This window comes from Moschus berezovskii, chromosome 4 (genome assembly GCF_049115385.1).
Source record: "Moschus berezovskii isolate FMDL1 chromosome 4, NW_MosBer_1.0, whole genome shotgun sequence".
Taxonomy (NCBI): Eukaryota; Metazoa; Chordata; class Mammalia; order Artiodactyla; family Moschidae; genus Moschus; species Moschus berezovskii.
The window spans coordinates 65,175,780-65,464,137 of NC_142463.1; the positions used below are offsets into that span (position 1 = coordinate 65,175,780).

Sequence of the window (288,358 nt, forward strand, 5' to 3'; positions counted from 1 at the left end):
ACTTTCTATGGCAAACTCTTGGGCACTGCCACAGAAGCCCCCCCTGCTGGTAGAACATAGTTTGAATGTCACTGATAGTTTAAGCTGTTCATTTTTACAGATGAGGAAACTGAAATTCCAAAAGCTAAGTAACTTGCTAAAAGTCATCCGGTGAGTTAATGGCAGAGCTGAGTTCTCTAGAACTCGGGCCCATTGGTCACGATTTCAGTACTGAAGCACTATTTGGGCATAGGGGGGTGAGTAGGGAATTTCCAGAAAAGTAAGGCTATAGTGGTGGGGAGGCAGGCAGCATAATTCAAGTTCACAGTTAGACAGCTCTAGTTTCCAATCCTGACTGTGAAACTTTGAAGCCAACTTATTATTAAATCTCTCATCCTTATTTTCCTCATTGGTAAACTGGAAATAAAAATGCCTAGTGTTTATAGCTGTTGAGAGGATAAACAAGATAATATTTAATCCTTAGTATAGTATCTGGCACTGAAACCTCATCAATAACAGCTGGTTGTTATTAATAGTAACTCCATTTAAGTGTTTCTAAAATTATGCAGATAGCTCATTGACATACCCTGAGAAATGTCCAAGCTCAGAATGTGACCAACCAGGGAAAAGGCTCAAAATAGACATTTGTAGATTTTCACCTTCCTAGCATTCTTCCCTTTTGGAGAACCTCTCCTTATTCCTAGTCCCTGTTTCTTGGGGTGACTGATCCAACTCCAACTCCAGCACCAGGATGGTGTGACCCAGGCCTACGCCAATATCCTCCAATCCATAATGCATCAATCCAAGGATGGGTACCTTACCCAACTTGTCAGTTTAGGGTAAACCCTAGGATTTTGGCAAGAGTTACTGGGAAAGAAGTGTTCTTCTCAACTAGGACTGTTAGCAGAAAGGAGTGATACATTATGGGGATGCTGGAGACATATATGAAGCCATCTCAGAGTAGGATCAAAGGCAAGAACTTAGAGAATCCTGATGACATCACCTGGGCTCCTAGGTCAGGGGCTATCAAACTTTTCTAGAAAGAGCCATGTAATACTTCAGGTTTTGCTGACTGTAAGGTCTCTCTTGTGAGTACTCAGAACTGCTGTTGTAGCTTGAAAGAACCACAAACAATGTGTAAAAGAACAAGCATGGCTGTGCCAGTAAAACTTTACAAAAACAGGCAATGAGTTATAGTTCGCCAGCTCCTACCCAAACCATACATAAAGCCAGACAACCTTAGGACTTCTCAGTTAGGTTTGCCATTAAATTCCCTTATTGGCTTAGTTTGAGTAGATTTCTCGCACTACAGTGGGAAAAGTCCTGATAGAAATTTCCATTCGATAAAATACGATTTTTATCTAGTAGGTCACAGATGCCCTAATGGTAGAGAAACTGGTCATTTCTGTCACCAAATAGAAGCTTTTAGGAGAAAAAAAAAATCCCTCTGTAAGTCCATTCTGCAGGGTCATGTGCTATTGCCACAGAAGTTGGATTTTAACTGGTGTTTATCTCCTCCTTGTCACAAAGGAGAAACAAGTACTCCTATGAATCTTTACCTTAGAGCAAGTGGTCCACAAGAGACCAAAATACTCACTTGACTGCAGGACAAAATGATCCCAGAGGCTGACACACACAAATACTCAACTACCCCGTAGAAGAGCTCTTATTCAGTTTATGTAAAAATGAGAGCTAGGGTTTGTTTTGTGGAGGGGAAGGACTGGATCTTTAGAAAAGTTGGGCCCAAATGTTCCTGTTGAGGGAATTTATCGCCCTTCTATGGAAATGACCTTAAGGAAAATCTCGTGTTTCTTGGGTCAGAGCAGCTTGTTCTATCTTTTCTGACTTCTTATTGTTACTCAGACTTTCCTGGAGTTAAGCTGACTTACTTGAAAGCTGAACCCTGCAGCTGATCTCAAAATATTAAGTGGAGCTCCTTCTGGCAAGTGGCAGATATTATGAGGAAGTGTCTACTTGAGGACTTGGTCTTCACTGAGCAACTCAATGTGTTAGGAGCAACAAAGAACTTAATAGTCAACTATGTCTTTTCCTGAAAATTGAATGAGTATCACCAGTGTGGGATATATTCAAACACTAAGCTGTACAGAGCAAACTTTAAATTATATAGCTGTCAGAAGAATGAGATTAGTTTAGTCAGTCTGAGCTTCTATAACAAAGCATTGAGACTGCGTGGCCAAACAACACAAGTTTATTTCTCACGGTTCTGGAGGCTGAGAAGTTCAAGACCACCAGATCTGGTGTCTGGTGAGAGCTGGCTTTCTGTCTCCCAGATGGCCATCTTCTTGTTGTGTCTTCACGCGGTAAGAGCTGTTTCAGGGCTCTCTTAGAAGGGTACTAATCCCATTCACCAGGGCTCTACCCTCATGACCTACAGCCTTCATCTCCTAAGACCATTACATTGGGGGTTAGGATTTCAACATATGAATTTGGGGTGGGGAAAAACAAACATTCAGTCCGTCACAGAGACGGGTGTGGGTCTGAGAATCTTGGGGAGGAAGAGTGAGGCCATACTGGGTAGAGAGAGTAGAGAGAATTGCTGGAACAAAGACATGGTGCTGTAAATGAGCATTCCGTTTACGTCAACAAGGTTTTATGAAGCACCTCCCTCGTGCCAGACACTCAGCTCAGCTTTGTGAATACAATAGTGACAATAGGCACAGGGTCTCTGTTCTTGCGGCATTTACACTCCAGGGGGCTGTGCAGGAAACGCCAGTATAGGAAGACAATTTATTCCTATCAATTGTTAGAGACGAAGTGGGAAGGAAAGAACAGGCCAGATGAGCTGGAGGAAGATGGAAATGGAGTGACCGTTTCAAGAGAGGACTTGATGAAAATGCGTGGTATTTTAATCTATAATATGCAGAAAGGATTGAGGTGGGGGAATGGTGGCCAAGTGTGGGAGGGTGGTGGGAAGCCTGAACTTTGGCCTCGTGCTTCTTCGCGTGTCTCTTTTTATCTGTTACCTTGACAACCTGGATCCTCTTTCAGTTCAAACTATGAGTAGGGACTGTTTCACCTGTTCAGAATCTTGCAAAATGAGAACCAGTGATTCTTGAGCTGAACTGAACTGGCACTGCTGAGCTGGTGCTAAGACATTGTAGAGAAGCAACTCTGTCTTCTTAGACTTTGCCCCCAAGATGAATTCCTCTGGAGTCTTTGTAGCAGCTTCAACAAACATGAAAATTACTGTATAAAACTGTGCATCATTTCAAGTACTTTCTCAAGAAAATGCTGTAATTTTTTAAATGTCTGTTCTGAGTGTACAAGAAAAAGTACCTTCAGATGTACAGTTCTAATTCAGATTCTTCTTTAAAACAAGTTTTCTTATAGAGAATTGAACTTCAGTGAGAAAGAATGTTAAAGAAATAACTATTTGTGGTGCTAAGTCTAAGAGAACAGTTTTCCAAACCTTACAGGCAGAGCATAAAATGCTAAGATCTTTGGATAGAGAAGGTGAGGGCTTCCTTTAAGATGGACTATGATATTCCCTCATGAGTTCTGCACAAGTGTCATGTGACGGTGTAAACTCTGGGTGGATGACACAGGTGGGAGAGAACACTTCTGTACTGTGGAGGTGACAATTCTAAGTTAGAGAAATAGAAAAGGGCCCTTTGGAAAACTTAAAAAGCAAATGATGTCATTGTCACTTAGCAAAATGTTTGCCTCATATTAAGAAATTTAAGTGAGACTCTGAGGAATTTTGTTTTACAGATTAAAAATAAATCAGACTTTCTGCCCGTGGACACCACTGAGAAAGCATCGTTGAAGTCTTTCTCCCATCCACTGCCGTCACGTCTAAGTCAGAGTCTCCCAAAGAGCCTGAACAGCTGCGGAAGCTCTTCATCAGAGGATTGAGCTTTGAAACAACCGATGAGAGTCTGAGGAGCCATTTTGAGCAATGGGGAACGCTCACAGACTATGTGGTAATGAGGGATCCAAACACCAAGTGCCCCAGAGGCTTCAGGTTTGTCACATACGCCATGGTGGAGGAGGTGAGTGGAAGGCCACCCAAGGTGGATGGAAGAGTTGTGGAACCAAAGAGGGCCATCGCAAGAGAGCATTCTCAAAGACCTGGTGCCCACTTACCTGTGAAAGATTTTTGTTGGTGGCATTAAAGACACTGAAGAACATCACCTGAGAGATTATTTTGAACAGTGTGGGGAAATTGAAGTGATTGAAATCGTGACTGACCGAGGCAGTGGCAAAAAGAGAGGCTTTGCTTTTGTAACCTTTGATGACCATGACTCCGTAGACAAGACTGTCATTCAGAAACACCACACTGTGAATGGCCACACCTGTGAAGTGAGAAAAGTCCTGTCTAAGCAAGAGAGGGCTAGTGCTTCATCCAGCCAGAGAGGCCGAAGTGGTTCTGGAAACTTTGTTGGTGGTCGTGGAGGTGGTTTGGGTGGGAGTGACAACTTTGGTCGTGGAGGAAACTTCAGTGGTCGAGGTGGCTTTGGTGGCAGCCATGGTGGTGGCAGATATGGTGGCAGTGGGGATGGTTATAATGAGTTTGGTAATGATGGAAGCAATTTTGGAGGTGGCAGAAGCTACAATGATTTTGGCAATTACAACAATCAATCTTCAAATTTTGGACCCATGAAAGGAGGAAACTTTGGAGGTAGTAGTTCTGGCCCCTGTGATGGTGGAGGCCAATACTTTGCCAAACCATGAAACGAAGGTGGCTATGGTGGTTTCAGCAGCAGCAGCAGCTATGGCAGTGGCAAAAGGTTTTAATTACTGCCAGGAAACAAAGCTCAGCAGGAGAGGAGAACCAGAGAAGTGACAGGGCAGCTACAGGTTACAACAGATTTGTGAACTCAGCCAAGCACAGTGGTGGCAGTGCCTAGCTGCTACAAAGAAGACATGTTTTAGACAATACTCATGTGCATGGGCAAAAAACTCGAGGACTGTACTTGTGGCTAATTGTATAACAGGTTATTTTAGTTTCTGTTCTGTGGAAAGTGTAAAGCATTCCAACAAAGGGTTTTAATGTAGATTTTTTTTTTTTGCACCCATGCTGTTGATTTCTAAATGTAATAGTCTGATCATGACGCAGAATAAATGTCTTTTTTTTTTTTTAATGTGCTGTGTAAAGTTAGTCTACTCTGAAACCATTTTGGTTAACTACCCCAACAGTGTGAAGTTAGAATTCCTTCAGGGGGATGCCAGGTTCCATTTGAAATTTATTTACGGCCTGCTTTGGTGGAGAAGCTGTTGTCTTCAGAACCTTGGTGCTGTTGAACTGACAGTTACCGTGTTGTGACCTGGAGTTCACCATTAAGACAGTCACCCATGCAAAGTCATGGAGTTTTTTTTTTTTGTGGTTATTAATGATTGTTGGCACATCCTATGCAATATATCTAAATTGAATTATGGTACCAGATAAAGTTATAGGAATGAAGCTTGTGTATCATCCATTATGATGTATAATCAATAGAGATTTAATACCCTCTTGAAAAAAAAGAAAACAAATCAGGTTTGGGTGACTTACACAAGATCCCTGAACTCAAAGTTAGGAATGACTGTTGTTTTGTTATATAGGGGTTAAGAGGTACACAAAACACCCTGTAAATGGGTCCTATCCTTGGAGTCTTGGACAGGAAGACTTGGGTCCTGAGAACGGCTGTCATAAAACAGCTGTCCAGTCCAGTCCATGGAAAGGTTTTTGGCCAAGATGGGTGCTTAAAATTTTTTCAGCTGTGGGTGGTTTTACATGGTATATGCCTTTTCTCTTTGCCTGAGTTCTTATCACTCCCTATTAATTGTATCTGACCTTGGTATTACCTGTCTAGCCTGGTCCCTGATGCCATTTAAATTTCTAACACTGGGCAGAGAGAAGGGGCCGTGAGGGACAACTTGCAATTATTTGTGGGATAGGCAGAGGAGAAGTAACTAATGAAGGATAGAAGAGAACTAAGAAATAGTGATGTGTTGAAAGCAAAAAGTATTCTAAGACAGAAGTGAAATCAGTACAGAAAATTCAAATATTAATAGAATGAGAACAAAGGATTAGCAATTAGATTACTGTTTGAAGGGGCAAAACTAGATTATGATTGGATTAAGCAATGCAAGGAATTGAACTAGGACTACAGGCCAGTGTAGTTTTGACTAAAAAAATAATAATTCAGACTTAGAATCCAGCCTTCTAATTGATACACAGTAGTCATCACCAGACTTAAGTTTCTAGAAAACAAAATTTCATTGCATCTTGGCTACATTGTCATACTGACTCTGCGACTGATTGAAGGATCTTAACTAAGTCATTGGGGGAAATGAAAGAGATGCCAAGAATTAAACAGGTTAATTTCTTGGCACAAGGAAGCACCTAAGGTCTTTTAGAAGCCACTAATGCATTTTACATGATTGCTTAATTTCAGGAAATCCTGACTCATTGCCCCTATAGAGTAAGAAGCAAAGGCTGATCTCAATTTACAATCCTGTAAACCAGTTTTGAGTAGAGCAGAAATTATTCTTGGCAGAAATATGTCTGTTTAGTGCCTATTTTGAGAATGTCTTGGTATGCGTGTGTTTTATTTTCTTTGAGAAAAAAACAGACTTTATTTGGGATGTTCTGGGAATGATTAAGACTAAATGGGCAAGGGAATACCTCCTGGCTTAACATTTGAATGGGAAATGGGGATACCATCAACAAATCTATGCAGTCAGACAAATGAATCCTTGATAAATGGCCCAGATGAAGCTTGAATAAGAAAATGAGAAGTTAGAACTAGTTTGCTAAAACAGGGTGCCAGTGTTGGGTAATGTGAGAACCAGAATGCTACTAATAGTGTCACTGAAAGTTTAGCTTCTTTCTGATTTAATCCTCATAATAATGCAGAGTATTCATAGTGGCTATTATTAACCCTGTTTCACATATGAGAATAACATGAAAAAAAAAAATTAGATAACTGAGCCAAACTCACATAGTAGGTAAGTGAAGAGGCAGGGCTAGATTCCAGATAAGATTTGCCTTCCTCAGCAACTACTCCAAACCTTCTTTACAAATCTGTTGCTCACTCCTTTGCCTGCTGTCTACAGTCCTGATGAGTAGCCTTGCCCCCTGCGCCACTGGAAGCGAAGGTCCCTAGACTGCCCATATTGTCCTCCTGCCATGTAAGCCCTTGTGTCATGTATGTCATCCTCATTGCTTGGCCTCCAGGCTCTCCCTTCTGCTCAAAGGCATGTCTCTCTGCACATCGACTCTCTTCATTTTACTTCTTCCCTGGCATTTTCCCCTCTGTTTATAACACACTCAAGTTTCTCTCAGGCTAACCTTCAACTCTCAAATCCAATCTAGCTTCTTCCTCTCTCATTCAAATTTCTCCAAACAGTTGTCTTTATGTCTCACCTCCCAATTTCTCTTCAGCTCACTTCTCCCCTCACCACCCTGAGATTTAGTTTCAGGCAGTGTTATGGGCTGAATTGAGTCCTTCCCATTATGATGACATATGATGAAATCCTAACCCTCAATGCCTCAGAATGCAATGAGGACACAGAAGAGGCAAAGTTCTCTAATGTGCCCCAGTGATCATGAAAAATCACGTGAGGCAAAATACTCAAAAGAGAGGGCAGAGGGGTACCTTCATAGAGAGCTGGCATCAGGGAACGTGAGTCTGAAGCAAATGTATCATTTATTCCAAGAGACATCACATGAAGGGGAAACAAAAGTCAGACACTGATGGGGAAAAATGACAGGGAGTAAAAGAATCTCCAGTTGGAACATTTTCCCTCTCTTGGCTTCTCACTGGAAAGTACTGTGATTCCAGTAAGTTATACATAATGGAAGCCTGAAGATGCCACTTGCTTTGCTCTACATTGATACTGAGCTATTGAAAATAATTCAGAAACAATACCTTCTCATTCTCAAATGCACCCACTTAAAAAAATGGAGGTATTAGATGGTATTTCTCCTGGTTTACAAATAACTCTGTAAAGTTAGGATAAAATACCTGGCTACACTGAGGGCAGATTATATCCATCCATGTCCTAACAGGCCAGTAACTCTGTGGAGACAGATTACACTGATTTGACAAGAAGTATTTTTTCCAGAGCAGGCTAATTTACTACTCTTTAACTTTTCCTCTTCTGTTTGCAAATCAGTTAGAAAATATATTTTTTCCCACTATTGTTTTGCCTTTCAGAAACTTCTGTACCAACTGACATCACTGTTTACACTCAAAAGATGACTTTCTTCTTTCTGACATCTGTTAAGTCTTTTCCTGTAAACAGTGTTAAATGAGTCATTTAATCAGTTTTGATGGTATATCCTGTATACAGTCAAACATAAACACAATCTCATGTGTTACTGCTAATGAGAAAAACACCACCACTTTGACGAAGGCACTTTGGCTAGGTGGCTCAAAATTCTGTTAAAACTGAAACACCGTCAGTCTGATAATCTCTGAACATAGGTTGTACGTGCTTAATCGCTTCAGTTGTGTCCAGACTGTAGCCTTTCAGGCTTCTCTCTCCAAGGGATTTTCCTGCTAGAATACTGGAATGGGTTGCCATGCCCTCCTCCAAGGGATCTCCCTGACCCAGGGACTGAACCCAAATTTCCTGGGTCTCCTGCATTGCAGGAGGATTCTAAAGAGCCTGTATAGTCTAGACTTATGTTGACCCTTTCCTTGCAAATCTTTCTGAGTGAAAGTTAATCATTAATGCACAGAGAATTGAAAGAGGTATATTAGACTTCTCTAGGGAAACAGAATCACTGGAATCTTTTCCCTTCTCTATTTGTTTATACAGAGATATACAAATATTTAAACCATTAAGTTTTGGGATGATTTGTTTGGCTGGGATCTGGGCTGGGCTTTGGGATAAGATCGAGCTGATTCTGAGTGGATAGGCAAGGGGTACAGCTGGATAAAAATTTCACTCTATATGGGGAGAAACGGAAGAGTCCTATATTGTTAGGCTACGATGAAGAGATATGAGTTTAAAGTAGATGACTTAGTTATTGTTCATAGGACTAGGTTAGGCAGGAAACACTGAGATCAGATCAGAGTCTGGTCTATAGGTCCAGATGTTCAAGCCAGGAAGGAAGAAACAGAAACACACTTCGGGCCAGGAGAATAGATTTCAGAATTTGGAATGGCAGCTAAAACAGTCTTGTTGAGTCATACAGGTATTTATGATGTGGGAGATCAGGTGAAACAGGAGCCATGGACATGGGTCAAAAGCTTGAATGCAGGAAGTGAAACCAGGCACAAGAACTCTGGTACTAGTTACAGTGGAGGTGGTGACAGAAAGACTGCCATGGATATGGAGTCACCCAGTTTCAAGGCTGGAGCTCCGTGTTCTTTCCTTGGAGCTAGAACTGAGTTTAATGCTCAATTTAAAGGCACAAGGTAGAATGCCTGGGTGTGGTGTGGACTAACAGGACCCCCTATGAGTCTGTATAACTAGTGAATAGTCTAAGGATCCTTGAGTATAGATACAAATAAACATTGAAATCTCATAAAACATTTAGGCTTAGGGTTGTCTTTGTTCTCAAAGCAAGTTGATGAGTGACTTTAAAGTGTAAATTATACACTAGATGCTCCTAAAGAGGCTATTAGTGTAGTAGGTAAAGCACTGAAGTGTTTACATAGACATATTTTCTGAGCGTGCCCATGAGAGTTGATCTTACCGGATTTTGTCACTCCCCTGATCAAGGTGTTTTTCCTTTTCTGGTTTTATTCTAAAAGCAACTCAGAGTGCAGCTAAAAGTCTTAAGACAGCACAGACCCTCCTTGCCTACCTCCCCAACCTCACTTCCTACTATCCTCCTCTCAGGATCACGAGTTTCCAGATGTACTGACTTCTTGCAGGTGTGTGGAAGTGCCTGACTTCCTACAAAGTCTGGGTCTTGGCACGTACTCTTCCCTCTAACTGTAAGGCATTTCAAAGTATTCTTTTCCTAAATAGCTTCCATTTATATTTCAGGCCTTGGTTTAAATATCACATCCTCCAGAGGTCTCTGAACTACTCGCTAGTCTCCTTTGTAATTCTGAGTAACTTTTTTCTTGTTTGTACCATAAATGCAATGATATATTTGTACCTTTATTTGTTTAATGGTTGCCTCTCACACTGGAATGTGACCTTTAGTAGATATGCGAACAGTTAAGTTTTTTTCATGACTGCAGTTGGGGGAGAGAAAAATAAGCTAAAATCCAGTAAAGTGAGAGAAGGCACAAGAGGCAGGAAAAATTGAGAGAGAAAAAAACACCATCTAAAGAATTAAAAGAATTTCAGTCTTTAATTCACTTTTAGTGGAGGGCATAGTGCTTATTCAGTTCAGTTCAGTTCAGTCGCTTAGTCGTGTCCGACTCTGCGACCCCATGAACCACAGCACTCCAGGCCTCCCTGTCCATCACCAACTCCTGGAGTTCACTCAAACTCATGTCCATCGAGTCGGTGATGCCATCCAGCCATCTCATTCTCTGTCGTCCCCGTCTCCTCCCACCCCCAATCCCTCCTAGCATCAGACTCTTTTCCAGTGAGTCAACTCGTCGCATGAGGTGGCCAAAGTATTGGAGTTTCAGCTTTAGCATAAATCCTTCCAATGAACACCCAGAATTGATCTCCTTTTGAATGGGCTGGTTGGATATCCTTGCAGTCCAAGGGACTCTCAAGAGTCTTCTCCAGCACCACAGTTCAAAAGCATCAATTCTTCAGCGATCAGCTTTCTTCACCGTCCAACTCTCACATCCATACATGACCACGGGAAAAACCACATCTTAAAGGACTGATGCTAAAGCTGAAACTCCAATACTTTGGCCACCTCATGCGACGAGTTGACTCACTGGAAAAGACTCTGATGCTGGGAAGGATTGGGGGCGGGAGGAGAAGGGGACGACAGAGAAAGAGATGGCTGGATGGCATCACCGACTCGATGGACATGAGTTTGAGTGAACTCCGGGAGTTGGTGATGGACAGGGAGGCCTGGCGTGCTGTGATTCATGGGGTCGCAAAGAATTGGACACGACTGAGTGACTGAACTGAACTGAATGTCCCCAGATGATAAGGGTGTAAAATGAGTACCCTTAATGAGAGATGAAGAATATAGATGTGCAGTAATTAGAACTCTTGTACATTGCTGATGGGAATGTAAAATGGTGTAGCCACTTCAGAAAAGTTTGGCAGTTCCTCAAAAAGTTAAACATTGACAGTATATTACCCCACTCCCAGGTTATGTATCTAAGAAAAATGAAAACATCTCCACACAGTGATGTGTCAGTGTATAAAGCTGTGATATTCATAATTGCCAGAAAGTGGAAACAACCCAGGTCTACCAAATAATGGATAAAGTATGGTATATTCATATAAAGGACTATTATGCAGCCACAAAAAGAACTGAAGGACTGATACATGCTGTAATATGAATGAACCTTGAAGCCATACGAAATGAAAGAAATCAGACACAAAAGGCACATATTGTGATTCTGTTTATACGAAATGGCCAGAATAGGCAAATTCATAGACAGAGAAATCCAGAGACAACCTGGATAGGTGTCTAGGTCTGAGGTTGTTTGGGTGTGGATTACTGCAGACAGGTACAGGATTTTTTTTTTTTGGAGTGATGAAAATCTTCTAAATTTAGGTTGTAGTGATGGCTGGATAATTCTGTGAATATGCTAACAAAAACAGTGAACTGTAAGTGGGTGAATTTTAAATATGAAATATATCTCAATAAAAATGTTAAGTTATAGTCAATCCTCATTACTCACAGTAGTTATTATGTGCTATAAAGTCACTGCAAGCACTTAACTGGTGAAAAGAAAACTATTGCTTTTACGGGATACATAGGGTTAGAATCCTGGAAGCCTCTGGTCACATTTTTGCTAACTTATCGGTACATAACCTTGCTTTGTGTTTCTGCTTCAAGACACCTTATTTAAAATATATTGCTTATTTAAAATATATTACTAACAATGAACTCATGGCCAACAGCACTGTAACTCAAGCCTGAACAAAACTTACCTAAAACTTGAATTTTTTCCCAGAAGGCACATCGCAGCTTTCTTGCACTTATTAGGAACACTAGACAGCACTTTAGTACTACGCTTGAGAGCCATTCTAAAGAGTGAAATCATCAACAAAAAGCCCAAAAATGCAAAATATGTGGCATTAAATCGACTGTGAAAATGATGCTTGTTCACAGCATGAGCTGAAGCAAGGCAGAATGTCACTTTGTCTGACCTTGGCTGGGAATGTGTGCATTGGGGCACTCAAATTTTTCACTGCTTTGCACACATCCGTGGCCAACTTCAAAAGCGCCAAGAGTATTGTGATTGGGTTACAATTAAATTTCAATGAGCAGGTGAATTTGCAAATATGGAATTTGTGAATAAGGATCAACTTTAGCTTAGTGTTTCTACCAAAATGGTTTTTAAAAAACATTTTGAATTTTAAGGTCTAAACTTTGGTCTTCTCAAAATACTAGATAAAATGTTGTACGTATTTGTAGTCTGTTTCAAGGCTAGCTAATAGGAAAGAACTAGTTTTAGAGGTCTCAGATCATTCTTAGTTTTATTCCTTTAGCATTTCTAGGTAATCATGTTTCATCTTACTGATTCCTGGGTTAAAGATCAGTTTGAAGGCAAAATGAAAATGTTTAATCAGCAAAAGTCTAATTTGAATTTATCACAAACACTTGCGATCTTCTCCTAGAAAAAAGTTGTCTGTCACCACAGGATGTAATTAGAATATACTTTAATTTTTAAGTAAAAGAAATACTTACCTAGTTGTGCTCATATCTGTAATCTGTACTCCTACTTTCCATATATTTGTAGACACGCTTTCACATGGTAGCTACTGCCAATTTTAATTTCCAAAGTTTTTCAGTTTTGCTTTAAAAAATATTTTATGCATTTTATTAACTTTAATTTTAGATTGGCTTTCAAGTCTCAAATCCTTTTAAAACAGGAAATGTCAGCTCTTGCTCATAGCTCCTTGTAAGAGGCTTTTGCCAAATTCAGGAATTTAGAGACACATTTTAACTGCTTTAGGTTATAAGTAACAAAATGTTGGCATGGGGAGCAAATTTATAAATATCAAGTGACTATTACATATCCATATCTGTGAACTTGAATAAGCTTAATCAAATGTCAAAATTTGGCTATAAAATGGTACTATTTTGGATCAGTATTTATATACCCTCTTCTTGGTAATCAAGATTTGTTTCTTTAAAAAGGTTTTAGCTGTTGATTGGAATTGGTGAAAGAGTTGGAACTGGCTAATTAACTCAAACTTCCCAATTAAAATTGTGGAGCTTGGTAGATAACACATTTATTCATCAACTCAAGAACTTAAAAGTTTTTCACAGTTTAAGGTTCTTCAGTCTCTTTTGATCTATAATAACAACTTGGATATAATAGAGGTTTCAGGCTTCTCAATGCCAGATAACTCATTTGACGGGCTCCTCCTGCTCAGAGAACAGTCCAATTAGGTTTCTGCGCCAACCCCGGAAGTTCTGAAGTTTCAACCTTTCTATCCAGCTATTTCTCTGTATGTGGCAGCAACTCCTCTCTTGCTGGTTTTTCCCCACTTTCCACGATTGGCTTCACTTCCCTTTTGCTCTGCAGTAATAACCACCATTTGTTGTTATTTAGTTGGTAAGTCGTGTCCCACTCTTTTGCGATCCCATGGACAGAAGCCCACCAGGCTCCTCTGTCCATGGGATTTCCCAGGCTACAATACTGGAGTGGGGTGCTATTTCATTCCCCAGGGCATCTTCCCGACCCAGGGATTGAACTCCCGTCTCCTGCACTGGAGGACAGATTCTTTATCACTGAGCCACCAGGGAAGCCCAATAACCACCATTAGGGATTAGTATATTATTCAGGGCCTTGTACTATCAAAGTGATGGCTCTCTCCATTACTATGGATGACCAAAAATAGACCACAGCTTGTATGCCAGGACTTACAGTATTTTTTCATTTTCCAGCTGGCTTTTAAAATGTCTTCATTAAAATGACATGTCACAAAATGCCAGTAAAGATTAACAACTGACCTCTGTTAAATATTCTACAAACATTTCCTGGCAGAGCTGTCTTTAAAAGAATTTCAAATACCCTTCATTAAGATAGTTTAAGAATTTTTTCTAAGATTGAGTTAATACAGTAAGATTTAAGACCAATTTAATTTAGTAAGAGGTGTAAATGACCTAAAGTCATTTGGATGAATGCTGGTCTTAGTGAACCATCTTTTAAGAAGTCACTTTCAATCACACAAAAGACTAAGCAAAGTCATTTTTAATAGCTCATAAAAAAAGAGGCAGTATTTTAAGAGATATTCCTTATATAATAAGGTATTAATGAAAATGTGTTCATTTTAAGTGTTTTTTGGCTGGAAACAAAGGTTTATATGAAAATAAAAATGTACTGAGAAATGTGTCATTTTTTAAACATGATAGATTTCAAATTCAGATAGATTTTTGAAACTTTTTATTTATATTTTGGTCTTACAAATGATCATTTTAAAATTGACTTTTCCATAAGAATGTAAAGCACAAAAATTTGCTAAACATCAGGTCCACACAAATCCTCAGGAAGGTTTTCTGTGTAGTCTTCATTAATGCAAATCTTTGTGTGAATGTTTCACTCTTACTGTAGATCTTGAATCTGTTTAACAATAATGCAGCCATAAAGTTTTTATGCAGTGCATTCATTATAAACTATACATTTCTATTAAAAGGAAGGCTGGGTGATACAAAAATATGAGAGGATCTGGGGAACAGGCAATCTGTTGAGGCTTGGTATGTCTTACTTGCTTTCAAGTTTTTTGTCGTTACTTTCACAGAGCACACAGCACATGAGGCACAGTAATCATCTCCCTATTCACCTAATTTAAAAATCTTCTGTTCATAAAACTGACCAATTATCACAAACTACAATTTGCATAATTAACCACAAGGCTATTACAAGGCATTCTGTTACTAGTGGTATCAACAAAGGAAGGATGGAAACTTATAAAAAAGGGTTAACTTCTTACCTATCATGGGCTGTGCTGCCGCTTGAACTTTTAATTAGATGTTTAATGCCTCACAGTAAAAGACTGATCAATGGAAGAAAGCAAAACTAAATTATTATTTTCTAGGTGCTATAGTATTTCACTGGATAAGGTAACAGAAGGATAGGACAAAATTTAAGATTTATATGCGTTCCAACTTTTCACTCAGGAATTCTTCTACACTGTCTGTGTTCCATTTGAGGATGCTTAGTTCTTCAGCAATGTTCCCACTGTCGTCCAAAAGCTTTAGCACAGGGTCTGAACCGCGAACATACTACAAAAAAGAGGAATATAATTTTCTGCTTAGAAGGAGCCTTTTATAAGCTTCAACCAAAATCCAAACCAATTCAATCTAGCTTAACTAAATTTAATAATAATAAGCTTTTAAAGTCTTTTAGGGATTTCATTAAAAAATAGGGGAAAAAAACCCACACTTTACTTTTGAAGAAGAACACTTGCTGGTATCAAGACAGTTTTACTTGGGATTTAAGCTTACTTTTGAATATAACAAGTATTTATTGCATACATGAAGAGAAAGATAATTAAGAGCAATGTTAAAAAAGATTGTGCCTACCAATTATCAGATAATTCTGCATTGGACTTTCATTTGATTTCCAGAGAAAGTTAATTTTGTTGTAAATAGTTTATAATTTGGTCGGATTCCTAAAACTTCAGACCTAGCTAAGTAGCGGGGTCCAATATTTTGCCAGAGGGCTCTGAGGAATTCTTACTCTGGGTAAATGGGATAACAAACATGATCCCATTCATTAAGCGATCAATCTCCAATGCTAAATGAAGGACCACATAACCAGAATGTAGCAGTGATGATAAAGGGAGCTCTGAGAACTTCTTTTAGCAATTGTACTTCAGTCTTTCTAGGTTTTCTAGGGTTGTGAACGCGGGAGATGGAGACAAGCTCTGATGTGATTATTAGCATTGGGTATATTCTCAACCTATTTGTGGCCCTCTAAGCTAATGAAGGAGTAACATTACTACTAAAATCTTTTGGATCAGGATATCTACATAAACTGTGCTTAAAAACTTCATTTTTAAATTAAAAAAACTAATTTAGTCACAAAATTAGAAACTACATAGAACACAGCTGCAAATAATTCAAACATTAAATCAAACTCAACAATGTATAAAGAATCATATACTATGACCAATTTGGATTTGCTCCAAAATAAAGCTGGTGCAATATTTGAAAATGAATTAATGTAATCCATTATTACCAACAGGCTAAACAAGAAATCCTGTATCAACAGATGCAGAGAAAGCATCCTGTCACATGCTACAACATGGATGAACCTCAAAGACATCACGCTAAATTAAAATAAGCCAGTCATGAAAGGACAAATACTATATGATTTCACTCATATGAAGTATCTAGAGCAGTCAAAATCACAGAAACAAAGTTGGTTGCCATGGGCTGCAGGCAGGAGAGAGGGGAATTAGTTTTTAATGGATATAGAGTTTCAGTTTTGCAAGATGAAACAATTCTAGATTTGCTGCACAACAGCGTGAATATACTTAACACCCGAACTATACTCTTAACATTTAACTTACCATCCTAACTGCTTTTAAGTTTTTAAATTTTTGACTGCACAGCATGTGGGATCTCAGTTCCCTGACCAGAGACGAAACCTGTGTCCCCAAGGGGTCTTAAGTGCTGGACCATCAGGGAAATTTCTTAAAAAATTTTTTAAATTGTAATTAAAATTTTAAACAGTGAGCAAAAGATCTCAGATTCACCAGAGAAGATATACAGATGGCAAATAAGCATGTGAAATGATGCTCAACTAGGAAAATGCAAATGAAAATGAGATAACAACACAATTATTAGAATGGCTAAAATTCAAACACTGACAATAACTAATGTTGATGAATGTGGATCAACAGGAACTCTCATCTATTATTAAGGGACTGCAACATGATATAGCTACTTTGGAAAACAGTTTAGCTTTGTAAGAAGCGCCCAACAGTCTTATTATATGATTCAGTAATTGTGCTTCTAGGCAATTACCCAAATAAGATAAACTTATGTATACATAAAAATGTACACAGCACTGTTACTTGTAATTGCTAAAAACTGGAAACAACCACCATGCCCTTCCATAGGTGAACAGAAAAACAAACCATGATATAACAGAATATTGTTCATATTATTCAGCATTAGAAAGAAATGAGCTATCCAGCTACAGAAAAGACACAAAGGAAATATAAATGTATATCAAGTTGAATCTGAAAAAACTATCTACTGTATAATTCCAACTATATGATAATCTGGAAGAGCCAAGACTATAGAGACAGTTAAAAGGTCAGTGGTTGGCAGGGGGTGGGGTGGGGTTGGCAGGGGGTGGGGTGTGGAGCACTGGGGAGTTTTGGGAACAGTGAAACTTCTGTATGATACTGTAATGGTGGATATATGACATTATGCATTTGGTAAAACTCCTAGAACTGTACAAAGAATAAGTCCTAATGCAAACTATGAAATTCAGTTAATAATGTATTAATATTGGTTCATCTGCAAATGTACATCAATGCAGGATGTTAATAAGGTAACTGGGAGATGGGAGTGTATGAGAACTCTAGAATCAATTTTCCTATCAACTTAAAATTGTTCTAAAAAATAAAGTTAATTTAAAATATGAGTAATTTTTTACTTTAAAAAAACGCTGGAAAAAAAGAATCACATTAAAATTACATTACCTTGATTTGCAGTCCTTTGAATAGTTTGGGTTTATCACTCCTGACAAAAGCTTAAAAGAAAAGAAAAATAGATTCAAATTGTTCACTTCCAGATACAAGTGACTATAAAGATCAATACAGAAAGGAGAAATAAATGCAACAATAAAAAAAATTAGATTCTTTTCTATTTGGGAAAACCAAGGAAGTTAAAACACCTATAAGTAGAAAGACATCCCATATTCTTCAGTGGAAAGACTAAATATTTTAAGATGTCATTTCAAGTTAATAAAAATCGCAAATTACAATAGGATTTTAAGGGCTTGACAAAAAATGACAACAAAACTCTATAAAAGTGTAAGAGTATATAAGAGAAAATGTTTGAGAATAGGGCAGTTTATAAAAAGTAAAATATGGGAGAATTTGTTCAACTGTTATTTAACATACTATGTGATACTTATCAGAATGGATAAGACAAAGAAACAGATTAGGAAATCTGGAGAGATAAAAAACACCTCTATTTTTTATATGGTAAAGCTATCAAGCCAGAGAGAGAGAAAAAGAGAGATTATGTATGCATGTGTCTGGGAGTATGTGTGTGTATTATGCAATAAATAATTCTGAATATCTGTTGTATACCAGACAGCAGAGATAAAGTTATATAAAACAGACAGGACTTCTGCTCTTATGTAGTTTACAGTCTGGTGGGGAAGAAAGATGCTAAACAAGTAATCATATAACTGATAATCTGAATTGTGATAAGTGTTTTAAAAAAAGATTCGGATTATTACCATGACATTTAACACATACAACCTGGATAAATAAAATAAAAATTTCCTACACATGATTCTAAAGAAAATGATTTATAGATGTGCCTCTATAAAAATGGAAACACAGTATAGAAACACCACTAGAAACAAAGTTAAAAAATTAAAAATGACAAATTGGGAAAAATTATTAAGATAGTATATGAGGGCTCCTATTAATAATAATAAAAAATACTAGGTACTAGAATGAACTAAGGACAGGAACATGTAATATACAAATACACAAGTGGTCACTAAACATTTGAAATAAATGTTCAACCTCAGAAAATAATCCAAGAACTGTCAAAACAATGAGGTAACCTTATTTGGCGTTGCAAAAATTAAAAAGAATATTTAAGGTTAGAGACAGGGTAGAGAACATTTTGCTGAGGGTTAGCTGTGGGAGAAATAGAAATGGACACATCCTTCCTGAAGGGCTTTTAGCAAAAGAACCAATGTCTTAAAAATGTGCAGACTCTTTAGACTTGCAAATACCTTTCTCAGAATTTCTTTATTCTGAGGAAACAATGACACTATATAAGGCAAACACAGATACAAGGTCCTGCTAACCAAGTTTGGATCTGAAAATAATCTAAGTGTGTAAAAGGCTATTGGTTAAATAAATTAACATGGACCTCACTCACATGTATGTGTGTTTCATACACATCCAATCATTTAAAAATTGTATTAATCTATATTTAGTGATATAGACACAAATGCATATAAAGGTTTATAGATCAGTTTGTTTTCCATGGTTGTTAAAAAAAGACAGATACATTGTTTTAATATATTTACATTAATGTATTTATATATTTATCTGTAAATATATATTTGCAATGGAAAAAGCTTGGAAGCATTTAAAAGAAGTCTTTAAAAAAATTAATTGAGAAAATAAAAAATATTTAGCAGAATACACCTAATAGTTCAAAACAATAACTACTATTTTAATAGGAGCTATATCTGGAGCACAGGGTTTGGGGAAGTTTTAAATAAATGGCTTCCTTTTTGGGTTACTATTGATCTACATTTTACCAAGTTTTTAGTAACGATCATATCTTAACTGTCCAAGTTAGAAAATTTTACAATATATTAAAAAAAATACAAGTAACATGTTTCATTTAGATGCCAGACAGTTCTTAATACCAGTTCTATAATCATTTGCATTAGTTTCCAATTAGATTTTTAAATTTTTTTTATTGGAGGCTAATTACTTTACAATAATATATTGGTTGGTTTTGCCATACATTGACACGAATCCGCCCCGGGTGTACATGTGTTCCCCTTCTTGAACCCCCCTCCCACCTCCCTCTTCCCCATATCCTCCCTCCAGGTCATCCCCGTGCACAAGCCCCGAGCATCCTGTATCATGCGTCGAACCTGGACTGGTGATTCGTTTCACATATGATAATATACATGCTTCAATGCCATTCTCCCAAATCATCCCACCTTCACCCTCTCCCACAGAGTCCCAAAGACTGTTCTATACACCTATGTCTCTTTTGCTGTCTTGTATACAGGGTTAAGGTTACCATTTTTCTAAATTCCATATATATGCGTTAGTATACTGTATTGGTGTTTTTCTTTCTGGCTTACTTCACTCTGTATAATAGGCTCCAGTTTCATCCACCTCATTAGAACTGATTCAAATGCATTCTTTTTGATGGCTGAAAAATACTCCATTGTGTATATGTATCAAAGCTTTCTTATCCATTCTTCTGCAGATGGACATCTAGGTTGCTTCCATGTCTTGGCTATTATAAACAGGGCTGCAATGAACATTGGAGTACATGTGTTTCTTTCAATTCTGGTTTCCTCGGTGTGTACGCCCAGGAGTGCGATTGCTGGATCATATGGCAGATCTACTTCCAGTTTTTTGAGGAATCTCCACACTGTTCTCCATAGTGGCTGTACTAGTTTGCATTCCCACCAACAGTGTAAGAGGGTTGGTTCCCTTTTCTCCACACCCTCTCCAGCATTTATTGCATGTAACTTTTGGATAGCAGTGACTGGTGTGAAATGGTATCTCATTGTGGTTTTGATTTGCATTTCTCTGATTATGAGGGATGTTGAGCATTTTTTCATGTGTTTGTTAGCCATCTTTATGTTTTCTTTGGAGAAATGTCTGTTTAGTTCTTTGGCCCATTTTTTGATTGGGTCGTTTATTTTTCTGGAATTAAGCTGCAGGAGCTGCTTGAATATTTTGGAGATTAATTCTTTGTCAGTTGTTTCATTTGCTATTATTTTCTCCCATTCTGAAGGCTGTCTTTTCACCTTGCTTATAGTTTCCTTTGCTGTGCAGAAGCTTTTGATTTTAATTAGGTCCCATTTGTTTATTTTTGCTTTTATTTCCAATATTCTGCGAGGTGGGTCTTGGAGGATCCTGCTGTGATTTATGTCGGAGAGTGTTTTGCCTATGTTCTCCTCTAGGAGTTTTATAGTTTCTGGTCTTACATTTAGATCTTTAATCCATTTTGAGTTTATTTTTGTGTATGGTGTTAGGAAGTGTTCTAGTTTCATTCTTTTACAAGTGGCTGACCAGTTTTCCCAGCACCACTTGTTAAAGAGACTGTCTTTTCTCCATTTTATATTCTTGCCTCCTTTGTCAAAGATAAAGTGTCCATAGGTGCGCGGATTTATCTCTGGGCTTTCTATTTTGTTCCATTGATCTATATTTCTGTCTTTATACCAGCACCATACTGTCTTGATGACTGTGGCTTTGTAGTAGAGCCTGAAGTCCGGCAGGTTGATTCCCCCAGTTCCATTCTTCTTCCTCAAGATTGCTTTGGCTATTCGAGGTTTTTTGTATTTCCATACAAATTGTGAGATTATTTGTTCTAGTTCTGTGAAAAATATCGTTGGTAGCTTGATAGGGATTCCACTGAATGTATAAATTACTTTGGGTAGTATACTCATTTTCACAATATTTAATCTTCCAATCCACGAACACGGTATATTTCTCCATCTATTAGTGTCCTCTTTGATTACTTTCACCAGTGTTTTATAGTTTTCTATGTACAAGTCTTTTGCTTTTTTAGGTAGATATATATTCCTTAGTATTTAATTCTTTTTGTTGCAACAGTGAATGGAATAGTTTCCTTAATTTCTCTATTTTCTCATTATTAGTGTATAGGAATGCAAGGGATTTCTGTGTGTTGATTTTATATCCTGCAACTTTACTGTATTCATTGATTAGCTCTAGTAGTTTTCTGGTAGAGTCTTTAGGGTTTTCTGTGTAGAGGATCATGTCATCAGCGAACAGTGAAAGTTTTACTTCTTCTTTTCCAATTTGGATTCCTTTTATGTCTTTTTCTGCTCTGATTGCTGTGGTCAAAACTTCCAGAACTATGTTGAATAGTAATGGTAAGAGTGGGCACCCTTGTCTTGTTCCTGATTTTAGGGGAAATGCTTTCAGTTTTTCACCATTGAGGATAATGTTTGCTGTGGGTTTGTCATATATAGCTTTTATTATGTTGAGGTATGTCCCTTCTATTCCCACTTTCTGGAGGGTTTTGATCATAAATGGATGTTGAATTTTGTCGAAGGCTTTCTCTTCATCTATTGAGATAATCATATGATTTTTATTTTTCAGTTATAGTGACAGGCACTATAGTGGCTGCACTATATAGATTCTATAATCATTTGCATTAGTTTCCAATTAGATTTTATAGTGACAGGCACTATAGTGGCTGCACTTGGTCTTAGCTGTGGCATGTGGGATCTAGTTTCCCCACCAGTAATCAAATCTGGGCCCCCTGAATTGGGAGTGCAGTCTTAGCCACTGGAGTACCAGGGAAGTCCTGAGAACTAATTTTTTAAACTAAGAAACAACTAGCAATAGAACTATAGACATGTTTCACTATGAAGATCTTTATATATGTGCATCTATGACAACAAAACAAAAATTAATAAATACTTTTACTTTTCAAGGTTTTGCAGAACTGTTGGAAGAGATTTAGATAACCCACCTGAATTTCCCCATTTATATTCAGTTCAAAATAAAATTGATTCTACTATTCTGGCTTATTAGAATGTCTTCTCTATTACCTTCATCCTTTCAGATTTGTCCAAATACTCCTGAGTCCCCAAATGAAAATGAGCTTATGATATCCTGTGGGATATTACAGCATTTGGCAAATGCTATAATACACACCTGTGCAAAGCATCATTTAACACAGTTTGTTCACAACTACAAAAAAAATGTCTCTAGAGAAAAGAACTACTCTTAAATACTTTTTCATATTTATAACAAAAGCTATAACTTTGTCTTTGAGAAGATTTTTAACAGGCTGGAATGACGAATAAATCTAAAAGAAATATTAAGATGAGTCACTTAATAACTCATGGAGAGTGAAATAATGACTATTTTCATCTGTTCTTTTCTCTTCTCTCTGCTATGTATAAATACACAAGCTCCTAATTTTGAATGAAGGAAATATCCATTAAATATACTGTAGTGGCAAAACACGTTTTAGAGGCGGTAAACTAAACTTTAAAAAGACATTTGAATATTTACTATATACACACAGCACTAGGATAGACTATATGAGAATATGAGACTTGCAAAAAACATCCCAGAGTAACTTATTTTTCTACTTTACTTTCTGCTGTTTTATTTTTTAAAATATTTTTTCTTTTATTTATTTTTGGCTGCACTGGGTTTTCGCTGCTGTGTGCAGGCTTTGTCTAGCTGTGGAGAGCAGGGGCTCCCCTCTACCTGAGGTGTGTGGGTTTCTCATAGCGGTGGCTACTCTTGTTGTGGAGCAAAAGCTCTCAGGTGCAATCAGTAGTTGTGGTGCGTGGGCTCAGTAGTTGTGGTGTGTGGGCTCAGTAGTTGCTGGTGCTTGGGCTCAGTAGTTGGGGCACACAGCCTTAGTTGGCCCTGCAGCATGTAGGATCTTCACAGACCAGGGACTGAACTGGTGTCCCCTGCACTGCACATTGATTCTTAACTACTGCACCACCAGGGAAGCCCTCTGCTGTTCTAAAAATAACTAAATGATATCAGCTTGAAGATTCCTAGAGATTAATTCAGTCACTATTTCAAGAAAATGTTCTTATGCCAAATTTTACTATTTGTCAATTACCAAGGCAGATTTGTAAATAACAATTTAAAGTGATCAAATATACAGAAATGATTAGAAAACATGTTAAAATGATTCAGTGTCATTAAGATTCTTATCAGCACGGCATTTATGCAGCTGCCTCGAAGTCAGGGTAAATATTTGCTATATACATTGCTTAGAAAGTCAGGACTCTTGTAATTCAGAAGCTCTTCAAAGTTAACTATGAAGAGTATAAAAAATAAAAATTTTTCTTCCAAAAGAGGGTAAGTGGGGATGAGGGGTAATAGGAAGGATATGTCTAGAAATAAAAAAAAGTTTGAACTATTATTTTTGAAATCATAAACAAGTGAAAATATAGAAGCAAAATATACTTGGCTAGATCTAGTGATGTATCTTTGATCACATTAGAAGCAGTCACTCAATGTACTCTATTGGTTTAAAGATTTAATAAATAAAGGCTTACAGCAGGTACAATTAAGATCTGTGAAATGCCATACAAAGTTACATGGAATCAGTAATATTCTACATAAAAAGGTCATATCATATCCAGAAACAATAATACAAAGAGAAGAGCACCAGCAACAACAAGAGAACGGAATTCTCAAGCGTGCTCAATGAAAACTACTGGGAATCCATATATTTCTAAAATAAGAAAATTTACTATTTATACAAACTATCTGGAGTGTAAAATCATGACTTATTTTGGTCCTTCCAACAAGACAACTTAAAAGCATTTAAAAACATTCAGAGAATGGCAATTTAAATAATTAAAAGAATCTGAGAAGGCTGGAGGTACAACAATGAAGACAAGACAAACTAAAAAGATGATCACTTTTCAGATCAAAATAAAAAAGAAAAGGACTACTGAAGACTATATATTCATAAAAGGTATATAACCAACATAAACATAGGCTTTTAACCAGATTTCCATTTGTCAAAAATGGAACCACCCTTGAATTGGATAACTTTAGTAATTATGCTCATTCATTCAATAAATATCTGAATTTCTCTTAATATGAGGTACAGTGTTAGGATGACTGGGAGTATATTAGTGATAAAAAACTTAAAAATTGAGCTTTAAGGAGTTCCTGCAGAAAAACCTCTTTTTCTGTTTCATTGACTATGCTTAAAGCCTTTGACTGTGTGGATCACAACAAACTGAAAAATTCTTAAAGAGATGGGAATACCAGACCAAAATATTTTGCCTAGAGAAATACCAACAACCTCAGATATGCAGATGATACCACTCTAACGGCAGAAAGTGAAGAGGAACTAAAGAGCCTCTTGATGATGGTGAAACAGAAGAGCGGAAAAGCTGGCTTAAAATTCAGCATTAAAAAATGAAGATCATGGCATCTGGTCCTGTCATTTCAAGACAAATAGAAGGGGAAAAAAATGGAAGCAGTGATGGCTTTTATTTTCTTGGGCTCCAAAATCACTGTGGACAGTGACTAAGGCCATGAAATCCAAAGATGCTTGATCCTTGGAAGGGAAGCTATGACAAAAATAGTGTAATAAAATGTAGAGACATCAGTTTGCTGACAAAGGTCCGTATAGTCAAAGCTATGGCTTTCCCAGTAATTGTGTACAGATGTGAGAGTTGGACCATAAAGAAGGCTGAGTGTTGAAAAATGGATACTTTTGAATTGTGGTGCTGGAGAAGACTCTTGAGAGTACCTTGGACTGCAAGGAGATCAAACCAGTCAAATCTAAAGGAAATCAACCCTGAATATTCATTGGAAGGACCGATGCTGAAGCTGAGAATCCAATACTTTGGCCACCTGATGTGAATAGCCAACTCACTAGACAGCTCCTGATGCTGGGAAAGACTGAAGGCAAAAGGAGAAGAGGGCGGCAGAGGATGAGATGGCTAGATAACATCATCGACTCAATGGACATGAATTTGAACAAATTCTGGGAGACAGTGGAAGATAGAGGAGCTGCAGTCCAGGGGGCGGCAAAGAGTCAAACATGACTTAGGGACTGAACAACAAAGTCTGGTAGAGGCAGAAGACCAGTAAAGAAAATAAATACATTAAAAGATTATGTGGGAAATGCTGTGGAACACAAGGCAGAGTAATCCCCAAATAATGTTTGAACTGAATTTTGAATGAATAGGGGTTCATCACAAGAATGGGCAAAAAGCATACGTCAGGAACAACATGCAGTGTGTGCAAAGACTTACAGGTCAGAGTTCAGACAACTGCAAGAGTTCTGCACATAAACTAGAGACATAAACCTATAAAAGAGAATCCATGTCATGATATGTCTTGTATATGATGCTGAGTTTGACATTTATGTGATGGGGAACCACAGAGAATTTTAAATAAGAGGTTCACATAAACAAATCTGTCTTCTGGAAAAGGTCTTCTTGGTACTTGTGTAGGAGAGATAATAGAAGTAAGAAAAGGGAAAAGACAGGTAGACCAGATAACAAGTAAGTAATTATTTCAGATAAAGATGCTAAGTGCTGTTTAAAATAACAGAATAGGCCAAAGGAGTAAGATATGAAGGTTATTAAGAAGAAGGAAGAGACACAACTTGGTGACTAGCTGGGTATAAAGTATGCAAGAAATATTAATCATGAGTCTTGGGTTTCATGCTAATACTTTTGCTTGATGATACTGCCATTTGTGGAAATAGTGAAGAAGACAGTGTAGTTTTAAAGAGGATTAATTTTTGAATGTGCTGGGTTTAAGGCCTCTCTACTAAAAATATAAAAAGGCAAAACGACTGTCTGAGGAGGCCTTACAAATAGCTGAGAAGAGAAGCAAAAGGCAAAGGAGAAAAGGAAAGATATATCCATCTAAATGCAGAGTTCCAAAGAATAGCAAGGAGCGATAAGAAAGCCTTCCTCAGTAAACAATGTGGAAAAGACTAGAGATCTCTTTAAGAAAATTAGAGATACCAAGGGAACATTTCATGCAAAGATGGGCACAATAAGGACAGAAATGGTATGGATCTAACAGAAGCAGAAGATGTTAAGAAGAGGTGGCAAGAATATACAGAAGAGCCACAGAAAAAAGATCTTAACGACCCAGATAACCACGATGGTGTGATCACTCACCTAATGCCAAACATCTTGGAGTATGAAGTCAAGTGGGCCTTAGGAAGCATCACTAGGAACAAAGCTAGTGGAGGTGATGGAATTCTAGCTGAGCTATTTCAAATACTAAAAGATGATTCTGTGAAAGTGCTATACTCAATATGCCAGCAAATATGGAAAACTCAGCAGTGACCACAGGACTGCAAAAGGTCAGTTTTCATTCCAATCCCAAAGAAGGTCAATGCCAAAGATTGTTCAAACTATCGCACAATTGCACTCATTTCACACGCTCGCAAAGGCAGGCTCAAAATTCTCCAAATGAGGCTTCAACAGTAGGTGAACCAAACTTTCAGATGTACAAGCTGGATTTAGAAAAGGCAGAGGAACCAGAGATCAAATTGCCAACATCCAATGGACTATAGAAAAAGGGAATTCTAGAAAAACATCTACTTCTGCTAATTGACTAAAGCCTTTGACTGTGTGGATCACAACAAACTGTGGAAAATTCCTCAAGAGATGGGAATACCAGACCACCTTACCTGCTTCCTGCAAAACCTGCATGTAGGTCAAGAATCAACAGAACTGAACATGGAACAATACACTGGTTCCAAATTGGGAAAGGAGTATGTCAAGGCTGTATATTGTCACCCTGCTTTTTAACTTATATGCAGAGTGTACAGTGTTAGTCGCACCTCAGTCGTGTCCAACTCTTTGTGACCCCATGGACTATAGCCCACCAGGCTCATCTGTCCATGGAGTTCTCCAGGCAAGAATACTGGAGTGGGTTGCCATCTTCTCCAGGGGATCTACCCAACCCAGGGGTTGAATCCAGCTCTCCTCCACTGCAAGCAGATTCTATACCATCTGAGCCACCAGGCAAGCCCCAAGGTAACTGCATAATGGAATATTACTTAGCCATAAAAAGGAATTAAGTTCTGAAATACACTACAATATGATGAATCTTAAAAACACATTAAGTGAAAGAAGTCAGTGACAAAAGACCTCATATTATGATTCCATTTATCTGGAGTCAGAAAATCCACTGCAATAGAAAGCAGATTAGTGGCCACCAGGGGCTGGGAAAATGAAAATAAGAAATTAAAGTGTGTGTCCTTCAAACTGTGGGCAGGACTGAATGGAGCTATCTTTCCTTGTTGAGGTCAGGATCCCTGTCTCCTCCACACGGAAGCACAAGAAAATAAACTCAAAATTTCTAAGAAATCGATCATTCTAGACCTCAATTATAAAGTACAAAGCAGTTCTATTGTCAGCCCAGTATCTGCACCCACCAATCAGGCAGTCCTTCTCACAGGAACCCCTTTGGACCACTTCAGCCTCCAAGATAATAAGGCTTCCAAAATATGGATTTTAAACAAATTCAAACAGTTGTACATCATGTGAAATGCTGGGTTGGATGAAGCACAAAGTGGAATCAAGATTGCCGGGAGTAATATCAATAACCTCAGATATGCAGATGACACCACCCTTCTGGAAGAAAGCGAAGAGGAACTAAAGAGCCTCTTGATGAAGGTAAAAGAGAAGAATGAAAAGGCTGGCTTAAAACTCAACATTCATAAAACAAAGAACATGGCATTCAGTCCCATCACTTCATGGCAAATAGATGGGGAAACAATGGAAACAGTGAGAGACTTTATTTTCTTGGGCTCCAAAATCACTGCATATGGTGACTGCGGCCACAGAATTAAAAGATGCTTGCTCCTTGGAAGAAAAGCTATGACAAATTTAGATGGTGTGTTAAAAAGCGGAGACATTACTTTGCCGACAAAGGTCTGTCTAGTCAAAGCTACGGTTTTTCCAGTGATCATGTATAGGATGTTAGACTGTAAAGACGGCTGAATGCTGAAGAATTGATGCTTTTGATCTGTGATGCTGGAGAAGACTTTTGAGAGTCCCTTGGACTGCAAAGAGATCCAACCAGTCAATCCTAAAGGAAATCAATCCTGAATATTCATTAGAAGGGCTGATGCTGAAGCGCCAATACTTTGGCCACCTGATGTGAAGAGCCAATTCATCAGAAAAAACCCTGATGCTGGGCAAGACTGAAGGCAGGAGGAGAAGGGGATGACAGAGGACAAGATGGTTGGATGGAATCACTGACTCGACGGACATGAATTTGAGCAAGCTCTGGGAGATGGTGATGGACAGGGAAGCCTGCAATCCATTGGGGTGCAAAAAGTAGGACACAACCGAGCAACTGAACAACAACTAAAAATGTAGGCCACAATCTATTAGAACTGTTAGAAAAGCAGAATCTCGGGATACAAACCCACTTTACAGACTTATACTCTGCATTTTAACAAGATCCCCAGGTGACATATATGTATGTTGGTTTAAGATACTATGAGACCACCTAAGTGGAAATGTCAGTTGACAGTCTGAAGTGTGGTGATAAACAAAAGAAAGGTTTGAGTTAAAGACATAATTGGGAGTCACTAGGTGAACACTGCAGTAGAAACTGAGGGAGTGGGACACTGTTTAAGAGGTAAGAAAACGAGAAAATAAGGACACAGACTGTGACTGACCCCATATTTGAAATTTGGGTGGTAGATGAGATGCCAAAACTGGAGAATAAAAAAAACCTGTTCACCCAAGTGAAGGGAAGAGAGAGTCAAATGCTAGAAAGTCATTGTTACTCAACTCTCAAAACAGTCCTATAAGGTAGATATTAACTGATTTTATAACACCTATTAACCCATTTTATAAACGAGTAAATTGATGAAGCTAGTGCTAATCAATCAATATTCCTTCCAGTAAAACTCCGAGGTAGCATCATAATCCTAGGCATCACTTAAGAAGTGAAAATCTATTTGCTATCTCAGTTGTACATTATTTTAAGATTCCTTTCTGAAAAAAAAATAGAATAAAATTCCTTTCTGTATCCAAAGATTTATGACTCTAATACAGAGGCTGACAAACTACAGTCCACAGGCCACACTGGCCTCCCTGCTTTTATAAATAAGGTTTTACTGGAACACAGCCATATGTATTCATTTAAATATTTTCTATGGCTGCTTCTGTACTACAAAAGCAAAGTTCAAAAGCTGCAATGGAGATACTGTTGCCTTTAAAGCTGAAAAGTATTACTATCTGGTCTTTCAGAGAAAATATTTGCTAAGACCTACAAAATTAGGGGAAATTTACATTTTCTTTTGGAGAGAGACAGACTGCAGACCCATCCTTATCATGGTAAGACTCGTGCATAAGAAAGAAAAATACTTAACTGATTTGGGACGTCTTTTCCCCCCACAAAACCTGAGTTAATTAATGTGGATAAGACATTTCAAATTTTTAATCCTTCTCTCTTCTAGAATAATTTAACATTATTTTTTTCTTCTGTTTCACGACATGCCTAATTTAAATTAACTTAAAAAATGTACTAGTTTCTCATGGGCTCAGAAAATATTGATAATATAATTATATTAAATATGGCTATGGATTAAAGAATTATACAGTCATTTTAATTTAAATAGGTTTGTACTAATTAAATATTTATACACAGAATTAAAAATCTAATGTTTCAAAAGGAAAAGACAGTATGACTACATATACCCACAAGTTTGATAATTTAACTATACATAAGAAATATATATATAATTAAGTTGTAATCCAAAGATTAATAAACTACACTCAATCTTTTAAAGACTGAACTAGCAGCTGTAGAAATTATTATCATGGACGTGATAAAACCTGACATCACAAATAGAAGCGCTAACTTCAAGCTACTCTTGACCTCATGAAAATCTGAGTCACAAAAAATTATTAATAAGACAAGTCAATAAATATGAATAATTAATATAATTGAAAAGCAAATGTCAAAACATTTTAGGAATAAGAATGATCACTTTATCATTCTGATAACTGATATAAAAAAAGCTAAAACAACTCTGGTACAATTCTGAGTTTGTTTCAGGCAAAATTAATCCTAAGAGCAAGGAATTTTCTCCCCAAGTAGAAGCTGTTATATTCTGTGCTATATCAGAATATGTTCTAATAAAGAATGTATTTAATTAGATGTGCATCTGCTCTGGGTCTCATCTCTCTTGGTCCCCAAGTCAAACTGTTTGATTACATTTCTGTGCCAAAAGGAGCAATATTTTATTATAAATAATTCTAGGCCAGCAATAAAGGGCATGTGTTAACATGGGCAATTTTACAAAATACTAAACCCCAAAATTTCTCTTGCCATTGAGTAAACAAGTCAAGAAACCACAGGAAAGGCAGCAGAAACAAAAACAGAATGAGGTATACAAATATAGCACTTAGGCATTTCAGTTTTAAAAAAAAACTTCATTACCTTCATAAACCTGATTTTCAAGTGACATGCAAGGATGGAATAGAAAAGGTTCAAGTCTTTTTGGAGATACAAATCTCCATTACTATTTGCTGTCAACCAAAAAAATACACTTTCACAATTATCCTTTCACATACTTATCTTTAATTCCTGTGAAGATACACTTGTATGATTTCCTTTCTTCTATACCTCAAGTTCTATGTTATTTAATTTTCTTCTTATTTTTATTTTGTACAAGTCTAATTTCACTTAATGCAACTGTTTCTTCTGAGTTTTATATAAATCAGTTATACTGAAAATATTATTTAGAAAGATTACAATTATACCTGGTAAAAGAAAGGCTCTCATAAAACGTGTACTCAGTAAAGGAAAGTCTCTTAAGAAAATAAGCATCTCATCAGGTACTTTATTTAAATCTAAATTTCATGTTTTATGCTTGCTTAAAGTAATAGTTATTATATAAAACTCCCCATGAAAACAAATGGAGAAAAAAGTTCATATACTTTTTAGACAGTATAACCTTAAAGTTCTGATTCTTCGGAATATTTAATGAAATTATTTTTGTGAAATGTTGATTTTTAAGTTATTAACTGAAATTTATACTAGAGTTAATTTTACATACCTTGGACTTGAGGGAACCTCCCCAATTTTCATCCACAGACTTCAAGAATAGCTCCTGCATACAGCTGCAAAAGAAAAAACAGGAGTTTAAAAAACTGGTATAAATTTTAAAATGTAGCTATAAAATAAATATAAAATTTCATAGTACAAACATTCTAGTTAAGCAGATATACAGATCAAACAAATATTAGAAGAGAAAATGAAGGCCTAAGGGTATTAAACAGTAGAGATATTCAAGCCCTTCTTGGAGCATACGCAAACTTATTCAAAAAGACTAAAGAAGATATGAAGACTTGACAATGAACTTGAATAGGTAAGCTGTCCTAGGAAGTTTTTTACAAAATTTTAAAGATTTCCTACAGTTTTTCTTTTAAGGATGCTAACGTGAATCCAGGTGTGTATCCATTATTCAACAAAAATATTTAATAAGAATTCCTTTTGGTTGCTTTTAAAATTAACTCGGTGGGAGAGGGCGAGGGTGGGATGATTTGGGAGAATGGCATTGAAACATGTATATTATCATATGTGAACCGATCGCCAGTTCAGGTTCGATGGGGGCTGGTGCACTGGGGTGAACCAGAGGGATGGTATGGCGACGGAGGTGGGAGGGGGGTTCAAGATGGGGAACACATGTACGCCTGGGGTGGATTCATGTCAATGTATGGCAAAACCAATACAATAATGTAAAGTAATTAGCCTCCAATTAAAATAAATAAATTTAAAAAAAGAAAAAATAAAATAAAATTAAGTGATCAATGTTTTAAAATTTAATAACACAAAACCCCAACCAATACCTTTAAAAAGTAATTAGAGTACTATGTAAAGATATTACTGAAAACCAGTAAAATCTCATTATAAAGAACTTAAATGCAAATATTTCCCTTAATGAAATTCAGCTGAAATGAATTCAATGGTAAACATTGCTTTTCTATCTACATATTCTCTTTGTACTAAAAAGCTTATTATAAAAAAACTCAAATGCAATGATTTTATTGCAGTGAATTCAGCTGAAATGGATTCAATAGTAAATATCACTTTTTTGTAGCTGTAGAGCATTGTCCATTCTTCTGGTAGTGACATGGGAATGCTGTGACTCTGGGAAGACAGGCCAATTATAAGAACATACTACATCCATTTTACTTCTTCTTAGCTTTTAGTCTTTATTTTTTTAAAATTTTAGTTGTAGGTCCAAGAGCTAAAGATGAATTTTACTTTTCAAGTTCTAAAATAGCACAGAAATTATGTGCACTATGAATTTTTTTCCAGACATTAAAAAAAGCACAAAACATAAATTTTAAAAAAATCACCTTAATTCCAACTCCTCCCAACATAATGAATTTAAGAAAACATTCTGGTGATTCTGGGTTGGATCAATAAAGTTCTTAAGTTTTTGAGGGGCGCAGCTACTGGGAGGCTGATTGAATTTGTTTTTATTCACACTACTCATGGACTGTCTGAAACACGGATGGATTTCAGATTAAGAACTCTGATGATCTCTAAGATTCTTAAATAAGATTTGGTTCATCTTGGTTAGCTAATCCCACACAGCAAATCTTTAAAAGTATAAGACCATATTACCAATGAGCTCATAAAAAGATTCTAACATCACTAACCAATACAGAAATTAAATCAAAACCACAATAAAATACCACTTCACACTCAGAAGCTATTATAAAAAAGCAAAACAAGTGATTGAGTAGGATGTGGAGAAAATGGAATCCTTGTGCACTGCTGTTGGGAATGTAGTGGTACAGCCACTACGGAAAACAGAGTGGTGGTTCCTTTAAAAATTAAAAATAGAATTATATTATCCAGCAATTTCACTTCTAGGTATATACCCAAAAGAATTAAAAGCAGGAACTGGAATAGTTATCTGTGTTATTATTCACAATAACCAAAAGGTAGAAGCAACCTAAATGTCTACTGATGAATGGCTAACCAAAATGCAGTATATATACATACAAAGGAAGGAAATTATGACACATGCTACAACAGGGATGAAAATCGAAAGCATTATCCTAAGATGAGGCAGCCACAAAGGTATAAATAAATACTATATGATTGCACTACTTTGAGTAGTCAAATTCAGAGACACCAAGTAGAATGGTGGTTGTCAGGGGTTGGTGGGTGGTGGTATGGAGGAATTATTATTTAATAACTATGTTTCATGTTGGGAAGATGAAAAAGTTTTGGTGATAGATGGTGATGAAGCTTGGACAACAACGTGAATGTACCTGATGTCACTGAATTGAACACTTAACAACATTAAAATACTTAATTCTATGCACACTTTACCATAATTTAAAAAATAAGGCTATATACAAATTTGGTTATTAGATTTATCTTCTGTTTCCAAGTTTATGATCCCTTGGAAACACTAAGTGGAGATTCCATTACCTCATATGATGGCATTCCTCTATACCATTGTTTCCCTAAATTCTTCACATCATTACACAGTGAAAACAGTAGCAACTGTTTGGAGCACTGGGGTAAAAGGAAGTTGCTGCTTAGATATGGAGATGACTAGCCTGGGGGCCTCTGCTCACCAATCCCATTTGGTTGTCCCAAAGGACTGAAGGATCCTATCGCTCTTGTAACCCATTTTCTGCACCACAAAACATGAACTGATTAATGAAAAATATTAGAAACGTATTTTTTTAATGACTACACAAGCTCAGATGTGAGATTCTTCTCCAGGAAAATTTCAAATGCTTAAAGCATTAATTTGTGATATTTGGCATTTTATTTAAGAATTTGCAGTGTTCATAGGAAAATATGTTTTCCGTGGTGAATAAATACTACAAATTGTGGTAAATTTTCAATGTCTTATAATCATAAGAATCTTTTGGCAACACATACAGTCATATACAAGGAAATATATGCTACTCAGAATTTATCAAGGGTATGAAGTATGAAAGATTAAAAAAAGTTAAAATTTGAAACTTCCTTGAATTTCACCTTTAGTATTTTTATTTTTTAAAGTAACATCATAAACATATAAAAACTGACCTTCAAACATTTGTGGAAAAATACCAGTTGAAGAAAAATCAAAGAAGCAAGTTATATAACTTCTATATAGCAAGCTTTTATTTTGCTTATATTACCAACAGAGAGAAGCCTTATTTGCACCGATAATCTAACTCTAGGCACTATTCCATTAGGATTATATTCAGTTCAGTTCAGTCACTCAGTCGTGTCCGACTCTTTGCGACCCCATGAATCACAGCACGCCAGGCCTCCCTGTCCATCACCAACTCCCGGAGTTCATTCAAACTCATGTCCATCGAGTCGGTGATGCCATCCAGCCATCTCATTCTCTGTCGGCCCCTTCTCCTCCCGCCCCCAATCCCTCCCAGCATCAGAGTCTTTTCCAGTGAGTCAACTCGTCGCATGAGTTGGCCAAAGTATTGGAGTTTCAGCTTTAGCATCAGTCCTTCCAATGAACACCCAGGATTGATCTCCTTTAGAATGGACTGGTTGGATCTCCTTGCAGTACAAGGGATTATATTACACTGGCCCAAATAATTTAAATGGAAATATACAGACATCTTTATGAAAACGATGCACAAAACTGCATTTTCCCTTTTGGCATCCATACCTATTTCCATATTACTTCTTATTGCCAGTTTTCCTAAATTTCTGATAGCATCCTCCAAATGGGAAGTGGAAATATCTAACTACTTCAGCTCTATAACTAATTCACCTTATTTGTAACAGGATTTTTGAATATTCCAATTTCCCTTTCATTTAAAAAATAAGTGATTTTTATTATTCTTAAAATAAATTTCAGCTTTGCAGTTGAATAATTTTTTGCAATTTAAATATATTTTGAGCATTACCAAGACTATTATTTATAAGCTTCCTCAATTTAAGTTCTGTACATTTCATATATTTTTCTAATATTTTGAGACAATGTACTCCCTTCATTGTTGAACGACTTCCCTGGTAATTTATTTACTGTTGAAATATTATCATTTCTTTCCTACCTGACCAACCTCTTGTTACAAAATTTTAGTTAGGGCCTATAATGAGGTTTCTCATATAAAAAACAGCCAAAATCTTTACTTTGTGGTGATAACTTTGCCACAAATAAAGTTTTACTATGTAGCTATAAAATGGATCAGATTAATTATAACACAAAAAGATCAGTCTATGCTGTTTACTACCAGATAGCTAGATTCCTAGGTAAGTTAAGGCAACATATGTGAGTTTTGCAAAATTTCCAAAGAATTTTTAAAAAGTATTACATTTAACTTTTACTGCCACCATCATACCACCACCATTACAACAAATCTATAAACCTTGTTCAAGTCAGAAATATTCTGCTACTTCTCAACACTAAATACTTAATACTTTTGTTGGTGATGGTATCAATGGCTCTGAAGACACATTACAGTGAGAAACTAATTATTTAAACTAAGTCAAAGTATCAAATTTTCATACAGCATGGTATTGTTCAATTAAACAAGGGGAACATCACAAGGAGGTGGTTCTAGGGCATGCGTGACTTATGTAACCAAGCCAAAACCGAAGCCTACAAATGCCTTAAAGTTGAGAAATAGAACCTAAGATTACCAGTCATCAACTGGGTTTTCCCAAATAAGGTAGCTTCTTAAGCTACAGCCAATCAAAAAATAGTGTTGCTTTGTGTCCACATCTTCTCTAAGTTCTATCCCTAATTCCTGTTGGTGGGGCGTTTCTAACCACTTCCAGCTGGGTGTTACCCTGTTTGAATTGATTTATGCTTAAACCATTGAAATTTTTAATAGGCCTCACTGTATCTTTTAAGAGTATAGTGAAAAGAGCTCAAGTTAAAAAATCAAATGTGTATGTGGGTCTAGTTCTAGTTCTGCTAGTTACAGACAGCAAATTATTCTCTCTGAGCTTCAGTCCAGGGCTTCCCTGGTGGTCCAGTAATTAACAGTCTATGCAGTAGCAGCAGCTTGCAATGCAAAGGACACAGGTTCAATCCCTGGTTCAGGAAGATCCACATGCCACGGAGCAACTTAGGCCTGTGCACACAACTACTGAAGCCCCTGAGCCCTAGAGCCTGTACTCCACAGTGAGAGAAGTCTCTGCAGTGAGAAGCCTGTGTACCACAATGAAGAGTAGCCTCTGTTTGCAGCAAGGAAGGTCCAGCACGACCAAAAAATAAAATAAACCTTTAAAACAACAACAAAAAGAAATATTCCCTTCCTTCCGGGGTGGCTAAAACAAATTTTTTAAAAAAAATCACAAAACACGCAAAAAGCCTGGATTCTTTAGATGCTCAATAGGTAAGAACAGTGAATATTTTCTTTCACGCTATCGGTTATGGGTAAGGTGTGTATCCATTTTCATAGAAGCCCTGATAGCCTGTTCAAGGATTTTATTCATTGTTCCTGTTACTAGAATTTCTTCAGATTTTCTCTCCACTTCAAAATTTCTCAAGCTTTCAAATTCAAATGACCTTAGAGCAGTGTTTTCAAGCCTTACGGTACAACTGTTCACTTGAATTATCTAAGATATTGAAAATTACTGATGGCTGGAACTCACCCCAGTTCAAGTAAATCAGGATAGTTGGGTTACGGTCTAGGCACCAGTTTTTTAGTTAACATATACTACTTTTAAAGTTATCCAAGTGACGGTAAAGTGCAGCTGGGGATGCCTCAACTATTAAAGAGGCAAAAATTACAAAACAATCAAATAGTAGTAGACTTTTGCTTAAGAGACTGCTGCCACTGCTAAGTCACTTAGTCATGTCCGACTCTGTGCGATCCCATAGATGGCAGCCCACCAGGCTCCCCCGTCCCTGGGGTTCTCCAGGCAAGAACACTGGAGTGGATTGCCTTTTCCTTCTCCAATGCATGAAAGTGAAAAGTGAAAGTGCAGTAGCTCGGTCCTGTCTCTTAGCGACCCCATGGACTGCAGCCTACCAGGCTCCTCCATCCATGGGATTTTCCAGGCAAGAGTACTGGAGTGGGGTGCCATGGCCTTCTCCGAAGAGACTAGCTAAATTAATTCTAAAAGGTAAACCAAGTAACCAATGACTGCTGCTGCTGCTAAGTCACCTCAGTCGTGTCCAACTCTGTGTGACCCCATAGACGGCAGCCCACCAGGCTCCCCTGTCTCTGGGATTCTCCAGGCAAGAACACTGGAGTGGGTTGCCATTTCCTTCTCCAATGTGTGAAAGTGAAAAGTGAAAGTGAAGTCGCTCAGTCATGTCAGACTCGTAGCGACCGCATGGACTGCAGCCCACCAGGCTCCTCTGTCCATGGGATTTTCTAGGCAAGAGTACCAATGACTAAAGCAAGATAAATTCTGCAATACTGTTTTTCTTCTCATCAGTTCAGTTCAGTCACTCAGTCGTGTCTGACTCTTTGCAACCCCATGAACCGCAGCACACCAGGCCTCCCTGTCCATCACCAACTCCCGGAGTTTACCTAAACTCATGTCCATCGAGTTGGTGATGCCATCCAACCATCTCATCCTCTCTCATCCCCTTCTGCTCCTACCCTCAATCTTTCCCAGCATCAGGGTCTTTTCAAATGAGTTAGCTCTTCGCATCAGGTGGCCAAAGTATTGGAGTTTCAGCTTCCACATCAGTCCTTCCAATGAACACCCAGGACTGGTCTCCTTTAGGATGGACTGGTTGGATCTTCTTGCAGTCCAAGGGACTCTCAAGAGTCTTCTTCAACACCACAGTTCAAAAGCATCAATTCTTTGGCGCTCAGCTTTCTTTATAGTCCAACTCTCACATCCATACATGACTACTGGGAAAACCATAGCCTTGACTAGATGGACCTTTGTTGATAAAGTAATGTCTCTGCTTTTTAATATGCTGTCTAGGTTGGTTGGAAGAATCATTTGCAGCCATACATTTTTATTTTTGAAATCCTCTTATTTAAAGCAGAACTTTAGAAAAAAACTGAAAAAAACTCTGAAAGTAGCACTGTGATGAAAATGAGTTAATGTTAGGTTAGCCAAAGGAAAAGCTTTGACTGCTGAACAGAATTCAGATCTGAGCAGCAACTATTTTATTGGTCTTGTGAAGCCCTGAAAGAAAGTGAAAGTGAAACTGTTAGTTGCTCAGTCCTGTCTACCTCTTCGTGACCCCATAGACTGTAGCCCACCAGGCTCCTCTATCCATGGGGATGCCCCAGGCAAAAATACTAGGAGTAGGTTGCCACTCCCTTTTCCAGGGGATCTTCCCGACCCAGGGATGGAACCCAGGTCTCCTGCATTGCAGGTGGCAGATTCTTTACTGTCTGAGCCACCAGGGAAGTCTCTGAAGGCCTGCATGCTCTTAATTAAAAGGTAGGAGTTTAAAAATAAGGAAGCACGGCTATAAAATGATGAATTCTAAGTATTATAATATTTAGAGATCTTAAATGAAAAAACTATTATGATAATATTTAAGTATATGTGACCCACTCTTAAAACATTAATTGCATCACTAGTGGTAAAGAACCTGCCTGCCAATGCAGGAGATGGAAGAGATGTGAGTTCAATCCTTGAGTTGCGAAGATCCCCTAGAGAAGGGCATTGCAACCCACTCCAGTATTCTTGTCTGGAGAATCCCATGGACAGAGGAACATGGTGGGCTACAGTCCATAGGGTCACACAAAGTCAGACATGAGTAAAGCAACGTAGTACACAAAAAGGTTATTTCTTAAAGTCAACTTTACTCGTTTCACATACATCTGGAGGGGAAAAATATATTAAGCAGAAGACATTTTTTTTTTTTAGCAAAATTTAGTCAGTTAATTCTCAGAGAAAATGTTTACAACTAAAACTATGTCCAGGGATCTGCTGATGTTTTAAATTTTAATTCATTATTTATCAAAGTCATTCCTATATTTTCTAATATTTTTTAAAGTGCCTGTAGTGCTAGAAACAAAAAGCTACAACTATACATGAACAAATAACTAAAGTAGGGAAACCATTCAATATTACAGTAATCCAGGCCTATGCCCCAACCAGTAACGCTGAAGAAGCTGAAGCTGAACAGTTCTATGAAGACCTACAAGACCTTTTAGAACTAACACCCAAAAATGATGCCCTTTTCATTATAGGGGACTGGAATGCAAAAGTAGGATGTCAAGAAACACCTGGAGTAACAGGCAAATTTGGCCTTGGAGCACGGAATGAAGCAGGGCAAAGGCTAATAGAGTTTTGTCAAGAGAACGCACTGGTCATAGCAAACACCCTCTTCCAACAAAACAAGAGAAGACTCTACACATGGACATCACCAGATGGTCAACACTGAAATCAGATTGATTATATTCTTTGCAGCCAAAGATGGAGAAGCTGTATATAGTTAGCAAAAACAAGACCAGGAGCTGACTGTGGCTCAGATCATGAACTCCTTATTGCCAAATTCAGACTTATGTTGAAGAAAGTAGGGAAAACCACTAGATCATTCAGATATGACCAAAATCCAATCCCTTATGATTATACAGTGGAAGTGAGGAATAGATTTAAGGGACTAGATCTGATAGATAGAGTGCCTGATGAACTCTGGACGGAGGTTCATGACATTGTACAGGAGACAGGGACCAAGACCATCCCCATGGAAAAGAAATGCAAAAAAGCAAAATGGCTGTTAGAGGAGGCCTTACAAATAGCTGTGAAAAGAAGAGAAGCGAAAAGCAAAGGAGAAAAGGAAAGGTATAAGCATCTGAATGCGGAGTTCCAAAGAATAGCACGGAGAGATAAGAAAGCCTTCCTCAGCGATCAATGCAAAGAAATAGAGGAAAACAACAGAATGGGAAAAACAAGAGATCTCTTCAAGAAAATTAGAGATTCCAAGGGAACATTTCATGCAAAGATGGGCTCGATAAAGGACAGAAATGGTATGGACCTAACAGAAGCAGAAGATATTAAGAAGAGGTGGCAAGAATACACAGAAGAACTGTACAAAAAAGATCTTCAGGACAAAGATAATCACGATGGCGTGATCACTCACCTGGAGCCAGACATCTTGGAATGTGAAGTCAAGTGGGCCTTAGAGAGCATCACGACGAACAAAGCTAGTGGAGGTGATGGAATTCCAATTGAGCTATTTCAAATCCTGAGAAATGATGCTGTGAAAGTGCTGCACTCAATATGCCAGCAAATTTGGAAAACTCAGCAGTGGCCACAGGACTGGAAAAGGTCAGTCTTCATTTCAATCCCAAAGAAAGGGAATGCCAAAGAAAGGTCAAACTACCACACAATTGCACTCATCTCACATGCTAGTAAAGTCATGCTCAAAATTCTCCAAGCCAGGCTTCAGCAATATGTGAACCGTGAACTCCAAGATATTCAAGCAGGTTTTAGAAAAGGCAGAGGCACCAGAGATCAAATTGCCAACATCCGCTGGATCATGGAGAAAGCAAGAGAGTTCCAGAAGAGCATCTATTTCTGCTTCATTGACTATGCCAAAGCCTTTGACTGTGTGGATCACAATAAACTGTGGAACATTCTGAAAGAGATGGGAATACCAGACCACCTGATGTGCCTCTTGAGAAACCTGTATGCAGGTCAGGAAGCAACAGTCAGAACTGTACATGGAAAAACAGACTGGTCCCAAATAGGAAAAGGAGTGCGTCAAGGCTGTATATTGTCACCTTGCTTATTTAACTTATATGCAGAGTACATCATGAGGAAAACTTGCCTGGAAGAAGCACAAGCTGGAATCAAGATTGCTGGGAGAAATATCAATAATCTCAGATATGCAGATGACACTACCCTTATGGCAGAAAGTGAAGAGGAACTCAAAAGCCTCTTGATGAAAGTGAAAGAGGAGAGTGAAAAGGTTGGCTTGAAGCTCAACATTCAGAAAACAAAGATCATGGCATCTGGTCCCATCACTTCATGGGAAATAGATGGAAAAACAGTGGAAACAGTGTCAGACTTTATTTTTTTGGGCTCCAAAATCACTGCGGATGCTGATTGCAGCCATGAAATTAAAAGACGCTTACTCCTTGGAAGGAAAGTTATGACCAACCTAGATAGTATATTAAAAAGCAGAGACATTACTTTGCCAACCAAGGTCCGTCTAGTCAAGGCAATGGTTTTTCCCGTGGTCAAGTATGGATGTGAGAGTTGGACTGTGAAGAAAGCTGATCGCCGAAGAATCGATGCGTTTGAACTGTGGTGTTGGAGAAGACTCTTGAGAGTCCCTTGTACCGCAAGGAAATCCAACCAGTCCATTCTAAGGGAAATCGATCCTGGGTGTTCATTGGAGGGACTGATGCTGAAGCTGAAACTGCAATACTTTGGCCACCTCATGCGACGAGTTGACTCACTGGAAAAGACTCTGATGCTGGGAAAGGTTGGGGGCGGGAGAAGAAGGGGACGACAGAGAATGAGATGGCTGGATGGCATCACTGACTCTGTGGACATGAGTTTGAATGAGCTCCGGGAGTTGGTGATGGACAGGGAGGCCTGGTGTGCTGTGATTCATGGCGTCGCGGAGAGTCGGACACGACTGAGCGACTGAAATGAACTGAACTGAAATGAACTGAACTTAACTGAACTATAGTAAGCTTTTGTCAAGATTTCAGTTTGTTACCTTAAGTGTATAAGGCAAACGGTATATTTATTAACACTTTCATACACACTCTGACTGATGGCATTCTGGTATAGGAACAAGGAACAAATACAAAGGATTAGGGAAATAAGTTGGGTTTTATCATTTTAGCAAACCAACCTGGTAAATATAATGCTCTAAAATCATATGCCTGAGATCAAACTATTCATTTTTAGGTGCTTTCTACGAAACTCTGTAAAAATATAAAACAATGACTGTGTCTAAGGAAGCTTCCTCTAAGTTAAATACAAGCAAGGTAACATCTACCTTAAATTAGGCTCTGAAGAAAGAGTACGCTGAAGGAGTCTTTCCATAAAGATACAATCACCGTTCCACTAAAAAGCTCAATGATAATGTAAAAAAAAAAGAAAAAAATGTTTCTCTGACATTCAGTCAGTTCAGTTCAGTTCAGTCGCTCAGTCGTGTCCGACTCTCCGCGACCCCATGAATCACAGCACGCCAGGCCTCCCTGTCCATCACCAACTCCCGGAGTACACTCAAACTCATGTCCACAGAGCCGGTGATGCCATCCAGCCATCTCATTCTCTGTCGTCCCCTTCTCCTCCCGCCCCCAACCTTTCCCAGCATCAGAGTCTTTTCCAGTGAGTCAACTCGTCGCATGAGGTGGCCAAAGTATTGCAGTTTCAGCTTTAGCATCAGTCCCTCCAATGAACACCCAGGATTGATCTCCTTTAGAATGGACTGGTTGGATCTCCTTGCAGTCCAAGGGACTCTCAAGAGTCTTCTCCAACACCACAGTTCAAAAGCACCGATTCTTCGGCGATCAGCTTTCTTCACAGTCCAACTCTCACATCCATACATGACCACGGGAAAAACCATTGCCTTGACTAGACGGACCTTGGTTGGCAAAGTAATGTCTCTGCTTTTTAATATACTATCAAGGTTGGTCATAACTTTCCTTCCAAGGAGCAAGCATCTTCTAATTTCATGGCTGCAATCAGCATCTGCAGTGATTTTGGAGCCCAAAAAAACAAAGTCTGACACTGTTTCCACTGTTTTTCCATCTATTTCCCATGAAGTGATGGGACCAGATGCCATGATCTTTGTTTTCTGAATGTTGAGCTTCAAGCCAACCTTTTCACTCTCCTCTTTCACTTTCATCAAGAGGCTTTTGAGTTCCTCTTCACTTTCTGCCATAAGGGTAGTGTCATCTGCATATCTGAGGTTATGGATATTTCTCCCAGCAATCTTCATTCCAGCTTGTGCTTCTTCCAGCCCAGCGTTCCTCATGATGTACTCTGCATAGAAGTTAAATAAGCAAGGTGACAATATACAACCTTGACGTACACCTTTTCCTATTTGGAACCAGTCTGTTGTTCCATGTCCAGTTCTAACTGTTGCTTCCTGACCTGCATACAGGTTTCTCAAGAGGCAGGTCAGGTGGTCTGGGATTCCCATCTCTTTCAGAATGTTCCACAGTCTAAATTGACCATTCTAACTACGAAATCTGAGGAAAAGAACAAGGCTTCTTCCAATACTGTGATAAGAAACAGAATTTGCATATACACCTAAAACAAAGAGAATTTCATCACCAAGAGGTTAAGACTGTAATGATCAGATTTCCACCTAGAAGCAAATATATTCAGATATAGAGCACACACATTCCCATACACATTTCAGCTATACGTATGAACAATTCAGGGTATAGTTTGGGAACAATATATTCAATCCTACTAATACCTAGGGAATATCACACAATGTAAAGAATAATGACACAATGCCACTATATTTCCTGAGGTCAAAATATCCACAGAATGGTAAAAATGACCCTAAGCTTGAATATCGTAAAGGTAAGCAGTTTTAAAAACAAAACCAACTAGCCCCTTGGTAGTATGTATAAGTAAAGAAAACGGCAAACAATTTAATATAAGTACTCAATAAAAAAAAAATCAATGTATGTATAAAAAAATTCAATATAAAATAATTAATTAAGTTTGCTAAGTGTTTGAAAAGTATAACCTATATTTCTGTTAATTTGAAAATCGGAGATTGAGATTCTATTAAAACACAGTTCAATATCCATTCAATAGTTTCAAAAAATGAACATGAATGTGCCAAAATGACTCTGAGGTAGGTATGTCTAGGAAATGTGGCTGTAAGACAGCCTGGAGATAGATTATGAATTACTTTAAGGATTTATTTCCCTTTTAAATACTACAATCTGCAAATGTGACAGAATGTTTTAACATGTTTAGAAGTGGATCCTGATTTGTAAATATCTAAAAAAATTAACTACACTTATTTTTCATATTAAAGATAAAGTAGGAAAAGCTGCTTTTCAAAAGAGAATTTAATTCTTTGTGTTTTTTCCATTACTATGCAATAGTGAACACCACTGTCATAAAAAAGGAGGCAATTATTATCATTTGCAAGAAAGATTACAATTCTCTGAAATAAAAAAACAAGAGCTGGCTCAAATTAAATGATTTCATTCTATTAAAATTAATCACCTAATGTATTTTCACTTTAAAAACAGATACCAAAAGAGCTGCAATAATTCAAAAGTTAAACAGTATACAAAAATGAAGAGCAACAATGTGAAATTAGAACAAAAGAAACTAGGCCAGTCTACACATTTTTACTTTTTGCCTACTCTCTGAGGAGTATACTATCTATTTTAGAACTTATTATGGTACCCAGATCAGAGAAGGCAATGGCAAGCCACTCCACTCTTGCCTGGAAAATCCCATGGACAGAGGAGCCTGGTAGGCCGCAGTCCATGGGGTCGCTAAGAGTCAGACATGACTGAGGGACTTCACTTTCACTTTTCACTTTCATGCACCGGAGAAGGAAAAGGCATCCACTCCAGTGTTCTTGCCTGGAGAACCCCAGGGACGGGGGAGCCTGGTGGGCTGCCGTCTGTGGGGTCGCACAGAGTCGGACATGACTGAAGTGACTTAGCAGCAGCAACAGCAGCAGTAGCATGGTACCCAGATAAAATTTATGGCCTACTACGAGTTGACTCACTGGAAAAGACTCTGATGCTGGGAAAGGTTGGGGGTGGGAGGAGAAGGGGACGACCAAGAATGAGATGGCTGGATGGCATCACCAACTCTGTGGACATGAGTTTGAGTGAACTCCGGGAGTTGGTGATGGACAGGGAGGCCTGGTGTGCTGTGATTCATGGGGTCGCAGAGAGTTGGACACGACTGAGCGACTGAACTGAACTGAACAGTAGAACTGAGCGACTGAACTGAACTGAACAGTAGAACTTAACACATCTATCTTCAAAAAGAAAACTGAAAAGGCAGTTTGGAACTAAGGGATGTATACTTTACTAAAAACTATCCTCTGTCGCTGTCTCTTTTCCCATTCACCATCATTGCCTTTAGGGGCTACCTTGTAGCTAGATGGAATTCTTTTGTAGCCTTGTGTTGAGGTTAGCAGTTTCTGAAATAAAAACACTGGAAAGTGTCCTCACTCTTCCCTTCCACATTCCAATCCAGTTAGTCAATGAATCCTGTAGTTTCTTATTGCCGAAATCTATTTCAGATTTGTCCTTTCTCCATTTTTACTACAGTGTGTTAGCTTAAGCTCCTTCCTGCATCTTTCCTTTGGAAGCTGGCATCCTGAGTTCTTTTTCTGCCAACGGTACTCCTCTCTGCTCTGTCAACTATCATTCACGACACCAAAAAAAGTTATTAAAACACAAATCTGATGTCAATTTACTGTTCACAGTCCTTAACTGTCATCACCTGCCTATAGGGTAGAGTTCAAACTTGTGATCAAGGCACACAGGCCCTACTTACGTACCTGTTGTTCTCTCTCTTCATAGTAAGTGACCTGATTCATCTTAGATGGCCATCTCTCTCGTGATGACTCTGTTCCTTTTCAAAAACTTTTCCTTCTGCCAGAGATGACCTTCTCTTAATGTCTTTCCAACTTATCATAAGCATCAACTTCTACATAAGCAAACATTCTACAGTGTTCACCTGACCTGTCAAATGGTTATATCCTTCCTTCTATGGTGCTTGTATACCATTTATTTTGTTTACAGAACTTATCTCTGAATTCTTACTGTCTGTTTTTAGTTCTTCTGTTGGTCACTTCCATAGTGATTAACATGGTTGTATCTATAATTCTTGGTTACGGTAACTTTAAGAAATTTATTGATCCCCTCCTCCTTCCGATTTTTAATTTCTAATCTTTTTTTTAGCAGTTACATTATTGGATATTATGTTTTATCCCAACAGAATATCCTGCCAAATGCATTCCAGTAGTCCAATTTCCATGTCTATTTCTTCAAGTCCTCTAGGACAGTGACTATTGTCTTATTTTGGCATTCTCAGAGCCTACAGTATGAAGTAATATTTAGTATATAAACAAAGTTTATTTTGACTCTGAAGTAGTTATGTCTAAGAAACGCAATTGTAAGACAGCCTGGAAATTGATTATGATTACTTTAAGGGTTTATTTTCCTTATAAATATTACAATCTGTAAATGTGACAGAATGTTTTAACATGCTTAGACAGAAGCTGATTCTGATTTGTAAATACCTAAGAAAACTGACCACATTTATTTTTCATATTAAAGGCAGATGAAATGCCACATATAGAATATATAAAAAATAAATTTAAACTATTTTCAGTTCAACTGAATAACTAATTGCATAAAAGAAACTTTAAACTTTTCTTACACAAATATATGACATTCATGTTTACTGTCACTTGTTAGGTATATGACTTTAGGCAAGATCTCCTTGCCTCAGACCTAGCTATGAAATGGAGATGATAATGGTACTTACCTCATGGAGTTGCTGTAAGGATTATATAAGTTAATTCATATAAAGTCTTGGAAGAGCACCTTCATATAATAAGAACTTAATGAATGTTTGAAGCTATTATTAAGTAAATTTATGTCTTTATTTAGTATTGTTGCTACTCACGAGTCTTACTGATTCTTACATTGAATTTGAACTGTTGCTAAACATTTAGTGTTTTTTTTTTAAAAAAACTTTCTGAATAGTGTTTTTATATTATATTAGAATAACCTGTTGAATTAAATGTTTCCTTTGAAGAAATCAGTTCATAGATTTGATGCTACACACACTACAAAAGTGAATCTATTTTAAGCAACGGTGAAATCTCTTTAGCAACTACAATTTCATGCACAGTTAGCTTAACCTCCATTTCATCCTTCTATGCTTTACACACTGGCAGCATTCAGCTTCTGATAGGCTAAAGCTTAAAATTTGCCACTCTTTTGAATAATGCTGTTTAAGTTGACTTCTAAATTACTCTAAAGTTGGCTACAGAATTTCATGTATTATTTCTTAGTAAAAAGAGCCTTATTCAAGAGCGAAAAATTATGAAATATTATAAGCTAAAGGCTGGGGATTCAGAAACATAAAAAAAATAGTTCTGAACTTCAAAAAGCATAAAACATTGGGAGAGAAAGAAAGCCAGACATCAGATGCAATAAAATGGAGTTAACTGCAAATCACAGGCATGTTTAAGTGCTTTGGAAATGCAGTGGTGGTTGGTGGTTTAGTTGCTAAGTCATGTCCGACTCTTGTGACACCATGGACTGTAGCCTGCTAGGCTCCTCTGTCCATGGGATTCTCCAGGCAAGAATACTGGAGTGGGTTGCCATTTCCTTCTCCAGGGGATCTTCCTGACCCAGGAATTGAACCCAGGTCTCCTGCATTGCAGGCAAATTCTTTACTGACAGCTAGGAGGGAAGACCTAGGTATAGCTTAATGTAACTTGGAAGTGGCAGTGGTGGTGGCTAAGGAGGAGAAATTGGGTAAGACTTCCCAGAAAAGGGGACACTTGAGCTAAATCTTTAAAACAGCTTAAGTAGAAGTGGTTTACTCTAGTAATTGAGGGGAAAAACCAGTCTGTTCTTTACTTAAGGGCGCGTCATCCATCTGCTACCAGTGTGACTTCTCACATGGCTACTGTGGCAGCTTTTGTGGGAGTTCTTACATTATTCCATAATCCTAGCTAATAATTAGTTAGTGACCCAACTTGAGCTAGTAACAATCCTTGTCTAAAATACTGCAAAAACGTAACAGGAGAATTAGTCCTTTTCTGATGGGAAAAGCTGTAAAATACAACAAGCAAGAATTGGCAGTTGTATGTTTTCCCACCACAAGCAAAGAGTCAGTCAGTAGTGAAGAGAAGAGCTCCTTCCCTTCCACCTTAAGATTCCATGTACAAAAAGCAGAAGTCACTTACACTACTTAGTAAATACTAATAGCACCAAGATTTAATCATTTTTATTTCATTAGTTTACTGTTTTTTAAAGTTACAAATTAGTATACAGGCTTTCCAGGTGGTAAAGAATCCACCTGCCAATACAGGAGACAGGGGTTCAATTCCTGGAGAAGGAAAATGGCAACCTTCTCCAGTCTTCTTGCCTGGGAAATCTCATGGACAGAAGGACCTGATGGCTACAATCCATGGGGTCGCAAAAGAGTTGGATATGACTTAGTGATTAAACAACAACAAATTAGTATGCTCTTAATAATTCAGTCGATACCCTTATGAATGTTTATATATTGTACCTAGGTACACAGTTATGAGCAAAACTAGTTAAAACAGTAGTAAATCAGCTAACCAAAAAATCTTGTTCTAGTTATATTTGTGATGTTTACTTAGGTCCTTTACGATCAAAAGTGGGGGAGAAACAAGACCAAATACCAACAATATAGGAATATCTACTTGCAGAATAAGGAACTTAGAAGATATTTTCTGCATTTATTGAAATACATTTTTTAAAAGCAAATTTTATGTTTTTGTCTATCAAAGGCTAAATTTTGCCTGTTGACTGAGTGTATGCATTTGAAAAATGATTAGCTTTATCCCTGAACAGAACTATAAAGCATGTAACTAAGAACCAAAGTGAGTATTCAGGTAACATTTCTTTATTATAAATTGCTAAGACAGTCCTGCAAATAAACTACAAATTTCCTCTTCTAAAAAATGTATATTCCCAATGATTTACACACAGCCATGTTTAAGTATTTTTAATATTTTTGACATAAGGCACTAGTCTATAACGCAGGTTCAATCCCCAAATCTGGAATATCTCCCGGAAAAGGAAATGGCAACCCACTTCAGTAAACTTGCTTGGGAAATCTCATGGATAGAGGAGCCTGGTGGGCTACAGTCAATGAGGTCTCAAGACTCAGACATGACTTAGTGACTAAATGACAACAAACTGGTCTATATATTGTATATTTTTACTTTTGTTAAAGTAGAACTAAATTAAACTATAATTTCAAAATTAAGACTTAAGCCAGAGTTGAATGAGACAGAAAAGCTATTGTGTATAGTGTTACCTATGATTCAGTTCAGCTCAGTACAGTCGCTCAGTCGTGTTCAACTCTTTGCAACCCCATAGAGAGCAGCATGCAAGGCTTCCCTGTCCATCACCAACTCCTGGAGTTTACCTAAATTCATGTCCACTGAGTCAGTGATGCCATCTAACCATCTCATCCTCTGTCATCCCCTTCTCCCACCTTCAATCTTTCCCAGCATCAGGGTCTTTTCAAATGGGTCAGTTCTTCGCATCAGGTGGCCAAAGTATTGGAGTTTCAGCTTCGGCATCAGTCCTTCCAATGAATATTCAGGACTGATTTCCTTTAGGATGGACTGGTTGGATCTCCTTGCAGTCCAAGGGACTCTCAAGAGTCTTCTCCAACACCCCAGTTCAAAAGCATCAATCCTTTGGCGCTCAGCCTTTTTTACAGTCCAATTCTCACATCTATACATGACTACCTATGATTATGTACCAATAATCCAGAAAGCAGTACTGCACAGATTAAATTACGTATACCACTTTTATATAAGAATGTGGTTTATATCTACATGGAGCCTTGCCTGACCTGCCATACTTTTATATTTATACTACTATTTTAAGTGTTTTGGTTTCACCAGCCCTCTTAAAGAAAATCATTCACTGATTTTGTGCAACACTGTCCTGCTGCTGCTGCTGTTGCTAAGTTGCTTTAGTCGTGTCCGACTCTGTGCGACCCCATAGACGGCAGATCACCAGGCTCCACCGTCCCTGGGATTCTCCAGGCAAGAACACTGGAGTGGGTTGCCATTTCCTCCTCCAATGCATGAAAGTGAAAAGTGAAAGTGAAGTCGCTCAGTCGTGTCGGACTCTTAGCGACCCCATGGACTGCAGTCCACCAGGCTCCTCCGTCCATGGGATTTTCCAGGCAAGAGTACTGAAGTGGAGTGCCATCCTAACAAATACTTAATGAGAAGTACATCTTACAGATTATAGGCAAGGAGTTGAGAAAAATCAAGTACAGTATAAAAGGTATATTAGGATACAGGCTCACTTGCACTTAGATATAGTCAACATTTCAGTTTGTGTTATTAGTTAGGCACGTATTAAACAGTGGGCTATTTCCCCACGGATAATGCTGAGCTGTAACTGCTACAAAGTGTCAAGATATCAAACACAGCTCAATTAATAATGAAAACTGAACAGGAATATGATTAATTTGAGATGCGTGTGACTAAAGTTTGGTTCTACTAAAATTATATCACAGGGACTTCCCTGGCAGTTCAGTAATTAAGATTCTGCACTTCCCCTACAAGGGGCATGGGTTTGATCCCTGGCTGAGGAACTAAGATCCTGTATGTGGCACAGTGTGGCTTAAAAAAAAAAAAACTCAAAAAATTTGTATATTATAAAGAATTATTGAGAAAGAGCAATTGAGTACAAAACAGCTTTTATATGCACTTGGTTTATAGTTTAGGCATATTTGGTATCAGTCAAAGGCTAGACTTTCTCAGCTTACCCTTGATTACAAAGGGGCATGTGATAATGATTATTTCTTTTAACACACCCCTTGTTGTTCAATCCATCTCAGTTTGGTGTCTCAGGAAATAATTATTGTTGGCCGAGTGGTTGTACAGACCATAGAATAACAGCTTAAAGATGAGAAGATGAATCACACTGCAGCCACTTGTCTTATGTGAATATATCATTGAAGAAACAAAACAGAAAACAAGAAGGAGCCTACTAATTAGGTCCTATGTCTTAAGTCTATTTAAAATCAAGTTTTAAAAATCTGTTTAGATTTTACTTACTTGCAATAAAGACTAACTTTTATACATGGGAATCTTCTAAACATTAAAATATATTATGGGTATATGTGAACCAAGAAAATGAAAGACATTGTAGACATGGAAGCCATATCTGGGACACAGGAATTTCAGGTTTTCAAATGAGAAATCAAGCGTAATTTTCGGTTGAATACTGATGTTAAAGCATGTCTGTTTGTTTTTCTTACATACCTATAAAACTGTACTCTTTGTTAGAAATAAACCTTTACTACCTAATGATGAGAAGACACAATTATTATTTGAAAGCTTTACAAGCCATAAGGCCTCAAACAGGATTCATTAAATAAAACTGAAAGAATACTAAAAGGAAACAAAGCAGAGAGATGTTGACATTTTTTCTCAAACACAGGGACTTCATTAATTCAGCTTGATTTGGATGATATAACTTGACCTTTTCATGATAATTTTTAAATTAAACTACAGGTCTAATGAAAAGATTTACAAATTGAGCAAGTTTACTATTAATCTGAACAGTGGGTAAAACCATAGCAGATTTTACTGGATAGTTAGAACTAGCTAGTCCTGGTTGTCTTCAGGTGTTAAAGGTGCGAATAGGTATCAGGAAATATTAGTAACAGGTATGCAAATTAATAGACCATATTCTGTAGTTAACCAGATTAAAAGTTATAACTTACTATTGACAGTTATGTGCTATGTAATAGATGCTTTACTTTAATCTCAAACTTCATTGTAAGACTGGGTTCTTATTGTAACTGAATAAAAACATCTAGCCAATTATTCTTTGACTTCATGTGGCCAGAAGTAAGGAAGACTGGACAGCACAGCCATGGTAGGATGGTCTGTTGGTCTATAACCATACTTTTCCCCCTCATTTGCTTTGACTGATCTAATGCCCCAGGCAAGAAATCAGTTGAGTTTCTAAAACTACAAAATGTAGAAGCTAATGACTTCTTTGTATTTAAGTTGATTAAGCAATTCAACATTTTACCTCATCTCAACTAAATCATCTAATGGAAGAGAGATACTAGAAAGCAGTACCTTTTTAGTTTCAAACTGTGCTTCTTCCTGACAGCACCCTCTACAGTCAGGATCCAGCTGCAGAAGGTTGAACTGTCCAAGCAAATCACAGGAGCTGCAGAGCAAGTTGCTGGAGAAACCTAACTCTCTGCAAGACTCTGAGGAAAACTCTGCTCCCAGTGCAGAGACCTGAAAACAAAAAATAAGGGGGAAAAAAGTCATCTTTACATTACAAAGCTTCCAAAAAGAACAAGCTAGAGTTGTCAAAATCTAACACACATACTAGAGAGTTAGTGAAATGCCTCATTTGGAGACAATTTTTAAATTATTTTTAAACTCTATAACCTTATATGAGTCTTTGGTTCTTCCCATCTCCCCCAATTTTTTTTTCTTAAAAACTTGTCATATTGCAGCTTGGCTAAAACATGGATTCACAAAAAAGATCATATATTATTTCTTTGTGATATACATACATATATATCTTAAAAATGAATTTTCATGTCAAGAATTTAGAATCTGCTTGCCCTCTCCTCCTTCTGCTATGCATCTCCTAAATGTTCCCCATTTCTATTTTTAGTTCTCTCTTTGCATATTTTCCATGGAGAACTATGTCTTTTCCATGGCTTCAAATATTCATTTATTAAAAACTCTCAAGTCTTCTTAAGTGTCAAGCTTCCAACATCTTCTCATTTAGATGTACAGGCACTGCAAATTCAAATTCTCCAATAGTGAAACGTCTTTTAAAAATCTATTCCTTCCAATGTATTCATAGTCAGAATATCTTAGCAAAATGGTACCATTTTCCCTGACTACCCAGTTGTCCAGGTCAGTCAACCTAGACTCCACATTCTTCACTACTGTTAGAACCAATCAATTAAGTTTTGACAATTCAAAGAGCTCTCAAGCCTCAAGTCTCTAAAAGAACTCTCAAATCTTTTCCAGCCTCAGTGGCTTAAATGGTCAGCTAGTCCTACTTACCATTACACCTCCAATCCCATTCTACTTTTCAGCTATAATGGATTCCTATAGTACCTGAAAATACAAAACCCTTACTCAAACACATTTATTTGCTCATATTTTTTTTACGCTAGGCTCTTTTATACATTTCCACCTGTTAATTTCTACTTATTTCCAAGAACTTGATCAGTATCAGTTTTCTTAGGAAGCCTTCTCTGAGAAAAAGAAGATTCCAATCTTTAGCCACTATCTTTTCTAAGAAATTTATGCATAGCTGTAAAAGAGCACCACTCAGAAACCTGCACTATGTAAACCTATGATTGATTCCCCAATAATACTGTGACCTGGTTCAAGGGCAAGCATTAAGTTATTTCTTTGTATTTCCAGCACTTGGCTTTCCAGGTGGCACTAGTGGTAAAGAATTTGCCTGCCAATGCAGGAGACTTGAGAGATGGGAGTTTGATCCCGGGGTCTGGAAGATCCCCTGGAGGAGGGCATGGCAACCCACACTGGTATTCTTGCCTAGAAAATCCCATGGACAGAGGAGCCTGGCAGGCTACAGTCCATAAGGTTGCAAAGAGTCAGACATGACTAAAGCGACTTAGCATGCAGGCACATGCTAGTTCTCAGGCATGTTAAGCAGATGATATGGTCAAAACCACAGCCTCAAGTAGAAGGAATTTCATATTGACTGTAACGGGTTGACCTTCTAGACCAAGAGTCTGCACATTTTCTGTAAAGGGTCCCATAGTAATTGTGTTAGGCTTGGGTGGCTATATAGTTTCTGTTGGAACTACTCAACTCAGCCACTGCAGCACAGAATCAATCACAGACCGTAATAAATGAATATGTGTCTGTGTTCCAATAAAACTTCACTTATAAAAACAAGGCTTGCTGAATTTGGCCCACCAGCTGACTAAACAAGTTGATAAAAATCAAATGGCAAATCTCATTGTAAAAAAACTTTTAAGTATTTCTGGTATACACATTGCTGATCATCCCACTGGCCTTACGTTAAGTCAACACCCTAATTTGATACCCTATACAAACATCCTTTTACCTTATCTTAGTGGGCAGTACATATCATAATGTGTCAAAATAGATCAAGCATACCAGTCTAGCCAGAGGGACCTAAAACCCTTGTGCCTATACTAATACTTTGAATACAGTTTATTTACTTGTAAAGTGATCTGATTGATCTATTTCACAGGTTAATTTCTATTTTTCCAAAGATGGCCACACCAAAATAAATCAGTTCAGTTCAGTTCAGTTGCTCAGTCATGTCCTACTCCTTGTGACCCCATGAATCGCAGCATGCCAGGCCTCCCTGTCCATCACCAACTTCCGGAGTTCACTCAAACTCATGTGTATCAAGTCGGTGATGCCATCCATCTCATCCTCTGTTGTCCCCTTCTCCTCCTGCCCCCAATCCCTCCCAGCATCAGGGTCTTTTTCAGTGGGTCAACTCTTCACGTGAGGTGGCCAAAGTACTGGAGTTTCAGCCTCTGCATCAGTCCTTCCAATAAACACCCAGGACTGATTTCCTTTAAGATGGACTGGTTGGATCTCCTTGCAGTCCAAGAGACTTTCTCAAGAGTCTTCTTCAACACCACAGTTCAAAAGCATCAATTCTTTGGCGCTCAGCTTTCTTCACAGTTCAACCCTCACATCCATACATGACCACTGGAAAAACCATAGCCTGGATTAGATGGACCTTTGTTGGCAAAATAATATCTCTGCTTTTTAATATGCTATCTAGGTTGGTCATAACTTTCCTTCCAAGGAGTAAGCGTCTTTTAATTTCATGGCTGCAATCACCATCTGCAGTGATTTTGGAGCCCAAAAAATAAAGTCTGACACTGTTTCCCCATCTATTTTCCATGAAGTGATGGAATCAGATGCCATGATCTTAGTTTTCTGAATGTTGAGCTTTAAGCCAACTTTTTCACTCTCCTCTTTCACTTTCATCAAGAGGCTTTTTAGTTCCTCTTCACTTTCTGCCATAAGGGTGGTGTCATCTGCATATCTGAGGTTATTGATATTTCTCCTGGCAATCTTGATTCCAGCTTGTGCTTCTTCCAGCCCATGATGTACTCTGCATATAAGTTAAATAAGCAGGGTGACAATATACAAATACATCATCCCAAATGTGACTGGCAGGGGCTTGTGACTATTCTCACCAAGCTAGTGTCAAGAAGTGATAATTATGTGATTTCTGAAGGTAGGCCATAAAAAAAGGAAGCCATCTCTGCTTGACTAGGGCTTGCCGGTGCCGTGTCTCTGTTTCTCTAAAATACTCAATTTTTAGTCACCTAAACTACAGAGAGAATGTGGAGAGGCCCATGCAGAGAACAACTGAGGCCTCCAGCTGACAAACAACATCACCTACTAGAGGTGTGAGTAAAAAGCTTTCACATTTTAGTCTTTAGTCTCAGGCTGAGGTCTGAGGCACCACGGAACACACAGCCATGCTGTCATGCCTGTTTGAACTGCTAACCCACTGAATCTGAAAGCAAAATAAACAATGGTTTTGTACCACCATATTTCAGGGTGATCTGTTTTGCAGCCATGGTAACTAAAACAGGCAATAAAAGTGCAATCACTTTGAAACAGTGAACTGCTAAACAAATGTAAGAAACTATTACCAAAGCATGTTTTACAAAACAAGAATCTCAAATGAAAAATCATGGGATCATAATACTTGAGTTTTATTCTGGTGTTTACTGAGCACTGACTGACAGGTAGAGTGAACATGCAAAACGTATTTGAGTCTGATGACATCCTGATTCAAATACCAACTCAGAGCAACCTTATTTCTGAATTTCTGAATAGGAATAATTACCACTTACTTCACAGAGTTTGGAGGATTAAAGGTGAAAAAGTACAGAAAGCATCGAGTATTCTGTCCAGTACACAGTGAGTACTTAACAAAGGTTAGAATTATTCCTACCTTCCACTGTGAAAATAAAAACACTATTTATATGTAAATCATTATAATCGACATGGGTTAGAGATAAGTGTAGGGGAGACAGAGGTAGATAGGAGAGTTTCATGAGTGAATCTTTTTTATACCATCATTCGTTTTTTGCAGACCTAAGGCTTTGACTCAAATAAGAACATCAGAACAGATTTTAAAGCACTTTATAAGTACAAAATGCTAAATAATATAGGAGAGTTCAACTATAAATTACAACCATCCATCTTTTTATTACATAAAACTGAATAGCATTTAAATGTGCACAGTAAGGTCAAATATTAAATTTTATTTTTTGTTTTACTGTTATTATTATTATTTTTGGCTCTGCCATAGTGCTTATGGAATCTTAGTTCTCCAACCAAGGACTGAGTCATGCCCTTGGCAGTGAAAGCATGGAGGCCTGGAAGACCAGGGAATTCCCCTAAATTTTATAATAATTAGCCACCCTTGTAAGAAAGACATGGATATTAAGGACAGGGTGGGATAACCCTGATTGGGATAACCACTTAACAGTTTACAACTTTTTCCAATTCTAAGTAGGATTGACAGGCTAAGAGACTAAGCGTTATTCATTTATTTTCCTGGTGTTATTGAGTTCTTTAAAAACATGAGGGTTGTTGGCAGAGAAGACTCTTCAGAGTCCCTTGGACTGCAAGGAGATTCAACCAGTCCATTCTAAAGGAGATCAATCCTGGGTGTTCATTGGAAGGACTGATGCTACAGCTGAAACTCCAATACGCTGGCCACCTCATGCGAAGAGTTGACTCACTGGAAAAGACTCTGATGTTGGGAGGGATTGGGGGCGGGAGGAGAAGGGGACGACAGAGAATGAGATGGCTGGATGGCATCACCGACTCGATGGACATGAGTTTGCGTGAACTCCGGGAGTTGGTGATGTACAGGGAGGCCTGGCGTTCTGTGATTCATGGGGTCGCAAAGAGTCAGACACGACTGAGCGACTGAACTGAACTGAACATTACTCCTTTGGGCAAAAGTCTGGTATTGGTATACATTTTACTACACTTATACATTCACATGATTAGTTGTCTCTTTACTCAGAAAACTCAGTGTTCTCACATAATAATTCTGAAAAGATTCAAATCTGAGACAAAAGCAAATACATGGGTTTACAGATTAGCCCCAAGAAAATAAGTACCAGAAACATTATGACAAGCCATAACGACAAGATCTTACAAGACATCAGATACTTTGTAAAGTGTTGCTAAACACTTTACATCATTATTTCATTTAATCTCATCCTCCTATGAAAGAGGTATTATCCTTACCTTATAAAGAAGGAAACAAAAGCTTTAATTCCAGCCTGCCCCCAAAACCGTTAACCACTGTTACTACTACCTTTCACAGAATCCAGGATGTGCCATTATTTTATGTACCACTAAAAACAACAAACATGCTGACAGTCATGCCACTGACTGAAGTAAGACCAATCCGGATGATAACTTGTGAAGAAAAGGGGATGGAGTGTGGTGTCTTAGAATCAGTGATACAGAAAATCATTTTATACTGGCTGCTTTCAGCACAGGACCTTTCTGAATAAAGTGATATTATGTACGAGCAGAATGAAAAAGTGAATAACACTTAGTTCTGGGAGACTCTAGAAAACAACTCCCTTAGGCTATGCTATTTTTTTTTTTAATGCTTAAGCATACTCCATGTATTTTCAAATTAAATCATTTTATATCCTCCCAGTTGTCACCGCATTGGAATGCTGATAACCATGAGCTGCTATTAGGTCTATTTTTTTCTTAATTAATATATTTTATTGAAGTATAGTTGACTTACAATGTTTCAGGTGCACAGCAAGGTGATTCAGTTCTTTTTATATATATATATATATAAATACACACACATATTATTTTTCAGGTTATTTTCTATTACAGACTATTACAAGATATTGACTACAGTTCCCTGCGCTATACAGTAAACCTTTGTTGCTTGTTGCATATCTATTTTTTTAAAATTAGAAACCTAGCATTCTATTCATACTAAGACAAACAAGTAGAATCAAAATGTCATAAGTTTTTCAGTTAGGCCAAAGTTTATAAGTTTCCTAGGCACTTCCATGATGGTCCAGAGGTTAAAGAATCTGCCCTGCAATGCGGGGCACTCGGGTTAGATCCCTGGTCAGGGAACTAAGATCCTACATCCTGAGGAGCAACTGAGCCCACATGGGCGCCTCAACTACTGAGCCTTCATCCGGCAAGTACTCAGTACAGCGGTATAAATGAGGCCAAAGGAAATCAACAGAGAAACTGCTCAACAGACACACAGAATCAAGAGAAGTCATTATTTTAAGCCACTAAGTGTAGGGGGTGCTTACACAGCCACAGATAATTAAATAGTTAAAGAGATAATGAGATCAGAAGAAGTCAACTTGCAATGTTACTCTTTATCTTTTCACGGTGGTGAATACAAATTATCTAAGACTGACAAAAAATTCTGGAGTACAAAGTTTAGAAAGGGGTCTTCCAGTAATTTCTAAGGCACCAAATGACTGAATAATGAAGTACTATAAAGTTAACGAGAGAAATAAAGAATCCACCTTTTAGGTGAGGGTGTAAAAGTAAATAGGCCTGATCTTTAAACTCTTTAATGAAAGAAAAGCCCAGGTGTCTGTGGAGGCCTTTGGTATAGAACCTCAATCCTCCAAACCTTGAATAAATTAATTAAACCAGATCTCTAGGAGAATACTCAGCAGACTCAATACAGAGAACACTTGAAAAATTAGGCTGATAAGACACCTGAAAAAACTCCAAGTATGGTGCCTATTAAAAAGTTTTATTATTCACAGTTAAACGAACTAAAAACTTCTAATAAGTCGTTTGTGAGTGAATCGGAAAATAAGTCGAAACTAGCCTCTCCTCATTCAGATATAAAGAACGTATCTCTTCTGTTAATGGATAAAAACGAAATAAAAAAAACTTGGTTAGATAACGATCGATTTTAAGCGAGACGAAAGCTATCATTTTAGAAAATCAATTTCAAGAATAAATTATGTTTTAGTATGGAGTAGTTCCTTTTATTGCAACAATGTTGTTTAAAAACCAAAATGATACTGAGGTGTATCCAGCGGCCGTTGAGTGTCAGAGAACAGAGGTAAAAGATTAGGAGTGACTTACAGAGACCACAAACAAATGACAGAAAGAAGTAAAAAGGAAGTGTACCCTGGACCAAAGACTTGAAAGGAAGCTTTGTCATAAAGACGACAGTTTCTTGCATTTCTGCCAATTTAAAAACAATCTTCATTCCTTTGCAAAACTTAGTGCCTTTCCCGTCCCCCCGCTTTTACGGTGTGTCTTACAGACTGTACTCAAGATAGTCTCAGGTCAGGAGAAGGAACCGCTACAAACCCAGGGCGGGGAAAGATAATCGTCAAACGCGGAATAAAGCCACGTCGCACGCCGGCAGCAGCAACTGCTGGGGAAGCCCACACTTGTCAGCTGTGCCTCCCCAAAGGGACCGAATACTCCGTCTTCCTTAGCGCAGTCCCTGTCACTCGCCCTGGCCTGCAGCAGAGGTGACCTCCACTCACCGTTTGAAGCACGGTCGCCAGCAGCAGTCGCAGGCCAAACGCCGAGCCAAGCCATCCACCCGGGAGGGCCGCCATCACTGCTATCTTCCCTCGGTCTCCGGCTGCCCAGAAGACCCCTCTGCTAGGGGCGTCTACTCCAGAGCCTGATCCAAACAGGCTACTAGAGGCCGCTGCCATCAAGTCTCTTATTCTGAGGAGATGGGCATTAACTACGGGCATTTGTAAGCTTAAAGGTGATCAAAAACTTTACACTGGCTGTAACTATGAAGTCATTGGGTCCTTTCGATAACTCACATCAGGCATTTCCCTAAACTCCTCAAATCTGTGCTTCCCGGGCTCCTTCCTTTCATTCACGACATTTCCTCAAGCAGTCAAGAAGCCCCGCCTTCGCCAGTTTCGGCCTGCCTCCTTCTCCAAGTTTACCCAATCGAATGCCGATTTGGTTGATACCTATGGCATAGGAAACCAACCGTGACACGCACCAAGAGCGAAGCGCTGGAGTCCCTCGGTCCAATAAGCTCAACCGAAAGGGAGTAGAGGGCGGAGCCTCTGGTTGCCGAGCAGCGTACGTGGAGGCGTGCGCGTGGAGGCGGAGAGGGATGGGTAGGGGCGGGGCCGAGGGCGGCGCAGCCGCAGCCGCAGCGCTGGCGGAGAAGCGCGCGGCCGCGGGCAAAGGAGGGAGGGAAGGAAGGAAGAGAAGGAGGCGGGTAGGCAGGCGGGCGCGGGGGTCGGGGACTGAGGCAGTAGAAGGAGGCGAGAGCCCGGCTGCTGCTTCGCGCTGTGTTTGCCGCACGGGCTTTTGGAGGGAGTCGGCCGTAGAGTCGCTCGAGGAGAAGCGGGCACCGGCGGCGTTGCTGCTGGCGCCTGGGGGCGGGGGACCGGGGAGTCGGGAAGGGGGGTCGCTGCGGTGGTTCTCTCGCTGTCGCGCTCTTGCCTTTCTCCCTGCTCCGTGGGCTCCTCCCGGCGTCTCCCTCGCCCCCGGGGCCCCGATCCCCGCCCCCCGCGGTATGTCTTGATTCGGAGCAGCGGGTTTCATGGGGCTCCTCAGGATTATGATGCCGCCCAAGTTGCAGCTGCTGGCGGTGGTGGCCTTCGCGGTGGCGATGCTCTTCTTGGAGAACCAGATCCAGAAACTGGAGGAGTCCCGGTCGAAGCTAGGTGAGGAGCCGTGTCACTTCGGGCTGAGTGGTGTGTGGAAGGGGCCAGGCTGGGGAAGCACTGCGAGCCGAGCAAGTGGGCGTTTATCTAACCTGATACCTGGCTTGGAAGCTGGAGGCTGAAAGAGAACACAAGCCCCGGGAATGGTGTGAATTAAGCTTGGGTGGTATGCTGGGCTCACGAGGTCAAGGGGCAGAGGTTGCAAGGTTGGACTTCCCCGAGCCAAAGGGTTACCCTGAAGTAGGCATTCCAACGGGGAGAAAGCAAGAGAAGATCGAATTCGTTGGGGAGTCAGTACTGACCGTTGGAGGAAACAAACGGTCAGGCTTGCCTGTTCTCTTGGAAGTCATACTGCAAGCTCCAGCAGTGTCAGGCAAGGGGATTCTGATTTGAGATGTGGGCACCTGGACTGAATCTTTTGGGAGTGGGGAGTCTGGCGAAGGGACAGATGCGCTGAAATGGAGGGAAGATACTGGAATGATGGTGTGTAAAAGAAATACGTTGTAGTGAGTTGCACTCGTGCTGGGGGCAGCAAGGGACCGCACAACCGAGAGAAATAGACTGTCCAGGTAGGACAGGAAAGCAAATAAAAAGCTCCCATGAGGTTCTGAAACGAGGTAAACAGGCATTTAAATTCTTTTTTAGTGACGCTAAACTGGTATTTTGAGCTTAAGAATGGAGTTGTATGTGCATGTTGCTTCGCGGCAGTGTTGGTGTAGTGAATTTAGAAGGGGAGGAAACGTTGAGGGGGAATTGCTATAATGAGATTTAAAGTTAACGAAAGGAAGAATGCAGAAAGTTTACCGTATGGTTAAGTACCTTAAAGAGTTAACGGTTGTTGCTTTAATTGGGGGAGAGATCTGAAGTACAAAAAGTTGGAGTGTGATGTGAAAGAGCAGACGAATGCACAGATAAGCACTTTCAGAGCAGTAAGGAACTGTGGCATTTGGGAAGAGTCTGAATGGGGAGGGAGTGTTAAAAGAATGTCAGCAATAAGTTTTGATTTAAAAATGTACATGGCACTTAAATCTCAGCCCTAGAGGCTGTAATTTGAATGTGGAAAATAATGTTTAGTAAGTGTATTTTATACACTTTCACTGCCGTATCATTTAAAATAAGTTTGGAAATGCAAACAATAAAATAGGAGCGTTATAATTTAGACTCAGAAGTAACATGCTGCTGTGATGATTAATATTTTGGAAAAATCTATCAGAAGATAATTGTAATATTACAAATAGTAGTTAGCCATTTGCAGTTTTGATACTTTGAAAAAAGCACCGGAGACAATTTTAAAGTGCAGTTTATCAAAGAACATCAAATAAATTAACAAATGCAAATAAATTTGAAGATAGGGATAATTCCACACTTCAACTCTAAGGTAAAACTTTTCCTGTATAATTTTGAACAGATAGCAAATTTATTTACTATGATTTTATTGATATGTATAGTATAAGATGGAAAAATATTCACTTTAAATTTTGAAGGTTGGCCAATATACTCTTTTGGTTTGTACCCATTTAGCAGCATTCATGGTCATATTCTAGTCTGGTTAATGATCCAGCTTTACATAAAAAAAGACTCCTCTTCAAGAATGTTGAAAGTTATATTAAATTAAAATTTATATTTATTCTTTGTTATTGCTCTTTGAATTTCTTATACGTATTATGGTGGGTTGGGATAACTTCAGATTTTAATTTTCCTTCCTTGTCTAACATTTCTTCCGATAATAATTTAAATTGTTTTCTGTTGGCACAACCTGAATGACTTTAAAAAGAATTATTTGAGGATGTAGAAAGCCACGGATAGTGGCTCGGTAGATAATGTGTTTAAGACTTTTTACAAGAAAGAAGCTCTTACATTTTGTTAGGAATAGTAAATATGGAATAAATGAAATAATTCTTGAAAAGGAGAGGCATACAAAAAGCTAGAAGGAGCTAATAATAGAGATGTGGAATTGAGTGAGTGATAGTTGCTCAGTCGTATTTGACTCTTTGAGACCCCATGGACAGCAAGCGTGCCACACTCCTCTGTCCATGGAATGCTCCAAGCTAGAATACTGGAATGGTTGCTATCTTCTTTTCCAGATGTAAAATTATGGCAAATAAAATGTATAGCTTCACATCAGCGGTCTTTTTACTTAAAAAAAAAAGTTATGAAATGGGCTGTATTAAAGCAGATGTCAGTAATCTTCCTTAGGAAAGGAACACAGAAGGAGGCATATTTTGACAATCAGACTCTACTAGACCTTTTCATGTTTGCTATTCTTATTTGATCTTCCAAGAACACCATAGAAAGCCATTTTTATAGATGCGGGAACAAGTTCAAAAGTTATATAAGTTGACCACATACCTAGTAAGTGGCAAAGTCAGTATTGGAACCCAGGTATGTCTGATTTCAAATCAAGTTCCCCTTTAATTATACCAGGCTGCTTGGGACTTTATATTGACATTACACTAAGACGTAGTGGTTTGAATAGAATTTTTAAACTAGCACCAATGTTTAATTGCATTTATTGCTAAGAATGAATATCATTCTTAGAAAATTCAGTTTCTGACACAAAGGAATTTAATGTAATGTCTGTTGCTTGTTTATACCCATGTAATGAACATAATTATATTATCTAATGAAAGGACTGAAATAGATAGCTTACTTTTGCAACAGCGGGGGAAAAAAAAGATTGTTGTTGTTTTTTGTAAGTGTAAAATCACAAACAATAAAAGCATTTTTATTTTGCCATCAGAAAAACTTGAACACACAATTTTCACTTTTTAGAAACTTTTGTGGTGTCATCTGTCACACAGAATTTTGACTTAAAGTGTTGTCAAATTTATTAAATTTTGCATTTATGGCTTAAAAAAAAGAAAAACTTAATCAACAGGGATTCCTAAAAACCAGAGTCACATAATAGTTAATTTTTTACCCCCAATGAATATTGAATGACAGTATACATAATACTGGCTTTGCATCTTGCTTTTTTCATTTACTGTCACAGAACATCTTTCCAGGTCAAAAAATATAAATTTGACTTACTCATTTTAATAGCTGTATAACATTCCACAGTATGCATGAGTCGTAAATTTTTAAGCCATTATGCCAATAATGAACATTCAGTTTATCCCCCTTCACACACTTTTTTTTTTAACTGTTTTATTTCTTGGTAGTATAAAACAGTATTACAAGAAGCATGCTTATATTAGTTTATTTAATTCTTTATTTGTTGGTATTGTTTTCAGTAGGATAAATTCTAATAAGGGATTACTGAGACAAAAGATATATATATATATATGTATAGTAATTTAATAGATTTTAAAATCTGTTACTTCCCCCAAAATTTATTTCCCAAGGGTTATAATAATCTGTACTGTCAGCATACACACAAGCACAGGATATTGTCAACTTTTAATTTTTTTCTAAATCTGTGAAATGGTATGTTGTATCAATTTATGTTTCCTTGACTTCTAATTAAGTTGAACATAATTTACTTGTTCATTTTCATGTCTGTTGGGTAGTATTTTATCTTACCAATGTTTGGGATTTAAAAAGGATGTTAGATGTAGTAATCATTTATCTGTTGTGTCTTGTATCTATTTTTCTCCAGGTCTGTCATTTGTCCCTTGACTTTATGGTGTATGGAGGTTAAAAATTTTATGCAGTCAAGTCTATCAGTTTAGGCAAATAGGTGCCTTACATTGCTTGAGAAGTCTCCCCCCAACCAAGATTATGTTATTATTCTCTATATTTTGTTAGTGTTTTATAGATTATATTTTTACATTTAGCTCTTTAAAGCAGTCATATGTTTATTGTAAGTTCTCTCAGTGAATGGCCACTTATGGCAAATATTATATTAATAATTCATCTTCTTTTTCCTCCTCTGTATGTTACAGTTCTTGTTTTAGGCATATATTAAGTTTTTACATGTTCTTGGATAAATTTTGAACTCCGTTGTTTTCCACTAATCAGAGATTCTTTTGGTCTTAGGGACTCATATATAGGCTTCAAGGCATCTATGAATTCCCTGAAATTATATTCATATCTTTTTATCAGATTTTCAAAGGAGTACACAATCCCCTTAATGGTAAGAATCACTGATTTGCAGTAGATGGTTTATATTTAATGGAGTGAGTGTGTTTTTTGTTTTTAATATTAACTTATTACAACATGCAACTTGTGGGTTAAATTTAGGATGCAAGCACATTAATATTAATGTGGGTGTTATATTGCAAACTTATTAATGTGGGTATTGAGAAAAGTATTAAAATGTATACAAACTTAATTTTTCTAATGAGGTATAGAAAATAACATGGAGTCAAAATGAAAACTTACTTAGGTTACTGCTTAGTTACTTAGCTGTTAGAACTCTGCTTGTCAGAATTGTTGCTTTTTCTAAGTAGTTGTTTCTGAATGTGGAGAGCACACTATTGTTAATTTTGACTGATGGAACAGTCAGTGAAACTTTTGTTATATAAATGTCAGAATTATGTGCTTTGTTCATATGCTTGTAACACCACTAAATAAATGAATGCTTTAGGACCTAATGTTTTCAATGAAGACAGTAACTCAGAGTGGATTATGTAGCTGTCTTCATTGGTCAAAAGTATGTTAATCTCTGTGTTCCTGAAACCCTCCTTAACTAATGAACCAACTTCCAGGGCCAGGCTTGGAACTTATCTCTTTGGAATTCGGTAGGTTGTTTTTTACAAGTGCCACTGTTTTTTTTTTGTTTAGTCGCTGAGTTGTGTCTGACTGTGACCCACTGGGCTGTAGCCTACCCGGCTCTTCTGTCCATGGGATTTCCCAGGCAAGAATACTGGAGTGGGTTGCCATTTCCTTCTCCAGGGGATCTTCCTGATCCAGGCATTGAACCCATTTCTCCTAATTGGCAGGCAGGTTCTTTACCACTGAGCCAACGGGAAAGCCCACCTGAAACCATACATACTTGTAAAATGTTCCCAAGAATGATAGATTTCTCTACTTATAACATTGTTTGCAAAGTTTACAGTAGTTACTGTTTAGAGGACTTAACAATTTAATTGGAATGCAGTTATTCTAGAATTGCTATTTGGTGTCTCACTTATGAGTCCCGGATAGGATATCTAGTGCCATAGAGTAGTCCGTCAACTGAAACGGTTGATCTCAATTAAAGTAATACTAGGCTGTTTCTCTACCTCTCTAAGCCTTCTAAGAGCTTTTTGGGCACTTAGTGAAATTGAAATAAGTAGTATTCAAACACTGCTCTCCAGAATGACTACTTTTGAGAGATGTTTCTATAGATGGACTTTATAATCATGGTTCACTATAGTCCAGTTATTTATAATTATCTGCCCCACTACTAGTAACTGTGTTAATGTACTTTGCCTTTCTGCCTGTTAATTATAGACTAACTGCCTATTGTACAACTTGTGTACCTGATCCTGTTCCCTCATCTACTTAAAGATGTGGTTCCAGAAGTTTTCCCTCATTGTCCTGTAGTCATCATTTCCTCCCTTTCTGCTGGATTCTTCTCATTAGCATGTAAATATGCTATTATTTCTCCCAATCAAACACAAAATGATATTTTTCTCTTGACTCCTCTTTCTCAGCCAATGTCTGTTTCATATTTCAGCTTCCCTTAGCAGTAAAACTTAAAAATTGTCTGTTCTCACTGTTGCTAATTGCCACAATCACCAGTAACTTCCCTAAGTCTTAACAGTCAGTTTTTGGTCTTCATCTTACTTGACCAGTCAATAGAATTTGACACAGTTGATCCCTTCCTCCTTTTGAGCAATTTTCTTCACTTGGCTTCCACTTTATCAAACTCTTGGCTTTCTTCCCCCCTCAGTGGGTCATTTCTGTCTCTTGTGTTAGATTCTTTTTAAACACTCTCTTTAACCCCTTAACATAAGAATACCAAAGGGCTGAGTCCTTGAAACTCTTCTCTACTCTTCTTTAGTTGGTGACCTATGTGCTGATGACTTCTAAATATATATTTCTAACTGAGACTTGTTAGTCACTCCAGTACTCTTGCCTAGAAAATCCCATGGATGGAGGAGCCTGGTAGGCTGCAGTCCGTGGGGTCGCTAAGGGTCGGACACGACCGTGCGACTTCATTTTCGCTTTTCACATTGGAGAAGGAAATGGCAGCTCACTCCAGTGTTCTTGTCTGCAGAATCCCAGGGATGGGGGAGCCTGGTGGGCTTCCGTCTTTGGGGTCACACAGAGTCGGACACGACTGAAGTGACTTAGCAGCAGCAGCAGCTAAACATTAGATTTGTGTAGATTCATGTAATTGAGTTGCCCACTTGAACAGTTAATAAACTTAACTTCAGTGTGGCCAAAACGAATCTTCTGATGTTTCTGTACAATGCCTCAGTACCCCCTCCAACCCCCCCCCCAATAACTTTATCTGACCTTTATTTCAGTTGATAGCAGCTTTGTCCTTCCATTTGCTAGTTAACTTTTCTTTTCTCACACTCTACATCTAATCTTTCAGACATATCTTGTTAGCTTTACCTTCAAAATATTTCTAGAATATTACTACTACTCAGCACTTCCCCTCTTATCACCCTAATTCAGGATACCGTAGTCTCTTCCCTGGATTACTGCCATGTCTTAACTAGTCTGTTTGATTCCACACTTGGCCTCCCTACAGACTATTCTTAATATAACAGCTTGGTGAGCCTTTTGAAATGTAAAAAAAATCATGTCAGTCCTCTGCATCAAGCTCTTTAGAAGCTTCCTGAATTAGAGTAATGCTGCTGCTGCTAAGTCACTTCAGTCGTATCCGACTCTGTGTGACCCCATAGACGGCAGCCCACCAGGCTCCCCCGTCCCTGGGATTCTCCAGGCAAGAACACTGGAGTGGGTTGCCATTTCCTTCTCCAATGTGTGAAAGTGAAAAGTGAAAGTGAAGTCGCTCAGTCGTGTCTGACTCGTAGCGACCCCATGGACTGCAGCCTACCAGGCTCCTCCATCCATGGGATTTTCTAGGCAAGAGTACTGGAGTGGCTTGCCATTGCCTTCTCCGACAGTAATGCTAGCTGTTTTTAAAACAAAGTCCACAATCTTATTGGCTAAACATAGTAAATGACTTTTTTCCCGATCATGTTTTAGGTGATCATTTTGGTGGATGGTTTTCCTCTTCATGAGTTATTCAAGGTCTTGGGTACTTTCTGTTATTAGTTATGCTGTCTCCTCTGGTTTGGAGTTCTCTGCTATCAGCCTGGGGAAGAGGCAAGAGAAAGGTGAGGCGATGCCCCTTTCTCAACTTTTTTGACCTCCTTTACCCTCAGTCTATTGATGAGGTTTTGTTGTTTTAGTTGCTGAGTCTTGTCCGACTTTGTTATGACCCCATGGACTGACCCACCAGGCTCCTTGGTCCATGGGATTATAATACTGGAGAGGGTTGCCATTTCCTTCTCCAAGGGATCTTTGCAAACCAGGGATGGAACCTGTATCTCTTGCATTGGCAGGCAGATTCTTTACCACGGTGCCACCAGGGAAGCCATGGATGAGGACGAGTTATAATCTCTATGCAAGGGTGGTGGGGGGAGTGGAAAATGGGGTTTTTAGCTGGCAGTCACTTTAACATTTGTGGCTGTGTACTATGGAAGATGGCATACATTTGAATCTTTTGAATCCTTTTGCATATTTTGTGACTCAGAATATAAACAGTCTTGATTAATGTTCTTTGTGAACATGAGAGATGTATATTCTGTTGTTACAGGGTGGAGTATGCTATAACTATCAGGTCGAGTTGTTCCAGTCTTCTGTATCTTCTGTATCCTTGATTTTCTTTCTGCCTACTCCATTCATCAGTTATATAGAAAGGGATTTTGAAGTCTCTGGTGGTGATTGTGGGTTTATTTCTCCTTAGCGTTCTGTTACTTTTCCCTTCATGTGTTTTGAACTACTGTGATTAGTTGCATGAATGTTAGGACTGTCATATCTTCTTGATTAATTAACCCCTTTTTCATTATGAGATGATGCTCTTTATCCTTAGTGATATTCTTTGCTCTGAAACCTACTTGGTCTTTTATTAATTTAGTCACTTCAGTTTTAATTAGTTTTAGCATAGTGTATCCTTCCCATTCTTTTAGTATAGTATTAATCTGTTTGTGTCTTTTTGTGTCATTCATGGATCCCTCCTTGTGATGAAGAGGCTTGCATAACTCAGTGAGGCTATGAGCCATGCCAAGCAGGGCCACCCAAGATGGATGGGTCGTGGTAGAGTGTTCTGACTAAATGTGATCTACTGGAGGAGGGAATAACAAACCACCTCAGTATACTTGCCATGAGAACCACTTGAACTATATAAAAGGCCAAAAAAATATGACACCAAAAGATGAATCCCCCAGGTCTGAACTTGTCCAGTATGCTACTGGGGAAGAGTGAAGGAGAATTACCAATAGCTCCAGAATGAATGAAGCAGCTGGGCCAAAGCAGATACGGCACTCAGTTGTGTATGTGACTGGTGATGAAAGTAAAATCCTATGCTGCAAAGAACAGTATTGCATAGGAACCTGGAATGTTAGGTCCATGACTCAAGGAAAACTGGATGTGGTCAAACAGGGGATGATAAGAATAAACATCAGAATCCTAGGAATCAGCAAACTAAAGTGGATAGGAATGGTCGAATTTAATTCAGATGACCAGTATATCTACTACTGTGGGCAAGAATCCCATAGATGAGATGGAGTAGCTCTCATAATCAACAAAAGTCCAAAATACAGTACTTGGTTCAACCTCAAAAATAACAGAATGATCTTGGTTCATTTCCAAGGCAAGCCATTCAATATCACAGTAATCCAAGTCTATGCCCATACCACTGATGCCAGAGAAGCTGAAGTTGATCAGTTCTGTGAAGACCTTCTGGAATTAACACCTGAAAAAGATGTCTGTTCATCATTGGGAACTGGAATGCTCAAGTACGAAGTCAGTATTTACCTGGAGTAACAGGCAAGTTTGCCCTTGGAGAACAAAATGAAGCAGGGCAAAGGTTAACTGAATTCTGCCAAGAGAATGCACTAGTCATAGCAAATACCCTTTTTCAACAACACAAGAGATGACTTTACACATGGACATCACCAAATTGATTATGTCCTTTGTAGCCTAAGATGGAGAAGTTGTATACTAGTCAGCAAAAACAAAACCTGGAGCTGACTGTAGCTCAGATCATCAGCTTGTCGTGGCAAAATTCAAGCTTAAACTAAAGAAAACCAGGGAAAACACTAGGCCAGCCAGGTATGACATATCAAATTCCAGATGAATTTGTAGTAGCAGTAATGAATAGATTCAAAGGACTAGATCTGATTAACAGTGTGCCTGAAGACCTATAGACAGAGGTCCATAATACTGTGTAGCAGGTGGCTAACAAAACCATCCCAAAGAAAAAGAAAAGCACGAAGGCAAAGTGGTTATCTGAGGAGGCTTTACAAGTAGCTGAAGAAGAATGAAGAGAAGTGAAAAGCAAGGGAGAGAGGGAAAGGCACATCCAACTAAACGCAGAATTCCAAAAAAAAAGCTGAAACAGACAAGAAGGCCTTCTTCAATGAGCAATGCTTGATAATAAAAGAAAACAACAAATGGGGAAAGACTAGAGATCTCTTCAGGAAAATTGAAAACCTCAGGGGAGCATTCTGCCGAAAGATGGGCACAATAAAGGATCAAAATGGTAGAGATCTAGTAGATGCGGAAGAAATCAAGAAGAGATGGAAAGAATACACAAAATAATTATATAAAAAAAAGATCTTAATGATCCGAATTATTATGATGGTGTGGTTAGTCACCCAAAGCCAGACATTGTGGAGTGCAAACTCAAGTGGGCCTTAAGAAGCACTGCTGTTAATAAAGCTAGTGCATGCGATGAAATTCCTGCAGAACAATTCAGATCCCTAAAGGATAATGCCATTAAGGTTTTGCATTCCTTATGTCAGCAAATCTGGAAGACCCAGCAGTGGCTACAGGACTGGAAAATGTCAATCCTCATCCCAGTCCCCAGGAAGGGTAGTACCAAAGAATGTCCTAACCATTGGACAGTTGCACTCATCTCTCATGCTAGTAAGGTCATGCTTAAAATCTTGCATGCTAGGTTTCAGCATTATGTGAACTGAGAACTTTCAGATGTCCAAATTGGGTTTAGGAAAGGAAGAGGAACTAGAGATCAAATTGCTAACATTCACTGGATTATAGAGAAAATGGAAATTTCAGAAAAATACCTGTCTTTGTTTCGACTGTGCTAAAGCCTTTGACTATGTGGATCGTGATAAACTGTGGAAAGCTCTTACGTGGAAATACCAGACCATTATACCTGTCTCCTGAGAAACCTGTGTGTGCATAAAGAAGCAACAGGTAGAAACCAGTATGGAAAAACTGATTGGTTCAAGATTGAGAAAGGAGTATGACAGGGCTATCTGCTGTCACCCCGTTTGTTTAACTGATACACTGGGCACATCATGAGAAATGATGGGCTGAAAGAGTTACAAGCTGGAATCAAAATAGGTGGGAGAAAAATCAACAACTTCAGAAAATGAAGATGATACCACTCTTAATAACAGAAAGAGAAGAGGAACTAAAGAGCCTCTTGATGAAAGAGGAGAGTGAAAGAGCTGGCTTAAGACTAAATATTAAAAAAAAAACTAAGATCATGCATCTGGCCCCTTTGTGCTTAGTCACTCAGTTGTGTCCAACTCTTTGCAACTCCATGGACTGTAGCCCGCCAGGTGCCTCTGTCTATGGGGATTCTCCAGGCAAGAAGACTGGAGTGGGTTGCCATGCCCTCCTCCAGGTAATCTTCCTAACCCAGGGATTGAACCCAGCTCTCCCTCATTGCAGGCAGATTCTTTACTGATTGAGCCACCAGGGAAGCCCTCCGGACCCATTATTGCATGGCAAATAGAAGGGGAAAAAGTGGAAGTAGTGACAGAAAAGTGGAAGATTTCCTCTTCTTGGGCTCCAAAATGATTGTGAATGGTGACTGCTGCCATGAAATCAGAAGATGATTGCTTCTTGTCAGGAAAGTGATGACAAACCTAGATGGTGTGTTGAAATCAGTGACATTACTCTGCTGACTAAGGTCCATGTAGTCAAGGCTATGGTCTTCCCAGTGGTCACGTATGGTTGTGAGAATTGGACCATAAAGGCAGAATGCCAAAAAATTGATGCCTTTGAACTGTGGTGCTGGAGAAGACTCCTGAAAGTCCCTTGGACAGCAGGGAGTTCAAACCAGTCAATCTTAAGGGAGATCAACCCTGAATATTCACTGGAAGGACTGATGCTGAAGCTCCAGTGTTTTGTCTGAGGCTCCAGTATTTTGGTCATCTGATGTGAACAGATGACTTATTGAAAAAGTCCCTGATTCTGGGAAAGATTGAGGGCAGGAGGAGAAGAGGGCATGAGAGGATGAGATGGCTGGACAGCATCACTGATGCAGTGAACATGAACTTGGGCAAATTCCAGAAGATGGTGAGGGACAGGGAGACCTGGCATGCTTCTGTCCATGGGGTTGCAGAGTCGGACATGACTGGGCAACTGAACAACAACAAAGCATGATACATTGTTGTTATTTTTGTTTTAAGCAATGAGTTATCTTTTAAAAAGGTAAAGACATTTTTTAGAGAACTTATTCATACATGTATCATTCCTAATGCTTTCCATCTAGTACTCTTTTCCTTCATCCTCAAGGATGTCTTTTGAATTACTTGTACTGAAAGTCTACTTGGTGATGAACTCTTTTTGCTTTTGTATGTCTAAAGGGTATGTATTTAGCTTAATGTTTATAAGAAATTTTAGTTGGGTATAGAATTGTAGGTTGACATTTTTTTTTTCTTTCAGTACTTTAAAGCTGTTGCTCCATTGTCTTTTGGTCTGCATTTTGTGTGATGAGAAGTCTGTCATTGTTCTTTGTTCAGCTGTACATAATATCTTTTCCTTTGGCTGCCTATAAGATTTTCACTCGGTTTTAAGTAATTATGGTAAGACTTGCTGTAGTTTCTTGATTTTTTTCTTGTGCTTTGGGTTTGTTGAGCTTATTGGACTTGTGTGTTTATAATTTTCATTAAATTTGGAAAAATTTGGCCACTGCTATTAAATACTTCATATAATTTTTATGTACTTCTTTTCCTTCAGAAATTCAAGTCACACATATATATATATAGTCTACATTTAGTTGTCATAACAGTTCAATGATATTTTACTTATTTTTCCCAGTCTTTCTGCTTTTTGGTATTTTTTAAAATTACTGTGTCTTCAATCCACCAATCCTTTCTTCTGTAGTATGTAATTCTGCATTTAATTCCATTCAGTGTATTTTTCATTTCAGTTATTTTTTCCATTTCTAGAAGTTCATTTTGGATCTTTAAAAACAACAGCAACAAAGAACTTCTGTTTGTCTCCTTAACATGCTTTTACTTTATTTTGTTGAACACATGACATATTATTATAATGACTCTTTTGATGTTCTTGTTTACTGATTCTATCATATCTGTGATTTCTGGATATTTTTCTGTTGGTTTGCTCTTTTCTTCATTGTGGACCATATTTTCCTTCTTTTTTATATGCCTGGTATTTAGGTGTTATATATTTTCAGATACTTAAACATATTTATAAGCCTTGATTTGGGACACATTCAGGTTTCCTAGAAAGAGTTTGATCTTTCTAGGATTGCTTTTATGTTTGTTAGATGGGATCAGAATATATGATTAACTTTGCCCTACCACTGAGGCAGTAACCTTGCAGTTCCTTTCAGAGTACTCCACCCAGTACCCTGTGTATTTTAAGATTTCCCCACCCTGGCTAGTGGGAATGCTGGTTGAGTGAACCCCTGTATGCGGGGTGTCTCCGGAAAATTTTCCACCTGTGTCTTTTGGGTGACCTCAGTTAGTTTCTTCATGCATATGCACTGATTGGTACTTGGCTGAAAATTCTCTTCTTGCAGCTCTATCTTCTTTAGTATTCTCCCCAGCATAAGCAAGCTGCCTTGGCCTCCCTGAACTCCCAGTCTTGGCCCCTTAACTCGGAGACTTTTGGACTCTGAGTTCCCCTTCTCTGTACTGTAGCCTGGAAACTCTCTTCGGAGAGTCGTATGACTCACTTCATTTCCTTTCTCTCTTGCAGTGACCCCCATCCTATACAGATTTCCTGTCTAGTGTCCAGTGTCTGAAAGCCTCTTGTTATATATTTTATGTATTTCAGTTGTTTCAGGTGGGAGGATAAATCCCCTGTTACTCCATCTTGGCTGGAAATGGAAGCCAGGTGGCCAAGTTATCTCTGTGTGTCCCTAGGTTGACTTAGGGGAAAGTAATAAAGTTGGATAAATTGAATTATATTTGACAACTAAAACTAATATTATAAACTTAAGGGTGAAATAATGTTTTATTTTCCTCTATTTCCTCATAATTTCTAGCATGGTATTGCACACAGGCCCTTAGCAAATTGTTTGTTCCAAGTTAGAGGCAAGTCTTATTCACAATAGCTGGTTCTTCTCACGTCCCCATTGAAATTTCAAGTGGATGTCAGTTACATCTTTTGCTTGTTACCAATTTTACTCTAACTTCAAGAAACCAGTTCTTACTGCTTCCCTTTAGATACAGCCGAGTCCAGTGGAGGCTCTTGTAGACTGGACAGTGAAGATCTCTGACTCTGGAAGAGCTTTCTACTTTTCCTGTCAGTATGCTTCTGGAGCTAATTGGTCATATCCTTGCTGGGGTGGGTGGATGCATAGTCCTCTTCATAGTCCTCTTCTTTTTTGTATTCCTGTTGTAATACCCCAATTGCAAGCAAAACAGTAGAGAAGGAAATTTTAAGGGATGTTGATACCGGTAGTAACTGTTAATCATTTTGTGTGCTCAGTTGCTCAGTCATGTCTCTTTGCGATCCCAGAAACTATAGTGCCCCCAGGCTCCACTATCCGTGGGATTACCCAGGCAAGAATATTGAAGTGGGTTGTCATTCCTTCTCCAGGGGACCTTCCTGACCCAGGGATCAAACCCGCATCTCCTGCATTGGCAGGATTCCTTACCACTAGGGCCACTTGGGAAGCCTGGTCATTATGTTGCATCAATAGAAAATGGACCTAGTTTACCTTAAGATGAGCATTAGTATGATAGTTACCAGATTTTCAACTTTGCATGAAATAATTCTTACTAAAGGTAGTTAGGTTGTACCGAATCCTTATGGGTACTATAAAATATCAGGGACAACCACTTTTTTAAAATTGGAGAATAATTGCTTCATTATTATGTTATTAATACGTTAGTTTCTGCTGTACAACAGTGTGAATCAGTTGTCAGTTTACATAAATCCCCTCCCTCTTGAGCCTCTCTTCCATCCCTCCACCCCAATCCCACCCATCATCACAGAGCACCAAGCTGAGCTCCCTGTACTATACAACAGCTTCCCACTAGCTATCTGTTTTACCCATGGTAGCATATGTGTGTCAGTGCTCTTCTCTCAATTCCTCCCATGCTCTCCTTCCCCTGCTGTGAGGAACAACCACTTTTAATTGAAATTGTTGGATTCTCCTTTTGGGAGATAGTGGTTTGAAAATTTGAAAATCAATTTGGTACTTATGTAGCAATTTAAAACTGGATTTAGAGGGAAAGAAATACCCATTTTTCTAAATTCTAATGGAATTTAGAAATCATCCATCGTCACCTTATCACATAGCACCTTATATATATTTCCATTTTTTATTTCTTAAGTTTGTAACATAGCTGAAAATAAGTGATTTGTACAGTTAAGCACACAGAAATGAATTTAGAGACTCATCATATGTTGTCTAAGTTGGAAAATACCTTAAAATTTTGCTCAGTATGGTTATGGAATGAAGCAAAGGGGCTATCAGGTGCGGACTAGCTCTTGGCATATTTATTTCTAATTATAAATTATGCTTGAGTTGATTAATGAATGTAATTTAGGGCTGTTATTGGTTCATTGATAACATCCTCCTGTTATATATTCTCTTTATGCTTTGAAACAAAAGAGTATAGGAAATGAACTGATCAATGTAGTTCTTTTTCCTGGTAAATAAGTCAAAAGGTTGGTATCTGAGTCTCCATACTTGTCTTTAAACAATGACTCTTGTATTAAGTTTTCTGTTGCTATTGTGCTTTCAAAATAATGCCTTGTTGCAGTATACTTTTATTTTAGTTAATGGTAACTTAAAAAAATACAGTAAAGCTAGTTGCACATCATGAACATTGTAACTAAAATCGTAATGCAAAAAATTCTTCAATAAAGAGAGTTGTGGGACTTCACTGATGGTCCAGTGGTTAAGACTTCGCCTTCCAATGCAGCAGGTATGAGTTCAATCCCTGGTTGGGGAGCTAAGATTCCACATTTTGGGGGGCCAAAAATCTAAAACATAAAAAACAGAAGCAGTATTGTAACAAATTCAATAAAAACTTTAAAAATGGTCCACATCAAAAAAACAAAAAACAAACCGAGGTTGTAAATTCTCCCTATTGCTGTGGTTTTTTTTTTTTCCCAAAGAGCTTGGTGATTAATTAGAACTATTTATGGTTCTTTAGATTTCTAAGATGTGTAATATAAAGGGACAGTATCTTAAAAATTTAGTGATAAATATATTTTGAGTATTTAGAGGAATATTGGAGCTTTGAGTAAATTAAGTTGTTGGACTTAAATCAATGAAATCTTCCTTCAACCTTGTATTTATTAGTAATTTCAGCTTTGCCTGTGTCTTACTGAAACTAGTTCAGCAATCAGTTTTGACACGGTGGTTCTTAAATATGACTGAGAAATTCATGATTATCTTGTATTTGAATGTTAGCTGGTTCCAGTTGCCAGCATTTTTTTATTTCATCATATACACCTATCTCTGTAATAAGGTGTTGCATGTTCCCAATGTGTTATACATCTGGCAGAAAACCAACTTAGTTCAATTGTTTCTTCCATAGAAAAGCCAATTAGAAAGACTGACTTGATGTATCTTAAGGTATGTTTTTGTAGACAACGTCTTCATTTTGTTGAAGAGGAAAGAATGAAAACCATTCATTTTTGTCCTCTAGAACATAAATATCTTCTTTTCATGTTTTGAAGGTTAAAACAGAAAAAAAGCAAACTTATGATGCTATTTTAGTGTCTCAAGATAGGTTTCCCAGCGAGGAAAATTAGGGGTACGTATGACTTTTGCTTCTGAACCTCGGAGTTGTTAGTGATAATAGTTTCTGTTTGGCTTGGGGTGAACCTGTCCAGGAACCTGTCTGATCCATGAGATGTCATTATGTGCCTTTTTTTCTTTTGCCCTTGGTTGGAACTCTGTGACTAATTAAGCCTGTGACTAGTTGTAATCTAGTCTTGCACATGACCACTTCCCTTTGGTCTTTTTTTTTTTTTTTTACTTGTTTAGAATCTTTCCCTGCTTTGCCCTTGAATCAGTGTTTCTTATATGGTTTTCTGCCTTTCCCTACCAATGGCAAGTCATCATGATCTCTCAACCTACTGTATCAGACTGTGTACTGAGCATATTTTAAGTGTTTTATAAATATAGAACTTATTTAATATGAAGGATGCTTATTCTACTGTCCTCAGAGTTACTGGGAAGAACAGTTAATCCTCAAGTGGTATAAAGAATATGAAAAGGTTTGTAAACTATAAAAACTACAATTTAAGTTGTTATTAATAGTGATAATAATACATTTGCCTGCTCTTTGATGTTGTCTTTTAAAAGGTTTAATGTAGTTTAGACTTTATAGTTCTTCCTGCCGTAGGCTTATCTCAAAGGATCACACTTGTCTGATATGGTTCAGATAAATGATGATGTTACATGAGTTATAGATTTGACATTCAGTTTAGCTGTTCGTTTCTTTTCTCTCTTAGGATGAAGTAAAAATCACTATCAGTTCATATCATTATTTTCTCTTAAAGGTATATATCTGTTTACTTTCATATAAATTATAGAAAAGCCCTGGCCTTTTAACATGACCAGACTTCTGATCCTTGCCAACTTTGCTGTTTAAAGGTACTTTTTTTAAAAAATGCAAATTAAATTTGGATTGTGAGAGGAATTTCAGTGTGTGTGTGTATGTGTATACACATATATGTATAAAATTACCCCTTAGATTCTAAGTACTTTTCTTTTTGAAAAGCATTAATGATGATCAAACTAGTGAACGAAAAAAAATGTATTTCTCCACTGTGAAAGTTTTTTGTGGTGGTTCTTTTATTGTCAGTTTTTCCATAGTGATTCATTGTCATCTTCTCAAATGGAGGGAAAACACCTGTTTTGTATCCTTAATTTTAATTTAGGAATTTCAATTTTTTCTTTTTTATTTTCACTCAGATGTAGAATAGAATAGAAAAGGTTGTACTTTTATACTAATTGCTGGGATTATGAGAATTCCAAAGAACAGAATTCTTGGCTCCTACACAGCTTCACAGATTTTTTTTTTTTTTTCTTAACTCAGGTCAACATTATTTGCCACTCTGCGATCAGAAAATTTGGTAGGCCTTTGTGATAGAGGCTGTGAGAAACAAACTCTAGTGCAATCACCTCTTTGATTATATATGATTGCTTTTTCTTTTTTTCTTGCATTAGCATGCTATTCTTAAGTATTGGTCAACATTGCTGAAGGTTTGATATAAAATTGTGATATACAAGTTCATGAATAAGCGGTGATTTTTGATTTGCATATTATAGTAGCTTTTATGTTTATGAAACATACGACTTTTAATTTTCCTAATTGGCAGTGAAAATATTTTGACCAAGATGCTGCATTTGTTAGGGGCTCTATTTACTTACATTTTAGCTGTACCTTTAAGAATTTATTTCTTAGTGAGTTTGCCAATCCAGAATTGAGGATGATAGAATTGAAGAACTCTATAAACCTTTTGCATTTCACCTAACCTTCCCCTATCCTCATATGGAGTTACTCTCTTTTAAAAATGTTCTTTGAGAAGAGAGGTAATTCTAAGTAAGAATACTAAGTCCTACTTAAATAGTGTTGAATATAGTTAAATGTTTGCCGTTGGCTTTCTAAGTTTGAGTTATATGATACACTTTTTCCACATTTATTATTTGTTTATCTTGTCCTAAAAAATTGTTGAGGAGATTTCCAGATGTACATGTAATACAGAATGAGGGAAGAAGGCAGAATGAAGTCGGAGAGGTATTTGTGTAAATATTAACTGCTATTTTAGGTTTCTTAGCCCATTTTCTTTTGGACAGTTGGGGAAAACTAGGAGTCTAATCATGAGAACTGAGACCAGGATATTGTAGCAGAAATTATTTGTAATAATGCTGTTCTTACTGGGAAGCTCCAACTATGATTTGTTTCTAATGTAAAATCCATCAAGGTAGAACTTTACATATTGATTATAATTACATTTTGACAGAGAATTTGAAACCATGTAGTAATTTGAAGAAAAATTAGTTTATGATATATAAATAATCTTTTTCTTTGATGGTTTTTAATTTAAGAAAATCTGATAAGTCGTTTATGGCTGATTACTGTAGCCTGCTTAAATAAGAAAAATGTGGATTGAGTTGACATTTCTGAACTACAGCATTCATGTGTAATTTAAAGTAAGTGCTGTTAGATTAATATTAAAGTCTAATGTGAAATTGCCAGAGCTTATAGATAGTTTTGAAGAGAGCTGGTATCTTTTTTTTGCCCCCCAAACATTCTTCTGGTTGTCCATGGCATAATACATAAAATTAAACCCATTTATTTTACATTCAAAGCAATTGATCCTTCATGCTCTCCCTAGATGCTTTGCTTAAAAAAGTGTAATTTTCCCTAGATAGTAGTTGGCTTTTTAATTTGGTTCGTGGTATTTTTATGTATGCAATAAATTTTGTTTTGAGATAGTCAAAATCATTTATCTTTTGGGCTTTTATATGGCTTACATGAAAATCACACGTGTGTGAGGGGAAATCTAAAAACCATTGTTAATTTTCAGTTCAGATTTTTTCTTGTGAGAATGGTGGTAATGATTTTTAAGCACTTACATGTCAGATCAGAAACCCTTAGTAATATTTTATAAATTGTGATGAAATTTTATTCACTTATTTGTTGGCTTTTATTTTTCAGTCTATTCTTTTTTGAGTTTAAGTTTGTAAGGGTGTAAGGAATAGGGTATGCTTCTGGGCCATCCTGTTACACTGCTTTATCTAATAATTTTTGTGTTAGGGTTATACAAGTTTCAGTTCTTAATAGCCTTTTAGTCATTAGGGTTAATCCTTCCTGCATGGTTCTTTGCTTTATATGTCTATTTATTATTCCAGTTGAACCTCTGAATCATTTTATTAAGTAAAAGAAAAAAACATTAGTATTATAAGCAAAACTGCTTAAGATTAATAATATGATTAGAATGAGAGTGTTATGTTTGAACTTCCCCATCTGGAAAGTTTTTCTCTTTGTTTAGTCAGGTCTTCTTTTACATTTTGGAAGTTTCTACATTTTTTAAGCATGTTATTTCTGGGAAAGTAGTTAATTTTTTAACTATGGTTGCAGTCTTTAACAGTTTTCTTAATTCTGTGTCATTGTTATATTTGTCCTTGTCAGGTTGCCTTTCCTGTTATTTGTGCCTATATATCCCTTTCAAATCTGAGCTGATGAGTTAGTTTTAGTAGCTGTATTGTTTTCTTTGGGTACTTTTGTCTACTGCTTTAGCATTCACTGATACCTTCTCTTCTATCTTTCTCTGTTTCAGATAATTCATTAGGTAGATGCTGTGAATACCACACTTGTGCTTCTAGATCTTAACGTGTTAAATCCTTTAAAAATGCATTTTATTTTTATCATTAACCTCTTCTATATGTATACTCAAACAGCAGTCATCCTCTGAAATATACCTAGGTCACTTGTTAAATGATTTTAGCTTTGTATTCCTTATACTGAGCTGCTGCCATAGTATTATTACTCTGAAATCTTCTGGAAGGAAAGGTAAGATTATATGTTGATTTCTTCTAGTCAAATGAAAGGTACATTGGTGGAACAGTGTCTCTAAAGTGTATTCTGTTTTATTTTTAAAGATAGACTGTATGTAGAGACATCTTTTTTTCAGAAGTTCTGCACTAAGTTAATGAGAAACTGGGTGAGCTTATTGTAAACAACTTGAAAATGCGAAATTAAAGTGTATATAGACTTGTATTGGAATGGGATATCTTCTAGATTTGAGTAATGCACTGTTGCTTAATTTTTTGATGAGAATCTTTTTTCTTAATAGTTAAAATATCAATCACTTTCAATTAAGTTGCTCTGAATAATTCTTCTTGTCCGTTTTTCTCTTCAGTTTTTTCAGTCTCTTCCCTGTTGAGTTCTTTATACTTGCTGTCTTTCAGCAGGGTTTTTTTTGTTTTTTTTTTGAATGCGAGGACTCCCTGCATAGCTTTTGTGGTACCCCAGTTATGAAAAACAGTGGGGTAAATGTTCACATGTTGTAACTTCCCTTTTTTTGGCTGAGGTGGGGTGGATTAGTAAAACAAAACAGAACAAGTGAATGTTGGCAAGTTTTCACATGTTTTTTTTTTGGTCTCAGTCACCTTGGCTCGGTTAAATAACTGTTTATGAGTTAAGTTTTTCAGTCTTAGAAATAAGGAGTTGAGAATAATGTGTGGGTAACTGATTAGTTTCCATCTCCCAAAGATGTTGGATGGCTTGATTCTTAGGGAGTCTAGGAAATGTCAGAACAGTATAAATGCAGTCTACCATACAACAAAGTAGAGGCTGATAGAAGATACTTCTTTTAAAGAAGGAACTGCATTTGAATTTCTGTATGTTTTTTTCCTTCTAATACTAGTTAGTACCTGAATATATGTAAAACTTAAGTGTTTTTTTTTAATACAAATATAAAATTGTGAAGTGTTTATGCAAGTAGATTCAATTGAAATTTCTTGCTATATAAAATGTGTAGGAGGGCTTCTTGAGGTTTGCTTTCAGATATGACGTTTTCTCATTGATAGGGATGGATTTTCATCATTACTGCTTGGACTTTTATTTTCGTTAAGGACAGGCATGAAGTATAAGCCTTAGGAAAAATAAATGTTTCATCTCTCACTTATTTCAGGATATAGACTAGTTGCAGGTGTGTGCAATCATCAGTTGTATAGAAAGGTGTTTTCATCCCACTTCTATGGCTTATCTCTTGAATCTGATGGATTTGCAGAGTATTTTTTGTGAAGGAAAGTTCACTTGAGCTCAAGTACAGCAGGATCATATCCACAAAAGTTCCTGTCTGTTGTACCACAAAAAAAGCAGACTGCTTAATTTTTTTTGCTCCATATCATGTGTGTTTGTGATTTAGTGGGGTACCAAAATCAGGTTTATACTGTTAGAATCTTAGAGTTGTGGTTCTCAACCTTAATTACTTGTGGGAATTACCTTGGAAATGTTAAAAAATGCTCATACCTGGGTCCCACCCTTCAAAGTTTCATTTGATTGGTTTGGGGTGTGGCCTGGGCCTCAGTTCCCTCAGTGATGTGATTGTCTTGTGCAGGTGAGGTTGATAAGACTGAAAGATTCTATTCTAGGGACTCATTCTGAACCTACTCAGTTCAAATGTATAATAGCTTTTGGTCATTTTTTTAAGCTCCTCAGAATTCTTGTCATAGTTATAACACTAATATGAATATTTTAAATTATGTTTTTGAGTTTACCACGGTCACCTTAAAATTGGCATTGTTACTGCCTAAATTTTGAATGTTGGTTACCAGATTTGATCAAAAGACCAAAAGGCTTAACAGTTAACTTTAATAGTTAATTGTTATTTCCTTCAAAATATAAGAAATAACAAGATATGCCGAGAAATAACTGTTTTCTTGGTCAGCCCCACAACTTGTATAATTCAGGGAGATGAATAAAATCCCAGTTAGTCCATTTCTTGCTGGCAGTATTTTTTCACAGGATTTTGTAAATTCACCATGTGAGTCGTTTTTCCCTCAGTCTCAAAATCTGAACAGAGATTTTTCAAGTTATCTGTGTGAACATTACTAGAAAAGATTCATCATTCTAATAATTATTGCTTACTAAGGGTACATGTTAAAGAACTTCTTTAGGTAACTTCTCATATTATTTTCAGATTCAGTAGGCTCTAGTAGAAAGTCCAATTAGATTTAAAGTTATATTTAATGTTCTATTCAGAATAATTAATGTCACTTGGGTAAAGGTTGTTGGCAGTCTTATTTCAGCATATTTGGCTATGAGAAAATTAAACTAAAATTCTCATGTGATTTTGGAAAATGATGACTATTAAAAACACATCAAAAGGTAGAAAAGCTGCTCCCAGGATAATCAAAAGTTTGCGACCCAAACATCTGTAATCTGCTGTAGAACTGGAAAGAAAATGATATTAAAGATAATTTTAGAAGCGTCTCCAAAGATAGTTACTGATACAGGTAATTCTTGGCAAAATTATGTCATAATTTGTATTTGGATGCCTGTTTTCTGGAATCTTTCCTACTATGCACTCCCAAGATTTACTTTCCTGTGAAATGTAAAATATTCCCAAACTATGTTTTCTTTCCCTTTGACCAAAATTGCTTATAAACTTAATAGCTATAAAGTTTTCTGTGGGAGTTGGGGGTGGGACGCAGTGAATGGGGGAGGTAGAACAGGTGAGTTGAGAGACAAAGTAATTTTTATAATTTCCCTCCCAACCATATACTTAATTTGTAGCCTGTGTACACACCACCTGGATTTATTAAAACAGTAATATAGTTTCACATTCATAATAAAGCTTTAGAGATAGGTCAAAGCCTCTGGTACTTTTCCTGAACTTATTTCCCTCTGTTCTTCTGCACAGGTAACCACTGTGTGGGGTTTATCTTTTCCAGAAATATTTTCATAAACCAAATATTTTCATAAATCTCAAGTAATAAAAGAGGTGAAATTTAGGAGAGAAATGTTTATGGGCAGAAACTTGATACCCCACTGGAGGTTATTAATTAGTGATGAAACCAATTCTGTGTATAAACTTTTTTCATCTTTTTGTATATGAATATTCAGTACTGATTGTTTAAAGACTTTCCTGTTAAAAAATTGTAAAAGCTTGAGAAACCTAAACTTTAAGGAGACACAAAGGATTAATTCTACTTTGTTAAAATCTACTAATGTGTGTCAAAATGTGATTATGGCTTGTTGACAAGGAACATTGGATGAACAGAATCCAGTGTTTATGAGACTAGCTTGTTGGCAGGCACAATTAACGGTGCCCACACCACTGAAACCAGCCAACTCTTTTATCTTTAGTAAGTTCTCTGTCAAATAAGAGATCAGTCCCTTTAAATTTTAGATAATGAATAGAGTTCATTTAGACTTTAATTTACAGTGCACAGTTAAAATAGGTTATTGTTGATTGGATTATCTTGGTTCTACATGCTATTCTGTTTGGTTCACATGAAAAGGACTGAAGTAATGCTAAAGAGGGTGGAACAAAGATTAAACATCTTTTTAGAGTTCAAACTATGAGTAAATTATTTTAGAAATGATGGAAATATTTTGTATTATTTATAAGAAAATCAAGTGCTTTTGTGAGGGCTATATTTCTGGGCACTAATTTAGGTATTTATTTGTGGGAAATGGAAAAGGATCTGTGTATGAGCTGAAGACAGAGATTTCCTACTTCAGGCTGAGGCAGTGATTAGCTCCCACCCTCTCCACAGCCCTCCCATTCATCTCAGAAGAATGAGCTTTTCTCCATTGATAAGGTAAGATTAGTGTCATACTCTATTTAAAACAGCAGCAAAATAACCTTTCTCTTATTCCACTCTTCCTGCCCTCCCAATTGGTTTCCCTTCTAAACTCTACTTTGACTTGAAAACTAGGAGTCATCCTTGATTTTTTCCCTTTATATATAGTCAGTCATCAAACTTTGTGGCTTCTACTTCGTCTTTTCTAGTCTTATATTTTAGCGTTACATTTTATAATAAGAGATGTTTGAGGTTTCTTTAAAATACTATGGTGACCCTTAATATCTAAAATTAACTGTTGAAGTATAGTATTAAAACCTTTTTGAAGAAATATTAATAGCTTTGAATAAACACTACAGATTTTAGATCAGATTCCTCTTAAAAGTATCCTAAAAAAAAATTTCAGAATAAAAACATTTAGAAATTTGTACTTAGTGTGAGTCTTAGTGTTAAAATTACATATGAATCATTGAATATTTATCAGTAGAGCTTAAATGTTTAATATTGAGTTTTACATCTAACTTTTTCTGAAGAAAAAGCTAAGTTCTTACTGAATAAGAAGAGTAAATTTAGTATCTTAATCAATCAACATCCAGGTAGGTGGGACTAGACTTTCCAGCCACTGATGCTGAGAGAAGCTGGTATGTTCAGTTCAGTTCAGTTGCTCAGTCGTGTCCTACTCTTTGCGACCCCATGAACCACAGCACTCCAGGCCTCCCTGTCCATCATCAATTGCTGGCGTTTACCCAAACCCATGTCCATTGAGTCAGTGATGCCATCCAACCATGTCATCCTCTGTCGTGCCCTTCTCCTCCTGCCCTCAATCTTTCCCAGCATCAGGGTCTTTTCAAATGAGTCAGCCCTTCGCATCAGGTGGCCAGAGTATTGGAGTTTCACCTTCAACATCAGTCCTTCCAATGAATATTCAGGACTGATTTCCTTTAGGATGAACTGGTTGGATCTCCTTGCAGTTCAGGGGACTCTCAAGAGTCTTCTCCAACACCACAGTTCAAAAGCATCAGTTCTTCTCCACTCAGCTTTCTTTATAGTCCAACTCTCACATCCATACATGACTACCGGAAAAACCATAGCCTTCACTAGATGAATCTTTGTTGACAAAATAATGTCTCTGCTTTTTAATATGCTGTCTAGGTCGGTCATAACTTTCCTTCCAAGGAGTAAGCATCTTTTAATTTCATGGCTACAATCACCATCTGCAGTGATTCTGGAGCCCCCCAAAATAAAGTCAACCATTGTTTCCACTGTTACCCCATCTACTTGCCATGAAGTGATGGGACCGGATGCCATGATCTTAGTTTCTGAATGTTGAGCTGTAAGAAATCTTTTTCACTCTCCTCTTTCACTTTCATCAAGAAGATTTTTAGTTCTTCACTTTCTGCCATAAGGGTGGTGTCATCTGCACATCTGAGGTTATTGATATTTCTCCTGGCAATCTTGATTCCAGCTTGTGCTTCCTTCAGCCCAGCGTTTCCCATGATGTACTCTGCATAGTAGTTAAATAAGCAGGGTGACAATATACAGCCTTGACATACTCCGTTTCCTGTTTGGAACCAGTCTGTTGTTCCATGTCCAGTTCTAACTGTTGCTTCCTGACCTTCATACAGGCTTCTCAAGAGGCAGGTCAGGTGGTCTGGTATTCCCATCTCTTTCAGAATTTTCCACAGTTTGTTGTGATCCACACAATCAAAGGCTTTGGCATAGTCAGTAGAGCAGAAATAGATGTTTTTCTGGAACTCTCTTGCTTTTTTGATGATCCAGCAGATGTTGGCAATTTGATCTCTGGTTCCTGTGCCTTTTCTAAAACCAGCTTGAACATATGGAAGTTCACGGTTCACATATTGCTGAAGCCTGGCTTGGAGAATTTTGAGCATGACTTTACTAGCGTGTGAGATGAGTGCAATTGTGCGGTAGTTTGAGCATTCTTTGGCATTGCCTTTCTTTGGGATTGGAATGAAAACTGACCTTTTCCAGTCCTGTGGCCAACGCTGAGTTTTCCAAATTTGCTGGCATATTGAGTGCAGCACTTTCACAGCATCATCTTTTAGGATTTGAAATAGCTCAACTGGAATTCCATCACCTCCACTAGTTTTGTTTGTATTAATGCTTCCTAAGGAGGGATTGGGGGTGGGAGGAGACGGGGACGACAGAGAATGAGATGGCTGGATGGCATCACCGACTCGATGGACATGAGTTTGAGTGAACTCCGGGAGTTGGTGATGGACAGGGAGGCCTGGCGTGCTGTGATTCATGAGGTCGCAAAGAGTCGGACATGACTGAGCAACTGAACTGAACTGAACTGAAGGCCCAGTTGACTTCACATTCCAGGATTTCTGGCTCTAGATGAGTGTGAGTGATCACAGCATCGGTGTGTACCCAGTGATAACAATTTTAATTCCAAGTTTTTCTTTCTGAAGGCTTCTTACAAAAGATTTCAAAAGTTACTCTGAAAGATTTAATTTTTGTCATTTCTTTTGGGGGGATCCTAAATTATGAAAAGAGACTCTCTAGGTTGACCTTAATGCAAATATTAGAAAATTAAGAAAACAATTTTAGTGGAAGGAGATGTCTGGGAGAAATTAGAGGAAGCATAAACAAAATTTTGAGGTTAGGTAGCTTCTGAGGCTTTGACTTTTGAGGTAGGGGGTAAAGTTGAGTATATAAAGTAAAACAGTGCCAGAATGACATAACTTTGACCTAGTGATTTAAAAAGTGAAACATTATTAAAAATTGATTTTTTTTTCATATGGGAAATATACTTGCTTGAACACTCTTGTGAGCCTTTTTCTCCAACATAGGTATCAGGAACCATGCATAATAATATTTTTAATTCCCCAGGCTTTTTTCATAAATTCATTAACTCAAATAGTCAGGAAGCATCTCCTGTCTATATTCTGGACATTTTGGATATTCTTCTGTTTTGCCCTGCTTTCAATATAAGTTTAGTTTCACAATGAAGATTTTTTTTCTTTTAGTTTATTTGTAACGTTTGAGTTGATGGTTTCCACTTTCTACAAAGCCAGCACCTGTTCTTATAGTTGGCTAAATTTTCTTAGGGCTTAATAATTTGTTTCCCTTTGAGTCCCAGCTGCAAGCACTCAGGGGTCTGACTGACTTTCTGAAAGGAGTGGGTATTTGAAGTTCTCTTGAAAGGGAATGGGATTTGATCAATAGTTGTAAGAATGGATAAGAATTTGCCAGAGAAAACTCAGGAAGAATGACATGATCAAAGGTATGAACATAAGGCACCTAAGGTATATTCAACTTTGAGATGTGATGTGGTATGTTAAAAATGTACAATTTTGTTAGGAAATAGTAGGATACAAGCAGGGAGTTAAAGGAAAAGATCATGGAATATCACAAATTCCAGGTCATTTAATAATATTACCTGTCATTTATTGAACATTTAAGTGTGTCCAAATTTGTTAGGCCCTTTTTGAAACAGTCTCATTTAATTCTTATCAACAGTCCTGTGTTGGCTTTTAACTAGGTTGAAAAGACTCAAACAGCAAATAAGTTAGATTTGAATCCACATCTCTCTTAAAATATGCTGCCATGTTAGTCCTCTCTAGGTAAAGTTGCCTTGCAGTGACCTGTAGATTTTATACAAGATATTTTCAACATCTTGAACTTATACACTAGGTGACATGTTGGCCTGAGGGAAGAACCATGATTATTAAGGTGTCTAGCTTCAGAAGAACTTCGAATATTCACTGCTACACTGCTTCACATATACACTGCTACAGGAACATGAACATGAACTGATGTCCCAGAAAAGGAGACTGTTTTGGATAACAAAATACCCTCTTGGTAGCCAAGGCTCTTAAAAAAACAAACACAAGAAAGTCTGAGACAAATGGTCAGACTGGTGTGTTCAGGGATACCCTCATTTGTCTACCCACAAATATTTTACAGTTTAGGTCTGGGCTGAAAAGGATCAGGTTTTAATAATGTGTCTAACTACCTCTTAGCTCCATGAATTTAGAGCTGACTTACACGTATTTGTTTTGTTTTCTAACCCAGAGGTAGCATTGTTTGTATATTAAAGGGATATCAAATTGTTTTTATTATTGTTGTTGTAATAGGTGAATATCTTCCATTGAATCTCAGCAATTTTAGTAACTGGTAGCATGTGAGTTAATGATTTTACAAGTGAAGGGATCTTAGTAATTGTCTAGTGGAGTCTTCTTAAAAAGGTAAGGCAAACGAAGCATGGAAACAAGATGATGTGACTGAAGTTACTTATTCATTTAATGCTGTTAGAACTAGAACTACAACTATTTTTATCAAATTGTACTACCTCCAGTGTTTATAAGAGGGTGTTATGTAGACTGTCACCCTAATGATAGAAATCTGCTGTTTATGAGGATGCACTCCTAAAGCAATGGTTTTACCTGGGTGAGATGTAGGTTGCTATATATCAGACTCTTCCGGGCATCTTTCACAGAGTGCATGTATTGACTGCTCTTTGAAAACCACTTGGCTAGAGAGTCCATCAGGTCAAGAGTATCTTTAATCATTGAGCATATCTCTGTAGCTAGAAAAACGGAAAATATTACTGTGTTTTGGAAGTAGCTATTTAGAAAACAGGTAGCTTAATAATCTAATGGTAGCTTTGTAGACAGATACCATAAATTATCCTTTCCAGTGCTCACAAAAGACATTTGATTGGATTATCATATATTTTCTGAAAAACTAAGTAAAAAAATTAGACTTGTGAGACCTTTGACTTTTTCACATGATTACTTTTATGTATATACAGATTCTGAGATTTCTTTGTAAACCAACAAATGAGCCTGCCGGCGTTTCATGGAAGCTGTTAAGAAGTCGTGAGCATCAGCGTTATTGCATGAGTTTGCTGAGCTCCACCTGCCATAGGTGACATGAACTGGGCTGGATGACATCTGCACATGAAGTGGGGTGCATTATTGGAGAGGAGCCCTGAACTTAGCACACATTTTGCTTTAGAGAAAGGCACTCTTATCTTCCAAGGCTATTAAAAAAAAAAGTTTCAGAAGTGCGACCTCTGTTCACTTTTTTGTTGTTGTTGTTGACTTTCTTTTTATTTGAAGAGATACTTTTGTTTGCATGTTACATGCCCTTGTAACTATAATAACCAGGAAGTTAACTCTATTAGTTTTGATGAAGGATGTTCTGGTTAATTGGATTTTCTTTTAAAACATTCACATTCCTTTATTCCAAAAGAGCACACCTGATTCCTTTATCTCTCCTCTCTCTTCCTATCTTGAAACAGTTTCCCTTTGTGTTGTTTTATTTCAGCAAATACTTGTGTGCCTGTCATGGACCAGATGCTTGTATGCTAGTGGGGTATATACAATAGAAGATTACATGTCCTCTGTTCAGAATTGTTCCATGCCACCTGTTTCTGTTTTTATTTAATCCTCCCACCAGTCCTGCACCAGCTGAGGGAAGGAGACTTATAGGCTAAAGGTTTAGAATGGTTTTCTGGGAGAGTGAAAAACATTCAAGGAGTTTGGAGAAGACAGATAATAGGCAAAAGAGTATTTCAAGCAGAGTAATACATGTGAAGGTCCAGGAGAGAGAGAGAGAAAAGGGCGAATTGTGAGTGATACTGATACTCAACTTTTTTTTTTTAGAGTTTCAAATTCAAACCTGTTGAGGTCTTTGCAAATTGTATTCTGTTAGGGAGTGAAATTCTGCTTTTGTGAATCTCAGTGGGTTGTGCTTGTCGTGTATGAAACCTTTCATGCAGATTCTTAAAATCTCTTTTTTGGGAGGAGAGGATGGGGGGGGAGGGATTTCACTGTATATCTTTTAGTGTTAGAATACTGCAGTATTAAAAGTATCAGTTTTTGGATAAGATTGCTTATGAGTTTGCTGCTCAAAGGATAGTTTTCATTCCTGTATAGTTGTATATCAGTTGCAGAATTTTCAAAATAGCTTTATTCAATCAGACCTCTATATTTACCTGTTGACCAGAATTGTGGTTTGTTTTTTCATTTGAAAGGCTTATCACTTGCTCCAGATACAATATGGTTCATATTCTTAAGATATCCATGACATTAGAAATTAAGTAGTTTCCCTGTGCCATTTATTTTTAATCAGGCTAGTAAAGAGCCTGTTGGACTACAGTCCATGGGTTGCAGAGAGTCGGAAACAACTTAGCGACTAAGCAGCAGTAAAGGTGTTGCTAACTTTTTTAAAACTTCTAGCTGTTAGAGGTTTTTAGTAGCTATTGGTTTTTTCCAACTAATGCTTTTAATGTAGTATTAAAATTTTTAGCATATTAAAAAGTGATTCAGTTAACAGTTTAGCTGATCCTAGTTTTTCTGAGTGTATTTTGTTAAAGAAAACTCTACTCTTATTACAGGGTTAATTTCATCATAAAACCCTTCTCAGAAAGGTGTACTCTCAATTAGAGGGTCATCGTGAGGATTAAATGAAGATGTGTATAAATTACCTTATGTAATATAAAAAGTTCCCAAATGATAGTTACTATTACTCTTGCCATGTTATTGTTTTTTAAAAGTTTGCATTGCATGTGTTTGGATTTAAGTGGCGAATGTGATAAAAAGTTGAGAGATTGGGCTTCCCAGGTGGCACTAGTGGTAAAGAACCTGCCTGCCAGTGCAGGAGACATGAGAGACGTGAGTTACAACCCTGGGTCAGGAAGATCCCCTAGAGGACGGCATGGCAACCCGATCCAGTATTCTTGCCTGGAGAATCCCCATGGACAGAGGAGCCTGGTGGGCTTCAGTCCATGGGGTCGCAAAGAGTTGGACTTGACTGAAGCTACTTCGTATGCATGCACACTGCTTAATACAGTGCATTAGCCACATATGGAAATTTAAATTTAATGTAAAATTGTTTTTTGCTTCTACTAACCACATTTCAAGTGCTTGATAGCTGCATGTGGCTAGTAGCCAATATTGATGGTGTAGAACATTTTCATTGTTGCTGAGAGTTGTATTGAACGGTGCTTTTCTAATAGTGGTTTTTCAGTATTATTTTTTTTCTGCCAGTTAGTTGAACCCTTTATTCATAAGATTTTAAACAGAATCCCATATAAAATGTAGTAAGATGCAGAGATGCTCTTCAGGAGATTTAAAAATCACTCCACTACTTCACTTAACCTCTCCTTGGCCCTCACAACACAGGTTACATAATTGGAAAGTGGTTATTTATTTATTTTTTTAATCCAACTAATAAATACGTCAAGAATTATAGAAATAGAATAATCTGTAAATAGAATATGCACTACAGAAATAATTGATTCAGATAAGATGCTGAAACCACTGGGTGAAAGATTGTTAGGACAGGATATGGAGAAATTTTACTGGTTACCCAACCAAACGATCAAACTTAACATTGTAGCATGAACTGATATTATATGTATCTTGATGTGATGCACCAAGAAGAATAAAATTTCACTCGTGTGAAATTTCTGCCAGTTTTTTAGGAATGATAATTTAATGAAGAAAAAAAATCAGGGGAATCCAAGTAGGGGATCTTCTACAGAACAATTGGTAAAAATATTGGTAAATATTGGTAAAAATATTCTTGAAAAAATAAAATATAAATATAAAATATAAACATAAATAAAATATAAATCACAGCAGGATCCTCCAAGACCCACCTCCCAGAATATTGGAAATAAAAGCAAAAATAAACAAATGGGACCTAATTAAAATCAAAAGCTTCTGCACAGCAAAGGAAACTCTAAGCAAGGTGAGAAGACAACCTTCAGAATGGGAGACAATAATAGCAAATGAAGCAACTGATAAAGGATTAATCTCCAAATTATACAAGCAGCTCCTGCAGCTTAATTCCAGAAAACTAAGTGACCCAATTAAAAAAATGGGCCAAAGAACTAAACAGACATTTCTCCAAAGAAGACATAAAGATGGCTAATAAACACATGAAAAAATGCTCAACATCCCTCATCATCAGAGAAATGCAAATCAAAACCACAATGAGATACCATTTCACACCAGTCAGAATGGCTGCTATCCAAAAGTCTACATGCAATAAGTGCTGGAGAGGGTGTGGAGAGAAGGGAACCCTCTTACACTGTTGGTGGGAATGCAAACTAGTACAGCCACTATGGAGAACAGTGTGGAGATTCCTCAGAAAACTGGAAATAGAACTGCCATATGATCCAGCGATCGCACTCCTGGGCATACACACCGCGGAAACCAGAATTGAAAGAGACACATGTACTCCAATGTTCATTGCAGCACTGTTTATAATAGCCAGGACATGGAAGCAACCTAGATGTCCATCTGCAGATGAATGGATAAGAAAGCTTTGGTACATATACACAATGGAGTATTTCTCAGCCATCAAAAAGAATGCATTTGAATCAGTTTTAATGAGGTGGATGAAATTGGAGCCAATTATACAGAGTGAAGTAAGCCAGAAAGAAGAACATCAATACCGTATATTAACGCATATATATGGAATTTAGAAAAATGGTAACCTAAACCCTGTATAAGAGACTGCAAAAGAGACATAGGCATTTAGAACAGTCTTTGGGACTCTGTGGGAGAGGGTGAAGGTGGAATGATTGGAGAGAATGGAATTGTAGCATGTATATTATCATAAGTGACCAGTCCAGGTTCGACGCATAAATTTTCCTCTGTTCAAAAAAAAAAAAAAAAGAAAAAATATTGGGAATATGAATGATTAAATAAATAGGGCAATTAAAGGAGACTAAAGAGACATGACAGTTTAACTGTGTTGTGTGCTGAGCCCATTTTATATTGGATTGGAAGATAAAACATAAAGGACAAATTTGGACTGATTGGACAAATTTGAGCATGGAGGGTAGTAGTAATAATAGATTTTAATATTATAATGACTGTGGAAGAAAATGCTCTTAGAGGAGTACATATTAACATATTTGGGGTGAAATGTCATGAAATATGCAACTAACTTGAAAATGGTTCAACCAAAAAGAAAAATAGTGTGTATGTCTAAAAAGAGAAATCAAAATGTGGTAGAAGGTTAACAGTTGGTCAGTGTGGAATACTCAACCTTTTTGCAATGGTCAGAGAGTTTTTTCACTACCACCCCCAACCCATGAACTAATTTTGCCCTTTTGAGGTCATATTTCCCCCACTGATACTGAATGATTTCGATGAAGTCTGTAAGGGTGCTCATCATCATATTTTCTTACAACTTTTTTTTTTTTTAGGTTTGAGTTTTTTAAAAATATAAAGTTGAAGTAAAAATGGTTGCTTCTTATTTTGTCTGTTTAGCAGACAATTCCAGGAAATTCCCCTCCATCTTTTCTGCTTTGTGATAGCAATGGAATGGATCTGTGAAGTTTCAATAGTCCTTTCAATGGAAAGTGGTATTGAACTGAATCTCAGATGAGGAGTTGCAAGTGATTCAACCAGTGAGTAGGAAGACAGGCATTTCAGGCAAAGAAACAATATACATAAAAGTATTTTAATTTATATATTACATATATGTTTATATGTTTTGGTGTTGTTTCACCAGAATTTATTCACAGTAGATTATTCAGATTTGTTTTTTCCTTTTAGGGCAAATTGCAGTGCATGTAAGAAGTATTTGCACATCAGTTCTCTTAATAGCACTTTCCAGTGACTTCAGGTGCTCAGAGTCTCAACAGGTAGGCAGCTGCAGGTAGAATCAATTAGGGGTTGCCTATTTCAGCCTTTTTAACATTTTGTTGACCACCTATATTCAGATATGTTATGCTTTGTAGCAAATAATATTTGGGTAAGGTTCTGAATTGGGATTTTAAGATAAAAATACATTTATTTCAAAATAATGTCTCCATGAATACTTGGTCAGTAGGCTTGCTAAATTGGTTATTTATACATTGTTAAACTAATTATAAATATTGTACACACTTTAAGTAAACAGTATGTATTTAATCCCCCTTCTCTAGGAAATTGATGATAAATTCCCTAGTAGGATTGGCTGTGTCAAAGACCTAGTCTGTTTTGTTCTGCTGCTTCTTATGTATGTTGAAAGGCATTTTCAGGCTTCCCCCGTGGATATCTTAATGGAAAATAAAAGAGATGAAAAAGGAATACAGTTTTAGGATCAGGGTACAATATAAATTAGAAAGTCAAGACTGTAGTAACAGAACACATGTTAGAATTCCTGAACATTTGCTAAAGCTGAGCTGGAAAAAAATTTTGTTTTTTGAGTTATAATTTACTTATAGTAAAATGTGTAAATCTTAAGTGTACATTGAGGATTTGGGGCTGGGAATTTGATTCTGAAAATTTCCTTCTATCTGAAGCCAAAAATAAAAAGCACTAGTTCCTTGGAGGGGGCAGAATTCTTCCTTGTGCATATTTCTGAAAGAAACTTCTTGAATGGAATCTCATAAAGGGAGTATTGAGTGATGTGGTGGGTTTCACAAAGCTGTTGTCTTATATTATCCTTAGTGAAAGCTAATGTCATGATTCTTAGGTATAATTTTTATTGGGGGTGAAGGTTTGGGACCTAAATAAGTAACCCTTATTCAAAAATAAAACTTAGAGTTAGAGCATATCAAGAAATGGTTGATACCTCTCTCTCTCTCTGTATGTTTGTATACATACATGCACACACATTCTCTTATATATGTATGTATAAAGGTTTGTGTAATATTTATTATATATACATACATATATAATTTCACTAAATCTCTTTGTTGATAAGAATTGGGCAAGGAAAGAGCTTCAGTACAATTATTTTGGGATATCAACTAGGAATGAACTTATTGCTTTAATAAATAAATACATAAGTAGATAATTTCCTTTTCTGGAATTTCAAAATTTTTAAATTTCCCTTTTGAATCCAAAGTTGTCCCACATTCAGAGGAAAGTAGGTCATTAGAGAATCTGCAGGTAAAGCCAGGATTGTTCTGAGGGTACAGTTCTTTGTCTGATTTAGTGTCCTCAAAGTTCTTTAAAACATAGATGGCCTAGATACTTCTGGCTGGAAGATGGTTTCAAACAGATATTCCCAGTTGGTCATCATGGCTCTAGAAAAGTGTCAGTAATGCTCCCATAAAAATCTGATGTTGAGCAGTGTGATCCTACTGAAAGAGAATTGGTGGTAAAAGGAAATTTTTTTCCTTCAGATTATCTTGTGATGCCTTTACTTCCAGTCAGTTCCTATGATCCTACTTTTTGTTCTGCTGTCTTGAGTTATGATTTGGGGGAAAAAAACAAAACTATGCTTTAGGTGGAAAGGATTGGTGTCTTTACAGAGTGCCACAAAGATTTTCCTACCAGGAAAAATACCATTTTTTTTTTGGGGGGGTGGTATTTTAGTGGAAAATTCTTAAAGAGATGGGAATACCAGACCACCTTACGTGCCTCCTGAGAAATCTGTATGCAGGTCAAGAAGCAACAGTTAGAACTGGACATGGAATAACAGACTGATTCCAAAGTAGGAAAGGAGTATGTCAAGGCTGTATGTTATCACCCTGCTTATTTAACTTATATGCAGAGTACATCATGAGAAATGCTGGGCTGGATGAAGCACAAGCTGGAATCAAGATTGCTGGGAGAAATATCAATAATCTCAGATAAGTAGATGATACCACCCTTATGGCAGAAAGTGAAGAAGAGCTAAAGAGCCTCTTGGTGACTGTGAAAAAGTTGGCTTAAAACTCAACATTCAGAAAACTAAGATCATGACATCCAGTCCCATCACTTCATGGCAAATAGATGGGGAAACAGTGGAAACATGAGAGACTATTTTTTTGGGCTCCAACATCACTGCAGATGGTGATTGCAGCCATGAAATTAAAAGACGCTTGCTCCTTGGAAGAAAAGCTGTGACCAGCCTAGAGGGCATATTAAAAAGCAGAGACATTAGTTTGCCGACAAAGGTCTGTCTAGTCAAAGCTGTGTTTTTTTCCATTAGTCATGTATGGATGTGAGAGTTGGACTATAAAGAAAGCTGAGCGAAGAATTGATGCTTTTGAACTGTGGTGTTGTAGAAGACTCTTGAGAGTCCCTTGGACTGCAAGGACATCCATCCAGTCCATCCTAAAGGAAATCAGTCAGAAATATTCCTAAATATTTCTAAAAGAAATATTTAGGAAATATCCTAAAGGAATATTCTTTGGGAGGACTGATGCTGAATCTGAAACTCTAATACTTTGGCCAGTTGATGCGAAGAACTGACTCCTTGCAAAAGATCCTGATGCTGGGCAAGATTGAAGGCTGGAGGAGAAGGGGATGGACAGAGGATGAGATGGTTGGATGGCATCACTGATTTGATGGACATGAGTTTGAGCAGGCTCCGGGAGTTGGTGATAGACAGGGAAGCCTGGCGTGTGGCGGTCCATGGGGTTGCAAAGAGTAGGACATGACTGAGCAGCTGAACTGAAACTGTAGTACTCAACTCCATTGTAAATTATCCTGTGTTTAGAGTGGTTTATACTGCTGCATGGTTTTTTCTTTTTATGCTTTAAGTAACATTTTCTTGTTAGTTGAGACTTCCTGGATAACTCAGTTGGTAAAGAATCCTCCTGCAATACAGGAGACCCTGGTTTGATTATTGGGTCTGGAAAATCCCCTGGAGAAGGGATAGGCTACCCATTCCAGTATTCTTGGGCTTCCCTTGTGGCTCAGCTGGTAAAGAATGTGCCTAAATTGTGAGAGACCTGGGTTCGATCCCTGGGTTGGGATCGAACGGCCCCTGGAGAAGGGAAAGGCTACCCCCTCCAATATTTGGCCTGGAGAAATCCATGGACTATATAGTCCTTGGAGTCACCCGTATATCTTCACTAATTGAATTTGAGGAATTATTGAATGTATTCAGAAAATGTAGAATAGAACTTCTCACCCTTGAATCTTTGGACAGTAAAAATGAATTATATTTAACTTTGAGATAATTTATGATATTGTCATTTGAAATTACAGATAACTAATGCTGTGAAAAGATCTACCACATTTTGTTTTGTTATGAAGGGGGAGATATTAACCTAAATTAACAAGAGTTGTAGGTTGCAGGTTGTGTGTACAAAGTGAATCTTTAGGTAATAAATTACGAACATTTATAGTTTAAGTTTTTGAGTAAATTTTGTCATCTTAAAAATCAGTGATAAATTGTGAAAGAAAAAGATTCCGGACTTTTATTCAGATGCTTTCCTTGGATTAAATTAATTTGAAAACCTTATAAGGGTATTAGTTGGCCCATTTTACAGAGAAGAAAGCATGTCTCTCATTGGATAAATGGCCCACAGTCACAGACCTAGTAAGTGGTAGAATCAAGATTTAAATCTTAATCACTCTGTGATGCTTCTCAAAGTTTGTAGAGTTAACGGTATTATGATAGGTTACTTCTTACCTCTCTTCTGAGGCTGAATTGTCAAGGTATCTGCTCTTTCATTTACTTTACTTTTACTCTCTAACCCCAAATTTTCTCATTTTAATGGTGATAAAATCTAGAGGAAATACAAGAAATGTTAAGAGTTAAATATATTGTGTTAAAACATCATATCTGTGTATGTTAGCTGGGTGACCATGGGCCAACGTACTCATTCATTTGAACTCACTTCTTTAAAAAATTGTAATAAAAAACGAATAAGGTGCTTCTTATTGGTTTCTTATTAATAACTCAGTGTTTGTTGAAAAAATTGCAAGTATACTATTATTACAACTGTTGCCTTGAGGATATTAAAGGTTTAAAAATAGGCAACAGCTATTGCCTTCACATTTCTAACTGAAAAATGAAATATTTTGTAAAATCTCTTTGATTGTACTAAACATTCAAGGAAAACAGTTAATATCAGTTCTCTACAGTCTCTTTCAGAATACAGAAATAGAGGGAATATTTCCTTATTTAATGACGCCAGCATTATCCTAATAACAAGACTAAAGATGTTAAAGAAAAACTGTAGACCAATATCTCTTAATGAATATTAATGTGAAAATCCTCAAAATATTAGCAAGTTGAATTTAAAAATGTATAAAAAATTGTATGCCATGATCAAGTGGGATTTATTCCAGTTGTGCAAGGCTCATTCAACATTTAAAATGCAATTTATGTAATCTGTTATAACCATTAACAGGCTAAATGAGAAAAAAATCATAAGACCATATCAAGAATTGCAGAGAAAACTCTTGATAAAAGCCAGTACCCATTCATGATAGAAACTCTCAGCAAACTAGGAATGAGGGAAATTTTCTTTGACGAAGCATTTCAACAAAAATTCCTGCAGATAATAGCATATTTACTAGTGAGAAAGTAGATGCTTTCCTATTAAGATCAGATAAAGGACCATGATGTTCTGACTACTACTATTCAACATCATCCTGGAATACCTAGCTAATGTGGTGGGACAGAAAAGGAAATAAAAAATGTGCAGATTGAGAAGGAATAAATAAAACGTTTATAGATGGTATAATGGTCTGTATAGAAAATATCGATCAAAAAAATCTTCTGGAAATGAAAAGTGATTATGTCAGTGTTGCAGAGTATAAGTTTCATATAAGTTTATTGGTTTTTATATAGTAACAGTGAACAATTTAAATTTGATGTTAAACAGTGTCATTTACTTTATCACAAAAAATGAAATTCTTTATATAAATATTATTTAACAAATTGTGTACAAGATCTGTATGAGGGAAAATGATAAACTTCTGATGAAAAATATCTAAATAAATAGAAAGATATTCCATGTTCATGGTTAGGAAGACTTCTGTAGTTAAGGTATCATTTCCCCTTCACTTGAATTTTGTTGTTGTTTAGGCACTAAGTCATGTCCGACTCTTTTGTGACCTCATTGACGAAGCCTGCCAGGCCCTTCTCTCCATGGAATTTTCCAGGCAAGAATATAGAAATGGGTTGTAATTTCCTTCCCCTTCTTCAGGGGATCTTCCCAACCCATGGGTTGAACCTTTGTTTCCTGCATTGGCAGGTGGATTCTTTACCACTGAGCCTCTTAGATTCAGTGTAATCACAATCTAAATCCCACGAAGTTGTTTTGTGGATATTGACAAACTGATTCTCAGTTTATGTGGAGAGGAAAAGACGCAAAAAATAGCAAACACAGTATTAAAGATGAACAAGGTTGGAGGACTGACACTACTGGATTTCATGACTTACTGTAAAGCTGTGGTAGCCATGACAATATAGTATTTGGTGAAAAAAGTAGATAAGCAAATCAGTGAAACAAAATAGCTCAGAAATGGACTCACGTATAGTCAACTGATATTTGAGAAAGGAGCTGAGACATTTCAGTGGAAAAAGGACGGTCTTTTCAAAAAATAATGTTGAAACAACAGGATATTCTGATGCCAAAAAAAAAGTCTGTACACAGATCTTACATCTTTCACAAAAATTACCTCAGTGTGGATCATAAACCTAAATGTTAAGTACAGAACTGTAAAGCTCCCTGAAGATGATAAAGGAGAAAGTCTTAGACTACCATAGGTTTGGATAGCTTTTTAGTGACAACACCAAAAGCATAATCTATGAAAGAAAAAATTGAGAAGTTGAACTTAATTAAAATAAAAAACTAATGGTCTGTGAAAGATACTGTTAAGAGATTGAAAAGACAGTTTTTGCAAAGCGCATATCTGATAAAGGACTGGTACCCAAAATATACAAAGAACCTTTAAAATTCAACAATAAGAAAATGATCTGTTCAGTTGCTTCGTTGTGTCCGACTCTTTGCGACCCCATGAACCGCATTACGCCAGACCTCCCTGTCCATCACCAACTCCCGGAGTCCACCCAAACCGTGTCCATTGTGTCGGTGATGCCATCCAGCCATCTCATCCTCTGTTGTCCCCTTCTCCTCCTGCCCTCAGTCTTTCCCATCATCAGGGTCTTTTCAAATGAGTGAGCTCTTCGCATCAGGTGGCCAGAGTATTGGAGTTTCAGCTTCAACATCAGTCCTTTCAATGAACACCCAGGACTGATCTCCTTTAGGATGGATTGGTTGGATCTCCTTGCAGTCCAAGGGACTCTCAAGAGTCTTCTCCAGCACCACAGTTCAAAAGCATCAATTCTTCTGTGCTCAGCTTTCTTTATAGTCTAACTCTCACAGCCATACATGACTACTGGAAAAACCATAGCCTTGACTAGACAGACCTTTGTTGACAAAGTAATGTCTCTGCTTTTTAATATGCTGTCTAGGTTGGTCATAACTTTCCTTCCAAAGAGCGTCTTTTAATTTCATGGCTGCAGTCACCATCCACAGTGATTTTGGAGCCCAGCAACCCAATACTAAAAGGAAAAAATTTTCTGAATGATTTTCTCATCAAAGAAGATGTACAAGTGACAAGAAGATGAAAAGATGCTTAACAGCATATATCATTGCTGCTGCTGCTGCTAAGTCGCTTTAGTTGTGTCCGACTCTGTGCGACCCCATAGACAACATCCCACCAGGCTCCCTGGTCCCTGGGATTCTCCAGGCAAGAGTACTGGAGTGGGGGGTGCCATTGCCTTCTCCGCATATGTCATTAGGAATTTGTAAATTATAAGAAAAGTTCACCACTATAAACCTATTAGAATTATGAAAATTCAGAACAATGACAGTAGGACTTCGCTGGTGGTAGAGTGGGTAAGAATCCAGCTGCCAATTCAGGGGACATGGGTTTGATTCGTGGTCTGGGAAGATTCCACATGCCTTGGAGCAACTAAGCCCATGTACCACCACTACTGTGCCCATGCTCTAGAATCTGCAGCTCCTACTACTGAAGCCAGTGCACCTAGAACCTGTGCTCTGCAACAAGAGAAGCCACTGCAATGAGAAGCCCTCACACTGTAAAGAAGAGTAAACCCACTTGGTACAACTAAGGAAAGCCTGTGTACAGCAACAAAGACTCAGTGCAGCCAAAAAAAAATAAAACACTAACAACAGCAAATGTTGGTGAGGATATGGAACAACAGGAACTCTCATATTTATTGCTAGTGAGTATGCAAAATGGTACAGACATTTTGAAGGGCACTTTGGTGCTTTCTTACAAAACTAAACATACGTACTCTTACCATATGATCCTTTAATCGCACTCTTTGGTATTTAACTCAAATGTGTTGAAAACTTAGGTCTACACAAAAACCTGCATGTGATTGTTTATAACAACTTTATTCATAATAGTCAAAACTTAGAAGCAACCAAAAAGTCCTTCAATAAGTGAATGGAAAAACAAACTGTGGTTCATCTACATAATGGAATATTGCATAATATTCCCTTATACAGTATAAAAAGAAATCAGCTCTCAAGCCATGAGAAGACATGGAGGAACCTTATATTTAGCATAAAATCTGTTAATTAAAAATAATCTCCCTGGACTTTACAAGCTAGACAGTGAACCGTGGGTAAATCCAACAGTGTGAAAAGTAGTGAAGGTGTTAGTTGCTCAATTGTATCCAACTCTTTGCGACCCCATGGATGGTAGCCCACCAGGCTCCTCTGTTCATGGAATTCTCTAGGCAAGACTGCTGGATTCAGTTCAGTTCAGTCGCTCAGTCGTTTCCGACTCTCCGCGACCCCATGAATCACAGCACGCCAGGCGTCCCTGTCCATCACCAACTCCCGGAGTTCACTCAAACTCACGTCCACAGAGTCGGTGATGCCATCCAGCCATCTCATTCTCTGTCGTCCCCTTCTCCTCCCGCCCTCAACCTTTCCCAGCATCAGAGTCTTTTCCAGTGAGTCAACTCGTCGCATGAGGTGGCCAAAGTGGGTAGCCATTTACTTCTCCAGAGAATCTTCCTGACCCAGGGTTAGAACTTAGTTCTCTTGTTTTGCAAGGAAATTCTTTACCATCTGAACCACCAGGGAGGCCCAAATCCAACAGTGTAAGTGAATCTTAAAAATGTAATGTTGAATGTAAGAAAGCAAGGCAAAAGAATTCTTAAAATATGGTGAAATTGTACTTTTTTTTTTTCAGCTCCCAAAATTTATTTTATTTTATTTTTATTTTTTCAAAAACAATTTTAGGAATCTTTACTTAAAAACAACCTTATCTTAAAATGGAGTAACTGGTTTTACGAGCAGCAAGCAAAGTACAGAAGCAAAAATGCATTACAGGAGCATTAAGTTCTACATTAGGTCACAGCGTCTAATCTGAAATCACACCCATAATATCATTTTTCGGGATATCTGGGAAATAGTTATTTCCCAGGATGTCTGAACCATAGATACTCTATTTTGACTTTTAATTGTAAAAAAAAAATTTTTTTAATATTCAAAGCAGATTTCACCATTAATGACGTCAGTGTTTTTCTAGGTATGAGAAGATGCAAGAATTGGAACTCATAAAACCTTTTTCTGAAAAGATCTAACTATCTGAAGGCCTGTTCTGCCAGTGTATTTTTTTTTTTTTTTTCAGAGCACAGAGTGCCTCATCCCTGAGTTTCACCCTGAATTTCTTTCAGGGGGTGTTGAAGTTCAGCAGCTTGCAATGGTCATGATGTAATCTTTGTAGAGGCAGCTGGCAAGTACCAACTTCCAGTCAGCAGGGTCCCTTCATAGCCACATATCTGACCATGTGACACCATTTCACGGCCATTGTGTCCGCAGTGGTGGGAAGGCTCATTCGCAGGTCTAGGGAAGTGATGGGCCACTCAGTGTGCTAAAACTGGACCAGGCCTTGCAAGTAGCAAAAGTCTCTGGACCACTATCTTGAGAGCTTGTTTGGAGGTTCTAGCAGGGGAGCGCAGCTACTCGTATACCCTTGACCGAAGACCGTTCTCCGCTAGCGGGGATGGTCGTCCTCTTCGACCGATCGCGCAGCTTCGGGAGGGACGCACATGGAGCGGTGAGGGAGGAAGGGGACACCCGCCTAGCCAGCCAGATCAGCCGAATCAACCCTGGCGATCAATGGGGTGACAGATGTCGCAACCAGATCGCCCTCACATCCATGGACCACTATCTTACTAGCCTCCTGGTCCAGGAAAATATTTCCTCTTGTTGCTTTTTCCCATACCCAGAGTCACATGTTTTATGATGGGTTCATAGATGGTAAAACTAAAGAAAGCCAGGCAGTTATTACTAAAAATCAGGATACATTTTATCTCTAGAGAAGGGAGATATAAGGAGGAACACTTGAAAGGATTCTGTGGTACTATTTCCCACTTCGGTGGTGTATTACACAGTTGTTCATAACTCTTTACATCATACATATGGTTTTTCTCGAGCTATGTATTTTTTGTTGAAGTGAAATTTATATAGCGTACAATTATTCATTTTAAAGTATACAATTCAGTAGTATTTAGTGTGTTTATAATGTGCAACCAGCAGCTCTCTCTAGTTTCAAAATTATTTTATCTCATAAAAACACCCCATAAAAACATATCCTTTAGGTGATTACTCCTCATGCACCCCTTTTGTTCAAACTCCTTGTAACCTGCAGTCTGATTTTTTGTCTCTGTGCATTTTCCCATTCTGAGTATATCTTAAAAAAGAATCACACAGTATGTGACCTTTCTGTCAGACTTCTTTCACTTATTATATTTTTGAGATTTATCCAAGTTGTGACATGTATCCACACTTCATTCCTTTTTATCAGTTCAGTTCAGTTCAGTCACTCAGTCATGTCCAACTCTCCGCGACCGCATGAATCACAGCACGCCAGGCCTCCCTGTCCATCACCAACTCCCGGAGTTCACTCAAACTCATGTCCACAGAGTCGGTGATGCCATCCAGCCATCTCATTCTCCGTCGTCCCCTTCTCCTCCCGCCCCCAACCTTTCCCAGCATCAGAGTCTTTTCCAGTGAGTCAACTCGTCGCATGAGGTGCCCAAAGTATTGCAGTTTCAGCTTCAGCATCAGTCCCTCCAATGAACATCCAGGATTGATCTCCTTTAGAATGGACTGGTTGGATCTCCTTGCAGTATAAGGGACTCTCAAGAGTCTTCTCCAACACCACAGTTCAAAAGCATCAATTCTTCGGCAATCAGCTTTCTTCACAGTCCAACTCTCACATCCATACATGACCACGGGAAAAACCATCGCCTTGACTAGACGGACCTTGGTTGGCAAAGTAATGTCTCTGCTTTTTAATATACTATCAAGGTTGGTCATAACTTTCCTTCCAAGGAGCAAGCGTCTTTTAATTTCATGGCTGCAATCAGCATCTGCAGTGATTTTGGAGCCCAAAAAAATAGTCTGACACTGTTTCCACTGTTTTCCCATCTATTTCCCATGAAGTGATGGGACCAGATGCCATGATCTTTGTTTTCTGAATGTTGAGCTTCAAGCCAACCTTTTCACTCTCCTCTTTCACTTTCATCAAGAGGCTTTTGAGTTCCTCTTCACTTTCTGCCATAAGGGTAGTGTCATCTGCATATCTGAGGTTATGGATATTTCTCCCAGCAATCTTGATTCCAGCTTGTGCTTCTTCCAGCCCAGCGTTCCTCATGATGTCCTCTGCATATAAGTTAAATAAGCAAGGTGACAATATACAACCTTGACGTACACCTTTTCCTATTTGGAACCAGTCTGTTGTTCCATGTCCAGTTCTAACTGTTGCTTCCTGACCTGCATACAGGTTTCTCAAGAGGCAGGTCAGGTGGCCTGGGATTCCCATCTCTTTCAGAATGTTCCACAGTTGATTGTGATCCACACAGTCAAAGGCTTTGGCATAGTCAATGAAGCAGAAATAGATGTTTTTCTGAAACTCTCTTGCTTTCTCCATGATCCAGCAGATGTTGGTAATTTGATCTCTGGTGCCTCTGCCTTTTCTAAAACCTGCTTGAACATCTGGGAGTTCACGGTTTACATACTGCTGAAGACTGGCTTGGAGAATTTTGAGCATGACTTTACTAGCGTGTGAGATGAGTGCAATTGTGCGGTAGTTTGAGCGTTCTTTGGTATTGCCTTTCTTTGGGATTGGGATGAAGACTGACTTCTTCCAGTCCTGTGGCCACTGCTGAGTTTTCCAAATCTGCTGGCATATTGAGTGCAGCACTTTCACAGCATCATCTTTCAAGACTTGAAATAGCTCAACTGGAATTCCATCACCACCACTAGCTTTGTTCGTAGTGATGCTTTCTAAGGCCCACTTGACTTCACATTCCAAGATGTCTGGCTCTAGGTCAGTGATCACATTATCGTGACTATCTTGGTCGTGAAGATCTTTTTTGTACAGTTCTTCTGTGTATTCCAGCCACCTCTTCTTAATATCTTCTGCTTCTGTTAGGTCCATACCATTTCTGTCCTTTATCGAGCCCATCTTTGCATGAAATATTCCTTTTTATAGATGAGTAATATTCCCTTATATATACCACAGTTTGTTGATCCATTAATTCATTGAGGAGCATCTGGCTTTTACTCAAGACAATTTTATATTTAATAAATGTATTTTATTAAGTTTATAACTGTGATATAAACATTTGAATCTTTTAATTTTCCACATTATACTGTATGTATGAAATACATGACCATGAAAAAGTAAGGAAAGGAAAAATTCTTATTGGGACCATATTACTGTATCATCAATGACATTGTAAATATTGGGAGATATAAAGATGAATTAAGCATAAACTTTGCTTCCAAGAAGTTTAAATGTAATTAAGCATGTGGCATTTTATGGTAGAATTACAAAAGCAGTAACCTAATAGTGCACATTTTAAATAATTGAGGCTCAAGAAAGAACTTCACGACCCAGATAATCACGATGGTGTGATCACTTACCTAGAGCCAGACATCGTGGAATGTGAAGTCAAGTGGGCCTTAGGAAGCATCACTACGAACAAAGCTAGTGGAGGTGATGGAATTCCAGTTGAGCTATTTCAAACCCTGAAAGATGATGCTGTGAAAGTGCTGCACTCAGTATGCCAGCACATTTCGAAAACTCAGCGGTGGCCACAGGACTAGAAAAGGTCAGTTTTCATTCCAACCCCAAAGAAAGGCAATGCCAGAGAATGCTCAAACTACCGCACATTTGCACTCATCTCACACACTAGTAAAGTAATACTTAAAATTCTCCAACCAGGCTTCAGCAATATGTGAACTGTGAACTTCCAGATGTTCAAGCTGGTTTTAGAAAAGACAGAGGAACCAGAGATCAAATTGCCAACATCTGATGGATCATCGAAAAAGCAAGAGAGTTCCAGGAAAACATCTATTTCTGCTCTATTGACTATGTCAAAACCTTTGACTGTGTGGATCACAATAAACTGTGGAAAATTCCTCAAGAGATGGGCATACCAGACCACCTGACCTGCCTCTTGAGAAATTTGTATGCAGATCAGGAAGCAACAGTCTGAACTGGACATAGAACAACGGATTGGTTCCAAATAGCTAAAGGAATACGTCAAGGCTGTATATTGTCACCTTGCTTATTTAACTTATATGCAGAGTACATCATGAGAAACACTGGGCTGGAGGAAGCACAAGCTGGAATCAAGATTGCTGGGAGAAATATCAATAACCTCAGATATGCAGATGACACCACCGTTAGGGCTGAAAGTGAAGAAGAACTAAAGAGCCTCTTGAGGAAAGTGAAAGAGGAGAGTGAAAAGGTTGGCTTGAAGCTCAACATTCAGAAAACAAAGATCATGGCATCTGGTCCCACCACTTCATGGCAAGTAGATGGGGAAACAGTGGAAATAGTGGCTGACTTTATTTTTTTGGGCTCCAAAATCACTGCAGATGCTGATTGCAGCCATGAAATTAAAAGACGCTTACTCCTTGGAAGAAAAGATATGACCAACCTAGACAGCGTATTGAAAAGCAGAGACATTACCTTGTCAACAAAGGTCTGTGTAGTCAAGGCTATGGTTTTTCCAGTGGTCTTGTATGGATGTGAGAGTTAGACTGTGAAGAAAGCTGAACGCTGAAGAATTGATGCTTTTGAAGTGTGGTGTTGGAGAAGTCTTGAGAGTCTCTTGGACTGCAAGGAGATCCAACCAGTTCATCCTTAAAGAGACCAGTCCTGGATGTTCATTGGTAGGACTGATGCTGAAGCTGAAACTCTAATACTTTGGTCACCTGATGCGAAGAGGTGACTCATTTGAAAACATCCTCATGCTGGGAAAGATTGAGGGCAGAATGAGAAAGGGATGACAGAGGATGAGCTGGTTGGATGGCATCACCAACACAATGGACATGGGTTTGGGTGGACTCCGGGAGTTGGAGCTGGACAGGGAGGCCTGGCGTGCTGCGGTTCATGGGGTCACAAGGAGTCGGACATGACTGAGCTACTGAACTGAACTGATGGAGTAATTTTAAGGTAATAGAGATTGACTTAATACAGTTATAACATATAAAATTTGCACTCAGGTGATTAATATTAAGGTCACCTGGATATTGTGATCAATTAGACATTTGTGATTACAAGTGAATTAGAAGTGAAAATCTGTGATAATTCATTTCTTCTCTTCCAAGGTTGTGATTCTTCTCTGTTCATCAAACTGTAGAAAAATGAAGTGGTATAAAGCGTAGTGCCTACATTTTTACCTTAAAAAAATTTCTGAGAAATTTTGAATACCTTTATGTATTGTTTTCTGTCAGAAAATGAGAAAAATTGTGTCATGGCATCCGGTCCCATCACTTCATGGGAAATAGATGGGGAAACAGTGGAAACAGTGTCAGACTGTATTTTTTTGGGCTCCAAAATCACTGCGGTTGCTGATTACAGCCATGAAATGAAAAGACGCTTACTCCTTGGAAGGAAAGTTATGACCAACCTAGATAGCATATTAAAAAGCAGAGACATTACTTTGCCAGCAAAGGTCCGTCTAGTCAAGGCTATGGTTTTTCCTGTGGTCATGTATGGATGTGAGAGTTGGACTGTGAAGAAAGCTGATCGCCGAAGAATTGATGCTTTTGAACTGTGGTGTTGGTGAAGACTCTTGAGAGTCCCTTGGACTGCAAGGAGATCCAACCAGTCCATTCTAAAGGAGATCAGTCCTGGGTGTTCATTGGAAGGACTGATGCTAAAGCTGAAACTCCAGTACTTTGGCCACCTCATGCGACGAGTTGACTCATTGGAAAAGACTCTGATGCTGGGAAAGGTTGGGGGCGGGAGGAGAAGGGGACAACAAGAGAATGAGATGGCTGGATGGCATCACCGACTCAATGGACATGAGTTTGAGTGAACTCCAGGAGTTGGTGATGGACAGGGAGGCCTGGCGTGCTGTGATTCTCGGGGTCGCAAAGAGTCGGACACAACTGAGCGACTGAATTGAACACGGCTGAGCGACTGAATTGAACTGAACTGAACTGAAGGCAAAGTATCTTTTAAAATACTCTTCAGTATATTTGTATTTTTTTTTAGTAATGAAAAAAGTAACCATTGATTGAATGCCAGCCTGAGTGTATATATTGTTATATATATAAAAAGTATATATTGAGTTCAGTTTATTCATTTTTTATTGAAATATAAATGACATGTAATATACTAGTTTCAGTGTACGTCAGTGATTTGATATTTATATACATTTTCAAAATGATGACTCTGGTCGATCTAGTTACCACTTGTCATCATACAAAGTTACCACAGTATTATTGACTGTATTCCTTATGGTGTACTCCATATTTCCATGATTTATTTTTTTAAAACTGAAAGTTTCTATGGCTAATCCCCTTTACCTATTTCACCCCTTCCCCAACTCCCTATCCTGTAGTAAGTATCAGTTTACTTTCTGTACCTGTAAGTCTGTTTCAGTTTGATTTTGTTATTTATGTCACCTTCAATTTCTTGTAATTTTCGAAGTACAGCTCTTTCACCTCCTTGGTTAAATTTATTTCTCAGTATTTTGTTCTTTTTGATGCAGTTGTATATATGATTTTCTTCTTAATTTTTCTTTGTGGTATCTTGTTATAAGTGTATAGAAATAACGGGCTTCTGTATATTAAATGTGTTTCCTGCAGCTTCCCTGAATTCATTTATTAGTTCTAATAGTTGTTTTGTTGGAGTTCTTAGTGTTTTCTATGTATGTTGTATCATGTCATCTACAAAATATAAACAGTTTTACTTCTTCATTTCCAGTTTTCCTGCTTAATTGCTGTGACTGAGACTTTCAGATTTATGTTGAATAAAAGTGACAGGAGTGGCCATTCTGTTCTTAGTCTTAGAGGAAATGCTTTCAGTGTTTCACCACTGAGTATGAAATTAGCTGTGAGTTTGTCATATATGGCTTTTATTATGTTGAGATTACTTTGTTGAGAATTTTTATCATGAATGGATGGTGAATTTTGTCAAAAACTTTTTTGTACCTGTTGAGATGATATGAATTTTATTCTTTACCTTGTTAATGTGGTATATCACATTGAATGATTTGACGGTGTTGAGCCATCCTCACATCCCTGAAACAAATCCCGCTTGATCATGGTATATGATTCTTTTACTGTATTGTTGAATTTGGTTTGGTAATATTACATTGAGAGTTTTTTCTTCTATGTTATCAGTTATATTGGCCTGTAATTTCCCTTTCTCATGGTGTCTTTGTCTGGTTTTGATATCAGGGTAATGCTGACCTTTGAAAATGAGGTTGGAAGCATTCCTTCCTTTTCTATTTTTTGGAAATAATTTAAGAAGGATACATATTAACTCTTCTTTAGTGTTTGGTCGAGTTCACCTGTGTGAACATTTTTGTTGGGAGTTTTTAAATTACTCATTCAGTTTCATTGCTGGTAATTGGTTTATTCAGGTTAAATATATATATATATTTAATGATTCAGTCTTGGAAGATTGTCTGTTTCTATACATTCATCCATTTCTTTTCGGTTGTCCAATTCATTGGGATATGACTGTGACTAGCAGTCTCTTACAAGTCTTTGTATTTCTGTGGTATCAGTTGTGACTTCTCTTTCACTTCTGATTTTATTTATTTGGATCCTGTCTTTTCTAAGCAGGGGAGCTGGGGAGTGTTGCATCCAACACTGGAGCTCTACAGTTCGATTGATGTGGTGAGATAGTGCTACTTCACTATAGGGAGTATTTCCACACCGCCCCACACCCCCACCTCCCCCACCTCTCCAGCCAAAGTTTTTAGATTTGAAAAACTACTCTCCTTCTCATACAGTCTTGGCACCTTTTAAAACTGCTATTTCACTGTGTTTCAGGGCATGAGAGCCTTTTAAGGGGAGATTCTCGGTTTCTTGTAGCATTTTGGGACCCTGGATGTCAGCATCTGGTTTTCTAAGCCAGACCTTTTAGAAGTTTGTCTATCTGGTATAGATCCCAGTGACTAGGGTGCCTGATGTGGTGGTGCCCACCTGAAGAGATCCCTTATTGCTGTGTGTAGCCACAGGTGAAAGGGTTTTGGCAGGAGTGTTTCTCTGCTGCTCTTACCCATTTTGATGTGGTCCTCTCTGTCCTTTCTTGTAGCGTAGGTGTTCAGCTAGTTCTCAATTTCTTTTCATAGAGTATCAATCCATGTGTATGTGCTCAGTCACTTCGGTCGTGTCTGACTCTTTGCGACCCTATGGACTGTAGCCTGCCAGGCTCCTCTGTCCATGGGGATTCTCCAGATAAGAATACTGGAGTGAGTTGTCATGCCCTCCTCCAGCAGATCTTCCCGACCCAGGGATCGAACCCATGTCTCTTATGTCTCCTGCTTTGGCAGGCGGGCTCTTTACCCCTAGTGCCACCTGTTTATGTCTGTAAGAGGAAGCAAGTTCAGGCTCTTCCCACGTCACCATCTTGAACCCCAGTCTGTTGCTTTTATTGTTACATGGTTAGTAGGAGAGATATGAATAGTAATATCTTAATATATAAAGGATGAGAAACTCTACCCTGTGCTTAAAGCTGCTTTTTTTAGTAGTCATGATGGATTTATACTGTTACGTTCACACTAGAACCCCTTGGGAATCCCATATATTTCTAGTATCACTCATATTGTTTGTAAAGTACTAAATGAACTAAATAGCTAAGGTTCCATGAGTCTGGGTCATATTTTAATAGATTCCTTTAATCTCAGTCTCATTGCAAAAAAAATTGTATGCCTTCTTCAGTGATACAGTGCAATAATGTAAATGGCTAAGGAAATCTGGTTAACTGGAGCATAAAGAATATAAGTAGTTATAAGGATGAAATGAGTATTCAAAAATGTATGCCATGACATGCAACCTTAAAAGACTCAGGAAAAAAGACTTTAAAGCCCCGAGTTTCCTAATGGCCAATGAAAAGAGGGATTAGTTTTTAAAAGAGAAGTGGGTTTTTTTGGCCAAAAAATACTTAAGGGTCTTAAACAGTTGAGATAAGTGCCTAAATTAGAACAGCTACTTGTTCTGTAGAAGAGGATTATTAAATCACGCATTGCTAAAGATCTTAAGTTTTGTAGTTGCCGTTTTTTAAAAATTGGAGTATAGTTGTTTTTTAGTGTTGTGTCATTTTCTGCTGTATAGAAAAGTGAATAAATCATACATATACATATCTCCAGGCTTCCCTTCATCTGGTAAAGCACCTGCCTGCAATGCAGGAGACCCTGGTTTGATTCCTGGGTCAGGAAGATTTTCTGGAGAAGGGATAGGCTACCCACTCCAGTGTTCCTGGGCTTCCGTGGTGGCTCAGGAGGTAGAGAATCCGCCTGCAATGCAGGAGACCTAGGTTTGATCCCTGGGTTGGGAAAATCTCCTGGAGGAGGGTATGGCCACCCACTCCAGTATTCTTACCTTGAGAATCCCCAAGGACAGATGAGCCTGGTGGGCTGCAGTCTATGGGTTGCAAAGAGTCGAACAACACCGAGTGACTAAGCATAGCACAGCATACATATATCCAGGCTTCCCAGGTGGTGCTAGTGGTAAAGAATCTACCTGCTAATGCAGGAGACAAGAGATACGGGTTCGAGCTCTGAGAGGGCATGGTAACTTACTCCAGTATTCTTTGCCTGGAGAATCTTATGGACAGAGGAGCCTGATGGGCTACCATCCATAGCGTCGCAAAGAGTCAGACATGAAGCTACTGAGCATGCACATACATATATCCCCTCTTTTTTGGATTTCCTTCCCATTTAGGTCACCACAGAGCTTTGAAGAGTTCTCTGTACTATACAGTAAATTCTCATTAGCAATTTATCTTATACATAATGCTGTATATATGTCAGTCCGATCTCCCAATTCATCCCACCTTGCCCTTCCACTTGGTATCCATAAGTTTGTTCTCTATGTCCGTGTCTCTATGTCTGCTTTGCAAATAAGATCATCTATTAGTATATGTTGGTTCAGTTTTAAAATGAAGATACATTTTTATTGTGGGTCACTGACATCTCATATTGGTTCTTTATGTTATGCTGTCCGATATTGTTTTTAAGCTACTTGTTTTATGCTAAACCTGTTATATTTTTGTGAATACCAAAGCCATTTCTCATGATTCACACTGTTTTTCAGTTCAGTTGGGGTTGTTATTGTTGAAGATGGAGGCTTCAAGAGACTGTTCTAACTTGTGCCTTCTTATTTTGGAGAATTTCCTTCTGCTTGCCAATGACTCTAATCTTAGCCTCTTTATCCATTGTGTGGTCTTTTTGTGCTAGGTACTTCTTTAACATTTTCAGGCTTTTTCTTGTTCTTTCAGCTCACTCTGTTTGCTGGCTTATCTCTGCTTGGCTGCTTACTGCTCATCAGTTCCCACTTGAGGCATGACTTTTCTCCCTCAACCTGTGAATCTCCCAGGGGTCTTTCCCTGAGGAAGGCGCCTTAGTACCTAGTTTAACATGTGTGGCTTTCCAAAATAGCTCCTTACTGCCCTCTTCTGGCTATGGCTTTAGTTTGTCATTGAGCATGTTTTTTAATCCTTAGAATTCTGGCAATATTTTGGATAGATTAGTGGTTCTCAAGATTAGTTGCACATTAGAATCACTTTGGGAAGTTTTAGAAAAAAGTACCAGTTTCCGGTGCTTCACTTGTGGAGATTTTGGTTTAATTGATTTTGAGGGTGTGTTTGGCAGGGCTGGGTGTTGGTGTTTTTGGGTTTTGTTTCTAATTATTCAAATCAGTCGTCAACATTTTTGGCACCAGGGACTGATTTTGTGGAAGACAATTTTTCCACAGACTGAGATGGGGGTTAGGGATGGTGTGGATGGTTTCGAAATGATTCAAGTGCATACATTTATTTTACTCCCATGGATCTGACGGGAGGCAGAGCTCAGGTGGTAATGTGAGCAACAGGGAGTGGCTGTAAATATAGATGAAACACCTCCTGCTGTGCAGCCCAGTTCCTAAGAAGCCAGGGATTTGTACCAGTCTGTGACCCGGAAGTTGTGAACCCCTTCTTCAGATGATTAAAATCTCTGGCTAGTGATTAAAATTTAACCACTGGAATAGATGTCCCTTGAAATCCTGTACAACTTGAACTACTTAGATATAGTCCTTATATTTTTAGGTATCATAGTGGATTAAAGAATTTAAGTTGAGAAATGTAGGACTTCAGAAGAGGTATGGTTTAGATAAGGATATGATGTGGATAAGACTTTATAAAATATAAGATCTGTATAATATCTCCTAATATTACAAGAAGTTTTGGAGTGTACTCTCTTCTATCATTTTCCTGCTTTAAGATTCATATCTCAATTTTCACTTCCTTTTTTTGTCTCAGGGGTTCAGCCTGAGGCTTCTGTCTGGATTTGGTCATTGGAAGACACTCATACTAATAAGTGTGGGGGAACCCTTATACTTCTTAGTTGGGTTAGAAACGTGATGGGAAATATGTATTTATCATGACTTCTTAAATGAAATTTGTTGTTAAATACCAGTTGTAATTAGCATCTTATTAATAATGTCTTCTCCAGTAATTACATTGTTAAGAATACTTTTAGTATCTCTTTTATTTTCACATTTCAGCCCATGGTACAAATTTCTCTTGTCTGTGAAATCTCTATTACTAAACTTAAATTTGGATTATTTTTTAAAATAATAGAATGTATTTAATTTTTTAGGGATTTAGGATTAGCACTCTAGTGTAAAAGGGAGTTATTTGAATAAGAACCTCTTTTTTTTTCAGAGGACAATTATAGTAAAATTTATTGGTTTATTTGTTAAAGCATATACCGAGAACTTATCTAATTCTTTTTTTTTTTAAACCATTAGGGTTCTTGAAAATACAGTACTGAAGCTAACATTTTAGTGTTAGCTGACACTTGTGACATTTGCTAAGTTTATTAATATGATTATAGTTCTTAATTTAATCCTCAAATAAGTTTTAGGATCTTTAGGTTTTTTTAAGTGGCATATTAACTAGCTCATCAATATGTGACCATTTTACTGTGGGATTCATTTATTCAGATGTAACCTTTGCATGATACCCAAAGCAAATAAATGCATTTGGTAGCAGAGTTTGTGAAGTCCTGGCAAAACCAGTGGATATTTGAATGGTTTTGGCTTAGGTCATCTTCAGCTTACCTTTTTCTTTTGTCTTTGAAACATATGTGGTTTCTCTAATTGTTTCTGTGGGTTGTTTAAAACGTCTTTGATGTCTTTGGTTTGCTTAAAAAAAAAAAAGCAAAACTCAAACAGTTATGCTGCTGTTTTAAGATTTAAGAAATCATATATTTAGAAGTTCAGTTTCAACCCTGTTAAAAATAAGTGTAAACTAATTTTAATCCCTTCATTGCATAGAGGCATGAATATGAAATCATTAGTACCATTCAGCTGAATAGTGTAGAAAAATGGGTTTTTTGATGAAGAAATTGAATAAAGATATTATCATCAAATTTCTCTTTGTATTAGTTTCACATAAATAAGTGTATTCCAAATATATTATTTTTGAATATGTGTATCCTTTAGGTAGGAATGTCTATTTTTTGTGGTTGCTGACAGGAAATGCTAAAAAACTCAGGTAAATTATCTCCTACCCCAGGGCCTCACTATTTAAAGTCTGGTTCTCAACCTTGGTTCCACCTAGGGTTACCTGAGAAATTGACAAAAATGTTATGTCTAAGCCCCATTCTCAGAGATTCTGATTTAATTGAACTAGGCTAAGGATGACTTTAGAATTCTGGGGTTGGGAAATGGACGTTGGTATTTTTAAAAGCTTTCCAGGGTCTTCCCCAGTGGCTTTGTTGTAGAGTCTGCCCGCCAGTGCAGGAGACAAGGGTTCAGTCCCTGGTCTGGGAAGATTCCCACATTCCCAATTCCCTCATTCTGGGCCTGTGTGCTGCAGCTGTTGAGCCTGTGCTCTAGAGCCTGGGGACCGCAGCTACTGAGCCCATGTGTCCTAGGGCTGCTGATGCTCCACAACAGGAGAAGCCACCACACGAGCGGTGCACTGCAGCTAGAGAGTGGCCCTTGCTTGCTGCAGCTAGAGAAGAGCCCACGCACCAAGGAAGACCCAGCACAGCCAAAAATAAATACATGAAAAATTATTAAAATAAAAAGGCTTTCCAGATGATTTTTAATACTCAGCCAAGATTAAGAACTATTGACTTAACAGTTGTTATAAAATTTGTTGATCATATCAGAGTTCTTTGAAAGATCTCTGTATATTATTTTTCTTTGTTTTGAGTGAACATTTGGAATCAATGTTGCAGGCAAAGATTAAAAGCAAAGCAAAAGCTCTCCAGAATATTGACTTTGTAGTCCAATCCAATTAAGATAGTAACCTAATTTTTTCGCAGTTAGTCTCATGGCCTAATGGGAGTTTTGGTCCTGGAATCACATGGGCTTAAATTTTAGTTCCTTCCCTTTCTAGACATTTGATTTAGGGTGAAATATTTTATCACTTCATTTCTAAAATGGAGAAAATAAAACTACCTCCATCATGGAGTTATGGATTAAATGAATTGACATATGTGAAGCACTTAAAACAGTGCCTGGCACTTAGTAAGCCTTTGAAAATTATTAGCCATGGTGATTGTGATGGTATTGATGGTGATAATTATTAGTTTTGATTACAGTTTTAACTATTAATCATCTTCTATTTTTAGACATTTATAAGTTTTTAAAATTATAAATAATGCTGATAACCATTTTCATAAATTTTTTTATTTAGTTATAGTTGATTTACAACTTTGTGCCAATCTGCTGTACAGCAAAGTGACTCAGTTATACACATATATCCATTCTTTTTAAATATTCCTCTCCATTATGGTTTATCACAGGATATTGAATATAGTTCCCTGTGCTGTACATTAAGACTTTGTTGTTTGCATCTGTCAGACTCCCAGTCTATCCCTCTGTCTTCATCTTCCCCCTTGGCAACCACAAGTCTGTTCTTTATGTTCATGAGTCTCTTTCTGTTTTACAGATAGGTTCATTTGTGCCGTGTTTTAGATTCCACATATAAGTAATACCATATGATATTTGTCTTTCTCTCTCTGACTTCGTTTAGTATGATAATCTCTAGTATCCACGGTGCTGCAATTGGCATTAGTTTTTTCTTTTTTATGACTGAGTAGTATTCGGACAGAGGAGTCTGGTGGGCCACAGTCTAAGGGATCACAAAGAGTTGGACACAACTGAATGACTAACAGTCAAAGTATTCTATTATATATATGTACCACATCTTTATCCATTCATCTGTTGATGGACATTTAGGTTATTTCCACATTTTGGCTATTGTGAACAGTGCTGCTATGAACATAGGGGTGCATGTATCTTTGTGAATTATAGTTTTGTCTGGATATATTCCCAGGAGTGGGGTTGCTGTATCATATGGTAATTCTATTTTTAGTTTTCTGAGGAACCTTCAAACTGTTTTCCATAGTGGCTGTACCAACTTATATTCCCACCAACAGTGTAAAGTGTTCTCTTGTCTCCATGCCTTCTCCAACATTTGTTATGTGTAACCTTTTTAGGGATGGCCATTCTGACCAGTGTGAGATGGTACCTCATTGTAGTTTTGATTTGCATTTTGCTAATAGTGATGTTGAGCATCTTTTCTTGTGCCTATTGGCCATCTGTATGTTTTCTATGGAGAAAGGTCTATTAAGGTCTTCTGCCCATTTTTTAATTTGTTTTTTTTGTTGTTGTTTAGTTGTGTGAGCTGTTTGTATATTTTGGAGATTAAGCCCTTGTCTGTTGCATCATTTGCAAATATTTTCTCCCATTCTCTAAGTTATCTTCATTTTTTTATGGCTTTCTTCACTGTGCAAAATCTTGTAAGTTTTATTATGTCCCATTTATTTATTTTTATTTTTATTTCTATTGCCTTGGGAAACTGACCTAAGAAAACATTGATAAGATTTATATCAGAGAATGTTTTCCCTATGCTCTATTAAGTCTTTAAGCCATTTTCAGTTTATTTTTGTTCATGCAATCAGTGTTCTCACTTCATTGATTTACAGGCAGCTGTCCAGCTTTACCAGCACCACTTGCTGAAGAGAGGTTTTCTCATTTTGTAGTCTTGCCTGCTTTGTCAATTTGGATACTTTTTATTTCTTTTTCTTGTCTGATTGCTGGGGCTAGGACTTCCAATATGAAAAGTGGTTAGGAGCGGGCATCCTTGACTTGTTCCAGATTTTATTAGTTTTTCATTGTGGAGTATTATATTGGCTGTGGGTTTGTCTTAAAAGGCTTTTATTATGTTGAGATATGTTGCCTCTGTTCTTACTTTTATCATGAACAGATGTTGAATTTTGTTAAATGCTTATTCTACATCTTTTGAGATGATCATATGGTTTTTGACTTTTGTTAATGTGGTGTATTACATTTATTGATTTGTGTATGTTCAATAATCTTTGTGAACCTGAGATGAATTCCACTTGGTCGTGGTGTTTGATCTTTTTTTAAATATGTTGTTGGATTTGATTTGCTAATATTTTGTTGAGAATTTTTGTGTCTATATTCATCCAAGTTACTGGTCTGTAGTTTTTTGTGCATGTGGTGTGTTTATCTGGTTTTGGTATTAGGTGATGGTGGTTTCATAGAATGTCTTGAAGAATGCTCCCTTCTCTTCAGTCTTTCGAAAGAGTTTAAGAAGAATTGGTGTAAGTTCTTTTGATGTTTGGTAAAATTTGGCAAATTTTTTTTGTGAAGCCATCTCATCCTGGATTTTTGTTTGTAGCAGGTTTTTTGTTGTTGGTACAGATTCTGCTTCATTTCTAGTGACCAGTCTGTTTAAACTATCTGTTGTTTCTTGCTTTCAGTGGATTGTATGTTTCTAGAAAATTGTCCATTTCTTCTAGGTTGTCAAATTTGTTGACATATAATCATTCATATCATTCTCTTTTTTTTTTTTTTGCGTTTCTGAGGTATCTTAGATTTCTTCTTTTTATTTCTTATTTATTTGGGTTCTCACTTTTCTTCTCGGTGAGCCTTGTCATAGTTTTGTCAATTTTGTTTACCCTTTCAAAGAACCAGCTCTTGGTTTTGTTGATTTTTTTCTATTTTTTTTTTAATCTCTTATTTATTTCTTCCCTGATCTTTAGTATTTCATTCATTCTGTTGACTTTAGGTTTTATTTGTTCTTCTTTTTATAATTCTTTTAGGTGGTAACTTAGGTTGTTTACTTGAGATTTTTATTGTTGTTTGATGATGAAAGCTTGTATCACTATGAACTTCCCTCTGAGAACTGCTTTTACTATGTCCCATAGATTTTGTATGGCTGTGTTTTCATTGTTGTTTGACTCAAGGTACTTTTAAATTTCTTTTTTGATTTCCATGTTGACTTATTGGTTTTTTAGTGGCATGTTATTTAGTTTCCATGTTTTTCTTCTGGTTTCATACCATTGTGGTCAGAGAAGATGCTTGAAATAATCTCTATACTCTTAAATTTGTTGAGGTTAGTTTTGTGCCCTAGGATGTGGTCAATCCTAGAGACTGTTCCATCTGCATTTGAAAAGAATGCATGTTCTGTCTTTTTTTTTTTTGGAATGTAGAGTCCTAAAAACATCAATTAAGTCTAACTGTTTTGTTGTATCATTTAGGACCTCTGTTGCCTTATTGATTCTCTGTCTGGAAGATATGTCCATTGATAGGAGTGGAGTGTTGAGGTCTCCTGCTGTTTTTTCTCCCTTTTTGTCTGTTAGTATTTGTTTTATGAATTTGAGTGCTCCTGTATTAGGTACATATATGTTGATGAGTATAAAATATTTTTCTTTTATTGATCCTTTAACATTATATAGTTTCCTTTTTTATCTTTCTCTATGTCCTTTGCTTTATTGTCATAAATTTTTGTAAATTTCTCCAATTCCTTGAAGTAGTATTAACTCATTAATCTTATTTGATAAATTAGGGTTGGGAGTAAACATTAAAAGGAACTTCTGAGAACTCTCTCTCATGAAAATTATCTTGTTAAGTTGATGTTATTTTTATTCCAGGTTTGAACTTTATGTGGGGACAACTAATTGGTCCTTAGAAAAATATAACAACAGTGTCTTTTTATAATATGAAAAATTTCACTTATTTTGAAAGTGAAGGTGTTACTTGCTCAGTCATGTCCAACTCTTTTGACACCAAGGACTGTAGCCTGCCAGTCTCTTCTGTCCATGGAATTCTCCAGGCAAAAATACTGGAATGTGTAGCCTTTCCTTTCTCCAGGGGTTCTTCCCTACTCAGCAATTGAACCCAGGTCTCTTGTAACACAAGCAGATTCTTTATTTACCATCTGAGCTACCAGGGAAGCTCTTATTTATCTACCAATTAAAAAAGAGACAAGTCACTAGCCTGTATTAAAGAGCTCATGCCAAACATAGTTCCAGGCCTTTTGCTTGTGTTATTACGTTGATATTTACAACAAATCTAAGAAGTGTTTACAGATGACGAAACTAAGGTATAGAGAAGTAGAATAATTTCTTCCAGATTATACAGCTGATACAAGGTCAACCAGGACCTAAAAGTCAGTTTGATTTCATATTTTGTACTCCAGAATCACAAGTATAAAGGGAATTTTTCTTACTTGACTCAAAACAGTTTTATTTTGATCTATGAGGTTTTTGTCATTAAAGCCTGTTCATAAACAAAGTTACATTAATCTGTTAGGTTTAAAATTGTCTTTCAGGTTTAAAATTTTCTTTAATTCTATATCCAGTTACAAGTATCTAGTTAGGTTCCTCTGAGATCTTAAGTAGGATTTCTTTTAAGAATGAATTTTCTTTCTGTGCATTTTCTTTCTGAAGGAAACCTCTTAATTTGGCTAATGGAGCCCATTTCTCTAATTCTAACTTGCTGTAGAAGCTTTATAAACAATTGTGTATGTGTACAAAGATTCCAGGTTGAGGAAATGTGCAGCTGCAAGTCATTCCTTCTCAGTTAATTTCATATAATTCTTTTCAGTTCCAAGGTTGAGATGATTTAATGGTATTTTTTTCTAAAGGTTAGATTGTCATAATACTGTTATATTTTAAAGCATTATAAACAAGTAGATTAATTATATAGGTTTTATCAAAATTTAGAATTATGATCAGGTGAAGTAGAGGAGCTAATTTTATAAATTTATAAACATAATCTGATAAATTTTTCTTTGTTTAGTTGGCTTTTGATTTTTAGCTCTCACAGTTATTAAACCTGTTTACTAACAAGACAGATAAAATCTTTCAATTAAGAGTATTTAGTTATGGGTATCGGAGAAGGCAATGGCACCCCACTCCAGTACTCTTGCCTCTAAAATCCCGTGGACGGAGGAGCCTGATAGGCTGCAGTTCATGGGGTCGCGAAGAGTCAGACATGACTGAGCAACTTCACTTTCACTTTTCACTTTCATGCATTGGAGACGGAAATGGCAACCCACTCCAATGTTCTTGCCTGGAGAATCCCGGGGACGGGGGAGCCTGGTGAACTGCCGTCTGTGGGTTGTGCAGAGTCGGACACGACTGAAGTGACTTAGCAGCAGCAGCAGCAGCAGTTATGGGTATGTAATATACAGGAAAGGAAATATAATCAATAATATTGTAATTTGTGTGGTGACAGAGGTAACTAGACTTATCTTGGTGATGATTTTGTAATATATCAAAATATTGAATCACTGTGTTGTACACCTGAATCTAATATTGTAAGTCAATCTTTATTTTTAAGACAAGATAATTCAGAAAAAGAGAGTGTGTTGAAAGAGACATTAACATTTTATAATAGAATGATTAAGTCTTGTTTAGGTTATTTGTTCTACCAATGGACATTTTATAATTAATAATGTATAAATGTAGAATTATATCAATCATATTTATGATTAATACAATTTCCTGTGTAAGCAGTCTAAATACTGAGAAGAAGTTGAAAGAAATATAGGTCAATTAAGTGCCATTTAGTATTTACATGTTTCTCTTTTATGGAAATGACCCTAACATAGCTTCCCTGGATCACTTGATTGATTGATGAATAGATTCCTGATGTAAACTTGGCTAATTGCATTTTCTTACTCAGGGATAACTTATAAAACTATAACTTTATTCATTCATTTAGTCAGCAAAAGTTTATTGAGGGCCCATTATATGACACACATTGTTTTAATTGCTAGAGATACAGTGGTAGAAAACCTGTTGCTGTCTTCCTGAAACAAATAGATTGTGGCTTGACATAGAGATGGTGGCATCCAAGAGGGAAGGCCCATAGGTTACTAAGTTCTATAGAGCTGCCCTGGATCTTCATACTAAAGCCTGATGATTTAATTCTTCAGTTCTAGGCACTATTCCAGTATCCTTCCAGCTTTCCTATAAAGCTGACTGAGTGCCTCTCTCCCAATATTATTTTCAATTTCTTCAGATTTTTTTTTTAAATCAAAAGAGCTTAACTAATACATAGACCAGGTGGGGTTTATGATATAATCAACTTTGGTCAGATGTCTGCTCCTAGACCCGTCAGACTCCTAGCCATAAAGAGGCAGGATTTTAATACAAATGGTAGCTTCTTTACAATTTCAACCTAGGGAAATGGGCATTTCATAGCATGAAGTTTGCACTGTTTTGTTCTCTCTAGACAAAGCAATGTCTCAAACAATGTATATCCATCATAGATGTTGTGCTTGGCCATGACTTCCAAATTTTATTCCATGGTATCATGTTTTTATTAAGAACTTGTGGAATTTGTGCAAAGAGAAGATCTAGTACTTAATAGTTTGAGGTTGAATTGTTCGTTCTTGAGAGAATAAAATGACAAATATATTCTGGTCTTAAGATATGAAAACTATACTTTTCATAGTAGCTGATTTTGTGGTTTGGACTAGTTCTTTCAAAATTTTGGGCTTCAACTTTTTGTATTTGTCATAGCTCACTATTATATCACAAATAGCTTGAGGGCAGTCACTGTCACCACAATCTGTGCTATCTTACATAGAGATGATGTTCAATAAATCTTGATATGATTTGAGTTGAACAAAAATTGACCATATATATTATAGTTTCATCATAGGTTTGGTTTAAATGTATTCATTATTGCAAGATTATGAAGTATGTTGAACTGTGATCATTATTGAGACTAAACAGAACAAAAGAGCTTTATGTGGGGTCTTAAGAATTGCTTTTTGAGACATGGATTTGGGCAAAACCGAAAGTGTATTCTGAGAAAGACAAAGAATTGGTCTTATAAAGACAAAACCCCCAAGTTTGTTAAAGTTGCCTGATGAGATTTTTGATTGACTGTGATGCAAGTCAGGGGATATTTGTCCTTAAGGAATCATCATGAGTTATTTTGGGTTAGGGGTCTGATAAGTAGATAGGCTGTCATGAGTTATTTTAGAGTGAGGGTCTGGTGACTATCTTGAGGACAGTGAATGGTTAAAGATCAGATTCTGTCCAGACTGAGATGTGCATAACCCACACTTTCTTATTGCCTCCCAGCTCCATTGTAGAGAGCTCTCGGCAATATCCACCCTATTTTTTATGTTCCTTTCACAAGTTGCAGGAAAATATTCAAGGTCCCTCCTTTGTTAACTTTTTATTTTGAAATTATTTCAAACTTACAGAAAAGTTGCAAAAATAGTGGCAGTTTCTATGTGTCACCAACTTCATCTGATGTAAACATTTTGCATAAAGATTGTACAGTTATCAAAATTAGGAAATTTATCTTGGTGCAATATTGTTAACTAAACTATAGGCCTTATTTGAATTTTGCTTGTTTTTCCCCTAGTGCCCTTTTTCAGATCAGGATCCAATCCAGGATCCCACGCTGGATTTATCTGTTATTTCAAGTTTATTATCCTGCAGTCTGCAATAGTTACTCAGATTTTCTTTGTCTTTCATGACCTCGATTTAGTTTGTCCAGTGTTTTCTCATGACTTATTGTTGTTGTTCAGTGGCTAAGTCTTGTCCGACTCTTTGCAACCCCATGGATTGTAGCTTGCCAGGCTCCTCTGGCCTCCACTGTCTTCTGGAGTTTGCTCAAATTCATGTCCATTCATCGGAGAAGGTGATGGCACCCCACTCCAGTACTCTTGCCTGGAAAATCCCATGGACGGAGGAGCCTGGTAGGCTGCAGTCCATGGGGTCACGAAGAGTTGGACATGACTGAGCGACTTCACTTTCAGTTTTCACTTTCATGCATTGGAGAAGGAAATAGCAACCCACTCCAGTGTTCTTGCCTGGAGAATCCCAGGGACGGGGGAGCCTGGTGGGCTGCTGTCTCTGGGGTCGCACAGAGTCAGACACGGCTGAAGCGACTTAGCAGCAGCAGCATGTCCATTGAGTTGGTGATGCTATTTACCTTCTCATCCTCTGCCTCCCTCTTCTCCTCCTGCCTTCAGTCTTTCACGGCATAAGGATCTTTTCCAGTGACTCAGCTCTCCGCATCAGGTTGCCAAAGTATTGGAGCTTCAGCATCAGTCCTTCCAATGAATATTCAGAGTTGATTTCCTTTGGGTTTGACTGGTTTGATCTCCTTTTTTGTCCAAGGAACTCTGAGGAGTCTTCTGCAGAACCACAGTTCGAAAGCATCAATTCTTCAGTGCTTAGCCTTCTTTATGGTCCAACTCTCATCCATGCATGACTACTGGAAAAACCATAGCTTTGACTGTACACATCATTGTTGGCAAAGTGATGTCTTTGCTTTTTAATATTCTGTCTAGGTTTGTCATAGCTTTCCTTCTAAGGATCAAGTGTCTTTTAATTTCGTAGCTGTAGTCATTGTCTGCAGTGATTTTGGAGGCCAGAAAAATTAAATTTGTCACTGCTTCTACTTTTCCCCTTCTATTTGTCATGAAGTGATGGGGCTGGATGCCATGATCTTTATTTTTTTAATGTTGAGCTTCAAGCCAGCTTTTTCTCATGATTAGACTAAAGTTATTTATTTTTCAAGAATCCAGAAATGATGCGTGCCTTTTATCTTGGTATTCATGAAGTTAGTATGTCTTATTTACTGACTAAAATGATGTGTGTCTTTTACCATGGTGTGTGCTTTTTATCGTGGTGTTCATGAAGGCAGTATATCTTTCTTACTAGTAATGTTCATCTTGATCCTTTGGTTATAGTGGTTTCTACTGGGTTTCTCCACTGGAAAGTCACTGTCTCTCCCATTGTTGTTAATACATTTCTTGGGAGATACTTAAATAACCTCCAAGGACTCTTTATCTTTCTCTTTTTCCTTTAAACAGTGATTGAGACCTACTGCTTTATCATTCAAAACGGACCCTTGTTTTTCTTGAGTACAGGTCAGTTTCCTTTGATTCATTTTTCAGAGGCAAGGTGTGCAAAAATGCTAGGAATGCAAAAACGAAGACTGTTGATTTCAATTCCTCAGTTTGAATCTTGGAGTTGCGTGAAACTGTACAAGTTGCTTATCTTATTATCTCACAGAATTAATAATAGGAATAAATATGAAATTCTAGAAAAGGCAAAACTAATCTGTACTGATAGTGTATAGGTTGCTTGGGGCCATGAGTGAGAAATTGATCTCAGAGTGGACTGAGGAAGCTTTTTAAGATAAGGAAATATGTTATATCTTAATTACTTTTCCTTACTTTTCCAAAACTCATCCTACTGTACATTTTTCTTAAGTGGATTCCAAGTCCTTAGGATCTTCTTTGGTTTTCTTTGACTCCAGAGCCTTTGGTTTTCTTAGAATCTTTCAAGTTGATTATTCAGTGGGGGTATTATTGATTAAGAGGTTAAATTGGCTGAAATAAACTTCTTGGGACTCTTTGAGTACAAAATTTTATCCTTCCCTTTGCAACTCCAGAACTGCCTGGATCCTGACAAGCTCCCAGAACTTCTTCTTTGGTAATCTGTAAGTTTTTAAGATTGATTTTGTTCGTTTACCTCTGTGTATATGTACGTATGTATGAAGTGTATTTATTTATACACATATAAGGAGGCTGAGAGCTGAAGAATTGGTAACTTTTGAATTCTGGTGCTGGAGAAGACTCTTTAGAGTCCCTTGGACTACAGGGAGATCGAACCAGTCAATCCTAAAGGAAATCAGTCCTGAATATTCATTGGAAGGACTGCTGCTGAAGCTGAAGCGCCAATACTTTGGCCACCTGATGCAAACAGTTGACTCATTGGAAAAGACCCTGATGCTGGGAAAGATTGAGGGCAAGTGGAGAAGGGGGTGACAGCAGATGAGATGGTTGGATGGCATGACTGACTCATGGACATATGTTTGAGCAAACTCCAGAAGATAGTGAAGAACAGGGAAGCCTGGTGTGCTGCAGTCCATGGAGTCACAAGGGATCAGACACAATTTAGCGACTGAACAACAAAGTGTGTGTGTGTACACCTTATATTTAATTTATTCTCTCCCAGAGGACTTAAAGACTTTGATGGAGAAGTTTTTACATGTGTATTTTAAAATCTTGTTGCTTTCCATATAATTTAAAAATCATATCCTATGGAAAGGAGATCAGTGTTTTGTGTTTCTGGCTTTTCTTACTTTGTTACTAGGAAAGGAAGGAGTCCTGTTGGGACTGGTGGTGTTCAAAATGCTAATTAACCATGTAGAATAGGCAATTTGATTTTGTTTGTCTCAACTGAAGTAAACTTAGGTGGTAACTCTTCCCCTAAAAAGATCAAAGGCTGAAAGGATAAGCACAAACAATGACATACAGTTTTTTTAGATAGTAATACATTTAAATAGAAATTCTGAATCTGTAATAAGCTACTAAATATTAGACTGCTTCAAGACAAGGAGAGAGCTTTTGACTCACACTTGTAGTCAGTGTTTAAGAAAAACTTTTTTGATGATAAGAAGATGACCTTGAACTGTGATGGATAAATTACAAATATGTATTCTGCTTAATTAAATTTGAAGAAAAAAAATCAGGATTGGGTTATTAACACAGTTTTATCTGAGATTCAGGTTTATTTGTAAGTTACTGAATATTTTATACCTTCTGCCAAAATTGTGTTGTTGTTTTTTAAATGTAACTTATGACAGTAAGTAAATCTTTATGTAAGTATTATTGGTAGAGAAATTTTACAAATTTTGCTTCCAAGTTATATTCCTGTAGGAACCTTACTATTTTAGGGTATGATAAAAGGGCTAATAGATAAAAAATGCCATGCTTCACTAGCCATTTCTACAGGCTGTATATTTTGATCAAATACTTTGGAGGATTTAAATAACTCTCATGAGATGTAGTTTGCAAACCCAAACTTAAAACGCCATACAAGATTTTTTGTGTTGTCCTGATTCTCTAGAAGAAAACCAAAATACACTTATTAAAGTCATGTTGAGATTGGACTCTAATTCTGTAAATATCTGTATTTGAAACATCGTTTGGCATGGTATGTTTTAAGCTTCTGTTTCTGTTCAGTAACCAATAATTGTTATACATACTAAGTTGGAAATCCTCATGGTGATAGATTTTGATTGAGAACTTGTCAGTCATTGTAGCAGCTGCTTTAGACCTCATTTATATTTAAATAGGAGAAAGTGATCTGTTTAGAATTTTAAAAGTTGTTGCCATGGCAAAGTAACTTGCTATCTCATCTTTTATCTTTGCCATTGAAGTGATCTATCTGGCTGCTCATTCCCAGGAGTGGAAAGGATAAAGTGTTGTGTTGGAAAGCTTTCATTAGGACAATGCTGAAGGCTTCTGCACACAACTGAGCGACTGAACTGAACTGAGCTGAAGTCTTCCTAATGGGATATAAGTTAGACACTAAAGCTTTCTGAAACCTTTGGCTTTGTTAGGTATAATTAGAATTGATTCTTCTCAATTAAAACAAGCAAGATAAAGCTAGAACATTTTTTTTTTTTGGTTTTTTTTTTTTGAACATTTTTAAAGGAGAAAATGTGAGCCTAATTTAGCATTGCTGCTAAGTCACTTCAGTCGTGTCCAACTCTGTGTGACCCCATAGACGGAAGCCCACCAGGTTCCTCCCTCCCTGGGATTCTCCAGGCAAGAACGCTGGAGTGGGTTGCCATTTCCTTCTCCAATTTAGCATTACTTTTGATTAATTCAATGAATAACATCCAAATTATCTGTATGAAAAGGGTTTTATTTGAATGAGTATTATTTTTAGAGGATGAGACAGCATTGATCTTTATAAAATTGTGTATCCATATTTTTTAAAGAAAGTGACAGTGCCTCCTGTGCCCATGGCCCCTTATTCTTTCCACCTGTTCACTTGAAAGCCGTGTATCATAATCTGGCTGTTGCAAGTGATTTTTGAAGACCAACTGAATATTTGGTTTTGTGTTACTTCTTTCTTGTACAGAATATAGTAATTTAACTCTTGCCAGACTAATAATTATCTGCCCAAACCAAAACCTAGTCTTTTTCTTTACTTGTTCTTGATGATGTAGAATTGCTGGAGAAAAGCTCACTTTATTGTGTGACTCTGAAAGTAACATTTTTTTTATTCTGGAAGTCTTTCCTGGCAAGTGACTGTTTGCTATTTGCCATTACCTTTAATTCGTGTGATTTTTATTCTTAATATACAGATTGAGTTATGTGCAGTGTCTAAGTTCATCTTGAGGCTCACAGACCAAATTAACCTTTGATTAATTTAAGTAAAAATTTTGCATTATATTGACTTAGCAGCCTTTTTGTTTTTGCTTTTTAAAGTGTCAGCTTTATTAATTTGACAAATTAGTCTCTTAACATTGACTTAAATATTAAGAGTTCTCTAAATAGTCCCTTGTAAATAACCCAGAGTTTATGAAATCTTACGGATTTCACTGGTCATATCCTCATACATACTTAAAGTGATGAAAAACTTAAATAATTGCTTCTAAACTAGAAAAGCACAAATTATTTGTGATATATATCTCAGATTTTATATACTCAATACACAAAATATACAAAATTGCATAAATTTTAAAAATTTGTACATATATAGTAAAATGGATGGAGAAGGCAATGGCACCCCACTGCAGTACTCTTGCCTGGAAAATCCCATTGGGCAGAGGAGCCTGGTGGGCTGCAGTCCATGGGGTCGCTACGAGTCGGACATGACTTCACTTTCACTTTCATGCATTGGAGAAGGAAATGGCAACCCACTCCAGTGTTCTTGCCTGGAGAATCCCAGGGACGGGGAAGCCTGGTGGGCTGCCATGTATGGGGTTGCACAGAGTTGGACACGACTGAAGTGACTTAGCAGCAGCAGCAGCAGCAGCAGTAAAATGGAATAAAATTCTTGTTAGCATGTACATTTGCCAAATTATACCAAGTGGGAAAACTTAATACGATCATTTCATAATCATGTAATCTATTCATGTGATAGCATTTTCTCTTGATGCAATTTGGTAAACTGGTGTTCTTATAGATACGAAGTAATATTCCACAGAATATGCAGTTTTATGTTTTTTCAGTGCTCTTTAGTTGGGTGTATATGAATGGTGTATAGAGAATTGGATGAGCTACGTGTTTTCTCTTCAGTTTGGGCAACAAAATTCCTTTGGTTTATTACATCTTAAGGTCCCATAGTGATAACAGCTCCAGATTGACTGTTGGCTAATTCTAGAGTGGGAGAAGGCAATGGCACCCCACTGCAGTACTCTTGCCTGGAAAATCCCATGGACGGAGGAGCCTGATGGGCTGCAGTCCATGGGGTCGCTAAGAGTCGGACACGACTGAGCGACTTCACTTTCACTTTTCACTTTCATGCACTGGAGAAGGAAATGGCAACCCACTCCAGTATTCTTGCCTGGAGAATCCCAGGTACGGGGAGCCTGGTGGGCTTCCATCCATGGGGTCGCACAAAGTCGGACATGACTGAAGCGACTTAGCAGCAGCAGTAGCAATTCTAGAGTACTAAAGTACTTATGATGATAAGAACTGTAATGTGAGATTGAAATTTTCAAGACAAAGTATCTCCCACACCCCTTTTTGGAGGATTCAGTTTCTTTAAAAATCATTTAATAGTAGTGCTGATTTCAGGGGGAAAATGTGAAAGTGCACTGTAATCTTTGACTGTGACATGTTTGAGTTTGTGTTGGGGCTGCAGTGATTAAGCCTAATGCCAGGACAAGTAAAGCTGATGTTTTAGACTCTGTTTTTTATTACAAAGTGTAAGCTATATTGTTTCTTGAAGAATTAACAAAATGAAAATGCACACATTTCCTAACACTTTAATGTGCAGTATTTTGTTCATGTGTCTTCCGTTAATGTATATACTTTTGTTAAATGAATTTTTCTGGAATTCTCTTAACTGAGTAAGGGTATTTAGAATAGGAATGTGAATATTTCAACTTTTAATGATTTATTTTTTTGGAGGGAGTCGGGGGAGCAGAACTTTCTTTGTGTTAATGTTGTCTCTTCAGTCGTATCTGAGTTTTTCCAGGCAAGAATACTGGAGTGGGTTGCCATGCTCTTTCCCAGGGATTTTCCCAACCCAGGAATAGAAACTGTCTCTTATGTCTCCTGCATTGCTATCTGGGAAACCCTCTCAAACCACAGAGCCGTCTACAAAAGTAGGCTCCTGCTCAAGACACTCTTGACTGCAGAAGCAGACACACACCTGGGCACACCAGCTCTGCACACAGCTCCAAGGCCACATGGGTTCAGGCGCTGGATCCCTGCTCCGTGGGGGACCAACCTGACCAACTCCCATGGGCAGACTTGGAGAACATTGCAGGAGGGGGTCTTCTGGGGAGAGGACATGCATCCTGACCAAGCAGGTCCATGTTCAAGGTTTTCTGGCCTAGAGCCAGACCTGGGTTCCCAGAGCTGCCTCCCCAAAGCCGGAGGGTTGCTCTGAGTGCCCACCTGGCAAATCTACCTGCCACTTCCCTCAGTAGAAACCAGTAGAAACGGGAGCCTGCTCTCTAGGGAGTCTTAATGTGCCCAACCACTTGGGGTGATGAGAAGGGAAACCCCCAGCAGCCGGGCAGTGGGAGGCGGCATGGACCAGAATTGGGTGGGCTCAGGATCTTGAATTGAGTCTGGGGGCCTTGTGGCTGCTACCCAGACTCAGAAAGTCAGGACCACATGGTAGTGGCCCTGCAGATTAACCATACTAATTCAGAATGAAGAGTAAAGCTAGTTACTCCTTACACTTTTTAAAACATAAAAGGTGCTATGTGTGTTAAAAACAGTAAGTTTCAATTTGATAAAGGTTGTAGGAGGTTTTCCTCTCAGCTCTGGCATCTTATTATTACTCTTGGAGATGAAAGAGTCCAAACCTTACTGGTGTATTTAACTGTTGAAGTTCTTGTTTCCTGACTGGGAAATTAAAACAAAAAAAATTACAATTGATTTTATAATTTTTTTAAAAAAATCAATTTAAATATAAAAACTTAAATCTATTGTAAGCCTTTTACCCTAAGCAGTAGCATCTCTATATAAAAATAGCTACTCTTAAACTTTGTGTGTGATTACCTTGGTGTTTAAGAGTTCCAGTGGGTATTAATCTGTTTACCAGGATATGATCTATAGTAATTCACAGTCTGATACTTGAAATCTTTTAAAAACACCAACATAATGTTTTATTTATCTCTATATTTAGCAGTTCATTGGCAAACATAGAGATAACGTGGAGAGTAAGATACAGGGGATTAGGTTTGGCTATTTGGGACTCAGCTGTTAGCAGTTAGTTTGTCTAAAGAGAGAATTGAAATGGTGTACATAGTCTAGGTTATTGATTTAACATGTTCCTTTAATATATATTGGAACAACTACAGTATATCAGTAACTGTGCTAGATAGATACATTCTGGAGGTACAGTACTAAACAGGGTAACAAGCTTCCATTCTGTTCAGGGATAGCAAAAGAAAAGTAAGCAAGATAATTTCATAGAGTAATAAGTGCTATGAAGGAGACAACAGAGGATGGAGTGATAAAGAAGGATTAGGGGAGTACTTTAATTCAGTGCTCATGGATGGTCTCGCCGAAAATGTGATAATTAAGGTGATGAGAGGGTACCAGTGGTGTCTAGTTTCTTAAAATCGTGAGCTAAATATTTTAGATCAACTTTTTCAGTGAAATTAAAGAAATGCTGGATAAAGCATATTTTTAAATGCTTTAAAAATACTTAAGCTCTAAAAATATAGCCAGCCACTTTTTGCATAGCATCGTATAACTTAATAGGACTGGATGCTGAGCAGAAAAGGAGAATAAAGCGAAAAAAGAACCTTTAAAGAAGTAACCGAGAAGTATGACCACAGACTGCCTTTCATACATATGTGTGTTCCAGGTACATGTTGCCCAACTTGGCTGGAAATGGTCCAATCTTCTAGTGTCCCCTAAAGCAAAATTTAACTTCTGTAGCTGAAGCACGTTATCTTACAGTGAACCCCTACAAATACATTTTCAAGCAAAAAGTGAAAGATAAGGCAGATGTATGGATGTGAGAGTTGGACTGTGAAGAAAGCTGATCGCCGAAGAATCGATGCTTTTGAACTGTGGTGTTGGAGAAGACTCTTGAGAGTCCCTTATACTGCAAGGAGATCCAACCAGTCCATTCTAGAGGAGATCAATCCTGGATGTTCATTGGAGGGACTGATGCTAAAGCTGAAGCTGCAATACTTTGGCCACCTCATGCGACGAGTTGACTCACTGGAAAAGACTCTGATGCTGGGAAAGGTTGGGGGCGGGAGGAGAAGGGGACGACGGAGAATGAGATGGCTGGATGGCATCACCGACTCTGTGGACATGAGTTTGAGTGAACTCCGGGAGTTGGTGATGGACAGGGAGGCCTGGCGTGCTGTGATTCATGGGGTCGCAAAGAGTCAGACACGACTGAGCGACTGAACTGAACTGAAGGCAGATGAAGAAACAGACAATTGAATGGAAGCAGTGGAAATGAACAGCAGAAGCAGAACTTCATAGACTTCAGATACTGAAACTATTAGACACAGAATTAAAACAACAATGCTTACAAGTTATGGCATATCTGCATGGAAACCATGAAAAGCAGCACAGCATATTTGTAAAGGAACCAAACTAGATTTTTAGAAATGAAAAACACAGTAAAAAGATAGTGAGCCTTCTGGTTCAGGCATTGTCAGTTAGCTTGTATCAAGCAAACCCTCTTATTGAAACCATTATGAAAGTTGGGCCATGTCTATGAAACAACCGAAGGCCTTGGAGAGCAACCAATGTAAGCTGGACTTTGGTGGGGAACTATGATTCCTGAGAAAAGGAAAGCTTTTAAAGTGATCTCTGTATCTAGTTTTTTCCTTGAGGGAATTGTCCAATTCTCAGTGCTGGATAGAACTCAAACAGAAGTGGCAGTTTTACTGGGCTAAGGGTACAAAGAAGCTGGGATCTGAGACCAAATCCTAGAGATGAGGGAAGTACAGAGAACTGAACATTCTACATCAAGTACCCACATATAAACTCCCTCAAGTGTAGTAGTTTAATAACTACCAGACCTAGGGCAGGACTTCAGACATCAGACAATGTTGACTGTGAGGATACAGAGCTAAGCAGAAGTTTCCACAACCTTGGGTGAGACGTATTTGGATTCAAGTTCATCAAAAACTAGTGAGAAGCACACTTAAGCCATTAGCTAATACATAAGTGTGTGTTCACCTCCAAGATATATTCACCTCTGTGAATATAGTTTAAGAGCTAATGAATTTGTTTAAAGAAACACAAAAATAGGCCAAACATTGTGATCTTTTATCTTATAAAATATAGAAGAGTTAAGCTGTGTCCCAAATGCAGATGCTGCTTTGAGTAGTGTATGAAACAAAACACCTTTCGGTCATAACTGTGCATTATCTGAACAGTACAGTGTATGATGCCTACTGACTTTGCATTTGCTGTACCCGATTGCTCCAGAAAGTGAGAAGTAGAGGTCAAGAATACCACTGTGTTGGTCTATATATAAGTCTTTAAGTCATTTTTTAAAAAAATCTAGCTAAGTTTCCAATTTATCTTTCTTCTCATATACAACCTGCTTTTAAATGCTTGAGAAGATTTGCTGTAAGCACTAAAATGTCCTCAGGATTGACCAGCACAGTTAATGCATGACCAGATGCATTCAGCATTCACAGGAACATACAGAATTCAGGAGCATGTTTTTTTAACAGGTCAATGAATTTTCTACAGAGCTGTTGCTGAGAATTTTTTAAAGTACCTTCTCTAATATGCTTGTCTAAGTCAATAAGTCTCTTGTACTAGAAAGTTTCCAGGAGATACATAAAGCAAAACACTAAATAAATAGTTTCTCAAGTGACATAATGTCTCTGTTTTACTTACTGTATCACAGAAGCACTAAAGTCATTCCTGTTTTTTTGGGAAAGGGATTTATTGATTTATTGTTTCTTTTAAAAATGAGATTGATTTTATTGGGTCTTGGGGTCTTGAATTTTCTTAGGTTTTTTTTTTTTCTTTCCTTGCATACATGCAAACAAATTTAATACAGTTTTTAAAAAGTGTTCTTTCTAATCAGAATTAATTTTTGCCATGTTTCAAACATCTTGTATTGAACTTTAAAGTGAAATTCACTAAGTATTTTATTACTTTCTCAAAAATCTAATCTCTTGGTAGACTTTTAGAAATTCACCTAAAACTTTGCTATTTAAACTGTGGTCCTTTGAATAGCATTCTGTGGCCATCACCTGGAAGCATATTAGAAATACAGAATCTTGGGCCCTACCCTAGATTTACTGATTTGTAATCTGTATTTTGATAAGCTCCAGTGATATCTATATACATTAAAGTTGGAGAAGCACTGATCTAAAAGCTTATTTCCTAATGTTTATATTTAATCTACCTAAGTCTTAAAGGTAAAGAGCTGTATACAAAGCACAATTAAAAATCAAGGTATTTTAAAAGCTTTCAAGGGTATCTTGGAGGCTGATATGATCTGTACTTTTTAGAAAATAATTTTTTTCCCTAGTGATTGTACTATGTCATTTTATTATGGCTTTTTTTTTTTTTCCTATCTAGTCTCACATGTTTAGCTCTCAGCTCTTTGCCATACTTTTTAAACTAATAATCAGCCCTATCTTTTTCACTTGGGCTCTTACATTTCTGACATTCATCATGTCCTAAATAGATGTATCACCATCCTTCTCTTTCTTTCCTAAATTGCTTTTGTTAATTAACTATCTGTATCAGACCCAGTAAAGTCTCCTCTGTTTTCTGAATCTGTTCATAGCTTTTCTTGTGTTCAGTGATTCCCTCCTTTCTTTATTGCTTTCATCCCTTCTATAGAGATGGAGATGGAATTCATGTCTTCAACCTAACTTCCTGTTTCTATACTGCTTCTGTTGTTCAGTTGCTCAGTCGTGTGTAACTCTTTACAACCCCATGGACTGCAGCATGCTAGGCTTCCCTGTCCTTCACCGTCTCCTGGAGTTTGCTCAAACTCATGTCCATTGACTCAGTGATGCCATCCAACCATCTCATCCTCTGCTGCCCCCTTCTCCTGCCTGCAATCTTTCCTAGCATCAGGGTCTTTTTCCAGTGAGTTGGTTCTTCAAACCAGGTGGTCAGAGTGTTGGAACTAGCTTCAGCATCTGTCCTTCAATGAATATTCAGGGTTGATTTCCTTCAGGATTAACTGGTTTGATCTTCTTGCTGTCCAAGTGACTCTCAAGAATCTTTTTCAGCACCATAGTTTGAAAGCATCAATTCTTTGGCACTCAGCCTTCTTTATGGTCCAGCTCTCACATCCATACATGACTGCTGGGAAAACCATAGCTTTGACTAGATGGACCTTTGTCAGCAAAGTGATGTCTCTGCTTTTTAATACTCCATCTAGGTTTGTATAGCTTTTCTTCCAATGAGCAAGCATCTTTTAATTTCATGGCTTCAGTCACCATCTGCAGTGATTTTGGAGCCCAAGAAAATAAAATCTGTCACTGTTTCCACTGTTTCCCCATCTATTTGCCATGAAGTGATGGGACCGGAGGCCATGATCTTCGTTTTTTTGAATGTTGAGTTTTAAGCCAGCTTTTTCACTCTCCTCTTTCACCTTCATCAAGAGGCTCTTTAGTTCCTCTTTGCATTTTGCCATTAGAGTGGTGTCATCTGTATATCTGAGGTTATTGATATTTTTCCTGGCAATCCTGATTCCAGCTTGTGCTTCGTCCATCTCTATATTTTGCATGATGTACTTAAAAATATTATTCTTGATCATTTAGTTGAAAATAGTATGCTAGCAAGTCCGTCTTACCAGTTGATGATTGGATATTAATTTTTAAGTTTCTGTCTTTTACAGTTAACAAGGTTTCCATGTTATGTAGTAACCAACTCCTAACATATTTTGACTCACCAAAAACTAAAATTAACTGAAAACCCCCGAAATAGAATGGTTCTTAGGGAGCAAATAATCAGTGCCCTCACCTTTAGGTACCTAGGAAGAATAATTAATATTTCTGTATGATTCAGTTCAGTTTGCTTAGCATAAAATGGAGAGACAGTTATTTCTTAAGACTGAATAAGATTATACAGAAAGTAGAAACTAATACATACTAATTTAAACACAATTTGGGGATAGAAGTTAAAGATCCTGACCCCTTTATTTTATATTAAAGAAAACTGAGAGAGGAGTTAAATGTTTGCCTCTGTTCCCTTGTGGTTCAGATGGTAAAGAATCTCCTTGTAATGCAGGAGACCTGGGTTCGAGACCTGGGTTCAATCCCTGGGTCAGGAAGATCCCCCGGAGGAGGAAATGACAACCCACTCCAGTATTCTTGCCTGGAAAATTCCATGGACAGAGGAATTCTGGTGGGCTGCCGTCCATGGGGTTGCAAAGAGTTGGACATGACTGAGTGACTTAACACTTCACATTTCACATGCCAAAACAGTATGCAGAGCACATCTCTCAGCTTTTGAGTTTCAGTCTAAACTCCAGAAACTTGAGAATATAAAGTTTCTAAATTATGTTCACTTTCAGTTTGAAATAAAAAGTTAGCTCTTGGGTTAAATGACAACATTTGGCATCAGACTGTGCACGTGAGTAGCTTTAACATGAAGACTTCATGTTCTAAAAGATGATCCAAGAGTAGGAGGTACTTAGTAGTTTGAGGTTAATGGATTGTTGGGGACATCTAAAATTGTGTTGAAAATCTTGTAAGATCTTGCCAAGTTTGACTCTGCATTTTTTTCCCTGTCTTTTTCTTTATGTATGGCAAACATTTAATCTTTTATAGCTTTTGTATACTTCAACTGTATAATAGCACAGTGCGAATATATTCAATTTTGTCTTGGGAAAATACTCCCCTGTTTTCTGGGTTAGAGCTGCTGGAATAATTTTAACAATTTTATCTTCAGTTGTTTTTTATTGAAGATTAGCCCCATACTACTTGCTGGTGGCTCATGTGGTAAAGGATTCACCCGCAGTGCGGGAGACCCGGGTTCAATCTCTGGGTCAGGAATATCCCCTGGAGAAGTAAATGGCTACCCGCTGCAGTATTCTTGCCTAGAGAATTCCATGGACAGAGGAGCCTGGCAGGCTATAGTCCATGGACAAGACTGAGTGACTTTCACTTTTCACTACTATTTTAAAGATATTTAAAATACCAGTAACTCAGAGTCAAAATTAATATCTGCAATATATTGGTTTCCAGAGTTTTTTTCCTTTGTTGTTGCTAGGTTTTTGGTTTTTTTTTTTTTTTTTATGCTCAAGGTGGGTCAGCCTTTATTAGTGGGGTGGATGGGTTGTGGGGGCGGTTCCCATATGAGCACAGGACACTGTGAAGAAGAGAAGCTTCGGCCCCAGCTGGGGAGGGGATTTCTGCAGTCGACCTGAGCGCAAGCCTGAGTCACAGTAACTCCCACCTGAAGATGGTCATCCAGATCCTCCACCACCTAGACATATGGAGGGCCACGGCGGTGAGGGGTTCCTGCTAAGCTGTACATAGAAAGTTGGTTTCAGTTATAATGAGGGAAATTTTTTGTTTTTATTCAAATGGGCATAACCCTGATAATCTTACTATATTAATTTAGGGAATGGGAAAAATAGATGAAAAGCTGGAGTAGGAATATTTTTTAAAAACTTAATTTCCTGAAATGCCCAAATGTTTAGAGAGGACAATCAGGAAAAGAGAGGTGCTGTATACAAAATACCTTTGGATTTACTATGAATAGGCTGTTTCTCATAATATGTTGTTCATCTTTTTTGAACCAACTTCCTTTCTCTAAAACATATAATCTCTGAGTTGAATTTTGTTAGTATTGTGAGTTTCAGATCTTTATTTCTTTTTGGAAAAAAATCTGTTTAGTGTTTGTTTTATACATCTTCCTTATCACTTTTTATATGGGCTCTCAGTTAGGAGGAAAAGGAGAAAACTTGAAATTAAATTTAATATGACTTTAAATATTTACTTTTAAATGATTAAAGAAAAATCCAAAACAGTCATGCTCTGAAAATTTAGAGGAGCAGTCTTTTAGAACTTTAGGCTTAGAATTTAAAAAAACTTAAAACATAAAGCATAATTTAAAGAAGACTAAGAAAAGTATTTATTATTATATCAATTCCTATTTTCTTTTTATGACACTTGTAGATCTTTTGGTAGGTGACAATTTTGTGGGTAGCTATTATTCAGACTCTTAAAGATTAAGTCTGTGTATCTCATTTAATCTCAGTAATATTTTATTATATAAAATTCTTACTGTTTTCCTTGCTCTTTCAACAAAATATTAATTTCTTTTTCATGTTCCACTGAATACTTTGTATGAAGTCCACTTTTTGGTCACCAAAGATCCCAAGAATCCTTGTTTTACTTCTTTGGGGATTAATTGCTCAGTAGGCTAGAATGTAGACTAACTGCTCTTCAGATTTTTTAGTAGAGGACTTTATAATTAAAATCTCTTATGGAGGGAATTCCCTGGTGGTCCAGTGGTTAAGAATCTGCCTTGCATCACAGGGGATACAGGTTTGATCCCTGGTCAGGAAACTAAGATCCCAGATGCCACAGGGCAGCTGAGCCTGTGTGCTACAACTAAAGAGACCACATGCATTAACAAAACCAAATTAATTAATTAAAACTTTCATGGATGCTTAGCATGTATAAATGTAAGGTACATAAGTATATTATTGTCCTTTTGAAGTGGTAGCTGTAGAGGTGGACTTTGAGCCCTAAGAACTTGTGTGAGCAAAGATGAGTGTGTGACCCAAGCTCCTCGGGCTCCATGAATCCCAGTCCAGATTGTGGAATGAATCTTTAATTAGTGATGAGTCAGGTAAAGAAGGATCTTTGGCAAGGGAAAGCAAAATGTTGCTGCCTCAAGTTTTGATGAAATACTTGGTTATGGTTGATTTCTTAGAATGGGACACAGGTTAAATCAAGAGCTGTTTAGGATGTTTTGTTTCTGTTTTGTGTTAGATATGAAATTAGTTAAGGAAGAAGTTCAGGAGAAAAAAACAGAATAATGTGTACCCAGTTTTGAAGTTAGATAGGAACACCATCAGTGTTTGTACCAGATGAGATTTTATATGCAATTAAACAAAGTTTAAAAATAAGTTGTGAATGCATACAGTATTCATGAATAAAAGCTATTTTTTCTCTTTTCATGAAATAGCACGATAAAGTTAACTAGTGTGTGTGTGTATTACCATCGACCCATTTAATTGAAGTGCCTAGTGGTGCATATTCTAGTTTTGTTTTAGAACAAAAATAGTCAATTTTTGTAATTTCTTGTATGCTTGTCTTGTATTTTACTTGATGCTGTTACCTTTATAGACACTGTCAAGTACGTATTTGTGTTTTAGTCATCAGCTTTTTGTGTTTTTAGTGATAGAATTCTTAGTGTGGGGCTAGGGAATATGTTTGTTTGTGCCACCAAACATAGTTTCCAAATAACATTTTGCAGTTCATTTATTGATCAAAAAATATTTATTGAGTGTCAGCCATATATCTCAGACTTTTAACTTTAGGACCTAAATTGTGATTGTGTGTCATTATTGACTAAGGATGTGCTTCTCTGTCAGAGAAGTACATCTTACAGCAAATATTGTTTACATGCTTTTAAAAAGGAATATTTACGTCTTATTGGAGTCACTCTCATCTGAAGAAAGACAAAATAAATGTATGTGTTCTGTGAATTACATACACAGTTTGACCTGAGAACATGTAAGAAAAAATATTCTATATAGGAACCCCCCTCTGCAAGTGATTCATGGTGAACACTGGATGCTGTAGAGCTTCAAGTTTTTCAAAGAATATCAAGAGTTGGAATGGGAGTTAAAAGCCACATAGTTTACCCCTCAGGTTTAGCCACTAAGTTGTGTCCGACTCTTGTGACCCCATGTACTATAGCCCGCCAGGCTCCTCTGTTCATGGAATTTTCCAGGCAAGAATACTGGAGTGGGTTGCCATTTCCTTCTCCAGGGGATCTTCCCAACCCAGGGATCGAACTTGTGTCTCCTGCATTGCAGGCAGATTCTTTACCGTCTGAGCTTACCCTCTCAAGTAATATTGAAAATGACTCCATATTCTTTTTGATAGGTGGGCCCCAGTCTTCTACTAAAAATTTCTGGAAACAGTAACATGCTGCTGCTGCTGCTAAGTCACTTCAGTCGTGTCCGACTCTGTGTGACCCCATAGACGGAAGCCCACCAGGCTCCCCCGTCCCTGGGATTCTCCAGGCAAGAACACTGGAGTGGGTTGCCATTTCCTTCTCCAATGTGTGGAAGTGGAAAGTGAAAAGTGAAAGTGAAGTCGCTCAGTCGTGTCCGACCCTTAGCGACCCCACGGACTGCAGCCTACCAGGCTCCTCCATCCATGGGATTTTCTAGGCAATAGTACTGGAGTGGCTTGCCATTGCCTTCTAAGTAAAGGATAATCAATTTTAGTTTTAAGTAACTCTCATGATTGGAAAATTCCTTATCAGTTGAGCTAAAGGTGTTTCTTATTTTCCATTCTTTGGTCTCAGTTTTGACCTCTGGAGTTTGCAGTTTAATCCTGATCTAATCTGTCCTTCCATACGTGGCAGTTGACATGCTTGAAGATAGTTATCATGTTCCTTCAGTAAGCTTTTTTTTTTTTAACATCTAGTGTATTTCTTTTGCCATAAAAGTCAAATTTAGAAGAATAATTTTATAATGTATGAATTTTCTTTTGCCCACTTAGAGGTGGACTTCTGTATATGTTGGCTTTGTCATTTTTCTTGAGCTTTCTATGTTTTATGTATTGATAGTTTGAGAATTTGGGGGCAGTGTCTGATCCTATAATTTTCCTAATGTTCAAATAAATAAGTCCTGATAATTTTTTAGGCAAAGAAAGTATTTTAATGTATTTTTATGTATTTTAAAAAACTGACTTAAAAACTATTACATTTAGTGATACAGTGAATATTAAGGTTTAATCTTTAAAAATTAATAAAAGTCAAAATTGAATGATATTAGAAATTCTGTTTAAATAGATGTCAGTGATTTACTCAAGTTGGCAAAATTTTAACACTATACATAATTTCTCTGTAGCAGTCCTTGTATTCAGTAGTTAGAGATTACATGAATATTTATTTTTGTTAGTTTTCATTAATGAAGAAAACAAGGGAGAAAAAATTCTAGGAAGATGCAGAGTAGCTATAAAGAGAAGAATCTTAAGAAAAATATGGTAACAAAATTGTGTTGAGGCATTAATAGCAAAGTTCTGTACATTTGCCTTTGATGTTTTTTTTCCAGCACACTCAATCATAGATTGTACAATAGAAGTGAGATAAATATTTTTAATACTCTCCTTGTTATTACTTGTTGGGTATGTGAAATTTAGATTACTTTTGTTGTATGTTTAAGAGTTCTTTTGTTAGAACTGAGATGCTTCTAAATTTAATTAATGAACTATATTAGTTAGTTAACTATAACTTAATTAGTGAACTATATCACATGCCAATCTTTGTTCTCTTCTAGTCAGATTACTAAAATTTCGTGTATTTGGAAGGATTCTCCTCCAGCAAAATACATTTTTATTAGGATATTTTAGTATGAATGTAACTACAGAGAAAAGTAGATTTCTAGTAACAATTTTGTGAGCAGTGAAAAAGTACGTTACTGTTTCCTGTACCTCTTCCCATATAAAGAAAAATATCATCTTTAAATTTTTTTTTTAATTAAACAATTTTTTTATTTTTTTTTTTCATATAGCATATATATCTTTTTTTTTTTAGGATTTTTTTTTTTTTATTTTACAATATTATATTGGTTGGTTTTGCCCTACATTGACATGAATTCGCCCCAGGTGTACATGAGTTCCTCCTCCTGAACCCTCCTCTCACCTCCCTCCTCCCTTTATCCTCCCTCTGGGTCATCCCCGCACACCAGCCCCGAGTATCCTGTAACATGCATTGACCCTGAACTGCTGATTCGTTTCGCATATGACAACATACATGTTTCAATGTCATTCTCTCAAATCATCCCACCCTCACCCTCTCCCACAAAGTCCCAAAGACTGTTTGATACAACTGTGTCTCTTTTGCTGTCTCGTATACAGGGTTATATTTCCATCTTTCTAAATTCCATATATATGTGTTAGTATACTGTACTGGTGCGTTTCTTTCTGTCTTACTTCACTCACATCTTTAAATTTTTGAGTGAAGAGAAAGATGTATTTCCAGAGTCATTTTATTTTTATATAAAAATGTGATTTTTCATAATATTTTAAATATTAGATAAAACAGAAAGTCTTGTCTAATCTCTATTATTAAAATGAAATTTTAAATAAATAGTTTTATGGAATTCTTATGAGTACTGACAAGTTTTGTAATAGGCTGTTCAGTAACCCAGTGAGATTTGGAGAAGTGCTTACTGTTTTCCTCGTAAAGTTTTCTCGTACCTTAAAAGGTACCACTAATGCCTAGGGATAGTAGTGAATTAATGAAAAATTTAAACATTGACTTAACACTCTTAGTTTATTTTTTGTTGCCAAAATATCCAGAAGACATTTAGTAATGCTGTGAGCCGTAGGAGCTGCTGAGGTAGTTCACTTTTTATGGTACTACCCAGATATACAGGGAATCCCTAACAAAGGGCGTCACGGTAAATAATGCACACATAGCATTAGCCTCAAGAGAGGCTAGTTTGCATATACAGGCAATGCCTGCCTTCTGATTGATTAGGCCTGTTACCATGAGATTGTATTTATTATAGGCAACACTTCAGTAATTCTTTGCACAAATGATTAATAGCCAAATGATTATTGATTTTAGTTAATTAGAAAGTTCAGGATGAAAATTCTGAATGGAATAGATTGAATCATTTCATTATATTGAGTTACACAACTAGAAATTATTGAAACTTAAAATTACTACTTAAAGTTGTCATGCTATGAATATTCTAAGAAAGTCTGAATGATTTTAATCAGTTCTAATAGTAACGTATATTAATCTGAAGTGAATTTTCAAATATTTTGCTAATGAAAGATACTGGCTTAATCTCTTTATTAGCAATATTTTTGTCCACCAGAAGCTGTTGAATTAAAGATGTTATTATTACTATGCTGTTGTATAATTTCTCTAGTCTTTTCATTGTGTTTTTATCAGTATCTTTTTAACTCAAAATTTTTTTTTGCCTCTGTAATGTATAGAGTGAAATAGCAATCTTGTAAAAGAGAAAGCATTTTAAAGGAGGGGTTTTCAACTAAGTAGGTACTGCTGTTCTCTGCAGTAGGAAGGTTAGATTCTTTCCTAACAATGTAAGAGCTTGTTAGTCAACAAATTCTGTATGAATTGTACCTAAATAGCCTCATAAGGGGCTTCCTTGGTAGCTTAGAGAGTAAAGAATCTGCCTGCAATGAGGGAGACCTGGGTTTGATCCCTGGGTTGGGAAGATCCCTTGGAGGAGGGCATGGCAGGAAGACTCCAGTATTTTTGCCTGGAGAATCCCCATGGACAGAGAAGCCTGGCGAGCTACAGCCCATGGAGTCAAAAAGAGTTGGACATGACTGAGGGACTAAGCATAGCACAGCGATCTCTTAATTTATTTCCTTCAGCCCTTGGTCACACCAGAAGTTGATGGAAGTCATTTAGGAACTCAGATTCATCAGAATTTATGATATTATTTTGTTCTAGCTTAAAAAAAAGTTATATTCTAGAATAGACTTTCATACACGTTCCTCTTACACACATATATCCATGTAAAATACTAAGTACTCTTACACACATATTCATGTAAAGTCCTAAGAGATACACTGTATATGTATGTGCATCTTTCCATCTTTAGATCTTGTAGTTCTTGGCTTCCAGGCACGTGAATAAAGAGATCTACTAAGTTTAATTTGAAGGTCCTGCCAAGATTCCCACGAGGATGAGTTTGTGCCTCTGGGTGTTATAAAGAATATACAGAAGGACTTGAACTGAAGAAGTGTGAGGCAGTTATAGTGGTCCTCATGCACTGCCATCATAGCAAGTCTTGTTAAAATGTGATAGAAGAAACTACTTCTTCCATTTAACTTCTCGGCTGTTATGTTCCATTCATTTTTTTTTTTAACCTCAAAATACTTGGCCCTTATCTGACATCTCTGATGACACACAGCTACACAGTATTTTTTCCATTCTAAGCCTACTGCACAGTATAAGACTTTTCAGTGTTTTTTTGAGTAGAATGTTAATGGTGTGACAGCTTATCATTTATGCACAACACTAATGCACGCCATATCCTCTTGGTGCCCATATTCTTGCTTCTCTTTCATTTAAACTTAATACATCAGGCATAGATTCTTTAAATGCTGTATTTAGGACTTTTTTTGTGTATACTTGTGCATCCATTTTTAAAGTCACCAACAATCTCAACTACGTTATCTTTATTTTCAATAACATAAAAATAGTATAAACCATTCTATCTTCTAACCTGATTTGCAAAATTAATCTAAAAGAAAAACTTGCTTCTTTAAGTTGTAGCATGTAATGGCTAAAAACGGGACTCAGATTTCTGAATTGTGGAGAAAGGAAACTAATGCTGTATCAGAAAAAGGGTTACTTAAATCAGGCATTCTTGGGCCCTGCTTTAGGTCTAGTTTTCCTAACAAGTGATTTAAATCGAAGGTCTCCTGCATTAAATCTCAGAGAAGCCAAGTCCACATATTTAAAATCTTCCGTAGATAGAATCAGCATAATGGGGTGACTAAAAAAATAGACAAGTTCAATAAGTCTTATAGGGACATCTATTTCATTATTTTTCTTTTCATAACCCATGATTTAGGGAAAAATAATGACAAGTTGCAGGCATACACCATTTGTTAGTGGCTCATATTTGAAAATTGATAGTTAAGTCGAATCTAGCACTGAAACAAAAATGAATATGATTGCTTCTGCCATGTTTTGGCAGAGCATTTATTCACTGTAATATTTTGAAATATAATTGCTGAGTGAAAATGACATGCTAATGCCTTACTTAATTGCATTTACTCCACTATCAGTTATCTGTAAGCTACAACACAGTTCTTTAGTGAATTTTTTAAATTCAGCAGTTAGTAACATTTTTGGCCCAGTACATAAATTAATGTTTTGACAAGCCTTTAAAAAAGGTAAATAGGTGAATTTCTTAGGAAGCAACGCAGAGTAAAATTAAAAAGACTGAATAGTTGTAATTTATGTTCGGCTGACTCTGCCTTAAGAAGGTAAAGCAACTCACGTTTATAGTAAAAATTTCTAGGTTTTCTAATCTAGGTTCAATATTCCTAATGCACAGCTGCCTGGCACTACCAGCCAGTTGGGTACAATGTGTTTTATGTGATTACATTTTCACATCCCCTTCAGTTCAGTTCAGTGTCTCAGTCATGTCCGACTCTTTGCGACCCATGAACCACAACATGCCAGGCCTCCCTGTCCAACACCAGCTCCCGGAGTCCACCCAGACCCATGTCTATTGAGTTGGTGATGCCGTCCAACCATCTCATCCTCTGTCGTCTCCTTCTCTTCCTGCCCTCAATCTTTGCCAGCATCAGGGTCTTTTCAAATGATTCAGCTCTTCGCAATAGGTGACCAAAGTATTGGAGTTTCAGCTTCAACATCAGTCCTTCCAATGAACACCCAGGACTGATCTCCTTTAGGATAGACTGGATGGATCTCCTTGCAGTCCAAGGGACTCTCAAGAGTCTTCTCCAACACCACAGTTCTAAAGCATCAATTCTTCGATGCTCAGCTTTCTTTATAGTCCAACTCTCACATCCATACATGACCACTGAAAAAACCATAACCCTGACTAGCCGGACCTTTGTTGACAAAGTAATGTCTCTGCTTTTTAATATGCTGTCTAGGTTGGTCATAACTTTCCTTCCAAGGAGTAAGCGTCTTTTAATTTCATGGCTTCAGTCACCATCTGCAGTGATCTGTTTCCTCATCTATTTGCCATGAAGTGATGGGACCAGATGCCATCACCTTAGTTGTCTGAATGTTGAGCTTTAAGCCAGCTTTTTCACTCTCATCAAGATGCTCTTAGTTCTTCTTCACTTTCTGCCATAAGGGTGGTGTCACCTGCATATCTGAGGTTATTGATATTTCTCCTGGCAGCCTTGATTCCAGCTTGTGCTTCTTCCAGCCCAACATTTCTCATTTGATGTACTCTGCATACAAATTAAATAAGCAGGGTGACAATATACAGCCTTGATGTACTCCTTTTCCCATCCCCTTACTCTGTGTCTAATAATAATATGTGATCATTGCCGTCTTGTAGACTGGAAAGTAGTGGAAAGGGAAGGTAAACTGGCTCAAATTAAATGCAATCACAAACAGAGGTATATCCAAGAATAACATATCAAATTTTATTACTGGCCTTGTTACTTTAGTCTCCTGACTTTCAAGTAGACTAGTACTTAGGTTCACCAAAGGGCTTTTTGGCTGCCATGAATGTGTACTATTTGACTAATTAGTGTCTGTCATACTAGGTACCTCTCACACTTGCCATAGATAAAGTATATTGTGCAGCTTTTGGTAAACTGTAATAGCAGACACCTCCAGAAACTCAGTGGGTTTTTTATTTTCATATATACTTTGCAGATCTGCTGTGGCTTTGCTATGTGCCCTCTTCCTGAGATGTGTGAAGGAGAGGGAAAAAGAGTGATGGAACTTGTATGATGACTCTAAAGCTTCTGCTTGGAACTGGCACTTGACACTTTTACAGTTCATTGGTAGAAGCAGCTCAAATGGAAGCAGGAAATGTAACTCTCCTCTAAGGATGGGCCTGGTAACATTAGGCCAGAGGCCAGTAATAAAATCTGTCACATGGGTGTTAACATTCCTGTCTCCCTATTCTCCCCAACCACTGACCTTGTCCCTACTGTTCATGGTGGAGAGGTACAGAATTTTTTTTAGCTTTTATAGATAATGACTTTTTTCTTAATTACTATTTATGTTTTGTAGAATCAAAATTAGGAAATATTAGTAAAATCAGTGACACTGGTAAATGTAGAGAGATTAATTTACAGAGCATATCATGTCATTCATATTCATACTGGTGACCTCTTCTGAGTTACTGCAAAAAAAAAAAAGCTGACAGTAATGCAGAAAAAATGACCTTTTCCTCCTCTTTTGCTAGAGTACCTTTCAGGAGATTAAGGAACCAGTAGAGAAATTTAGATTAACCAATTACTTTGTATTGCACATTTTTATATCTTATGTTCTGCTCTTATATGGATATAATTTGAAAACATTTTGAAGTTCTAAACCTTTGCAGTAAGGTTTCTTATATTTACTATTTAAAATAAAAGCACATAAAATAGACTTCCATGCTTTCACTTTGGTAAGAGTAATAGACATTTTCTTATTTTTGCTGTTAAGTTTTTGTTTTTTGTATTGCCCTCCATAGGCCTTCTCGCATTCTGCATAATAGTTATATACTGTAGAATGTCATTGTGGTAATATGAACTGATTTCAGTATATTGTGTGCATATTTTGATGAAGTATTCTGCCTGGTCCTGATCAGAAAGGAGGTTTAGTTACATAATGCTAATCAAGCATTTGTTAGCATTTGAAAAAGGTCAGTACTGTAATTTTAGTGGCTACATGTATTATCTGTCATACCAATTTAGCAGCCAACTGTCTAAAATACAAATCACTCTACCATGGAAATTGTCAGGGTTAATTATAAGCCCTATTGTTCTTTAAAAAGCATACCTTATGGTACATCTTAATATATTTTGGGTCCCATTTCATTTGTAGATTGTGGAATTTTGCTTTTTAGTATACCGGAATAGTTCTATGCATTGTTTTTTCATTTCCTCTGCCTGGTTTGGGTATGTTGAATTTGTTATTTTTAATTTTAAAAATTATTTTTGAGTTTTGTTTGGTTTGCATTTATTTGTTTTAAAACCAACTGGTAGATTTTCAAAAGTAGTCTCTTTCAAAAGCGTTTTAAAAAGTAAAATCATTCATTCATTCAGCAGACTATTAACTGTTTACAATCTTTTAGGTCATAGGATGTTCTCTTGAGAAAGGTTGATTGATAAATACACAATGTAAGTGCTATAGTAGAGGTTTGTACTAGTGATTTTATATGTAATGAAACCAGGTTCCATTTTAGTTTTTAAACTGTTTTGAGAATTTGATAACATTATAATGGTGACCCATTCCTTAGACTGATTCATGAAGAACTTACCAACACAAGCGGTGAAACAGTATTCTCACAGTACAAGTTTTCAGTACATTTCTCTCCCCTGTAAATGGAAAGTGCTTCTTTTATCCACACAGATTAATGGGATTGGAACAAAGTCCAACAAAGCCTAAAGTGACTGGGTCTTGGTATTGATTTTTTTCAGATCTTCTGCTCATCTTTTACTAAAACAGTGATAGAAAACAGTGCTTTTGTTTCTTGTTTAGTTTTTCAGGCAGTTTCCTAAGATTAGAAAAGAAAATTGGTCTCAAGATATTAGGTATAGACAGAAGGCAAAGTGGGAAATTTGTGATAGAGTAAACCTTAATAAGCCACATATTAAATAGATAGCTTTTTTCCTTTTTTAAAAAAATCCTTGATGATTTCTGTTGTCAGCGCATTTCAGGTGTTGTGATTGTAATAATAAATGCTGTGTTTAGTTGCTAGAGTAATTGAAACAGAATTGTTGGTTTACTTGGTGTATTCTTCTCTCTAAAATTAAATCATTAAATTCCATTTCTCATTTTGCATCACTGCAGAATATCATCTAGTTAATCCAAAATATTTATGGACATTAAACAAATTTTTGAGTAATTATATGTGATTTATTTTACTTTTAAATGCTATTTTTAAGCATTTATAACTTCCCTGAATACATAGGATTTGAGGCAACTTACAGGAGGAAACATTTTGAACTAGAAAAAAAATATTAGAATAAGAGATAAAGAGAAAAGAGTCCACAAATGTGCATTAATATATGATACTTCTTTTTCCAATTCACCTCACTCTGTATGACAGACAGAGTCCACCAACATGGGGGAAGTGGGGAGTGGGATGAATTGCGAGATAGAATTGACATATATACACTACCATGTATGAAATAGATAGCTACTGGAAGCCTGCTTAAAGCACAACTCAGCTTGGTGCTCTGTGATGACCTAGATGGGTGGGATGGGGAATAGGTGGGAGGGGACATCCAATAGAGAAGGGGATATGTGTATACATATAGCCGATTCACTTCATTGTACAGCTGAAATGAATACAACATTACAAATTATAAATTATTATAATTATACTCCAGTAAAAGAAAGATAAAAGGAAAAGACTGAACATGTGTGTAACCCACGAAGGCCACATTACTTAATGTAGAGAGATTTTAAGAATATAAAAAAGGGGCCTAGAAATTTTAAAGTGGCTTTTCTGTTAATAAGTTTTTAACAATGCTGTATTTTCTCCTTAGAATTAGAAACATATCCTTAACAAATATTTGCCACCTAATGAATGTAAAGGACCTTGGATTCCAGGATGTGGAATTACAGAATGATATTGAGAGAACGACAGGGTGTGTATGTGTGTGTGTGCCTGTCTGCCTGTCTGATGTCCTGTATCTAGTGTTATGTTAGCTACTTTGGGAGGAGTGGTACAGAAGATTGATGCAAGGTACAAAAAAATAATGAAATGCTAGCTAAACCGAATGTTAGTTCAACTAGAATATAGTATTATAAAGATTGGTAATTTTCACCTTTTTTATTAAGTAAACCAAAAATGACTGTAAGTAAATTAATGTGGTTTTTTTGGCATGATATTAAAACTGAGCTGTCATAAAATAATGGAACTCACAAATTAGATTAGAAATTATCAATATGTGAATATTGTTATATGAATATTATTGAACTATTAATAATGTCTAACTATAAATCTATGTAACTAACTTATAGATATAAGTTAAAGATAAGTTATATAGAAATATAGATATGTCTTTATAGTTTACAGTGAACTTTTATATGTGTTGTCTTATTTAAGAGAATGTTGGATTTAGAATAGAGTTTGATAATTCGTGTATGGTCCCAAGTTACTTTTTCTCTCTTAATGAGAGAATCCCTGCCAGCACTTAAGAATTCATATCCTCAAGCTTCATGATGGTTACTTTGTTCACAATAAATCAAATTTCTTAGTAATTCTTGGCTTAGATACTGAAATAGTTTGTTTCTAAAAATTCCACAGAGGCCTTTGACTGTGCTCACTTAAATACCATTCAGAATCTGGGATATTTGTTCCTATCTCCTGCCTCCCATCCTCCCCTCACCCCTGTCTTATTTATAGTTTCCTTATTTGTGGTTACTGCACAGTGAAACGGAGAAGGCAATGGCAGGCCACTCCAGTACTCTTGCCTGGAAAATCCCATGGATGGAGGGGCCTGGTAGGCTGCAGTCCATGGGGTCGCTAAGGGTCGGACACGACTGAGCGATTTCACTTTCACTTTTCACTTTCACACATTGGAGAAGGAAATGGCAACCCACTCCAGTGTTCTTGCCTGGAGAATCCCAGGGACGGGGGAGCCTGGTGGGCTGCCGTCTGTGGGATCACACAGAGTCGGACACGACTGAAGTGACTTAGCAGCAGCAGCAGCAGCAGCACAGTGAAAATGAGCTTCAAGCTCCTCTCAAGTGGATAACTTATCAAGCAAAATAAATTTTCCTTCCCAGTTTCTCTCTGCTCAGATTTTATGTATGCTTGGATTACGTATCCTAACATACCTTAATAGTAACTGGACAAAGTCTCCATTCTGGATGGTATTTCCACTCTGGAAGTTGTGTTTGCTTACAGTTTTTCTTCTGGGGAAATTATACACTTTAGTTCTAGCAACCTTGAACCACTTTTAACTAGTAGACCTAGAGCAGGCTCTTTACCTTTTCCTGAGATAGTTTGTAGATACTCCAACAGATATGTCATGAACACTGTAGTTGGTTTTTCTATTTGATTTTTGTGATTAAAAAAATACATAACATGAGATTTATTCTCTAAACATACTGTTAAATGTGAAGTATATATTTATAACTATGATAACAGTGTTGTATAGTGGATCTCTCATCTTGCATAGCTGAAACTCTGTACCCATTAAACAACAGCTCCCCGTTTCCTTCTCTCCCTAGTCCCTATCCTTCTCCATTCTACTTTCTGCTTTTATGAGTTTGACTACTTTAGATTCTTCATATAGGTGGAATCATGAAGTATTTGTCCTTCTGTGGCAGGCTTATTTGATAGAGCATAATGTCCTCTAAGTTCATCCATTTTATTGTATAGGTTTCCCTTTTTAAGGCCAAATAATATTTCATAATATATATATATATGATGAATATATATCACATTTCCTTTGTCTATTCATTCATCAGTGGAATCAAAGGGCATTTAGGTTGTTTCCACTCTCAGATATTGTGAATCATATTACAATGAATATGGAAGTGCTAATATTTACTCTTTGAGATCCTTGCTTCAGTTCTTTTGGTTAAATACGCAGAAGTAGACTTGCTGAATCATTATGGTACTTCTATATTTAATTTTCTGAGGAATCTTCATACTGTCTTCCATAGAGGCTGTACCATTTTACATTCTCATTCAGCAGTGCAAAAGGGTTCCAATTTCTTGACATCTTCACCAGCATTTAAAAAAAAAAAAATCCATACTAACAGGTGTGAGGTAACATCGTTTTATTGTGGGTTTTGATTTGCATTTCCCTGATGATGAGTGATATTTAACATTTTTTCTGATACATCTTACGTCTTTTGTATGCCATTCGCATATCTCTTTTGGAGAAATATGTATTCAAGTCTTTTGCCCATTTTTAAATTGAGTTGTATTTTTGCTGTTGCATTATAGGATATTCTTATATATTTGGGGTAATAAATTACTCTTATCTGACATATGATTTGCAAATATTTTCTTCCATTATTCTGTAGATTGTCTTTTATTTTGTTGTTTCTATGCTATGCAGATTATTTTTAGTTTGATGTAGTCCTCTTCTATTTTTGCTTTTGTTTCCTGTGCTTTTCATGTGATATCCAATAAATCATTGCCAAGACTGTTGTCATGAAACTTTTTGCCTTGTATTTTCTTCTAGTTTCATGTCTTACATTTAAGTCTTTAATACATTTTGAGTTGATTTTTCTGCATATGTAAAATAAAGATCCAGTTTTATTCTTTTGCATGTTGATGATCCAGTTTTCCTGGCACAATTCGTTAAAGAAACTATCCTTCCCTATTCTGTAATCCTAGCACTCTTAGATCATTTGGCTGTATGTGTGTGCTTTATTTCTGGGCTTACAGTTCTGTTCCATTAGTTTATATGTCTGTCTTCGTGCCAATACCATACTGTTCTAATTATTGTAGTTTTAAAATATGTTTTGAGATTGGGAGGTGTGAGGCCTCCAGCTTTGTTCTTCTTTTTTATGTTTGTTTTGGCTGTTGGGGGTTCTATTGGGAGCTATTTGGGTGATTCCATATAAATTTTAGAATTGCTTTTTCTGTTTCTGTAAAAAATTCCATTGAGGTTTTGATAGGGATTGACTTGAATCTGTAAATCATTTTGAGTCATTTTAATAATATAAAGTTTTCCAGTTCATGAACATGGGATGTCTCTCCTTTAGTTTTTTCCAACACTGTTTTGTAGTTGTCAATGTACAAGTCGTTTTGCTTCTTGGTTAGAAGTTGGGCAAGACAGAAATGAGTTCCTCAAGTTTTCTTTCTATAAAGCCAGAACCTTGGATCCATACTCCATCTCCCACCCCCACCCCCACCCAGGAGAAGTTCCAAGCCAGGATATTCTCCTGAGCCTAATCTGTTCTGACTTGGTAGAGGAACTGTTGTTGGTACAGTGAAGCTTTCCTCTTACCCATTTTGCTGCAGTTGTTCTTGGCTTTGTGCTGCCTGGGGTACTGCAACTTCTAAACTGGAATTTGGAAATCTCATACAGGTATTTTGGTCTTTATGTTGTTGCTAAACTGGTGTTTCTACCAAGGGGAAAGAATTGGACATAAAAAAACTGGAAGTGGTTGTTTGGGGCTTGATTACTAAGAGCTTTGTTTGTGAACCTAAAGGAGTTTGGACTTAGGACATTGAGAAGTTTTTTAAAAATAGTATAAAACAATAACCACCCTCACTTTCTCTGTTCATAAAATTCTATCTCCCTTGTGGAACATGAACAGCAATTAACAGTTAATGCATACTGCATTTAGGGGAACCAGTTGCAACATCCAAGTTGGAGATGAAAAAAAATGAGACCATAAGCTAAAAAATAAATAAATAAACTGGAAGGTAAAAAATTGAGACCATGTCAGTGGCCTTGTGGATGGAAAGATAGGCTTTGACAAAGATTTCTTGGATGAAACCAAGAACTAATAGCCAAATCAAAGTGGGAAGTGGGAGATACTAAAAAGGCACCCTATAGGGCCATAGGCAATTGGTAGAGGCAGGAAAATGAAGGATAAAAAAGCAGCAAAGTAAAAAACAGATATTTAAAAATATCAGATAGACACAACAGAAAAACTCAGTTCTTTTGCTTCCTCTAATTCTCAAATTGTATAGTCATCATGCTAAAAGAAAACAAGATGAAGTGAATTAATATTGAGCCAAACTTAATTGAATTATATGCTTGCTAAGCCTAAAAGCATTTATTGTATTACAGTGCCATCCTGCCTGGCTCTGCTGTTTAAAGTTCCTATAGACATCTACTTGTGTCTCACTCCCCGTAGTTACTGCATCTGAGACAGTAGATGTGATGAAATACAGAATGAGTTCCAAAGCTCCAAAAAAAAAGTCTTGTCCTGTGAAATCTGTTATTTATTTATAACTCAGTTTATTTTCATAGGGAAATTGTGTTTAATAAACAGTATCAGCTCACCAAGAAAACTAACTGCTCTTGACATTAATTATACAAGATAGATAGAAACCAGAAACTTTTTAAAATCTTAGGCTTATATCTTAGCTCTGTTCCCTTTGTCATCTTGAACAAGTTCCTAAACCTCTCCATGGTACAATTTTTTCATCTATAAGACCAGTACCTACTTTGTAATGTTATTCTTAATATCTTTGAGGGAATTTTTAGGCAGAATACTGTCCTGGTGATAACCAAGTGAAATAAAGAATTACCCTCATAAAAATATATTAGGATGTGTGGAAATAGTGATAGTCTGACAACCTAGGTATTTTTTCAGGCTTCTTCAAATCTATTCTAGAGATATATTCTTATTAACAAACAACAAATCATTCTGAACGTAAAACAGAGATCCTGAACTTTTTCTGTCAAGTCAGCAGGGCACCCATTTCATTATATTTTTGTTTAGTTATTAGCGTTTACTTTTTAGAAAAATTATATCCCTAGTGTTCTTAATACCATTTGAAAGATTTAATTCTATAAACATGTTCTTTCATTTCTCAATTCGTTCAACAGTAATAGAATTTGGGCATTATTTTATAGGACAGCCATCTGTCTTATCTAGCAAAATCAGCATAATTTAAATCTTAATATGATACTGAGCACTTCTATCAGGGTTGACAAGAATTTTTCTTACTTGGTAACAGTACCATCCAAAGCCAAAAGTAGTTTATCAAAATGACAGATCTAGGTCTCGACAGTGGGCTTGGAGGAAGTGATGTTGTAACTTTCATCGTTATACCTCATTTTGGAGGTGCAAGTAGCATGCCTAGGACATATGAATTTATGTTTTTAGTGGCTAGGAAAGGCTCACTTGAATTCTTTCTTAATTCATGTTTTGTATCTGCATAATACCATAATTGTCAAGGTGTTCCTTCAGTGTATGTGCAATGCATTTATTCAGAATTGATTCTTACCTCTCCACGATGTTGTCTTGCAATACATTCAGAAAATAGAAACTGCCAGTAATGTTTGGACGTTTTCCACATTTCTTTTCTTCATTTGGGGATTTCTCCCCCATCATAGTCTACCTTTTTATTGATACTAGTATTGAAATAATAAATTTTTCTGCTAGTGTCAACATTCTGTAACTCAGCAATACCTTTCTTTGGTATCACTTTTTTTTGTTGTTGGTTAGATAATTTCTGGAAGGTCATTTGGAAGAAAATGCCTAAGGTGGCCCATCTTATTCTATGTTAGATTGCCTGGTTTGGAGTGATACAGTTTTGAATTTGAAAATTCAAAGCCATAAGGAGCCATTTAGCTCTTTTTCTCAGTGAGAACGTAGGTTTTTCTAGTCATTACATCTTTATTTAACTCAGAATATAAAACCAAATGTGCCAGCCTACTCCAGATAGAACCAGTTAAAAAACAGAAGGCACCATTTTAGAGAATCTTATACTATTGCCTGGAAAATCCCGTGGATGGAGGAGCCTGGTGGGCTGCAGTCCGTGGGGTCGCTAGGGGTCGGACACGACTGAGCGACTTCACTTTCACTTTTCACTTTCACACATTGGAGAAGGAAATGGCAACCCACTCCGGTGTTCTTGCCTGGAGAATCCCAGGGACGGGGGAGCCTGGTGGGCTTCCGTCTATGGGGTCACACAGAGTCGGACACGACTGAAGTGACTTAGCAGCAGCAGCAGCAGCAGCAGCTTCTTGTTGGTGATACTTAATCTTGAAGTCATTACCTTTCATCTCTCATTATAAACTTGGGTGGGAGAAGTCAGTTTTAGGGAAGATGGTATAATGCAGTTGCTTTCCAAATTAATCAGTCAGTTAATTAACAGATTAATCATTCTTTCTTACCCTCTTTCTCTTTCCTCTTCCCCTCACTTCCTCTCACTTTTTCCTGTCCTCCTCCTCTGCTTCCCTCTTCCCTCTCTTCGGTAGAATTCTTTTTTGAATAAAATATTACAGAAACACAGCACAATCTATTCTGTTACATTGTCCATTTCAGAGAATAATATGGCTTATACGCTATTTGGCACATAAGGGAATGATGTCAGTACAATATGGAAGTAGAATTGGTTTATAGTGATATTTCCCAGCACTTACAAATTGTAGCAATTGAATAAAAAACAGACCAAATGTTGAAAACTGCAGCCCATTCACTCCTCATTCTGCCTGTTGGTTCTGTTTGAAAACACACTCTATCTTAGAAGTATTTATTCTCTGTGTTTCACAATTTTCATTCACTTTGCCCTTTTTTCCATAACCCAACTGTTTCTTATAGCCCCTTCTGGCAGCGCTCTTTACTTCTGTTTTATAAATAATGCTGTATGTTTACTAAAGTGATTACTTATTAGGAACTTAACACATCTTTTTATTAGAGTTGTTGTGCCTCTTAGTTCTGTGGTTCAATTTGCGTAGGTTTTGAGTGGCCTGTACTAAACCCTGCTTTTCCTCCAAGTCCAATTATTTATAATGTGTGATTTTGCAGAATGCAAGGCTTTTCCTGAGAGCTATAGTCTGCCCTCCTTATCTATGGGTTCTGCATCTGTGCATTCAGCCAACCAAGGATGGGAAAGACGTCTGAAAAAAAAAATTCCGGAAAGTTCCAAAAAGCAAACTTGCATTTGCAGCATGTTGGCAACTGTTTACATGATATTTACATTACTCTAGTTATTATAACTTCCCTGGGCTTCCCAGAGGGTAAAGCCTCTGCCTGCAATGCAAGAGACCCAGGTTCGATCCCTGGGTCAGGAAGATCCCCTGGAGAAGAAAATGACAACCCACTCCAGTATTCTTGCCTGGAGAATCTCATGGATGGAGGAACCTGGTAGGCTACAGTCCACAGAGTCGCAAAGAGTCAAACATGACTGAGCAACTTCACTTCAGTTATTATAAGTAAGCTAGAGATGATTTAAGGTCTTTAGAAGGATGTGCTTAGGTTATATGTAAATATACCATGGCATTTTACATGATGCACTTGAACATCCTCGGGTTTTGATATCTGTGGGGGTCCAGGAACCAATCTGCCAGGGCTATTGAGGGAAGACCTCATTACCTTGTATTAATAACTTAAGTGCTTGTATATAAACATAGAAAGGGCTCCAACTTACAAAGAGGACTAGAATCCCACTTTGTCTTCTCTCACTATTTATCCTATACCAGCATGCCCTTTTTGGCTTTTTAGGTCAACTTCTGAATGACTCTGAAGAAGATAATTGGTGGGTCAGATGGTAAAGAGTCCGCCTGCAATGTGGGAGACCCGGGTTCGATCCCTGGGTGGGAAAGATCCCCTGGAGAAGGAAATGGCAACCCACTCCAGTATTCTTGCCTGGAAAATCCCATGAATGGAGGAGCCTGACGGGTTGCGGTTCATGGGGTCACAGAGTTGTACACGATTGAGCAACTAACACTTTCACTTTTACACTTTTGTCTCAAGAATAGGCAACCCATCTTCCTTCTACACACCCTATAAAGACTCTCCTTAGATCCATTTGGGTTACTTAGAGAATACATACTTGGGCCAGATCATCCTGGTGTTCTGTTAAGTTACTGAGCTGAGCCCCAGTTTTACACTTTCCACTTTTTTTAAAAGTCTTTGTAAGAACCAGCTTTGTGAATCCCTTTATTTGCCTGAAAAGTATTATTGAGGACATTGTTCATTTTATAATTTCACATATGAAAAGTTTCTAAGAGTTTATTTGGGAGGAAATCATCTTTCAGAATACTTTTGAGACAAGGTATGTGTTGGTGTAAAGATGGTGGAGATTTTTGATTGCCAGTTTAGTTCCTTTTCATGGTTATCATTTTCGTTTTTCTTTTTTCAGGTTTTCTTTCTTTGACAAAGGAGGTGGAGATGTCAGTTTTTACCACATTTTCTAGATACTTGGTCATTTCATGTGATATGTTGTATTTAAGGTGTCTACAAGTCTGAAATTTAGGAAAGAAGTTAGCCTGGAGATAAAGATTTAGTCATCAGTGTGGGAGTGAATGAAGTTTCTAGGCCAAGATTCTAAACTTGGGAGTTAAAGGAACCAGGAACAAAATTTTCATTAGTAGTTTCTATGTCTTTTTCTCTGTTTTAAATTATTCATTTTTATTGTATCCTAGAGTTGAACCATTATAACCAGTGTGTTATACCTACTCGGCAAGGAGAATATTCTAAACATTAACTCCTCTTGCTTGACTGCGCTTGGCAAAAGGGAATGGAAACATTAGGTCAGCAAAAGGTTTCAATGAGACCTGGTAAAAACAGTTCTTTATTACCTCTCAACTCTACAGTCACCCTTCATTGACTGATCTGGAGAAAATGAGGTGAACCCTTTAGATGTTTTTCCTTTGCCTGCCAGCAGTGTCAGGTTTTGTCAGGTTGAAGGTGCTGGCACAGTCATACTGAAGGAGGAAGGGGTCCTTCATGGTTCTGGAGTTCTTGCAGCTTCCCTGACTTCTGCAGTACATGATGGTCAGCAACACCCAGGAGCTTCTTACTGCACACTGTACCACTCCCATCTCTGCACACCTGGCTGTTTTATAGTGGAGTACCTCTGTTGCTACCGTTGTTGCAGTAACAGTGTTTGACTTCTGCAGTACATGTAGCCAGCAGCTTCTGGGTTGTTTCACAATGGACTGCTTCTGTAAGACACCTCCCCATGAATGGCTTTCCTTATTCCAACAGTAGATCTTAGGAAGCCATGGGATGTGGGGTTATTTTCTGGTCTGTCTATTTCAGTCCTGGGGATAGTGGTTGCCTCTTATATCTGTTATATTTATATTCATTTATGTTTCCTTTACTTTCTAGTAGTCAGTCTGCTGTGTGAACTTATGTTTTGTGGTTAGTAGTTTGGATGTTCATCTACCAATGAGTTTTAAAAAACCCTCCATGGAATTAAAATCACTTGGCATTATATAGTACTGGGCATAAATTTATTAATTTCTTTTGTGATTTTATAAAGTAGGTTGTAAGTATCATCTCCCTATTTCTAAAGAAATTAAAACTCTAAAGTTCAAAGAGTATTCCTTAATACCTTTGGATATTTCTTAACTTAATGGTAAGTTCACTAGAACACATTCAGTCTATCACTTGATCTGTTGAAAGTGTTGTACACAATACCAGGCATATATCTCCTCTTTCCTTCCCTGAGCCCTGCTGCCACACCTCACAATCTTGACTTTGTGAAGTATCACTTTAATATTTTCTTTTTCCTTGAAAGCTACAGTTCATGAAGTCGAAAGCATTTATATTCTTATGTCACATTAGAATGTCTTTAGCTTACTAGATAGTATTTTGTTTTTAGTTGATTGCAAATGTTGATTTCTGTTTTTTCAGTTTGCAAAACTATATGACAGGAAATCAGTAGCTAAATATCACTTTATGATTTCCATCTGTTCAAGTACAATAGTGTTTATAGCACAGTCCAGATTGCAGTGTGATAGAAATGTCCTATTATAGCAGATAGAATTTAAAATGATCATTGTATATTCTAATGAGAAAACATTTTTAAACAAGTACTTCACTTAATTTCAAAGCAGAGTAACTAAATGCTACAATTTGATGACAGCATCTGCTGTTCAGTGTGTGTGTGCTGTCAACAATAAAAACTTTTTCCTGACTTCCATAGAGATTGATCAGTTTGCTCACATGGATACTAATAATGGAAGCTGAGCAGTCAGGGAGACAAAGTTCTTATGAATATCTTAAAAATTTCTTTTTCTGTTATTAAGGAGAGTATCATACATTATTTTGGGTGTCTTAACTCTGGGGGTGGGGCTGTTTTGAGATTTTTATTATAATTTTTGCTAAGTTTTATTCTGAGAGTATGTTCACATTTATTAAATAGAAATCTTTTTCCTTATCACATGGAACTATAGCCGTTTCAAATCTCCTTGACTCTAAAATTGAGGGGCTGAAGAAAGGAGATAAAAGCGATGGGTCCTTATTGTGTCATAAAGTATTGGGCAATTCCATGGGTTTTAGTTCTCACAGAGTGTGTTTGCCTCTAGTACACTGTTACAAATGTGTCTCCTGTTCTCAAGTCTGATTAGCAGCTCTCTGGTCATGTACGAATTTTTTTCCTACTCCACTAGATGCAGTGCTGAAGTGAATCAATGTGCTACAGCACTCTTAATCACAACATAGTGCTAAGTTTCCTGAGTTTCAATCTTTTTAGATACTGTAGTTCTTGTTTTATTGTCTGCATTAGTTTGCTAGGGCTACCATAGTAAATTCTCTCAATTTGGGTGGCTTGCTGCTAAGTCACTTCAGTCGTGTCCGACTCTGCGACCCCATAGACGGCAGCCTACCAGGCTCCCCTGTCCCTGGGATTCTCCAGGCAAGAACACTGGAGTGGGTTGCCATTTCCTTCTCCAATGTGTGAAAGTGAAAAGTGAAAGTGAAGTCTCAGTCATGTCTGACTTGTAGTGACCCCATGGATTGCAGCCTACCAGGCTCCTCTGTCCATGGGATTTTCTAGGCAAGAGTACTGGAGTGGCTTGCTATTGCCAATCAACAGGAATTTATTTTCTTATAGTTCTGGAGGCTAGAACTGAGATTAAGGTGTTAGTAGCATTGATTTTTTTCCCTGAGGTCTCTCCCCTCATCTTTACAATGTTTGTCTTTTCCCTCTGTCTTTAGGAAGTGCTTGTCTGTGTCTCAATCTCCTGTTTTTAAGGAAATCCCAGTCAACTTGAATTAGGGCCCACCCAGATGACTTCATTTTATCTTAATTACTTCTTTCAAGACTCTTATCTTGAGAGTCCCTTGCAAGGAGATCAAACAAGTCAATCCTAAAGGAAATCAGTCCTGAATATTCATTGGAAGGACTGATGCTGAAACTTCAATACTTTGGCCACCTGATGGAAAGAACTGACTCATTGAAAAAGACCCTGATACTGGGAAAGATTTGAAGGCAGGAGGAGAAGGGGATGACAGAGGATGAGATGATTGGATGGTATCACCGATTTGATGAACATGAGTCTGAGCAAGCTCTGGGAGTTGGTGATGGACAGGGAAGCCTGGCATGCTGCAATCCATGTGGTTGCAAAGAGTCGGACTTGACTGAGTGACTGAACTGAAGATTCTATCCTATCTGCAAACCCAGTCACATTCTTAGGTACTGAGGTTTAGAACTTCAATGTACAAATTTCAGGGGTAAAAGGAGACAGCTCTTCTGCCTTCTCTGCTGTTCGACACTGCTGATCCCAGGTGTGTGAGTCTGTCCACACCAGCCGGTTTTCTAACTCCAGACACCAGTTGGGTGTTGTAAAATTAAGTTATGATACCAATTACCTGGAGTTAGCATCAGTCATACAAGTCTGCTTCCACTCACCTTCCTCCTGCCAGTCAGAAGTTCACTTGTCACCACCCATACTGCTGACCAAGCAGCTGTAGATTAAAGGTTCCCACACCCCCTCCTCAGCTTTGATAATTTGCTAGAATGGCTCACAGAACTCAGAAAATTTTGACTTATTTGATTATTGGTTTATTAGAAAAAGATATAATTCAGGAAAGCCAAATGAAAGAGATGGATAGAATAAGGTATGGGGGAGGCATATGGAGTTTCCATGCCCTCTCCAGGTGTGCCAGCCACCCAGCACCTCCATGTGTTCAGCAATCTGGCAGGTCATCAAAACCCCTTTGGTTAGGTTTTTGTTTGTTTGTTTTAATGTAGACCTCATTCCATGGGTATGAGTGATTAAATCATTGGCGGTTACCTCCAGCCCTCCCCAGATTTCCCTGACAACCAGGCACCCATCCTGAGGTTTCCTAGGTGCTTTCCAAAAATCACCTCGTTACCGAATACTCAAATGTGGTTTTAAAGGGTTTATTGTGAATAACATAAGAGACTCTTTTCACCTTTATGGCTGTGGAGCTGTTTCAGAAATAGAGGACAAAAGACCGAATGTTTTAACAGAAGATGCTCATTTTTCTTTTCACTTAGGGAATTATAAGGGTTTTAGGAGCTCTGGCAAGGAGCTGGAGTGAAGACCAAATATTTACAGTTAACTCTTGAATAACATGGGGCTTCCCTCGTGGCTCAGATCCCTGGTCGGGAAGATCCTCTGGAGAAGGGAATGGCTTCCCACTTCAGTATTCTTGTCTGGAGAAGAGCAAGTATTCTTGCCTGGACAGAGGAGCCTAGTGAGCTACAGTCTATGGGGTTGCAAAGAGTTGGACTCGACTGAATGACTAACGCTTTCACTTTTCACTTGAACACATGTATTTGAACCTAGCGGGTCCACTTACATGGCAGTTTTTTTCAATAGTTTGCAAGAAGCACACAATTTAGACCTTGTTCAGAGACTACATAATATTGAGTCCTCCTTTCAGCCAATAATTGCTCGCTCTATAAAAATTCCAACTTCTTTGATGAATCCATATTTGGGATACTGAAGAATTATAGCCTTATAAGCCAGAGTACTCAGCTTGCTTGTCACATTCATAATTTTCAAACAAACAAAAAAAATCTGAAGTTTATAGTTGGCATATTATTTTTGTGTAAATGGTGATATTAGAGATACATCAGCTCCATATATTTCAACCAAAAGTTGTCTTTTCACTTACACCAGTAGGAAAATGGTGTCCTATTTCTTATAGTATGTGGAATGCAAGATCATAGAACTGTCCATAGATATTACAGTTTTGTGCTTTGAAATAAACAGGATTTCCAAAATTCTTTTGAAAAATTAGAAAGGAAAAATAGTAGAATGGCTAAAGTCAGTAGGACTGTTTTGACAGAGATTATTCTAATTTGATGAACTAGTTTCATTAAGTAGATAATATGTATTTTTATTTGTTGAAGATTATTTTCCTTCATACTGAAAATATAATTTAATGCAAGCTAACTCTAAGATACTTTTTGTGTGTTTACATGCTTACTCAGTCGTGTCCGACTCTGCGACCCCATGAACTGTAACCTGCTAGGCTGCTCTGTCCATAGGACTTTCCTGTCAAAAATACTGGAATGGCTGGGTTACCATATTATTGGGTTGGCCAAAAAGTTCCCTCTGATTTTTCCGTGTTACAGAAAACCCAAACAAACTTGTTGGCCAACCCAATAAGATTTAGAATATTTCCAGTACACCACTTTAATGGAAAAATAGATACCCTTATACATTGTTATGAGAGTGTACAGTCAGTTTTTCCATAATTTGGCATGTGTTCCTAAAAATTACTGCACTAGGCGAACAGGGCTTGCAAGAAAAATGAGGTTAGAGGCACAGCGCTCAAAAACTTCATTAGTGGCACACATAAAATATATGATTCTAATAAAATTGTAACACGTGTTATGTGTGTAAAACAGTTATACTAAAATAAATACGGTACTTTGCCTTGAAGAGAACATGAAGTTTGCTTGTGGAAGTGGGTCCTGAAAGAGTTGTACCTTGTGAGTTACTGTGAAGTGGTGGAAGGAAGGTTACCTGAAGTGGGATGGAAACATGAAACAGCCGGTATAGATGGGTATGGCTTATGACACAGGCAGTAAACTCAGATAGCTGGTTGATGTCTGAGGTAAGTGTGATCTGTGTATTCTTACCTTGCAATGATGTATTTACAAGGTTATTGATTGCAGCAATTGTTTGTCATAAAAGAAATTATAAGATACTTTAAATGTTTATTAACAGATCATTGGTTAAATAAGTTATAGTTCATGCTTTCTGAGGAATACTGTGCTGCTGTTAAGAATAACCACTTAGACAAACTGATGTGTAATGTTTTCAAGCTGTGTGTAATACGCTATTCAGTTCAGTTCAGTTGCTCAGCTGTGTCCGATTCTTTGCAACCCCATGAACCGCAACACGCCAGGCCTCCCTGTCCATCACCAACTCCCGGAGTCCACCCAAACCCATGTCCATCGAGTCAGTGATGCCATCCAACCATCTCATCCTCTGTCGTCCCCTTCTCCTCCTGCCCTCAATCTTTCCCAGCATCAGAGTCTTTTCCGATGAATCAGCTCTTTGCATCAGGTGGCCAAAGTACTGGAGTTTCAGCTTTAGCATCAGTCCTTCCAGTGAACACCCAGGACTGATCTCCATTACTTGCATAAAGAATAATGCCTATTTGTGTGCTTACATGAACAGAATGAAACTGAGACACATGCTAGTACCTTGACAATGCCAGACTTTGAATTTCTTAAAGACTAGATATGTGTCTTAGTTATGTCTCTTTAATAGCTTTCATGATACCTAGTTCTTACTAGATGCAAAATAAGGATATGTTGAATGGAATAACTGAGTGGGTCTTTAAGCATGCTTGTCTGTAAGAAAATTTGATATACAAAATTACAAATTAAAACAGACTGAGGATGATTGAATCACTAAAGTATTCATGTTATGGTTTTCTTCAAGCAGTGGGCATTCTCCTATACTTAGGACATTATTCTGTTTCCAGGATTTTGATTTAAATGTATCTTTGGGGTCATACTAGAGGGATGTATCCATCTTTGAGAAACTAAGTGGTGAAGAGCCACTGGAGAAATTCCGTTCCGTTCCATCGCTCAGTCGTGTCCGACTCTTTGCGACCCCGTGGACTGTAGCCTACCAGGCTTCTCCGTCCATGGGCTTCTCCAGGCATGAATACTGGAGTGGGTTACCGTTTCCTTCTCCAGGGGATCTTCCCGACCCAGGGATCGAACCCGGGTCTCCCGCATTGGAGGCAGACGCTTTAACCTCTGAGCCACCAGGGAACCTCAGAGAAATTAGAGAAAGAGAAAACAGGACAAAGGGCAGACATGTTAAGTCTTTAATATTTTAAGAGATGTCATTAGTAGGCATTAATGTAAGTTCAGTGTTTCTGCAAAGGACAAAAATATGGCTAATGGATATAGAAGATACAGGGAGACAGATTTCAGACTAACTTGCTAATAGCTATTAATAATTGAAAGAGCGTTGTTATAAAGGCATTTGGTAGCAAAAGTTTGTACAGAGATTCCTGTCAGGATTAGTGGTGAAAAGGAGAGATTTATAGTCCTTTTTTAGCATCAAGAAGATTCAAATCTGAATTTGAATGCTGTGCTACTATTATAACCTTGGGCAAAGAGTAACTTTTAAAATTCCTCATTTATGGAATAAGTATAATATATCTTAGAACAGTGCTGTAAGGATTAAGAAAAGGTAAAGTACCCAACACCATGTTATATTGAGTTCTCAATTAGGGGTCAGTTTTGTCATTAAAATAGGAACTTTTTTCAATATATCAGCAAATTTGGAATACTCAGCAGTGGCCACAGCCCTGGAAAAGGTCAGTCTTCATTCCAATCCCAAAGAAAGGCAATGCCAAAGAATGCTCAAACTACCACACAAGTGCACTCATCTCACACGCTAGTAAAGTCATGCTCAAAATTCTCGAAGCTAGGCTTCAGGAATACTTGAACCGTGAACTTCCAGATGTTCAAGCTGGTTTTAGAAAAGGTAGAGGAACCAGAGATCAAATTGCCAACATCCACTGGATCATAGAAAAAGCAAGAGAGTTCCAGAAAAACATCTATTTCTGCTCTACTGACTATGCCAAAGCCTTTGATTGTGTGGATAACAATAAACTGTGGAAAATTCTGAAAGAGATGGGCATACCAGACCACCTGACCTGCCTCTTGAGAAACCTGTATGAAGGTCAGGGAGCAACAGTTAGAACTGGACATGGAACAACAGACTGGTTCCAAATAGGAAAAGGAGTGTGTCAAGGCTGTATATTGTCACCCTGATTATTTAACTTGTATGCAGAGTACACCATGAGAAATGATGGGCTGGAGGAAGCACAATCTGGAATCAAGATTGCTGGGAGAAATACCAATAACCTCAGATATGCAGATGACACCACCCTTATGGCAGAAAGTGAAGAGGAACTAAAGAGCCTCATGATGAAACTGAAAGAGGAGAGTGAAAAGGTTGGCTTAAAGCTCAACATTCAGAAAACGAAGATCATGGCATCTGGTCCCATCACTTCATGGGAAATAGATGGGGAAACAGTGGAAACAGGGCTGACTTTATTTTTTTGGGCTCCAAAATCACTGCAGATAATGATTGCAGCCATGAAATTAAAAGATGCTTACTCCTTGATAGGAAAGTTATGACCAACCTAGACAGCATATTAAAAAGCAGAGACATTATTTTGTCATCAAAGATCCATCTAGTCAAGGCTATGGTTTTTCCAGTGGTCATGTTTGGATGTGAGAGTTGGACCATAAAGCTGAACGCCGAAGAATTGATGCTTTTGAACTGTGGTGTTGGAGAAGACTCTTGAGAGTCTCTTGGACTGCAAGGAGGTCCAACCAGTCCATCTTAAGGGAAATCGGTCCTGGGTGTTCATTGGAAGGACTGGTGTTAAAGCTGAAACTCTAGAATTTTGGCCACTTGATGCAAAGAGCTGACTCATTTGAAAAGACCCTGATGCTGGGCAAGATTGAAGGCAGGAGGAGAAGAGGATGACAGAGGATGAGATGGTTAGATGGCATCACCGACTCAATGGACATGAGTTTGGGTAAACTCTGGGAGTTGGTGATGGACAGGGAGGCCTGGTGTGCCTGTGGTTCATGGGGTCACGAGTTGGACACGACTGAGTGACTGACCTGAACTGAACTTTTCAGTACAGTGTTATTTTATACTGTTTGGGTTCTAAGGTTCATTCTAAAGCTGATATTTTGTAAGTTTTATTTTACATATTGTTTTAGGTATACATTTAGTAAATATCCCTATAGTGTGCTAATCATGCTTAACGTATATTTTAATAATGAAAGATATGTTCTCCAGGTAATTACTTAAGGTAAATGGCTACAGGTATCACAGTAGAGATGGTACCAGTTAGAGTTCTGTCAATAAAACAGAAATGCACTATGCATTTTAACAGAGGGAATTTAATGTTGACTCACTGGAAAAGACTCTGATGCTGGGAAGGGTTAGGGGCGGGAGGAGAAGGGGACGACCGAGGATGAGATGGCTGGATGGCATCACCGACTCTGTGGACTTGAGTCTGAGTGAACTCCGGGAGTTGGTGATGGACAGGGAGGCCTGGCGTGCTGTGATTCATGGGGTCGCGGAGAGTCGGACATGACTGAGTGGCTGAACTGAACTGAACTGGTAACTGGTATCCGTAGCTGATGTGCTGATATAATTAAGATACACAGCTGTTACAACTAGTTCTCCCCGTTAATTTTCATTTAGTTATATAGTTCTCACTGAAGCCACTGTTGTTTGTTAACCCTTCCTTTTCACTTAGATATGTTTTTTGTCTATAAGGAATATTTGCAGTTGTTCTAAAACAACTTACTATTTTTTTTTTAATTTTTCCTACGTAACAGAAGTTAATTTATTTCTTGAGGAAGATATTAATTCTTCAAGTGACCTAAATTTAACCATGTAATACTTATACTTGTTATTGCTTACTTTATTAATAAGAAAGCAGAAAGTTAATGTTTTTGTTCCCATAGTATCCTGAATATAAAATGGTGCTCTAATAATTGTAACTGATCTTATGTATGGGATATAGTGGAAAGTGTCTTGTGTTGAGTGTCGGTCCTTTGATTCTCTGGTCTTGTAAACTAAGTTTTTTGTTTCTCTAAGCTTCTGTTTTCATCTGTAGAATGAAATGAGTCTAGATCAGCAGAAATATGCCCCAGTGGGCTTGGTTATGCCCCAGCCGTAAACCAAAACCCAGTAAGTAAGTCAGAATCTCTGAAGGCGAATCCTAGGTTGTTCACATTTTCTAAAATTTCCCAAATAATTCTCATGTGGAGCCTGGGTTAAGATCTACTGAACTAGATGATCTCAAAGACAGTGCTACTGAGTGTGGTTCACAGACTGTCTGCCAGTCTTTGAACTATTTATTACCAGTCCACAAGGATATGTGGAGCTTGTGCCAGAATGCAAATTAGCTAAAGCATGAGTACACTATTTAATTTGGCTGATTTTTTTTTTTTTTTTGTAAAAGACTTGATTAAAGAAGTAATGAATTTAATTTACACTCATGTACAAGGTCCTTATTTGGTCTCGGGTGGGCAATTTGAGTAGCACTTCTCTGAGATCTTTCCTAGTTCTAAATTCTGTGACTGAATACTTAATATAAATTTGTTTAAAATATACTGATTTAAACTGATTAAATATTATTAAGATTAAATATTATTTAAGAAGATAATGAACAGAAGAATGTTGCTTAGCTAGTGGAGATGACAAAGTTTGAAAGGTTAAAAATGTTGTGTGACCATTTTTTAAGGAACACATGAGGAAGTTTAGGTGTTGGTCGGAAATGGCAACCCACTCCAGTATTCTTGCCTGGAAAATACCATGGACGGAGGAGCCTGGTAGACTATAGTCCATGGGGTCGCAGAGTCCGACACGACTGAGCAACTTCACTTTCACTTTCTTTCGCTTTTCTTCTAAGATGGAAAATGTTCCACTGTACCACCATGATATTATAATTCTGATATTTATGTCATACTTTACTGCTTCATGCACCATTTTTCTTTCATGGTTACAAGAGATAATTGAATTACACATGGTTAATTATTAAAAATGATTGCAAAGCAGTTTTAAGATGTAAAAAAGTCCTATTTAAATAAGACTCCAGTAATGATAGTTGGAGAAAATTAAGAAAATAATTGCTCTTAAATGTATTAGTTAATCAGTAAACATTGTTCTGCAAATAGCTCATACCAAAAGGTTTGTTCATGAGTGGACTGAGAATATCAGGCTTATGAGAAATTTTTCGGTATCATGGAGAGACATTTAAATTGATTATATGATATAGAAGCTTATGAATTTTATAAACTTATTTTTGAAGATAGCATTATAAACAGTATTGGATGAAAATTAATCTTTTTTGAAATAACTGTGCTCTGTAAGTTCTTTTTCCCCGCCCTGCATAATTTAATATGTTAAAAGTCAAAAATGGGCTTGAATATTAAAATGCTAATTTAATTGAAGGTATAATTTTAACCGCTAACTTTTAAGACAAAGTTAAGACATCTTTATTTATGTTATAGATAAATTTGAGGCTTTCTTTTTTGTTATTTTGATCCTTTTATAGATTATTATAACAAATTATTTTATCTTGGAGCAGATATTCATAGATTATTCTGTATTGGCAGTGACAGCTTTTTAGTGGCGGAGGTTAATTTCCAAAGTAATCAGTATTCTCTTTATTCATGGTCCTGCTTACTATTTATCTAGTCTGAGTTCTTATTTTTAATAAAAATGCATTTGGCTTTTCTTTTCCTTTTATTGCCTTTTTCTTCAATTATTTTGACAGTGAAAGTAGTCCCAATAACAGATATTCTTGGCCTAAAAAGCTATGAAATGTATATATGAAAGACCAGTATAATTAAGCTTTGAATAGGCTCCAGATTAACTCCCACAGATTTTCTGGATGAACAGCTGGTTCAATTTGACCATCTGTGATTACTGCCCTTTATAAAAATAATTTCCTTCCTTTCATCTGACTCATTCCCAATCTTTGCTTTTTTTCTAATGCATTTAATGTGTTGTAAACCCAGTCTTCTAATCATGATGAGCCTCTGGGTTGAAAAATAATGATAAATGCCATTATTTAAATGTTTTAATAAATTATGGAAGCTAAGATTATATATATTTTTGAATTATTATGGACATTTACAAGATATACATAATAGTAAGATGAATCCCTATACCACTAAACTAATGCAACTAATCAGCTCGCACAGAATTTTGCTTCATCTGTTCCTCCCCCACTGTAGCATATCTCAGATGTCATATCATTTTATCCATAAATAGTCCTCTGATGACTGATACATAATTGGCGAACTAGAATGGATGAAGTCCAAAAACCCCATTGGGAACTCAGAAGTAATAGGTAATAAAGAATCTTTGCTAGAAGGGAATTTGAGTTTTCTGCTGGAGTTCCAGGACTGTCACACAGTTACTACTAAGACTCTTCAGTATGAGAAAGAAATGCCCTTCCATTCCAGTAGCTTCACAGTAGAACTCTGAACTTATCTTCTTTCTCTGACTCGTCAATGCTAATTTTAATTTAAAATGGTTAATTTTTTAGTTTGTATAGTGCCATTATTGTACTGTGTTGAATGGACTTACAATTCCCTATAATGAATAGCAATATTCAGTATCACAGTGAGCAATTACGAGCTTAAGTATAACAAAGAAGTGGAAAAGTGGTTTAATCAGTTAAGACACAGTAGCTGAACAGATTGTTTTACCTGTCTAGTGAGTAGTATTTGGCAAATATAAAAGGATTACCTTTCAAAGATAAAGAGGTAGTTCTTAATCTTGATCAAAGTAAAAATTGAGTAGACCACCTACCCTTTAATTTGTTTGAAAGTGTTGAAACAAAAATTGAATTTATGGTAATAACAGCTTAATGTGATACCAGTGAAGGTCATAGTAAGTTATGCCATGATAAATGAAAATGTAAATTCTTTATATTGCAAATGTTAGTATTACAGGAAAGTAGCCAATATACAGTATATACTGGGAGACGAATTATTCAGTAGCAGTTACGCATTTTTTTTCATACATCTATTATGTATCCACCATTGCTTATAGACACCTTATAAGCTGTACATTTCACAATAACCTTGCAAGTTTTCTGTTGCTTGTATTTTACAGGTGAGGAGTGTGAGTATGACCCTGTTACTCAATTAATACTTTTTGTATCAATCTTCATCTTCCCACAGGATGTAAAAGTCAACTTCCGGTACTGTTGTAAAACAGATTGTTCAGGAAAGCGAATATCTTACATTTTTAGCACAGTTGGTTTAATTGGGAAGATAAGAAATACCATTCACAGTATAGTTGAGATTTGAGATGGGCTGTATCAGTAGGTTTCTAATAGCTGTCAGAGGGAGGATATTCCAAGTGGAGTACTGAGCAAAGGCTCAAAGATGTGAAAACATGGACTAGGTGATGGAGACTGAATAGTTTGGCTGGAAGATTTATTTAGGGAAGAAGTGGGAGATAATACAGGTGTGAAGTACTTAGATATTTAATTTTTTGTAGAATTTTATTTTTAATTCAGTTGGTGAACTAACTGTAAAATTATCTTAGATTGTTTCATCTTGAATATTTGTATTGCAAACTCCTTGAAAACAAATCTTACTTGCAGAATGAGTGAGTGAATGAATGAATGCTGACCTGTAGTTTTTAAGGAAAACCTTGGATATAGTCAATGTGTGTTTTAAACCACAATGAAGTATGTGATTTTTGAGAGAGTTTTATCTGAACAGTTAAATTGAAAGGTTTTGATTTTAAACAGATAAGCTCCAGTTATCTAGAAAATTCACTTGTATATGTCACTTCATTTCTCAACAATATTTGTTAAATGAAGTGTTACTCATTTTGGTAATTGAAATGTTTTTCTTGTTCCAGTGAAATGAATAATATGAATGTATTTGTTTCCCTTATTGTCTAATTTAATCACATTCATGGATATACTGACATTTTCTTTATGAGTTCCAAACTTTTGTTTTTTGTCATTTGAATGTGCTCATTTTCTAGTTGTAAAAGAGGTACCTGAATGTTTGCTAATTATATTATATTGTGATTTGTAAATGTCTTAGAGATAGTTCTCTTTTGCTTCAAAATGAAAAATATCTCCCTGTGATGTGCAATAACCATTGAAGATTGCTAAGTTGGTTTGAGTTGGGTAACTGTTATAATTATTCACTGTATCTTGCTTTTGAAAAACGCAAGTTAAAATGTAATCTGTTCTTTCCATTTATTCTGCATGTTTGTATGAATAAATGTGGTCCAATAAATAACTTGTCTTCAGTATTTGTCTCTTAACATTTTAGAAATTGAATACAGAAAAGTACAAAGAAGGAGATAAATCACTGCTGTGAGAATTATCAAATATTAACAGGCATATTTGCTTCCAGACTTTAGATATAGCTACATTTTTAAAAATATATCTTAAAATATAAGTAATTTCAAATAAATCTAAAGTTTATGTTGACACCATCCCAGTTCTCATCTATTTCTCTTTTGTGTGAGTGCTAAGTCGCTTCAGTCATATCTGGCTCTTTGCAACCCAGTGGACTGTAGCCGCCAGGCTCCTCTGTCCATGGCATTCTCCAGGCAAGAATTCTGAATTGGGTTGCCATGCTCTTCTCCAGAAAATCTTCCCAACCCAGGGATTGAACTCGCATCTCTTACATCTCCTGCATTGGCAGGCAGGTTCTTTACCACTAGTGCCTCCTGGGAAGCATTTCTGTTACAGAACTAACGTAACTATTATTTATGGGATGTATATTCATCTAGTATATTTTGGTAAATATTTTTATTCATACATATGTAACCATAGAAAAAATAGTTTTATTTATTTATTTGCAGAGATGTTTATCATAGTGTATTGTGATTCTGTAGTTTGTGTTTTTCACTCAATAGTTTTAACATCTAACCACGGTGATATTTCTAAATCTAGTTTTTTTAACTAGTGTAGCATATATGCACTTTTTATTCTGCTAATGGACTTTTAGCTTCTCTCCAGTTTTTTTTAAAACAAATTATAAGCAGTTCAGCTGTCAACATTATGATTCATGTTTCTTTGTACACACAAGCAAATGCTTTTCTAGTAGAAAAAAAAAAATTTCTACCTAGAAATAAAATTGCTTGGCACAGGACTTATGTTGTTATGTTGCCAAATTGCCCTCAGAGCGATAGTACCAGTTTTTACTCAAAACATGTGTCTTTGTGTGTATGTGTGTAATTTTTATTTTTAGGAAAATCGAGATCCTACCGTCTGTATTCTTTTTGTGGGTTCTTTTCTCATTTAACATTTTATTGGGAGCTTCTTTCTTGGTCAGTGTTCTGTTCATTCATGTATTAGAATTTGATTTTGGATATTTTTATGGGAGAAGAATGCAATGAAAAACTTTATAGAATTAGTGATCAATGTATTTAACCAATGGAATTTTACCTATTAATAGCCATAGACTTAACTATACTCCCTCATAATATTTCAGTTTAAAAAACTGTCAAATTATGTTTACTTAGGTCATGATCATCCATTTGATCAAGATGGCTTTGGTCTCTTCTTTGGAAATATGCTGTGTCCTTAACACTCAGCCGTTATCTCATAATGAGTCTTTTACTACTAAGAAAAATAGTGAAATGTATCAATGAATGTACAGATGAGCAAAGTCCATCACTATCAATGAAATGATTATTTTAAGTATAATGAAATATTTGACAGTTCATGCATTTTGAGTTTGGGGTCCCATCCTGGAAACTCAACATAAATGTATGTAATTTATTTACTCACATATTATTCTAACATCTACCTTTAGGGTTACTGTCATGACAGTATTTCAGACTTAAATGTAAAGTGAAAACAAGTTCAATAAAAGTAATTGAAAGTTAGAAGGTGGAAGCTAAGACTATTGTATGTGACATATTCTGGAAGTTCAGTTCAGCCTTTAAGTCTTGTCTGACTCTTTGCAACCACATGGAGTACAGCACACCAGGCTTCCCTGTCCATCACCAACTCCCAGGGCTTGCTCAGACTCATCCATTGAATCGGTGATGCCGTCCAACCATCTCATCTTCTGTCGCTCCTTTCTTCTCCTGCCTTCAATCTTTCCCAGCATCAGGGTCTTTTAATGAGTCAGTTCTTCGCTTCAGGTGGCCAAAGTGTTGGAGCTTCAGCTTCAAAATCAGAATATTCCAATGAATATTCAGGACGGATTTCCTTTAAGATTGATTGGTTTGATCTCCTTGCAGTCCAAGGGACTCTCAAGAGACTTCCCAACACCACAGTTCAAAAGTGTCAGTTCTTCGGCTCTCAGCTTTCTTTATGGTCCAACTCTCACATCCATACATGACTATTGGAAAAACCATAGCTTTGACTAGACGGACCCTTGTTGGCAAAGTAATGTCTCTGCTTTTCAATATGCTATCTAGGTTGGTCATAACTTTCCTTCCAAGAAGTAAGCGTCTTTTTATTTCATGCCTCAGTCATCATCTGCAGTGATTTTGGAGCCCAAGAACATAAAATCTGTCACTGTTTCCATTGTTTCCACATCTATTTGCATGAAGTGATGGGACTGGATGCCATGATCTTAGTTTTCTGAATGTTGAGTTTTAAGCCAACTTTTTCACTCTCTAACTTTCATCAAAAGGCTTTTTAGTTCCTCTTTGCTTTCTGCCATAAGGGTGGTGTCATCTGCATATCTGAGATTATTGATATTTCTCCCAGCAATCTTGATTCCAGCTTGTGCTTCATCCAGCCTGGCATTTTGCATGATGTGCTCGGCATATAAGTTAAATAAGCAGGGTGACAATATACAGCTTTGACATACTCCTTTCCCAAATTTGAACCAGTCCACTGTTCCATGTCTGGTTCTAACTATTGCTTTGTGACCTACATACGGATTTCTCAGGAGACAGGTCAGGTGGTCTGATACTTCTATCTCTTTCAGAATTTTCCACAGTTTGTTGTGATCCACACAGTCAAAGAATTTGGCATAGGCAATAAAGCAGAAGTTGATTTTTTCTGGACCTTTCTTGATTTTTCGATGATCTAACGGATGTTGGCAATTTGATCTCTGGTTCCTCTACCTTTTCTAAATCCAGCTTGAACATCTGGAAGTTCTCAGTTCATGTACTTTTGAAGCCTTGCTTGGAGAATTATGAGCATTACTTTACTAGCGTGTGAAAGTGAAGTCGCTCAGTCGTGTCCAACTCTTAGTGACCCCATGAACTGCAGCCTACCAGGCTCCTCCGTCCATGGGCTTTGCCAGGCAAGAGTACTGGAGTGGGCTGCCATTGAGATGAGTGCAACTGTCTGGTAGTTTGAGCATTCTTTGGCATTGCCTTTCTTTGGGATTGGAATGAAAACTGACCTTTTCCAGGGCTGTGGCCACTGCTGAGTTTTCCAAATTTGCTGACATATTGAGTGCAGCACTTTCACAGCATCATCTTTTAGGATTGCAACTCAGCAGCGAGTTGCAATTTTGGAGTTCTCACAGGAGAAGATGAGCACACATCCTTCCACTCTGCCATCTTGTACTCACTTCATGTTCTGGAAAATTTGGTAAAAATTAGGGTTAGAAAAGATCATAGAGATTATCTAACCCTAATCCTCCATTTTATAGATAAGGAAAAATTCTGTTGAAGGGTGTCAGCCAAACATGTTGGGAAAAAAAGTTTCAATAAAGACTTTAGTGCTCATTATTGTTCTTAATCACCTGAAAAATTCCATAACTTAATGTACCAGTTCTTATTAGAATATTTTTTATGGCCAAAGAAGAGACCAGCTAAATGTTCATCAGTAAGATTGATTGAATAAATTATGAAACATCTGCATTGAAATGCCTTGCTGCTTAAAATAAAAAGGATCAAGGAAATTCTTTAAGATATATGTGGGAAAATCTTTAAGATATATTTACATTTAAAAGAAACAAAGGCAAGGTATATATTCTAATATTGGTGTCAAAGAGAGGTATTTAGTTGTTTTAGCTTTATATGCATAAAATGATCTCTGAAAGGATAACGAATAATAATGGTTACATATTGTGAAGGGTGGAAATTGGGTGGATGAATACAAGACCGCTTGAGACTTTTTGTTGCATAGTCTTTTGAAAAATACTCTTTATGTTTGAATCACTTGAATATATTGCTTTTTTCCTTTCCTAGTAATGTATAAATTTAGCATAATTCCAATTACATACAGTTGTAAATTGTTTTTAATTTTCTGATGGAAAGAATATTTGGTAAAAATAATCATGAACCTTTTTTTAACCCTCATGGCAAAAAAGTGTACAGTATATTATTGTTAATTATAATTGTTAACTATAAGCATAATTTTACACCTGATCTCTACTAGGACTTTTTTTTTAATCTTGTATAACTGAAATAAGACTCATTGAACAGCAGCTCCCCATTTCCTCTTCCTCAAATTCCCTGGCAACCACCATTCTCTTTTCCTTTCTACCAGTTTGACTACTTTAGATGCCTCATGTAAGTAGAATCATGTAGTGTTTGTCCTTTTGTGACTGTTTGTCCTTTATTTTATTTAGTGTAATATCCTCCAGGTTCATCCGTATTGTCACATATGACAGGATTTCCTTTTTTCATGGCTAAATAGTATTCCTGTGTGGGTGGGGTTTGGTGTACGTATCACACATCATCTGTTCTTCTGTCTTTGGACGTTCCGGTTGTTTCTACCTCTTGGGCATTGTGAATCATGTCGCAATGATCATGGGAGTACAAATATCTTTTTTTCCATCCTGACTTCAATTCCTTTGGATAAATACCCAGAAGTGGGGTTGGAGGAACATACAGTGTTTCCGTATTTTTCTGAGGAACCTCATACTGTTTTCCGTAAGTGGCTACATCACAAACAGAGCACAAGAGTTGCATTTTCTCCACATCTTCATGAACACATTATTTTCTGGATTTTTTTTTCCTTCATAATGTTTATTCTATCAGGTGTGGATACCTCATTGTGGCTTTGACTTCCTTTTCCTTCATGATGAATAATGTTGAATGTGTTTTCCTATACCTGTTGGTAATTTGTATGTCTTCTTTAGAAAAATGTGTCCTCAAATCCTTTGCCCATTTTTAAATTGGACTTTTGTATTTTTGTTGTTGAGTTATAGGAGTTCCTTATAAATTATGGGTAATAATTCCTTATCAGATAAATGGTTTGCAGATACTTCCCTCTATTCTATGTCATTTTCCTTTCCTGTGTGGAATCTTTTTAGTTTGATGTCATCCTGCTTGTCTCTTTCTGTTTTTGTTTCCTGTGCTTTTGCTATTATATACAAGAAGTCATTGCCAAGACCATGAAGATTTCTCCTATGTTTTTTTCTAGGAGTTTTATGATTTTAATTCTTATATTGAAGTCTCTAATCCATTTTGAGTTGCTGTTTCTTTTTATAGCACTTATTTTAAAAATAGGCATGGAAAGTCCATTTTCTTTTTATGCTTTTAATATTTTGGGGTAGTTAGATTTTTAGCTATGCTAAATAGAGAGGAAGTGCTCTCCTACATTGCCCACTTTTTCCTTCAAAACAAATTAACTTCCTGATAAAGAGAGTTTGTATAGTATTTAGTTTTTCTGGAGTATCAAGATGGTAAATATATTGAAATTATGTATTTATGTAGTCATCACTGCATAGATTCAAATGGGCTATATTTTATAATACTGTATGTTTGGTAATATGTTAAATAAAATACTGTGTAAAAAGTATGTGATTAATAGGAATTTCCTTCCCAGATTTTTCTTTTTAAAAGCTTAATGCCACATGAAAAATTAAATGACTACATGTTTGCTAAAAGCAAGTCCAAAATGTGCTGTCTTCATGGTGGCCATTTAAACTGAAGGTGAAGGAATTCCCTGGTGGCCAAAAAAAAACAAAAAATTGAAGGTTAAGAGGAATCATGTTATTACTTTATTCTCCTTCTTCCCTCGCTTTCAAGATTAAATTTTGCCCATGGAATAGCAGATCCATTTTGTATAAGGGTATGCATGTAACAAATTTTTCCATATAGAAAACAGTTCCATTAATTATGCCATCAACTCAAAATATGCTAAAAGAGAAAGAAGTGATATGAGAAAGGCAGTATCTTCGTGATAATTTAAGTACTGTTTTGTGGGGAGACAGGCTGATGGGAAGGGATAGTAACCTAGATCTGTATCCTTAGAATTAATTCTATTTCCCATTGATGATTCTGCGTAGAAAGCAAGAAATTCTGAAAATCTGAGAACTCTTATTAAACTATTAAGGTTAGCCTTGTGTATAGTCTATGTGGTTAATTTATAGGTGACTCTAAGTTAAACCTTTAATTTGAACCATTTTATGAGATCAAATTAAAGTGCTTAAATGACTGATTTAATCAACATAATTTTTATTCTAAATTTACTATATTTAGATTCATTTTTTTTCTCCTATTTGAAGAACCAGCTAACAGCAATTTGGTGTTTACTATATCCTGAAGTAGGTCCAAGTAGTCAGATGTATAAGTAAATAAAGACATATTCTGTGTTGTTAGTCTGCATCCTGCTTTGTGTGTGATCACTTGGAACCAAAATGATATCCTTCTCATTGGAAAAAGTGGAGTGTATGTTTATATGCATAAAAACTGCTTTTAAAATAGGATGTTGTGAAATGTATCAGGTCTTTGTTTCTATATATCAGCTTTAATATCTATCAACAAATGTGTATATATAGTCACAAAATGCATGAAGAGAAATGTATTTCTTTAAATTTTAGCTGGTGACTATATTTGTGCTATAATACATTCTGTGAGAATAAATTTTCTTTGGATTCCAAAAGTAATATTTATTTTAGAAAACTTGGAAATAGCTGAAAAGCACCCTTGTATTTTTAAGTCTTAGAGCAACTTAGGTAAAATGCTTTAAAATTTATGTAGCACCATTGAAAATTGGGCTTAGAAAAGATCTTTGGTAAACAATCAATAGGCAAAAACAGTCAGCAGGAGAAGCGGTATTAATAGCACTATTTAGTCATAACTTTTGAACACTTACTAAGAGCCTAATGCTATTCTAAGCCCCTTGGAAAATCTTAAAGTTTGCTTTAAGCCCTGGTCTCAAGCTAGTGAAACAGTAGAAGATAATAATTAGGTTCAGTTAGGGTTTATACTCAGGTCTGTCAGGAAAAATTAATGAGATATTATAATGGAAGTTGTTTTTTTTTGGCCCACATTTCAGATGACGTTGCTGAAAGTTTGATGATAATTTGCCTAACCTAGCTAGGGAAGTCGGAGAAGGCAGTGGCACCCTACTCCAGTACTGTTGCTTGGAGAATCCCATGGACGGCAGAGCCTGGTAGGCTGCAGTCCATGGGGTCGCTAAGGGTCGGATCTGACTGAGCGACTTCACTTTCACTTTTCCCTTTCATGCATTGGAGAAGGAAATGGCAACCCACTCCAGTGTTCTTGCCGGGAGAATCCCAGGGACGGGGGACCCTGGTAGGAGGCCGTCTATGGGGTCACACAGAGTCGGACACGACTGAAGTGACTTAGCAGCAGTAGCAGCATTCAGTCAGATAATTTTGAAATGCTTCATTACTTTTGTTATGTGGAACTAGAAACTAAGAAAATAAAGAGCAGTTAAAGTCATTGCCCACGTTTTTGGACATTACAGCTCTACTTGTTCTTAGCTTTCTAGTTGACACCATTATCATTGCTGTCATCTTTTTCTATTTATTTTATTAATTCCCTAGAATGCAAGCTTAGAAAAGCAGGAGCTAGATACCAGGCATGAAATTTCAGAACATACTTCCGTCTTACAGACGTGAGAGATGTTTTTGAAGCTGCATCTAAAAATCTCCATATAGGTAATGTTTTTACTGTTCCTTTGAAATGGGAAATGCTTTGATAATTGCCAAAGGTTGTTATTTGAGTAGCAGCAATCTTTTGGTTGTTTTAGTCTCTCTAAGAAGCTATTTGTATAGATTTGAATAAGCTGAGATAAATCAGAATAAAGAGAAATAATAGGTCAGGTCAGGCCTTTTTTTTTTAAGGAAGCAATTATTTATTGCCTATGGTGTCTTCATCAGGAATCCAATTGGTAGCTCCCCTTAATCCATATTATCTTTGATTCCTATTGTTCAACTCAAGAAGGGAAATGAGTGACTCTTTGTCCCTCAGTAAGAGAGACATCAATATGTATATCCTTGGTGTGTGTACTTTTCAAAGCCTGTACCAGCTGCAACTGTTCCAAATAAAAGTTTTCAATAATAGGGGAAAACTATCATGTTTGTAAAGTTAAGGGTAAAAAGACAATATATGAAAGTGTTCATATTATGATCACTGTTTTTAAAAAGCATGGAAAAAAGACCGTAAAGAAATGTTTGCAGATATTCATAGGGTTACATATGGATGGGGAGATTATATGTAATTTTTCCTCTTCTTTCTGATACTATAAATCTGTCTTTTCCAGGAGGTTGTTAGCTTTTCCATTAAATAAAAGTGAATTCAAAAGGCCCTAGGGGAACCCTTCTTATTCAATGAGATTAAGCCCCTATTTTTTGTTTGATACATATGAGAATTGTACCTTAATTATTTTAAGTCAGTATATATGTGTGCATTTGTTTAAATATGGGTCTACTTTTAAGAGTTTTAGAAAGCACATCTGTAATAATTTATATCCACTTTGGGCTTCTATAAAATATAGTAAAGAAAATGAAGATCTTTGCAAAGTAATCTAGATCTCTAGATTTTTTTCTTCAAGTCTTTTGTGTTGTCTTGTTAATATCTGATCTAAGAGCAATTTCTGCTGGGTCTTCCCAGTCTTCCATCTTGATTTTTACAAAAGCAACAACTCTCTGGGTTTTTTGCATGCATGTATCATTGATTTATGCAATTACACTATTAAATATAACTGGTGTGAACTAATGTGGGAACAAACAGTTGACTGAAAGGTGAACTTTATGAAACTAACACCTTTGTTGTTCATTACTCTCTATATTATATTAATGTTATACAGTATTTATTCATTGTGGGGGAGGGAGACAAGGTCTGGCTTCTTTAACTTAATGTGATGATATTGAGATTTATACATGGTATATATATATATGAGTAAGTCTTTCCTTTTAATTGAGTAGTAAACTATTGTATGAATATACCTCCATTTGTTTAGTCATTTGCTTGCTGATAGCCAGTCCTGGTGGCTCAGACGGTAAAAGTGTCTGAGGCCTAATCCATTGATACTGACCTTCTATTATAATCATATCATAGTATTAGTTTTTCTCTAAGTACTGCTTTAGTTATGTCTTACAAATTTTGGTATATTTCATGTTTACTAGGTTCAGAATGCTTTTCTAATTCCCTTTTAGATTTTTCCTTTGTCCTGTAGGTTATTGTTGTTCAGTCGCCCAGTTGTGTCCGACTCTGCGATCCCATGGACTGCATCATGCCATTCCCTAACCATTTCCTGGACTTTGACCAAGTTCATGTTCATTGCATCGGTAATGCCGTCCAGCTATCTTATCCTCTGACTCTCTCTTCTTCTGCCCTCAGTCTTTCCCAGCCTCAGGGTCTTTTCCAGTGAGTCGTCTGTTCCCATCAGATGACCAAAATGCTGAATCTTCAACTTTGGCATCACTCCTGCCAGTGAATATTCAGGGTTGATCTCCTTTAAGATTGACTGATTTGATCTCCTTGCTGTCCAAGGAACTTTCAGGCGCTTTATGGATCACTACCTTGTCGTGGCAGAGAGGCTTGCATAACTCAGTGAAGCTCTGAACTATGCTGTGCAGGGTCACCCAAGATGGATGGGTCATAGCAGAGAGTTCTGACAAAATGTGAAGGCAAACCAGCCCAATATGCTTGCCCTGAGAACCTCATGAATTGCATAAAAGGTTCTGAGGATTACTTGAAGCATATTATTTAGTCCAGATGTTTGTGGGCTTTTAAAATGTCTTTTCTGTTATTGATCATTTAATTCTGGAGTAATCAGGGAGGATATTTTGTATGATTTGAATCTTTCACAGATATTAAGTATTGTTTTATGACTCATAACCTTTCAAATGTACTTGAAAAGAATATATATCAGTCTTCTCTATTGTTCTATGAAGGCCAGTTGCCCCAATTAATTGATAGTATTGTTCAAGTATTCTGTATCTTCACTGATTTTAAATTACGTATTCAGTTAGTTATTGAGAGAATAATGGTGAAATCACTGATTGTACCTGTGGATTTGTCTGTTTTGAGTTTTTTGTGTGGTTTGAAACTCTGTTATAGATGCACAAATATTTAAGATTGTTATTCTATTGACCTCTTTATTATTATGAAATAATCTTTTTTATTCCTAGAATTATTTTTTTCTCTGAAATCCATTTTGTGTTAAATATGATCACTTTTCTTTTGAATTTTGTTAGCATGATATATTTCCCCCCAGTTTTTAAGTTCATTTATCTCTTTCATCTTAAAATGAATTTTTTGTAGGCAGGATATAATTGAATCATACTTTTTTTATCCAGTCTGAAAAATCTCTGTCTTTTCATTGGGGTGTATAGGTCAGTTCAGTTCAGTTCAGACGCTAAGCCGTATCCAACTCTTTGCGACCCCATGTTTCGCAGCACGCCAGGCCTCCCTGTCCATCACCAACTCCCGGAATTCACTCAAACTCATGTCCATCAAGTTGGTGATGCCATCCAGCCATCTTGTCCTCTGTCATCCCCTTCTCCTCCTGCCCACAATCCCTCCCAGCATCAGGGTCTTTTCCAGTGAGTCAACTCTTCGCATGAGGTGGCCAAAGTATTGGAGTTTCAGCTTTAGCATCAGTCCTTCCAATGAACACCCAGGACTGATCTCCAAGGGACTCTCCAGAGTCTTCTCCAACACCACAGTTCAAAAGCATCAGTTCTTCGGCACTCAGCTTTCTTCACAGTCCAACTATCACATCCATACATGACCACTGGAAAAACATAGCCTTAACTAGACGGACCTTTGTTGGCTAAGTAATATCTCTGCTTTATAATATGCTAAATAGATGGGATAACAGTGGAAACAGTGTCAGACTTTATTTCTTTGGGCTCCAAAATCACTGCAGATGCTGATTGCAGCCATGAAATTGAAAGACGCTTACTCCTTGGAAGGAAAGTTATGACCAACCTAGATAGCATATTAAAAAGCAGAGACATTACTTTGCCAACAAAGGTCCATCTAGTCAAGGCTATGGTTTTTCCAGTGGTCATGTATGGATGTGAGAGTTGGACTATGAAGAAAGCTGATCGCCGAAGAATTGATGCTTTTGAACTGTGGTGTTGGAGAAGACTCTGGAGAGTCTCTTGGACTGCAAGGAGATCCAACCAGTCCATTCTAAAGGAGATCAATCCTGGCTGTTCATTGGAAGGACTGATGCTAAAGCTGAAACTCCAATACTTTGGCCACCTCATGCGATGAGCTAACTCACTGGAAAAGAGTCTGATGCTGGGAAGGATTGTGGGCAGGAGGAGAAGGGGACGACAGAGAATGAGATGGCTGGATGGCATCACTGACTTGATGGACATGAGTTTGAGTGAACTCCGGGAGTTGGTGATGGACAGGGAGGCCTGGCGTGCTGTGATTCATGGGGTCGCAAAGAGTCGGACGCGACTGAACTGAGCTGAACTGATCTAGGTCGGTCATAACTTTCCTTCCAAGGAGTAAGCGTCTTTTAATTTCATGGCTGTAGTCACCATCTACAGTGATTTTGGAGCCCAAAAAATAAAGTCAGCCACTGTTTTCCCATCTATTTCCCATGAAGTGATGGGACCAGATGCCATGATCTTGGTTTTCTGAATGTTGAGCTTTAAGCCAACTTTTTCCTCTTTCACTTTCATCAAGAGGCTTTTTAGTTCCTCTTCACTTTCTGCCATAAGGGTGGTGTCATCTGCATATCTGAGGTTATTGATATTTCTCCCGGCAATCTTGATTCCCGCTTGTCCTTCTTCCAGCCCAGCATTTCTCATGATTTACTCTGTGTATAAGTTAAATAAGCAGGGTGACAATATACAGCCTTGATGTACTCCTTTTTCTGTTTGGAACCAGTTGTTGTTCCATGTCCAGTTCTAACTGTTGCTTCCTGACCTTCATACAGGTTTCTCAAGAGGCAGGTCAGGTGGTCTGGTATGCCCATCTCTTCCAGAATTTTCCACAGTTTATTGTTATCCACATGGTCAAAGGCTTTGGCATAGTCAAGAAAGCAGAAATAGATGTTTTTCTGTAACTCTCTTGCTTTCTCTATGATCCAGCAGATGTTGGCAATTTGATCTCTGGTTCCTCTGCCTTTCCTAAAACCAACTTGAACATCTGGAAGTTCATGGTTCACATATTGCTGAAGCCTGGCTTGGAGAATTTTGAGCATGACTTTACTAGCGTGTGAGATGAGCGCAATTGTGCGGTAGTTTGAGCATTCTTTGGCATTGCCTTTCTTTGGGATTGGAATGAAAACTGACCTTTACCAGGGCTGTGGCCACTGCTGAGTTTTCCAATTTGCTGGCATATTGAGTGCAGCACTTTCACAGCATCATCTTTAAGGATTTGAAATAGCTCAACTGGAATTCCATCACCTCCACTAGCTTTGTTCGTAGTGATGCTTTCTAAAGCCCACTTGACTTCACATTCCAGGATATCTGGCTCTTGGTGAGTGATCACACCATCGTGATTATCTGGGTCATGAAGCTCTTTTTTGTACAGTTCTCCTGTGTATTCTTGCCACCTCTTCTTAATATCTTCTGCTTCTGTTAGGTCTGTACCATTTCTGTCCTTTATCGAACCCATCTTTGCATGAAATTTTCCCTTGGTATCTCTAATTTTCTTAAAGAGATCTCTAATCTTTCCCATTCTGTTGTTTTCCTCTCTTTCTTTGCATTTATCACAGAGGAAGGCCTTCTTATCTCTCCTTGCTATTCTTTGGAACTCTGCATTCAGATGGGTATATCTTTCCTTTTCTCCTTTGCTTTTCACTTCTCTTCTTTTCACAGCTATTTGTAAGTCCTCCTCATACAGTCATTTTGCTTTTTTGCATTTCTTTTCCATGGGGTGGTCTTGATCCCTGTCTCCAGTACAGTGTCACGAACCTCCATCCATAGTTCATCAGGCACTCTGTCTATCAGATCTAGTCCCTTAAATCTATTTCTCACTTCCACTGTATAATCATAAGGGATTTGATTTAGGTCATATCTGAATGGTCTTGTGGTTTTCCCTACTTTCTTCAATTTAAGTCTGAATTTGGCAATAAGGAGTTCATGATCTGAGCCATAGCCAGCTTCTGGTCTTGTTTTTGTTGACTGTATAGAGCTTCTTCATCTTTGGCTGCAAAGATTATAATCAGTCTGATTTGGATGTTGACCATCTGGTGATATCCATGTGTAGAGTCTTCTCTTGTGTTGTTGGAAGAACGTGTTTGCTATGACTAGTGCGTTCTCTTGGCAAAACTCTATTAGCCTTTGCCCTGCTTCGTATTGTACTCCAAGGCCAAATTTGCCTGTTACTCCAGAGTTTCTTGACTTACTACTTTTCATTCCAGTCCCGTATAATGAAAAAGACATCTTTTTTGGGTGTTAGTTCTTAAAGGTCTTGTAGGTCTTCATAGAATCATTCAGCTTCAGCTTCTTCAGCGTTACTCGTTAGGGCATGGGCTTGGATTACCGTGATATTGAATGATTTGCCTTGGAAACTAACAGAGATCATCCTCTCGTTTTTGAGATTGCATACAAGTACTGCATTTTGGATTCTTTTGTTGACCATGATGGCTACTCCATTTCTTCTAAGGGATTCCTGCCCACAGTAGTAGATATAATGGTCATCTGAGTAAATTCACCCATTCCAGTCCATTTTAGTTCGGTGATTCCTAGAATGTCAATGTTCATTCTTGCCATCTCCTGTTTGACCACTTCCAATTTTCCTTGATTCATGGACCTTACATTCTAGGTTCCTTTGCAATATTGCTCTTTACAGCATCAGACCTTGCTTCTATCACTAGTCACATCCACAACTGGGTATTGTTTTTGCTTTGGCTCCACCCCTTCATTCTTTCTGGAGTTATTTCTCCACTGATCTCCAGTAGCATATTGGGCACCTACCGACCCAGGGAGTTCCTTTTTCAATGTCCTGTCATTTTTCCTTTTCATAATGTTCATGGGGTTCTCAAGGTAAGAATACTGAAGTGGTTTGCCATTCCCTTCTCCATTGGACCACATTCTGTCAGTGTATAGGTCATTTATTCTTAATGTGCAAATATTTTTGTAGTTATAAATAAGGATTTAAGAATTACAATTATCACATCTTATAATGTAGCCTTTTTTATCCCGTGGTCATATATGGATGTGAGAGTTGGACTGTGAAGAAAGCTGATCGCCGAAGAATTGATGGTGCTCCAGAACTGTGGTGCTGGAGAAGACTCTTGAGAGTCCCTTATACTGCAAGGAGATCCAACCAGTCCATTCTGAAGGAGATCAATCCTGGGTGTTCATTGGAAGGACTGATGCTAAAGCTGAAACTCCAATACTTTGGCCACCTCATGCGACGAGTTGATTCACTGGAAAAGACTCTGATGCTGGGAAAGGTTGGGGGCTGGAGGAGACGGGGACAACACAGAATGAGATGGCTGGATGGCATCACCGACTCTATGGACATGAGTGAGTGAACTCTGGGAGTTGGTGATGGACAGGGAGGCCTGGTGTGCTGTGGTTCATGGGGTCGCAGAGAGTCAGACACGACTGAGCTACTGAACTGAACTGATAATGTAGCCTTGTTCCTAAATTTTAATTTTCCTTAACTACCTTGTTTTTATACTCATTATTTCTAGTTTATCTTAGGGCCCGCCCCCCCACTCCCTGCCAAAAGAAAAGCCAAAATGGAGAAGCTAACTGGAACTCTGTAAGAAATACAGTGGCCTCCAAAGATGAGAAATGATGCTATGGGGAATTCTTCCACAATGTCTTCAGTTCAGTTCAGTTACTCAGTCGTGTCTGACCCTTTGCGACCCCATGAATCACAGCACGCCAGGCCTCCCTGTCCATCACCAACTCCCGGAGTTCACTCAACTCATGTCCATCGAGTCGGTGATGCCATCCAGCCATCTCATTCTCGGTTGTCCCCGTCTCCCCCACCCCCAATCCTTCCCAGCATCAGAGTCTTTTCCAGTGAGTCAACTCGTCACATGAGGTGGCCAAAGTATTGGAGTTTCAGCTTTAGCATCAGTCCTTCCAATGAACACCCAGGATTGATCTCCTTTAGAATGGACTGGTTGGATCTCCTTGCAGTCAAGGGACTCTCAAGAGTCTTCTCCAGCACCACAGTTCAAAAGCATCAATTCTTCGGCGCTCAGCTTTCTTCACAGTCCAACTCTCACATCCATACATGACCACTGGAAAAACCATAGCCTTGACTAGACGGACCTTTGTTGGCAAAGTAATGTCTCTGCTTTTTAATATGCTGTCTTAGTTATGTGCAAAATGGAGAATGGTACCTATAGAGTCATAAACCAGAGTTAACAAAAATGTATTAGCTAGGTTCCAGTGTTGTTCTAGGATGCCTTGTAATGTCTCCAGTTGCTTTAGCTTTCAGGTCATTGAGACTCATTTGATCCTCGGAGCTTTTTAAAAATATTTATTCCTAGTACTTTCCCAGACATGCAGAATCTATTATGCCCTTGATTCTATTTAAGATAACTTAACTCTTCTTATGACTTTTGACTTCATCTAGACTTGAAAATTATGGTCCTACTGTGTGATTTAGATCACTGGTGGCTCAGAGGTTAAAGCGTCTGCCTCCAATGCGGGAGACCTGGGTTCGATCCCTGGGTCGGAAAGATCCCCTGGAGAAGGAAATGGTAACCCACTCCAGTATTCTTGCCTGGAGAATCCCATGGACGGAGAAGCCTGGTAGGCTACAGTCCACGGGGTCGCAAAGAGTCGGATACGACTGAGCGACGAAACGAAACGAAAACTGTGTGATTTAACTCCTTTAATCTTCAGCTTCCCTGCTCCTTATCCTCTCTCACATAGTCCTGACACCATTAGAGGAAAAAATCTCTGCAGATAAGATTTGACAGCCCTAGAATATCAAACCTATAGGAAGAAGTGTGGTATGTATGGAGCTTCAGCTTTGACCATGCTGTGTGTAACATTGATTGCTATATTAGTAGCGTTCAAATCATCATATCACATTCTCACTTCTTTTAAAAAGTAGTTCTTTCTTAGATTGCTTAGTGAAAAACTCTTATCTTCTGTATCCATTAATTTAATAATACTATATTGTTTTCATTAAACATATTTTTGTAATACCTCTTCTATGCTGGGTAATGGTCTTCACCATTCTTTTCCAGAAAGAAGGTACTTTTACAAAAAAAGCTCTTTGAAGGAGATGGGACACCCACCCAGCCCAGCAGAATCAATGCCATGAGTTAAAGGGTAAACCATGTCCTGACTAGAATACTCTCACAACTAGTTTCTACCAGGAAATCGAGTAGCATTATTTTCTACATATTTAAACTACTTAGAACTACTGTAAATTCCAAATTAATAGGGATACTAATTAATTAGTCACATGGAAAAAAAAGACTTATCTCCACCTATCTTGTTAATAAACCAGTAGAAATATTCTCTAGAGTATTCATTCTCAAAGTATTCCTGGACCATCGTGTCAGCATCACCTGGGAACTTGACAGAAAATTATTGGACCCTGAATTAACAACTGGAGATGTTGGGAAATCTGGAATCTGTATTTTAACAAACCCTGCAAGTCATCCTGATGCATTCTCAAATTGAAAACCACTGCTCTGAATATGATATATATCAAGCTCCAGTGAAATAATGGCAAGTTTTCAGCATCACTAATTCTCATTTTCCAACAGCTGCTGTGTAGGCTTTAGCTAATGATCTCCAAGCCCAGCTGGAGTTGATGCCTAGTTACTCCATATTCTTTTTACTTACTAGTCAATGGAGCACCAGGTGCAGCTGTTGAAGTGTGAAAATAATTCAGCTTTGTAGACAGTATTGGCATTTCTTTCTTGATTTTGAAAATGCTTTCATCTTTTTGGTATGGTGTTTATTTCAACAATCAAAGCACATCTATTTTAATAGCAGTTTGAACCTCTGTTAGAAGTTGAGGAAGTCTCTGAATCATCCTGCCAGTTTAATATAAAAATTAATATCTTAGTTGAATTACAAAGCTTATAAAGTAAATTTGTTGCTTGAAGGAAAACATCTGATAATACTTATTGCCTAGTAGAAAATTTGAGAAAACTTGTATTTTTCACTATGAGCTTCCCAATATTGAGTATTTTGATGAGATTGGTGATGATATAATGGATGTGATTTTCTGGGGGGAGTTGTATAATTAGATATATTACCTTTAGTGGATCTGTGTAACTCCATAAACCAGTAATTTTTTAAGTGATGGTACAAGGTAGATCAATATACAGTGTATAGAAAGTTTATTAACATGGGTTATCACTTTACAACTAGCCTTTGAAAAATAGCAGTTGTTGAGTTTTAGTACAATGTCAAACAATTATCAGAAAATATTATTAAAATAATCCTTTTCCAACTGTTTGTGCATGTGTGCTCAGTCACATGCGACTCTTTGCTACCCCATGGACTGTAGCCCTGGGGCTCCTCTGTTCGTGGGATTTTCCAGGCAAAAAGACTGGAGCTGGTTTCCTTCTCCAGTTTCCAGCTGTGGATCTGTACAAAATCTGTGTGTCTGATTGCTTCATAGACTCCAACCCAAATACTATGTGGTAATATTTTGAATGAAAAAGCAGTTATGAGAATCCAGTTATCTTCCATTGTTAGACATATAAAAATATATGCAAAAATGTTTAAAAATCACTCTTTTTACAGAATTTATTTTTGAAAATGGTATTTTCACAGAACTGTCATTTTTGCTAACATGCTTTATTATTATTTTTAAATTAATAAATATTTTTAAGTTTTACAGTTTTCATTTCTCATATGATATTGGTAGATATAACCTACACTAATGAAAACTCTTTGGAGTCCCTAATTTTTAAGTGTATAAAGAGAGGTTCTGAGCTTAGTGAGTTTGAGAATTGTTCACTTTCAGGTTACAGTTCATATCCCAGTATGGTGATTAAGACATTGTGTTTTGGCCTCTATCCACTTCTCCGCTTCATGTTTTACTTTGTCCCTACCCATTCTTTCATATTCTGAACTTATCAAGAACCACTTTTGGTATCTGAATGCATATTATACCTCCAAGGATTTTGCTCAAGTTTTTCTCTCTGCCTAGAATGCCTTTCTTTTTCTACTCAGAAGATAACTTTCTTTCTCAATCTTCTTTGTGAATCTTTTCCTAAGCATCCCATTTTTGGGACCTCCATTGCATCTATAAAATTTTATTATAATGCCATGCCACCAAACTCTCCAGGATTAGGCTTATCTTCAGGACCAGATGAATTATAAATTAACAGATTCTTAGTAAATATTAATGGAATTAGTTAATGAATCTAGTGTGAAGAAATAGGTTATAAATTATCACAGTATTCTCATTACTTAAAGCATAAAGTGCAATATCAGTCTGCTCATTATCTGAATTTTTGCCATAATCATAAGAGATACATACTTAGTCTTTCTCAAGGTAGACCTGAGTTTGAGCAAAGTCTGGGAGATGGTGAAGGACAGGGAAGCTTGACATGCTGCTGTCCATAGAGTTGCAAAGAGTTGGACACGATTGAACAACTGAACAACACTGAATAAGACAGAATTATGGAAAGAGTGTGTCAGCATTCCACTCCTTCTTAGTTAATTGTCACCAGCCTGCTTCTGTCTTTATTTTTGCTCTTTCCTACCTTGTTAGAGGCTCAGTGGAGAGAATCCTTCAAAACAATCTGTATGCTAGCAGGCAGGCTTCCCCAGTGGGCTCAGCGAGTAAAGAATTTGGCTGTAATGTGGGAGGCACCGGAGACGTGGATTGGATTCCTGGATCAGGAGTATCCACCAGAGAAAGAAATGACAACCCGCTCCAGTATTGTTGCCTGAAAAGTCCCATAGACAGAGGAGCCAGTGGGCTACAGTCTGTGGGGTCGGAAAAAGCCGGACACGACTGAGCAACTAAGCACAGGTTAGGTTGGCTACCTAGTGGTAACCAACACCAGATGTCCTATGGTTTCAGCTCTCATCAGTGCAGAAATCCTATCTACATCTTTTTGTGGGTCCTTATGAAGCACCTCTGGGGCTTTACCTCGTGGCTCAATAAAGAATCTGCCTGCAATGTTGAGGACCTGGGTTTGATTCTTAGGTGGGGAAGATCCCCTGGAGAAGGGCTTGGCTAACTACTACAGTATTCTTGCCGGGAGAATCCCTTGGACAGAGGAGCTTGGTACGTACAGTCCATGGGGTCACAAAGGGTTGGACCTGAGTGAGTGACTAAGACACATGAAGCCTCTAGATGCATACCTCTGGAGATTAATAGCTTACCTCCCCCTAAACTGCACATATCTTTTCTTTGCACTGCTAGTTATTTAAAAAGCTCATTCCGTCTTGAGACATATATCTAGTCTTGAAGAGTGATTCTATAGAAAGGATGCCTCCTTTTCATAATAACTTTTAAAATATTTCAAGATAACTGTAGTACATTTATGGAATTTCTTCTCTCTACTTAAGCGTACTGGATGTTTTAAAAGCAGTTTTTTGTGTGGTATGGGTTATCCAGCTCTTTTCCATCCCGAATGTACTCTATTCTTTGTGTATGCCTGAAATGATACATAATAGTACATGTGTGACAAATATATATTTCCTAGGAACAGTGCCTTCCTGTGGTTTAAGATAGTAATGACTACATTTTAGTTAAGCTTTGGTATCAGATTGAAGTTTTGGGTTCTGACTCTGTTCCTCAAAACTCTAACTAATTTGACACTACGTTTCCATATTATTACTTTATAAGTAATAGGTATAGGGTTGCTGCTAAGTCGCTTCAGTCATGTCCAACTCTGTGCGACCCCATAGACGGCAGCCCATGAGTCTCCCCTGTCCTTGGGATTCTCCAGGCAAGAACACTGGAGTGGGTTGCCATTTCCTTCTCCAATGCATGAAAGTGAAAAGTGAAAGTGAAGACGCTCAGTCGTATGCAACTCTTAGTGACCCCATGGACTGCAGCCTATCAGGCTCCTCCGTCCATAGGATTTTCCAGGCAAGAGTACTGGAGTGGGTTGCCATTACCTTCTCCAATGGATATAGGGTTACTTTAAGAATTAAATGAAGTAATACATGTTTAAACACTTAGCAGCATTGCTTCTGGCCATAATAAAGGGTCAATAAGTGGAACAATTGTTACTTTGATAATTATATGCTTATCATTATAGCCTAAAATTGTCATAGGTTTCTTTTTTTTAGCTGTTTTAAACTACTGTTGTTAAATAATTTTTAATTTATTTTTAATTGGAGCGTAATTGCTTTACAGTGCTGTGTTGACTTCTGCCATACAACAGTGTTACTTTGCTGACAAAGGTCCCTCCAGTCAAAGCTATGGTTTTTCCAGTAGTCATGTATGGTTGTGAGAGTTAGACCATAAAGAAAGCTGAGCACTGAAGAGTTGATGCTTTTGAACTGTGGTGTTGGAGAAGACTTGAGAGTCCCTTTGACTGCAGGAAGATCAAATCAGTCAATCCTAAAGGAAAGCAATCCTGAATATTCATTGGAAGGACTGATGCTGAAGCTGAAACTCCAATACTTTGGCCACCTGATGTGAAGAACTGACTCCTTGGAGAAGACCCTGATGCTGCGGAAAATTGAAGGCAGGAGGAGAAGGAAATGACAGAGGATGAGATAGTTGGATGGCATCACCGACTCCATGGACATGAATTTGAGCAAGCTCTGGGAAGCCTGGCATGCTACAGTTCATGGGTCACAAAGAGTTAGACATGACTGAGCAACTGGACTGAATATATATTCATACAATAATATGAATCAGCCAGTATACATATGTCCCCTTTCTCTTGAACCTCCCTCCCACCCTATCCCACCCCTCTAGGGTGTCACGGAACACTGTTGGTTAAATAATTTTATAATCAAATTTTATTAGTGTGTTACTTGTCAACTTAGTCACTCTGCAGGCCTTTATGGCTTCCCAAATGATCCATCTCTATATTTTGAAACCCAGTGTCTTTTCAAGGCTCACCTTATCCGGTGTATCTTTCTCCATAAGTTTTTTAGCCCAATTCTTGGTTTCAGAATTAGTTTGTTCTCTGTTATGGCATTTATTTGATTTTGTATAGGATGTAAATTTAAAACACAGAGAGATTACTTGAGAAGTGGTATGAGGGATGTTTGAGATGTCTTGGCAAAACATGAGAAAAGGTAAAAGAATATTGGTTGGAATCCTCATTTCCTATCAGAATATTCATTTCAAATGATTGAAATATGTATGGAATGAAGTCAGCTCACCCATGATTTTTAACTATAATAGTCTATATTTTAAAAATGGGTACTTGCAAAAAAAGTGTTGCTTTTATGTAATATCCTGCTGTATTTAATTATGCAACCCTAGGAAAGTTATGATCAACCTTGATAATATATTAAAAAGCAGAGACATTACTTTGCCAACAAAGGTCCGTCTAGTCAAGGCTATGGTTTTTCCCGTGGTCATGTATGGATGTGAGAGTTGGACTGTGAAGAAAGCTGATCACCGAAGAATTGATGCTTTTGAACTGTGGTGTTGGAGAAGACTCTTGAGAGTCCCTTGTACCGCAAGGAGATCCAACCAGTCCATTCTAAGGGAGATCGATCCTGGGTGTTCATTGGAAGGACTTATGCTAAAGCTGAAACTGCAATACTTTGGCCACCTCATGCGACGAATTGACTCACTGGAAAAGACTCTGATGCTGGGAAGGGTTGGGGGCGGGAGGCGAAGGGGACGACCGAGAATGAGATGGCTGGATGGCATCACTGACTCTGTGGACATGAGTTTGAGTGAACTCCGGGAGTTGGTGATGGACAGGGAGGCCTGGCGTGCTGTGATTCTTGGGTCGCGGAGAGTCGGACACGACTGAGCAACTGAACTGAACTCCTTCCTCTTATTGAAGCAGATTAAATCTCAGATGACAAGTATAATGTGGAGCACAGGGTCTAGAGTCAGATTGACCTGAGACCATATCCTGACATTAGTATTCAGCTTATGATCAATTAACTTCTTTGATAATCAATTTCCTCATCTAGATGAGAATAATAATATTGCCTCTTAGGGTTGTTTTAAGAATCAAAACTTGAGATAATGCATATGAAACACTTAACACAGAGTATGCATATAAAGAATGATACATTTAAGCACATAGTGAGAATTCAGTGTTAGCTATTAACAATATTATATAGGTGATTAATGCATTTTTCAGATTGGTAATATAAAGGAAGGTTGTTATAAGAGTTTCACATTTTAAAATTTGTGTAATAACTGTAAAGAAACCAGCCAATATAAATATAATACATATTCCTTTAACTTAGTAACCTTAGCAATAAAAAGACAATAATTATATTTGTAGTTACCAGATTGTTGGGATATTTATCAGCTACTTTAATATTCTTACCTAATATATCCTTTTAAGAACATTAACCAATAAGTTTTTAGTCATAATTCATTAGTGAGATGAAATTTGGGAGGAAAATTTGATTTTTATTTTGTAATATATTTTCATTAACCTTGAGTCAATATATAATTGGTGCACAAACATAGTAAATATGTAAGCCATGTATTTACAAGGGTCTAGAAGAGTCCTTGTATATAGGGACATAGGTCTTCTACCCCTTATATATGTTTATTCGTAGGTATTTTATTCTTTTCAATGTAATTGTAAATAGGATTGTTTCGTTAAGTTTTCTTTCTGATCATTGGTAGGGTATGGAAGTGCAACTGATTTCTATATATTAATTTTGTATTCTGCAGCTTTACCAGATTCATAGTTGAACTCAAGTAGTTTTCCTTAGGGTTTTCTATGTATAGTATTATATGTCATCTGCTGTCAGTGACCGTTTACTTTCCAATTTAGATTCCTTTTATTTTTCTTGTCTGATTACTATGGCTATGGCTAGGACTTCTAATACTATGTTGAATAAAAGTAGGGGGAGTGGGCATCCTTGTATTGTTCCTAATGTTAGAGGAAATGCTTTCAACTTTTCACTGTTGAGTACGATGTTAGCTGTGGGCTTATCATACATGGCCTTTATTATGTTGAGGTATATTCTCTATACCCTCTTTCTGGAGAGTTGTTTTTTTTATTTTGTTTTTTTTTAAATCAAAGATGGGTGTTGAATTTTGTCAAAACCTTTTTCTGCACCTATTGAGATGATTATATAGTTTTTATTCTTCAGTTTGTTAATGTTTATCACATTAGTTTTATTTGTGGCTGTTGAACCATTCTTGCATACCTGATATGAAGTCCATTTGACCATGAAGTATGATCCTTTTAATGTATTTTATATTTGCTCTGCCAATATTTTTTGAGGATTTTTGCATCTAAGTACATCAGTAATTCTGGCCTATTATAATTTTCTTTTCTTGTTATATCTTTATCTGGTTTTGCTATCAGGGTGTTGTTGGCCTCATCGAATGAGTTTGGAAACATTCTTTCCGCTGCAGTTTCTTGGAATAGTTTAGGAAGGATAGATGAAGCTGGTCCTAATGCTAAAGTAGGCTTGCTGATGTGAGTCTCAGAGTAGTCTGGGGATTTTGCCTGCCTGCTGGTGGTCAAAGCTGTGTCTCAGTGTCTCTGGCTCTGAAGCTCTGGAAGATCTAGCTCTAGTGCCTTCACACTGGTATGTGCAGCTGTGTCCTGGGCCCTGTGGTGGCTAGGGTCATGTTCAGGGACTGCTGTGGGCTCAGGAGTGTTAAGGTGCCTTGTCTGCTGGTGGGTGGAGCTGTGTCCCACCTGGTTAGTTGCTTGGCCTGAGGAGTCCCAGCACTTGTGGTTGGGGGATGGACAGAGCTGGGTCCTGACACTAATAAGCTAGAGAGAGTATTCCAGAATGGCACTTGTCAACACCAGTGTCCACAGTTTGGGACAGGCTCCCCAAAATGGCTGCCACCAATGTCTTTGCCTCAGCGTGGGCTCCAGTTGCCTCCTGCTTCTCTGGGAGACTCTCCAAGATTAGCAGGTGGGTCTAACCCAGGGTCCTTACTGCCATCTGCCATGGTTCCAACCACAGACAAGATTTTGTGTCTGCCCTTTCAGAATGGAGTCTCTGTTTCCTACAGTCTTCTGAGTCTCTTGAAAATAAGCATCACTGATCTTCAAAGCCAGATGCTCTGGGGGCTCATCTTTCTGGTACACAACTCTGGGCTACAGAGCTCACTGTGGGGCACAGACCCCTTATTCCCTGGGGGAGAACCTCTGCAGTTGTAATAATTCTACCATTTGTGGATTACCCAACCCAAGGGTTGAGGTTTTGACTCTACTACAGCTCTACCTCTCCTATCCATCTCCATTATGGTTCCTTCTTTATACTTTTAGTTGTAGAAGATCTTTTCTGGTAGGTTCAAATCTTTTTCATCAATAGTTATTCTGTTGAGTTCAGTTCAGTCGCTCAGTCGTGTCTGACTCTTTGCGACCCCATGAATCGCAGCACGCCAGGCCTCCCTGTCCATCACCAACTGCCAGAGTTCACTCAAACTCATGTCCATCGAGTCGGTGATGCCATCCAGCCATCTCATTCTCTGTTGTCCCCTTCTCCTCCCACCCCTAATCCCTCCCAGCATCAGAGTCTTTTCCAGTGAGTCAACTCTTGGCATGAGGTGGCCAAAGTATTGGAGTTTCAGCTTTAGCATCAGTCCTTCCAATGAACACCCAGGATTGATCTCCTTTAGGATGGACTGGTTGGATCTCCTTGCAGTACAAGGGACTCTCAAGAGTCTTCTCCAGCACCACAGTTCAAAAGCATCAATTCTTTGGCGATCAGCTTTCTTCACAGTCCAACTCTCACATCCATACATGACCACGGGAAAAACCATAGCCTTGACTAGGCAGACCTTTGTTGGCACAGTAATGTCTCTGCTTTTTAATATGCTATCTAGGTTGGTCATAACTTTCCTTCCAAGGAGTAAGCGTCTTTTAATTTCATGGCTGCAGTCAGCATCCGCAGTGATTTTGGAGCCCAAAAAAATAGTTGTAATTTTGATGTGCTTGTTAGGGGAAGTAAGCTCAGGATCTTTGCTGTCTTGGGAATGCCTCTTACTTTATTTTCACTTTTATTCACTTATGTATTTAAGTTTCCTTGATGTTTCTTTCACGTTTGTTTTCTGTTTTTCTTCTTACCTCTTTTCTCTTCATTCCTATAAATCACTTTTACACTTACTAAAAGTTCCAGTTAGATTTGTCTGTAGTGTTTTTGAGTTTAGAACACTTGGAGTGTGTTTCTGAGTCTTTATACAGCATTTTTTCATGGTTGCTTTGTATTATATCATATAAATATCACTTATTACAGTTTACTGGTGTCATCAGTTTACCAATTCAAGTGAAGTATGGAAACTACCTCTGTTTACATACTTTTCCTGTCTGCCACTTACAACATAATTGTACTAAATATTCTGCATGCATTTAAAATCACATCACACAATGTTATAGTTTTTGCTTTATATGTCAAACGTATTTTTGAAAACACAAGAAGGAAAGTTTATTGTATTTACCCATATGTTTATTCTATTTTTTTGTTCCCCTTTATTTTCTTTGTGTTTTAAGTTTTCTTCTAAGTTTTTTTTTTCCTATCTAGAGAACTTCATTAATCATAGTGGCAATAAATTATTATAGGTTTCTTTCATATAAGAATATCCCTTCATTCTTGAGGATGATTTTCTCTGGATATAGGATTATTTTATTTCACCACTTGAAAAATTGTGCCACCTCCTCCTGGCTCTTTGATTTCTGATGAGAAATCTGCTGTTATTCCAGTTTTTTTCTACAGTAGACTTCATTTTCTCGGGCTGATTTCAAGCCTTTTTTTCTTCATTTTTAGTTTCCAGAAGCTTAATTATGATGTGTCTTGTCTTGGATGTTTTTGGTTTATGCCATTTGGAGTTTGTTCAGCATCTTAAATCTTTGTCTCCTGTCGGATGTCAAGTTTTCAGCCATATTTCTTTGAGAACTCTTTTCAGCCCTGCTTTCTTTCTCCTTTCCTTCCAGGACTCTGTGACACCAATTTTAGATCCTGTTGTTGTATCCCACAGTTCCCCAAGGTTCTGTTGCTTTATTCTCCCTATTATATTCTCTCATTGTTATTCTGATTGGATAATTTCTTTTGTTCTATGTTCCAGTTGACTAAATTTCCTTCCTTTCCATTCTGCTGTTGATCCCATTCACTGAGCTTTTTATTTTGGGTTTTTTTTTTCTTTGAGTTCTAAAATTTCCATTTAGTTATTTATATATTTTATTTCATTACCGAGCTTATTTTCTGAGGCCTTGTATTTTTTCATTTAGTTCAAGCTTGTTCTTTAAAGCATTTTTTTATGACTGCTTTAAATCTTTGATAATTCTAACATTGCTGTCCTTTTTATATTGTCATTTCCTATCTCTATTCATTGAGTTTGAGATCCTATTGGTTCTTAATATGTTGAGTACAATTTGATTGAAATATGGATATTTTTATATTATGTTGTGAGACTTTGGATCTTTTTTCCTTCAGTTGAATAAAATATTCTTTACATTCTATAGTGTTTTGCAGTTTTCAGAAGTTTCTCACACATGATGTCATATAATCCACAATAGCCCTTTTCTCCCCCAACACCTGTGCTGCCCCTCCCCCTCTCCCTCTCATCACTGGTATCCACTAGTTTGTTCTCTGTATCTGTGGATACTCTGAATCTTATTTAAAAATACCTTTTGTTTTAGTTGACTTTTTCCAGTTGACTGCTCTGGCAAGGGAAGGGGTTGCTGCTTTGTTACTGCCAAGTGGAAGTAGAAGTTTAGGTTCCCAAACAGGCCACCATCAACACCCGGTGAGCTCATTGTTACCCTTGGTCAGGGATGGAAGTGGCCTCATTACATTGAGTGAATGTGAACATCCTGATTCTCCACTGGATCTCCTCTGACAGCGCCAAGTGGGGAGGTGAGGGGGCCTCTCATCACTCCGGTGTGAAAGCGGACATTCTGGTTCCTTGCTTGGTCTTCACTGACACTACAGAGGTGCCTTGTTACCTGTCTAGGATAAAAGTCCTGGCTCCCTATCTTGTCTTCTCTGACACCATTCCACCAGAGATACTGGGCACCTGATTACAGCCTTGTGAAGTCTAGGCTAGCTACTTGGCCTGTGAGAATGGAAGTGGGGCCATAGTTTTTTCTGTGGAGTTTAGCTAAAGTAGAGTGATTATTGTCCAAAAGTTTTTTGTCTTACCATGCTGTCCCTTTCTTGATGTTCTGGCAGGGCTTTTGTTGGATGTCTTTTTACGTATGCCTGCTCCTGGGTTGCCAGCTTCTACTGCTCCAAGACTGGGATATATAAGGCTAAAGAAAACTTAAGGAACTCACCATGTTGTTCCTTGAATCGTAAGGGCTCTAACTAATCTGTTTTCTTCTCTCCAATTTTTCGAGTCTTATGTTTGTCATATGTATAATGTCCAGGGTTTTAGTTGTACTTCATGAGAGGAATAGCAGAAACATAAGTTTACACCATCTTCCTTGAAGTAGAAGGTGGTCTCAACTCCTTTTTATAGGATGATCCAGTTAAACATATGTGTAAATTTTTTTAAGTAATTAATTTATTTCATTTTGATTGTGCTGGGTCTTTGTTGCTGCACACAGGCTTTCTCTAGCTGAAACAAGTGGGAGCAACTCTCTAGTTGTGGACTGCAAGCTTCTCATTGTGGTACTTCTCTGGTTGTGAAGCATGGACTCTAGGGTGTATGCGCTTCAGTGGTTTTGGCACGTGAGCTCAGTAGTTGACCTGCGGCACGTGGAACCTTCTGGACCAGGGATCAAACTCGCGTCCCCTGCATTGGCAGGTGGGATCCTAACCGCTGGACCACCAGGGAAATTCACTTGTAAGTTTTAAGGACAACACGTGCATCTCTTGCTCACTGCCTGGAAACCACACAAGAAAGCATTTACAAGTGTTGAGAATCCAGCCTTTAATCATCCATATTGGAATTTGTTTTGTCAGTCCCCATGGTGATTGAATTCAAGGAAACTGACTCAGGCTAAACATATTCATAAGAAAATGATGTATGCAATTGGACAACCAATTTGTTTAATTCGTAATAATTACCAAATCCTACTTCCATGAAGATCAGATAGTGTCTGACTGGACAGTTCATTCACAGTAAGTGGTGCTGGAAAAGAAATCAGTGAACCTTTTAATAGCTTTCTTTTGGTGCACCTTTGTTGCTTCCTACTTCTTATTGTGTGCACATTTTATGGGGAACAGATTATACTTGAGAACAGTATTTGGGGATTTACACAACCGAGGATTTATCCCTAGAAAGTGCTAAGGATCCACTTTAACTCAGGTGTTCGATAGCTCCAAGCTCTTAGTTCCTGTCTGGCTCTGCAAAAGGCATAATGATCAGGGAGTTCCGACAGGTCAAATTTTGTGACAAGGCATCTTCCCTGTGGGCATTTTTCTAATCGTCACTGCCAATTTCCTCTATGATTTCTCTTTGCCTGCAATTCTAATTTGTGAGTAACCTATTGTTTTAGATATATATACTAATACCTTTAGGCAGTTTACTGTCAGGCCTTGATGTCCATGAGCCTTTTTTCTTTTTTTGGAAACAATTAACTTGGGGTCATGGAGCCACCTACACATGGTTGGGCTCTAGGAGGAAGCTCTGAAATGTACACATCAGCCGTTCTGGAGACCAGATCTATTGTTTTCATCATATCCTCAAAGGACCCAAAAAATCATTATGAAACACTATTGCTTGGACAGTTTTGAGCATTACTTTCCTAGTGTGTGAGATGAGTTCAGTGGTGCAGTAGGTAGTTTGAACATTCTTTGGCATTGCCTTTCTCTGGGATTGTAATGAAAACTGACCTTTTCCAGTCCTGTGAGTTTCCAGTCCTACTGAGTTTCCAAATTTGTTGACATATTGAGCGTGGCACTTTCACAGCATCATCTTTTAGGATTTGAAATAGCTCAACTGGAATTCCATCACCTCCTCATAGTGTTGCTTCCTAAAGCCCACTTGAGTTCACATTTCAAGATATCTGGCTTTAGGTGAATGATCACACCATCGTGGTTATCTGGGTCATGAAGATCTTTTTTGTATAATTCTTCTGTGTATTCTTGCCACCTCTTCTTAATATCTTCTGCTTCTGTTAGGTCCATACTGTTTTTGTCCTTTATTGTGCCCATCTTTACATGAAATGTTTCCTTGGTGTCTCTAATTTTCTTGAAGAGATCTCTAGTCTTTAATTTAGGAAATGTCAGATGTACAGTTCATATACTTTAATACACATAATGAACCAAGAATAATGATTAATTCTAAAAACATGCTCGTTTCATGCTCTAGATAGAGTTTTAGCACCTTAAAAAAAATTTTTTTAATCCATAAACTAATAATTTCTTTTAAAGAATAACAAAATCTGTTTTTTTTTCCAAATACTGAGTTCAGAAAAACTAGTGAAAGCATTCAGCATTATTGGTTGTTGGTGTAGCCATTAAAAGTTAAGATAATTTCATATATATCTGGGCTGCTGTAGGAAACAACCTCTTAAACTTCTTGCAGCACTTGAATGTCAACCGTACTGTTTTATTTCCCATAGTGGAAAAGGGAGAGTGAGGACATAGCAATACCGTAATAGTTTTGGATTGTGGTGGCAGTTTGGGGTTGCTTAAAAGATAAAGTTCCTTTAAAATTATTGAATATAATTATATTCTTAGGCTTTCCATAAATACGTGCTGAATTTAGTGAGAGAACTTCCAAATTCTGTGTAGATGCTTGAGCATCATTCATTACCTTGATTACAGATTCATTTGTAAACTACTGTAAATTTTGAAAAATATTGTGCTTTCTAAACATGTGGTATATGGTTCTTAAAAGTCTGTCCAGGTTTCTTTTTGTTTCTTTTTAGTCTTTTTCTATTGATTGTCTTTTTTTCTTGGCCCTTAAATGTTGATATTTCTTAAGATTCTGTTCTAAGATTAAATTCTCTTTACATGCTATATATTCTGTAATATCTACATAGTTTCATCATTCCTGTGGTTTCCCAGATGTCTTTCTTCTATATGAATGTTTATTCTCAAGTACTTGAGCTGTGTGCCCAATTATCTACATCTCCTGGGTATCCCAGGCAGTCCAACAGTATGTTCCACATTAAGCTCATCTCGTTTTCTCCATATTCCCAACCAACTCTCCCCCATGAAAAAAGATACATATCTATGCATAGTATATATTTATATGTGTGCTTCTCTTCCTGTTTTGGAAAGCCCGCTGCTAGTAGGGCTTCCCTGATGGCTCAGTGGGTAAAGAATCTGCCTGCAACTCAGGAGACATAGGAAACATGGGGTCAATCCTTGGGTCGGGAAGATCCCCTGGAGGAAGAAATGGCAACCCACTCCAGTGTTCTTGCCTGAAAATCCCATGAACAGAGGAGCCTGGTGGGCTCCAGTCCATGGGGTTGCAGAGTCAGACATGACTTAGTGACTGAACCACCACCAGTAAGCAGCAGGCTTGGAACTTCAAGTCTTCTGAAGGCGAATCCTCAGCTCAGACCATACTTTATAATGTAGTTGCCATATCTTCTGAGTCAAAATTTAAGATGCATAGTCAAACAATATTTGAAGCCTGAACTTGTTACTGTAATTACACCACATTCCTTTTTTAATGTCACTTTACTAAATTGTTGCCAGTATGGTCAGTTCAGTTCAGTCGTTGATAGATGCTAATACACATAAAATGTAAAATTGCAATTATGTGTCCGTATGAGATGTGCATTATGAGGTATTTAAACATACATCGTGTGTGTTTGTGTGAGGTTTGACCTAGTTAGGGAGATTAGATGATGCTTCCCTTGCAAGTGATGATTAAATTCAATGTGAAGTTTGAGGAGTTCACTAGGCAGAATTGGGGTAGAGGGAGAATGAATGAGAATTCAAGGCGCAGGGTAAGGTAGCTTGCACAGAGATCTGGTGGTAGGAGGGTGCATCCTGTGTGTGAGCAGTTGTCTTTGCGCAGAGTAATTTGCAGTCTTGTTACTTCTCCCCGCCCCCCATTTCTTCCCGTATTCTTGCTTCTTAATACTAAAGATTATTTGAAGTTGAAGCTTATATTAAATAGAGAATAGTACGGCTCAGGAAACTCAAACGGGCTGTGTATCAAACTAGAGGGGTGGGATGGAGAGGGAGATGGGAAGGAGGTTCAAAAGGGAGGGGAAATATGTATACCTGTGACTGATACATGTTGAGGTTTGACAGAAAACAAAGTCCTGTAAAGCAGTTATCGTTCAGTTAAAAAATAAATAAGAAGAAAAAAAGTGTAACTTGCTTTTCAAACTGCTTGGTGAACAGTCATTTGAATTAGAGGCACCATGGAGTTTAATTAATAAACATAGCCAGGACTTATCTGTAGTTTAAAACACCAAAATGAAAAACGTTTTATGATATCATCTTTACTCTTGTTACCTAAAATCACACAACCTGTTATAATCACAGCCCTAGTACATTCTGATGGAGAAGGAAATGGCAACCCACTCCAGTGTTCTTGCCTGGAGAATCCCAGGGATGGGGGAGCCTAGTGGGCTTCCGTCTATGGGGTCACACAGAGTCAGACACGACTGAAGTGACGCAGCAGCAGCAGTACATTCTGATAAGGCAGGGAGTTTTTACCTCCTATATACATCCCAGGTGGTGCAAGGGAAGGAATCCACCTGCCAGTGCAAGAGACACAAGAGATGCAGGTTGGATCCCTGGGTGGGGAAGATCCCCTGGAGTACGAAATGGCAACCCACTCCAGTATTCTTGCCTAGAGAATTCCATGGACAGAGGAGCCTGGAAGGCTACAGTCCAAGGGGTTGCAAAGAGTTGGACACAACTGAGCACACACACAACTACATCTTAAGTAACAAATTTCTAAATCATTGCCTAAATTATAAGTGATTTATTTTCTAAGTGTATTTTTACTGTGAAGTTTAGTATTCCATGCAACCTGTCTTTATGTGTTTGAGAATTAATTCAGGCTATAAAAATTCTATTGGAATGAAAAGTGTATTTTGAACTACATGGAAGAACTATAATCTGTTGTATTCTAAACTCAATGACTGTTTTTTCTTTTGTTCTTCATATGCATGAGTATTATCTCTCCAAGATAATTTTGAAGTTTTGGTCCTTAAAACATTTCTTTAGTGGTTCTTAACCCCATTCTTGAGTAGGAGAACTATGTTCCAGGAATAGGAAATTATTTTCAGTGTTTTACAACTTCGTTTATAGTGTCTTTCAAAACTAAGTTCATGTTTTTCTTTGCAGAAAGGGCTATTGCACGACATGAAGTTCGAGAGATTGAGCAGCGACATACCATGGATGGCCCTCGGCAAGATGTAGCTTTAGATGAGGAAGATGACATGGTGATCATTTATAACAGAGTCCCCAAAACTGCAAGCACCTCTTTTACCAATATTGCCTATGACCTGTGTGCAAAGAATAAATACCATGTTCTTCACATCAACACTACCAAAAATAATCCAGTGATGTCACTGCAAGATCAGGTAAATGCTACTTGGATTCATAATGTTTTCTGATACTAACTCAAGTTTTGTATTTCAAGAAGGTAAAGCATTTTAAGGGATATGTATGCTGAGCCCAGTGGATTGTAAGTTTCTTGGAGGAATGGATCAACCAAACTTCTCTATAGTTTTACATTCTTCACAGTATTTGGTACATTTCCTTGCCTACAATAAGTATTCAAATACTTGTGAAATAAATGAATTAACAGCTTGAATTTTTGAAGAAAAAATTGATGCTCTTCAGTATGCTAGCCCTTTAAAACTGTGAAATATTTATAGCAGATGCCCTGCAATAAAAATCATTATATTGTCTCAGTTCATCACTGAGAAATCTTTATTTGATGAATACTTGTATTCTATATGGCTCAGTTTTGTGACTAGACTCCTGAATTTAATCTTATCTTTATTCATGTAAGTATTAGCTATAAACTTATGGAGAACAGGGATTGTGACTTGTATTTTTAATATAATCTTGCCTTTCAAGTTATTGAGAATCTTTTTTAAAAATTTTTATTGGAGTATAGTTGATTTACAATATTGTGTTAATTCCTGCCGTTCAACAAAATGAATCAGTTTCACATTTACATGTATACACTCTTTTTTAGATTCTGATCCCATGTAGATCATTACAGAGTATTGAGTAGAGTCACCTGTGGTCTATAGTAGGTCCTTATTAGTTACCTATTTTAGATATATAGTAGTATATTTTGTGTCAGTCCTGCTGCTGCTATGTCACTTCAGTCATGCCGACTCTGCGTGACCCCATAGACGGAAGCCCACCAGGCTCCCCCGTCCCTGGGATTCTCCAGGCAAGAACACTGGAGTGGGTTGCCATTTCCGTCTCCAATGTGTGAGAGTGAAAAGTGAAAGCGAAGTCGCTCAGTCGTGTCCGACCCTTAGCGACCCCACAGACTGCAGCCTACCAGGCTCCTCCATCCATGGGATTTTCTAGGCAATAGTACTGGAGAGTGGCTTGCCATTGCCTTCTCCGGTGTCAGTCCTAATCTCCCAATTATTTTTCCCTTCTCTCCTTACCTCCTGGTGACCATAAACTTGTTTTCCACATCTGTAACTCTTTCTGTTTTGTAATTAAGTTAATTTGTATCCTTTTATAAAAAGTGCTGCAGTGAACATTGGGGTGCACTATCTTTCAAGTTTTGAAGAATCTTTAGATAAACAGATGGATAGATAATTTATGAAATGGTTTTAAGAAAAGTGGAGGAAGTTAGCTCAGAAACTGAAACTGACTCCCCTCTGTAGCAGTAGCTTCAGATATTTTCTTCACACCTGGAGTTCTGACTATAAGTATAGTTCTTTCCGCAGATATTAAAGGGAATAGGAATTGAGCCCAATGATAAGAAAAGATAATATTTGAAAATACTGTGTAGGATCAAATACCATATTGAGGTAGCTTATTAGACAGGTATTTGTGGTAGTCATGTAGTTAAAATGTGTTTATCTGTTTGAAAATAGCTGATCTTTTTTTATTGTCACAGAATTGCTGTTATCCCACTATTTAGCATAGCTTTAATCCTCTCATTGAAGTAAGAGAATAACATTGACACACACAGTTAGGTTCACTTTCTTACTAGAGAGCTATTTGTAAAGGCTAATTGTATATGGCATATCATGTCCCCATATAATTCTTGGCTCTCTGCAGTATCTTCAATTACTCTCTTCTGTAGAACCAAAATTCTACACTCATCAGCCAAATCAAATAACTCTTTTGTAAATGAGAAGGAACATGAGCTTATTTAGCTAAGTGGGTCATAAAAACTATTCATTATGTAATTTTGTGTATCTCAAGGGCAAGTGTCCTAAATTATCAGATTTTATACAGGATGTAGTAGATTTTAAATCTGCATGATTACTTTTCAGAATATATCTTGGTTTACAAGGAACATTTCTTAACACTCACATAATAATTTTACATTTCTTCAGTAATATTGTTTGGAAAAATAAAGTTAATTTGTTCAAATTTTTAGAATTATTATGTGTCCAGTGTTAGAAAGTTGTCTTGTAGCTATGATATATCTGATAATGACTTAGACCTTCCCCCCAACCCTGGCCCATGAAATATAAATCTGCCAAAGCGCACCACATAAGACATTCATAGGCATCATGTACTGGTACATTTTTCCAATTGCATTTGCTGCTGCTAAGTCACTTCAGTCGTGTCCGACTCTGTGTGACTCCATAGACGGAAGCCCACCAGGCTCCCCCTTCCCTGGGATTCTCCAGGCAAGAACACTGGAGTGGGTTGCCATTTCCTTCTCCAATGCGTGAAAGTGAAGTCGCTAAGTCGTGTCCGACCCTTAGCGACCCCACAGACTGCAGCCTACCAGGCTCCTCCATCCATGGAATTTTCTAGGCAAGAGTACTGGAGTGGCTTGCCATTGCCAATTGCATTTAGATGAGATAAAACTTCTGTTTTCCTTTCAATAGCTTGTCGGGTGTGTGTGTGTGTGTGTGTGTCTATGTGTTTATGCAACAAAAGAGATGCATAGACACTATCTTAAAGCGAACTGGGTTACATAATGAACAACACTTAAAATGTATTTGTGGGGGACAAAGTGGAAGAATAGCCTTAATCACCAGCTGACATACTTCAAAATGTCAGCTGGTAGTTCAGTATCTGTAATTAATTAGGTAGGGGTGGCTTAACATACAAAATGTTCTCTAATACACCGTATCTAACTTTTTTTTTAACTAATCTTTTCTTCTGAATAGAAATAGTTCTTCAAACAAGTCATAGGTGCTATTTCCTTTCCCTTTGCATGACATATTAGATAGCATTTTAATTTTACTTTCAACCTAGTATAAGCTTCCTCTAAATGTAAACTTTTGAATTATACTAGATGCCTTGAAAATAATTTCAAAAATATTTCCTGAAAATCTTGTATAATACTTGATTTTAATACCATATTTTTATTGTCCTTGTGAGCTACCCTATTATTTAAATAAGAATTAATAAATGACCTATTTTGCTCTTCTTTCTTCTCTGAGAAATAGTTTCTAATCAGTATCTAACTCAAGTGAGACTCAAAAAATGAGGTTTTTATTAAATGTGCTGTTGTCCTGATCTTCTATATTTAAAGCCCAATTTACTCGTAAAAATATATAGGGATATAGTAGATGATCATGCCCTCTGTTCTCTGATCTTCCAACCTCAGCAGTCCAGTCTGCTTAATACCTGCCTTTAATATCCCCAGCTCTTTCCTAGATTCATTTTCATATGGGAGACTGTGCTAAACATTTTATCTGCTTAATCATTCTTATCAAAAATCTTAGAGGTAAAAACAGAATATTCTGGTCTGATATAAAAACATTCCCTGTGTAACAGTTATGCATATTCTTAGACACAGTTCTCAACTCTACTTTCAAGTTTTCCTTTATTGGGCATGTAATGTATACTGAGATTATGCTACATTCCTTGGGGAATTACCAAAGAAATGAAAAACAAGGCTACGTATTTCAAAGAGCTTATTTATAATTTACTAGGAAAAATAAAACATAGTTGCAGGAACTATGAGACCTATTCAAGGAAAACATCAAGTTGTGTTCTCACCAAAATGTATAACCAAAATGTTTAACTTGGACCTCATCCTGAGAAAACAAGCAAATCCATATTGTAGAATGTTATATAGAACGTATATATCTAGGACAACTGTCCTGAACTATTACTGTCAATGTCATAACAACCAAAAAAGGTGGGGGGGGGGGGCGGAGTCATGGACTAGAGGAGACTAAGGAGGCGTGAAAACCAAATGTAATTCATGACCCGTGATTGGATCCTTGAACAAAAATGTCTGCTACTTTTGTTCAGAAAAAAATTAAGTGTGTGTGTGCATAGAGAGAGGGGAGGAAAGAAAGAGTTAAACAGAAGTGGCAAAATGTTAAATGACTCTTGGTGAAGAATGTACAAATATTGGCTACTGTTCTTTCAATTTTCCTGGGGTTTAGTAAGAATTTTTCAGAATTAAGAAGTCGGGATAAAATAAGAGGAACAGTTAGAACAAGGAGATTAGGAGGTAATCATTTGAGAATATAAGGCACGAAAGGACTTAAGTGATAAGTATAAGGTAGACTCAGTCGTGTGGGTTATGTTTTTGAGATGGGCTTTACTCTGTGAATAGACAGGAATCAGCAGGAGACAGGTAATCCGCTCCTCTAGTTGGAAAATGAAGTTGACTCTAGTACACAAAAGTATCTTTATATTACGGAACATCTTGTCTTTAAAGTAACTATGTCAAATAGATTTAAATGGCATCATCTTTTATGATTCTTCTTTATTCTTTTCTACTCTCATATATTTATTTGAGATAAATAAATCTCTGATCTGATGTGGTCTGATCATATTTAACCCCTTTCTGGAATTATCTAGAATTTGTATTCTCTTACAGGACAGTATAATATATATATTTTTTAATTTACTGTTAAACCAACTTCTGGCTATTTTCATTAAAGCATATGGTTTGATATTAATAGTTGCAAATACTGATTTTTCAGAACAACACTTTAGGTGAATGCTTCTCAACTTAGAATGTGTATACTGAACATCAGTTGAAGTACAGTTTTTGATTCAGAAGGACTGAGATAAAGCCTGATACTTGAATTTCTGAGAAGCTTCCTATTAATGCCAAAACTGATAACTTCTGGTCCTTGACCCACAGTTTGAATAGCAAAGATCTAGAACATGATTTTCAGTGGGGTGATGGAATCATACAAGATGCGTATTATAATCTTCCCAGGATGGTGAGTTACTTACCTGTAAATTAGCATTCCTACATCCCCAACAAAATCTAAATTCCTTATCGGGGTCAACAGGTCCTCCTTCTTGATCAGACCCTTGCGCATTGGCCATTGCTTCAACTTTTTATTTGATGGCCACACTGAACTTTTGATTCATTGAATGCACCAAGCCTTTACTGCCTCAGGGCCTCTGTACTTAATATTTCGTCTTAGAATGCACTTCTCCTGGCGTCACAGTTGGCTTTATATTATCCATTAAGGTTTCAGCTTATTGACATCCTCATAGCAAAGCCTTAGTTGGCCATCCTATTTATTAAATACTTCTTCCAGGTTACTGGGTACCATTATTCTTTCACTATCTTTCCTATTACTTATTTATTTACTGTCTGTCATTTTCTCTATTATAATTTTAAGTTTCTTAAGGGCAGGGACCTTGTATGTCTTGTTCACTTTGTATCCCTGGGCTTAGAACCGTACCTAAGATAGTTCAGTTCAGTCACTCAGTCGTGTCTGACTCTTTGCGACCCTGTGGACTGCAGCATGCCAGGCCTCCCTGTCCATCACCAACTCCCAGAGTTTACTCAAACTCATGTCCATTGAGTTGGTGATGCCATCCAACCATCTTATCCTCTGGCGTCACCTTCTCCTTCTTCCTTTAGTCTTTCCCAGCATCAGGGTCTTTTCCAATGAGTCTGTTATCTCAAGAGGTAGCCAAAAGTATTGGAGTTTCAGCTTTAGCTTCAATCCTTTCAATGAATGTTCAGGACTGATTTCCTCTAGGATGGACTGGTTGGATCTCCTTGCAGTCCAAAAGACTCTCAAGAGTCTTCAACACCACAGTTCAAAAGCATCAATTCTTTGGCACACAGCTTTCTTTATAGTCCAACTCTCACATCCATACATGACTACTGGAAAAACAGTAACTTTGACTTGATGGACCTTTGTTGGTAAAGTAATGTCTCTGCTTTTTAATAAGCTGTCTAGGTTGGTCACAACTTTTCTTCCAAGGAGTAAGCGTCTTTTAATTTCATGGTTGCAGTCACCATCTACAGTGATTTTGGAGTTCAAGAAAATAGTCAGCCACTGTTTCCCCATCTGTTTGCCATGAAGTGATGGGACCAGATGCTATGATCTTAGTTTCTGAATGTTGAGCTTTAAGCCAACTTTTTCACTCTCTTTCGTTTTCATCAAGAGGCTCTTTAGTTCTTCTTTGCTTTCTGCCATAAGGGTGGTGAGGTAGTTTTCTGCCATGAGGTTATTGATATTTCTCCCGGCAATCTTGATTCCAGCTTGTATTTCATCCAGCCCAGTGTTTCTCGTGATGTACTCTGCATACAAGTTAAATAAGCAGGGTGACAACATACAGCTTTTATGTACTCCTTTTCCTATTTGGAACCAGTCTGTTGTTCCATGTCCAGTTCTAACTGTTGCTTCCTGACCTGCATACAGATTTCTCAAGATGGAGGTCAGGTGGTCTGATATTCCCATCTCTTTAAGAATTTTGCACAGTTTGTTATGATCCACACAGTCAAAGGCTTTGGCATAGTCAATAAAGCAGAAATAGATGTTTTTCTGGAACTCTTGCTTTTTCGGTGATCCAGCAGATATTGGCAATTTGATCTCTGGTTCCTCTGCCTTTTCTAAAACCAGCTTGAACATCTGGAAGTTCATGGTTCACGTACTGTTGAAGCCTGGCTTGGAGAATTTTGAGTGTTGCTTTACTAGCATGTGAGATGAATGCAATTGTGCGGTAGTTTGAGCATTCTTTGGCATTGCCTTTCTTTGGGATTGGAATGAAAACTGACCTTTTCCAGTCCTGTGGCCACTGCTGAGTTTTCCAAATTTGCTGGCATATTGAGTGCAGCACTTTCATAACATCATCTTTTAGGATTTGAAATACTTCAACTGGAATTCCATCACCTCCACTAGCTTTGTTTGTAGTGATGCTTCCTATTGACTTCACATTCCAGGATGTCTGGCTCTAGGTGAGTGATCATACTATCGTGATTATCTGGGTGGTGAATATCTTTCTTGTGTAGTTCTTCTGTGTATTCTTGCCACCTTTTCTTAATATCTTCTACTTCTGTTAGGTCCATACCATTTCTCTCCTTTATTGTGCCCATCTTTGCATGAAATGTTCCCTTGGTCTCTCTGATTTTCTTGAAGAGATCTCTAGTCTTTCCCATTCTATTGTAGATTCTCCGTATCGTATTGTATATATTGTAGATACATAGTAGATACTCCGTAAATTTTTTGTTGAATGAATGAATGAACAAATGAACCTGCTTAGGTTCTGAAGGTAATTCTTAGCTGAGCTTGATGCCATGATGGTAAATACTGGCAGAAGGAGTGCCTCTGATTGATAGTAGTAGGATTGAACAACACAGTTCTGTGCATTAGTGAAGATAGTATATTATGTTCTTTTGCTGCTGAACCTTTCTTATATGGTATCCAATTATTACTCATTTTTTCTCTTTGCATAGAAAACTTAGTCTCCAATTTAGTCTCATAAAACTACTCACGGCTGTACAGTGAATGTTTATTTTAAGTATATGCATGAGTAGGAGTTTGGTATATATAATTACCCAGGTTAATAGTAATGTTCACTCAGTAGGTAGTAATTACAAAGTTGGAATTTGACCAGGATGTTCAGGATGACATTCCTACTTTTAGATAGTGAAAACAAGTTCTTTTGTGATCACATTTAGTCATAATGTTGAGATTATTCTTATTAAGAATATAAATCTAGATATAGTGTTAGTGAAAGGGTGCTTTCTCAGGTTTTCCTATTGCACTGGTTCAATTCTGGTTCAACTAGCAAATAAATCACAACACCACTGCCTACATTGCTTGTGTTTTCCCTAAAGGCCTCTTCTGATTACTTGCTAGCCTAACTCTGCTTGAGTTATAAAATCTGACAAAAATCACAGTTTAGGCTAGCCATAAAAACACCTTTTTTTTTTCCTGTGTTATATCTAACTACTATTTCTGAAACATCTTCTTGATAGCCTTTTGCAGTCAGAGTATGGAATTCTCTTTGAATAAAGTCGCTGTGGTGACTTTCTTTTCCCCAAGAGTTTTCAGTGTCTTCAGACTCAGCTTCATTTAATACTATAAGTTTTGCTCCTTTTTGCCCCTCTCTTTATCTTTCATTAGTGCGAAGTATTGTAGTCAGTAAGAATCCATAAAATTAACTTGAGTAGAAGCTTGCTCACCTGGTCTTCATCTCCCTTTACCCTTCTCTCTCCCAGAGCTTTATCTCACAGTCTTGGGCAGAATGCTCCACTGTAGAGGAAAACCAGAAGAAAAACTGAAAGGCAAGTGGTAGAGAAGAGACGACAACACAGAAAAGGACAGGGCAGGGACTGCAGCTAGACTGATGAAAGGGCATAAGCGAATGTGACCCATGGGAGGCAGGGAAAATTCTAGAGATCTCAGAGGATAAAAATTAAATGTGGCTAAATTAATACTTTGAAAGGAAAACTTATGTTCTTCAAAGGGCATTAATTAGGTTTTTATGTCCTGGGAGATTACTTTTGAAGAGGAGATTAGGATGGTGTAGAATTTCAGTCATATATAAATGACACTTCTAAATGCTCAGAGTTTTCTACAGATTAGTGTGAACCACCACTTTAACCTTATTGACAGTATTTGTTTACTTAGCACTTTTTGCTTCCCTGTGAAGGGAAGGTAAATCTCAGCTCAGCATCTTTTGATTTATTGCAATCAGCCACAGCTTTATTAATGAGATTTTAACAGATTGCCTTAGTTAAATGTTGATTAGATGAAAGAAAAAAAAATACATACACATTTCTTGATGAAAGTGAAAGAGGAGAATGAAAAGTTGGCTTACTCAACATTCAGAAAACTAAGATCATGGCATCTGGTCCCATCACTTCATGGGAAATAGATGGGGAAACAGTGGACAGTGTCAGACTTTATATTTTTGGGCTCCAAAATCACTGCAGATGGTGACTGCAGCCATGAAATTAAAGACGCTTACTCGTTGAAAGGAAAGTTATGACCAACCTAGGTAGCATATTAAAAAGCAGAGACATTACTTTGCGAACAAAGGTCCGTCTAGTCAAGGCTATGGTTTTTCCAGTGGTCATGTATGGATGTGAAAGTTGGACTGTGAAGAAAGCTGATCGCCGAAGAATTGATGCTTTTGAACTGTGGTGTTGGAGAAGACTCTTGAGAATCCCTTGGGCTGCAAGGAGATCCAACCAGTTCATTCTCAAGGAGATCAATCCTGGGTGTTCACTGGAAGGACTGACGCTAAAGCTGAAACTCCAATACTTTGGCCACTTCATGCGAAGAGTTGACTCATTGGAGAAGACTCTGATGCTGGGAGGGATTGGGGGCAGGAGGAGAAGGGGACGACAGAGAATGAGATGGCTGGATGGCATTACTGACTTGATGGACATGAGTTTGAGTGAACTCCGGGAGTTGGTGATGGACAGGGAGGCCTGGCGTGCTGCGATTGAATCATGGGGTTGCAAAGAGTCAGACACGACTGCGCAACTGAACTGAACTGATATATTAAGTTTGTAGCTTTCAGTATTCTCTTAGCTGGAGATTAGGGAAAGATTCAGTGTGTTTGGAGTCTAGCAGTAATAGAGAATAGGGAATTCCCAGATGGTCTGTGCTGCCAATGCAGGGGGCACGGGTTCAATCCCTAGTTAGGAACTAAGATCCCACATACTGTGCAACATGGCCAAAAAAAAAAAAAGACTGTAGAAAATATAGTAATGTACCTGAATATGCCTCAGAATGTATTCAGTATAATAAGATTCAAAGTCCTACCTTTAGATTGGGTCTCTTAGTTTTGTTCAGCAACCCTTGCGGTTACCCAGGACAATAAAAAGGCAAGAATAAGTCAGCGGCCATTGTCGAAAAATGGTTATTCAATACAAGAGATAGTGTACAGGGTAGGTTGGAAGTTGAGATTATAATGAATGTAAGCAGGAAAATAAACAGTTGAGAGAGATATCAATAGAGCTTTGAGATTTTGGAGGTTTGAATGTCTGGATCTCAGGGATTTCCTGAGCATTGGACAGAACCTGAAATTCTCAGTGTCCAAGTCTGTTGATCAGTATTATGATGTCAAAGATATCTGTCCGCTCCTCTTTCAAGTCTTCTGGTCCCCCCCCCACCTTGTTTAAATTGGACAATAATAGAGTAAAGAAATTAGCCAGTGGTATAGAAGGATGATTGGACCAAAAATCTGAGGTATGTGGTTCTTGGAGTTTAGTTTCTGTAACATAAAGAGTACAGGATATCCTAGGCCCCTTCTACCTCGAAAATGCTGATTCTGCAAACAGGAAAGTTTGCGATCGGTGACAGCAGTGGATGCTTCATGCCTTGTTCTGTTCCGCCTTCACCAAACTTCCCTGAGTCCAGTGGAGGCACAACCCTTTTACTTATTTTATTACTTTCTGTGTTTCTTGGAATGCTTTGGTTCCAGAGTGCTTCAGGCATCACTGTGTGGGCAGATGGAGGAGACTGAGTAGGCGGGGGCATTATGCTCCCACCCCCCATTCTGTTTTATATGTTGTGGTAGCGTGTGTGTGTGTGTGTGTGTGTGTGTGTGTGTGTGTGTATTATCTATATATGTGATAACCTTTAAACCATTGTTTTAGTTCAGTGTGTGTGTGTATTATCTATGTATGTGATAACCTTTAAACTACTGTTTTAGTTCAGTATACTTTTTTTTTTTTCTCCATATCATGAAAGCAGTAACTGAGAGAGTATATCCTTGCTAAAGAGCCTCTATAAACTTCAGGCCTCCTTTGCAGGCACTACAGAAGGAACTTCATGTTTATAAAACCAAGAGCTAAGTCCTGGGTCCACACATGCTGAAGGCTTGCTCCTCAGTGTCACCCACTGACCTGGCCATGCTGTGAAAACTTGTTAGAAGTGCAGAATCTTGGGCCCCACTCCAGACCTGCTGAGTCAGAATCTGCATTTTAACAAGAGCCCCACATGATTCATTTGCACACTGAGTTTGGGAAGCACAGTAGCAGTCCAGATCACATCCAGCTTCCAGGGCTCTTCACCTCACATTTCAGGACACACAGCAGATGGAGTGTGTCTTTAGGAGAATTTAGTTTGATCTTGACCATCCTTTGGAAGGATGGAGGGAAAAAGGACACTTGAAGTTTATACCTGTCTTTCATCACAGTGTACTATGATCCTCTAACATTTGCCTTATATAACACTGTTTTCTCAGGTTTCAATCTGTCATTCCCTTTCATTTCCCTCTTATACCATCACATCCATTTAAATCTTAGCTTCTGAAGAACTCAGCTGTAAGTGTCTTAAGCACCCTTGAACCACCGTCTCCCTTTTCTATTCTCTTTGCCTTGTATTTCTTCCTCATTTGGGACTGAAATACTGAAAATGATTTTCACAGAATCAACAGCTTGTATAATTTACCATTAAGTAGAAATTATAAGGATTTTTCGTATTCAACATTAAACTTTTTTAAGGATTCAGTTTATGGATTAAGTAGTATTTTATTTTCTATTTCTTTTTCATTTGCCATTTGATATTTTTATTCTATTTGATGTATTGAAGAACAAATAGGAAAGAACCTGAAATCTCAAATCACATGTTTATTTGGCTCGTTCGTTTTGGTGGGGACAAATTGTAACTATCTGCTGAAATATAATTGTGTATTCTCTAACACAACATAAAATTTTCAGATTTTAATAATGTGTGTGTATGTGTAAAATAATAACATAAGGTTCTTTTCATTTCCCCTCCAAAAACTCCATTGTTTTTCTTAGTATTTGAGTTATAAATTGAGTTATAAATCGTACTTCCAGAATCTTCCATTTTTCCTTAGTTCACATCCTCCGACATAAGGCTGCTTCTGCACTGTTTCCCTACTCTGTTCCTACCAATGGCCTTATCCAGGAGCCATCATTCATTGCTATAAATTTATTGACTAACCTGGTAAGAAGTGCTCCAGAATATCACCATGTTGTAAACTGTAGGTGAAGAGTTGGTAAATTGGCAGCAGTATGCGGTTGACAGTTCTGTGTTAGGGGCTGAGGCCACAGCTTATAGGTGCTTTCCCTGCAGTGTAGGGTGGTGGGCCCCCACCCTTCAGCCATCCCCACACTGTCTCTAGTCTCCAGAAGAGATTCTTAACCACTTGCTGTTGATCATGCAGAGATTTGATTATCAGAAATTTATATTATTTTTCTTTGAAGAATTACGTATCACTGTTTTGTAGCTGGTTTATCAAGTTCTGTATTAACCAGTTCTTGAAACTTTTATATTTATACTTAAATTGGTGTATTAACTAATCTTTTGTATACTTTTAATTCTAGTAGATTAAAATAGTAATATTTAGATATTTTTAAAAATTTACCTTTTAGTTTTTTTATCAACAAGTTAATGATATCTGCTCAACCATATGATATCTGCTCTTAGTGGATTAAAGTCTTCTGATACTCATCTCTTCTTCACTCATTTGGTTTTAGGATTAGTTGATATTTGTTTTATTTGTTAGTCATTAATAAATGTGAATTTTTATGAATAACAAGTCTCTAGGAAGAAGAGATTTGCATAGACTATCCCCATTGAATTGCTACCTGCTCCAGTTTGTGTGTTTGTTTACCCTCCCCCCCCCATATAAATGTACTCACTGTACAGTATTGTAAATGGTTGCATTGTGCAATTTTGTTTTCAAGATCCTCTTTCACTCTTTTCTAAGAGTGGTGACAGTAGCTTCTCTATGATGCATTAGTAATTACAGGTCACACTATGCTTTTCTTAGTTGAAGCCTATATTTCAAGCTCTGTAATTGTCAAAGTGGTGTGATCAGTTTTAAATGCCTAAATGAAAAGCATTTTGCTATCACCAAATTTTATTTTCTTTAAATTGTACTTAAGTAATGAGTATGTTCTTCTTTTTTAGGTGCGCTTTGTAAAGAATATAACTTCCTGGAAAGAGATGAAACCAGGGTTTTATCATGGGCACATTTCTTATTTGGATTTTGCAAAGTAAGTTATACCCAAAATTATACACAAAAGAATGCTTTGTACTTTAGCAACCTAAAAAGGGATAAAGTTATTAAATAATTGTGATTTTGATTTTTTAAAAAGTACTGGTTTGTGTTTGCCACTTTAGATATGTAATTTAAATATACCTTCTAATGTTTTACTGCCCTCTAGTGTTCATAAATTGATTATTGTCATATTAATTTTAGAAATTTAAGGTAGATAAATTTAGGTAATGCCCTTTAAAGTTATTTATCATTATGTTTCTGCTTCATGTGCAGTCAAATAACACTATTTTAGGAGCGTTCCAAATTTTAACCTAGAAGCCAGTCGAATTATGACTTACCACATCATTGACTAAGAACAGAGAAAGCAAAGAAGCCATTACTCTGTTACTGATAACCTGAAGTGTCTGCTTCTCAGCCAAGACACACTTCCCCTTTGGCTACCTTGTTTTAGCTTTACAATTGAAATATAAAAAGACTTTTTTAAAAGTGATATTTCTTTATAGTGATTTGCCTGAAACTGGACATAAATAACTCTCATTTTCCATGTTTTGGGGGAGGCATAGGATCAAGGTATTCCTGTCATAATTCTTTCAAGAAAAGTCAATAAAGTATAGGCCTTTGTACAGTATCCGAGCACTGTATGCCTCCCCCTAGAGTTTGTGCCACATTAAGTACTAATCAGAAGACTGATTAAAAGGAATATTCTAAATATGTGTAGTTTGGTGAATCTATTTAAACATTTTTTATAGCACATAGAATATTATTGTTGTAAAACCTCAAATGCAAATTTTTTCCCTAATAAAACTAATTTCAAAGACATTAAAAATATGTTTTTAAATATTATTTTTTGTTATGTGGACCATTTTTAAAGTCTTTATTGAACTTGTTAGAGTATTGCATCTGTTTTACTTTTTTGGCTGCGAGGCACATGGAATCTTACTTTCCTGATCAGGGATTGAACCCATATTGGTAGGCAAAGTCGTAGCCACTGGACTGCCAGGGAAGTCCCCTATTTTTAAATTATTTAATCTTAGATGCGTTTGGTCAGTCATTTCTTTAGCAGTCATGACTTCAGAGTAATATATGCCCTTGTATTTGACAACTTCAAAGAGCATTCTGTGTAAAATCCAAAAGTTAAATTGATGTCCCGCTATCATTTCAACTTTTCAAATTTGAAAAGAAAAACAGTTGAATGAAATATTGTGGATTCACATTGATAATAAATCTTAACATTTTTGGAAAGCAAGTAATTAAAAGGAATCTCCCAAATGTTACATACATGAAACAGTATATTCTTGTTTCTAGTTCCTCCCACAGCACTCAGGATCTTTCAGTAAAATATTAGCTTTAAAGTTAGATGTACATTTTTCTATAAATAATTCATACAGCAATATTGAAAACATTTTATAGGCAGCTTTAAAATAAACTAATTATTTTTCTTTGCAGAGGCACTGCACCAATTTCATAAACTTCATTCATATGCATATTTTCCCTCAGGGCTGCATTATCCTTCACTTGAATGTTTGTTACCCTTTTACCTAAATGATTTATTTTTTTTTCCACACATAGCTTGGTTTCATACTTGAAGTTTTCATTATTAAAATAATATTGAGTGCTTTTGCTTTTGGCAAAAGTCTTATACTTAGAATGAAGCTCTGGTGTATGCTAGGGTTCTTACAGTTGAAAAAATACAAAGTTCTTGAAAAGATTAATCTCATGTATTAAATACTGACATGAATGTTTAAGGATTCGAATATTTTCATAATATGTTTCATTTTATTGGAAGCAAAAAGTATTGTGAAAAATTTTGATAGACCTTTACAAGATTTTAAACAAATTTACCTTAAAAAATCAACTAGAGAAAATGTATTTTGATGTATATAGTCACAAACTATTTTAGATTCACTAGTATCTTTTAAAATGGATTTTAGTTTGACTGTCATACTCTCTACAAGTAAGGAAGAGGGGAAAGAAACATCACCTCACCAGTTTTTAAAATACTTTATTCTTTAAAACGTATTCTTGACTGGTGTAGTACCTTGTGGAGTCCGTTAAAATACTTGCCTTCAAGAAAAAAATGGTCAGATTCGATGAAAGAAATATTTAATCACATAGCTTTTCAATTACCTTAGCAGAAACACTAAAAAGAGTACAAACCCAGGAAACCTAAGGAGTAAGATGGACAAATAAAATTGAAAAGTGCTTTCTAATTTAGACTGATCACAAGAAGCACACATTTTATTTGTAAACCCATATCTGCTCAAGCTATATTTTGGTTATGTTTATCTGGTTTTGTTTAGAACTTTAGAATAAGAACAAAAATATCTTCTTGTTATAGTTGCGTTCTTGTCCTGTCTTGTCTTAACCTTATCCCATTCCATTTTTGTCTTAACCCTATTCTTATATTTTTAAGAACATTTCCTAGTTCTTCTTTCCATTTTTCTATTTAGTGTTTAATTACTGTTTTTAATTGGTGGACAAACAATTTTAAAATAATGTAAAATAATTACAAATTTAGAAATTTTCCAGTGGAAAGAAGATTGTATAGGTTAAGACATTTTCAAAATGTCCTAGGTTACATACAGGCAGTATAAACTTGAACAAGTTGCAGTTCTTATTCTCAGTGAGTTCACTGAAGCCCCTTTTTTTCCCTATAATTATCAGTTCATTTTGGTTCATTATAAACAGTGAAAATATTCAGATTAGTCTCCATTTAAAATTCATACCACTCATTTATCAGCAGTGTCTACTACTCCCACTTTGATTTTATTCATATTTTACAAAGAAAAATATTTGAACATCTTTCAGAAGCCTTTTTCAGAATATTTTCCTTTATCAAAATAATGTCCAGCTGAAACTAATGCTGGTTTTGATCAGACACTGCTGAGAATTTTTTTTTTTTTAATGATCTAGCTACCTAGGGTCATACATCATCATCCAGGCTTAGAAAGATATTTGGAAATTTTTTAAATACAGCAGTCAGTTTTATTCAGGCCCATGTGAGGTGTGTACTGCCTTTGTTGGTCATCCCCAGGAATGAGTATGGGCTGTCATCACCATTTTGGTTTCACTGTATCACCCCAGTTGTCTTTTTCACAACAACTGAGATGAATCAGTAAAGAAGCAGGTATGTCAGGATAAGAAAGAAATAATTAAATGCTTCACTAGAGGGTAATAAAGTGTTAGTATTTTAGGCTGAAGTTTATAATATGTAGATTCAGTGCAGTTGTCCCTTTTACCTTGTATTTCTCTGCTGAACCGGTTGAAGTTTGTACCACTTTCTACATCTTTTAGCAAAGTTGTCACAACACTGTAGAAACATTTTAAAAATTATTTTAATCATTCTAAGTAATATGTGAGAGTTGCCTTTTTATTGCTCTTGTATTACTAGCTCTTTCTGTGACATCGATCCTGTAGATGCTAAGAAGGAATCTCTCAGGTCAGCCGTGCCGCGCCAAGTCACTTCAGTTGTGTCTAACTCTTTGTGACCCTGTAGTCAGATCTGCAGTTAAATCTCCCTCAGTTCCTTCCCAGCTCAGCAGTCTCAGACACATGACTTTAGATCTTCAGTTTCCCGTTTGTGAAATGAGGATAATTACTTTATGGGTGGTTGTGAGTATTAAAGTGTAGTATGAAGCAGTTAGTTTGTGACTCACACAGAGCCATGTTAGCCAGTCCCTTAAAACTCTAACTTTTTTCAGTTACTGTGATGTCTTACTGGTGTTTTCTTCTCCCTTTTTGAGTTTGTGCTGACCCTTCTTATTCCCAGCTCCTAATCAGGCATTGCTCAAGATTCCGTCTTTGCCTCCAATATTGTCATTTGAGAAATTTACCCATTTTTATTTATCAAAGGATGCAAAGAAGAAACTTTAGAGTCATTTTGAATCACCCTTTTCTTTGCCACATGGATCTAGTCAGGCACCAAGTCTTTTTGAATGGCTTCTTAGTGTACTGCTTTTGATTCTCATCCAGTTGGGTGCATGTGTCAGTGGTTAGTTCCTTACTGAGGAGTAAGGATGGAGGCAGAACAATTTCTGTCCACCCACCAGTTTCTGGATACTTGGGTTTTTTCCCAGCTTTTGGTGATTATGAGTAAAGTTGCCAGAACATTTGCATACAGGTTTTGTCTGGACACAGTGTCTTCATTTCTCTTGCCTAAAACCTAGAAGTGAGCTTGCTAGATTGTTAAGACACTGCTAAGCAGTTTTCCCAGTGACTTTATTATTTTGCTGTGTATCCTCACTAGCATTTAGTAGTGTTAGACCACCCCTCCTATTTTAAAAAAAACTGTGCCATTCTAATAGATGAATGCTCATTTCAAGAAATAGTTATTTAAAAAATCTTTTGTTCTTCATATCATTGTCAGTGGGACCAATAAATACCAACAGATTATTCACTATTTTTGAAACAAGACAATGGGAATTTACTATAGCAGATTTTGGAGGTTTCTGTGAATGCTTTCCACTGTGAATGCTTTGGGGATAGAGCCCAGAATAAATGTGTACAGTCCTCCCTTGTTATTTACAGTTTCCACATCTGCGAATTCATCTAACTGCAGATCAACTGTGTATCAGTGTCCCTTGTGTGAGACTACTACTTCACTTGAAATGTTAAATCTAGTGTGAAGCAGAAATCTCAAAGTGTAATAACTTCATGAAGACTTCAGCCCTCCTTCAGCTTCATCATCTTCTAGTTGTCAAGGTTCCTTTCAAATGTTCTGAGTGTGCACTTCTTCTTTTAACTATTCTTGATGTTCATTCATCTGTCCAGGCTATACAGAGTGTGGGTATAAAGAAATGTTCCTGGTTTGTCTTCCTAATTGTTATACCATGTATGCTAATACAGCAAGAATAAGGTTTCTTACCAACTTGCTACTCAGATTATATTTTTTCCCTTTTGATCATCATTTAACATGACAGATTCTTATGAAATATGTTCTTCTCTTCCTGGAAAGTTTGCGTTCTAATGGGTCAATGATAGTTTAGTTTCCAGGAGTGAAGATGAGTTTTCTACTTTTCCGTCTGAGCCCTCCTGAGGAATTGCTCAGATGACTGGCCAGGGTTAAAGCTGAGTCTACAACTACAGAACGTATTTTTCCACTGGTATAAAACTACCTGGTTGGCCAAAGACTTAAACGTACAAAGTAAAGAGGATGCTTGTTTCCTAACTAGTTGAGCTGAATGGTCCAGTGCTGTTTTATCATGCCTATTTTCAGTTATAATTCTTTGCTTCCATGTCTACATGCCCATACTCTGACTTATAAATAATAACTCTTATCCATTTTCAGAATAAGTTCACATAGATTATCTCATTAAAATTATGTTTCACACAGATAAATGCCACCTAAAACCATGCCCCAGAAAGTCATTTCCCAGACAGCAAGAAGAGTTTTGTCAAATGCCATATCCCTCTTTCACTTCTGCTTGGTAAGAATCACCATCTGTTCCCCATTTCAGGGACTAGGAGAAAAGAGGAGGCATTGGTAGGAGATATTCTAGGAGGAGGTAATTCCCAGGGGATAGCTCAGGTGGATCAGTGGCTAATAATAGAGATGATAAAGGAGGTGCCCAGGGAATCTCACAATCTAAGAGTGGAGTCATTGCCCCACTGTCCTGCCCTTTCCTGTTACAAGACTCTTGGCTCTCCCAGTTAAGGTAGCAGGTATTTATCCCTAATACCTCCCAACCCTCTTCTCACTAGTGAGTACACTGTTCCACAGAAAGGCCTTTGTAAGTAGCCAATTCACAACAGCTCATTCAACCTAATTCTAATATCCAACACCTGTCTGACATCATGCTAAACAGTAATGATAAAGCTATGAACCAGGGAGAAGTCTTCTGCCCTTATGGAGCTTCTACTCTGATACCTAATTTGACAATGCAATAACATTTGCAACAATACTGTTTCCTCTTCTAAAAATTGTGAGAAAAATTTTACTGCATTGTTGATTTTATAGGTTTATGAGTTGCTCATTGAAAAAATATACCCCAATCTCTGATCAACCAACTCACAAATTTAACAGAATAATGTTTTACCAAAAAGTTCTCTGTTCAGTCCAATTCAGTCACTCAGTCAGGTCCAGCTCTTTGCAACCCCATGGACTGCAGCGTACCAGGCTTCCCTGTCTATCGCCAACTCCCAGAGCTTGCTTAAACTCATTTCCATCAAGTCGGTAATGCCATCCAACTATCTCATCCTCTCTCATCCCCTTTTCCTCCCACCTTCAATCTTTCCCAGTGTCAGGGTCTTTTCACATCAGTCAGTTCTTTGCATCCAGTGGCCAAAGTATTGGAGTTTCAGCTTCAGCATCAGTCCTTCCAGTGAATATTTGAGACTGATTTCCTTTAGGATTGACTGGTTTGATCTCCTTGCAGTCCAAGGGACTCTTAAGAGTATTCTCCAACACCATAGTTCAAAAGCATCAGTTCTTCGATGCTCAGTTTTCTTTATAGTCCAACTCTCACATCCATACATGAATACTGGAAAAACTGTAACTTTGACTAGATGGACCTTTGTTGGCAAAGTAATGTCTGCTTTTTAATATACTGTCTAGGTTGATCATAGCTTCCAAGGAGCAAGCATCTTTTAATTTTCATGGCTGCAGTCACCATCTGCAGTGATTTTGGAGCCCAAGAAAATAAAGTCTGTCACTGTTTCAATTGTTTCCCCATCTATTTGCATGAAGTGATGGGACCAGATGCCATGATCTTAGTTTTTTGAATGTTGAGTTTTAAGCCAATTTTTTCACCCTCCTCTTTCACTTTCATCAAGAGACTCTAAAGTTCTCTGTAGTTTTCGGCATTTCCATATGTACAAAAGATTTTAATGACTTAGACAAATGGCTTAATAGTGAGAAAAAGGACTGGAATTCAACAGAGTTGACCCCTTTTTACACACAAAGCATTTCTTACAGAATCCAACCTGTTTGTAAATTAGAAATGTCCTGTTCAGTTACCTTTCAATAATTCAGATGCTGAGTGAAGTAAGTTCTATCTCGGCATCTTGCTTTTTTCTCTTCTGTGGTCTCTTTTCACTATTTGCCTAAGAATTTAGTATAAAATATTTATAGAATGTTTGTGTGTGTGTAAGACATTGTAATAGGCAAAAGTAAGGGAAATGTGAAACTGGTTAGGTTAGCTATATGCATTTTGGGTGCCTTTAAAAAAAGATTTTAGTAAGAAAGGAAATTTAAGTTATAAGTCCATGGAGTCCCAAAGAGCTGGCCATGACTGAGTGACTGGACACGGACACACACATTGTTGATTACAGTTACCATGCTGTACATTAGATTCCATATCATGACACTTCTCTGCTGACTCAGGCTCCCTCCTGATGCTTATAGTGCCCTACAAGGCCCACGTGGTCTACACTTCCCCCACCATCACCCCCATTTCTCTCCACTCTCATGCTCTGTCATTACCCACTTCCTGATGCTACCTCAGCCGTTTTGACCTCCTTGTTGATTCTCAAAAATGCCCAGCTCTTAGGTGCTTTAGGGCCTTCCTGCTTGGAAGTCTTATCTTCCTGGAGCACTTTCTCCCAGATATCGTCGGGGCGCTCTTCTCATCACATAATAATAGTGCTGTGGTGGTTTAGTCTTGTCCGGCTCTTGCAACCCCATGAACTGCAGCCTGCCATGCTCCTCCGTCCATAGGATTCTCCAGGCAAGAATACTGGAGTGTGTTACCATTTCCTTCTCCAAAGGATCATCCTGCCTCAGGGATTGAACCAGAATCGAACCTGGGTCTCCTGCATTGCAGGCAGATTCTTACTGACCTAGCTGTGAGGGAAGCCAAATATTTAAAAAATGTAATAATAGTGCTGCCTCGCTAGAAAACCCTAGTTTGAATTGTACTGTCCCCCCTTCTCCCTGTTCTCTTTCACTGCATCATTCCTCTCCTTAGTATTTTTACCATTAAGATATATACTTATTTATTAGTTTACATCTGTTTCTCCCAAGTAGAATGTTAACTTTGGCATGACGAGGAATTTTGTGTTTTTTTTCCATTATTGTTTTCCTAATATTAAAATAGTTCCTGGCATGTATTAGATACACAGAAAAGTATTTTTTTTGAATGAATGAATTAATAAAAAGAATAGGGAAATGCAGATGGCATTCTAGTTAAGGAAGACAATGAGTAAAGACACGTATTGAAAACTAGGAGTAAGTATGATATATCGGTGGGAGGTAGAAGAGGTAGACCTAATTATAACCAATAGATGATTTCTTATTTGTGGAGAGTTGAAAATAAAGTTAGATCAGTGAGGTGGTACCCAAGACGTAAGGCAAGCAGATATTAACAACCAAGCAAAGGAGTTTGGGTTTGATGTCAACATAAAGAGTGGTATCTCAGGTTCCTAAGGAGAATGATCTAATCAATGATGTTTTAGGAAATATCCGTTGAGAATTGGCATGAAGGTAAATTGAAAGGGAGAGAGATCAGATGCAAGAAAACTATTATTATTACAAAGCCACCAATTATTGCAGTACTCTAAGCAAGAGGCCTGTGAAGAGGGCAGTTGTGACAGGATCCTGGAAGTGATGAAGACAGATCAAATCTGTGGAATAAACAAAAGAAAAACACCTTCTGTGTTCCTTCAACTCTCTTCATTCCCTAAGGAATGAATAGCGCTGAAGACCTAATGTCTTTCACTCCTATCTAGTTTTTAAAATTAGCACCACAGAGGGTAAGCTCAAATGGTCACACGTGTATGGAGTTCTGCTGTGTCCATAAATAACAGTTACCTAGTTTGGTGGGTCAGAAATGAGAACTCATTGCTATATAAAATTAAAATGTTTTATGTAATTCTTGCTAGTAAAATTTAAGATTATTTGTCATTCAATTTTCCCCTCTCTCCTGTATCTTCATTTGTAATTTTAAAATTCTTATTACTTTATTGTAATATAAATAGTCATGAAATATTTCCGAATCTCCACATACTCTATTTAAATTAATTCATATTTTTTCCATATAGAATTCATACCTCAAACTTATAATTTCAGGGCATCCCAGACAGAATGAAAGTGTTGATTTCACCATTTAAATTTTATTCTGTTTCAGATTTGGAGTGAAGAAAAAGCCTATTTACATTAATGTCATAAGGGATCCTATTGAGAGGCTAGTTTCTTACTATTACTTTCTGAGATTTGGAGATGATTATAGACCAGGATTAAGAAGACGGAAACAAGGAGACAAAAAGGTAGTATTTTAGCTTCAGAATTTTTATAAAGATAATTGTTTATGGTTTCCATGCAATGAACAGTGAATGCTTTTAAAATTTATTAGTGATTATGAATATATTACTTGCTTATTGTGGAACATTTCTAAAGAACCAAAAAAAGTATGAAGAAGCAAAAATAAAAAATTTTGTAGTTGATATTTTGGAATGTATATTTTGTCCTTTTAGAAAGTATTTTACTTTTGTTCCAGGGCTGAATATTTGTTTTATTATAGTCCTATTAACAGTTTTCTATGCACTTACTATAGCTGTACATGAATATGACATATTTGATACATACTTTGATTCTCTAAATCTTGATGATGAGAGTTGACACTGATTTGTATTCATCTGTTTGGGGACACTGTTTTGTTAAAACAGCTATTTTTTTCAGGCAAGATGAAAATTATAGCTCAACAGAGTTCTTACTTAGCAGGTTCAGATTTGAGTCTTCTAATAGAGGTGAATCCTCCAGAGCAGCCCCAGATTTGCTTTCCTAAGAAACCAGACTGTCACTTTTTTGGTGGAACACCTTTGTTGGGACCACCCTGCTCACAGGGTTGCCCAACACATTGGAGATGCAGTCTGACAGAGCCTGCAACCACCCTCTCCTGCCTCATTTTCTCCCCTCAAGCGCCCAGTGCCTCAGCCTCCTGAAATGTCACATTCCTCCAGATGTATTAATCCCTTCATACTTTTTGCACACATTTTGTTCCCTGTGTTTCGAATGTCTCTCCTTCACTCTGGAAAACTCTTTGTCCACCTTTAAGATCCAGCTCAAGTGTTAACCTCTTTCATAAAGTCTTTTCTGGCAGATAGCCATGTCCTTTTCAAAGCTCCCAGAGCACTCCATTCATGTCACTATTTTTTAATATTTATTTTGTGGTACTTGAATTATTTGTTTACATATATGTCTTCTCCAGAATGCTGTGAACTTTCGGAAGCAGGGACTATACGTCATTCACCTTTGTTGATACCACATCTACTATGGTGCTTAGGTCATCTGTGAACACTTAGCAAGTGGCTCAGTAAGGGAATTCTGCACCTTTTAAACCGAGTGTTGCATAGCAGTGATGCTGGATACTTGATGTATTATAGTAACTGACATCCAACAATTCATGTTTTCCTAAGTTAGTGGTGCCCTCTGTTGCATGAGAAGGCAGTGGAAATTTTTGTTTTATATTTACCTTTTTGTTTTTTAGAATTTGCTATGTCTTTCCTTGGTCTCAAAGCTTTAGGCAGAAGGTACTGATCCAAATAGTACCTTTTTTTTTCAAGTGGACACTGAAAACAAAAAATCTCTTACTATTATTTAATCTTCTAGAAAAAATATATACTTATGTTACTATGGAAAGTCTGCAAAATTTTGTAAAATCTAGTAATATAACTCTTTTGTGACCTAGTACTTTAAAATTTATCAGTAGTTATTTCTAAATTCACTTCAATGCCAACTTCTTCATTTCTTTTTTTTAATTTTAGCCCTGTCATTTATATTAGTTCTTACTCAGTAATTGTCAGTATCCATCTCCCTCCTTCAACTAAAGGAATGTCAATGTTGGTAAGGAAAAGATTAACAGTCACATAGGTTCCTACATCCACCATTTGTCATGTCAGCTCTGGATACCATGGTTTTGTAGTTGCTATCCTATTTCATTTGAGGAATTAGGTAATAATACTACTTAATTTAGCCAACAATAATAGCTCACATCTATTGAGTGCTTATTGTGTATCAAGCTCTTTTTTAAGCCACATACCATGTATCATGAAATGATACCATGTATCATTTCAGGTGGTCCATAGAAGAATTTTATGCGGTAGTTGCTGTTATTTCTCCATACATTTTAAATATTAGAGCAGTAGGGCCTACAGATGCAGATATGCTTTTATCTAAGCAGAAATCAAGAGGGAGCTCACTCTCAGCTTCCAATTTTCTGTAGAAAATGTGAAGCAAGATATTTGTAGAAAAGGGTTTGAATGTAAATGCCATCACTACGAAGCATCAAATTTTGTTTAATTATTAACCTTCAATTATAGGAATTAAATATTTAAACTAATAATTAAATGATCTAGTTGTTTACATGAAAAAGGTGATTATAACTTTGTTTCTCTAGTATGCTGAGCTGAGTTTTGTGGGAGAGGAAGAGATCTGGACTAGAGTGTTTTTATTTCGTTTGTTTTTATTTTGTATTTGAAGACCTTGAAGATTTATCAGAGTAAAACATTTATTTATAGAAAACTTCATTTATGAAAGGTGGCCCAAATGTTTAGGAGAAGGCTAATAGAAGTTAGCAAACCAATGGGAAAGTTCTGGTGGCCAGCTTTTGAGTGACTGTCAACTTCTGTGATGTGATGTGAGCAGAGAAACCCAAGGGCTAGTGTCACTGTTGGAGTCAGTGGAGCAGTTTATCTTGATTAAGACCTCGGTGGAGTCACTCAAGTTTTGCATAGTAAAGATGGTTTTGAGTTGTGTTAACTTGATTTCTTTCACTTGGTTTACTTTTTTCATCACATATTTATAAAGAAATAGCAGAGGGACTTCCCTTGCAATCCAGTGGTTAAGACTCTGCTTCCAATGTAGGGAATGTGGATTCAACACCACATTCCCTAACCAACTTAAGAGAAACAACACAAAGAAGGCCAATAACAAGGAAGATATAAAAAAAAAAACAACCTATAAACAATCAGGAACTAAGATCCCACACACGTTGTGGCTTAAAAAATAAATAAATGATAAAAGGAATAGGACTTCTGTTGTACACTAAATCTGGCACACTCATGTATGTTCACCAATTTCTTATTGTTTATAGGTTTTTTTATATCTTCCTTGTTATTGGCCTTCTTTGTGTTGTTTCTCTTAAGTTGGTAAACTTAAGAAACACCTCTGCCAAATGATAAGAAGGAACTATAAAGGAGGCAAAACCCAAACTATTTTTCCACTTTTATATTGTCTAATAAAATGTGTGGTAGATGAATTAGGGTAAATGCTAAGCTTTTAAAACAAAGAAATTCAGATGTTTAGATAGATTTTTTTCTGTCATACATAAAAGCCTATAGGTGAGGGGCCTAGGTCTTAGAGCAGCTTTGCTCTGCACTGTCATTCAGGGAGTGAGGTTCCTGCCATATTGTTACTCTGCTGCCCTTCAGGGGCTTGCCCTTATGTGCTTGGTTAAATTTGGGTCACCACAGCATCTGCCTTCTAGCTCGTGGGAAGGAGGAAAGTAGAGGCCCACCAGTTTCCTTTTAACTAAGTGACCCAGAATTTGCTCACATTACTTCTACCCCCAGCTGACTGGCAAAACTTAGTCATATGGCCACACCTAACTGCAGGAGAAGCTAAACATTGTGATTGAAAGAAGGGAAGAGTGGATTTTGGTAGTAAATCTGTCTCCCAGAGTTGGCCAGCAGATTTTAAAAGTGAAGTGAAGTGAAGTCGCTCAGTCGTGTCCGACTCTTTGCAACCCCATGGACTGTAGCCTACCATGCTCCTCTGTCCATGGGATTTTCCAAGCAAAAATACTGGAGTGGGTTGCCATTTCTTTCTCCAGGAGATCTTCCTGATCCAGGGATTGAACCCAGGTCTCCCGCATTGTAGTCAGATGCTTTACCATCTCAGCCACCAGGGAACTTTTTAGCAGATTTTAAGCTACTGGCCAAAAGTAAACTTGAAGATTATCAGCACATTTGCTTTGTCTGAAAAAAACAAATACTTTCAGCAGTTTAGAACACAGGAAGTAGGAGTTAGCTAACTTGAGAACTTGGGTTAAAATATTCATCCCACATGCTTACTCATTAATCAGTTTTGATTCCAATAGTGGATATTTAAATTCCCAAATTTGCCTATATAGTGACTCAGGAAACTTTTAATACTGCAGCCTCTTTTAATACCCTAATTTCTTATATTTAAGCAAAATCTTTCTAATGTCTTTAAATTTTACACACACAAAATGATGGTACAGTTTGTGAGTTCACCCACAGTCACGTTAGTAATTCATTTCTTTTCTATCTGAGACTCTATTCAGACAGAGGTATAATGAAGCAGAGCACCTCTTCTGAGTTTAGAGGCACCATACTATGATTTGGGATTCATTTAAAATTGAATAGGCATGGAATCAGAAACCTTCTGATATACACCACTTGGTTTATTGGAACCTGGAACATGGTAGAGATAGATACATAGGTTTTGTTTTTATGAGCTACATGCTGGCATAAAGGATAATAAAACCACTTTTTAGAAAGTGACTTAGACCAGCAAATTTAAATAGACCATCTGGTAAATTTCAGAAATAATATAATGGCCATGGAAATGGAGTTGATTGAGTCTTAAGTATAAACTGGGATGTTTTCATTTTTAAAAATATAGTGATGTGTGTGTGGGGGGGAATCCTAAGATAATTTTAGAGAACTTTAAGGAACCATCAAAATGCTTCATGAAAAAAATGTTACCACCCCTGTCTTCATCTCAACCAGAATTGTGCCTTTAATACTCATGCAAAATCTCCGAAGTACAGTCTTCCACAGCCATTTACAAATATTGATTGTGCAAACAACTGGTGTAATAATATTTTGTATGCTATGGAGGACACAAATCCATACTGCATGATCCCTCCAAGAAGTTTTTCTGTAGTTTGGAAGAGTGAACATAATATATATATTTTTCAAAGTACATGAAACAAGTTCTTTAGATAAAGATGTCTGTATAGATACACATACCTGATCCTAAGAGTTGGCTATCACAAGGCAGTATATAATTAATTTATATGAGTTTAAAAGAATGATTGACCTGACGCCAGAGTAGTCATTGGAAAGATAGCATCTTGTATATTAGATTAGTAGAGGAAAGCACTTTCAGAGGAAGAAAATGTATTTAGCAAAAATATATAGATCTGCAGGAACATATGACTTGCTTGAGAAACTATAGAACAGGTTAATCTGGTAAAGAATTTATACATAGAGATAAGACTAGCACATTGAAGTCAGAGTATGAAGCATTCTTTAAAGCCAGGATAAAGAGTTAGTGTCTTCTTTCTTTCCATATATTAGAAGCTGTTGACGTTTTCTGAGTAGAGGATGTAGAAGTGACGACTTAGACTATCTGGTGGTCTAAGAGCAGACTGAAGGAAGAGGAAACAGAACCTGATTAGAAAGTGATTATAAGGATGGAGAAATGACATTGTGAGATCCTGATGAAAGTAAGATTGGAAAGAAAAAAAAAGATGGAAAGACATTACCTCAAGGAAGTTAAGTAGAGGAAAAATTAAGAAATGTTCTGAGATCTTGAGTCTGAATTACAAGGGGCAGTGTTGTCGTATTGCCAGAAATACAAAATATGAGGGTATTACTGGAAACTCAATGAAAAGGCACACTAGGTATCAGAAAATACGTAAGAAGTGATTCATCTCGGGATACAGATTTGGAAAGCTTCTGCCTGGAAATCATAAATTATTCCAAGGAAGTGTGAATAAGCTAAGGAAGGGTGTAGATAAGAAAAGATATCTGAATTTCCATACTTGGTAGAAGGACCAAAACATGCCTTAAAAGAAGATAATGATAGTACGTTCAGAAAGGTACAGAGAAGCAACAGAAAGCCCAAAAGGGCAGTGTTCAAAGAAATAGACAAATGCTGTGGAGGTCAAGGAGAATAAGAACCAATCAAACATTGTATTTGACTGTTAGGGAGGACAGGTGGGGAGAGAGACAGACATGGATACATCCCGTTTATTTAATGGTTATAATGAGCCAGCCAGTCTTTGTGGTAGATTGTTTTACATCCATCATTTTATTTCTTCTTCAGAATAAGACTATGTCCTCGGTATTTAGATGAGGAGACTAACATAAAACTTACGTTTTCTGGTTCAAGATTCGAGCCCAAGTCATGAAACTTTGTCCTATATCATGGTGAAGGCCGTCTGTAAAAGAAATGGGCAAATCAGTTGTGGACTGCAGTTTGCTGTTGCCTCTTAAATGCTGCCAGAATAAAGATATTTATCCCTCTATTTCTCTGTTCGTAGTCAGATCTAAGGATTTGGGGTCCTATTCTCAATAGAGTTTTGGTTGAAAGGGACCTTTGAATTTATCTAACTTTATATGAAACTTATTAGAAAGTGAGGTTTAGAGGCCGTAATGACTTACTGAAGATAAGGTCTAACCTGGTTCTGGAAACTCAGATGTCTGGACTCTGGATGCATTCTCTTTCTACTCTTTCATACTCTTTCTTCTCAGAAATAACAGGTGGTATTTATAGATGACTACTGCAACAGCCAGAGCTCCTAAGTTTGTTCTCTGGCATCTTAATATCATTTCAGATAGATAAAGCCTACTGTAAAAATGCCTGTGACAGATAGTAGTAAGTTCTTAAGAAAGTGAAGCTGATTTAATTTTAGACCCATAACCTGTGAGTCTCTTTCCCTTTTCATTAATTTGCATGTGTGCTCAGTCACTCAGTCATCCAACTCTTTGCAACCACCTGGACTGTAGCCCACCAAGCTCCTCTGTCCATGGAATTTTTCCAGGCAAGAATACTGGAGTGGGTTGCCATTTCCTACCCCAAGGGATCTTCCTGAGCCAGAGATCAAACCCGCATCTTTTGCGTTTTGGGAAGCCCTTTAATTAATTTAGTCAGATGCATTTGGAGAGGGGGCCATATCAGTCCTAAGTATCTGGGGTCACTTTTACTTGTACAATGATGTTTTTGTTCGTTTTAATGAGAAAAGAGGGAAAGACTTAAGGGTAGTTCTACTTTATATTATTTTCAAGTAATTATTTCCTGAAGAGTATCTTGAGTCTTATTTGATTTACTTTGCTAAGGGGATAGAAAATATAAATACACAGATTCAACATAAACCAGTCCTTAATTTCAAGGACAAGTTATTATATGAGGATGTTCCATTCTTATGGTAAAAGAATTCTTATAAACATTGGTGTGAAACAAAAATATGAGAAAAGCCCACATTTAACTTTGCTCAGTGTCTCAAGTATGTTTTTGTAACCTATCACTTTAAGTCACTGTCTCATCCAACTCTCTGCTGCCATTGTTAATAACTTACCGCATTAAGATAATTGATAGGTGAAGCTCGGGTTTATGGCTCACATGTTCTGCTCTGTATTTTTTCCAGACCTTTGATGAATGTGTAGCCGAGGGAGGCTCAGACTGTGCTCCAGAGAAGCTCTGGCTTCAAATCCCCTTCTTCTGTGGCCACAGCTCAGAATGCTGGTACGGAGATAAAGTTAGCATTAATCAATAATCTACTTATTTTTCTCCATAATCTGTATTTCACAAAGGTGGATGCATTAGTCAAGGGCTCAGTGTAAGGAAGTTCTTGAAAGACCAGACCAAAAATAACATGTAATTAAGTAATACCTAGTTTTTTAGTTATCTTGCTGCTGCTGCTGCTAAGTCGCTTCAGTCGTGTCTGACTCTGTGTGACCCCATAGACGGCAGCCCACGAGGCTCCGCCATCCCTGGGATTCTCCAGGCAAGAACACTGGAGTGGGTTGCCATTTCCTTCTCCAATGCATGAAAGTGAAAAGTGAAAAGTGAAAGTGAAGTCACTCAGTCGTGTCTGACTAGTAGCAACCCCATGGACTGCAGCCTACCAGGCTCCTCTGTCCATGGGATTTTCTAGGCAAGAGTACTGGAGTGGCTTGCCGTTGCCTTCTCCGTTTAGTTACCTTAAAGTGCCTTAAAAAGAGTCTTCATGTGTAGGATGCTTGCCATGATTTCTCAGATGCTGGTTTTTAAAGATTTTTGATATTATGCGTATTGCTATATTCTAGCACTGTTCTTAATTAGAAGTCAGGAGTCCTTTCATAAACCTCGTTTTCTCCTAAGCTTGTTGTTTTAGCCACCCATTTTAGATCAAGAAGAGGCTTAGTGGGTAAATTATTCACCTGGTTTTACTGTTAAACTGATTTGACTTTGAGAGAAGCCAAGGTAAAATAAAAATGTTTTATCTTTAATAGAGTTTATTTCTTCAGGATGTGCTGAGTTTTCAGTTTATAAAAATAATGGTATGTATTTATTTGTTCTAGTCAATCATTTTAATGGGAAAAGTAGAAAAAAAAGCAAGAGACACATGCAGTTAGTGTCTTCCTTAAAACCATGAGAGACGCAAGGAATGCCTTCTGTTCTTTCCATCATCATTTGAAATGTAGTGTTAGGTCACTGTGAACCTTAAGGTCTTACTCAGTAGATTGTATCAGCACATAATATAGTTGACCCTTTGAACAACACAAGTTTGAACTTTGAGGGCCCACTTAAGCACAGATTTTTTTTTTTAATATGTATTACAGTAGTGCATGATCTGTAGTCATGCACTACTGAATCCTCGCATATAAAGCTGGGGATATGGAGGGCTGACTTGTAAGTAATACATAGATTTTCAACTGGGGAGTGGGGGATTGGGTCTGGTTGGCACCCATAAACCCTCTTGTTCAAAGGTCAACTATAATAACATAAGATGTGGACGCTTCGAAAGAATGTCAATTTTTAATCATTTCCTTACAACAGGAATCAGTAAATTACAACCTGGACACCAAATTTGGCCCAGTACCTGTTTTCATAAATAGTTTTATTGAAAGACAACCATATCTATTTGTTTATTGTCTGTAGCTGTTTTCACACTGCAGAAGCAGAATTAGGTAATTGTGACCAAGACCGTATGACCTGCCATCTTGGGCTTTACTCTCTGGCTTTTCATAGGAAAAGCTTGCCACATCCACCTTAGAACAATAATATATTTTTCTGTTGGGTGTTACTGAGATTTTAATTGAGCTTCTTTAGGAACCTTAGAAATCAGCTTGTTTACTTCCCCAACCAGCCACCGTCCCTTAGCCATGCAGTGTGGAATCTTAGTTCCACAATCGGGGTTTAAACCTTTGCCCTTGATAGAGAAAGAACAGAGTCCTAGCTGGACCTCCAGGGAATTCACAAGTGTTAGTTTATTTTTGTTGTTTTTTTTCCTGGGTGTATCCTGTGGCTTGGGGAATCTTAGTTGCCCCACCAGGGATCAAATCTTTGCCCCCTGCCGTGGAAATGTGGAGTCTTATCCACTGGATCACCAGAAGAGTCCCCACCCCAGCTTTTTAATGGCTGAGAAAACAAGTTTAGAAAGATGAAAGATACTCGCTCAATATCACACTGCTTAAAGGCAGAGCTTGGAATTGGGATTAGGAAATGTCAATGCTGAAAAGTCTCCAAAGGCATAATTTATTTAGGGCCAAATTTCTATTAACAGTCAGTAGGTGACAATGTAAAAACTAAAAGATCCGTAGCAGAGTCATTTCTTAACAAAAACGTAAATTCATAAATTAAATGAAGATAACCACTACACAAAATTGCTTAGACCCTCCTAGAGAGCTCTTAAAATGAATGAAGTTTAGAGAACAGTTGACCCTTGAGCAAGGCAGGGGTTAATTCCAGTATAACTTATAGTTGGCCTTTTGTATTCAAGATTCCTTGGATCTGCAAATTCAACCAACTATGGTTCAGGCAGTATTATAATATCTACTATTGAAAGATATTTGCATATAAGTGGACCAGTGCAGGTCAAACCCTTGTTGTTCAAGTATCAACTGTAAACAAAGATTAGATGCACTCATACCTAAATCAGATAGGAGGATACATAAATATGCATATTTTTTAACTATTCATATTGTGTTGCCTAGTAAAATTTGAATTAGCCCTGCATGGTTCAGCAGAAATTGGAGACAGGCAAAGGAAATTAAAAACAGGTGTGCCTCCCGAAGGACATTAATACAAGGGCATTAAGGCTTTGAATGAACACATGTTTATCTGTTTTTTACAGTGTCAAAGTCATCAAAATTACTTAGCAGATTTTACAACCAGGTTTTTTATTCTTTTTCTTTGGTTTTAGGAATGTGGGAAGCAGGTGGGCTATGGATCAAGCCAAGTATAACCTAATTAATGAATACTTTCTGGTGGGAGTAACTGAAGAGCTTGAAGATTTTATCATGTTACTGGAGGCAGCTTTACCCCGGTTCTTCAGGGGTGCTACAGAACTCTATCGTACAGGTATATAAAGGATGGTTTTGGTTTTTGTTATTTTTAAGCTGACTTTAACCTTGCCACTTGCAAAATATGATTTGAAGTCTGTTGAGTAAAACTCCAGAGAGGCAGGTATATTGTCTGTTTCTCTTCACCATTTTCAATACAGAACAATACATGGCACACAGATCGTGTTCACTAAATATCTTTTGAATGAATAAACATGCATGAGATGATGATTAAAAGGCATTGTGGGTATAGTAGAAAGATACAAACTATAGTGCCAGCCTTAGAAATTGTGTGATACTCAGTAATGCCGGCCACGCATTCCACCCTTTAGACATGTCTGGTGCCATTTAGGTGGGGGTAGGATGGGAAGGCTGAATCATGTTGGTAATGAACCTGTGCTCTTGTCTGTTATAATGCTCCTAAAAGTATGTTTCAGTAGCCTTGACGGTATTAAAAATCTGAAGGTGACTGTGCTGGTCCAGTCTAATCCTGATTTTTTTTTCCGTATTCTTTGGTAATATACAATCAGAAGGACTCTTTTTTTTTTTTTCTAGAGTATGCATATGCCCTGGCTTTTAATACATAGGTATACAGAATAGAGGTTATGAGAAATCAGTCCAAAGTTTGAAAATAGATATTTTATATCTTTAAAAACAAACTAGTTAGAACACCAAGCATTTGAGAGTATAAAAATGTACAGTGACCATCTACACTTTCAGTTCATTTCAGTTCAGTTCAGTCGCTTCAGTCGTGTCCGACTCTGTGTGCCTCACAGACGGCAGCCCACCAGGCTCCCCCGTCCCTGGGATTCTCCAGGCAAGAACACTGGAGTGGGTTGCCATTTCCTTCTCCAATGTGTGAAAGTGAAGTCGCTCAGTCATGTCCGACCCTTAGCAACCCCACGGACTGCAGCCTACCAGGCTCCTCCATCCATGGGATTTTCTAGGCAATAGTACTGGAGTGGCTTGCCATTGCCTTCTCCGACGCCAGGCCTACCAAGTGGCAATTCTTACTTTTATTATTTGATATCTCATTAACTCTTTAACGAGGATAAAGATTTGTCTTATGAAGGAACAAATCACTGATTAGGACATTGTTTTTGCCTGGATGATTTTAAGATGAAACAGTTATGTTACCTGCCTTCCACGTGTCATCTCTTCAAACAGGCATTGATTTCTGTGTGTGTTCTCAGAATTTATTTACCTTTTCTCTTTTGCCTTTGTAAGTAGGAAAGAAATCTCATCTTAGGAAAACCACAGAGAAGAAACTCCCTACTAAACAAACCATTGCAAAGCTACAGCAGTCTGACATTTGGAAAATGGAGAACGAGTTCTATGAGTTTGCACTAGAGCAGTTCCAGTTCATCAGAGCCCATGCTGTACGAGAAAAAGATGGAGACCTCTACATCCTCGCACAGAACTTTTTCTATGAAAAGATTTACCCTAAATCGAACTGAGTACAAAGCGTGACAGTTAGGTTCTTGAACTACAACTTCGACCTTGTCTTTACATTAGTTCTCAGCTCCACAACTTGGATTGTTGGTGGGTATATAAGACACTTTGCGTTAGGATACAGACAGTGACGTCAAGGAAGTAGATTCTGGCTGATAACGTCAGTAGTCCAGGAAGTTTAAGTTTCAGCCTGTTTTTATTCTGGTTAAATTTTGGTGGGAGTTATAACCTCCTGCCTGGACAAAACCTACACATCACCTAAAATAAATACATAGCAGGTCTAATTGAAGGCTAGATGCAATTACAGAAAAGTTCTGATACTCTGTTTTTGATAAAGCATCTATTTCAACTAACCATCAATGAGGATGAATCCATCTGCTTCTTCGCCTGGAGGTTTGCGTTGTACTCCTCTACTGGCTAGTGTTATTAACTGTTTGGCAGTGTGTGCTTTGTTTTTAAATGTTTGATCATGGTTGCTAAAAATGTTTTTGCTGTAGTTGGAATGGCCCATATTTATGTAGGTCATTTTAATTTTCTTTTAAAAGATGATTGGTGTTAAAAACCAATTTAAATCATTATTAATACTGTAAAAAGAATCAAAGCAGTATTTCTTATTCCTGTCTCCCCAGTATCTAAGATTGGGGAAACACTTCAGAGAATGTTGACATTACCTAAAGTTTTGTTGTTTTTTTTTTTTCCACAAAAATATTTTCCTTTAAGCAAGATTTTCTCATGTTTAATGGGAAAAAACTAATATGTAATATAAACAGTCCAGTGGGGAAATTTTGACTGTGTATCTTTTAGATCGTATACTTTTTCTTCGAAATCTGTACCTATTCTTGTGATGTTTCAAAAGTAGTCCTGATACAGATTTGACTCATCTGTGTATCCTAGAGGAGACACCCTATGGGATCCAGATTCAAGCTCAGCAGCAACTTCTTCTAGTTCCTCAGTTTTATTCTGATCTCTGCCTGACTGTCATTAGTTTCATCTAGTTTATTTGCCAATGCCTTTCTAACTTTTAGTTCTAGGTAGAGTTGCTTATATTTTCCCAATTCTGCTTTTTATTAGAAACTTCTTGAAAGGTTTTCATCTTGGAGAGTTCATATTCCAAGTCTTCAATTATGAGTTCAGTCTGACTTCTTCAGTTCAGTCACTCAGTCATATCCGACTCTTTGCGACCCCATGAACTGCAGCACGCCAGGCTTCCCTGTCCATCACCAACTCCCGGATATTGCTCAAACTCATGACCATCAAATCAGTGATGCCCTCCAACCATCTCATCCTCTGTCGTCCCCTTCTCCTCCCACCTTCAGTCTTTTCCAGCATCAGGGTCTTTCCAATGAGTCAGTTCTTCACATCAGGAGGTCAAAGTATTGGGGCTTCAACATCAGTCCTTCCAGTGAATATTCAGGACTGATTTCCTTTCAGTTCAGTTCAGTTCAGTCGCTCAGTCGTGTCCGACTCTTTACGAGCCCATGAATCACAGCACGCCAGGCCTCCCTGTCCATCACCAACTCCGGGAGTTCACTCAAACTCATGTCCATCGAGTCGGTGATGCCATCCATCCATCACATTCTCTGTCGTCCCCTTCTCCTCCCGCCCCCTTCTCCTCCCGCCCCCAATCCCTCCCAGCATCAGAGTCTTTTCCAGTGAGTCAACTCGTCGCATGAGGTGGCCAAAGTATTGGAGTTTCAGCTTTAGCATCAGTCCTTCCAATGAACACCCAGGACTGATCTCCTTTAGGACGGACTGGTTGGATCTCCTTGCAGTCCGAGGGACTCTCAAGAGTCTTCTTCAGCACCACAGTTCAAAAGCATCAATTCTTCGGCGATCAGCTTTCTTCACAGTCCAACTCTCACATCCATACATGACCAGTGGAAAAACCATAGCCTTGACTAGATGGATGTTTGTTGGCAAAGTAATGTCTCTGCTTTTTAATATGCTCCCTAGGTTGGTCATAACTATCCTTCCAAGGAGTAAGCGTCTTTAATTTCATGGCTGCAGTCACCATCTGCAGTGATTTTGGAGCCCCAAAAAATAAAGTGTGACACTGTTTCCACTGTTTCCCCATCTATTTCCCATGAAGTGATGGGACCAGATGCCATGATCTTAGTTTTCTGAATGTTGAGCTTTAAGCCAACTTTTTCACTCTCCTCTTTCATTTTCCTCAAGAGGCTTTTGAGTTCCTCTTCACTTTCTGCCATAAGGGTGGTATCATCTGCATATCTGAGGTTATTGATATTTCTCCCAGCAATCTTGATTCCAGCTTGTGCTTCTTCCAGCCCAGCGTTTCTCATGATGTACTCTGCATATATGTTAAATAAGCAGGGTGACAATATACAGCCTTGACGTACTCCTTTTCCTATTTGAAACCAGTCTGTTGTTCTATGTCCAGTTCTAACTGTTGCTTCCTGACCTGCATATAGGTTTCTCAAGAGGCAGGTCAAGTGGTCTAGTATTCCCATCTCTTGAAGAATTTTCCACAGTTTATTGTGATCCACACAATCAAAGGCTTTGACATAGTCAAGAATGCAGAAATAGATGTTTTTCTGGAACTCTCTTGCTTTTTCGATGATCCAGTGGATGTTGGCAATTTGATCTCTGGTTTCTCTGCCTTTTCTAAAACCAGCTTGAACATCTGGAAGTTCATGTTTCACGTATTGCTGAAGCCTGGCGTGGAGAATTTTGAGCATGACTTTACTAGCGTGTGAGATGAGTGCAATTGTGCGGCAGTTTGAGCGTTCTTTGGCATTGCCTTTCTTTGGAATGGAATGAAAACGGACCTTTGCCAGGGCTGTGGCCACTGCTGAGTTTTCCAAATTTGCTGGCATATTGAGTGCAGCACTTTCGCAGCCTCATCTTTCAGGATTTGAAATAGCTCAACTGGAATTCCATCAACTCCACTAGCTTTGTTGTAATGACACATTATTTTGGTATCCATTTTTCATTGTCCTTTTTCTTTACTTCCTTCATATGCATGCTAGGATCACTACTATCAGAATCTTCATTCTCTGTAGCAGGAAACAGCTGGTTGCTATTTTTTTCTACTCTTTCTCTGCTGAATGAATCCAGTCTTCAGAAGCATCACATATGTTGTCGGATACTTGCATTTCACTACTTTTGTTCTGCTCCTTTTCTTCTTCAACCTTGGTTTTATAATTTTAAGACTTTATCATCTGATGTAGGTGATAAATCAACACCAGATTTGTTTCTTGCAAAACCTGCTTAAAGAGTCTTCTTCAGAATTCTTATCCACTGAGTTGCTATTTTTGGGAGGTGTCTCTTTTCTTTATAATCAGTAATCCGTTGGTGAATAATAACACCACTAACAACAGCACATTCTTCAGCAGTCCATCCAAAGACATGTTGAGAAAAGATGTTAACACCTTGCTGAAGAAGACTCGCTGCATTTGACCCATAATTGACAGCAAGCATGAGGGCTGTTCTTTTCATCTGATTAACTGCATGCGTAGTTGCTTCTTTCTTTACTCAGCCGTTTGCTGTTTCCTTTCACTTACAGTAAGTAACAGTGGTCTGAGGTCATCCTTGTTCCTGGCTTCTGTTACTGGTGTCGTGTGAAAGCAGCTCTGCTGCATGTGGTATATTCTGGCAAAAGTCATCATAGTGAAGAGCAGTGCTGCTACTGACATTGGTGACATTTGTGTTGGCACCATGTTCCAGCAGAATAGTTGCAAACTCCTCCACTTGACATTCTACAGCCTTCATCAGTACTGTCCTCTTTTCATTGTCACAGAGGTTAATAAGGTATTTTCTCTCCAGGAGTAGAGTTACCCTGCTGATTGACCATTGGCACAAGCCAAGTGGAGGGCATTCCTATTCATCTTGTCCCTGTGGTTCATGCCATTATTCCCGAGCAAGAGAATATGCTGCTACGTTGCCCAGGCTGGAAGCTTTGTGGATCTTTCCATGGTCCTCTCAGATGCGGTATCTGGGCCTGGTGTCTTCTTGGACCTCCCAGTCATTGGAGAAGGTCGCTAGCTCCTGCCCTTGCAAACAGTTTGAAGGCTGGGAAACATCCTGTTCTCTTGAGTGTCTAGAAAGATGGCATCTTGGAAATTGACTCCATGAGGCTAGAGGTTATATTCCTCATCCATCCTGAGGAAGAAGAAATAGGAGTAATCCTGGACCACGGTGTGGGAGTGACAGAAGTAGCCCTTGCCAGTGAGGTTGAGCCTGGAGCCTGCGGGCACCTGGAACATGCTGCCCCATGCCTGGTTGCACAGCATCTTGATCTGGGCCCAGTAGAAGAGCCCCATGTGCTGCCAGGGCAGGTAGGTAGCTGTATAGGCCATGCCACTCCTGGTACAGCGCCAGCACCTTGGTGACACAATGATCTCGGCCAGCTTGATGCAGCAGCGCTCGCTCAGGGGTCTCCCCTCAGAGGGGAGCTGGCAGTTGTGGGAGGCCCCAGGCCAGCCAGCCAGGCAGAGCCAGGCAAGCAGCAGCGGGTGCAGCATGCTGGCGGCTGCAGCGGCGGGGGGTAAGTGGTGGGACCGGCAGGGCAAGCGCTGCACCTGGGGCACGTTCCCCAGAAGCACAGCCCTGGGCACTCGGCTCCGTGCTGCTCTCTCCTCCACCACCGGGATCCACTCTGCCTAAACTTTTAGTTAAGGCTTCCACATATTAATATCAAAACAGTAAATTTAGTGTTTGTTTCTCCATGGATTATTTGTAAAGCTGTAAACTGAGATATCGGTGAATCCATATTATATCTCCATTAGTGAGCTGTGGTATGGGTAGGATTTTCCTACTTCTGTACTTTTCCTTGTAGACTATTTTTACTAAGGTGCTTTATAATGTGTTTTAAAGCATTGCACTTACAAAAAAAAAAGGAAAATGCTGTAAATATTGCATATTTTATGTATTTGGACCAAAAGGTTATAAGTAATTAGACAAGTGATTTTGCACCAATTTTATTACATCAAGTAAAACCATCAGATCTACTGTCCTTGTATTTCTCATTTAACTTTACTGTTAAGACATCACTGAAATGAACTTCAATAACCTTTCAATTTTGATATGAAGTACATTATTCATAATTGGGGGCAGTAGTTATAGTGAAAAGAGTACTGGACGAGGAGTCGGAAATCTTGATTTCTTGACTTGGCTCTGCCACTTATCAGCTGTGTGACCTTGGGCAAGTCACTTAACCTCTCTCTGCCTCAGTTTCCTCATCTTGAAATGAGGATATAATACCTGCTGTACCTACCTCACAGGGGTGTTGTGAGGATTAAATGAGATGGCATGTGAAAGCACTTTGAAAATTGTAATGCGCGATATAAATGTAAGGTATTATGGGAACATCTTTAACATATAGTTTCATATCATTCGTTTTTTAACAAAGAAAAGAGAAAAGTTCACTTATAAGCTGGTTGAAAAAAACAGTTCATCTTGATGTGAATTTGTGTTTAATAAATATCTTCTCAGTGTTTTATATTCCCTGTTTCAACAACTATTGAAAATTGAAACACCTGTGAACTCTTACAGATTCATGAACCGCTGCTTGAATTCAGGAGGTTGTTCCCTGTTTGCAAAAAGATTTCAATAGCTGACTCAGGTCAGAGGAAAATTTGCTCTTCAAATGTGGAAGACTTTTCTGTTTTTATTTTACATTACCATTCAGAAATGGTAGCTATTTTATACCTCTGGTTTTTAAGGTATATTTTGCAAAATTTGATTTCCCTGTGCATTGTTTACTTTCTTCCACTTCTTGGAGTAGCAAAGATAAAGAATTTAGAAACATTTTCTAAAAGGGTAACCTTTAATATGTTTAGTTTAAATAAATATCGCCAAGCAAGGCCTCACCAGACTATGTAAGCATTTCAGGCAGCTTGCTTTAAAGGTTGTTGATTGTATGGCAGGAGGAGAGAGTGCAACTTATCAAAAGACATTTTGGACAAATTTAAAGAAAAGCTAAAAGAAGTTGACAGGAAAAGTCATTGTAACACCCTCACCCCCCCCCCCCAATAATAGGACCATATTAAGAGTATATCAACAGGCATACTTTTCTTATTTGACTTTCTTTTTTGTGAATTTAATACCTTTTGCAGGCATTTGTTGAAAATATATACAAATGATTTCCTTGCCCAAAAGTAAAACACTGCCTTGGGATGGGGCATCTGACATTTATCTGCTAAGGAACCCTAGGATGCAGGTTATTCTCTGAGTCCAGTTAAATCTTAAGGTGCATCAGCTCTTTTAGGTAACTAGAGTAGCACATAGATCTAGGGTCAAAAGATTCGGAGAGTATATACAATTTCAGACTTTACAAGCCATCAGTCTCCATCACAACTACTCAACTCTGCCATTTTAGTATAAAAGCAGACAACACATAAGTGATGAGTTATGACTGTGACCCAATAAAACTTTATTGCTGAAACAGGTGACAGGCCAAATATGGACCATGGGTTGTACTTTGCCAACCCCTGTAGCAGGTTATTATTTATGGAGAAATCACTTTCGAATCTGTACTCTACTGGCCTAAGAGAGTTTATATACTTCCGAAACAGCTCCTAACTTATATCCAAAGAATAGCTTTCTGATCCAGGTGGTCTCTCCCACAGATTCACAAACTTTTATAACTTGAATTGCTTCCAGGTGGGCAGGTTTTCTTTCCCAGTTTAGCTGTTCAGAATAGGGGCATTTATGCTATCATCTTTTAGGGTGGGTGGGAAGTATCCTTCCTCGAGACTGAGAAAGGGTTAGATTTAATCCCATGTGGTCTAATATAGTCCTAGGAGCCTGACAAGTGCAGAGTCCTTATAATACCTAAATTTATAATCAAATAAACAGAACCACTGAGATGATAATGTATTTTTTTAAAGTGGCAAGTGTGATTTTTCTTTTTCAGCCTCTGTGCTTTTTCCAGTATTTTGAAAATAGGGGAAAAAATTTTTTTTATACAATAGCAAATTAACCACTTTGAATTTTAAAAGATAATGTTATGTGTGTATGTGTATATATATATCTCTATATATATGTTTATTTCCTAAGAGGGAAAAGTACCTTTTTGTTCAACTTGTATCAACTCGTTTTCTAATTGCTGTGAAATGGCAACTATTGATAAATTATTGTGACTTTTAAAATTTAATGGAAAGGACATATTTTGGTTTTACCCAGCTTTAATCTGTGAAGTGTCACTTAAATATATCTGACAACAAAACATAAAGTATTGCATGGGGATTACTTTTCCATCATCCATAAGCATTTGTGCAACTTTGAACATATTGGGTGCTTCTGAATTCCTGATGATTGGATTTAAATGACTGAAAATCAGAGAAAAACTTACTGACTTTTAAACTTTGCATTTTATTTTCTATTCTTAAAGTTCAGTTAATGCCTATAATTTGAAGTCCACTGTTGCTCTTTTTCAATATATGTCCTATCAGAGATTCCTAAAATTGTGAGTCCCATCTGTGATTTACAAACAGTATTTTGATATTGCAGGTGATTTGCTCATTGTATTTGAATAGTTAGAAAGAAAATAGTTTGTAGACAATGATTTTCTTTTTCTAATAAAATGAAATAAAAATTCTAAAAGCACTAGAGAATTGAACTAAAGGCTGGTTCCCAAATGCATAGCTGATATTTTAATTTCTATTCAAATTCTACATAGAGAACATCTGTGTAAACCATCTCTCTAGTTTTTCCCATTGGTCATTCTCAAACACACCTATGACCCTAAAATCCTTTATTATGACAGTTACCCGGTATTGTAACCTTTTATGAAGTTTGTCTTTTAACAGGTCCAGGTGCTTCTACTTCATGAATTGAAAATTTGCCTCTTCATAAGTTAGTGCTGTTTGCTTTGAGAGGAAGAAGGCAATTGCTGTTAAATTTTTGCATCCATTTACCCTATGCAAAGCTGCTGGATGATGCCAACTAAAATGCTGCTCAGGCAGCCTTTGGAGGGGAAAAGCACCCCGTTTGAGATGCACTGCCAATTCAACTCTTCTGGAGTGGAGCTTGCTTTCTGATTTACTGGGGAGGGAATTGTAAAGATAGAAATGGGCAATCAGTTCTTCAGATTTATCCTGTAATTTAAGTTCATGCAGCTTTGTGACCTTTACAGTACTATTTATAAAAAGGACCCTGATGGTGGTGATCTCTTTTAAACCCCATTACTGGTAAGCCTATGGTTTAGACACACTGGTACTGTCTATCTGATTTTTCAGACAGCTTCTAAAGCTTTCTACTGAGACTCAGGTGTGTGAGCATCTCTAAAGCAGTGTCAAATGTAATTTTGGCAAACATGGATTGTATATTTTGACTTTCACTTTATAAATACACAAGACAGCTGAAGAAGAGTGCCTTTTCCCCATCACGACCCATGTTGGAAGATGCTTGCTCCTTCCTCTGTCGCTGCTTTCTCTTCTCCCCCTCTGCTGCTCGCTTGATTCATTTACACAATACTTTTTCCAAGTTGAAACCATTTTGTCACATCTGTTGGAGAGATAATCACTCCTTTTCCTTAACATTCTGCCAGCTCTCTGTTCAAGTGTTTCAGTGATTACCTGATGAAAAAGCTATAAAATAAACACTCAGTGGGAAGGGGAAAAATGGTTTGGTGTCCTGTTTTAATATTTTCTTCCATGGCCTTGATGCTGAAGGAGATTTTTCCAAGCGGTGTCAGTGTTCAGTGTCATGAACCTAACCTTCAGATTATCACTGCCAGCAGAGAGGTACGTGTCATCCCTGGTCTGTCGTGATTTGGGGGTTTATTTGTGACTTGCAAACTGACAGGCCTGTGGTGCTTTTTGCCTTGTACTTCATTACTGGTACTGAAATTTCAGATAGAAAATTTACAAGGTATATTTAGGATATATTCATAACTAGAAGAAAAAAGGGAAAGAGAGAAAAGGGCTGTCAGCTTAGAATAGAAAGGGAATTTGAAAGAAGAAGTTAATCTGATTAACATTTACTGAACAGTTTTGATGTGTCCGTAATGTTTCTTTGAGAATACACATGTCTGCTGATTCTCTTTTCACCCTTAAAGGAAAGACTCTCAGTTAACAGATTTCCTGTTCACAGCCCTGGCTCATTGTTCCAAGCAAGTATTGTATGATACTGGGTTGAGTAAATACCCAATTCAGCAATACATTGTCTAAACAGGGAATTTGGTCTGTACCCACAGAGGCAGAACAGGGAGCATGAATTTGGGAGCCAAATGGACCTGCATTTAGCAGTGTAACTAATCAGTGAAGAGAACAGTATTTTTGTTGTAAAGGTTGGAAAAGGTAGATACAAAGTGCTGGCCCAGGGCAGACCAGTAACTGGCATGGCTTTTATGTACTGGGTTAGAATATTGTCAAGAAGTTGACCATATTGCTCTTCTGACCCTGAGAAATACTATTAGTGTTGCTTTCGAGAAGATGTTTTTATAAATGTTTTTAAATACTACTGAATTTTACTTTATTGACAGCCCATTAAGCCCTTTTTTACTTGTATAGTATAGCTAGTATTGATTATGATACCTGCTGTTGTTTGCATCTACAAATTTTCTGTGAGAAAAGGGGGGTTGCTGATTGTCCTAAAGGAGGACTTGCTTGTTCCAGAAGTGGCTGTGTTCACATATTATTCTTGAACAGTGTGGACTGTAAAGTAGCACATACATAAAACTCAGGATACCTGGAGTAATTTGCATTCTTTGATTGGCATTCTTTCAACAGAAAGGAAACTATCCATCCTCTAAGAAAGAACATTTGCCTTGGCTATAAATTCATTAATCATTTTAGAATTCCACATTTTTAGGATATCTGGAAAATAAACTTACTATGAATCTAAACTGACATATTTTCACCGCACTCTTAACCATCACTAGCTCTTTTTTAAAGCATCAGTTGAACTTTCTGAATTTTCTTCCAGCAGTGACAGGTGCCGCAATGCAAATTCCAAACCACTGTCCATTTGTTTTCTTGCTGTGAAGACATCTGCCCACCAGTTACCCTACCTTGCCTCCATTATACCCTGTCTCACCTTTGTTACCACAGAGCCCACGGTGTCACCTTGCAGCAAAACACAGTAACAGCATCAACAATAAAACTGACTTTAAATTGCAAATTTTTCCCTTTCTACTTCAGGAATGATCAGTTGAACAAATTTAAAAAAAAACAAAATTTTTATACAGTTCTCTTTGTGGCTTACTATATTTCTTCTAGTATAGTAGCATGAGACTAAAAGTTTAAAAACATGTCAAGGGCCTATGTAAGGTAAAATGGATTTCTAGACAGTATGTTTGTAAGACCTGTGAGGAGACAGTTCAGTTCAGTTCAGCTCAGTCATGTCCGACTCTCCGTGACCCCATGAATCACAGCACGCCAGGCCTCTCTGTCCATCACCAACTCCCGGAGTACAATCAAACCCATGTCCACAGAGTCGGTGATGCCATCCAGCCATCTCATTCTCTGTCGTCCCCTTCTCCTCCTGCCCCCAACCTTTCCCAGCATCAGAGTCTTTTCCAGTGAGTCAACCCGTCTCATGAGGTGGCCAAAGTATTGCAGTTTCAGCTTTAGCATCAGTCCCTCCAATGAACATCCAGGATTCATCTCCTTTAGAATGGACTGGTTGGATCTCCTTGCAGTATAAGGGACTCTCAAGAGTCTTCTCCAACACCACAGTTCAAAAGCATCGATTCTTCGGTGATCAGCCTTCTTCACAGTCCAACTCTCACATCCATACATGACCACGGGAAAAACCATTGCCTTGACTAGACGGACCTTGGTTGGCAAAGTAATGTCTCTGCTTTTTAATATACTATCAAGGTTGGTCATAACTTTCCTTCCAAGGAGCAAGCGTCTTTTAATTTCATGGCTGCAATCAGCATCTGCAGTGATTTTGGAGCCCCAAAAAATAAAGTCTGACACTGTTTCCACTGTTTTTCCATCTATTTCCCATGAAGTGATGGGACCACATGCCATGATCTTTGTTTTCTGAATGTTGAGCTTCAAGCCAACCTTTTCACTCTCTTTCACTTTCATCAAGAGGCTTTTGAGTTCCTCTTCACTTTCTGCCATAAGGGTAGTGTCATCTGCATATCTGAAGTTATTGATATTTCTCCCGGCAATCTTGATTCAATCTTTTAGGATTGAAATCACTCAACTGGAATTCCATCACCTCCACTAGCTTTGTTCGTAGTGATGCTTTCTAAGGCCCACTTGACTTCACATTCCAAGATGTCTGGCTCTAGGTCAGTGATCACGTTATCGTGACTATCTTGGTCGTGAAGATCTTTTTTGTACAGTTCTTCTGTGTATTCCTGCCACCTCTTCTTAATATCTTCTGCTTCTGTTAGGTCCATACCATTTCTGTCCTTTATCGAGCCCATCTTTGCATGAAATGTTCCCTTGGTATCTCTAATTTTCTTGAAGAGATCTCTTGTTTTTCCTATTCTGTTGTTTTCCTCTATTTCTTTGCATTGATCACTGAGGAAGTCTTTCTTATCTCTCCTTGCTCTTCTTTGGAACTCTGCATTCAGATGCTTATATCTTTCCTTTTCTCCTTTGCTTTTCGCTTCTCTTCTTTTCACAGCTATTTGTAAGGCCTCCTCAGACAGCCATTTTGCTTTTTTGCATTTCTTTTCCATGGGGATGGTCTTGGTCCCTGTCTCCTGTACAATGTCACGAACCTCCGTCCAGAGTTCATCAGGCACTCTTATCTATCAGATCTAGTCCCTTAAATCTATTTCTCACTTCCACTGTATAATCATAAGGGATTTGATTGAGGTCATATCTGAATGGTCTTGTGGTTTTCCCTACTTTCTTCAATTTAAGTCTGAATTTGGCAATAAGGAGTTCATGATCTGAGCCACAGTCAGCTCCTGGTCTTGTTTTCGCTAACTGTATACAGCTTCTCCATCTTTGGTTGCAAAGAATATAATCAATCTGATTTCGGTGTTGACCATCTGGTGATGTCCATGTGTAGAGTCTTCTCTTGTGTTGTTGGAAGAGGATGTTTGCTATGACCAGTGCATTCTCTTGACAAAACTCTATTACCCTTTGCCCTGCTTCATTCCGTGCTCCAAGGCCAAATTTGCCAGTTACTCCAGGTGTTTCTTGACTTCCTACTTTTACATTCCAGTCCCCTATAATGAAAAGGACATCTTTTTTGGGTGTTAGTTCTAAAAGGTCTTGTAGGTCTTCATAGAACCGATTAACTTCGGCTTCTTCAGCATTACTGGTTGGGGCATAGGCCTGGATTACTGTAATATTGAATGGTTTGCCTTGGAAACGAACAGAAATCATTCTGTCGTTTTTAAGATTGCATCCAAGTACTGCATTTCGGACTCTTTTGTTGACCATGATGGCTACTCCATTTCTTCTAAGGGATTCCTGCCCACAGTAGTAGATATAATGGTCATCCAAGTTAAATTCACCCATTCCAGTCCATTTTAGTTCACTGATTCCTAGAATGTCGACGTTCACTCTTGCCATCTCCTGTTTGACCACTTCCAATTTGCCTTGATTCATGGACCTAACATTCCAGGTTCCTATGCAATATTGCTCTTTACAGCACCGGACCTTGCTTCTATCACTGGTCACATCCACAACTGGGTATTGGTTTTGCTTTTGCTCCATCCCTTTATTCCTTCTATAGTTATTTCTCCACTGATCTCCAGTAGCATACTGGGCACCTACCGACCTGGGGAATTCCTCATTCAGTATCCTATCATTTTGCCCTTTGTTACTGTTCATGGGGTTCTCAAGGCAAGTATACTGAAGTGGTTTGTCATTCCCTTCTCCAGTGGACCACATTCGGCTGTGGTCCATGTGATCATGTCGACTAGTTTCCTGTGATTATGATTTCAGTGTGTCTGCCCTCTGATGCCCCCTCACAATACCTACCGTCTTATTTGGGTTTCTCTTACCTTGGTCGTGGAAAATCTCTTCACAGCCGCTCCAGCAAAGTGCAGCCGCTGTACCTTACCTTGGACGAGGAGTATCTCCTCAAGGCCGCCCCTCCTGACCTTGAACGCGGAGTAGCTCCTCTCGGCCCTCCTGCGCCCGCGCAGCCACCGCCTGTTGGACGTGGGGCAGCTCCTCTTGGCCGCCGGCCCTGGCCTCAGGCGTGGAGTAGCTCCTCTCGGCCGCACCTCTTTGCGTGGTTCGTTGCTCCGGGGCCGGCGTACACAACAGGAAAAAAGATCTTTTTTCTGAGAGAATACTAACCCCTTGAATAGATTCTTTTTTGGTCTGAAAACAATGACAGTGGGGAGTCATGAGAAGATAATCCCTAAGAGTTGGCTAGTTGCTCCTTTCTTCACGCCTTTTGGTCCTGTGTTTATTCAAAACCAGATGACCGGCTTGGTGAGATCACTATATGGTTTTTTGTAAATTTTAGTATCTTTGCTTTTTACATTGAAAGCTGAGGTCTCAGACTTCATTTGATTTCCTGTACACCCATACGAGTCAGTACCTGCCTCCTTTCCCCCTAGTCCTTCATCATATAACATACTGCTTCTGGAGATTCGCCTAGCCTGACGACTAAAAAGAAGCACTCCCCAGGTATAGAGAATTCTATGGCTAGATGTGAGAAAGAGGCAGTTTGTATGCTGGTTAGAATATGGGCTCTGGAGCACCGGAGCTTACTAGCTAACTGATCTTGAGCAAATTCACCTCCCTACATCTGAATCTTATCTGTAAAATGGGACTAACACTAATCAACAGTTAGAGGATTAGTGAGGTATGTGTAAACTTAGTACTTGGTTCCTGTTACATAGTAAGCTCTAAGGAAGAGCTAACGTTACCTGCTAGGATAAATAAGAAAGCAAAAGAGGAGGAATCATCTATTTGGACATAGGGTGCATCCATAAAGTCATTCATTGACCTGTGCGCATGACTTGAGGAACATGAAAGACGAACAAAACAGGCATGACTTTTATTTGTTGATAAGAGACAAGGTGAAGAAATACCAAGCATCATGCAAAAATCTCTTTCCTTACTGATAAACCACCTCCTTTTGCTGTTAAGGATTCATAGAGAAGGGCATGGCAGCCCACTCCAGTGTTCTTCCCTGGAGAATCCCATGGAGAGGAACCTGGCGGGCTACAGACCACAGGGTCACACAGAGTTGGACACAACTAAAGCAACTTAGCACAGCACAGCACAAGGATTCATAACCCACCTCTATCCCCCAGACCTTTTAATACACTTGGCAACTTCATCTCTTAGTTTTAACCTTGAAATAGAAGCACCACATTGCCCAAGCAATCAAGTTCTAAACATGCAGTACCTATTACTTCACTTCATCTTGATCTCTGTGACAGGCTTCATTTCATGACAAATCTGCCCTCCCACTTCTCTAGATCCCTAGTTGGGTTTGTGGGTTAAAATGCTAAGCTTTTCTCTGAGAGGCACTGTTGATCTTTGTTGTAATTTTTAGTTCTTTTATATTTTAATTCCAAAGTCATTTAAACAGTGAGAAAGACAAAGCAGTGCTTTATTTGTAGTCCCAATCTAAAAAATGGGTTGTATACTCAGAATTTATTATAAACCAGTTGTTTGAAATCCATGTGGAACCAGCATTACACATGTGGGCCAACCTAACCCGCAAAAGTTAAATATTAATGGAGTTATCCCTTCATTAGAGCAGAGGAATCTGAGGGTGGTGTCCTATTGGGGAACTTAAAATTGAGTTTTTCTGCCATTTTCCCCAATGAGATTTTTCAGTCTTGAGCCCTAAAGCTGAGTGGTTCATATTTTAACCTGTGGGGCTTGTAAGCCGAGGATGAAGTAATCACTTTTGAGTTTTGAAAAATAGATGCAGCAGTGTAGAAAATGTGCTCTCGGGCTGAAAGCTGGGGACACAGAACCTCTGAGGAGGTTACTGCAGTTGTCAAAGGAAGTGGTGATAACATTGGGGAGAAGCGGATCTCAGGCACAGAGGACCCAGTGCTTGGTGACAGATAGGATGTGATTAGTAAATGGAGAGAGGGGGGCAATATTTGGGTTTGCAAAACACTGTGTCTATACAGATGCTCAACATCCTTTGCCTTTGCCCCAGCTATGCAGTGGTGGTGGTTTTCCATCTAAACGTTTATAAAATAGACCAGTGTCTGTCCAAAGAAGCTAGGACCACAAAGACAGGATTCACTGTCTCACTATTAAGTATTTCATTCCCATGCCTCTTTTGGATCAGATTTTGTGACCTGGGTTAGGGTTTGGCAAAGAACTTCTTTCAAACACCCTGCTGCCCTGTGGTTTGATGTCAGACATCTGGTGAAACACGCCAATCAACTTCAGCCTCATCTCTTGTGACTTCCCTAAAGCTGAAGCTTCAGAATTAAAGTCATGCTTAGAGATGTTTCACATCATTAGTGCTTGAGAGAGTTTACATGGAAACAGAATTTTAGGGTTTCAGTCAGAGGTTTGGGCAACTGGATTGCTAGAGCTGTCAGCCTATCGGTGATGGTGGAAAAGAAACAGGATGAGCCTGAAAAGCAGACTGACTCTGCCCAGACTTTCTGCTAAGTACTACCTCTCCCCACCCCTCCCAGTAAACAGGAAACATAATGACATGTATTTTGAACTGTGAAGAAGTGAAGTGAAGTGAAGTCACTCAGTCGTGTCTGACTCTTTGCGATCCTGTGGACTGTAGCCTACCAGGCTTCTCCGTCCATGGGATTCTCCAGGCAAAAATACTGGAGTGGGTTACCATTTCCTTCTCCAGGGGATCTTCCTGACCCAGGGATCGAACCCGGGTCTCCTGCATTGGAGGCAGACACTTTAATCTCTGAGTCACCAGGGAAGCTAAGAATGTTAAATTCTCTCTCAGAAGTCCACTGAGAGGCTGGAGTCAGGCAGATTCAAGACATTATCCTGAGATTCTGGAACCACGGTTTCGCTCTTTATCCCTCTCCCTCTCTTTCTTTCCAAAGTTTTGGTAGAAAGTTGACATGAAAGAAAGTCTGACACTAAGTCAGTTTGTGATTTCTGAAAAGATTGTGCCTTTTTAAAGGATCACGTTGCATCTTTAACCTGTATCTAATTGTTAGAATCTGGCAAAGACAGACCTACAGTCCTCATGTGATCTGGCGTCCAAACTTTGGTTTTATTTCACAAATATGGGCCAATTTGGCCTAAGTCAGAGTATTTCACATAATATCCCTAGAGATTTACTTACAGTGTTTGTGACAATAACATTTAATTTGTACCTGTTTTACAGATTCTGGGTGTTCCCTTAACACAGCGAGACTGAGATATTAAAGTGTAGAGTGTTTTCAGGGTCTTAAATGTTAGAAACTGATGTTTTTTAAGCATCTCTCAAAACTGACTGGTGAAGTATATGTTTTCTGGGTAACAGAGCTCACCAGTGATTTGAAGTGAGCTTCCATTTGAAGTGAGCAGCGCCTTTCTGAAAATGGCTGAGGGGAAATAAGTGACATTTTTATTCAACCAAGAGTAACCGGAGACTTATTTTTTCTTCCTTTGAAAGTAATTTAAATTCTCCAGGGGATTGGTAATTAGGTCTCTTGGCATAGCATGGTTATCTGATCAGACTGTCATGCCCGAAAACACGGACAATATAGGACGTTGATTCATTCATAGTGTTTTCGAGGGAGGTGATGGGCTTTCAACTCCTTTCTTGCTCTTTCTCACCCTTACTCTCTGTTTCTCTCTTTGTCTCTCAAATGGGGGCTTTTCAAACTTGAGACAAGAACAATGTTGAAAAAGTGGGCTGGTTATATTTTGCTTCTCTGTCTCTACCAGGCTAATGGCTCCCTATTTGATCATTTAAACACTGGTCCAGACCCAGATGGAATTAGATGCCCCTCACTGCAGTCAGACAGTCTGTAACGTTTGATACGGATCTTCTGAGTGGACAGGATGAGATTAGATTGGTCTCTCTGGGAGCCAACACTATTCATTTTGTAAGAAAAGTTATCCTGGAGGCCTGAGGACTGCCAAGAGCAAAGTAGAAACAGAGCCCAGTCCTTTCCTCTTATCAAGATCCACAGTTGGTTCCACATTAAGCCGTGGCGCACTCGATGGTAAAAGGGTTTGAATAATGAATTGGATCAGAAGCCAAGAAGGAGGTCTCTGCCACCCACGACTGGAATATGAATTTCATGTGTTGTAACTTTATTACCATTTTTTGTTTAACATATGACAGAGACCGAAATGTCTGGCATGGAGTCAGTGGCTATTTTTACTTATTGGGGGTTTTTTTCATTTAACATCTATTGAGCCCTACAATATGCCAGTCCCTGTACTACCAACCTCCATGGACTATGAAATTTAACCCTTAGAACAATCCTCATGTTTAATCCTTTACAATTGTATAGAATGTTATAGTTTATAAGGCACTTTCATATTTATCTTCACGTAACACTGTCACCTAAAAGATGGGTGTCATTTTCTTCATTTTACAACTGAGGGAACTGACATGTAAGAGGAAGAGGGTCTAACCCATCCCCCACGAGTCTTGCTTTACCAGCCTCTGATGTCCTTCCTGCTATGTTCCTGTCTGTCCAAGCAAACAAAGGCTCTGATACAGATTAACAGTGGCAGTGGTTCTCAGAGTGTAGTCCTATCCCTGGACCAGCAGCATTAGTATCACCTGGGAGCTTGTTGAAAGGCTAATGCTTTAGCCCCAGAACCTTCTGAGTAGGGTCAGCGATCTGCATGCTAATAAGCCCTCCAGGTGGTTCTGACATTGACTGAAGTTTGAGACCCATTGGACTAGAGTACTGGTCCAAACTGAGAGGCCAGGCTCACCCAGGTTAGCCTGTATAAGACCTCCCAGAACACAAGGTGGTGAGCCAGAATGTTGTCTCACTCCAACACGGTCTGTTTTGGGGTTCCTTATTGTAGTCTGAGGCTTCCTAGGTGGCTCAGTAGTAAAGAATCCACCTGTCAAGCAGGAGATATGGGTTCCATTCCTGGGTCAGGAAGATCCCCTGAAGGAGATCTTGCCTGGAGAATTCCATGGATACAGAAGCCTGGCAGACTATAGTCCATGGGGTTGCAAAGAGTTGGACATGACTTAGCGACTAAAACAACAACTATAGTCTATCTTAGATATTCCATTTTGGTAAATTCCTTTCTGATATATCCTTGGGAGACAGGCAGTTCAATAAGAAGATAAAGGTCTCTGGATGTCTTGTGCAGTACTGCCCCATCTAGTGAGTTTTTGTTTTCTGGATGAGATGAACAGGAGGGATGGTCCTCAAAATGATTACTAGAATGTCCAAATCAGGATATCCAAAAATATACCAGAAGGTCCAATATTCCTATCCAGAGTAAGCATTTTGCACCTGGGTCTTTCTTAGCCCAAGTTCCTTGTTCACTCCTAATACTGCACTGTGATGGAGTTAATGGCAGCAGGGCTCCTTGCTCCCTGCCTTGCAATATTTGTGCAGCTATGGCTTGAGGCAGTGTGGGGGTACCTGCAGCTACTTGGAAATCCCTAGTGCCCTCCTCATCAGCTGAGATCCATAGCCTATGGTCCCATGTAGACTCTTCTAGCTGTGTGGAGTAAACAAAAGCACCCACCTATTTCTCATGAATTTCATCTGCATTTTTTTTCCTCCTTGAAGCAAGAGCCCAAACCAAGCCTTAGACCATAGCTCAAAGATCTTCCAGGAGCTCAGAACTGAGCCCCACCCTGCATAGCAAGGCTATTCCTTCCACAGGTTCTAGAGATGAGCAAAGCGGCAGATTGAGCCCTTAGGTGCAATGTGTTCTCTTCAACAAGTTATTTTTGAAAGAAAGAAACTGCTATCCATGTACAGAGCACCTCCTCTATGCTGACACTCAGTGCTTTGCATGTGGTATTTCATCCTATTGAAACTCCAAAGATACTACTCTTAGCCCTATTTTACAGATGAGAGAAATGAGGCTCACAGAGGTCCACTTTCCCACAATCACATGACTGGGAGGTGGTGGAGGTAGGATTCAAATCCAGGTCTGACTGCAAATTTCTAGTCTCAACCATCGTGTGATACAGGCTCTGACAGATGGGACGGCAGGGGAGAGGGTCTGTTTTGAAAGTCTTGCCACATGTTTCTTTTGGCCTCTTTCTTACAGTCCCACAGGGCTTGGCACCAGGAGAAGTGGGACCCTGGAGCTATGGCACTATCCATGTGGGCTCCAGCTGTGGTTGTAACTCAGCAAAGGCCTCCTCTACTGGGGAGGCTCAAAACTAGGAGTTGGGAGAAGCATGGTTAGGCCACTTTGGTGCTTTGAAATGCTTCCTCTGAGTTTTTGTTTTTTGATATCTCATACCCTGGTCAATAAATGGTAGTTGTTTTTGTTCTTCTGTTTTTAACAAATAATCCCTTTCTTGATTTATTATTTGTGTTCAAAATAATTTCTAGTTACAATAATAACAGATCAATATTTGAAGTTAACCATGGCAGAGGGTTTCTATTAATCTGTTAGGTGGTTTTTCATTTCATTTTTTATTTTTAACAACAAAAACATTTTGTATTGGGGCATGGCCAGTTAACAATGTTGTGGTAGTTTCGGGTGAACAGTGAAGGGACTCAGCCATATATATACATGGATCCATTCTCCCCCAAACCCCCCTCCCATCCAGGCTGGGACAACCTTGAGCACATAACATGGAGCAGAGTTCCATGTGCTCTCCAATAGGTTTTGGTTGCTTATCTATTTTAAATGTAGCAGTGTGTACATCATCTTCCCAACATCCTTAACTATCCCTGCCTGCACCCCTCCACACCCACCACCATGATTTCGTTTTCTAAGTTTGTGAGCCTCTTTCTGTTTTGTAAGTAAGTCACTTGTAAATAAATGGTAGTTTGTTGTTGTTACTATTTAGTAAGTAAGCAGATTCCCAGATTCAGTGTTTGGAAAATCACTGTAGGTGCTTTCAGTTCAGTTCAGTTCAGTCTCTCAGTCGTGTCCGACTCCTTGCGACCCCATGAATCACAGCACGCCAGGCCTCCCTGTCCATCGCCAACTCCAGGAGTTCACTCAAACTCATGTCCACAGAATTGGTGATGCCATCCAGCCTTAGGTCTGCCTTTTTTTTTTTTTTTCAGTGTTGTGTTTGTTTGTGGCTGTGTGGCGTCTTAGCTGCAGCACGTGGGACCTTTAGTTGTGGTGCAGGGAAAGAACCACAAGGCAAGATAGTGGTGGTCAGGCTTTCTGTCCTCTCACTCTCTCCGTATGTTTTGTGAATAATGATGTAACAGCTGAGATCATTTATAGCACTGGGCATACAGACCTATATAAGCACCACCTGAAAACTTCGTGATGTTTTGTTGCAGCATCAACCATTAGAGAATAAAGTATATCTGCCTTGCTGCTGTGGAAAAAAAGAATGTCTGCAGTTCTTATGGCTCCTAGCGTCATCTTCCAGCTTCTTCCTCTCTGCTTCCTAGCTTGCGCCTTTCCTACCCTGGGTTCAGTGATCTGCAAGACATGTGGCATGCTAACTCTTAGTTGCGACATGTGAGAATCTAGTTCCCTGACCAGTGATCAAACCTGGGCTCCCTGCATTGGGAGTGTTGGTTCTTAGCCACTGAACCACCAAGGAAGTTCCTTGGTCTGCCTTTTAATGTGCAGGCCAGTCCCAGTCCTGGGTGCCTGGGCCAGCCTGGGCCTCTTAAGAGTTCTTCCAGGTTCTCTGGTTCTGACTGGGACCCCAAGTGCAAACCTTGCCTTTGCCCAGCAGCCATGATGGCAGGAGGTGGTCCAGGCTGCTCTGGGGAGGCGGAAGTTGCTAAACCTCCCTCCAGTTTCTACTTGGAGCGGGCTTGGTCCATATCCAACCTGGGGACCCAGCAAAGTCTAGTTGTCCCAGCGTCTCTGCCCCCTCCCACACTCTCTCCTTCTACACACCCAGGGCCTTTCTGCAAAGAAGGGTGTGGAAATATCCAGGGCTAGTGAGTCTAGCCCTCTCAGAGTGGGCAGAGCTGGAAATCTGCAGCGCATACAAGTCCTGAAGCCAAAGGACTAAAACCCCTTCTTTGTGGGAGTCTGGCACCCTGGGGAAGGGAGGGGGCACCTTGGCAACTGTGCCAAGAATTCACTTGGTAGGTGGTACCTGCTCTGAACTCTCCAGAGATCTTGGAATCTGGTTGTACCCCCTATTACAGCTTCTCCCCATGCCACTGTGCAGTTCACCCCCTCTCCCCAACCCCCAGCATTTCTTTTGTGTATCAGGGAGGTTTTCCAGCGCCTGCCCGGCTGACAGATCAGCCATGTGAGTCAGCCTGCGCCTCCCATTTAGTCACTTAGGTCTCTGGAGTCCGGGTGGCCCAGGCCTAATGCCAAACCCACTACTACTAATAGCAATACGATTATAATGGCTTTTATTCTTAAATTTCCTTTCTTCCAGGAGCCTCAAGTTCTTTCACAAATGCAAGAATTATGCTGCAGGCCAAAAAATAGAAACTGAGAGAAAACAGGCACCTTATTCCAATTCTATTCCTCCTTCAAGGCTTTGTATAGTTGCTTTGAAGGTGGACGTTAAAAATTTATAAACTTGAGTGGGTGGGAGGGTATGGATGGGGAAAGGATACCTGAGGCTTCTTATGCCCTCAGACCCCACCTGCTTTTCCATCTTTTTTTTCTAGGGCTTGGCAGCTCCAAGACCCTGAAACTCCATGTGGAGGGTCTAGCGGGCTTGGTCTTGGGAGAGGAGATAAAGTTCAGTATCATCATGTTTGCCTCTGGTGCCTCCGGGGCCCAGCTTACTGTTGTATGGCTTAGGACAGGCAAATAACTCGGAGTCAGACAACATCACTTCTAGTTCTGACTACCCCTCTTTCTCACCAGGCAAGGGTCGAGGGGCATGTTTGGGCAACATCTACCAGGTTTTGTTTCTTCTCTGTTGGCCTGGGGGAGAATACTAGCTAACTGTCAAGATTTGATCTGGTTCAAACTTATTCTCTACACCGATGACAGAATTGTCTTCCACAGACAATTTGCTCCCTCCCTCAAAAAGTCTCAGCACTTCCTGCCACTGTGGGAAGGGGTTTCAGTTTCTGTAAAGAAGCATGCAGGACCTTCTATGATATGTCTGATATGAACCTCTTTCTCAGCCTTGTTTAACACTGGCATGCTCTCATAACCTGGGCACACCAGACCACTCAAACACACTTTCATGTTTTTGACCAGTTTCTTTTCTTCTTAATTCTATACGGAAATCCTTCTCACCATTCAAGGTCTGGATCAAATAGCATTCCTGGGGGTTAGAATTGATTGTTCCTGCCACTATGCCTGCACAACCCACTGGTTGTGCTTATTTAGTAACAGTGGTATGTGAAGCACATGCTTTGGAAGGAGACAGACCTGTTGTGTTGAGGGAGGAAAGGAATAGGCCAAGCTGACTCCATCTTGAAAAAAAAAGGAAACTCCACCTTGCACTTTCAATGAGCTTTGGACTGTGTTCCTGGTAGCAATGGTGATAACATACGCATGGCCTCCTGGCCTCCTGGAATGATAAACACCAGATTCCATACCAAGATTTCCCGTTGCCAAAAAGAATGTAATAATCCCCTTGTAGTCAATCACCTTTGTAATCTTTATGGCACCCATTGGTGTAGGCTACAGTATATCACCAGCTGACCCTTCTGATTATGAATCATGGCTATAACCTGATTGGATCTCCCTTTAACACTTTCCAGGCAAGGGTTAAGGAATTTGGGGGTGTAGACTTGAGCAGTACCTTTAGGTATATAGTTCAGAGGCTCAGTCATGTCCAACTCTTTGCGACCCCGTGAACCACAGCACGCCAGGCCTCCCTATCCATCACCAACTGCTGGAGTCTACCCAAACCTATGCAAATGGAAATCAAAAGAAAGCTGGAGTAGCAATACTCATACCAGACAAAATAGGTACCAAAACAAAGACTGTTGTAAGAGACAAAGAAGGGCACTCAGCTCAGCTCAGTTCAGTTGCTCAGTCGTGTCCGACTCTTTGCGACCCCATGAACTGCAGCACGCCAGGCCTCCCTGTCCATCACCAACTTCCGGAGTCCACCCAAACCCATGTCCATTGAGTCGGTGATGCCATCCAACCATCTCATCCTCTGTCATCCCCTTCTCCTCCTGCCCTCAATCTTTCCCAGCATCAGGGTCTTTTCCAATGAGTCAACTCTTCGCATGAGGTGGCCAAAGTATTGCAGTTTCAGCTTCAGCATCAGTCCTTCCAATGAACACCCAGGACTGAGCTCCTTTAGGATGGACTGGTTGGATCTCCTTGCAGTCCAAGGGACTCTCAAGAGTCTTCAGCACCACAGTTCAAAAGCATCAATTCTTCAGCGCTCAGCTTTCTTTATAGTCCAACTCTCATATCCATACATGACTACTGGAAAAACCATAGCCTTGACTAGATGGACCTTTGTTGACAAAGTAATGTCTCTGCTTTTTAATATGCTATCTAGGTTGGTCATGACTTTCCTTCCAAGGAGCAAGCATCTTTTAATTTTGTGGCTGCAATCAGCATCTGCAGTGATTTTGGAGCCCCAAAAATAAAGTCAGCTACTGTTTCCACTGTTTCCCCATCTATTTGCCAAGAAATGATGGGACCAGATGCCATGATCTTAGTTTTCTGAATGTTGAGTTTCAAGCCAACTTTTTCACTCTCCTCTTTCACTTTCATCAAGAGGCTCTTTAGTTCTTCTTCACTTTCTGCCATAAGGGTGGTATCATCTGCATATCTGAGGTTATTGATATTTCTCCCGGCAATCTTGATTCCAGCTTGTACTTCTTCCAGCCCAGCGTTTCTCATGATGTACTCTGCAAGTAAGTTAAATAAGCAGGGTGATGACATACAACCTTGACGTACTCCTTTTCCTATTTGGAACCAGTCTGTTGTCCAGTTCTAACTGTTGCTTCCTGACCTGCATATAGGTTTCTCAAGAGGCAGGTCAGGTGGTCTGGTATTCACATCTCCTTCAGAATTTTCCACAGTTTATTGTGATCCACACAGTCAAAGGCTTTGACATAGTCAATAAAACAGAAATAGATGTTTTTCTGAAACTCTCTTGCTTTTTTGATGATCCAGTGGTTGTTGGCAATTCGATCTCTGGTTCCTCTGCCTTTTCTAAAACAAGCTTGAACATCTGGAAGTTCACGGTTCACATATTGCTGAAATCTGGCTTGGAGAATTTTGAGCGTTACTTTACTAGCGTGTGAGGTGAGTGCAATTGTGTGGAGTTTGAACATTCTTTGGCATTGCCTTCCTTTGGGATTGGAATGAAAACTGACCTTTTCCAGTCCTGTGGCCACTGCTGAGTTTTCCCAATTTGCTGACATATTGAATGCAGCACTTTCACAGCATCATCTTTTAGGATTTGAATTAGCTCAACTGGAATTCCATCACCTCCACTAGCTTTGTTCATAGTGATGCTTCCTAAGGCCCACTTGACTTCACATTCCAGGTTGTCTGGCTCTAGGTGAGCATGTGTGATCACACCATTGTGATTATCTGGGTCACGAAGATCGTTTTTGTACAGTTCTTCTGTGTATTCTTGCCACCTCTTAAGGTTTTCACAAAAGTCAGTCAGGGTCCTTGGCTAACAGCTGACTCTGCCTCCTAATAATCTTCACTCCACTATTTGCCTTGTTGTTCTGAGTGAGTTTGTTTCCCGGAACGCGTGGCTACAACAGTGTGACTTTTGGAAAATCATAAATCATTAAGTTTCCGTGTGCTACAAAAAGTAAAAGCAAAGCCTACCTTATCTGGCGTGCTGCAGTCCATGGGGTCGCAAAGAGTTGGACACAAGTGAGCAACTGAGTAACAACAGCAAACTTACCTTACAGTGCTGTGAGGATTGAAGTCGTGTCTATAAAATCACTGGGAGAAGAAAATCGTGGATAAACTGAAGGCCTTGATGTTTCCCAATGTTGCGTTCCAGGTGCTGTCAACCTGACTGTGTTGCCCACTGAGTGATCAGCTCTCGGGCAGGCCTTGCTGGCCGTCTTGACACTTAAGCCATGCAGCTCCAACATTGTGTCTTATGCACAGTGGGCATTCAGTAGCCATTCCAGACATTTGTAAACCACTTGATTTCTTTGTTCCTCAGTTTCTTTCTCTGAACAGTAGTGACAATGAGTAACCGAAAAGAACATTCTAGACTCTGAAGAAAACCTCCCCAAGCGCTCCTCCCAGGACAGAGCCTGTTGTTAATTGGAAAATAAATGGCTCTCAGCTGAGCAGCCTTCTCCTTTCATGGGGCCCCCTGCAAGGCAGTGGCTGTTGGGGAGAGAGTTACACCTCCTTTGAGGATAATAATGACTGCCCCAAACTCCTTTGGAAGAATGTTGGAAGATAAACAAGATAATCCACCTGACAGCTTTGTGAGCTCTTATGAAAAAGATACCCTTGAAATATAGGATACAGGTATGTCTGGCTCTGGTTTGTGAATTGGGGGGATTTTATGAAAATCTACACCTACAAAACAGACAAATTAAGGGGTGAAAATTAGCATCACAAACAGCCTCTTGGCTTGACAAAAAGACTCACAGCAGGATCCCTTTAAATAGCCAGCTCCCCTAGTGTATTTAAAATATGACTCAATTGGTAAAGAATTTGATTTACATATACCCAGTGAGGAACGCATCTACTGCAGAAGGGGAGGCACATATGTTTTTTGTAATAAAGATTGATAACTGTGGGGCTTTAAAAATAAAAAATATTTCTTTCTTCTCATGATCTTTAATCATGCAGTTAACACTTACATGGCTAGGAAGCTGCTCTGAAAACTGCAGATGTGGCTGTGGAGGTTGGGACAGACTCTTTGGAGCATGCTTCCCGGGGAGAGCAGGTGGAGACGGGCTCAGCTGATGGCGATAGAAACAGAGGAAGAACTGGCTTGAGATCACATCTGAATGTGACATGCTGTTCCTAATTGGGTTAAAGCCTTCCCAACTTAATAGAAGATTAGAAAAATCACCAATGAATCTTTAATGTCTGAAAAAGTAAAAATCAGCCTTATGTACAGAAGGGATCATATATAGCAGATGCAGAAGCCAGTAGATATGAGTGAGCTCATTGTTCAAATGTCTTCTTTTGGAGAGAGAGAAAGAGAGAGAGTGTGTGTGTGTGTTCGTTACAGCATATGCTTGGCAGGGTTGAGTGAAGTATGCTAGTGGGAATAATGACCTCCCAAAGATGTCCATGCCCTAATGTGCGATGCTACATAGCAAGGGAGAATTAAGGTTGCAGATGAAATTAAGTTTGCTTATCACTTGACCTTAAAATCAGGAGATTAGCCTGAATTCGGAGAAGGCAATGGCAACCCATTCCAGTACTCTTGCCTGGAAAACCCCATGGATGAAGGAGCCTGGTGGGCTGCAGTCCATGGGGTTGCTAAGAGTCGGACACGACTTCGCTACTTTGCTTTCACTTTTCATTTGCATGCATTGGAAAAGGAAATGGCAGCCCACTCCAGTGTTCTTGCCTGGAGAATCCCAGGGACGGAGAAGCCTGGTGGGCTGCTGTCTATGGGGTCGCACAGAGTCGGACATGACTGAAGCAACTTAGCACAGGAGCAGCAGCAGCAGCCTGAATTATTCAGGTGGGCCCAGTGTAATCACAAGACTTCTTAAAAGATGGAAGAGGAAGAAAAATCAGTGTCAGGGGATGCAATGTGATAAAACCTCAACTTGCTGTTTCTGAATTTGTCAGAAGGGGGCCAAAGAATATGGGCAGCCTCTAGAGGCTAAAAAGGTAAGAAAATGGATTCCAGAGAGAAACACAGCTTTGATGACACCTTGATTTTAGCCCAGTGAGACCTATTTTGGCCATCTGACTTCAAGAACTGTAAAATTATAAATCTCTGTTATGTCACTTCCCTGGTAGCTCAGACGGTAAAGAGTCTGCCTACAGTGTGGGAGACCTGGGTTCAATCCCTGGGTTGGGAAGATCCCCTGGAGAAGGAAATGGCAACCCACTCCAGTATTCTGGCCTGGAAAATTCCATGGACTGAGGAGCCTGGTGGGCTACAGTCCATGGGGTCGCAAAGAGTCAGACACGACTGAGTGACTTCACTTTCTTTCTTTCACTTTCTCGTGATAATTAGATTTAGCAGCCACAGAGGACTAATATGGGGGTGGGAAGGGATTGGGATAGGGTGGCTCTCTAGCTCACTGGGCCCCTCCTGCTGAGGAGACAGGAGATGTATAAAACCTCTGAGTGATTTTGTGAACACAGACAAAACATTCAGTGGCTACAAGTCCGTATGCCTAATACCACATTCTACCCAAGAGGTAAGAGGTGGGGGAAATGGGAACACTCTGGGATGGCCCTTGAATCATCCTGTGCTCCACAGAAGCAGGGAAAAGACCCAGACTTTCTTCTGCTGCTGCTGACTCTTCCAGTTCACTTCCCATTTGCAGGCCAGCCCTTTAAAGCCAATGGCACATACATGAACAATTCCAAGTTCTTCCTTTGTTTCTAGGCCCCTCTTGACCTCAGACTCCTCCTCTCCGAACAGAGCCCCGGTTCTAGTCCTCATGTCTCTCAACCCCATCTTTTGTCTTCCCAGAGCAGGCAGGTGTGGTTGGCTGGCCTAACAGCCTAGGAACCTGATTCCTATCACAGGGGCAGCGAACACCAGGCTGCCTTTGAGATCTGCTGAAGCACAAGGAGACTGCACCTCACTCTGTGCATGCTTCCCCCCCAACCCCCGTGGCAAGTGAACTTCAGTGGCTCCGTTACTGAGCATCTGACTGGTGGTTGGGTGGGGGAGGGGAGTAAGATCAACTCAGAGGAAAAGGAGTAGGAAGCCTCCTTTGGTTATAAACTCAGCTGCATCCTCCCAGCCAGCTTTTCCAGCAACAGAGCTGATGTTTTGATTCCTCAACTGGTTCTAAACCTACCACGCAGAAGGGTACAATTAATTGACCCCAACAGTTATCATGAACAGAGTCTCTTTGAGAGACTCAGAGTTCTGAATTCCAACATCGCCTCGTGGGGAGAGAAATATGAGTGTGAATCTCTGCTCATTACCAAGTGTGTGATGTGCAGCAAATTAGCTTCTTTTTCATTTTCTTCATTGCTAAAATATAGTTAATAATGGAGCCTAGCTCACGGAATTGTAAGGATTAAATGAGATGATCCTGTAAACCCGTAGCATAGTCACTAGTTTATAGGAATGGGAAGGGAAAGCAACTACTACTGTTACCATTACTTTTGTTGTTATAAAAGGATGGTAAAACAGACCCTTTCTGTGATAGTTTCTTCAGTTTTTCGTAGTGAGATGCTGGCCTCCAAAGCAGAACATGCAAAGATGACCCAGAACTGGTGTTCCAACCATTCGCTGACTGATCATCAGAAGATTAAGAGTCCAAAAAAAAGTAGCAGAGATTAGAGAGAAAAATTCTTTCAAAAGAATTTTTTGTGTGTGTTCGCTGGCACCCTCTCCCTCACCAGCAGGTCCGAGGAGTTTCCCAAAGACCTGAGGAGCTGCATGGAAGGGTGGCCTGGAGTTGTCTTCCAGGACTAAGTGGAACTTCTGGAGAATCAGTGGGACCCCATAAGAGAATGGGTGGGGAAGGGTCTAAAGAGCATCAGAGGCTGGAGGTGGGCATAAGCATCTGGGCAGAGGAGGACTCAGGGTCTGGGTTAGCAGAACTTCAGGAGAGGACCAAGCTGTGAAGTCTGCCAAAGCCAGAACCCCTCTCTCTACTTTCAATCTCGAAGTTATGTCCAGCTTGTAAAAGAAATTACAGAACCACCCTCACCCTCGGTCACACATGACCACACCCAACCCAGGGACAGTTCCCTCCCTAACCCTTTCCTAACTGCCTATCTTTCACTTTCAAAGAGGCCTTGACCCATTAGCCCCACCTCCACCCCATCTCCAACACTGGAAGCAGGAGGGGAGAATGAGTTGGTGCTTTCAATTGTTAGGTGGAACCGGACATGTTGATTCCTGGACTATGTCTCTTCCTGTGATTAGAAATGACCAGAGACTTATCTCAGCTGAAAGGATAAGCTCTTGGGCGCCTGAGATTTCACAGGGATGCAGGGGACAATAGGCCACAGTGTTGGCCTAAATGAGCAGCAAGGCAGGAACAAATATAAGTATTTTCTAATGGCACTCTTTATTTCTTGTTAAAGATACTGATAATGTTATTCATACTGTCCTCACTGTTTTTTATTTCTAGCTCCGTAGACACCCAGACAAGCTCTTTTCAATGAGAGCTTCCACCTCCTATCATTGTTCAAGCTCCTATCTTTAAAAAAATACATATTTATTTATTTTTGGCTGCACTGGATTTTTGTTGCTGGGGGAGGACTTTCTCTAGTCGCCGTGAGTAGGAGCTACTCTCTAGCTATGGTGCACGGGCTCCTCACTGCCTTGGCTTCTCACTACGGTGGCTTCTCTTGTGGAGCACAGGTTCTAGGCTTGTGGGCTTCAGTGGTTGCAGCCTATGGGCCCAGCAGTTGTGGTGCACCAGCTTAGTTGACTGGAGGCATGTGGGATCCTCCCAGGTCAGGGGTCGAACCTGTGTCTCCTGCACAGGCAGGAGGACTCCTAATCACCGGACCACCCGGGAAGCCCCAAAGCTCCTACTTGAAGAACTTCCTTGGATCTCATGAAAACGCTTGGGAATTATTCTGAACTGCCAATTTAAGACCTCAACTAGAGGCGGAAGCTGCTGGAGGTCCTCCTCCAAAAGGCCAAGAGAGGAAGCAGCAAGGAAAGGGAAGAGTTCAAACCCAAACCGCAAAATAGCAGCCCTTCCTGTGGAAATGTAGTGCTTTCCCCCTTATTTTAATACTAGAATTATCGAGGTTATCCAAATATTCATTATTGGAGTCCCTGTAGTTAGAAGATTGTGGAGGGACATGAAAACCATGATAACACAAAAATATTTGTTCATGGACATCCACCATAAATCCCACGAAGCCCTTTTTGGCTCAATCTTCTGATGACTGGGATATTATAAACATCTGACAGGACAATGCAAGCTATGCAAATCTATTTCAAAGTCAAATTTCAAATCTTGCAAAAGATCAAGAAGAATGAAGTTGGAAAATTGCTCAAATCATAGCAATGAGAAATAGGGGCATGACAGAGGTGCACCAGTTAATAACAGGAAAAATTAAGAATCAGCAGAGATAGTGACCCCAGAGACACTTCAAAGGGAAACACACCTATCAACCACTATGAGAAGCCTTTGGGAAAACTCATGAAGCACTTGCACACCTTTATATAAATGTCCCTTCAAGTAAGATTGGCCATAAAAGTAAAATACAAAGCAAAGAAGGCAGTGCTATTGTACAAGTATTTTGAAATTTTTTTCCCCAAAATGAATGGCTCGTTTTTTTCAGTCTAAGATTGTGTATTTGTAATTATAACTGAAATTGCATTCAGTATAAGATTTTAAAAGCTTAATTTCATAATTTTAAGTTTTATTTTTCAAGTTCAAGCCCCAGACAACCCTTTCCCCCACCTTCTGTTTGTTGTCAATGTTCTCTTAAGTAGTTTCCTGTTAAGAGGTTGTCCCAGAGTTATGCAGTAATGAAGACTTTCTGCTCCTAAAACCCCAGTCTGAAGTACATTCTTTGCGTCTGGAGAGCTTCTTTGAGGTCAGGACCAAAGGAGACACTTGACTGACACCCGCATGACCCGGAGAGTCACTACGGGGGATCCCCACTATGAGATTTTAAGTGACACACACACAAATTCTATCTCCCCTGTATTATTATCATTATTTTTAATGTCTGTTATTTCCATCTTCTCTGCCTGGAAACCAAACTTCCTCCCTGCTCAGTAAAATATCAGGTCTTCGCCTCTGGAGGCCCCTTCCTGGCCTACCAGACCCTGCCCAGCCTTAACCTTGAAGGCCTCTGAGGCAGATGGAGGATTCCAGCCCCAAAGAAATGACGAAACACCGGACGCCCAGCTTTTCAGCCTCTCTGAATGCTGCAGGAGGTGGGGGTGGGGGACGGGTTGCTTCCAGACTTTTTCTTCGGTGGAGGGTGGGAAGAGGCTTTCTCCTGTCTCTGGACCCCACCTCCCTCCATCCGTTGCTCAGAGGTTTTGGATTCCCTGAGGAGAGAAATGATGAAAGGGGCTTTCCCCGCACGCTCCAGTTCTGCTAACCACTCCTTCTTCAGCTGACACCTACGCCCCCTCCCACTCCGGACCCAGATGAGTGGTTTCTTCTCTTCCTTGGGATGCAGGGAGGTAGGGGAAGCTTTGACTGCCCCCTGGAGGTCACGGTGTGTCCTGCACAGTCTAAAGGGCACGCTGCCTGTGCCCAGCTTTGTGACCTCACCCGCCTGAGAAGAGAGCCCCAATCGAGAACCACAGCTCAAGTGTGCAAAGTCAGTTCCATTTCAGTTCCCTTTCTGCTTGGTGGCAGACACTTATGGTTACTTCTAGATCATTTTCTATCCTTGGGGATTATTGCCCAATTCTGGATGGTTCATTATTGCCACAGTAGCATAGAGGGTGGTGGTGGTGGTGACAGGAAGTGGAGAGAAGGAGCCTCTGTCCCAGGTCATCTGTCCACGCCATCCTCCCAAGTTCCCTCTCTGTTCCCAGTCACCACCCAATAGGTTTGCAGCTGCACTAAGTCACTCCCTGTAGCAAGACCTGTACAGAACTGACTCATTTCTGCTACTTCTCGCCTCTTTTGAGGAACTGGAAGGATTCTGCCTCCTTCCCACAGAGCTCCTGAGTTGTGGGGGCTCCGGGGAGTAGTCACAATCCTCTGCATCTGTGGGCTCCAGGAATTACTCAGTTGCTCCTGTGCATGCAGGGCTGAGGGAGGGGCAGTTCCCCTGCGATGTTGCTATTCTGGGGCATCAGGGGAAGGGCAGAGATGTCCTCTGTTCTTCCGTTCCTGAACCACTCTGGTTTCCTTCATTCTCGTCCAACATCTCAGAGGCAAGACCCTCGTCAGGGTCTTCTTATTTTCCCTCTGCTCTCCTTGTCTCCCATCCAGTCTGGGGACTTGATCATCTCACTGTGGGGTTCACTGAATCTTTCATATTTTCACATTTGAGTCTTAAAACCTAAACATTTGGATCTTGTTTGCCCTGGTTCCACTAGGACAACCTTCCTTCAAGATAAGAATGCCTCCTGGCCCACTGCCAAAGGTGGGAGAATCACCATGAAACAGAAGTAGTAACTAGTGTTTTTATCAACACAGCATCCACCTACACAACAGACAGACACACACCACAAGCCATGCAAACATAGACCTGTGCTGTGGAAAAGCAGAGTCTGTGCTTCATGAATATGCAATTATAGGCTGTAAAGCCTAGACTATTCCTTTCGTTGGTAATTTAAACCTGTAGGTATACCTCTTTGGCCCAACTCAAAATGTAGATGTGTTTTCCCTTTTGAGTCAGTCACTGGGCAGTTTCAGCTTTCTGTGAACATTCATTTGGAAAAGAATCTCAGCTTGTTGTGAATAGCTAAGTTTACTCAACATATAAATCTCTTAAAACCCATGCACTTAAATGCTTGTGGTTGTGTGGGATATTATCAGTGTCAGGGATGAGCAGAGTTGAAGGCATTTGGGGTCAGTCTACTTTCTTTAAATCTTCTCCAAACATTTTAGGTTTGGCAAAACCTGAATTGCATTTTGCCAAAACCCTGTGCCTGTAATTTGTAAACCCCTGTGTATTTTCAGGGAAATGTAGTCCATATGTTTCTGATTGATTTACACTTAACTCATCTAAACGTTGTTTTGCTAGTGTTATTTGATGTCCAGAGGGCCTCAGAGCCTGTTTATGTCTGTCTAAGCTGCTTTTTCCCCCATGAGACTTGGGAAGAATATGTTTTGCCAAGAGTAAACTAAGTTGAACAGGGCAGTGCCCCTCCAACACCCCCCCGCACCCCCCGCACCCTGATCCTCCACATTTGGATCAGACTAGGGTTGTGTCTAAAATACAGGTCTGAGGAAGCTGCATGGGGCTTTGAAGCTGACCAGACACTCAACACTGCACTAAGAGGAATCAGGGCCTAAAGTCTCCCCACTGGGCACCACGACCAATAACACTAGCAGCGAGAGCAGCACGAGGCCAGGCCAACTTTCCAGCCTGGCCTGTCCCTAACGGCACTGGCGCTCAGCTGCCACCAGCCAAACACCCTATCTCAATGGTCTCTTCTATTAGGCCACGTCCATGGAAGCTTCACTGAGAGGAGCAGGGAACAGTGAATAAAAGCTATCGACCCTCTTGCTAGATCTGAGATAATATTGTAGAGCAAGGCTGTGGTTTTCAAACAAAACAAACAAAAATCCTCAACGAGCGCCCCACATGACTGAAACTTAATTTTAATAGTCTGCATTTGCTTCGCAAATGAGTCCAAAAATTACCAAGCCACAAACACTGCAAGCAATCCTACCCACTGCCAGAAGAAATACACTGGGCAGAAGAAACCAGGCCAGCCTCCTTCTGCTCCACTGTGGTGGAAGTGGGGTGAGGGTGTTGCTGAAACTTAGATGGCACTCCACACTTTTGGAAACATGGTAACTAGAAATGGGGACATAGTGCAATTCTATGTGTGATTCATGGCTGAGGGACATAGCACTTTATTTTGGAGGAAGAGGTTTAATATGCATTTTGGTCATGTTCAAGTGAAGTGTATTTGGAATGAAGATATTAGATAAAGAGGAGTTGGGTGGGTTGTCTCCTCTCTATGCAGTGTTGCGTCTCTGAGATTCCTATGGCATTGACTTGGAGGCCAGCCTGAGATGCTCCTGTTTCTGGTCAGACTCTGAAAGAATCTGGGAAGCCTGGTTCTAGGTAAAGAGGACACAGGTATAGCATTTAACTGGGGGACAGTAGGCTGACCCTGGAATGTGGGAGCAAGTTAGAGGCTAAGGACAAAGACAGCTCAGACACCCTACCTCCAGGGTTTGACTATTTCGTTTTATTTTGTGCTGTCTTTTGTTGTTGTTTAGTCATTAAGTCGTGTCTGACTCTTGCAACCCCATGAACTGTATAGCCCGCCAGGCTCTTCTGTCCATGGGATTTCCCAGCAAGAATACTGGAGTGGGATTGCATTGTCTTGAAGCTTTCAGAAAATCTTGATCACTATTGTAGGTTGGTCTTGATTATATTCTGGTTTAGCAGAGGGCCTGTGTTTATGCCGCGGGGGATCCAGAGGGAATGGGACACAGTCAAGAGCAATGGGACACAGTCAAGTGACAAACAGGCCTGAACTCTAAAACATGGACATATTCCTGGGAGAGTCTCAGAAATACCTGAAATAGGAAGGACTCTCTGAGACTGGCTTTGCAACCTCAAGGCATGAATGCTAAATTAAGAGCAGAGAAGCCTTAAAGCCCAGAAAAGCCAGGGACACCAGCCACCTGGGCTGCAGCTTCTCCTGGAGCCAACTGTGTGCTTGTCTGGACTGGGTGTGACCCCTCAGGCCCCACTGTACAGTTTCACTGAGCTGTATTTTAGTGTCGAGCCATCAACCACACTTCAGCCTGGAAAATCCGTCTACTGTTAACATGCTGGGAGACAGTCCCTTACAACCTTACAGGCTCCTTTGGTGGCTCTCTAAGGAGAAACTTCTTCCTGATCTTAGATTAGAAGTAGTTTAACTTTTCCTTAGGGCCAGGTTGCATTTTATTTGTTTTTTATTTTTTTTCATTTTTAAGTTATAAAATTTTACATGACTGACTTCAGTTGTGTCCAACTCATTGTGACTCTATGGACTGTAGCCTGCCAGGGTCCTCTGTCCATGGGATTCTCCAGGCAAGAATACTGGAGTGGGTCTCCATTCCCTTCTCCAGGGGATCTTCCTAACCCAGGGATTGAACCCATGTCTCCTGCAGCTCCTGAATTGCAGGAGGATTCCTACCACTGAGCCACTGGGGAAGCCCTATAAAATTTTAAAAAGGTGGTAAAATACACATAACACAGAATTTACCATCTTAGCCATTTTTAGGTTTACAGTTCAGTGGTATTAAGTACATTCATCATGTCATGCAACCATCACCACTGTCCATCTTGTAACTGTTTCCTTCTTCCCAAACTGCAGCCCTGTAACCATTAAACATTAACTTCCTGTTTCCTTCTCCTCCAGCCACTGGAAACCACCATTCTACTTTCTGTCTTGATGAATCTGACTACTCCGTGTAACTCATCAGTGGAATTATACAGTATTTATCCTCTTGTGACTCACTTATTTCACAGGCCTGGTTTGTTTTTCTCTTATTATGGTCACTTAATTCTCTAAAAAATTGGATCCTCCCTATGCCCACCCTGAACTTTTTGTTTGATCACAGCAGCTAGAAAACAAGGTCAAATCTATGCCCGATTGGGATTTTTGTTAGAGTTTCATTTTTTATTCCATTTTCTTTTTTATTTCTAACCTACCTGTAGTTTATCATACATGCATTCTGCTGAAAGTTCCTCCAGTCTACTTTGAAACAAGGAAGGGTATACATTTAAAATACCCACAAGTAGGTGATGGAAAGATTTAGGGGATTGGGCCAAACCCCTCAGTGAAGTCTGGTCTCCAGGCAGGCAGGATGCTGGTCCATGTGGTTGGGTCCATCCTACAGAGATGTGCATGGTGCTACAGCCTCCGGGAGCTTGGCTGGCCACTGCTGGTTTCTTCACCAACTCCCTCTACTCTGAAGTCAGTGCATTCAGGCTATAGCTTCAAAGCCCAAGAACTTTTTTAAAAAAACGGATGTACAAGCACTTGCACCACCTATCTCCTCAGGGACTCCACTTAGCACTTTCTCTCAAAAGTGAAAGCCTTGCATGCTGGTGTGGGCTAGCCACTCGGACCGGGATGCAGAGGAAATTAGGGGGTAGGCTTAGGGCTGAGCCTGGGGTTGGAGATGAGGGGCACAGCTTGAAGGAAGGAATGTCAAGGCTTCTTGTTTAAAGCTAATGCTACCAAGTTAGGATCTGAGTTATTTTTATTGGAGTTATATTTCCACATGAGAGATTTGTTGGTGACCATTAGGCTCTGAGAAGTCCATTTCTTTTGGCTCATTCTGGGCCCTCCTCATAAGCCTGAACCAGTGTGGATAGGGTCCACAGGGCTTCTCCTTATAACCTTCACCACCTTCAAACATCCTTGATACACATTGTCTAACTTCAAGGAGGTTATCCATGTAGGCCATAAGCAGGACCGATCTCCACGGGCTATAAGGGTTGAAGCGGGGAGTCTGTTGTCAGAAGACCCCCAAACCCCTCTCCGCCACTCACCAGCCGTGTGGCAAGTCACTTCACCTCTCTGAAACTCCATCTGCTCCTCTGTAAACTGCGGACAGTAATCCCTTTCTTTCCGAACTATCGTCAGATTAAATAGCACCCTTAATAACATGTTATTATTGTAATAATTCTTCTGGAGAACAACTGATTATTATACATGATCACCTGAATTTTTAGGTGGCACCCAGCTCTTTTGCACCAATTTTATCTTTGTCTCTTGACCTAAGTTTTTCAAGTCTCAGAGTTAGTGCTAATCCTTGAAAGGTCTTGTGGACCACTGGTTTCCAAACCTGACTGCACATGCAGAGCTTTGAAAGGCATATAATGTGGACACTAAGGAACCAGTGTTTTTAAGTCGCTTTCCTAGTGGTTTGATTTTGTCCACAGATGGGGTTTGAGTTGCTCTTGCCCTGATCCTCCCTCTGATACTAGGCATGGATCTTGTTCTTTGTTTCCAGGTGGGTGGAAACCCGGGGGTCTTTCTGGTGTCTGATATCCTTTCGCTGCCCCACTTTCCCATCATATTCTCTGTAACAGCTTGTGATTACCAGGCACCCATTCTTCTGTCTCCCAGCCTGTACCTCTCCCCTCCTTCGGGAGGTGAGTTCAGCCCTTTGTCTCTCCTTGTGATTCTCTGGGGCTCCACTCTAACTCCGGGCCTTCCTTCCTTCCCCACACTTTCTCGCATCTGGAGTTTGGGTTTATTTTTCTTCCTGCCTAACTACTTCTAATATACTAAGTCAATAAACAGATTCTCTGTGGTTACATATGGCAAACAGCTGAAATTTACAGTTGAGGGTAAAATTTCCTCATTTAGGGGGGAAAAATCATTTCACAGATTTAAAAAGTGGTCATTTTGATCTCCAGAGCAAATAAAAGTGTTTTATAACCTTCCACAAAAGCTTATGCCTTGATTAAATTTTTATTATGAATTATTAATTAGAACAAGGAAACACACAGTCCTAAACTTTTGCTTAAATTTGCTCCAGATTGAGATACAAACCAAAGGTGGCAAGAAACCCTGAAGGGGAGGTTTAATGATGAGCAACTCACATAAACTATCCGAACACTTTCATCTGCCAAAGGCTGCCAACCAGTCAGTAAACCAGCCCACGTGGCCAGGCCCAAACAGAGGCCAGTAACGGACCCAGAATCTTCAGCTGTCCTCCTGGGTTCTGTGTTTGGATTTCGTGGGGTGTTGGGACTTTGGACACATACGCTATTCACTTCATGAGTGCTGTGATTAGAGTGGTGGGGAGTGGTAGGAAGTGGAGTAGAAAGGCAGCCTCGTGTCTCAGAGTTTGAGTCAGAGGTCAGGGGAAGCGGTCATCATGCTCACGGTTGAGTGATGGACTCAGCGAGGGCCACCCAATATAGCTGTGCAGGTGGCCTGAGACAGGGCCCGGGGAACAGCAATCCAGCTCATGTTCTCCTTGCCAAGCCTTTCCCCTTGCTGTAGGGCTGTGTCCACTCAGAGGAAGAGGCATCTTTTTCTGATTTGAACAAGGGAGTCATATGCTGGTCAAGCCTTGCTTGGAGGCAGATACTATGGGGTGGATAGGAGGGGTGGGCCTGCCTTCTTCCAGAAGAGGCGTCTTTTTCTTAGAATACAGAGGGGTGGTTTGGGCACATGGTGACCTCAGATTAAACCAATAGATGCTAGGGATGCAAACATGAACCAGCGTCTGTTTTCAAGGAGTTCACAGTAACTCGGGGAAGAGAAAAACAAGCAGAGTATTACAACACAGTTGTGACAAATGAGGTCCTAGAGGTCTATGCACATGACTACCCCACCAGATGGAATTGGACAGGAGAGAATCAGGGAAGCTCTCTTGAGGATGATGTCTCAATGAGTCTTGAAAAGTGGAAGAGGGTTGAGAATGAGGCCACGAAGAGTGGAAAGGTTCTGCGGATAAAGACAATGCATCATGGAAGCAATGGAGGGTGGAGAGAGGTCTTCTTGACCAGAAGGAAGGGACGCTCTCAGAGCAGATATGGTGATGCTGGGAGGCTCTCCACACATGTCGTTGTGCTTCAAGCCATTGTCAAATATGAGGATCTTCTCAAAGAAGAGGGGAGACCATTCCCTTTCCCCACTGGCCAAGGTTGGAAGGCTTGGGCAAACTGCCAAGTCCCTGACACTGTGCTTGGCACTTGATGCGCTCCAAGGCTAGTTTCTTCCCCTTCACCATTTCCTCCTGCCCATTCATTTTCAATACGAAAACAGGGGTAAAAGACATATAGGTAGTGCCAGTGGTAAAGAATCCGCCTGCCAATGAAGGAGATGCAAGAGACGCAGGTTCGATCCCTGGGTTGGGAAGATCCCCTGGAGTAGGAAATGGCAACCCACTCCAGTATTCTTGCCTGGAGAATTCCATGGACAGAGGAGCCTGGTGGGCTACAGTCCATGGGGCAGCACAAAGGTCAGACACGACTAAGCACGCATGCACACAGGTGTTTTTACTCAAAGAGGAACTAACAAAAACGTGAAACAGAGGGTAATGACTTGGCTTTTTGGTGATGGGCAGCCCCCGGGGATTCTGTGTCCCCACCTCTGAGCTGGCTTCTGAGAGCACGTTGAGGTTGCAGCTAGCAGCTGGCCTCCTCAGATTAACCACTCAGGAGGAAGAGAGGAAAGGATAGCTCTTCAGTAGCCCAGGAAGAAAAGTGTTATCTGCCTGTCTTTAGGGGTTCACCATCTCTCTGAGTGGACTTCTAGGCTTCCGGTCATGCATAGAGAAGAGTCCGCACAGAGCCTATGTGGCATGAATTTGTCTCTTGTTTATCCTGAATTCAGCGCTCACAGAAAGTGGCATGTTGACAGCACTGCTTCCCAGCATGACATCACATAAATAAGTTTGAAGATACTACTTAATAAGAACTCTGTAAAGATAAGAGAAATGGTAGAAAGAATTGAAGGATGTTGTTTCTTCCCTAATATCTGCCATGAATCCCTGCTCACAGGGAAGACAGAGAACAGAGGCACTGGGGCGCCAGGCCCCAGAGGGCAGGAGGGCGTCGCTTTGGTGTGAGGCTGAGCTGAGATGGAGGTGGAGGGCTGTGAGGTGGCTGAGGGCTGGGCAACACAGTCAACCTTTCCTGGCATCGAGTTTTGTAATCCTCTGTACTGAGTAAATCCATCAGGATGTTGCATCCACTCATTAACTAGCACCTAATAAATGCTTTCCTGGAGAAGGAAACGGTAACCCACTCCAGTATTCTTGCCTGGAGAATCCCATGGACGGAGAAGCCTGGTAGGCTACAGTCCATGGGGTCGCAAAGAGTCGGACATGACTGAGCGACGGAACAGAACGGAATAAATGCTTATGGTGAGGGCAGCACAGTGGGGGAGCTCTGAGAGGAGACCATTCTGTCACTACAAAGGAATGACCTCAGCCCTCTGGGATTCCTCTTTCCAGAAAAAGGCAGTTCACTCCTCCCTCAGTATCCTGGGGGACTGGTTCCAAGACTCCTGTGGATACCAAATATGTGACTATCCAAACCCTGGGATGCTCAAGTCTCTCATATAAAATGGAGTGGTATTTGCATATAACCTACACAGATCTTCCTGTATAATTTAAGTCATCTCTAGATGACTTATGATACCTGGTACAACATATATGCTATGTAAATACTTGTGACAAATTCAGGTTTTGTTTTTCCAAACTTTAAGAAAATTTTTTTTTCCCAAATGCTTTTGATCCATGGTTGGTTGAATTCATGGATGCAGAAGACTGACAGCACTTTTTCCCTGTCCCCTCCTACAAGCCCAGGGAAAATCAGTTCAGTTCAATCACTCAGTCGTGTCCGACTCTTGGCAACCCCATGCACTGCAGCAGGCCAGGCTTCCCTGTCCATCATCAACTCCCGGAGCTTGCTCAGACTCATGTCCATCAAGTCTGTGATGCCATCCAGCCATCTCATCCTCTGTCGTCCACTTCTCCTCCTGCCTTCAATCTTTTCCAGCATCAGGGTCTTTTCCAATGAGTCAGTTCTTCGCATCAGGTGGCCAAAGTATTGGAGTTTCAGCTTCAGCCTCAGTCCTTCCAATGAATATTCAGGACTCGTTTCCTTTAGAATTGACTGCTTTGATCTCCTTGCAGTCCAGGGGACTCTCAAGAGTCTTCTCCAACACCACAGTTCAAAAGCATCAATTCTTCGGCACAGGGAAAATAAGGCACATGATTAGGGAGAAAAGACTCTTGAGAAAACAGTGCTTTGTTCTTTTCTTATAAAAGTTCTTTCCTGGAATGTAGCTCAATTATAGGTCCCCAAGGGTTTCTCAAGCGGCTCAGTGGTAAAGAATCTGCCTGCCAATGCAGGTTCGATCCCTGTGTCAAGAAGATTCCCCTGGAGAAGGAAATGGCAACCCCTCCAGTATTCTTGCCTGGAAAACTCCATGGACAGAGGAGCCTGGTGGGCTACAGTCCATGGGGTTGCACAGAGTCGAACATGACTGAGCAATTGAGCGGTGAGCATGCAATGCACTCACAGATGCAGATGGGTCCCCAAAAGGTCCCTGCAGGAATTTTTTTTTTTTTGTAAGAGATGGTGTCAGGTCGGGGCTTTAGGGCAGGTGATAAAGACTTTCGGTGGCTGCCCTGCTGAGCCCATTGCTTTCCTAATGGGAGCCTCTTCTTCAGGACTGGGTGTGAGGGAGGTGGTTCTGAGGGTGGGACTGTCTCAGCACCTGACCCCCAGTGATCTTGTTTGAGGAAGGCTCCAGCCAAGCCCCAGCAGAATATCGTGGAAGCTGAGGAGTCTGCTGGTGGGAAGGTAGAAGAGTGGAAGGGGGGAGGGGATGGGCAGTGGATGCCTCACTTCTTAAAGACAGATGGAAAATAAAAGGTGTGTCTGCAGCCCATGGAAAGTGCTTGAAGGTCCTCTCTGCAGGGCTTCTTTGTGAGGTGATGCTCTCCCAGAGCCAGTCGGAAGGAGTTTGAGGATGGAGGGATGTGATCAGGAAATGAGTCGAGGCTGGGAAGGGAACTGAGGAAGACTGTAAGTGGAGGGACATAGTACTTCAGTGAAGACTGTGACCCCTGAAACCCTAAAGGGCACCGGCTGGTTGGATTCTGGCCCATGAAGTGGCTCAGTAGGGTCTTAGAAATTATTTAGCTTTAAGCCCTCAGTTCATAGTTGAAGAAACAGATCCAGAATAGTCTGAACTTGCCGTTGGTCACATGGTAAGTCTGTGACCCCGTAGGGCCCAAGATCTAAGCTGCAGTTCCTGGTCTTATCTTTGCTGGGGACATTCAAAGTTCCTTTAGCTTGCCCCTCTGAGGTAGGGGCCCATGAAGAAAACTTTGACCTCAGAGTCAGATGATCTTGGGTTGGGGTTCCTACTTCACCAACATGTTTCCCCAGTCTTTCCAGACAAGGACAGAGCCCCAACCCCTGGCTTTCAGGCTGGTGACCAGCCGAAGGTCGGTGGGAAGAGAGGGTTCAAAGCTGATTTGGACACTTCGGCTTGTCTCCCCCTTTGTTCTTTTCAAGGTGGCAGTTACTGGGCAACATAACTCTTGAGGATGAGATAAACTATGTCAGATAGGAAGGGTTTATCTCTGAGGTTATTGCAAATTCGCCTGACTCCTTAATCTAGTCCTGTCCAGATCTGAACTGGTAGCCAGATAAACTGTTTGCTGCCTGATTTCATGTATTTATCAAGTCTAAACAGTGATCAGAAGGCAATTATCCTCCCCCAGAGGCCAGGGGCTCAAGAGCTAAGCAGTGCCCTGCAGGCCTGGTTTCTGCTACAGAGCCATAAGCTGTCAGTCCAGCCCCTGCAGATTTTCTCTGTTTTCCCCACCATCCTAAATTTCAAAGGAGGTTTGATGTTCTAACAGGTCTGTTTTGGTGTTCTCGTGCCCATAACTGAAAATAAAATCCCATGGTTTTTATAGGTGGATGAATCCTTTTTAAAGCCCCTTTTGTTACCACCATGGGGTTTGTGAGCACTAAAAATGGGTTTTAAGGGACTAGAGAGACCTTAGATCAGAATTTGCTGATTGTGGAAGGGACCAAGTGACACTAGGCACAGCCCCTTCATTCTGTAGATGGGGAAGCCAAAGCACAGAGGGATTCAATGTTTTATGTAAAAGGAATGTGCTCTTTAGAGTTGGGTAGACCAGGGATTGAAGCTTGGCTTTGACACTGATCTGCTCTTTCACCTTGGGTAACCTCTTGGAGCCCCTAACTGCTTCATCTACCATGTGGACGTAACAATTCAGACCTCATAGTATTGTTGTGAGAAGTAAACTCTGGTTGTTCCCTGGTCAAGGTCGTGCAGATAATTACAGGCAGAGCCAATATGATAACCCTAGTATCCTGGCTCCCAGACCTGTCTTCTTTCCATTACACTGCAGGATTCTTTCTGGAGGTTTTTGATTGGCCATAAAATCGAAAGTAATAGTTCATCTTTGTCCCACCCAAGTACTAATTCAGTGTTTCTCAGAGGTAGCCCCTCCAGATGGTCTGAAGCTCAGTTCTTCTCCGCACTCTATACAATGACAGCATCTATATTTTTTCACATGAATTAATAACTGACTTGCCAATGTATTTAGAGAAAACCAGACATCACCTCATGGATGTCTCATGGAGAGGGAGAGTTGTTTATTCCACTTATTCTGAAAAATTTTCTACTTAGTTTTGGAGGCAGCAGGAACAGGGATCCTGGGAGACTCTCTGCTCAGCCAGAGGATATTAATGGTCCAAAGATGACCAATCTAGTTTCAAAGTTGGGGCCTAAGGGTGAGATCCCAGGACTGGAGTCAGCCTGTCTTGCAGCCCTCGCCAGGCGTTGTCTCCTCCTCAGACACTAGGTGGCGCCAAAGACACATCCTCGCGGCGCAAGGCGCGGTCGCAGCCCGGGAGGCCTCGCCTTGGCGCCGCGGAATTCTCCGGGTTTCCACGCAGGGTCAGGGTTCCTTCCGGCTGGCCACCTCTCGCCACAGTGTCCTCCCATCAGAAGGACTGCTACTTTCTGGGGAAAGGCCTAGGTTGTGCTGCCCGGCGATGGCAGTCCTGCCCCATTTGGGGTTAGGCTCCTGCAGTTCAGCATTCTAAACACCAAAGGGCTCAGCTTGTGTGTGCCTCATCCGCCGCCCGAGCCCAGCTCCCCACCCCCGCCTCTCCTGCGTTATTAGCGGTGCATTTGCTTTGAGTGGCATCGTTCCGAAGGTTTGGGGGCGCTAAATATACCTCCCCATCTTTCTATTTTTAAAAGGCTGCAGACGTGATACAAATTATGCTCGCATGACGGGCGCCTCCGAGTAGGCCTAGAGAGCTTGCCGTGGGGACCGTGGAGCAGGAGGGAGTCTGCCAGGCGAGGGTGTCACGTTGCTCTGCCGCCCGGTGCGTCCTGAACCCCGGTCTCCTCCGGCCCTGCTGCCGCGCGCGACCCCTGGAGGCTGGCGGGGGAGTCGGGCACCGGCGCGGCCTCCACTTTTCCGTCCCCTTTCTCGGGATGCTGCAGGGATTCCCAGTGGCCTCTCAAATCGCAATCAAGTTTCCCCACTTCAAACGCAACTGCAGCCCTTTCACGTCCCGGTTTGCATCGCCCTTTCCACCTCTCCCGTTTCCTCTGTCCCATCCAGACAAATGGCTTCCCGGCCCCAACGGGTTCCCCGCTGATCGCAGCTCCCCCTCCCGCCTCCAGGTCTCGGCTCCTCCTCCAAGGACCCCCTCTCGGGTCTTGACCCCTTGGGCACTGATCCAGGTGGGATTCGGGGCCCTTCCCCACACTATGGCGTCCCTCCATTCCAGAGAATCAGGAATTAAGCCACATTTGGTCCCTTTCCTTTCTACTCAAGGCAGAAAGCACACTTCAGGTATCTTTTTCTTGTGTACTAAAGCCGTTAGATCTGGTAGTGATTTGAGGATAAGGGCAGTTTCATTTATTTTTTCTTTCTTTTTTTTTGCCCCAGAAGTTGCCTTTTTAACTAGTAAGCGCAGTGTTCTAGGAGGCGTGCAGGCCTGGAAAGCTAATGGCAATTTCAACTACATGAAGCTTCAGCTGTGAGCCCAAATGGACGCTAGACAGAGCGTGAAGAGTTGGCAGAAGAAAAAGGGAAAGAGAGGACCAGGAAGGTTATAGGATCAAGGGACCCGTGTTTGCAGGTCTTAGGATGTTGAAATCCTGAGGCTGGCTCTGAGAGCCTTGGCGTCGTGGGTAAATTGGTTTACTTCTTGAGCCTTGGTTTCCTGGCCTGTAAAATGGGAATACTAGTGCCTACCTCTAGAGCAGTGGTGAAGATTATGAACTAATATGTAGGCAAAGTGCCCTCTGGGCAGATAAGGAAAGCTAAAATATGATAGCTGTTAGCATGATCAAATTGAATCCATTGCTTTAGTTTCTAACCAAACTGACTTTACAGACATCCAGAACTATCTGCTTTTCTCCTCTTGTTTGGAATAAGGAATAACTTTCCCTGAATTTTGAGTGTATTCCTTTTTTTTTTATGGGCTATGATGCCCTCTCCTTGCTAGAAAGGAAGGGAGGGTAACTGGCTCCCTGCCCCCCCCCCCCCCCCCCCCCCCGCCTCCCAAGACTCTTGAAGAGGAATTCCTGATGTAGCCATGCCACTGGGAATAAATGATGTGACTTGGGGGCATGTCAGTTTACTCAAGTGTACCATGGGGATTTCACATAGGCCTCTCCCTTCCACAAAATATTTTGGGACACCAAATATTGCTGTACCATCTAATGGGAATGTTCCTGCATGTGGCAGCAAGTCCATGTCTTAGCTTCTGGTGAAAGTCACAGTTTGTAAACTGAGCTCATTTATGAATAAATAATACAAACATGATGGATGCAGCTAGCTGTCCTCTAATGCGTGTGACTCAGTTTATTCTTGCTCTGCAAAGATGGCTCCTTTGCTCACCAGCAGCCTGAAACAGCGTTTCATTCAAACTGGCTTCATGATTGTTAAAAGACAGCCCAATCAAAAGCTATACATTCCTTCTGTATGTCTGTCTACATGGAGCCGTGTATATGACATACATTTCTAAGTGTGTCACATGCATGTGTGTATGTGTATGTATGTATTTGTGTGGGTATATGCTTAGTAATTTAATTAAATGGCATAAATTCTCGGGGAAAATACCCAGGAACTGGCTCCCTTTCTGTTGCTAGATCAGAGTAGAGGCCACTTCCTGAGGGCATGCCTTCGGTGGCTTCTCACTGACTCCACAGTAGACTCCACAGAGCGCTGTCCCAGTATTGAGAGTCACAGTCTTGGGACAGGCAAGTTTTGACTTGCTCTGCTCTCAGGACGTCCCTTGTCTTCTCAGCAGTGTTGAGATGCTTGGGCTGGGAAGTGTCGGGAGGGGGTGGGGGGAAGTGCCCTTGCAAAAAGAGACATGGCCTCCGGGCTTTCGTTGCTGGGGCTGGCTGTCTAGCTTTCCTAATGAGCAAATATGTTCTCTTTAAGGAAACAAACAAACAAAGCAAAAACATCTATTCATCTGGATTTTATTCGTTTGTTTTAAATACAAACAAAAGGAGAGAGGAGACGTGGTTATTTCTGCAGCAACTATTTCAAATGCGAGTTATTCCATCGCTCCAGGTGTTCCGGTGGTGTTTGTCACCGAAGGACCCACGGGGCTAGTTCCGACCATTATACGGTAAGGCTTTCTTTCTTTCCAAAATTCCCAGCGTTCCTTTAAGGCCCATTTAGCTGCGGGTTTTGTTTATTCTCCCAGCAATCAGCATTTAAAATAAGATAAACAAGCATTTTTCCTGGTCTGTGAATCCCCACCGGCCAGCCTCCACCTGCACACCTGAAGTCAGTGGGTCCAATTGAATTTCTTGGTAACCCGTATCCCCTTCAGAGACCTGCTCCCTCCGTATACCAAGCTGGAAATAGAGAACTTAAGCAGGGCAAATGTAATTTTAAGAACTGCTAATGATGCTAGGAATCTGCGGTGCGATTAGCATCATTGAATTTGGCGCTCCTCCGAAGGCACAGAACTCCTTGCCATCCTGCAGTGGCCGCAGCAGCAAGCGCCTCCTCGCAGGCCTGGGCGGCCGGGGTGCTGGCAGCCGCTTCGTACCCGAGTAGGAGCATTTGGTTAGCTTCCTCCCTCTCCCTCTCTCTCTCAGCTTCTGACTCCTTTGTCTCTTTTCTGACTTGCAGAGGGATGGATATGTGCGTTCGTTATATCCTTAGCATTCAGTCCCCCAATGTGTGCGTGTGTTCATGCTGAGTCACTTCAGTCATGTCCAACCCTTTGTGACCCCATAGACTGTAGCCTGCCAGGCTCCTCTGTCCATGGGATTCTCCAGGCAAGAATACTGGAATGGGTTGCCGTGCCCTCTGCCAGGGGATCTTTCTGATCCAGTGATCAAACCCACATCTCTTATGTTTCCTGCGTTGGCAGGAGAGTTCTTTATCACTAGTGCCACCTGGGAAGCCCTCAATCCCCCAGTGGAGTCACTCTATTTTCTAGGTAACTGGGGCCCCTGCTTTGTGAATTCACTTTGCTCCCTTGGATTTCAGTGCTCCAGTTCAACCAGTGTTCCCCCTGTCCTGGAACCCCAGTAATTCTGAAGCTCTTAATTGGCACCTCACATCTTAGCGGTTGGGGCACCCTCTGACCCATATAACCACTGTAAGATATACTCTCTCCTTCTGTAACTTCCCTTTCTTTGCTGCTAAGGTTCAGAGGTAGTAGGAAGAGTTAAACGTAGCGATAGGAAGGGAGCCAGAAGAAGAGAGGGAGTGAGAAAGCAAAAAAAGAGAAAATGAATGATTGGATTCAAAATAAACCTTTACTTTTTCATAAGGGAAATTATTTTTGCTCTCAGGAAAAATAGCATGGGCCAGGCATGGAAACCGTGTTAGCTGGCTAAGAGGTTGCTGAATGCAGAATTTAATCTTGGTGGGTCTGTTCAGTTTAGCAAAGGTTTTGGCTCTGGGGATCCTCTTTCAGATACAGAGGCCCAAATCAGAAGCACATAGAGGGGAGCTGTGCTTCCCAGATTCCAGATGTGTCTGTGAGACAACACGTTCTGGGGCAAATTGATTTCACCCTGGGGAAACTGGAGGTTTTTCAAAGTTACGTCTGCAGAGCCAGCTAATGCAATTCCCCATCAGTGCGTTAAAGTACGCCCTTATTAATTCAAACATAAAGGCAACAAAATAAGCTGTTAAATTTAAAATATAATACATATATAATGAGGAGAATGTGTGAAAGCCTTATTCAAATGAAAATACAGGAGTGTTTGAACTACTGAGGTATCTTTTGTATTGAATTATGAGCATATGTAATAGATTTAATTATTAATTTCCCCATTGTTCTATGCACACAGACAGAGTTCAAGGCACAGTCATTCTCTGGCTTTCATAGATCTAATTTGTATAATTATTGCCTGAATAAAGAATTGCTCCAATTCCTAGTTCTCTTTCTTTCTTCCCCCTTTCTAAATACTATTTCAATGCCGCATTCCAAAAGGGGAACACCTGCCACTTCTTCAAAGTCAGCTGATCATTTGGAATGATGGACGGCATGGCTGCCGATGACGTTCCCCTTTCAAGTCTCTTTGTCTAAGTGAATTATCGTGCATCCTTTTAATTTTATTGAACAAATTACATTTGTCAAGGTCTATCTTTGTAAATAAATGATAACTAGAGACACATGGATGCGTATTTCTGCTGTTCAAGGGCTCTTGTTCCATTTCTGGAAGCCAGATGAACATGGAACAAAGGAGAAACTTTCCTCTAAAAGCAATTATCTTTCTGCATTCCCATCAGTATAATTATATTGCAGGGAATTTTAAGAAGCTGTAGAAGTAGAATTGAATGCTTAAAACTGTGTTTGCTGAATTGCTATGCAAAAGTTGAGCAGGCTGTATTGCATCACACGAAATAGTCTAACTCTCTTCTGGCCACATTGCTCCAAGTTTAGAGTGGGCCGGAGGCTGGGGACAGTGTGGAGAGGGGGTGTCAGGGAGGTAGGTCAGATTTAGGGCTTCATGTGTTTCTTGAAAGGAATGTTTAATGACATTTCTAAACACTGAGGGCTGTAAGTAAGCAGACTGGAGATATACACAATGAAAGTACCCATTTCTGGTCTATTTGGAAAGCTTCTGATTTGCCGTTTGCCCTCTACCTGGAGCAGAAACCTACAAGCTTATTAACTAATCCCTTAACGGTGGTGAAATAAGAAGGGGATTCTTCATGAAATTATGGGAGAAGCACATACATTGCCCCCCAGAGCAAGTGAGCAGCTGGTTTTGAGAGATATTGAACGTGGTTTGTGTGGCTACTGTGTCAATACTGCATGTCAACAAGCTTCCTTTCTTCATCACTGTCTCCCCCAGACTTTAGTGAAGTAAACTGTATTGTCTCATCACTGATGGCTATCCATCAGGCTCAGCTCGCCCCTTCCCAATTTTTACCAAACTATCTGATGGACGTTCGGGGTTGGGGGGTGTGGGGGGCACCTGTGTGAAATGAAGATGGAGCATGCCAGAACCATGGGTTGGCTTAGGACTGGGCTGGCAGGCTTTAAGTTACTAGACAGCTGAATGGATAACATTTTAGAGATCCTGAAAAAAGAAACCCAGAGGCAGAGATGACCTTATATTTTCAAAGGGAGATGGGTACTGTGATGACCTATATGGGAAAATAATTTAAAAAAAGAACGGCTATATGTATATGTATAATTGATTCACTTTGCTGTACATCTGAAACTAATGCAACATTGTAAATCAATTATACTCCAATAAAAAACTAAAAAACAAAATAAAAACAGGTGGGTAAAAGGGTGGGTTAAAAGCCAGGAAATAACATTTCTCATTCACAAAAGATTATGGAGCTGTGGAAAGAGCATGGGCCTGGTGGTTGGAATTAGGAGCAGCTACTCGGCCTTCTGCAACTATCAGAGGGGTCTGGACCAGATGATCCAATAACCTATGTCGAGATTCTTGGTCCAAGACCATGAACCACATTGTATGGGACATGGATCTCCATGGGAAAGTGGTGGAGGGACGATCCAAGAACTGGGCCTGAGTAACTAGAGCTTTATGAATATGCTGAAAAGTAAAAATGATTTATTTGCTTAACAAATGAGTCAAGTGTTTTCTATCTCCAATTTCCGTGGCTGAGGTTTGGTTTGGCGAGAGCTGAAATCCAAGGGATCACTGAAAGTAACATGGTCAGAAAGTGGTAGGTCTATAAAATAGGCTGAGAATGGTACCTTGGGCATCTTTGTGATGGAAAAGACTCCTCTCTCAGGAGAAGTCACAAGACTGACTGACATATGACTTGTGTCATTCAGAGCATCTCGCCAAGCAGGCGGTGAAGGGGATGGGCAGAAAGAAGCCACGTGTCTGACTTAGTAATGAATTCAATTCCCCTGCAAAGTGCCTGGTGATGGAATAGACTGTTACCTAAGACATAGTCCCTGTTTTCAGAACCAGGTTGCATAAGTCTGATGCGGAGAGGTCAGGTAGGAACATCAGTGATTATCGGACAGAACGATAAGGGCCATGACAAGGTTCTGGTTGGGGGAATGGTTTGCTATGTGAGCGCAGTAACGGAGCACCAGCTCAGCCTGGTGGGGCTGGAGGTGGTCAGCAAAAGTCATGGAAGAAAGTGAAGCTTGAGTAGACATAGACAAAAGTGGGGGGAAGGGGAGTGGTAAAGGAGGGAAGGATATGTGAGGACCAATGACAGAAATGTTCAGGAAGCTGCTAATATCTCAAGATGACTAAGAAGGAGGGTGAGAGTGGGCAAGTGGAAGAGGATGTACCAGACAAGGAAGAGTATGAGTCCTTGCCAGGAGGCAGCATTTTACGCTGCACATTATAGGAAAGCATTGAAGGAGTCTCACAGCTGGGTGACATGATCAAGCTTGGGAAGGCTCACATTGGGAGTCAGGACAAGCCATTGGGGTCCAGTGCGAAATGAGAAGTGAGACCTCCTATTCAAAGCCAAGAAAAAGTTCTGCTGCCAAAGGTACTAAAGTATAGAGCTTTCCCCCTTTACTCAGTAGTCTCTCAACTTGTCATGGTGTTTTTTATAAATCTGCCATTTAATGTCACCTTCCGCAGGCACAGAGATGCTTGTGTGGAAAGTGCAGACCCTCCCAGGAGCCTGGAACCCTATCTCCCAAGACTTGGGACACTGGTGGCCCACTGGTAGCTGGGCATCTCCCTGAGGACCTGGCAGACCAATGTGCTGTGGCCACCTAGGGGCGGGAAAGTGAAGCCGGCATCTCCCCTTCCCAGGGACCGGTACCCCCAGTGGTATTGTGATGTGGATGTCGGGATTCACTAGGTCTCTGGGCCTGGGGTGGTCACAAGGCTTACCTGCATTATTGTTGTGTTTGTAGCTCAGTCATATCCGACTCTTGGCAACTCCATGGACTGTAGCCTGCCAGGCTCCTCAGTCCGTGGAATTCTCCAGGCAAGAATACTGAAGTGGATAGTCATTCCTTTCTCCGGGGATCTTCCCAACTCAGGGGTCGAACCTGCATCTCCTGCATTGCAAGCATATTCTTTACTGTCTGAGCCACCAGGGAAGCCTTGGCTGGAAGCCTTGGCTGGATTATGTCACCTGCTAAAGGCAATGTGGCACTATCAGACTAGGGTGGAGATAGCTACCACCACGTCCACCCCTGGATACCAAAAGGCATGCTGGCTCAACCCTGTCCCTCCTCACAACTATGCCCAGGGCCCTGCTGGTGGTGGAGCTGGCAGTGGTCACTGGGAGGGCTTAGGGAGAAGGGAGGTAGGGCAGAGACTAGGGTGCCAGGTGAGTGAGTGGCTGAGAGGTGGCAGAAGGGCTGGCCCAGATGAGCCAGTGCCCTAAGCCCCCAGTTATGGTCTGTTGTCCCATGGACTTCACTTCCAAAACGCTAATTTATTAAGAATTTCAAGATGGCAACCACAGAGTATTGACCCTCAAATGTGGGCTCCTTCTGTGAAGTTGTAGTGCTCACTTACCCATGAAGA

At 38.7% G+C, this 288,358-nt stretch overlaps 2 protein-coding genes and 2 pseudogenes across 4 annotated transcripts; 2 read left to right on the forward strand and 2 right to left on the reverse strand.

Moving 5' to 3' along the window:
- Window positions 1-3,767: 3,767 nt before the first annotated feature.
- LOC129540984 (heterogeneous nuclear ribonucleoprotein A1-like) lies at window positions 3,768-5,272 on the forward strand (annotated as a pseudogene).
- Window positions 5,273-14,415: 9,143 nt separating this feature from the next.
- On the reverse strand, window positions 14,416-60,029 carry SELENOF (selenoprotein F). 2 transcript variants are annotated; one of them, XM_055402747.2, is made up of 5 exons: window positions 59,662-60,024; window positions 52,196-52,363; window positions 31,532-31,595; window positions 17,707-17,756; window positions 14,416-15,271 (listed from the first exon to the last, which is right to left on the reverse strand). In XM_055402747.2, the coding sequence occupies exons 1-5, from the start codon at window positions 59,878-59,880 to the stop codon at window positions 15,140-15,142; spliced, it is 633 nt and encodes a 210-aa protein (XP_055258722.2). In that variant the 5' UTR covers window positions 59,881-60,024; the 3' UTR covers window positions 14,416-15,139. The 2 variants fall into 2 exon arrangements, with proteins under 2 accessions (XP_055258722.2, XP_088691584.1); XM_088835458.1 differs by lacking the exon at window positions 17,707-17,756 and having other exon boundaries at window positions 59,662-60,029.
- A 295-nt stretch (window positions 60,030-60,324) lies between these two features.
- On the forward strand, window positions 60,325-242,153 carry HS2ST1 (heparan sulfate 2-O-sulfotransferase 1). Of its 2 annotated transcripts, none has more exons than XM_055401554.2 (7): window positions 60,325-60,819; window positions 203,543-203,781; window positions 216,481-216,566; window positions 225,634-225,772; window positions 232,903-233,000; window positions 235,663-235,820; window positions 237,029-242,153. In XM_055401554.2, exons 1-7 carry the CDS (start codon window positions 60,696-60,698, stop codon window positions 237,256-237,258), a joined length of 1,074 nt encoding a protein of 357 aa, XP_055257529.1. In that variant the 5' UTR covers window positions 60,325-60,695; the 3' UTR covers window positions 237,259-242,153. The 2 variants fall into 2 exon arrangements, with proteins under 2 accessions (XP_055257529.1, XP_055257530.1); XM_055401555.2 differs by having other exon boundaries at window positions 60,326-60,819; window positions 237,032-242,153.
- On the reverse strand, window positions 241,193-241,734 carry LOC129540377 (coiled-coil domain-containing protein 3 pseudogene; annotated as a pseudogene).
- Window positions 242,154-288,358: the final 46,205 nt, after the last annotated feature.

Bases quoted from the DNA above. Each gene is read 5' to 3' on its own strand.
- HS2ST1 (XM_055401554.2), top strand. From the start codon at position 60,696: ATGGGGCTCCTCAGGATTATGATGCCGCCCAAGTTGCAGCTGCTGGCG. The intron at 60,820-203,542 runs GTGAGGAGCCGT...TTTTCTTTGCAG, and splicing joins GGAGTCCCGGTCGAAGCTAG to AAAGGGCTATTGCACGACAT. The intron at 216,567-225,633 runs GTAAGTTATACC...ATTCTGTTTCAG, and splicing joins TCTTATTTGGATTTTGCAAA to ATTTGGAGTGAAGAAAAAGC.